We start from the raw sequence: 288,358 nt of genomic DNA, 5'->3' as shown, positions 1-288,358 counted from the left end.
AGGTTGTCTTTGTCTGATAAAAGAAACATCAGTTCATTCCAGTTTTAGTGCCCATTGATGCCAAATTATGGATATATAAAGCTTTCAAAACTTCTTCATTCAAGTAAACAAATTCCAAATGAAAGCTGTTTTTCAGAAACTGTCTGGTGTCCCCATATTATCTCAACTAGCTACACTCTTCAGGTAGATCCCCTAATTTATGTGTTATTTTCTTACACTGGTATAGCACCAGTCAAACAGATGTTTTGACCTAAGTGGATTATTTTTAAGAAAACTTTTCAAAACAAATATTTTTTTTAAGATACAAAGCAATCATCATTCAATGATTTAATCTATTTTTCAGTGACTTGAAAGTTCAAATTAGGATGCATAATTTGATGGCAAGCTCTACTTTTGTCTATGTGCATTACAGAGAAAATTGGATGAGCCAGATATATAACTGGACAGATGGGAAGGCTTACTCTATAGCTCCCCACTATCCTGCTAGCCCATAACTGGGATCTGGGACCTGGCCAGTGACTCTCATCTGGAATGCAAGTCTCAATTTCCTCTCTATAGAGAGTATGGGGCTTACAGCAGGGGACAACATGCTTCTTGTCCTCATCTTAGCGTGGAAACATAATTAAAGTACTCAGGCACAGATACTGGTCTTGTTTTCTGGACTCAGTTTCTGACACAGTCTCAGGAAATGTATATGAGAGGTAAGATCTCTGAATAGTTGTCCCTTCATAATGATTGTAAACATCAATCAGTTTGATGGATGCAGTACTATAGATTGCTCTACTGTGGTATCCACTGACTGCTCCTAAATAACACCCATATCTGACATTCACTAATATTTTAAGACAGATCATCCTGAATTATTGATGATTCTTAGATCTAGAGAGCAATCATTGAACTTTTTTCTCATCAAGCTTGCATTTCCTTCCAAAACGCCTCTTCTCCTTGAACTACATTTCTCTCAATTTGCACACCACAGAAATATAACTATAAGGCTAAATTTCATAGGTTTCTGTGGAAGAAATTTAAAGACTGAAATTTAATGGAAGCAGATTTTCAGAAGCAAATTAACCATTCATGCTTTCTAAGAAATATCTGAGCTGATGAGTCTTCTGAAGTCCAGTAAAAGAATGCAGTGCACAGCAAAGCATAGGTACATTGTGTGAACAGCGCTATCTCTGTTCCCTAGTGGAAGCACTCCTATGGGGCTTCACTACCTTCTCTACCCCACCAACCTCCTATGGATCTTGCACAGCTGCAGCAGTCATTGCCTTACTGCATGCCCCAAGGTGCTGGGCCCTCTCCTCAGTTTTCCTGGGAAAGACTGGGGTTGAGGCAAGGAGTACATGAGCTGGGACTCACCTTCTATAACTTGACCATACTCATTGTACAAATAACACATTAAGTATCAAACATCTTTAGTGCTATTTAGGAAAAAAAACCAGACACATTTATTCCTTTCACTTATAGTATGGGCAAGCTTCAAACCCTTTCTATCTGCAGTTGCAGACCCTGTAATTACCTTCTCACCCAAACAGGAAGGCTATGGCAGTGGTCTAAGGCTGGTGTAAAGACCATCTGATAGATGACTGTCTGACAGACCTCAATATCTCCAGATCTCCTGATCTCAACTGACTCTAGACTCAAAGGCTCCAAAGTTTTTTGAGAGCTCAGGATATGTCTCCAAATATCACCATTTCCTATTCCCAAAGATATTTAATGGAATCAATATTGTTCATACTATAATATCACATGTGTGTTGTAAATTTGATTGTTTGTTTGACTCTGTGCCTACTGCCTCTCACTCTGACAGTGCACCTCCAGGGAGACTTTGAGTTCATCTGCTCTCCAACCAGCCTTTAACTAGCTGTAGACAGACACTCCTGAGCCCTTTCTCCTTTAAGTTGACCAAATGCATCTCCTTCAGCATCTCTTTGTGTATTGTATGGTCTAGGACCCTGACCAGCTTGATGAACCTACACTGGACTCTCTCCAGAATATTGGTGTCTTTCTTTTATTGGGGAGGCCAAAACTGGACTCAGCACTCCAGGTACAACCTCGTAACTTACATGTAGAAGGAAATAATCAGTTTTGTCAACTTGCTGCCATAAGCTTTGATTGTTACCAAAACACCAGGTCCTGCCAGTCTCTCTCCTTTTTTTTTTTTCCACATGACTTCTTCCTGTGCTGGTGTTCGTATGTGGACATATGTGAGCCAGAGAGCATCCTATGCACCCTGAATTTTACTTTCTGTATACATCACTAATATATGCACAGTGGTTTTCATCCTGTAAATGTTGACTAATTCCCCTTGTCTCAGTGAGTTGAATTGTCTTAAAAACACAGTATGAGGTGTGAGAGCCTGGGATGCAAAGCATAGGAGAACGAAGTGTAACCTGATGACACACAAAGCAACAAAATGAGAGGTATCAACATTTATTCCCATGTAACTTGCTCCCTTTTATAAAACTACCATTGTTCTGGGAACATTTAGCTGCTAAGAGGAATGACGGCTGGTTCAGACTTCTTACCTAAGGAAAAAAAGGAGAATTTTGCCTCTAACTTGAACAGTTATAGTTCCATAGATCCTTTGCCAAATGATACTGTGAATAGGGAGGAGGATATGTTACAGCCATTGCTGTGTAATAGATAGCTGCCATTAACACCTCTTAGAGGAAGAGTCGAAGATGATAGTCTTCTGCATGGATTAAAAAGTCCTTTTGCAACTTCAGGTCAGAAAAAGGAACAAATGCTACATACATTGCTTGTCCTATAAGGTAAAATGAATAATGGAAACAAATAAGGTAGGATGAAAGCCCAACCATAAATTACCATTTTTTTGGAACAGCCTAAGAGTTTCAGCTGCTACCCAAACTTTGAAATCAGTGTTGAAGAAAGGAATTTGCAGGGCCAGAAAGAAGAGGCAATGCCACACTGCCTACTCCTACTGAGGAAAGCTGAGAGGGTCCATTTTGTAGTTATATAGAAATTATCTCATTTAAATAACATTTTTCCTACACTAATTTCTCAAAGCCCAAGGGCTGCTCTTCCAAAAAATGAGATTTTTGGCAACCCCAGAGCTTTTCTCATATTTCTGTCTGTCCTACTCATATTATAAACAATATTCTTACAAAGTAATTTCTAGACTACAGTTTCTTCATCAGCTCATTGGAGGAGGAAGGAAAAAAACTATGTTTTATGTAACTTAGCAGCTGCAGACAGTTACTCAATTGTGCTTTAAAAGTCTACCATTTGTTAGCCAAACAATCCAATTCTACTGCTGGGATTATATAGAAGGTCAGACTAAATGTTTGAATGGCCATTTTTGGCACTGAAAGCTAAGAAAACAGACATTATTTCAAATAACAAAGTTATTAAATACAAAGGCAAAGTGTCTGCATGCTAACCACTGCTTAAAGTTTTAACATTATATTGGAGTCACTCATCAGACTGTATGTAGTTTACGGTTTGGGGACAAATTCAAGCTTCCTACAGGCTGGAGGAGACCGTGGATGTTAACCAACACATACTACTAAGAATCCATGAATGACAAAACTAGATTTGAGTAAGCTGGGAAAAAATCCTTGCAATTCTGCATTTAACCTCAAGAGCAAATATCAGTTTCTGTTCAGTACTGTAGTGTGTTTTGCATTTCACAGGCAATCAATCTAATCTTGAAGAAAAAAAACCAAAACGGGAGTAGACCTTTACATTTGAATATCCACAGATAGGCCATTTGAGAGTGTTAAATCCACTTTAGAATGAGAAATTTAAGTTTCGTAAATCATGTGAAGACCAACTGAATTGTGATAGGTAATACTGAAAAAAAATTGGTCAGATAGAGAGTATTACCTTTGCCTTTATTCCCGTTCATTTTTGAATAGCTTAAGTACAATCCTTGTCCTGCTAAAACTAGCCAGGGATTTTGGTTGAATTTGTGAGTTGTTTTGCCAATAGCTAAAACAATGGTTTTATTGATTATTTTACAACTGAAGAGTATTTTTTGCACTGCACAGATCTTGAGGGGTATCTTGGACATGTATTGAGCTGAAGGAATGTAAATTGCCCCTCCTTCTAGCCAGGGATGGTGGCTGTTAATTTAGCCAGACTGTGATGCTCTGAAATACCTTGGAGAGTTGTAATTCCCCAAGAAACCTCAAAACTGAGCACAACCACTCCACCTCCTGTACTGAGCACAGCTCTGGCAGAACCATGAATCAGAGACATTCACCCAATGCTCAAAGTTCTATAGAACCTCCTCAGTCAACTCTTATTAAAACGAAATAGATCACCCAAGTTCTTTTCAACTTTCTGCAGAGGAAGAAATCCAATTGGGCAAGAAACAAGCTGAAGCAATTATGGGAGCTGTGAATGACTCCATCAAACAAACAGTTAGATGAACAGACTGTTTCCCCATGGGTATTTAAAATAATATTTTTGTACTTTATATGCTCTATAAGCAAATTTAAATCCAGTCTAATTACTATGAATGACGAGAAATATAAGCAGTGAGCAGGGTGGGAGTGCAGGATGAGGGAGGATGTGAAAGAGAAGCTGTCTGAAATATGAAGATCTTAAGTACTGGTGTGTCTTGTTATTTGAGTGTCCCTAGCAGTCAAATAATGAGCCTTCTTCATGTTTTGCCTTTCTGGACTTGTCTGGCTTAAACAAATTTGTAGGCATTAGGGTCTGTCTGGAGTTTGTTCCAAGATTTTTTTTTTCCCCTTAACATTTTGCAGCTGAGGCAGCCTTGTGAAAAAGACACTTTGAAGAGAAACATTACCAAATATGTCTTTTCTCCCCCTCATTTCCACAGGAAAGAGATGCAATCACAGGTGGACCAATGGAAACACAGGAGCAGCCCCCATCACTGGTGGAGAAAGACAAACCCTGCCTGCATCTCTGCTCACAAAGAGGAAGCAGCTGAAGGAAAATATCTTCATTGGTAAAGAAAATTCTGTAACCTTGACATTTCTGCCAGTTTTGCAGAGGTTTTGCTTATTATTTCCTCCTCTTCCAGGTGCCCTTGGCCACTCTTGACTGACCACCTCCAAAGACTGTTTCACTTTCCTAAGAGCCTCTTTGCAAACTGCAGACAGCAGAAGCTGTCTATTTTTGTCAGGGGACACAACTCACATAAACAGAATAATTGATCCTTGTTCCATTAATTCTTCCTGCCAGAACCTCAGCTGCAAAAACAGCTATATAACATGCTCTCTCCTCTGTATTTCCAAATATTTTGGGTAACCATAGTATGAGAGTGGAGCAAGAACTACTTGTTCCATTCTATTGTTATCACTTTTCTGATACAAAATTTTGTTACTAATAATAGCTGATTAAGGAGGGTCTGCATTGTACTAGTTCTTAACCCAAATGGTTTCTGTTGTCCACTCCTATGATGTTTTCATGATTTCCCGCCCCTTCTCCCTGTGCCCGCCCCCTTCCCCCACCCTCCCCAATCTCATCATCTGGAGTCACAATTATTTAAGAGTCTTGATTTACGTGTACTGAAACTCCTCTCCCTTTTCCCTAAAATGTTACTGTAAGCTTTAACAAAAATGAAATCAAACTTTCTAAGTAATCATCCTTATCCCTTCCCTAGTGAAGTTGCTGGCCAGGTGGTAAACCTTGCCAGACTAGGTTTAGGATTTGGGTTAGTGGATGTTTTTAGGATGGGATGGAGGATGAATCTCACACACAGCATACAGTCAGGTTTTGGTGAATCAGGCAGCACTGAGCTGTGGGAGTGGTTGAATCAGACCAGTGTTGTGGATGGGACAGGGAAGTAACTTGGTTCTGACATGAGATAAGAAATCATTAGGAAGTCTTGCACTAGTAAGTTTGGAGACAACAGACTATACCTGATTTTTCTTAAATCTGTCTTTCAGGGCTCAAAGTGAGGCCTCTGACTGAACCCAGACACACCTTAGCTCTTGGGCCAATAAGTGACTTCAGGCCAGCAAAAGCTGGGTGAGATTATAGTGCTGCAGGCGAGTCATAGAACCATTAAGTTGTTTCAGTTGAAAAAGACCTCTAAGATCATCTAGTCCAACCACTAACCTAACATTGCCAGGCACACCACTCTAAATCATGTCTCAGTATCTCTTCTACATGTCTTTTAAATATCTGCAGGGATGAGGACTCCATCACCTCCATGGGCAGCCTGTACAAGTGTTTAACCACTCTCTCAGTGAAAAACTTCTTAATGTCGAATCTAAACCTCCTCTGGTGCCATTTCCTCTTGTCTTATGACTTATTACTTGGGAGAAGAGACCCACTCCCACCTTACTACAAACTTTTTTCAGGTAGTTGTAGAGAATGATCACATCTCCCCTGAGCCTCCTTTTCTCCAGACTAAATATCCCCAGCTCCCTCAGCCACGCCTCATCAGACTTGTTCTCTAGACCCTTTACCAGCTCCATTGTCCATCTCTGGACACACTTCATCACCTACATATGCAGAACTTAGGCAAGACTACAACTGAGACTGACAGGTAGTGCCATCAGAGAAAAAGCAGCCTCAGGGCTGGAGGGGCAAGGGGCTTTGTGGCAGGGCCACCATCAAAGGTTGTTTGTGATTCAGATCAGGGAGAGCACAGAGGAGTGGAGGTCTCGGAGTCTGGTTAGGACCTGGCACAGTGAGCACATCAGGAATAAGACTGCAGTGGCAAGCCACAGTAAATGATCTGAAATTCAGACCTGAGAAGTGGGTTTAGTTAAACTGAAGGGACTGGGTAAATTAGGATTATATCTATACATAACTTTTTCTGCTAAAATAGGATTAGAAGCAGCATATGGCTGTGAGGGAGGGTTAGATTAAGAGTCAGTATCTGGGCAACAGTGCTCAGGCCCAGAGCAGCTAGTAGTTTGGAGCTAGGATTAAGTTTAAATCCAACAGATTAATCTGGGAACTACACTCCTCAAAAGATGCATCTTTATCTCTATGCTGCCATCTACCAGTCCTCAATTAATACTCAAGCCGTAATTATTTCAGTACCTTAGACTACTTATCTTCTTAACTCATTCAAAATTATTTGGAAGAAATAATCATAATCCAATTTAGTGCTACCTATTGACTTCAGTTCTAATCCAACTCACAAGTGGCTGCCTACATCAGAGCTTCTAAAAGGTATTATCCTGTCTACATCAGCCCTGGTTGTCATCTGAAGCTCAGTACCAGCCCAGTATGTTGTTAAGATCTTCATGGGTAAGTTCCACCCCAGACAGCTCAATCATTATAGTTAAAATAAAGGTGGAAGCTCTGTTTCTCTACTGAAGACTTAAGATTATTTCAGTTGTGACCTTATCTAGGTGAACCTACCTCAGCAGGGGGGTTGGATTAGATGATCTCTAAAGGTCCCTTCCAACCCCTTCCATTCTATGATTCTAAATTTCTGTGGCTGCACATTACTCATCATTTTAACAGAGAAAACCACAGGGACTCACTTGCATTGGCCTATGCAAGGCGCAGAGGTGCCTCACAGAGACAGTCAGAGACTGCACTGAGGAGAGAGATCATGTTGGCACCTCGGGAAGCACTGACGTTGCTGTATTGCTTCCCCTGAACAACACTTCATGAAATGGCACAAGCTTCTGCATACATCTGTGATGTTTTCATTTACAGTAATAAGTGAAACAACTAAAAAGACAGGAAGAAAAAAGGTAATGGAAAGAGATGTTCCTTTTCGACAAAAAAACTATAGAGATGACAAAATCAGAGACCTTTGTGTTTTCAGGTATAACATTCCCTCTGGCCGTAGCCAGAGCCTCAGCTCAGAGCCATGCCTCAGCTGCAGCATATGAGGGAAAGGACTCGTATTTCTACTAACTGCAATCAGCAAATAATTGTTAATCATCTCTAATCAATATTCTTTCCCTTTGGAACAACAGTCAAATAATGCATGATATGCCCTGTTTACTTCCTGAGGAGATGGATAACAATTGCCTCCTGTTATGACTGCACACAGATCCAATCCCTCCCACAAGTCCCCTGTGTCACTCATCCCCCACTTCCCACAAAGCTATGTGCCTACATGGGTAATTACAACCATTCTGAATTTTTGATCTCTCAGATTTTTGGGTTTTTGCTTCTTTCCTGCCCTCATTCCTCTGTCCAGCCTTGTAATACTCTGCAGACTCTGAACAATGGATTAGCTGTTCCCTCCAGTCAAGGTTTCCAGAAATAGTCTTTAGAGTTTTGCCATATGTTTATCTTTCTTAATACTCCAGTGAGCAACCCCCTCATGACTCACAGGCAAACAAAGGTCTTGAATGGTTTGTTTATTCTTCTGAGCTAGATGGCACTGCCTGAGGCTCACCATGCGGGCAGCAGAGGAACTCTGAGGAGGTGCATACCGTTGCACATATTTAATTACAAACATCATATTTACCCTGACCCAAACTGTTATGGGTCAAAATGAAGGTCAGAAAATCTGACCATCCTCAGGTAGCCCCACTCTGACATTGTTCCTGGAAATTGTCAGTCCCACTGCATATGCCTGTTTCCATGTGGAGCCACTGCTCTGGAAAAGCAGAGGAGAGGTAGGGAGGAAGTTGCGCTAAATAAGTCAGCTTCTGACCTTCTCCCACTAAGCTCTCTCCCATTCTCACTGTAGTCCCTGAATGACTCTTGTCCATCAGTGTTAAGGTGTATTTTGGCTCACGAAGACCAAAGGCAACTGTATAGGAGTCCAAGAGTTCAGTACTAAACAAACAACTCTGCCATGCATAACAAAGAAAAAACCCCAACAACCAGTCACAGAAGAAAATGCCCAGCAAAAATAGAGGTGCCCAAAAGACCTAAGCTATGGGGCTAAGTAATGTTCTTTAGAGTACTGAATATAAGACTAGCTCTCAAGGCCAGCACTCGATGTGCAAAGTTGTGCAAACTGCTCAGGTATAAAACCTGAAATCACCTCAGGCACGGGAGAAGAAAAGATGCAGGTTACTCAGTTACCCATACCCTCAAGGGAAGGATCAAGGTGAAAGAAGTCAAACACGATCCAAGCAGGTACCAAAGCAAAAGGTTTTCATGTTCTTTTAAACACTCTATTTTCTCTAAGGAGACAATGTTGGGCTGGCAGCTCTGACTAGGAACATCTGGGAGCCCTTGCTTTTCCAGAGAAAAGGCAGGAGGTTGAGCACAGTATACTATATACAGGCCTTCTTCCAGAGCTTAGAAACCGTTGCTGAGATCTATATATTTGGTAACACATATAGTTGGAGGCATACCATGACATTGATTCAGGTGATTGGTTAAGATGGAAAAGTAACAGACACGGCTTTTGACAATATTTTGACAATCATCTGAGATCTAAAAGTGTATGCTGGGTGAGATAGATACAGGAGCTGTTTTACACATGAAGATGTATTATATAACAGTTAAAGGAAAACAAAGTTTAGGCCTATGTAGGAGAGTTCCAAAGGTGTTCATGGTCCTCATTTAGAGAGGGCTGGATAAGAAAACTTGGAATTCAGCACAAAGGTGAGCATGTAGCTTGAGATATCAGAAACATCATAAAAAAAAGGAAAAACTATCAGATCACCAAAAGAGGAAGCTGAATCTAAAGCATTGCATATTGAAAAGGAAGAAAAATTGGGACTCGGGCATCTGAACATTGGTGTCTAAAATGACAGGAGAGTACCCAGGTGTTTTACATGTTACCCAGTTCCTGTTTCAGAATAACATGGTCCAACCATAGATATGAGTTGCGCCACATAGCAGATACCATAGGACACCTGAAACAGCATAAGCAGCTTGTTCAGGCATGTGGATGTCTCAAACTGCTTGTCACCTTTGTGAGAGCTTACATGTCAAAATAGGTAAATAAGGATATCTGACCTTTCTGGAATACCATGAAATGATGAAATCTCAGAACCTACAGGATAATTAAATTTCCATACCTCCCAGCCAAAGTCACAAGCCTCTTCTAAATGCCTACTCACTCAAGTAGACTACCCCTGGAAAATCAGTATATTAAAGGTTTGGAGGCCCAGGAAACCAGTGAACTCCAGCAGGCTGCCATTGTGAGCACCTTTCCCTTATAGACAGGGATCTTCTGTTCAAAAGACTCTACTGATTACAGCTGTGCAAATACAGTGAGAAGGAAAGTCTTTTTCTGGAGTGAGGATTTATGTCTTTAATAGGTCAAGCTCCATATGAAATCCAGGGGAAGACCAGGACAGGTAGTGAAGCATGAATATAACATACACAATTCAAGACAGTACCTAGTATAGAAGATCTTTGTTAAAGATTAAGAAGGAATTGAAGATATCTTGAGTATTCAACATACCTTGGAAATATTGCTAAATTTCCAACTTTTCAACACCAACAGTAAATGAAAGGTGAACTCCTTTTCTTAAGGATAGAAACAGGAGGTGAAGGAAGAAAGATATAATGTTGGCAAATATTTTGTTGCTTCCTCTGAGCGACTCTAATCATCACAAGTCAAAATATTTTGCATCAGGAAGGAATGGATATCTTGTACACTGAGGTCTTTTATAAGAAGGGAAGTTCAGTCAAAGTATGTATTTCCTAAGCATCAGAGAAACAAATACTTTCAGAGACAAAAAATGGAAAATCAGAACAAGTTTTCCAGGTACAGATTAACCCCTCTCACAGGGCAGGTAGAAGTCCTACAGGAAGAGAATGAGATACAAGCTCAACTGCTGGAGAGCTAACACAGTTTCGCACTGTACTGAATCATGTTAAATTGCACCGATACTCAATCAGCTTCCATCATCTCCTTTACCCTTTATGTAAACCAGTTTACTTTCCTTTATATAGAAAAATACTGAAAGGTATTGTGTGAAATAAATGTAATTTCAATTCCTTGCACACTCTATTCTTGTTCTCCTTTCTGAATGCCAATTTTGATTTGTTGTCTTGCTTTCATATCTGAATGTTTAGTCACTTTGACTAATTTAAAAGGACCAATCTGCTGCACCACACAGCTGTCAGTTGCTCATTACTTTTAGCAATTGCTCCTCAAATCGTAGCTCGTGTCATGACATCCGAATAGATTCATGATCACTTGAATTCATTTACCAACATCAGTTTATAAAGTGTCGCATGGCAATTTCTCCAGTGGAATTCTAACCTCTGTTCAAAAGGTTGAGACTCCAAAATCACCTTTCAAAAGAAATCTTGCTCTACTCAAAGGTTGCTACAGTGTTCACTACCACATAATACATGCATACATAATGGATATTAATTGTTTTCTATTAATATTGTGTTGTGCTACAACATTATCTTTATAATGATATATTATATGATCTATATTATTTTGTGTGCTATGTTACATATTATAAGTATATATATTTTTATCATAATACTATTATAGTAATGTTATTATTACTATATTAATTACATGCATTAGTATGATACAACAGATATTTATAGGCATTTATATTCTGTGTGTATACATATATATGCATATGTATACGTACACCTGTGTACACACATACATGCACATGCACATATACTCAGGTTGTAGAAGTGATTAATTAAATTTAAAACATGTGTTTTTTTCCTAGCTGCAGCCTAAAATAAAATCACCAGTAAGCCGTCTTTAGGGATACATATACTGATCTTTTTAAGTGTTTTAGTAGCTAATACAATAACATTGATTGCAGTTATCATCATTAATTTATTTTAATCTGTATTTGTTCAGTGTGTTAGTTATTATGCAATAAGTGACAGTCTATTATTATTTTGAATTATTCCCCGTGGTACCAGTCCAAAGTGTGACACATCTTGGAATCTGCTCAAGCTTAAACCTCACTGCAACAGCAGCAACTGTCTATTGGACTGTCAATGAGTGCAATGGGTCATGAAGAGTCCTGGAGGGTTGTTGAAGGGTCAGCAATGGTGGAGCAGTTGAGGGAAGGAGGCTGGTGAGAGTGCTGGCACCTTGCCTTCATGTTAGACTGTGATTTTTCAGGCATCAGCTATAGTTCAGCCCAAGTATTTTGAGGAACAGACTGCTCACCAACCCCAGGGCTCTGGGAGACAGTGCACTCATTACCTCTCCTTATAAGTCTTTTCCCTTGCCAAGCCTTCTATAAGGTCTTGTCACGTCCCTACTTTCTCTGGGAATTTGGCCTTACTCAGTACCTTAGGGTCTCGTGATCCTGTATTTTTGTTGCCACATGTTTTTTAGCACAGATAGAGATGTGACATGTTTTCAATTGGCAGGGCAACACCCATATCAAGATACCAGTAGACTGGATTCCTGTCTGGATTTGGCACCATATGCCAACTAAATAATAAGTGCCTTCTGCTTGCTGTCTTTCAAGCTGCAAGTGTCTGATTAGCATTTGTACTTCAATATTGAGACTTTTTCCCTATCACCATGGGGTGGATCTGCATCTTCCTTTCTTAGTCTTCCATCCTATAAGGAGATAAATTTTGAATTGTCCCTTCCCCTGAATTTTCGTTTTCTGGCTTACTCAACAGTAAAGAGTCCTAGGATCCCAAATATCAGAGAGATTTATCCGTACTGTGAACAGAATAACGTCTAAAAGCCATGTGAATTTCTCAATAAGTGAAGATTTGTACAGTGTAGAAAACCACATCATCTTTTAATTTCATGAAAAAATACCGCTACATAAAATGTGAAGGAAAGAGATTTCTAAGAAAGTGAGATATTGTTTTCTGCAGGAAAAAGACTCTAAGTATTTTTCAGCATGGTTCTTTATAAGTAGAAGTAATTGTGTGTCTACTATGTAATGAATTAGGCCTCCAGTAACTTTTTTTTTTCAAGGCAGCTGTATGGCTTCACAGAATCATAGAAGTCATAGGCAGACTAAATGATCTAAGCAATATTCTCATTTTTCCATTCCTCTCTGGGTAAATGATTGTTCTCTGAGCCATGTTTTTCCAGTGCTTTGCTCAGTATTGTTTAAAAGAATCAGACGATAGGGACTCCCATTGTTTTCTCAGGAGATTATTCCAGAGCCAAAAAATTCTCCCTAGATGTAATCAGTAAATATTTCATAATATTATTGTATTTTCATGTAGCTCATGTTGTTAACTTAACCCAAGCTCAAATCATGTCTTTGTGGTATTTATACCTTCAAAACTCTTACACATAGTTGCAGTAACAAGTATATATGTATTCATCCAGTTACATGTTGATCTTAAATTAAATTGATATCAGGGAGTTCCTACGCCTGCCTAGTGTTATGTTATGAAAGTACCAGTTCCTCCCAGTAGTGTGAAAGCTCTCAGTTACTTTTAGCAAAGAATATACAGAATGAAACCTTCTTACGCCATAGATAAGCACCATACTTTCTAAAATGCTCCAGCACATAGTCATTCACCATTTTAACTTGTACAAAGTCACTGGAAAAAGATAGAAAACTTACTCTGAGATAACTTCTCCCTTTCATCAATAGGTATAATGTTTACTACAATCAAAAATCAATTAAAGCCTTATGATATGGTTTGCAATACAAAATAAACATATTTCTACTTGTTTAATTTGACCTTGAGAAAGTAGTCCTATGAAGGCACATTCTTACAGACATAAAATGTAACTATAAAAAGTATTAATCTGTTCTTAAATCTATATTAGTGCCATAGTAGTATTTTGTTCACCTGCAAATGTGATGAATGTCTAAAAAAAACCAAGTTAATTTCTGATGAAGCTTCACTAAGTCAAAATGCACTACAGATTTTTTCAGAGATGTGTAAAACAGTTGTCAGATTCCAGCACTTAGAAGTGCTGGATATTGCAAGTACCTAACAAGTATGGTATGCTAAAAGCACCTATGTTCCATTACACTTGAGATAGATAGTACCTGAAGTAATTTCCATCTAACTGGCTCTCAAACATTCATTGTCTGTTTTGGAACTACAGCTAAACAAAATGTAAGAAGGCTCTTTTTCACATTACAGTCCATATTTCTCATCTTAGATTTTCTCTTTCAAGATTTATATATTTCATTAGGCTGGAAGGGAAAATGAAAGATTAAAAAAAAAATGAAACAGGAGTCCAAGTCAGTGTGCAGAGGAAATCGAGTGGCTCTCTTGTGAAAGGCTGGGGAGGAACAAGCAGAAGATCTTTACAGTACAGATATCTCAACATAGGCACTACATATGAAGATCAAATCATACCATCAGTGGTGCTACATATTCTCCCATTTGTGCAAGTGGAGACAAGATCCTAAAGACAAAAAAAGCATGGCCAAGGGAGAGCTAGTGTTGCAAGGTTCCAGCTTTGTGACATGTCTTGCCTGTTACCTATTTTGAGTCCATAGTTGGAAAATAAAAATTTTCTCTTTCCCAATAATACAGTTTCTCAGGTATCTTGAGGTGAAGCCAAGAAAAAAATCATTGTTTACTGTAATTTTTCCTGTGAAATGAATCAATTGAAAGGTTTTGCTAAATAATAAGATCAGATCAGAAGTTTATAAATTTCCTTCATAAGCACATCTGAAGTTTCTGTCATGAGTTTGTTTATGGGGATATCACCAAAAACTACAGTGATTTTTTTTTTTATCCATAGAACCACAAGATTTTAAAAAACAATTGTATAATTTTAAACAAATATGCCCAGCTACCCCTTTTACCATGATCCATTATGCCATACACAAGGTGAGGCATTTCTGTTTGTTAGTTTGAGAGGCAAACACTTTTGAATATTGAAAAAGGCTGGTGTTTTGGATTGAGGTGTGCAACAGGACCTTAGACACGTTGTGAACTGTGTTTATGTAACTGTTATAAATTCATTAGGAATTTATATCCCATCTGCAAACCACTTATTGCATGCATAAGTGTAAATTTCATGTACTCCTCCACAGAAACAAAATGCCTTCGTTTGCTGGCAGTGGTCATCACCACTCTATTGCCCAGGAGAAAAGCATGATTAGTATGCTGAGATAAAGTATGATTCCTATAAGGCTTCCAAGAGTTTCCTATGTGGAAATTTTGTGAGAAGAAGAGGGAGAAGTAAAACTAGTAGATGTCACACTAGACCAAACCTCAGTGAGCTCCCCACTTAGAAGGATGCAACCTGATTAACCTGATTTGTTTGTATTGGGCCTGGTATCATGTCAGAAACTCATGACGTGGACTTTTTTTCCACCTAGGTCTATATATTCTAATAATATTAATATTGAAATGTATCTGTCATGTACACGGTGATAATACTGTTTTACACAAGAATGACTTTTAGGAATTAGTTGTTTTCTACAAAGAATTGAGAAAGAGGAACTAATTCCCCTGACAGGCTCTAATCCAGTAACCATGAAGTCAGGAGTCATTTATGCCTAGATAAGATTCTAGCATCCAAATAGTAAGGTTACCAAAATCCCCAGGGATCTTCCTGTGCCAGATGAATCGCATGCCTCCACTTATCATTCAGGAATGGAAAGAAACAGTAATGACTGCATTCAAGAAGCAAATACAAAACAAATGCTCCAAGCTTCTGCACCCAGAGAAATGCCAAGTGAGGCCAGACAGTATATTTGTCTCTCAGAGTTTGGACGTGCATGTATGTGTGTGCAGTCATCCTCTTCTATTTCAAGAAGTAGTTTTATACTATTGTCTTGCATGCAAATCCAGAACTAAGTGAGCTGAGGGGAACTTTAGACCAGATTATTTACACAGTATCCACAGCCTGCTTACTGAGGTATAATGGTTTTAAAATCCTCTAGTAAGGAGTACACTGTGTTCTCAGCTCTGTAAACGTGTCGGAAAGCACACTGCATGTGTTGTCTTAACAGGCTTTGGTGATGTGAGCTCTGTGCCATCCTGCTGCAGGTGAATAACATCTAAGGCTCTTTTAGTATAGCCCAGGCACGCAGTGGAGATCATAAACTTGAAATCCTGGAGCAGGCATAAGGATGCAGAGAAACAAGTATTAGTGGGAAGTTTGAGAAATGAGACAAAACATCTTGTAGTTTCATTGCCTAAACAGATATGGAAATTTAGTCTGGAAATCTCACCTGATCCATTGATGTTATCCATCCTGTTATATATGGTTAATAAGAGAAACAGCATAAATGCTTTGATACTCCATGAAAAATTATATCATTCCACAGGGATATAATTTGCTCGTATCTCTAGATCTTCACAGGATATACAAAGACAGAAAATGAGAACAAAGCCTTATCTGCCCTGGGATCCAGAAAAATAAATTGGAATTTTACCATTAAGTTCAGTGAGGCAAAGTGGTCTCCTTTGAATATTAAATCCTTCAAATTATAGTATTTTTTTTCATCTCCTTTACCAGTTACTAAGTTACGGAGCCTATGAGCAAGAAGCATTGTGTTCTGTTACTAAGCCTCAGCTGCAACTTTGTGCAGTTATCTGTCTTAACATACTAGGAGATAGACAAAAGCTCTTATTTTGGAAGCATACTTTATACTAAAATTGTAAATTAAGGCCTGATTCATTAGAGTTTACCCAGATGGTTTTCAAGAAGACCAAACTCATAAATAGCTGTCATGGTACTGGGAGCTGCAGGAGTATCAAGGGTCTACTTTAATAAGCAAACTTCTTCATCACCTTTACACAGGGGCCTTTCAAATTAATAAAGTTTTCAAGGCATTGTCTGCAAAAACATCAGGAAGTAGAATGAGGTCGGAGAAAAAGTCAAGACGAAAGTGAGCTCTAAGGGGATATTATTAACCTATTCAGACAACATGCTGGTGAAAAACTGTAAATATCATCTTCAGGTAAGGGAACCTTCTCCAAATGTTTTTGGTCAACACCTGAGCTCAATTCAAACTTTCCTGAAGGTCCCAGAGAATCATTGCATTCTTCTTAGACATTTTCCTGTTTGTCTGCCTCTGCCCTCCTGAGTTTTAGCCTGAGTTGAGTCACCTAGTCTTAGAATTCATAGTAAAATTGCAGAACACTCAAATTACACCATCATTGTTGCAGGGCACTACCTTAATTTCCAAACCTTAAATGATCCAACAGCAACCTTACCTACCCTAACCCTTGAAACAGGATCAGTTCTGACCCTAATGCACAGGTTCCCAAAAAGTCAAGCAAACTGGCATTAGGAGTGAAGTAAAGAAGAGATGAGAGTCTTTGAGTTACCACTAGGCTAAAGCTGAGGCAGGCTCCTTGCTGGCACTGAGGCTACTTGCAGCTGATGTTGTTACAAGGAAGTGTTTGTGCCAAAGAGAGAGTAGCTGAAGATGTAGGCTGGGAAAATAACTCACAGGAGAAAACCTGTCAACAAGGCAAAGTTTATGGAGAAAGAGATCACAGAGCCCACTTTCAGACTGAAAAGGCTCTTCTTGAGCTTCAGTGGTGCTCAAGGAGTGAAGAGGCTGACAGATCATTTCACCTATAGGGAAGTTACAAGCTGTTTTCAGTCCAAATGCTCCACTGTCATTTGTGACTCTAACCCAGTGACCTAGAGCCAGGTATTTGAGGTTGCCTGGAAGAGTCTTGGTCTTTCCTGACAGCACAGGTTCACTTTCCCTGGTGTGTTCCTGCTTCTGATAAGCCTCTGTTATGATAATAGTCTGTGGCCAAACACTGCACTCAACTAGCTGGGTTATCCTTGAGAAAGAGCTGGAGAGTGTTTCATATTTCATATTGTTTCACATAGATGGGTTTAGACGGTTTCAAGTGTGAAAGCTTCACTGACTCTAAGACCTGACTTGGCACAGGACAATCTAGAAGGACACCCATTTCTAGTACAAGCAACATCACAGGGGACCATTCAAAGACTCTCAAGTCATTGTGACAGGCTAATTCATGTCCCACAGGGGTTTCAGAGGTTTATGAGTTTGGTTTTCAACCCATCTGCTGCAGAGAGGCCTAAGGAAAATGGGTTTTACAAGGAGCCCTCGGCATTCCCCTAGATCTGCTTCTATTCAAAGAAACACCAGCAACGCTCAAGAAATTGCAGGGCATTTTTGAAAGTCGTTCTTCAATCCTACTCTTGTGATGACAGGGTAAGGTATTTTTCTCTCTGAAACTTGAACTTTCCCACACAATTTTGTGAATGGTAAACAATATCAAGAGGTTTTCTTACCTCAAACATTTGAGATAGTTTTAAGCTAATTACTTAAAATAAGTTAGTTATATACTCTTTTTTCCTCCCTGAGAGGAAAAAAAAAAAAAAAAGACCTAAAAATGCACCTAATGGTACTCCAGAAAATCTGCAGAGAATGAAAAGTCTAAGCTCATATGCATTTCTAAACAAGCATCACTTCAATATATTTTTATTCCTTTCATGAGCTCATTTTTTTGGTGACTTTAGCTGATATTCCTGGAGGGCCCTTGACATTCCTTACATGTTTTCTCTTTTTCTTTCAAATGCTTCATTTTCGACTTTCCACTTGAATTTTTCATTGAGATGCTAAATTCAGTGACAAACTTTAATTAGGTGTTGCTAAGGAGACATGGTTAGTTAAACTAAATAAATGGATGTTGCTTTAAAATCCAAATGCACTATAAATTATATCTTTATGTGTGGGAGGGGGTAACAGTTTTATCAGAGTGATCATTAGCATATTTGTCATGTGTTTTGTTGGAAAGAAACTTATAATAACATTCATTTTTTGCTGCCCAACATAGTTCCAGTCTTTTGAGTCTATCATGGTAATTAAATCTTTTCCACAATTATGCAGTTAAAGTTGGCAGCGCCTGGCAAGTGCTTTGATTTAAGTCCTCTTGGAGTCAATGTTGCGTTGTTATAAGAAGACCTATGCTTGCTTATTTTGGCATTTTGTAGTCTTAATTCTAGTAACAATAATAAGTAAAATAGTTGTTAGCTTTACATTGACAAAGAAGTAAATGGTTCATTTCCAGAGTACCCAGCCTGGCTAGGTTTTGTCTGAATTCCTCCTGTGGTAAAAGGAGTAAAAGATGGAGGACATACAATATTAATTATGGGATCTCACATATAGATTTAGTCACTGCATTAAGATTAAGCAGTCAGAGTAGGTTTCATGTATCAACAGCAACCTCTATAGTGATATTCATGTGTTTCAATTTGAGCCATTCATAACATTCTTGAATAAAAAAAAAAAAAGGTGGATAATATGGCCAAAGGCAGGGGGCAAAGACTGATATAACAGATAATTTTAAAATATACAAAGTAATATAGTCAGACAGCATGTAGCTGTACAGTTGTAGAGATTTCCTGCAGAGATCAATGGGTTTATATACCAAATTCCAGAGAGTTCTGAACTGTCTCGTACCTTTTCTTCCTGAAGGAGAACCTTATGTATTTTAGAACAGTGCCACTGATATAATCTTGGTTCAATGTCTGAAAGTCACATAAATCCTGAAGATCTCCTTTCCATAAGAAAAAGATGTGAAAAAGTGTTATTTAGAAGTGAATTAAATTAAGTTTTCACTAAGATAAGGGGGAAAATAACTTGCTATCTCACTTAAATAAGCATTATCAGGAAAGGAAATAAACTTGTTTTGTTGTAGTGATAAGGGAGACCATTACTGCTGTCGTGTACCACAGTTGTTTGTCTTTGACCTTGCCTTTTTTCTGGACAAGAGAGAGAACAAAACTTTTCCAGTCTGAGTTACAAGGACTCTAAAGAGCTGTTTGAGCCTTTGAATAAATCCAGCAAAGCATTTTCAGTTGGATGTATGTTTAGGATAGCAAAATTTATGTGACACACTAAAAAACTGTTCCTTAGTTACTATAAGAACTATATTTTCAACCACCATTTGATTATTCAGTGCAAAATGTATAAAAATTTCAGTTCAGAAACACCCTAGAGCAACTTGGTGGCAGCCAGAATATACTTAAATATAAATTAAAGGCTTTGCTGATCTAGGTAAGAATCCCATCTCACATATATTTTCCTACCTGACTCCAGTGAGAATAAACCAATCTATGAGGGTTACCTTTGAACAAGAGAGGTCTGAAGATCAGACATTTAACCTTTAAAATATCCTGTTTGTTTAATGGAATTGGCCCTTATAGGAAAAAGTAAGACTAAAATAATAATCACATTTTGCAACCTTCTTAAGTTTGATGTTTGATGCTTTGGTTCTTGTTTCAAAATCATGAACCACTAGAATCATACATTCTCCCTTTGGCTAGTACTTGGGCCTCATCTGTCACAGTTAGTGCCCATTACTGCATTATTTCCACAAAACCGGATATTGTCCAAGAGAAAAATGCAGTGTCCCTTCCTTTAACTAAGATTCACAACAGCCATTTGTCATCAAGATCTTAATTTCTCCAAGAAGATGAGGGAAATGAACCTGGTTTCCCATATCCTGACAAGTGCCTGAAGTAATTGCTCACTCAGAAAAAGACAGGGTAAAGGCTGCATCTGTTCTTGCAGCAAATTATATTAACTCTTTTGTAGTAAATTTGAAATGTTACTGAGCTCCAGTGAAAAGGGTATAGATAGAGAAAAAGGATTTTACTTTTATAAAATTAAATTCAAGGCAGCTCCAGGAACAAGTTACTTGGTGCTGGAAATTCTCCTCAGATGTTGCACCGTGTACTTTTTTAAAAAAATTTTACAGAAATTGTTACACTATTAACCCAAATCCACTGCAAATAAAGTCAAGTAAATCTGGCATGCTAATAATAAAAATAAAAATATAAGATTCAACTCATCCACTCCCAAAATTATTAGATAACTAGATTCTTGCTGAGACAAAAAATAATGGATTTTTGCACAACATCAAAGAAAATGAGCTCTAATTAACAGCAAATGCTTCAAATATATCAATAAAGCATTTAAGCATGTTTTAATGCTTTCCTGAATCAATGTTCTTGTTCAGCATATTTTAGTGCTGTTCTAATGATTTATTAGAGCAGTGCCAAATATGTTCGACTTCTTCCAAGATGCCAGGAGACAGGTAAAATGAAAATTCTACCACTCACTGTTGCTCTCACTTTTATTGTTATTTCCCTAATGAAGAAAACGTTAGTGGAAATTTCAAGATAAATTTTTCTCTTGTTGTTTATTACTTCTTAAACCTTCTTCATTGAAAAGTACATGTAGTGTTTCAATCTATCTAGCTATGTCTATACATATTTACCTTCCTATTTCTCTTCGTATATACAATTCTATCTCAAAAATATAGGAAAAAAAAACAAAGATAATTTGTTTCTTTTATGTAATGACACAATAACGTAGAATCATAGAATAATAGGGCTTGGAAGGGACCTTTAGAGATCATCTACTCCAAACCCCTGCAGAAACAGGTCTGCCTAGATCAGGTTGCACAGGAATCCAGGCAGATTTTGAAGACCTCCTGAGGAGACTCCACACCTTCCCTGGGCAGCCTGTGCCAGGGCTCCCTCACCCTCACAGTAAAATAGTTTCTCCTTATGTTTAAATGGAAGTTTTGTGTTCCAGCTTCTTTCCATTACCCCTTTTTCTGCCACTAGATACAACAGAAAAAAAAATGATGTCCCAACCTCCTAACATCCACCATTTAGATGTTTGCAAATATTAATGAGATCCCTCCTCAGTCTCCTCTTATCCAGACTAAACAGCCCCAGTTCCCACAGCCTTTCCTCATATGAAAGATGCTTCAGTCCCCTGGTGATCTTGGTGGCCCTGCGCTGGACTCTCTCCAGAATTTCCCTGTCCCCCTTGAGCTGGGGAGCCCAGAACTGAACACAAGACTCCAGTTGAGAACTCATCAGTGCAGAGTAGAGGGGGAGAAAGAACCTCCCTTGACCTGATGGTGACATCCTTCTGGATGCACCCAGGATGCCATTGGCCTTCTTGGCCACGAGGGCACATTGCTGGCTCATGGTTAGCTTGTTATCAACCAGGACTCCCAGGTCTCTCTCTGCAGAGTTGCTCTCCAGCAGGTCAACCCCCAGCCTGTACTGGTGCGTGGGGTTGTTCCTTCCCAGATGCAGGACTCTGCACTTGTCCTTGCTGAACCTCATGAGGTTCCTCTCTGCCCAGCTCTCAAGCTGGTCGAGATCCCACTGAATGGCAGCCCAGCCTTCTGGGGAATCAGCCAGTCCTCCCAGTTTGGTATTATCAGCCAACTTGCTGAGAGTACACTCTGTCCACTCATCCAGGTCGTTGACGAAGATGTTGAACAAGACTGGCCCCAGAACCGATCCCTGTGGAACTCCACTGGCCACAGGCCTCCAACTCAACTCTGTGTCATTGATCACCATCCTCTGAGCTCTGTCATTCAGCCAGCTCTAGATCCACTTCACTGTCCACTCATCCAAGCCACACTGCCTGAGCTTTCTGATGAGGATGTTATGGGAGACAGTGTCAAAAGCCTTGCTGAAGCAAAGGTAGATGACATCCACTGCTCTCCCCTCATCTAGCCAGCCAGTTATGCCCCAGTTATGGCTATCAGGTTGACCAATCAGAATTTCCCATTGGTTAATCTGTTTTAACTCCTCCGATAACCATCTTTTCCTTCATATGTTTAGTAACAACATGCCTGTCTATGACTTTAAGTCTACTTTGATTTAAAATAAACATGGAAAAATATTTAACTTTTTCTAAAATTCAGGGCTTAACACTTGACTCCATCCTTCTTCCCACATCCCAACCCACTGGCCCAGAGAGAGCTTAAAATAATAACACAGCAACTCTGAAATATGGCCTCAAGATTAACAAATTCAAGCTCTGCTCAATCAAATACAAATCTGATTTCAAAAGCCCCTAATCAAAACAGTACTCCCCTGCATTCAAGGAAGATCTTAGTGTTGTGGTTACAGGCCAAAGGGGAGATTTCAGATAGACAATGTTACTGTACTTTCCTGAGTGGGAAATACAGGTACGTGCAGTCACTATTTTGCATTACCAGATGTGTTGACACTGTTGACCTCATTTAGATAATTCCTGATGTACTCTGGCATCAGAAAGGTCAGTACTGAACTCAGGAAGCCACAGAGGTAGAAATTTCGTCAAGTTCATTTCCAGAACCACGGTAAATGTTTGCATTTATTGTAGAGGTGTCTCTCAGACATCTGTGCCTAGAGTACACCATACAAAATATTTACACTAGGTCCTGCTTTTCCTCCTATCTCTCTCTCTACATACAACTATGGAAAGGTGAATCTACCAAATGCTACTAGTACTTTTCTGTCTTATTCATCCCTCTTTCATTAGCTTTAGTATAAGACAATGACTATAGTATTATTTACTCCTGTAGAGGCCTTTCTTTTAAATTTGATTTTAACTGATAACTCTAGGATTAAAAGCTTTTGAAGGTCCAGCTATGAGTGGAATTTAAGTGCTGAATCAGAGTTTAAGTGTACTTGAAGATAAAAATGAGCATGGGTATCCTAAACACAGTTGAGAGTTGACCACAGCTAGATTGCTTTCAGGCTAACTCCCTTCATGCAAGTGCCAGTATCTCTCTGCTGAATGCAGCACAGAAAAGCCATATAAATATACAACTCATCTTTCATTTCTTCCTTGGACTCAGGGAAAGCCTGGAGATTTATTTATCTGCAATGCTGACATTCCTTTTTCTATCTTATTATGCAGACAGGAGAGAATTGCCACCCACTCTGAATCATAACATGGTAAACCTAAAAGCTGTGACACAGAAATTAACAGTGGGTCTTACTTTCCCATAAAGAGACGGATATGTTGTCAGAGCAGGTGTTATGACTGTGATTCTTCCAAACTTTTGATATGACAGGGTGAAAATAACATCCACAGTTAGTTAAAAAACCATCACTGAAGGCATTAATGGCCCTTTGCTGCAAAAAGGTGTTAACTACTGGTAATGGCATGGTTCTGCTTGGCTACAACTCTGGTGGAGCTTCTAAAGACTGTTTACTGAATGTAAATTCTGGTTCCTCATCCTTGCAAACACATTTACAGTACATGGTTTTGAATACTCCTGAAGCTCACATCTTTCTGAGGTGGTGTGAGTACATAGAATCCCTTTGGGGATGGCTTTGCTTGAATAAGATAAAAGTATAAGAAGAAGCTTTCTAGGGGGTGTGTTTAGTTATGTTCTGTCATGCATTTTCAAGTTGTTCTGGAAAAGTCTGGCCAGCTACAAGCAATGATACTTTTGCAGGATGTTTTTTCATGTATTGTGTATTACTATTGTGTAACATGTAGCGGATACATAAACATTTCCATGTGTAATTTTGATTAAATTATGTGTTACTAAAGACCATGTCCTGTAATGATAGTATCTGTCAGATCAAATACATAGGGGATTTCAAAGGAGTGTCACATACTAAAGCTATAAGTTTACTTCTAAATTTCTGTGCAAGCAGTCTGGTTTTTAAGGGTGTTTTTTGAAATCATTAACGTCCCTTGACTAAGTCAGGCAAAATACCTCACAAATATGACTGTTCTTCCAAAGTTCTTCTGAAGTACTCATATTCTACCTGATTTCTGTGCTTTTCAAGCTCTTCATGTCTGCTGTCTGGGTAAAATATCTGTCTCCCAGTGCAAGATTTTCCAGATTTTTTAAATTAGTTACTGCTTATACAGTCTTCTGAGTGTTAAGATCTTTAACAAATGGCTATTTGCAGTATCAGAAGAAAGAAATAAAGTTAGCATCCTACAAGTTAATGAAACAATTCATGTCACAGAACTACTGTTTTGTTCTCTATTTGTAGACCAAGTGTTTATGTATGTATGTACATATGCACATGTGTAATGAAATAGAGGTCTGAGAAAACACCATCATATGAAGCAGGAACATTATAGGTTATATATCATTAACATAGTATGAACAAGATGCTGATATTTGGGGTTTTGACATTGAAAAAAAGAAAAAAATTACTGTTGCATGCTAAAGCACTTTGTGTCTTTTGATGATCAGCCGTAGTTCCTACATTCTCATGCCTCCAAGCTTGAGGGTTATCATGTAGGCCCATGGCTACACAAGAATGCCTGACATATTTCTATAGAAACTTATTATAACATTTTCAATGTCTTAAGTTTGGATAATGTTTGTAGTTTCTTCAGCTATCTAAATTTGTTTCTTCACGTGCTAGAACTACCCCATATTCCTATGAACTTGATGATTAAGACATATAGATACCACTATCCACAAAGCTGACCCTCCTTCTCCCTGACCAAAGGGTCATGAAAGGACGTACCTAATGCAGTACTATTTTGACATAAAAAAGCAGGGAAAATAAACATTTCTGTTGAAAAATCACCATAGCACACAGTAGGTCCCTTCTGGCAATCTGCTAGCTACTTACTGATGATGCTGACTAAAGCATTCCCTGCTGTGGGATGGTGCTTGTCTTCGTCCCTGGATGACAACGGACATGCAATCCACAGGGAACTTGGATGTTTAAAGCAAGGCATTACAATTTGTTTTGGTTTTTATATTTATCCTTCAGTTTGTTTGCTTTAAATGAAGGCTGAGATCCTGAAGATAAACTGGGGTCTATTTTATGTCTTTCCAGAAGCGTCTTTTTTAGGTGCAGGAAGACACTGTTCTATTGGAAGTGCAAAGGAAATTCTAAATGTTATTGCAAAATCCAGACATCAAGGGAAAAAAAATAAAATAAAACAAACCAACCCCCAAAAGATGCACAGGGCAATGGCTCACCACCCACTGACCAATGCCCAAGCAATGATTCACCCCTCCCTGTCATCTCACCTCAGTTTATATGTGTTCTGTGGTCTATAATCTCTCTTTGTAGTCCTTTGTAGTGCAAATCAGCTGTCCTGGCCATGGTCCTTCCCAGCTTCTTGAACACCCCCAGCCCACCCACTGTCAGGGCAGAGTAAGCAGCAGAAAAGGCCTTGATGCCATGCAAGAACTGCTCAACAATAACCAAAACATCCCTGCATTATCAGTACTGTTTTGAGCACAGAACTAAAACAGAGCCCTGTACCAGCAACTAGGAGGAAAATTAATTCTATCACAGCAAAAACCAAGGCAGATTCCTTAAAGCAAAAGACAGAACAGAGGAATGGCAGAGATATAAATTCTGTAGTTAACTACAGCTTTCCAGAGTATACAACTCCTGTTTACTTGCCCTGCCTTTGAATTTTAGAAAATGAATAAACATTAAAAAGATCCAGTAAAATAGTCAAGCCATGAAATACAATCCTAATGGACAAAGGTAGCCAGATGTAGTTCCCACCCTTGTCAAAAACAATAGGAAATCTATTTCAGACAAGAAAATAAACTTCTGCAAAAGTCTGATTTAAAGCCAGAATGAAATATGGTCTCTGCACATAGGTCTGTGTTTGTGGCCTTACTACTCAAGCAAGGTCTTCTAAGCACCAAAAAAGAAACTAAAAGTGCTGAAATACAGAATAATACATCCAGGATAGGAAAATATTTTTCTCCATACTAATACCTGAAATGGAGTAGAATTGCATTACCTTTGCTTGTTTGACAACCACTTTCTTTTTTTTAGCCCATATTCCTGTTCCAAACTGAAGCTCTAATTTGACAACATGAAATGGCTGTGACTACCCACCTAGGATACTGCTTTTCATGGGCAGAGTGACAACCATAAAATTTTAGAGGTTGAAGTGCTTTCATATACAGAGGTAAATATGAGGAAAGGATGAACAGATCAGACCTTATATTTCTTTTGTATTTCTCAGGATATCATTAAAGACCTTCTGTCATTTCTATAAGATGCTCTATTATTCCTATGTTTGGCTTTGCAAAGAAGACTTATATACGGACAGAGGCTAACTGCATGCCACTGATCCTGGACAAACAAATATCTGTCCATTTTCATCAAGAAAATAAGGATGGAAAAAAGTCTCAGGAAAACAATAAACATGTGAAAACATGTCTGTGTCAACTTTTCAGTGAGATATTGGCACACAATCAAACACAATGACACAGACTAAATAGAGGTTTCTTCCCTGTAGAAAGAGGTGCAAACTTCTTTGACTACCACACAATTCAATTTTCAATACTTTGATTAGTGAACTACTGCTTTCTCATGTGGTGTTTTTCTTCATAATACTGCAGTTTTCTGTATAGATAAATGGGAAGCATAGTGCCAGAGGGAGAAAGATATTTTATAATAAGAAAAGCCTTCCTTTGGAAAAAATAAAATAAGATCAGACAGGTTAGATTCTCTCTGACACTTAGGAAAAAAAATCTGATAATGACATACTATGAAGGAAAAATTCCAGGTACATTAGGTTTTTGAAAAATATACTGAACAGCTGCTTATTCTGCTAGGCATTTAGAATAACTTTTTAAAAATACTCCAAAATTAAGATTAAGAATGATTCCTCTGAGATTTACTGCAGTCTAGAAAAGCATCCAAAACAGGGAGTGTTTTGTCTGCACCCTGCAGGTTACTACAGATGAATAATTTGTGAAAGCATATTTCACTGCATGGTGGAAGCTTAATCTTTGTTTGGAAAGACCTTGCAAAAAGAATTGCATATCATACATGAGTGACGTTAATTTTCTTACTCAGTAAAGCAAAAATGAATCTATTTTTGTCACGGGCTTGTGTGGAGCTTGTTTTTGCTTGGTAACAATGGGAGGGAGCTGCAGTGCTGGTCCCAGTAAGCAGTTCTTGAAACATCCCCTTCCTCTGAGGTGGTTCCACCTCCAGCCCAACCAGGTCAATCTAGTGCCTCTGACATCACTATTTAAGACGGGAAATCTGAGTTGGAAGAGGAGGTGGAGGAGGGGTACATGGAGGCAACAATGCACACTCAGTCAGAGAAAGAGGGAGGAAGGAGGATCCCTGGACCAGAGACCCCTCTGCAACGTGTGATGAGAACGTAGGCTGTTACCTGCAACACAAGAAAGACAATAGTAGGACTGAGAGCCACCAGCAGCTCTGGATGAGTGTACCCAGATGAGCAGGAGACTGTGTGAGGAGACGGTCATTGCGCCATGACTGTGTTAGGAGGCAGGCCATACTGGAGTGCCTGCGGGCTGCAGAGATCTGCACAGGAGGCAAAGAGGAGCTGCAGCTCTTGGGATGAACACATGTCAGAGCAACCCATGCAGGGTTTCCTGGTATGTGAGGGACCTGGCGCTGGAGCAGGGAGGACTGGTGAGGAGCCCATCTGCCCTGACATGAGACAAGAAGCCAACAGGAAAAAAGGAGCCATAGTAGAAGGGTGAGCAGAAGGAACAACATTGATGCTACAGGATATCCTTTCAGAGATGGAGCGCCAGATGGTTGCAGGCTTTCCCATTTCACAATTTCTAAGAAGGCTGCATTAGATTTTCATTTAGGTATGTGCTTTCCAAACTGTGGTAACACTAGTTATCTGTCACAGTCTGGCCTGCTTCATTAATGTTAGTAAGTGATGAAAAGAAAACTCCACCCTGTAGCCATTGAATTAGACAAGAAAAATGGGATTCTCCAGTGGGCCACTTCAGAATACTTTTAAAATTCCCACCCATGGAGTGATTGTACAAACTGGTAGCAGTCAGTACCCACAGAGTTAAGGCCTTCCTTAAGTCATGGTTCAAAATATCTAAACTAATGGATTCAGCATGGGGAAAGGAAAAACAAAAGTCAGGGAGAATTGTGAGGTTTGTGTCTTCTAAACGTTGTTCTGGGCAGTTGGTTCACAATTATAGAATCTCAAGGCCAAATTGTCTGGCTTGTTTCATTCATCTTGCATTATAAAAAGTGAATACATGCCAAGCAGAGGGATTTGCTGCTGGGGAATTCCCACAAGCTGGGGCAGTCTCTGGTAGCTTCAGATGCTGTGGAGAGGGTTCCGCCATCTGTTCCCCACACCCATGTCACCACCTGTCTTCATGGACACTCATCCCCTGCAGGAAGGGAAAATAGATTACAAATTATTTTTTTCCCCTGGTTCAATGTAAGAAGCAGATTTATTTTACAGATAGTAAATTGGAGATGTACTTCTTGCAGCTGAAGAAAACCCCTCTTTTTTACACCTGGTTGTATGGGGCACTTGTCCCACAGGACAGTTCCTACGCATTAAGCCTCTTTCGCTTTTGCAGGAAAAGGATATGAAAAGCTGCTCTACCATCAGATAGATGTACTGCCTAGCCATATGACCTTAGATATCCATTTCTTTCCTCTGGTTTTACGAATACAGGGTACTCTTCTGCCAGTCATCGAAAAGTTACTACAATAATCATTTTCCTAATTGATTCCTTTAACTACCATCACCTTTCTCCTTGCAATTTAAACTGTGGGTTTTTACTCTCGGGTATCAGAAAAAAAAAAAACCTTCAGGCTTCTCACTAGCTAGTTCCTTTCTCCCCTACTATTTCTCCTGTAACAATAGTCAACTTCTGTCTTTTGCAGTTACATAACCTCACACAATTGAATTTTCAAATGTTATCTTGAAACTGTGGACCAGTTTCCTTCAAATCCCTACTGAAATTTCTCTTTTGGCAAGATGCTTGGGAAAATCTTGACGAAAGATAGGCTACTGGAGGGTTGACACTGCCTAGAGCTTTGAACATACCTGAAACCAGTTTTCTGATGGTATCTGTCCCTGTCATCTTCTTCCAAAATTACCATAAATGTGCAGGAGAATTTGATCTTGCCCACCAGTATTCCCCACATTGTGTTGATAGTTTGTGACTATGGCTCTAAGACATAATGCAGACATTACCTCAAAAATATATTAGTAAAAGTACTAGGCAGGATTTCTATAGCTCACTTTTCCATTACAATTGGTTCAAGCATTCCGGAAGTTTCTCTTCTGTCAATCACATACTTAAACATCCAGAACAGTATTATTTGTAACTCAGCTTAGTTTTCAGAATTATAATAATCAAATTTTATAAATTAATTAAGTCAATTAAATAAATGTGGCAGTATTTTCCTCACATTTTCCTAATTGTAATGTTTATAGGTACATTCAGAGACTGGCTTTTCCTAAATGAAGTCCATGATGAGAACTTCTTACAGAAAAGATTACAGTTTGATTAAGCTTGTAAAGAATTATAAGATCGTCCTACTAAACTCTTCAAAAAGGCAACCAGCCACTGATACAGTCAATACATTTCAAAGTGATTCCAGTAGAACTCTAACAACTTTTCAATATAAGTTGTTTAATTCAAACCACACTCTTCAGATCTTTTACATAAGAGATATCAGCACACCAGATAGGTCACAAAATGACATCCAAGAAGACAGTCTGTGTGGGTGAAGTGGTGGGGTGCATTTTTTCTGTGCTCTCTAATGGAACAATATGGATACTGGTCTCAGAGAAAAGGCAATGTTCACTGAAAATTCAGTTAATCTGTACTGTCTGTTCCTAGTATTCAGCTTTTCCCATCTCTTAGAAAAGAAACAAAATTACCCATCCATTTACCACATGATGAGAAAACAGGCACCCTGGATTGTCAGGCTGGCAAAAACTGCATTCCTTGTCAGCTCTCACAAAGCCAGAGTTGATCAGAATGCTAAAATGAAAACTCTTCTGTATGAAATATACCTCTCAGTTGATGAAAACTAATTTCTGACACCATATATATTCAATGCGGGATATTTCAAATGAAAGCATGAGTAGAGTCACAAAATCATCAAGACTGGAAAGCTGACATCTTCATACCACTGTGGTGAGCACATCTGTACAAAACAAATCTAAGATCCCTCTTTTTCTTGTCCAGCACAAGGCAATGATCCAAGGAGCTGCAAGTGATGACCAGAGTGATTTAGTGAAGCCGAATTCTTCCCTGTTGAGGTTTGTATTACCTTCTACCTCACTCTTTGGAGGGAGAAGAAACATAAAGTAAATGATTCTTCTGTCTGACAAGTGATCGATTTATGGCATCATTTTTGGAAAGTCACATTATATCTGTTTCCTGTCCTGTCTTTTAGTTATCAGGGTCACTTTGATCACTGACTTTTAAGAGCAGAGTCTGTCTTTCACAAAGTGTTTGCACACAGCCTAGTAACGCAGGCTTCAGTTTGGATCAGGACCTCTAAGTACTACCATTGTATAGTCATTCTCTAAGAAACAAAAATCAAACACAAAAACTACAAGGAGATGAAAAGCACACAGTGTTTCCTGGTGACTCATTTTCTGCAGTCCCAAACACATTGTTTTATTTTGCTCTCAAAGGCCAAGTCACCTTTGGAGGTGCCCTCCAAAGAGGAGTAAGGATGCCAGCACAGAGGAGTAATCAACAGTAGAATTCAGGGCAAGCATTTAGGGACTGGGCTGTTTTTTCTCCTTTTTTCCTTTGCTGAGTACTGCATTACAAAACAAGTATCTCTCCCTGGCTGTTATAAATAGGCACTAGTGCCTTATCATGTTCTCACTCACTGGGAAAGAATGTGGATCAGCTAAAGAATGAGGCACCCAGGAAAGCTGCTGAACAGGCAGCAACTCTCTCTCCCAAAGTTGGAGACACATGTTCTTTGGGAATAAGTTTCTTGACCTCGTAAATGACGTCATGCTTTATATACAAAAATATTAAGAGGAGGTTATGTCACTCATAAAAATGTGCTGAAATGAGGCCTTTCCCTTTTGCATACCTTTAAAGGAACTTTCCAAGCTTACCAAAACTGTGCAGTTATGCTGCTGATGAGCAGCCAAGTTCATATAAGGACCAGTCCAAGGGCACCTTCAAAGCCAACTTACTGATGAATCTCCAACATAAACTGCAAGGTGTGTCATACATCACATTACCAACATCAGGTCTCAGTAACAGAAATAATTATCTTCCAGAAAAAAAAAAAAAAAGAAAAAAACTTCCCAGAAATAATTATCTTCCTTCATTTTTGTATCACAAGGTGAATCCTGAAATAGCTATAAATCATGACTCAAGGAAACATAGAGAACATTAAAAATAGAGAAGCTATTAAGACCAGGCATTGGATAGGGATAAAGAAGACATAGGCCAAAATCCACAAAGATATTGAGGTTCCTATCCTTCCATCAATTTCATGGTGAGCATTGGTGCATAAAAGGAGTTAGTCTGAAATCCTTTTGTAGATTTTGGCTCTCTGTTTTATTCCCAGGCTTGTTCAGCTGACAAATCAGCTCACCTCTTTGTGACTGTTAAAACATGTGCCTAGCACACATATCACAAGCAGTATCTTCACAGACCTGATGTTGTGACAAGGAGGATGACAGAATATTCTCCATCAAAAATATGTTTGTCAAATAATTCAACATTCATTCTGCTTGTGTAGTAGGAAGTACTTAATGTTTCAGGAGGTAGCTCCAATAAAGCAAAGCATCAGATTTCTCTTTCCAGTTCAACTGAAGCCAATGACAGAGATTTTTACTTTTGAGCAGGGGATAGTAAATTAATTTGAATATTGTCTCTTTGAGGACACCTAGCCTTTCCTTTCTCCATACAGTAAGCACTTAACTCAAACTAAGGTTGATTTGTTCCAAGCTTCCAGATAGAAGTTCTGTTCATTGAATTCTTATCATCAGAGATCTTAGGACTACAACAAAACTAAAATAAGAAAAAAAAAAAAAAGAAAAGAAAACCCCATTGTATATAAATAAAAATGTTGTCAGTATTTTCCTTAAAAGGAAAAAAGATTAATACAAAATTAAAAATAATAATAATCCTTTTCAACTTTCCAGTTTGGTTCTGTAAGTAGAATTTTAAAAGAAAAATTCATTATTTTAAGCTTTAGGAATGTCTTACCTAAAGCATGTATAGAGCCAAAGACAGTTATTTTTAGAGTGATATTTCTCAGCTTGTTTTGGCAAAGTAAATGTCAAAGTATTTGAAAGACTTGCATCCCTTGGGATTATGAACTTTGAGAATACACAGATGAGTCCCTGTCTTCAGGGAAGGTTGGCAGACACCTACCCACAAGAGAAAGCTTTCCAGAAGGCAACTTACTGCAGTAACTTATTTGCTATGAGTGGAGTATCCAAAGTAATACTCAACATTGCCCAGGATTCTCTAAAATAGACTGTGGTACAGTATTTTCTAGAATATTCCATGGTTTTCAGTTCTTCCTGAATCCCTTGGTATAGCAATCCATCCTCTTCAACATTAAAAAAAGTAATGTCAGAGGACTGTTTCTTCCATTAATGCCCTAGAACTCTTGCTGGATCTCATTAGTGACTGATAAAAGATTGCTCTGGTTTTAAATTCAGTACAAGTTCATAGAAAATGGATGTCAAGTGAAAAGGAATCTGTCAATCACAGGTAACTGTCCCACATATAGATAAAATAGCAATAAGAATGTTCTTTCCCATAAACCTGAAGTTTTACCTAGCACATCTTCTCCTACTGCTAGTAGGAGCCATGGAACAGTGCAGTAGACTCAGTATGAAGATTAGAGGCATCTATTGGCAATTCATTCCCACCCGTTGTCGTAATCAGAGGTCACCTAGTATCTCTCAAAGCCACTCAGCTTTCTACAGTGCCTTGCCTTTCACATGCTGCTTTGTGGTAATAAGTAACAAAAATGTGTCCACTTAAGAGTTTAGAGAGTAATAAGAGATAAGGTGCTTAGTGTTAGCATAGCAGCCAAAAGACTTTTGTTTTTCAGAAGCAGAACTTTTGTCCTGATTTTACTAATAACTATGATAGAACAACAACAAAAAAATTATCTGGATTTTTTAATACCAACAGAGACATTTTCTAAAATAAACATAACTGTAGACAGAAATCTGGGCTAGGTATTGTAGAATTACACAAGCAGACCGACTTACATAAAAATTAGAGTGCAGCTCCCAAAATGTATACACACCCTCTAGGCTTGAAAGCGCTGGACTTTGATTTCCATTTCAATTTAAACCACAGCCAGGTTCTAATTTCCCTTTCTTCACATTTTTAAATTCTCAAAACTAACTCAGCAAGTTCTCACCCTTGCCTACACCTGGGAAGAAAAAATGCCAAAAAGGCAAGAGAACCAGACAGAACAGGGATGTTCCTGGGTTACTAGTTAACTTTGACCCTAGAAGGAGAAAAAATGTTGTCCCTCTCCTAGGAGGTGTTGTCACTCCAGTTTCTACTGACTTCCATATATTTTGGATGCTAAGCAGAGAATAGCTCTGACAATACACTATGCTGACACAGACTCGATGTCTAGCTCTTTGTTCATAAGGATTTGCCAGAATACTCTTTAAAATATCTGCATGCCTCTACATGCATCTTGGCAACGTGGTAGAGGGATCCTCTGATCAACCATGCCCTTTCCAAGTTCTTCAGCTTGTTATGCATCTCATAGAAACTGTTTGGATATAGTATTAGAAGAAAAGCTCACATATGTAAATGTTTCTTTGTTGATTGTTGTAGTTTTTTTTAATCAGAGAATTTGCACTTTTTAAACATACATGTTAATGAAATAAAGATTCTAGCCTTAGCCATAAAATTCCTTTATTCTACAGCTTCCAGACTGGAGTTCAATGTAGGACAATTACTTCTCAGATTTCAGAGCCTGTGCTTTTACAAGGAGAACTCAAAGCAATTCCAAATCTCATCTATTTATCCCTCTAGCACATTATAAATGAGCCTTTCCTGAGAAGACCCTCCACTGCCCTGTCTGCACAATATCAGCCATTCAGTAACATGGTGGCATCACACTGATACTGTCTACAGTTGGGTGTCCATGTCTTCACAAGCAACCTGTCTCCAAATATTCTTTGCACATACTCAGAGACTTTTCCACAGTCAGATGAGAGCAGAATTTTACCTCCTCATGCTGCAAACATGTAGAAGTTCATGCTCAGAAAATATCTAAAGATAGGTGCAGTCCTCTGTATGTCCACCCTATGGCTCCAAAAAAGATGTAAACCAGATGTAGTTTGAAAATTGAGCAATTAAAGAAATGCATCACTAAACTCAAACCAATGTACCTGTAACATTGTAAAGTTAATCGGCTTTGACTCAGCATTGTACTACTGTAGTCAAAGGTTGTTGCAGTCTAGACAGCTCAGCTGACATTCCCTACTATATACCAAAATTGTCTTTAGAGTAGTCAGATGGTATAAAGTCTTAGTGTGAGTTTACCTGTAGTTTCTAAAGATTTTAATGCATCTCCATGTTACCGAAGCAGAATATGCCACAGGGTCTCCATGGTGCCATGGTATGAAAGTTTGACTACTAACAAACTTGTACTTGCCAGCATCACAGGCAAACACTGTGCAATTTTTACTTAATTTAATTAATTATCAATTAACAGAAATTTCTGGTCACTGATGCAGTTATTGAGAAAAAAAGAAAGATAACATAAACAGTTAAACACTTAAGTAAACATCTTTTCTCCTTCTTCCTCAGTCTCACTTTAAGTTGAACACCTGTCTTCCTCCCTCTTATTCTCAATTTTCTTTATTCTTGCTGTGGAATACACTCAGTCCATCCCAGTTCCTACGGTGAAGCAGTGGGTGGCCCAGACAGTTGCACTGGTTTTCTTCAGCCACGTTGGTGCTCCTTACTAGTTTTGCAGGATAATTTCCTCCAAGCTCAAGAATAATCCATCCTGCAAAGAAGGAAATCAAGCAAAGGTGATAGGAAGCCTGCATGAGTTTACCTCCTGATAAATCTCAAAGATAAAAAGGGTACATACAAAAGGTCAAAGTGAAAAGAGATGACTTAGGAGGAATACTTGATTATGCAGAGATGGGATTTGGCAAGCTAAAGCCCACCTGGAGTTAAATTTGGTGAGAGACATGAAGGACAATAAGAAAAGACTAGGGAAAATGTGGGCCTGATGCTGAATAGGCCAGGGGCCCCTGTGGCAAAAGACATGGAAAAGTACACAGTATTCTGCTTTACTTTGGTCTTTACTGGTAAAAACAGTCTTCAGGAATCCCAGGCTACTGAGATAAGTGGGAAAGTCTACAGTAAGGCTTACCCTTGAAGGATGAGGATCAACCCAGGGAACTTCTCAGTAAACTAGACAAGCATAAATCCATGAGACTAATGGAATATGCTCATGAATACTGAGGGAGCAAGGCATGATCATCACAAGAGTATTTGCAATTTGTCTTTGACAGATCTTGGTGACCAGGGAAACTTCCTCAGGATTGGTAGAAAAGGATCTCAGGGTGTTAATCAAAAGTCAGCTAAACATAAGCCAGCAATGTGCCCAGGTGGCTAAGAAGGCCAATGACATCCTGGCATGTATCAGAAATAGTGTGGCCAGCAGGATCAGGGAGGCTATTATGCCTTGATGTCATTATGTTCACTGATAAGGAAACTGGAGTTGTTGAGTCTGGAGAAGAGGAGGCTGAGTGAAGACAGGAGGTTGTAATGAGGTGGGGGTCGGTCTCTTCTCCCAAGTGATAGGACAAGAGGAAATGGCCTCAAGTTGTGCCAGGGGAGATTAGGAAGAACTTTTTCACTGAGAGGATTGTTAAACACCAGAACAGGGTGCCCATGGAGGTTTTGGAGTCCCCATCCCTGGAAACATTTAAAAGACATGTAGATGAAGCACTTAGGGACATGGTTTAGTGGTGAACTTGACAATGTTGGGTTAGTGGTTGTATTCAATGATCTTAAAGGTCTTTCCCAACCAAAATATGTTATTACACTATGATTGGAAGAAAGGAAATTCCAATTCTATCATTCTATGGGACAGTCTCTGCTGTGGCATGGGCCATCTTTGGCAATAGTCTCTCAGGAGCATTACTGAGCCAGGGTGTCCACAGTCCCTCAGGGGTGCCCCTATTCTAGTACAGGTTATCCTTGACTGCATTATGTCAGGTTGTCTCTGTCCTGATGTGGGTCACTCACAACTCCAATTTTTCAGTTATCTCCTTCAGCAGTATCACCCTCGATGTGTGCATCACTTCCAGTAGCTTATGCTCTTTCTTAAATACATGAAAGTGGGGGCACCAGGGGTTCTGCTGACCAGCCAGAGCTTTGTGGAAAACTACAGGACAGAGTAAGAGCCATGAAATTAAGGGAAAAAAAGGATATATAGAGCAAAGGAAAGAGATAAGGCACAGAGTTGACATGTATAGACTTTGGAAGTCTCTCATATGTCTGGAAGTCTTCCTTTATTGATTTTATTTTTTAAAAAATTTTGATAGATTGGAGCCCCAGTGATCAGACTCCAAAAAGGATCTGAAATTCCTTACATTTTGGATTGTCGAGAGGTTAAGAGTGTTACCTGCTCTCTGGTGCATAACTGTGTTGCATGAACAATAGGCCTGTGTTCCCTACAAAGAACCCGAGTGTGAGTTGTCCTTCCTTTCTCTGGAGTAAATCTGATTTGAAAAGTCAATAACTTACACAAGATAGGGTGCAACGTCTGTTTCCATTTAATTCCTTTTGCAAACCTGATCAAGTTTCTACTTTAATCATAGTGGGAGGAAAAAGAATAAGCATTTACTTAGAAATGTCTGTAAACTTTTTGGTAAAAGCAACTTATCATTAAGAGAATATATGCATTTAAAATAGGAACTGAGGAAAATCGTACCTGTTTCACATAAAATGAAATCAGCAAAAAGGACAGGAATACAATGCTTAACACTGTAATGTTATAGTAACCGACTACCTACATTTAAAAGTTGTACACACTATAGAGTAAGAAGAATTGTATATAATTATTGAGTGATAATATGATAGTGAGCAATTTAAAATGTTGGCTTCATATCTGTAAAACATCCCTCCTTATTAGAGACAAAACTGTTATACAGCAGCAGACCTAACTCCACCTTATTTTTCTGTAAATATTCCACTGTTAGGCTAGGGAGAGCTTTGGGCAAAGACCCATATCCACAGTGGAAGGATAATCATGTTCTTCTTGTCCCTGGGTACTGCAAACATTACCTACTTAATGTCCATATTGTTATTCTCCATTTCCTGAAACTGCATGCATCTTCCTTCCCGTTCAGTAAACAATGTTTTAAAACCCATCAGGTTCCTTGCCCCAGACTTATACCTCTGCTAAAACTCTGCAATACTGCCAGTTCTTTCCATTTCTAATCCTGGGTGATTCATGGTGACATTAAAAAACAAAACAAAACAAAACAAAACAACCTCTTTTTTTTTCTGTTGTCATGGTTTGACATGACAGCCTTTTCTGGTAAGGGGGAAGGGGCTGTAAAGGTGGCTCCTGTAAGAAGTTGTTCAAAACTCACCCCAGCTCTGAGTCAGACCCACTTCTGGGGCTGAGTCAATTAGACACTTCCATGATCACTTTTTAAGAAGAAGAGGAAGAGGAGGTTTCTTCATGTTTCTTCTTCTTCTGTACCTTCTTTTCCAGCTGATAGTAGTTCAAGAAGTTGGAAGAGAGGGAGAAACAACCATGCAGAGGGAAGAGAGGAAGAGGTGTGCTCGAGCAGAGACTGCACTGAACCCTGCAGAGTACTGGTGAAGCAGAGATTTGGTTTCTACTTCATTAAAGACCCTGCATCAGGGTCAGTGACTCATTTTGCTAAAGACCTTGCATCAGGGGCAGTGACTCACTTCATTAAAGACCCCGCATCAGGGACAGTGACTATGGCCAGAAGAGGCTGTGTCCCGTGTGAGGGACCCCATATTCACAGAAGCTGTAGCTCTGGGGAAGAACTCACACCAAAGCTCATTAAAACTATGGCCAGAGGAGGCTGTGTCCCGAGGGAGGGACCCTGTATCTGCAGAAGCTGCAACTCTGGGGAAGAACTCACACCAGAGAAGTTCATTAAGGACTGTGTCCTGTGGGAGGAACCCCATGTCGGAGCAGGGGAAGGATGCCAGCAGTCATCATCATCTGAGAAGAGAGAAGCGGCGGAGCCCATCTGTGAGAGACTGACCATATCCCCCTTTCCCTGCCTCCCTGAGCCGTTGAGTGCGGAGGAGGTAGAGATATCAGGAGCAGTGAGCTGGGCCTGGGAGGAAAGGAGGGATGGGAGAGGGAGATCTTAGTGCTGGTTGTATTTTCATCATCGTCCCACTCTCTTTTTACTTTTTGTTCTGTTCTGTTTCTCGTAGGTAGTGGAATAAACTTTCCTTACTTTCCTCTAAGTCCAATAGTGGAATCATAATTGTCAGCAAGCCCTTCCTGCCCTTGTCTCAATCCACAATGTCCTTGGTTATATTTTTTTCCTCCCATTTCTCTGCCATCCTAAAGAGGATGGGGATGGATGGGGAGTACCAAGCAAGAGACTGTCGCGATGCTTCATTGCTGGTTGGGCAAAACCAGGATATTTGTGCAACAAATTCTTTAGGCTCAGATAGTTTTTTCCCTGCTTCCTTCACCCATCAGTGTACCTAGGGAATGTAATCGCGACCTTTCCTTCTCTGTGGTAGGATGTACAAGCCTGTCCTTCTTGGTGTCTGTCTTGTAAGACAGAACTCTCATGTCCTAGACATTTCAATCATGCTCTCTGCACACATTTTGTTTAAATTCATCTTGCTAAAGAAAGTGTACTAGGTGCCAGAGATACTAGTGATGTCTCAGACCCATGTCCAGGCTACGCTAGAAACATCACTTCTGATGAATCTTAGGATGATACATGCCTTGTTCAGGACTGATCCTGTCTGTGTTTCATAGTTATCCTATGAGTAAAACCCTCAGCTGCTGTAGCATATACTCCATCCTGATTTCCAACAAATGAACTCCTAGTTTCCAATGGAAAATCTTACTAATTATTTCTAGGTGTGTAACTTCTGCACTTTGACGACACAAACACGGGACAGAGATCTAAATCACCTAATAGCACAGAACCCGTGCAGCTGCTACAATTGTCTCTGTCTTGAGAATGGACAGTTCTTCCCCTTTTATGGAGAAAAAAGAATGATCTAAATAGAATTACAATGCATTGCTTGTTTGCATGACCTCACCCTAGTCTTGTCTCTTTGGAAAGTACCCTACACTTGACACGCATTCCAAGTATACACTGCTTTGTAAATGTTTTTTATTCCTTCTTCCCAGAGTTTATTTTAAGCTGCTAGTTCCTAAATGAGGGTCACAACCTTACTTTTATGCACAAGCTTGGTAGTATAATTAGAAGTGGGGTCGTGACCCCAGGAGTAGGTCTTGACAAACAGATGTTCTGAGATTCAAAACCTCTTCTTATCTCTTTTAACACTGTTACAGTCTCTAACAGTGTGCAACAGAAGATGAAGCTGTGCTTAATATCCTTTGAGCAGTTCTAATGAATTCTGCAGCGCTCAGTCTCAGTTGCAGTCACGTTGCTTGTTTCAAGATATAACTCTCACGTATTTGTCCTATGTGCAATTAGTGATACAATTTCCTTTGTGTCAATACAGGGTATTTTTAAGCAAATGTGATGCAAATAATATAGCAAAGCACTTAGCAATACACAGCACTTGTGAAGACTGTGGAGTTTCTTCTAAGCCTCTCTACTTAAGCTGTGAAATTATTCTGATATGCTGATAAAGTTTTCCAGGCTTCCATAGGGATCACACACATCATTCCTCTCAGATAAATTGCACTCAGTTGTTCCTGTGAGCTGAAATAGTTTGGTTTAATTACACAACACTTCATGCCCAGATAGTGCTCTGAAAGGAATTCAAGGGCAAACATAGTCATTTTCCATAGAAAAACGATAGAAGCAAAATAGTTGCAGACTGAGTCTTGTTCTCAGAAACATTCTTATTTAGGTCCATATTCTAAGACACTCAAAAAACTAGGAAATTCCTTATCATATTAGGGCATCGGTGGACCAATGACGAAATGTGTCCCAGAGCACTCTGGTCCCACAGTTGTCTGGATAGTTGCCCTTCTCACTTGTGTATCAAAGCCTCCTTCTCAGAGCAGTCAAGATATGAGATCACCTTTCTGTCACTTCAGAACATGGTAAGAAGGCAAGGAGATGTATATCCTGATTCTGGAGTCCACCACTTTAGATGATGGGACTATGTTGACAGAAAGTTAAACAGTGGCTAGGAACAGTCTCAACTGCTGGAATGCAATTATCTGTACAGCTCCCTGCCAGAGGGCTTCCAAGCGTGTTTTAGGTCCCTGTCAGCCAGCATCACCAAACAATTCTTCGTCATGAGTCTGAACATTCCCACTGAGGCTTTGCATTCAAGTCTTTTTTTTTTTTTGAAGGCTTAGTTTATTAAAAAAGACATAGACTATTCCTGCCAGTAAGTCAGTACAAATTACGTATGTAGAATGTTAAAGGTTCCATTATCTTCAGTAAAGCTATTTGTGATGTAACATGTTATTGTGGTTAAAGTGTCCCAGCGCTTATCCTCACTGTAGAAGGACAGTACAGATGCTTTCTGAAATACTCTGAGAAAGAAGCAAGAATGTGAACAGCTTTTAATGGACTTGAAGGAGATAGAATTATTCACTTTTTTCTTTTTGTTGAGTATGTGCTCACAATATCAGTCCTTTCTTGACAAGCATATAGAGACAGAGCTAGTAGTGGTGCTTGGGGAAGGGTATACCAGCTAAAAGAATTAACTCTTGCTAGTGGTGGGTTGTCTGTCACAAAGGGCACCCAGAGGGCAGCTTAATCCTTTTCCTATTATGACTGGCAATGCAGTTAACTATCAGTGTCCACTGGTCTCAGCCAGAAGTCATTGATATGTACCCTAATATACTCTTAAATTTGACTAAAGGAGTGTTCACTTTATGTCTTAATATTTCCCTTTTTTCTGTCATTTCACAGAATCACAGAATCTCAAGGGCTGGAAGGGATGTCAAAAGATCATCTAGTCAAAACCCCTTGCCAGAGCAGGACCACCTAAAGTAGGTCACACAGGAACTCATCCAGGTGGGGTTTGAATGTCCCTACAGAAGGAGACTCAACAACTCATCTGGGCAGCCTATTTCAGTGCTCTGTCATCCTCACAGTGAAGAAGTTTTTCCTTGTGTTTCTTTGGAACCTCTTATGTTCCAGCTTGTACCCATTGCCCCTTGTCCTACCATTGGACATCATTGAGAACAGCCTGGCTCCATCCTCCTGACATCTGCCCTTTATGTATTTATCTCCTCTTCTCCAAGCTAAAGAGCCCCAGCTCCCTTGAAGAAGAACAGCTGACACTCAAAAGATTTTTAATTTTTTTCTGTCTTGATGATATTACCTGCTTTTCTTTTTTTTTTGGTGAGGACCTTTTTCTCTTTGTGAAATACTGACAGCTTTTATTTTGGTACTGTATTCTCCATTTTTAATTCAGGCCTTTGTTTTTTCTTAGTGGTCCCACTGAATTTTAAGTACTTTTGCCACAACCCACGATTATTGTCCCAAATTTGCCAAAGGAAATACCTCTGCAAGGGTAATATTTAAATTACTGTGTAAATGTTCATGTCCAAGACTTAACAGAACTAAATCATCCTTTGCTCTGATACCATTAATTAAAGGTCTGTGCCTCTGAGCTCAAGTGCTTTGCTGGTACCCAAACCCTACAAGTCAACTGGCAAGACTATGCACCGGCAGCCAGACAGGCTTGGTCTGCAGTATTTAAACTGCTCTAGACATCTGGCACATTTGTCACTATTTTTTCCACTGTGCTGTAGCATTTATGTTCAGCTACAGAACAGCTCTTGCACATTCAGACTCCATTTGTATCTGAATTAACTAAAATCTTGATAAAAGCATATATTGTGTGCTGACCCTGTCTTCTCTGTTCAGAACAACCAAATAAACCCTTCTCAGATGACATATTTACACTTTAACTTTTATCTGGTTGAGGCAAAATAAAAAAAACTGTCAATGAATACTCATGACCACTTGAGTAAATACCCTTGGTGACTATAGCTACACATGTAACCATATAGAAAGCTCAGTGGGTGATAAAGATAGCACAAACCTTTGAGAAGACCTAAATCAATATGCAGTGTATATAGTGTGACATACGTGACAATACATGTCCTCTGTTTGCTCGCCAACTTGTTTTTTTTATGAGGAATGTGATTTGAATGTAGGTTATGTCAAGCAGAAATTACTTTCCCATTGCTTGCTTTTTGTTGCCTTAGTATTTAGGTTGTGTTTAAACTTCTTTAAAACCTCTTGCAAGGATCACCTCTTAGAGTCAGGCTCAAGTACTCAGCCAGTGCACTCAGTGGATAAATGAAACAAAATTAACTTTTCAAAGAAATTTCATCCCCAAACCCTATGGCTCCTTCATTACCTGGAGAATGGGTCCACACTGTATTTTTTAACATGACAAAAAGCAACCTACATTTGTTTGTGTACTTGACATGTCCTTGGCTGAGGCAACTCAACTGTTTCAGGTGTTTTGCTTTCTGCCCAAGATGAATGAAATACTGGGTATTAAAAAAGGCCCTATAAAACAAAAGTACTCTTTCTAGTCCAGATTATTTTATTGCCACAATTAGAGAACAATGCCACAATTATATTAAGGTGCTGGAGAGTGCAGTTGTTCTTACGTTCTTTCAGTGAAGATTTCTTTCCTCCTCTCCTTTCCTGCTTTCCGCTGGTTAATGTCACACCAAGGCTGAGGCCAACTGCCTTCCCAGCTGTGACAAAAAAACTCTTTATGAGGTTCCACTATAAACTCTACATTGAAATGGCAAGGGTTTGTTTCACCCTTCCTGAAGCAGTTGCATTTCTGCCCTGGGTCAGAGGAAGGATTAGTCCAGAGAGAGTTGCACTGGCACTGACAGGAATCAACTACTGCATCCTGGGGAAGGCAGCAGGTTTGAGGTTTCAAATACCAGCTTTACCTCTAAAGCTTTACTCTATGTCTTGATAGCACACAGCTCACGCATCAGAAGGTGTGTGTTAGGCCCAGACTGGGAGTCCTCTGGTGACCAGCAGTGTGGGTAAAGAATTACTCTCACATGACAACGTAAGAGCTTGCAGTGAATCAGAACACGGGACAATGTCATCTACAGCAGTATCTTCAAGAAAATTCTGAGGAAACTGCAAGCTTACGTGATATTCCCCCATTATACTGTCATAGCCTCCAAGTATTTCCATCTAAGTGGCATCTTGAAGGAGATATTATTTAAGCATTTAGAAATTTGCAACAAATTTCCCTGAGCTCATCTCTTTGAACTGGGTCAGTTCAAACTACTACAACTATGGTAACAGGTGCTTTTTTTTGCTTCTTTTTCCCTTGAAAAAAAAAAAAAAAAAGGCTCTTGCTAGGATCATTTTATATCTTGTAGTTTTGCTGATGAAAGAGATATTTAAATGCCACATTCCCCACTACAGACACTTTCTGTGTAACTCATGAGTTTATAGACCTCTACTTCATCATCTCTTTCCCAGGCTGAAAAAACCTTAGTTTACTTTTTTTTTTGGTCATGCAGAAGCCATTCTTTATCTCCAGCCAGACTTGTTTCTCTGCTCTGAAATTTTCCAGCTCTGATGCAACCTTTTACAGAAGACAGGATCAGAGCTGCATGTAGAATTCAAGTTGTGGGCAAGCAAGTGTGTAATGCTGCTCCCTGTTTTATTCAAACTTCCTTACCTTCTTACCTGTGCTGCATTTCCATCTCCCTGGAATGGCATTCATTGCTCACTTCATCAGACAGCTGGAGAAAGAGATCTAATGATTTTTTCTTTCTTCCTATTTAGGCCTGGAGTTGCAGCCTGTACAAACTTGGTGTTACTCACTGAGGCAGTTAATTTGTTAATCTACCTTTATGTTAGGTTCTTATTATCCTCTAACACTGCTGCAGTGCCAGAAGAGTTTAGTGTGTTTTCAGGAGTACTTTGGATCACCGTGTACCACTTCCTTCCACTAAGGCCCCAGCATATCCAGTGTCACTATTTCTGTGAAGAGCTACACATTCCAGTTTTCTCATCTTCTGTATTAGACCTCTTGCAATCCTCTGGAAGTACACATACCACTCATTTGGTATGTGTGACTATCGATTATCTGATCTGTCTCCTGTTTGGATACAAAATCCAGAACTGTCTCAAACCATGAGCTCCTCCATACTCATCAGTTTCCTTTAATGCTCTTCAGTTTAAAAACACATTCACAACCTTCTTTATTTAAGTGCTAGAAGTTTGGTTTCTTTAATATCTGTACAAATCCTGTACGTCTGTATATGTCTCATGTATAAGGGAAGGATCCCTTATGCCTATGATTCTGAGTCTGTTCTCATCAACTATCTTTTCTGCGGGACGCTAAAGCTCTGCCTTTTGGCTTCTTTCACCAGTCCCATTCAGAATGTTGTAAACCTTTTATAGAAAGCACTGCCATGGAAGCTCTCTTGTTTTTAAAGTGCATAGACTTGGCCTCCCCAGCCTCTGTTCTGCCCTTTCCTTTGTCCTTGGTGTCTATGTGGACTAGGATTCAGGATCCTGCCTGGTAAATTTTATGAGCCAGCACAGACTCTTACAGATATCTGTTACCTTTGCAGCCCTCCACAGCCTGCTCCCAGATGCTGGTCACACCTGCCTTCCAATGGCAGAGTGAAACCTCAGCTCTGCTGTAGCTCTGCACTTGCTCCCCAGGCCAGATCTTGGGGATTCAAAGCTTTGCAAAAGGGTCCAAAACACTGGAGTCACTGTGATGGCAACAGATCAAAAAATCTGCTTTACAAGAACAGAAAAGTTTCGCAAAGTTCTCCTTTTTCCCTAAGCAGCCTGGAGACCTCATGAACTCTCCTTACTGCCCATAGAGCTGCCTATGTTGCTAGTAGGGAGTAGCCAAGTCATTTAGTCCCTTCCCTTTCAAAAAGGACACAGACCCTAGAGCCATGCCAGATGTGGGACACTGGGCCCTGTAAGAGGTAGAGCATAGGCAGGCTCGAGATGGCTTGCTTCCTTTTAATTACTTACAGTTATAAATCTGAAAGTATAAACTCTGCAAGGCTAAACACTACCTTCTCCCATGACTTATTAAAGTTGAATGGCACGCAGTCTTGTTCTTTTGCCATGCTATTTCACAGAGCTCTGTCTCTGACTAACTTTAAGATGAAAAGCTTTTGGAAAGAGAACAACACATTCTGAGCACATAACAAGTACTCTGAGGCAAGAAAGCCTTTCTCTTATTTTTAAAGTTAAGCTCATTAGGGATTGGGCTTGTGTTTTGTAAGTGATGTTGCAATGGCAACAAAGCTGGGTCTATAATCACTCTATGTGGGATAGACTCACATCTCCCTCCTATACACTCCTTTCCTGACCCAGATACTCTGTTCCTCCAAGCTTCAAACCCACCAACAAATCTGGAGGCTGTGCACCCCTCCCTGACTAGGAGAGTTGTGTCTGTCTGACTGGACGATAATCACAGACCAGTGCTAGTCTTTTTGACTGAGTGTACGGTGGTTCTCTGCTGAAGCAGAGGACAAAACATCCTCTAGAAGCTGCTCACAGCTACATTCTGTATATCTGCACCTGTGCTTGTCACAATGTCTGCTTCCACTGCTTTCTGGTATTGCAGCATTCTGGTTCACAAAAATCAAAACCACTAAGAAAAAGTTCTGATTATATGATTTTATATCTCTACTGGATTTCCTTCTTTTCCTGCAGTAGGGCAACAACTCTTGTCCCTATTCTAAGGGTATTTAAAATTTTATCACTCCAAATTTTTCCCTCTTAATCAAAAATCCAATCCTCAGTCTTTTCACACTTCAAGTCAATCACTCTCCATTTCCCAAATCACTTCTTTTAACCCACAGTCCTCTCCTTCAGATTTCTCAATTTCGCCGCTTGCATTGAACCCTAGGGAAGAACAAGGAGATCATTATACATTAGAAGTCAATAATAGAAGTCAAACTACTTCACAAGGATTTGTAAAGCAGAAGCAAATCATCCTTATCCCCCTTTGGAGAAACTAGTACAAGAGACCATCACGTGAAACACGTCACTCCTTGTTTTCCTGCCTCATCCCTTGTTTGGTGCTTCTCCTCAAAGCTGTACAGTTTTGAGAGCTTGTGTGCTCCAGCATGTCTGGTTAGATCCCACCACGTGGCAATACTCTGTTCAAGAAGAAAGGATAATCCCAAGAAGAATGAAAGCTGGAGGCTTTTCTCTGGCAGTAGTACTTTCTTTGAACTGTTTTGCCTTGTTCTGCTGTTTTCGTGTGGAATGACAAAAGAATACTGTTCTGGTCTGCATTTTATTTGTACTTACTCATTTGCTACTTCTGTATTTTCCACTGGACAGAGGACAGGTTTTTTCCCTCTTTTAATTGTTAACTGAAATTAAATGACAGATTAATTTCTCCACTTTGTCATCTTTCAGGTGGAAGACTAGCCTTAATTTTGCAAACACTCAAGTAGTTTTGTGATTAAACTCACAAAGAGGCTGAAGAGCCAATTACTTTCCTAGACTGCAGTGTCTGAGATGTATCATTTCAATACTTTTCCTTGGCTATACCATCATAACTTTTACAAGGCTACAAAAAATGACAATAAATTTGGGGTATCTCTAGGGAAAAAAATACTGACTATGGGGTCAAAAAAGACATTGACTGTGACATCATGAGAAAAATATATTTAAATATTGTGTTCCCATCAGAAAAAAAACAAGAAGTCTTGGCTTGAGCTGATGGTGAAAGTTGCTTTGCTGAAGCAATATGTGTATGTCCATGCTACTGTTTAGTAAATATATATGTGTATAGGACTGTTCCCCTGAGAAAAATAAAAAAGAATCAAATTCATAATGACAAAGGGGCAGCATCATATTCTCTGTTGGATTAAAATATTTCACATTAGCCAGATCAAAGTACAAATTTCAATAACAGCTGACAAATTATTTCCTTCAGTTGGGCAGAAGAGAATGAGAAAGAAAACAAAAAAAAAGGAAGAGAAAAAGCCACAGAGATAATTAAAAGTGGAAGAGGAGCAGAATGAAGCCAGAAAAAGGCACAGATTTTATCAGATGGCCATAAGAGAAGCTGACTGGCATGACAGTGCATTAATAGGTGGAGAACAAAAAGCTGATGCTGTGAACACTCTGCTTTGGTACAGTCACTACCATCTTACCTAAGAGAAAGGACACTGTGTACAAGTGCCATACCATTTTATGAGCACTTGACACAAGGCATTAATAATTTTTCCTCACTAGAAGAAGCTTGCCAAGTATTGTTCTCTGTTCTGGGAGTGAATTCAATGAGCACTACCTAATAGCAATTGAAAGCTGTCCCAGGGTTTCACTTTGAAGGCATTTTGCTAGAGCTTTCCTGTCATAATGCATTCCCTTCTATAGAATTTGAAACCTTTAGCTCTTTAAAGAGCTACATGTAGACACAGATATGAGAGGGGGGTCACTCCATATAGTTCAGCATCCTGCCTCCAAGCATTGCTCTGGGAAAAGATGGAAATCCCCTAGACAGTTGCACAAAGCTCTCTCGGGGCAAATGCCTTCCTGGTTCCTGCAGAGATCAACTTGTCCCCCGAAGCATGAGATTTGATTACTTTACTCCAGAAAATAAATTTTCTAATGCTATTAGAAAGCCTTCAGGCTATTAGGCATTTTCTTGAAATACTGCTACCATACCTAGCTTGATGACCCCCCATAGAACAGGCCATGTGCCTGGTATTTCCTTGTACTAATCACCAATCATTAATATCATCACATGAGCCCTGTTCACAACCAAATGTCCATTTGCAAGAAGCCAAGGGCCACACAGTTTTAGCTTTCACCATAAAAGAATAGATCAATCTCAGATTCAGAATGTTTGCAGGAAAGCTCTATTCCTCCACTGCCTATGAGCAGCTGCTGCACACACACCACTCTTGGAGCCTAAACCTTCTCTGTATCAGAGATATCCTTAGAGGAAGCATTCACCTGCCAGCTATGTATAGTGAGTCAGCAGCCTGGCCATTAGCATTTCGCCCAGAGGATTACTCTCAACCTTAGTGGTGCACCTGCTGTTTTGCCGAGGGGCTTGGATAGAAAAAAGTAACTGTCATTTGGAGAATCTCAGGTCTGAGCTATTCTGGGAGGAAAAGAAAGAGAAAGAAAGAATGAGAAAGCAAAATAGTTTACTGCTGGCTATGCCTGGGATCCTTCGTAGCAAAACTGACAGGCAAACTGTGTCCCTATAGGTGAACTATGTCATGTCATTTATATGATCTGCACATAACCATAGATCACTCTGAAAAGTCTAAGGAAAAGGTGGATTTTTTTTTTTTTAGCTCCATCTCCTGCAGATCATTCAGCTGTGAAAAGTTCTCTTTCCCTCCAAAGAGACAAAATGCTCCTGTTTAGATCCATTGATAAGCAGAGGCAAGGACTTTTTTTGCTTTTGTTTTTTTTTCCTAGAACTAAGGGGCCCTGCATCTCACCAGATCTGAGCTTGTAGCACTGCTGGCAAATCCCTACTGCTCTAAATAAAACCTGGATTTCTTTCCCTATATCTGCAAAATCTTCAAGTTCTGCAATTTCTCTACACAGGGATCTGCGACTCTGAGAATTCTTTGCTCTAGGATTACTGTTTGGGCACTTCTCCTCCACGTGCTAACAAGCTTTACAGGCAGTATAGTCAGCTGTCATACCGAAGGGCAAATGTGGCAGCCCTGCAAGCAGACTCCTTTCCTCCTTTATATAGGTCTTTAACAGAACAAAACATCTCCTGTTTTTACAGGATTTCTACCTGAAAACACTTTTCATCCATGCTTTAGATGATGAGATCAACAGACCAACAAAACTGAGATATAGATGTTTGCCTCCAAAGCTTAATAGAATTTGGAGAGAGGGTTTTTGTTTTGACACAGACAATTTAAATGACTGCAGATGTTTGTGGATCTTTGCATGCATCTGCACTATGAAATTTTCTCTGTAACAGGACACCAGACAGATTTTAATCTATCTCCAGTCTTTGGAGAGACCATGCTGAACACTTAAGGCCTGAATCAATTGTCACTAGGCTCAGGGCAGAACTATGTCTTTCAGAAAATACAGATCTATTCACATACAATGGTTCTTTGTATGAACTGGAGAGATGAACTTTTTCCTTCTGAGACATGCACTTTCATATATTTCTGACATTTTATTTACGCACTTTCAATGTGTAGTGGTTTTGCCTGGGACAGGTTTTTTGGTAGCAGAGATCTGCCAGAAGCTTCCCCTGTAGCTGACAGGGCTAATGACAGTCAATTTTAAGATGGACCCCACAGCTGAACCTGGCCTGGCCCATTAGTGACTAAGGTAACGTCTCTGTGAATAACGTATTTGAGAAGGGGAAGAAGTTGCCGCACAATTGCTAAACTGCAGCAGCAACAGAGAGTGGGAATGTGAAAACATCTCTATAGACACACCAAGGTCAGTGGAAAAGGAGGATGCTTAGGCACTGAAAGAAAGACTCCTCTATGACCTGTGGTGAAGACCATGGTGAGGCAGCTGTGCCCCTGCAGTCCATGGAGGACTGTGACTATGTGGAAAGCTCACCCTGGAGCAAGTTCCTGGCAGCACCTGGGAGCCCATGGTGAGAGAGGAGCCCACACCAGAGCAGGTTCGCTGTCAGGACTTGTGATCCTGTGAGGGACTCACACTGGAGCAGTCAGTACCTGAAGGACTGTTCTTCCAGTGGATGATCCACATTGGGGCAGGGTGGGAGGCCCCATGCCAGAGCAGTTCATGAGGAGCTGCAACCCATGGGAAGAACCCACGCTGGAGAAGTTCGTGAGGGACTCTCCTGTGGGAGGGATCCCACAGTGCAGCAGTGGGAAGTGTGAGGAGGCCTCCCCCTGAGAAGCAGCAGTGGCAAAGTCCATCTGTAACAAACTGACTGCAGCCCCCATCCCCTGTGCAGCTGTGGGGAAGGAAGGAGAGTCCTGGGAAGACGGAGGGGTGGGGAGAGGTGTTTTAAGATTTGGTTTTATTTCCCATCTCCCTGCTCTTATTGTTTCTTTAATAAATCAAACTTTTTTTCTCCCTAAGTTGAGTCTGTTTTGCCTCTGATGCTAATTGCTGAGCGATCTCTCCATCTTTGATTCACAAGCCGTTTGTTATATTTCTCTCTCTCTCCTGTCCAGTTTAGGAGGGGGAGTGATATTGTGACTTGGTGGACATGTGGCTTCATCACCACACAATGTTAAACTATGGTGATCTATCAGAAGTGAACTTCTGCAAAAAAAAGATCTTGCAAAAGCCAAATCAGAAAACGGTCACATCTAAGTAACAATTATTTTTCCATTTAATTAGAGAAGACAGTGTAGCATAAGCAGAGAAATGATAGTACGTTAAAGTAAGCATCTTATGGACATTCTGTGAGTTGAATTCCCTGCTGTATATATAAAGTAAACCAACTGTTTCTTAAAAGCATGTTTATTGAGGATTAACATTCATGTAAAGGATGTATGCTTCCTAACCCTCAGCAAATCTGTTTTTAATGATCAGCTGGCAAGCAATTAGCCAAGTATAATGAACCTTTAAAATCTACATTAAAAGTGTATTGGAGACATTTGTTTCAAACTGTGACTGAAATATTTCTTAGCTAATGGCATCAATATTTTTATTCAGAAATACAGAATTAATCAAAGGCTCTTATTTTTATTGCTTCTCACTGAAGAAGGCTTGATTGGATTAATTCAGTATGTTATTTCAGATTAATCCTTTCTGTTTCTTAGAAGATGAAAATGTGCTCCTCTCCACATTTGCATTCATTGAAACCCATAATGATTGTCTCCTGTTAATGTTAGCATTTTAATGACTTCTTGAAGTTAACAAATCAATGTTTGAAAAGGAGGACATTAATTAAAATAATTCCATTCTCATAAGTTTTCTCAATGTAGCACCTCACTAAAAATTTTGCAGGTGACATTGGTGGATAGGAAAAAGCTGTTCCTCTGAAGCTGTCACTGCTGCAAGAGAGACTATGGTTACAGTGCAATGGCAAAACTGAGTATTAATTTTTTAAGGCAAGCAACTGAAGAATAACTTATCCTGTTGAACTATTACCTCTGCTGCCAGTAGTTGTTGCCAAGTTTGGGTTAAGCCGTGGGAAACTTTGATCGAGTTGTTTTGCTACTCACACTACATTGATGGTGGCTATTCTAGCACTTACCTTCAGCTGCTAGATCACAGACTCCCAGAACAATGCACTTACATTAGACAACTGCAAACTGATCCTTATGCTGGCTCACTCAAAAAACCCTGTGACCAAAGTACTTGGGTGTATTTTTTTATCTGCAAAAGACCATTGTCTTAACTCAGCAGACAATTATTTTCAATCCTACCTGTGTGGGCACAGGATTGGGACTTTTATTTGTCAGTTTACTGGTAGATTTGGAGAGGTACTTGACAAGAAGAGATTGAAAGAATTAGTCAAATTAAATCAACTGTTTCTTATCCTCATGTATTTCTAAGAGTTCCTGTGTGACTTACTCTAGGTAGTCCTGCTCTGGTAGGGGGGTTGGACTAGATGATCTTTCGAGGTCCCTTCTGACCCTTGAGATTCTGTGATTCTGTCATTCTGTGATATCAACGGACTTTAAATCCCACAAAACAAACAAAACCAGAAAACTGCCATTGGGGAATTCTTTGAGGCCAGAAATACTAAGTGTTAACAGTTACTGTATTAATCTGTACTAACTAGTGGATTGATTTTTTTCTTCTTCGGAGGCTTCAGCTCTCTGCTTCCTGAGAAAGAAACAATAAAGTCTTGGATTACCCAACAGGAAGCCCTAATTTTCAGAAGAATTTATTATTTCAGCCATTCTTTTACACTTATTCTTCTGGAAAACCTAAGGAGAGAGGAACATTTTCTCCCAACAAGGTTGCAAGGATTTGTTCATCTGTTCCTGATGAAGAAATTCTCTTCTGCATTTACACAGTACATATCCTTGTGCTCAGACTGAGCCTCTTCATGATGAGAATAAATAAATAAGTAAAAACAAATCCTCTTGCCACATATCTTGATTACCTCTTTCAGCTCTTAGTTTAAAAAGCAATGTGGCCCTCATTACAGCAAATAGCTAGGAATCTCACAATTTGAATTTACATAAACTCATGGAATAGAAATCCTATGCTTCACATTTCACACATGAAACTGAAGCATAGAAATTGAGGTGAATGTAGTCTGTTGTGGCTTTGTGGCTCAGTCACTTAATCAGTGACTTTAATCAGTGATAACACAGGAAGGAAATCTATAACAAATATTTTAATTTCAATTTCCTAAATTTGTAGTTATCATCCTGATATTTTCTCTCTCACCAGTAATATCACCACAGTAATCGTTACCAAGCATCAAACACATATTTGAAGAGGAAGTGGGAGGTAGTTGCTAAAGCTAAAAAGAAAGTCTATGTTTTAGAAAGAAAACAAGCCCTGTACTCTTCAGCTGGCAATCACAGTTCAAAAATGAACTTTGTTTTCTGTTTGGGGTCTAATTAAAAATGCTATTTGTTGTGGACATATGCAAAATATGCACAGTTGCAAGATGGGGAATAAAATAACCAATCAGACTGCACCATTGAATAACTGTCTTTCTCTAGAAAAAAAAAATGAGGAATTGTTAGGAGGACTTTTCCATTGCTGTCAATTGTCTCTTTTTTCTGTGTGTAGAAAGGAGGCTTCTCCTTGCAGTGCTCTTGGTTTTGTGACCTAACAGAAAGAGAAATCCTCCTTGCCTAAATAGCACTGTGAGAATGTAAAGCTTTCTACATAAAACATCCTCAGGAATTTCACAACACAACATCACTGTGGAGAGACACGCTGAGATTGGAAATCATGCTTATGAAGTAGCATTGCATTCCTGTGCATCTCTGGTATGCCATAACCCTGCCCAGTCTTCTGCCTCCAGCCAAACAATGAGTTTTTATAGAAAATGCCCCTAGCCACAACTGCAGTTGAGGGTCTGTTGTTTTGAAGTGACCTTAGACACAGGGCAATCCATTCACAGGGCAAATGAGAGTAAGTCTTTATTATCTCCTCCAGAGAGAAGCAAAGCATATGAGAAGGCCAAACTGTACAGTAAAGAGGCAAGTCTGCTGTAAAACTATTTTTTTTCACCAGTGGAATGAAACTATGAGATAAGGCTGAGAAAAGTAATCCTCTGAAACTTGTCAGGAAGTGGTTGGTTTTTTTGTTGTCACACACAGATGACTTTGCCAACACAGTGAGAATCCAAGGGAACTTATTGTCCCTGCTTAGGCTGAAAATGGCCATGATAAACAACTGGAGGGTGCCGATAGCATATTGCCCTCCATGCAATCTCCACATTAGCCTTGCATTGCTCATTTTAACAGAAGAAAAACATTTCCTGTCTGGATACATAACAGGAGAGGGTAAAAGTTCTGGAATGACCTGAGACAAAGGCAGGGGTTTGTTTTGTTTTGTTTTGTTTTAATGAGACTCAGAGAATAATAGTGGTTCAGGATACCAGCAAACTGCCCAGTTGGGCTTTTGCCCTGCTTCTCAGAAGGAAGAAAAACAACCTGCCTGTACTGCTGACATTTTTTCCCTATATCTATCTTACATCTCACCTGGAAAGGCCTGCTAATTCTGGGAGAGTAGTATTGCTCATGCTAGACTTTTCATAAAAAGACCTTCAAGTATTAAGATTTCTTCTTTATGTTAGGAGTGATGCAGTTGCCTTTTCACAAGATGTTCCTCCATTGCATAGCTGTAGTTATAGCAGCAATGGTAATGACTACAGTAGCCAGGCACAGAGATGACTTATTCATCAGCACTGAAATAAACACACACAAAAGGAAAAACAAACCTTTCACTCGGAAGGTTTTATTCTAATAATTTTTAATTATTTCACATAAGAAACCAATTGACATTTGAATGCACTATCTATTCAGTTAAAGTATTTTAAAATACCTTGAATAACACACTAAGTCATCAAAGTCAGAACAAGGGAAAGCCAAGATTTGGAGTGTCTGTTGGATTTTCCCATCAGAGGCAAGAGGCCTGGCTTTGAATTTTCACTAGTGTTTCATTAGTTTTGCTCAGCTGGCTTGCAGACAATTCTTAATTCTTGTTAAGTGCAATAGGATCCAGGGTCAATGTTTTGATTGCATTAGAAAATCATTTCTTGTGTGACAGAAGAACATATACAAAGATACTCAACTCCTGCTTCTCAGCCCAACCTTCCATAGGATATAATATCAACAGTCACAAGAAGTTTCCACCTTCTTCAGCTCTTAGTTCCAAGGAGAGGTAAAAGCAAGAGGCACATGTAGGGTGATTCAGCTTTCACATCACTGAAAATCAGGACTAGTTCCAGAAAGATTAAGTGATCTGTACTAGCATAACATTAGCATAAGTGAGAACACAAGTGATATGTAATACTGCTGTAATTGTTGGCAGTAAGAGCTCTGCCCTCTTGTATATTTGTTCTTGCAGTTCTGATTGTCTGCCTAGTATCTTTCACATGCTGAATTTCATAGTTATGTTAGCCCCTGTTTATTTCTGTCTGGTGACACCCACTCTCAGACATTTTCTTTCAGGTTCTTCTGATAAGGTTAGGAAATCTTGGTAGATCATGAACTTTGAACAGTGTTTTAGCATTGAAAGAAATGTTATCATTTTCTCCTTCTTTAGGCCAAAATTGCAACCTTTGCTATAAACCTCTGGATGGTTTCACTTTCAAAACCTTGATAAAAAAAATACGAGCCAGTAATAATAACTCTTGTATTTCTCTGTTCAACTCTCCACCTAAATTTGCAGGAATCTCTTTGCTTCCCAAATTTTTTAGTACAGAGAGCACTTTTTGGCTAATACCAACAGCTATAAGCATTCCCCTTGTTGCTTATAAATTGAACTGGTGACATACAGTATTGTCTCTTCCTTTAAACCTTTTTGCATCGTCATCTCTAATCCTGAAGTATCATCCAGTTCTGAATTCATCTCATAAAACCATCCCAAAATTATGGCATCTGGACAAGTCAGTTCTTCTGGTTTCTTCTATAGTTAAAAGAGAAAAAACATTATGTCAAGATAGAAGTCTTTCCACATTAAGATCAGTGAGATGAGCTGCCTTACACTGATTAGAACTTTGCCCTAGACAGCATGAACTAGATGTCAGCTTGCAAGTGGCAACAGTTAAATGAGATGGATCTGAATTCTGGTCACACAAATTGATGTACCCAAGCACACAGTAAATAGAAATAGTGTTTCCAAGCAGAGAGACAATAAATTTCACCACAGATTCTTATCATTCCATTTGAAAATATCTGCAGGGTTAATGTGATAAGGCTAAGGGCAGCAGAAACGTCATGAAAGCATCTTTTTGTAGTGTACACAGTACACAGTCCAAGTTTATCATTCATAGTTACAACCACTAATAGAGGTATCATTGCCTATATTCAAGTGAAGGTAAAGTGCAAGAACACTGTGGAACACTGAACACAGTTTTCTTACAGTGATTCAAGGGGTGAAAAAATAATACCACTTATCAGTTCTCCATCCAGTCTATGCTTTCTTCTTAAAATGAAGATTTTGTTAACTGCTGTCACATGTATTTTTAATACATGAAAGAATGTCTCAGAAAATATCTAACAAACATAAACAGTGACTTCAGTTTGCAATTTAAATCCAATATTACTCTTCCAAGATAGGAAAAAGTACTTCCACAAGAATCCTCCTATCAAATGACTGGTAGGAAGGTCATAACCCCTTGAAACAGTGTGACATTGGAAATAATGGCATAATTTCAGCAGATCCCCACTGTACAACTCTATAAGAAGGATATGGAAAGAATTGTATTTATGTCACTTTCTTCAAGAGCTTAAATTTTTTTCCATAAAGCATTTTTACCATCTTACCAATGATGGAAAAACTTTTGTTGCATCCCTAAATATGGTCCAGATTAGGCAGTCAAAAAAGAATTAAAGCACCATTACTTTAAACAGAACTTGCTAGTGCAAGTAAGCACTTTTTGGATATAGCAAGTGCTGTAAAATCTGACCCAGTATTAATAGATACTAGTGGTATGCTCTCCATTTATAATTTTATGCTAAATTTAGAATAAACAGTACTAATGAGAAGTGGTTTGAAGTACATGAACAGAAGTGTAGAAGTGCTTTTTCCACGCTAATGCCCCATTAAAAAACTCCATTTGGTACTGATGGACATTTTACCCTTCAAGTGACCCCTGAAAGTGAAGAGACATTAGAGAGAATGCAGATTCTCTTCTGTTATTTTTGTTCCAAAAAGAAAATGTCTTTTGATACAGAACTCAACCTTGCCAAAAATACTCACTAAAGGTCATAGGTAGACATAAAAATAATTCTGTAAGGCAGCAGGAGTGGCAAGGCTGAAGGTATGAGCAACAGATGCAGAGGACTAGATAGAGGTGTGGACTAAGGCACAGGATACATGTAGAGTGTACAAATCAGACTGGACATCAGAACCAAAAAGAGAATTGATTTCTCAAAGTGTAAATGTTGCAGCATTCAATTTTTCTGTCTGTGACCAAAAGATCCTCAGTTTCCTTTGTACTGTATTGCAGCAGAGCTGGGCACCTGGGACTTGAACATGAAACCATTTGCACACCATCCCTTGCTGCTGCCTAGAGCTAGTCAGATGTTACAGACTGAGCCTCGGTACCTGGTTTACCCAGGTTTTCAGTTGATGCGCAAAGAAGGGTGAGTCACTTGTAAACATCGAGTAAAATGTAGAAACTGCCCTGAAGCCTGCAAGCCTATCTCTACTTGGCCCAGTGAGTGCTGGTTTCCCCATTGCATAAGGTTTCCTCTTCAATAGAAGCTGTGGAAAACAAGTTTTCCAATATCCAGATGATTAAGAAATTCTTCAAGAAGATCTGAAAACAGACATCCCACAGACTGGGCAACAGTATTGTTAAATTAAAAACTTCTTGAGGAAATAAGGCACCATAAATCCTACCCTAATTGCCCATCAATGTACAAGATATTGCTTAAAATCAGAACTGGACACTGCACCCCTGATTCAGAACTAGCTGTCATCCAGACTCCTGAAGCTAAACGTGGCTGGATTTGGAAGACTTTTAATTATCTCTTTGTTTATTTGCTTGTTTTGATAAACAGTGACCTCTACTCAGAGATCCACAAAAGTAACAGCACAGCACTTTGAGACCCTTCACACTCATTCACCACAGGAACAGATCAATATTTTGTTCTTTTTATAACACACTTTTTATATCATGTCTTTTTGCATCTGGGGCACAGTAACAGAGATACTATTTCAGGGTATGGAGTACGTATTCCCTTTGAATAGCTTGCTACCTCAGGAAGGCCAAAAGCAAGCAAACAAGTGAGCAAGGGGCCAGACCCTCACCGTCAGCCCACCTCACTGCTTGGTACTGAGGACTGGTACTGTCAAAGTGAGAGTTTTCTGCTAAATACACTCAGTATTTTGGAAGATTTCTACAGGCGATCAGTGGACCCCGAGTGTCTTTTCACTGAGCACAGTGAACTCACCACCTCAGGGAGCTGTTTTCACAGTAACATGAGGGAGCTTGAGCACCATATGTGAAAGGACTGCCTCTTCTCCTTTAGGTGCATCTTAGGTGCAGCCTGAAACGTGATAACAGCCCAAACTTGTTTCTTATGAGACCTGCCACACACATAATGGTTCCAAAGACAAATGCATGCTGAGGAACTTCTGCATCCTCATGAGCCTCAGGAAGCTGAATGCTTTAGAGCTCAATTCAGCTGCACTTTGGTCAATCAGAAAATTCCCATCAGCCTTCGTCAGGGCTGAATTGACAGTGATGTTTGCTGCCAAGAGTGGCATTTCCTTTAACAGCTGCTGGATAACCTGGAAGTCTTCAATGATGGGAAACAACTGGAAGCTGCAATGCTGTGTGCTGTAAGTATCCCCAGGATTTTACTTAGGAAGACGAAGCTGAGGATATTTTAAAAATCCTTTATTTTAGTCTTTAAGTATCAGAACAAGTTAATTATCTCTTGCAATATTTCACTTTTCCCAGCAAAGTACTTCTGTGAGGGTTTTGCACATAATCTGTTTCTGTTCATTGTCTTTCACTAAATCCTTTTAATTTCTATTAAAATGAATAAAAAGATCTGTTGTGAATTGTTGTCCCATCTCAAGGTAGGACATTTCTGTGACGTTTCTACATCCCACTGGCTTTATGATAGTATCGAGCTTTCATGGAGATGTAGTTCCTACTCACTCAGTGCTCTTTGGGCTGCTATGTGCATGTTAAAGGACAGTATTATAGTAAAACTATAATGTCCTGGACAAACTGCAACCTGGAGCTTAAAAAATCCTGTGAAGAGATCTAGTCTAATATTGTTGCTGTGGCTCACACTATCTCAGATGCAATTTTGAGAAGATTCAGCTCTATATAGATCACGTTTTTTCCACAGCCTATCTCTAAATTGCATTAAACAAACAGGAGGAAACATCTAGAGATGCCTTGAACTGAGGCTGAAGAGGAGTAAAGGTAGCAAAGACATCACAGAGAATTTGGTTAAAAATTAACAAAAGATATTAAAATATTAGAATATTTCATCCCTCACTGGAAATAGAAATGTTATAGTAATATCTTAAACCACCTATATTTGGTGTGTTTTATGCTCACATTTCTCTCTTCTGGCACAGCTCTCTGGATAAACCACATTCTCCAGTGCACACCACAGTCTCCTCACTAGGAGAGGAGATCTAGATCATTACCAGAGCCAGAGGTCAACACAGGCGTGTGCCCTTTCATCAGAGAACTTGAACACAAAGATTTGACTATATTGCTGTGCCCAAAATTAATTTGTTTTGACTCTTGTCATTCTATTCTTCCATGGATAGCAATCTCACAAATAGATGACAGCATGTAGGCAGAGAGTTATGCAGACATATTTTCTACCAAAGGCAAACATTTTCTTATATAACATTATTTTTGAAAAGATACTTTTCAAAAATTATAAAAAGACTGATTATCAGAGAATTAAAAAAAATTGATCAGCAGCAATCAAAACTCAATTACAACATAGGTATAAATCACCTACAACTGTGTGGTTGTGGTCACATCTGGCTGTTCATGCTGAAAGCAGAAGACACAATGTAAGCCTGAGACATGGTCCTGTAGACCTAAGAGAAAGCTGAATGCTGCTTGCCATAGGACAGCAGACATTTCTGGGTTCATAGTCCTCAAGGTGCATTTCACATCTTGCTATGAAAATGTTTTACTGGCCCACAGCCAACAATAAAACAAATGGTGTACCACATGCCAGTCTTCTTGATTAACTGTACAGATAATGGGATCTTCTTGAGACCTTTTTACAGGACATGTTTGAACACCATGCTACATGGTTATTAAGTCTGTACAGCTCTCAGATCAGAACTGACTGTGCAGCTTGGAGGACAAAAACTGCTATTTAAGTCTAACTTGTACCCATTTAGAAAAAGATGCCCTTGTAAGATTCTTGATATCTTTCCTGAATGTTTTATGCAGGAAGACCCTGAAGTAATGTAGAAACAACTATCTAGAAAGAAAATGGAATTTCACTGCAGAGCTCATACTCTTGAACAGTTGCAGTGAGTCCTTCTCTTGTTTCTTTAATTCCTTTTTTGAAAGTGTAATTATTGTCTGGGAAATCTGACTCCAGTTAGGCACCTGCCAAGTACTGACTCACATCTGTGTACAAGATGTTCCCAGTTCTTGTGCATGTGTTTGTATTTATTTGCAGAATATACTGTATCAGCTGCTTTCTGCATGTACAGAAAGAAAAGGGAAAAGAATCCTAGTATAATCAAAGGGTTGAGTTCTGGGGTTTTTTTCCCTCCTATTTGCTCCTGTTTGCATTTTTTCATTCTTCATGCCTTTTGACAGAATTCCTCCATGTGACTCAGAGGCATTTTCAGGGACTCCCAGACATCACTAAGTCATAAGGCAAAACATTTCCTATTGAAATGATTCTGTGATTCTAAGTGGTTGAAACTGATGATCTTAAAGGTCTATTCCAACAGAAACAATTCTATGACATCTCCAGTTCTTGTTTTTAATAAGATGATGACTAATTAATCTACTGTGACTATATGGTGTCTTGATAACAAGCTCGCTAAAATAGCTTAGTTCCCATTCCTGAGTTAGAGCATTTAGCTAGTGATGGCAGCATTCAAATGTAATAATCTTCACGGTACCTTCCAGCACACTCAGTCACATCTGAGCATTCCTGAAATTAATTAGGGGTCTTGAGTGTGTTTGCATATGCATGTGTGTATGTACATACTTACAGGGAATAAGGGGGAAAGAGGGAGTTGCTGGATTACACTTGGCATGCTTCCTGATAAGGCTTTAGTACTAATAAACACTAAAAATCACTCAAAATCAATCACTTAGGTTGGCCTTTGGCCAGAATTTGGTTCAATATCCCACTTGGCACACCTGAGAGATTCCCTGAGAGTAAGGGGAGGACTACAGAGAGTCACTGACTGATGCAACTGTTACACCCAGACCCCTACCAGTGGATAACAGTCAAACAACCTCTCTCAAATGTTAGACTAGCCCATCAGTAATTTATACAGACTAGGAAAGAAATTCCTGCTGGTGCTTGCAATTTATTTCCTGTTAGTCTATTGCTAACCTACCTGATGGATGTTCTTGCAGTGTAGAACTCAAGGAAACATGCACTTACAGTGTCAGGACTTGCAGATTTTCATCTGATGAGCTGCAAAATATCCTTAATTTTCTGTAAGATGGAAAGGGAAGGGAAGGGAAGGGAAGGGAAGGGAAGGGAAGGGAAGGGAAGGGAAGGGAAGGGAAGGGAAGGGAAGGGAAAGGAGACAATATCCCTGGGGTACAACTTCATCTCAATGATACAGTCCAGTTTCTGCTGAAAAAATGAGAAAGAGTCCCTTCTGCTAAAGTCTCAGACAGACAATGTTTGTGAATGCAATGAATGCAGTGTATAAACTGAGGTGACTATGGGGTGGCCTAAAGGAGATTGCTTCAAAGCAATACCGCAAAGGCGTGGACTCTAATAGGTAGGTTTGCTTATAAGGAGAGGTAGATGTACACATCTCCCTAGAATTCTCTCTTCATCTGTGACTAACTGTGGCTGTGAGGACAAGGACAAGACTGCAGTTTCCTATCTAGAAATCAGCATAGCCTGACTTTCTCAGCAAGCATTTGATTTCGAAATTTGGATTTTTATAATGATTCAAAGGATGGAACACTGAAAGCAAAACAGAATGGAAAAATCAGAGAAAACAGTCTGATGTCTCTTGAAGAGCAACATGAGCCTCTGGCTGTTACTTCACTCACTGATGCCATTTGGCAGAAGTTAACCATATGACTGCACAGCACATGTGACTGCTTCAAAGCACTTTCAGACAGTTTTCATGGTATGTTTCTACTGAATGCAATGTATTCTTTGTTTTGTTCTATCTCAGGTCCCTTCAGCCCTAGCTATTTCTTTAGCAGATACAGAAAAAAAAACAAAGTCAGGCCTGTCAAGGAACAAAACCTATTCCCACTGTGTAAAGAGTAGATGTATGCACTTTCATGAAAAAAATGACACTTTGCTTAAGTAGCTGTATGTGAAAGTGGTGTACGCTAGAAGCAAGCAAGAATCGTAGAATCACAGAATCTTAAGGGTTGGAAGGAACCTCCAGAGAGCAGGACCACCTAGAGCAGGTCACACAGGAACTTGTCCAGGTGGGTTTTGAATGTCTCCAGAGAGGGAGACTCCACAACCCATCTGGGCAGCCTGTTCCAGTGCTCCGTTACCCTCACAGTGAAGAAGTCTTTCCTTATGTTTCTTTGGAACCTCTTATGTTCCAGCTTGTACCCATTGCCCCTTGTCCTAACATTTGACATCATTGAGAACAGCCTGGCTCCATCCTCCTGACACCTGTCCTTTACATATTTGTAAACATTAATGAGATCACCCCTCAGTCTCCTCCAAGCTAAAGAGACTCAGCTTCCAAATTCTCCACAGTAAACAATGTCATAGGAACAAAGCTCCTGCAAGGGAGACTTGGAATAATTTTGAGCCTGAAAAAGATAATTTCCAGATATAGCTTATCAACAGAGGTAATAATGCCTCAACTATGTATCATTATAATGACAACTATAGTATTTTTTGTTAGGTGTTTTTCTAGATTCTTGAATATGACTGACATGATGTCAAGGAAGTACTCCAGGATATAAATAATAGTTTTGGATGGTTTGCACTTACCATGCAAGACTTGCACTTATTGCAAGGCTTGTAGCACCACTGATCAGCAATCCTACTCTTACCATGTTGGCTGCCTAGCTTTCAGCAGCAGCTGCAGTAATGACATGGCTGAAGCTGCTGCTGTGTGCCTTGAAGATAATAAAAAACCCGCCCTATCTGACTCATGAAGATAATATCTATCAGCTCTGCCAGCTCTGTGTTCAGTGTCTGGGAAGCTGATATAGTAAATTTCTACCCATATTGGTAATGGCAATGATTCACTGAAGAAGTTGGAAAGATGTTAGGATCATGTAACACGATTAGGCTTTCTCTACCTGGCAAAAGAAATAGGGATTTAAACTACCATAAATTATCCTTGAAATTTTTCTCTTGCATTTGCTTTCTTTTCCATATTTAGTTGGATTTCTGTCCTTAACAATCCTTCCTTCTTGATCACCTTTCCCCCTCTTTCTTTTCCTTCTTTTCTTTTTTCTTTTTTTTCTTTTTCTTTTTCTTTTTTTTTCTTTTTCTTTTTCTTTTTCTTTTTCTTTTTCTTTTTCTTTTTCTTTTTCTTTTTCTTTTTCTTTTTCTTTTTCTTTTTCTTTTTCTTTTTCTTTTTCTTTTTCTTTCTTTTTCTTTCTTTTTCTTTTTCTTTTTTTTTCTTTTTTTCTTTTTTTTTTCTTTTCCTTTTTCTTTTCCTTTTCCTTTTCCTTTTCCTTTTCCTTTTCCTTTTCCTTTTCCTTTTTCTTTTTCTTTTTCTTTTTCTTTTTCTTTTTCTTTTTCTTTTTCTTTTTCTTTTTCTTCCTTTTTCTTTTTCTTTTTTTCTTTTTTTCTTTTTTCTTTTCTTTTCCTTTTTTCCTTTTTCTTTTTATGTTTCTTTCACTCCCTCCCTCCCTATCTCCCTTCCATCCTTCCTTTCCTTTCTTCCTTTCCTTTTTGTATCATGCTTTATTTCTGCTTTTTCTCAAAAGTGGGGGGAAGGGGGTGGAGGGAGGGAAATTTGCTGTGAGCCAGCAATGTGCCCTCGTGGCCAAGAAGGCCAATGGCATTCTGGGATGCATCAAGAAAAGTGTGGCCAGCAGATCGAGGGAGGTTCTGCCCTGCATCTACTCTGCCCTGGTGAGGCCTCATCTGGAGTACTGTGTCCAGTTCTGGGCTCCTCAGCTCAAGAGGGACAGTGAAGTGCTGGAGAGAGTCCAGCACAGGGCCACCGAGATGATCAGGGGACTGGAACATCTTCCTTATGAGAAAAGGCTGTGGGAACTGGGGCTGTTTAGTCTGGAGGAGATTGAGGGGGGATCTCATTAATATTTACAAATATCTAAGTAGTGGATGTCAGGAGGTTGGGACATCCCTTTTTTCTATTGTATCTAGCAGCAGGACAAGGGGTAATGGGATGAAGCTGGAATGCAAAAAGTTCCATTTAAACATAAGAAAAAACTGTGAGAGTGAGGGAGCCCTGGCACAGGCTGCCCAGAGAGGTTGTGGAGTCTCCTTCTCTGGAGGTCTTCAAAACCTGCATGGATGCCTTCCTGTCTGATCTGATCTCGGTGGACCTGTTCTGGCAGGGGAGTTGGACTAGATGATCTCTAATCCAGCAGATTATTAGTTTCCGTCATCCCAAGTGAAAGGATGTGTTTAAAAAATCAGTTTTAGAGGAACAGACTAAGGTACAAGAAACATGTTGATTATGTCAGAGTACCTACTTTTCGTTTTTAACCTGTTGATAATGATTACTGTTGGGAGCCCATAGTTCTGATTTCATAACTCTGCAGAAAGTTTGAATCCTGTAGTTTCCATGAGACATACCTAAACCTGAGACATACCTAAACCTACTCTGCTTCTTGAGAATTAATGTTAGTTTGCTAACACATCGGAAAAATAATTGATATGTAGAAAAATTGTATTTAAATATGACAGAGTTAGAACATAAAATTCCAAAGCAATAATGTTGAAGGCCAGGGGAAAGGAAGTGTCACAGTTCAGTCACAGAAAAAAAACATGATTCTTTTATTTTTGGATGGGCCTGCAGGAAGGAAGGAGTCTGAGGTGCAGGAGAGAATGTAGACATGGAGTGGAACTGTAATTAGATTAAATGCTCCAGGGAGGTGGTAGGAGAGCCTCACTGAGCAGCTGCCACAGAATTGCTAGAAACTGAACTACTATGACTGAACTCCTATGACTCCTCCTGGGAAAGCTGGACAAAGAGACAGATTCAGGAAATCTCTTTCATTGGTCATTTCCTCTGTTCACTCCCAGCAATAACTCTGGATATCAAGTATTATATGCTATTGAAGTATGTGGAGGTCCAGGGATGAGTCTATCTAGTATTCCCATTGTAGTCCCACTACCTTTGTTAGTTCTATCTACCAGCAGTACCTCTGCAAATGAGTACTATGGTTGGCTGGGCCAAAAGAAAATCATTGCCTAGTCTCGTGCAAATCAGTGTAAACTAAATTTTACTGACACGTGAGACTGAAGATCCAGATCTTTTCCTAGGATGCATTTTCTTCTATATGTTTATAAGGGCCTGCTAATGTTTTTAAAAAAAAATAGGCAGAAAGGACCAAAACAAAGTATTCCAGTTCATTTAAAGTGGCAGAATAGCAACAGAGAAGACCAACATCTCACAACAATATACTATCTTGGACTGTACTCAGTACATAGCATTCTTCAAATATTGAAACAGAACAGTGTTTAGAGCCTAAGTTTGCTCAAAAACACTGGAATTACAAAAATATTAAAAGAAATAATTGGCCAGCACTGACATGGCTTCTGTTTGTTTAGATTTGGGAGAAAAAAAAACCTGTTATTTGAAGCAGTAACTGGTGAGACTTCTGAAATTATACTGAAAGGGACAAACTGAGGTTCAGGTTAGTTAGATGTAACTGTTGACAACTAACTGTAAAAGAAGGTGTACTTTTGTGGGTTTATTTTTCTTTCTTTCTTTCTTTTCAAAAAGTACCCTGTGGCTTCAGTGAGGAACTGGACAACCTCCTTACTTTGGTGCATCCGTGCCATGTGGTGCTCCATGTTTTTTTCCCATATGCGTTATTTTCACTTTTGGCCACGTCACCAAACCTTGTCAACCTAATAAAAAAGCCTAAAGATCTATTTGCAAAGAACATGCACTACCAAATAACATTTGAGGCAGATGTGTTAGAAGAAGAAAACAGATCAACAATTTGTGAAATTGACACCAATGGGGGAAAACACTGTAGCACACTTTGCACCCTCAAATGTTCTCTGTTTCCCTGTCTTTGCATGGGGCCAAGGTCTTGAGCTCTTGTGTTCATCTACTCATTACCACTCAACAGCTTCAAATGCCAGTGCAGAATGACATTGACCAGTTCCTTTTAAGTATCTTTACTAAGAAGTGTGAATGTTTGGATATTAACCAAAGACTAATCATTGAACTTCCTCAGCAAAGGAGAAAACTTTGTTGTTTTTTTTTTTTTTAATTGATGGGGGAGGCGATGGGGAGAAATTAAAAACATTTGATTTGGCCTGAAGTAAAAGTGCATACTTCACACATATTTCTAACCAACCCCCAAAAACAGTCTCAGGCTTTGAACATGTTGAACAGGAAGCCATTTAGTGTTGGAATGCTTGCTTTGCTGGGCCAAAAAACACACGTTCTTATTACTCCTGGGCTATCTAAAAAGGTTCAGGGTGAAAAAGTTTAATTTATATCTAGAATCTCGTTTCCTGTTTTGTTTTATCCCCTTGTGTGCCAAGTCTGTTTTTTAAACTCTGTGATAGGAAACACATTTCCCTTTCCTCCCTTTCGTTTCACTTTATTTACCCAGCTGTATATTTCACTTCAATTTATAGCTCATACTCTTACCTGGCTTAAGGTCCAAAGACAGTGAGAGAGAGAGAAAGATGGATGTTGTGTTTTCATGGTTACCAAGGAAAGGGAAGAATCTGGGCAGAGGTGAAGCTGCCTTTGTATCAATATCAAGGGAGTGGTGGATGGAGATTTCTCTTTCAGGATGTCTCACAGTAGACACTCAAGAAAGGTGAGAAAGAGGGCACAAGGAAAGCAGTGGCAGTGCAGAGTGTCCCTTGATCATTGAATGAACTTATGCACGTTTCAGCTCTACTTACTTTCTCCAAATGAGACACTCATCACAGCAATTTTGGTCTGTTTGGAATTGCTTTCATGCAGAAGCACAAGAAGCTAAAAATAAAATGAAAATCAAGTAAAATTGAAAAAAAACCCACAAAGTAACCCAAAACAAAACTAAATGAAACTAAACTAAAATAAGACTAGTTCACAGATCCTCGCTGTGCCTAATATATGTAAATATTTATGCATGCACTCTGCGAGAAAGTTAGCTCCTCAAAGAGGAAGAAAAGCCTTCTTGAACAAGGACTACAGCATTTTAAACCAAAATACACATAAATCAAGATTCCTACAATGAAAACCAAACCAGGGAGAATCTGTAGAATTGATTTTTACTACTGTTAGCTTAGGAACATTGTTTAGAATAGATTTTGAGTAACTGGATTATTTTTTACTTTAGAGGCAAACTGATGACTAATGAAAGCCATTTTGCACACAACTATTCATATCTACTACATCTAAAAGGAACTACCAGGCATAATATTTAGTGTAGTACTAAAACTTTTATCACTACAAGACCCTTTGAAATAGTTTGAGAGTTCTCTCTTTTTTTGGGTTTTTTTTTTTTCTGTCACAGCATTTTGATAGTGGCCAATATAAAAAAAAAAATCCAAACTATCATGTGGAGGATATGCACCAAGAAGAGTCTGAGGATGTGGTGCTTCTTATGTGCTTTCCTGGGAGTGAAGTAAATTTAAAACATCACTTCTTTTTTTTGCACTGCTCTTCCTCTAGAATTTGAAGGGTTTATGTTAGCCTCAGATTCAGAGTTTAGTGAAAATGCACATGATTTCTTCTGCATGTGGAATGGATCCTTCACTTCCTTATGTCTGTTGCTTCCTATAGCTGGTGGCATATCCCAAGTGGTATCATGCTGAAGAGGCTCTGCTGTGTACTGGCCGTAAGGGGTCTAAAGTTTGAGATCTTTCATCTCCCAGGTCCTTGCCTTTTTCTGAAAGGAAGGTTCAATAAAAGACAGAAAAAGTATTCCTCATTTCCTCCCAGAACAGTACAATCAATCATTGCTAGAGTGTCTCTGGAGCAAAGCTTGGAGCTGGTTTGAGGAATTGTTCTGCCTCTTCTCTCTCTAGCAACTTGGGATACAGAGAAGGAAGGAGGGCTGAGCCTTCAATGCATATCATCCTGCTCAAGGAGTAAAGATATTGAACTCCTGGTTTTTGGATGCCAAAGAATCTGTAAGGGACTCATCTGACCTCTGAACAGCAAAATAAAAAGAGTTGTCCTTGATCTGTCAGAATACTTGTAAAATAAAGTTAAATAATGACTTTTTCTGACTAAATGATATAAAACCAGGCACAGTGCACGATTTCAAAGACCAGACGCTTGCCATCAGCAATAGATATATTTCACTGGTAACCGAATGCGGGAATTATAGTAGAGCAAAACACTATTTGAGGCTTAGCTGAGACATGTTATAATGAAGTATTGGCAGAAGTAGAATGAGCTTTTATCCAGCTAGTGTGATTTTCATTCATCATTACTTTTATTGTCTGAACAGATTGTAAAAATAATTTTTCTCCTTAGGTCTTCCTCATTATTCTAAGAATTCTTTAAAATACCTCTATTTCTTCCCTGGTTTAGGAACAATCCATTTTATCTCTGAAGTACCAGCTACACTCACGTTATTCCAGACTTCCTCCAAGGGAGCAATCCTAAACTATGTAGCACAGGGTGACTTGTATCCATTCTGCTTGGGGCTACAATGTGCAGTAACTCATCTGCTGTCTCTTCTGTAGCTGAAAAGAAGCCCCCATGACTCTAAGATATAATTATTTTATGTTGTGACCTTTCAGAACATTCCAGCCTGCTGCTCTAGTGATGTCAAATTAATGCATGGGATGAGTTTGTGTGAGGGTATCTGAGTGCATGAGTTTGCTAGAGTAATACAGGAAAGCTGTATAGAGCTGAACAAGTGGACAGGACTCCTGGTATTTATGGAAAAAATGAAGACAGGTCCAGAGCCTGAGAAAAAACTAAGCAACTGAGTTACATTGCGGACATATCCATAGCCTCTGGCACTTCTAATTTTAACCTCTAGCTCTCTCAACTCTTACTCCTAATTAGCCATAAGTGGTTGTTCAAATGTCAGCTGAGCACATCCCTATATGCATGATTCCTGACAGTTTCTAAAAGGTTAAATGGTTCAGAAGAGAGAGCAGCTGCCTGTGCTCCATTCCTTCTTATAAACACAAAAATCAAAAGTCATGGTCTTTTTTAATAACTTTGAGTTGATAAGAACTTGGTATGACAGAGACCTTCTCCCATTAGTTTGTCTTTCATCCCAGTAGAGTAATTTCAATCTCAGTCACTTCTGTGCAAGAGTTAGCTTTCTCTAGCCACCTGAGCTGGTGAGAGGGGATTGAGAAACTCGGAGTGATGCTCTGATAGGCCTCCAGTTGTCTCAGCCACATTAGCTTTGGCCTGACACATAAAAAACATCAGAGACCTGACTCTATGCTGAGTAGGGTTAGTTGCAACAGTTCAGTTGATTTCCTTGATCTGGGTCAAAGCATCCAAATCATAAGAAAGGCATTGGGAGGCTGTGCAAAAAATTTATATAGAGAGCCAATGCCAAGAAAAAAAAGTTTATGGAAGATCCTTAAATCAGCCTTGTACAGGGCTCATTAAAACCAAAGGTAAGCCTCCCCTTACTGTGATGCAAGTGGAAGTAGGTAGTCACACAGGTCTTGTGAAAGTCACTTATCACCAACCAAGGTGTAAAGCCTAAACACTCAGGAGTAGGTGTTTACTGATAGTGCCTAGAAAACTAAAATCCCCATTTAATGATTAAGAGTTTTCCTTCCTGATATTAGAAAACTTACTGATAAGGATTTTTAAAGCCTGGCAAGCACTTTGTAAGCTTCCCAGGCCAAATGGTTCAAGCTAATCTGTATTTCTCTGTTGGCATTAGCCCCAGAAAAGGTGCTTTTATACTCAATAATTATGAAAGTCTCCAAATATTGCAAACCTCTTGCAGGCATAAACTTAACTCCTGCCTAATCTGTGAATCCTGGTGTACAGTCTGTCATCTCCAGGATATATGTCCCCTATCTAACCAACCAAAGCACTAGCAGTCCACTGGAAAACAAAACACACCTTTCCAAATCCTTTCCAGCATGCCTTCCTCAAAGTTGACTATATAATACCAGTAGAAAGTACAGAATTTTCTCATTCTTAATATTTCTCAGTGACTGGAAGTGATATTCACCCTCATATATATCATATAAAAAAGGTATAGTTTATATTTTCATTTCTGAGTTTAATTGCAGGCACTTAATGAGAATTCCCATCCCATGGATGTTAGAATAATTGTTAAAAAAAATAGTTAGAACAATTTTAATGCTAGAAACTATACAAGAAGAGAATTTTTCAGCTATTTTCCATACCCTGACAAAATCCAAATTACTAACAAAGAGAAGATGAAGGAGTATAACACAAAGTTTTTATTGCTATAGACTTAAGATTTTAAACCAAAGTAACTCACACTCTTTCTGGCTTTTGAACTTGCAGGTAAAAATAAGTTACCTTGAAAACTCTTCCACGTAATAGCTGCACTGTTAAAAATCTGGATGAATTCTTACCACAAGTACTTGTTATTACTTAATTCAATACACTCAATTATGTAAGCATGCAAACATTTACAAAGATGAAGCAGAAGAGCAAAGATCAGTGCAATAGCTACAAAACAGCTCTAAAAAATCTAGTCCATAACTTACTTTGCATATAAGCTACTTGATAGTAATTGTTGTGCTAAAGTCCTCTTCAGCTGTAGAAGAAGCAGGTCTTCCAAAATGCCTAAAAGGGAGCTCCCAGCCTGTCTTCCAGCAGCAAAGCAGGATGAAGTCCATGCATCACAGATGTTTCTCTACGACTGCTCTTAGAAATGCTTGCATGAAGGATGCTCCACAGCATCTGTTCAAGTACAACAATAACTCAAAAAAACGTTTTCACCTGAAGTCTAATTTCTTTCTTTGTCAAAAATTAAGCAGATCTCTTCTTCTCCTTCCCGAAGAGAAAAGGTGAGCAAATGTACATTGTCCTCTATAATATTTTATGCATTGGAGGATTACGTTAACATGGTCCTCCTAAGTCTTCTGTTTTCTAGACTAAACAAACCCAGTTTCTTTTAACGCGAGAGTTTGGAAAGGACCAGTAAAAATTATAAGATTAGAAAACATGATGTGGAGAAGAGGGTAAAGAAACTGGGTTTCACTATTGTAACTAAGACTTAAGCAAAGAATTCTCTTACCTTGCCATCTTAAAAATCACATTCCTCGTAACATAAACCTAAACTTCCACCTTTTCTTGACATTGTAAAAGTATCTCATATTCATAATTCATATTTGTTTTGCATTGTAGCAGGTGAACAATCCCAATTGTTGAAAAGCACTACACCTGTAGATTAGTTTCCCGTAGCACTGGTCCTCTGACACCTTCCCTAAACCATTTTATTCCAACATACATAGCATATCAGTGCAACCAAGTTCTTGTTCATATGCTCATCTGACCTCAAACTAAGGAATGCCCACCCAACTTTTTTTTTTTGACATAACCCTTCAAGTGTATTTTTATACCCACACTTAGTATGGTGTCAAAACTACATTTGTCTGTCTGCATCTGGAAAATACTTCACTGCCAGGCTGGGGTAGAGGTTCTTGCATGGAGACCTACATGTGCCAAGAATGCAGAGGCAACATGTCCTGGAGACTGGCACAGGGAGAGGAAATAGAGTGCTGAGAAAGGGAAGAGCACTCAGGGACATTGCTGAGGGTGAGCTGGGACACCCAGTTGCATAGCTTCTCAAAGAGGTTCATTATCCCTAAATCATCTACCAGGCAATCTATTATAAGTGGTTTCAAGAAGACAGTGACAGAAGGCTAGAGGTCATAGATATTAACTAACATCTAGATGAATAAAGCCATACCTACCCCAGTACCAGTGGTTGTGTCCTCTGTTTAAAACAGGGGGAAATTATTCAGTGCAGCTCAGTATTAGCTCAGTGATTTTCCCTGTGGTGGAAAACTGGGGGTGTGGGATTGTGTAACTTTCAAAACATATTTGTCTTCTTTGTCAATGTTGTGGGAAGTGTAAGTAATTTTTGAGGATTACAGGTCATTAACTTTGGATTCCTCAAATCTCAGAGCAGACTTTTTAATTTCTCATTAAATTATCTAAGTTTTTCAAGTCTTGCTACACCTCTATGGCTGGTGATTCCCTCACCAGTGTATTTCAACAAAAATAAGATTATTTTTATACTATTAGTATAAAGATATTACTATGTCTACAAGGAAATGGACTTTAGTTAATACTATGTCCGTAGAAATGAGGCTAATAAAGCTTTTTGCATTACCTCATCAGCTATAATTTTCTTTGAAGATTAGAAATGGAAATGTTGGCATTTTATAGGTAGTAGATCCTAAAGAAGAGAAAGAGACTTTTGCTTTGAACTCAAACACCAAAGAGTCATTTCCATTAATTTTGGATGAACTGTCAAAAAATAACCCCGAGAAAGTTTAAGAACCATAGTATATATCATTTCCTCAGCCTCCTCAAATGCTTGAGGTTGATATTTTTCCACCCCAATTTATCAAGAGTCATCTTTCTATTATATGTGATAATAAAGTCACTTTTTTCAGAGAAGATGTTGTGTCTTGAGTGAAAAAGCAAGCACGTACATGCAGATGTGGACAATTTCACACATACAGTGTCAAACTGTGTTTCTGTCTGCATTAGGCTATATTTTTAACTCTAGAAAATGTTATCTGAGTGTCCCTAGAGTCTTTGTAGGATCTAACTCACTGTCTTAAAAAATGTTAGTTACAAATGAAAGAAATTGGCTCCTTTCTGTTAAACATTTGACTGTTTCTCGTAAATATCATTTTGGGAAAGTGGCCTTGATAAACACTTTTGTTTTCTCTGACTTTTGCATGTTTATATATATCTGCAGATATGTGTCTATCAATGAATTCATTGTTTATTTATAGATATATATATATATATGTTTTATTTATAGATTATGTAAACATCACAATTTTCATTGTATTTGCACCAATTCCTGCAGAAGTCCCATAAGTTTCAAAATCGTTTTCTGTGTGTTGTCAAAACACTATTTAAAGTCAGGTTAGCATTTAAGAGTGGCTCCCATTTACTGTCTTTCAGTGACTTCCCATCACTTTTCCTCAGTTTAAAAGCAAAAGGATGCTGATGGTTTTAGATGTCAGGTTAGTGAGATGTTTCTTGGCTTGAAAACAAGGTAAGGCTCTTCCTGGCTCATTTATCATCACCTCTAAACTTGTTCCAGTTGTAGTAAGATATTACTGCAGAAAATGAGGGAAATCTTGAGAAACTCAAATGCCAGGAAAGCACCATAAGAAGCAAATAATTTCTAAAAATCATGCATGTTCTTGTGGTGGAGCAAGTGGCAGCACACAGAAATAAGCACTTATCAGTCATACATGTGATTGAGGAAAAAAGTCACTATTTTACATCCATTTACACAATCAAATTGTTTTAAGCCATAAGGAGACAAAAAAATTATGGTCTATACAAGCATTTTTTAGAGAAATCCTTCAGAAGTTGGACTTCAGTCCAGCCATAAATACACTGGTCTGAGAAAATGATTTTTCTCCCTCTTCATGAGTATCTACTGGTATCTAGTAAATACAATTAATCCATCCTTGATAACATAATTCAAGGTTATTTTCCTTATGCTAATACCTATACCATTACATGTCACTACACTGGTCTGCATTCATGGTCTGGGTTTTAACATCTTGAGGTGGACAAAGTAGTTCAAGACAAATAAAAGATCTTTGTCTGTTTTTGCAATCAGTACTTTTCAGAGTTTTCCTTGCTTCCTGAAATGCTTTTACTTTTGTGCTTATAGATCTGGGATAGACACAGAAGTAAATTTTAACATTACAAAAGAGAAGTTGAAACTGTGGTAGTGCCAACTGGGACCAGAAACATTGGGAATTTGTCAAGAAATTCTTACATTCAGATGGCTTCCTCTCCAATTTTGCAGTATCAAGACATTTGACTCACTCAGATAAGGTTTGGATAAGAGTCAGGATTCTCCAACGTATGTCCAAACTGGAAACACAAACTAAAGTGAACTTGCCAACATCTGGGGACAAAAATATTTGAGCACTGGATAAGTTTAAATCTTAGAGGAAGAATACCCTAAAAGCTCAGCTATCCAGCTTCTGTATAAAACACTGTAGGTTTGAAATTCAATCATCAGTCATCTTTTTGCTAAATGGATGACTAAAACCTCAATGTGAAAAAAACATCTCAGTAATGCAGTCCCTGTACCTACTCTGGGAGCAGTGACTGAAATCTAGGGAATACATAGTGAGGAAAGGTCTTGCTCAGAGAGCTCCAGAGAGATAGATTGATACTTAGCAAGGAGCCTTTCTAGTGACCTCATTGAATTTTGGATCAGTCCCTCAGATGTCAGATTATGTCTGTATTGGAATATAAATGCAAGTGTATACTGTGCCTGCAAAGTACTGATCAACAAATAGGGATTGGAGAGAAAGACAAGTGTGATGGTAATTAAGTCAGATGAAACATAAATTTTCCAGTTACAGTTATGACTTGTTAAGCAAATGACAGTTACATATTTTCACCTTTCTAACATGGGAATGTGAGTATTTTATAGCTGTTGAAAGACAGGCTTTATAATCCACATTGTCAAAGTATGAGCAATCAGTTTGCACTTTAAGTTTCCCAAGGTTCTGTCCTTTCGCAGTAACAGCACACTGGTTCTTTGGGAAAAGAAGAAAATAAAAGAGCTCAGACTGTTCAGCCAATAATGACAGCTTAGACATCAAATAATATTTTATAATTATAGATACAGAGCTGCGTTCTTGTGTTAACCTGCTTCATGGAGTAAACAAAAATATCAACATTAAGTTCAGTGAAGTAAACTAAAGCCAGTGTTTTAAAAAGATGGTTTTCATAACTCAGTCCTTAGCTCTTACTATTTGCTAGTTCACAGATGAATCTAACACTGTTCCTTATTACTACTCTTGGTAAAACCTCACACTTCAAGAACTTATTTTCTATTGGTTAAAAGTGTACCAAATTGAACTTTTGCATATTGTACATCCCCCTCAAGATGAACAGTTCTAAAATGTTTCGGTCAAATCTATAGAGATATTCCTGAGGATATGCAAGAACTTAGAGGCGCAGTGCTTCTGTTTTCCTGAACAGACTCATTTCACAATTTGATCATGTTTCAGCTGGTAGTGTCTCCAACTGTCAAACTCAGTGCTGCGGGCATATGCAAGGCACACTAAACTATTGTTTACAACATCCAGTCCCACTGAACTTAAGCACAGGGCTGCTTAGCTAACAAAACAGCAGAAAAAGACTGTTCTCAGACCCACCCAGAACTGAGGGAACATAGGGTTGTTGGCTGCTCATGTGCCTGCACACTCTTCCAAAGACAGACCATTTCTCACAATTTTCTCTGACAGCTGCATGTCTCCATCCTACCTGAAATGAAAATTAAGCCTATTTGTTCATCTAAGATGTGAATAAAGAGCAAGACATGCAATGAACAAATACCAAATCTCTTCTTGTTGAGTTCATCTCAGCCAATTTATGTCTCAAACAGAGCAGGACTTATCTCACCTAACAGTAGGTGAATGTGTGCTGCATCAAAATGTGGACATGACAAGGTGTTGAACTGAAAAAGAGTGTCTGGATACTTCCTAGCTTGCCTTTGACTCTGAATCTGATACTTCCTAGCTTGCCTTTGAATCTTCTGTGTAATAACAAATTGTCACACTGTCAGTGTTTCAAGGGTAGATGACATAACTAATTAATTGCCTTGTTTAACGTTTTTTTCTGTTATTATGCTTTGAACCATTAGAAAGTCCATGGTTATTTCATAATTAGTCTGTAGAACATTAAGTGAAACTAAATGGAGAACTGGATTTTCAGTGATATATGTCCTTTCTTTGAATGCAATTAGGATGGTATCCTTTCTGTGACACTGGAAGCAGGCAAGTTGTTATTCTCACTTGACTGTTCAGCTCAATAATGTGAGGTTTATTACCAAAGACTCAGTGAAATGTGAGGCACACCTGAAAAAAACAGCAAGGTCTGATTATCAGTCAGCCTCTATTCTCAGTAAAAAAGTATTAATGTCAGCATCAAGCCTGTTGAAAAAGTTACAAAAGGTTCCAGGAGGCATCTCCCCTCTTGTGAAGAGCTCTAAGATCTTTGTTTCAGTTCCAGTAACTGCACCAGATATAAAAAGATATATTACAACTTGCAGGTCCTGTATTACTCCATTACAGTCCATGAATTGTCATAATAGTTGTCAAGCAATTGTAATAGTTTGAGTCATTTAGATTTAAAAATATTCCAGAAAATGCTTCTTTTGCTTTTCTTCACATCCAGAAAATTGTACTGGCATTAGAGTCATATGAAGGTCATGTAGATGATGTAGGCACGTTGTCTTCTGCATGCAATAGGCCTCTGATGCACCAACATCAGCAGAAAGGTCATCTGACTGTTGCATTTTACTTTTCATTAGAAGTCAGTTTTAAAAACAGCCCTGAATTGTTTGTTTCTTCTCGCAGTTTAAAACTTGCACTGAGAAAATGTGATGACTCACCTACTTCTCCCTTTTGCTATAGTAACATGAAAGAAGTTGGTAAAAGGCTGCAGAGCAAGATGAAGTTGAGAAGCCCATTCTCCCGTGTCATCATGGGCAGCATCTAGCAAGTGCTGTCTCTGCAGACCTTTTCTTCAGGTGACTCAGTCTCTCAGATTGACTGTGATCCTGGAAAAAGGGCTCATGCCAAATAACCATCCAGATAATGCTGCAAATTCCAAACTAATCACGGAAATTGCCTATTCACTTGAACAACAGTCACAGGCCTGGGAGACGCCAGCCTCCAACTGCAGTCATGCCTTGCCTCATTAGTCCTATGTGCCCCTGAAACTAAACTGTCAAAGGGGTGTTGAGTGCACAATGCACTGGGCAGCATCTGAATTAAATTCCTGTGTGGAACCAAAAATAGAACACTTTGAGCCCCTTTTCTGTTGTGAAGAAAAAATGTCTGGACAAAAACATGCTTTTCTTAGTATTATTTAATGTGTTTTTCTGTCTAAAAAGCTAAAGATTTTTGGCCTCAAGGGGTGCTAGCCTGTTACCTTAGAGACTGTTTCTTTTAGAGGCAGTGGAGTGGCAGAGGGCATGCCTTTGCTGCTTACCTTGGCAACCATGAATTGCTAAATGCTGTTCCCATGAATGCAAGCCTTTCACTGCCATTAGAGCTTGCCCACAGGTATAAACATTCCTTCGTGAAAAGGTCCAGGGGAATGTACACTACCTCGATAAAAATCAAGACAACAAACAAAAGCATATTATATAACAGAGCAGTTATATAAAATTAGATTTTAAAACAAGACGTGTCTTCAATGACATTGATTCTGGACGCGGTCAAATTTCCTGTTCCATTTATATTCCCTACAGCCATACCAAGCAGTGGCAGTGGGGAAAGGAGGAAAGAGAGGAAAGCTCCACAGGATATTCCTGTTTCTGCAATTGCAAAATGGAAGACCACTGTGTCTGTACTCAGAATAAACACGTTGGACAGCTTCACAGGAATAGTAGGACTCCACCAGCCTCTCTCCCTGACACTGGGGCAGGTGGAAGCAGGAGGAAAGCAGACCCCACCGGGACTGTACAACAGCACTAGCTCCCCCCGCTCACACGGATTCTTTATGGTCTATGTGGGCAAACACTACAGGCAACATTCTCTACATGTTTACCTGTATAAAGCCCTTATGCCACAAAAACAAGAGATTTGTTGTATTCTTCCTGTAAATGAGGCTGTTGAGCATGGAGGAATCAAGTTCTAAACTTAATTCTCCCCTCCCTCCCCACCCCTCAGTCTCCATTTTGTAAACGATTTTAAAAAAAAAAAAAAAAATTTTCGCTCCACCATCAAGCCAATTCACTTTCTCATGTCTCATCTGATAGTCAGTACTTGTAATAAAACCTGGGATTTAGATTGTAGTGAGGCATACTTTAGGAGACTTGATCTCTTGGCAAAACAGTGCCACTATGAGATAGGTCTCTAAACATGTACCAAAGGGGAGCCAGAAGGCAGCTAAGCTCACATAGACTGAAAAGCTCAGACCTCAGCAAAGTACAAGGAGACTATGGTCTTGATCTGCCTATGCAAGAGCAACTTTGTGCAACGATATTGGGATATTGTTCTATTGTAGTTTTGTTAAGGCAGAGGAAGGCTCCTCTTGCCTTGAGAAAATCCCTGTATCAACGGTGCTTAGCACCTCCCATATAATCCTCCCTGTGAGTAGTGGTCTGGCCTTGCATCCCCCATGTGATGTGACACTTGGCAGACAAATGAGCTCTTAAAAGTAGAGTCTAATGCAAGGGCACCATCGCAGAGCTTCAGGAGAACCGTGTAGCCAACAGCCATATAGTTGCACCCAGTCAGTCATGTGTACACAGACAGACTGCTGTTTCTGAAACAGGTCTGTGGATTCCAAAGATGTCGGTGGAACTGCAGCTCTTAGGATGCCATGTAATAGAATATGTTCAGGCCAGATCCCTACAGAACCCCATGGATGTCGGAAAAGTGACCAAGCTATTAATGTTACACATGATGCCCTGATGCATTGGGTGTCTTTAACATGTAAAAAGAGTTGAACTACATTAATAATCAGATCCACTGTTTGGTTTAAAGTGTATCTAGATCCTTCTTTATGATATAGTAGAAGAAAAAACATCCCTTACTATGTGGACTTTTCTTTCTCATTCCTTTTTGGTGGACCACAGTGATTTTTTTCTTTTCTAGTATTAGTCACACACATCTGACAAGCATGAAGAAGGCAAACCTGGTCTGATGGCCATGCTCTGCCCTCCCTGGCTCTCAGCAGGACGACTGCTGTATATCCTGTCTGACAGAGGACATGCAGAGTGGGAGACCCAAGTGTGACCAGGGAACCTAGAATGGCCTTTTACTTTGCTCCTGAAACCTGTGGGTTTGGTGTTTTCTCTCTCAAAAGAGGAAATGTTACATTGATAGGAAAAATATTCATAGATGTCAGTTCTTAAGATACTACTTCTGTCTTTCTCTCTGCTTCCTGCCCCGAGCTCCAGCCAAGTTGTTCTCAATCTTTTTGCCGATAAAGCAGCTACAGTTTTATTTTCCTTTGTCCCCACATTGTAGCATTGTCAGAGGGAGAAGCACGCAGTAGAGGCTCTTCTGACAGGGCTGGCCAGCTGCCCTGAGAAGCCCTGCCTCAGCATCTCCTCTCACTCTACGACCTCTTCACATTCCCTCACCAGGCCTGGTGTCATGTGCTGAGACCTCCAGCAGGGCCAGGGATGTTCCCAGTACCTTGACTGAGTGCCAGCCAACAACCCAGGATCCTCACCCACTGCAGTGGCACAAGATTCACACTTGCTGACAAGCGAGTGCTATATCTTGGGGCTTCTACCAGTATCACTGGGGGATCAGCTTTGAGCTTCTTTCTGATAATCACACTGATGATCACAACACTGTCTCCTGGTAGGAATGGGGCCTTCACAGATTTTCATCATATACTTCTGCAAAACCACTGCTTATTCTACTACCGTCTCCACACACCTGTATGGAGTTTTCCACTCCAGATACAATGTCAAGAGAATGATCTGTTCCATTGGGCAGGGCCTGTGGGCTCCACAAGCTCAGTGACTTCCAGGGACATGGTGAGAGTCTAAAGACCTCATTTTCAGAGGTTTCCCCTCAAAAAGAAACAAAGAAAAAATTGCAAAGTACAGGACTTGCTCCAGCTTTGAATTGAAATTTGAATTCAAAGCTCAAGAAAGATTTTCAGCATCCACCTCTATGCATATAAACATACAACCAAATCAAAACAGGCTGAGCCCACCAGGAAAAAAATAATCATTAAAAAAAGACAAAACTACTTAAAATTTTGGTCCCCAAAAAGTGAATGTTTGCACTAAATGTAAAACAACAAGAAAAAAAATGAGAGCTATTCCTTGGCTTCTTCACAAAACAAAGAGTATCACTTTTCAGGTGTTTGTCAGGCAAGAGACAATGGTAGTTACAGGACATTTCTATAATCCACAGTTGAGAAAAACTGAAAAGACATTTGATATATGAAACATGAAGCAATTGTGAAGCAGTTGTGAAATCCATTTGTGCGAACATCTAAAAAATACTAAAAACCTGGGGACACATAGATGAAGTTTAGCTGTTTTACAAACTTTGAATGTTTGCTGTGTAAGAGATATGGTGCATCTCAAGAAAACAAACAAAAAACTCTTTGATATGTTTTCCTTGGTTTTTCCTGTATTATCTAAGTAGACAAAAAATCTTCCAAGTATCAGAACATTTGTTCTACTCAGTTCAAAGTAGCAGAATCAATAAGCTGTGTAAATTTAATAGATTAAGCAAAAAAAAGGTAATGAACATTTCTGAACTGAACATGCACTTCAAGTAAGTTTTCTGTCTTAGTTCTCTGTTCAAAAACTGCTGCTTGGGTTGGTTTCTGAGGTCCTTAGTGTACTAAGAAGGCCAAGATGAGCTCTGGCATCTCTTCCAGTAAAAAAAAAAAAAAGAAGGAAGGAGAGAGACAGAAAGAAAGACGAAGGAAGGAAGGAAGGAAGGAAGGAAGGAAGGAAGGAAGGAAGGAAGGAAGGAAGGAAGGAAGGAAGGAAGGAAGGAAGGAAGGAAGGAGGAAGGAAGGAAGGAAGGAAGGAAGGAAGGAAGGAAGGAAGGAAGGAAGGAAGGAAGGAAGGAAGGAAGGAAGGAAAGCTATTAGGAGAGTTGGAGATCCAAGCATACGAGCAACCATAATCAGGCAGCTGAGCTGGTAGCACACAGACCTTAAAATTTAGAGGCAACTGAATTTCTTAGTCAAAAAACATCCCTTCCTTTCTCTACCCTAAAGCCACCTTCACCTTCCTCACTCATCTAACTCCACTATGGAAATGCAGGCCAACGTCTGCCTGTTTCTTTCTTGGCATGGAGCAACAACAACTGGTTACATTAATGCAATATAAATCTGTGCACATAATAGCATGAGATATCAAACAAAACAGGCCAGCTATAAATACATCTGAAGACTGGTAGGGGAATAAAGACAGAATCAAAGGCTACAGTTCTCGCTCTAGCATGAGCATTTTTCACTGCTTTCCAGTTGTGCCACTGCTGTTCAGCCAAGTAACAGCTCACTGCATTCCACAGCTACCAAAGACATTTCCACTATAGAAAATATATATAATAAGGTCAGATGCTTCATTTTAGTTTTTCAGCATCTATGTGATGTGAGCCCCAGCTCCCTCAGCCTTTCATCATAAAGGAGATGCACAACTCCATTCATCGTCTTGGTGGCCCTGTGCTGAACTCTCTCCAACAGCTCCCTGTCCTTCTTGAACTGGACACAATATTCCAGATGCAGTCTCACAATGGCAGAGTAGAGGAGGATAATATGAGTGGGTGAAATCAAAGTGGTATAATTACAGGGGAAGCAAGTAGGAGCAGTATTGGTTCACTACATTGAATGTGTTAAAGGCTGGGAGTTGCCAGGAAAAGGACCATGCAAATTAAGAGGGGTTTGTTTTTTGTGGTTTGTTTTTTCTTTTTTTTTTCCCTATAATGTGGTAAATTAAAGAAAAGCTGAAATTACCATTCTGACACATTCTTCACAGCTCCCAATTCTGCCATTACTGAACAAATGCACTGAAATATAGGAGGGGAAAAGACTCTTACTTCTGGCAGTAACCTGTGAAGTGCTGTGATTATCAGGGAGTAATGGAAAAGTTCCCAGGAATTAGTTAGTGGTCACGTACTGGGCTGCTTCTACTCATACATGAACAGATCATACCTACTCTACACCAAGGGAGCAGCCCTCATTTCCCTGCCCCAGATTTTTGCTGTGGGCTCTATGGTCCTGATCATTTTCTTCCTCTACTTACAGAAAATACACTCTGATTCATCCACCAACATCACTTCTCAGCTTCCACTGTAAAACCCTGGTCACAGTTTAAAGTATCAGTAGAGGTGACTCACAGCGATCCCTTTATATTGCTGGACCAAACTCAACATCAAATATTCCTCATTTGAAAGCAACTGTAATTAATTGTGTTGCTGATATATGTCAAAAGTTATTGTACTACCTAGTCATGACTAGAAACACATCTGGAAGTTTTGGTCCAAAAAGCATTTTTGGTGGTGAATACCACAGGAAAATGCTACTAATTTTTACTTATCTCATAGCTTAATTTAATCACTGCCCTTATAGTGAGGTCACTGTTGAGATGTTGAACAACAAATATTTGACATTACTCGATAAAGCTATGCAAGTGTAGGGCACAGGGTGAGGATGAACACCATATCCAATTGAAGTGGCAGAGGAATGCAGTAGACAGCATGTAATTACTTGAGAGAGAATTTGCCTAGGAAACTAAAGCTAATATCTCCATTGCTTTGAAAAAATGTACTTTTAGCATATAAAAAATCATCAAAGTATCTTTCCTAGGTGCACACTGCATCATTAGAGTGTTTGCAGGAAAGTTAGGGTGAAAAAAAAAATTAAAAATAATGTTTCTTGATTGTCTATTCAAGCAGTTATAAGAAAAAAAAAATGCACTAAGTGTCTAAGGAAAACAAAATGGGAATCAAAGGTAAACAAGGTTTGTTTTGAGCTTGACATATTTCTGAACTTTTGGAAGCCAGGCCCAGAGCTAGAAAGAACACGGGATACTTCTGACCCAGGAAATACTAAACATCATACAAATGCCTCTTTTTTGGGGGGCTTTTTTTTTCCATGGGATCTAAGACCTGGGGCTAGACTTACATTTGAAAACCAGTGTTAAGAATGGTTTGCCAATTTGTTAAGGTTTGATGAGAGCTCTCAAATGTTTAAAAGAGTAGTCTGGGATCTCTGAATGCCCTTAAGTCCTGGAAAGAAGACCTGAAGTCTATACTTGCTAGTAAGAGAAAAAGTCTACCTTCAGAAAGCAATTCAGAGTTGTCACTGTGGGGGTGACAGAGCCAGCACTCAGCCCTGTGATGCTGGGCTCCTACTACTACTGGGAATCTCATCCACCCTGGGCACTGCTGTGACTAATGCTGAGTAGAGAGCCTCTCCAGCTACCAAAGAGGGAAAACCTGGGGATAGGCATAGATTTTAACTGTCCTCAATGGCCTACATGTTATACTTGGAGTTACTGGAAGGTGCCTTCCCTTCTTCAAACCAAAGTCTCATCCTGAAGGAAAACAGCCTAAATTACCACACAGAGCAGAGATGTCCATCTGTGTTTTGCAAAAATGACCTCAGGACAGTCTACAGTGGCCTGGTCAATGTTTGCAGTTACATGGAAAGTGGTTGACTGCTACTTACCTTGGTCCTTCAAAACTGCACTCTGTCCTTCCCTATTTCTTTGGAAAGCACCCAAACCAGCCACTAACAGGCACATGTCCTCCTGCCCAGTCAGGCATCCTGTGAAACAAAAGGACAGATGATCTCTGACAAAGGGAGAGAAAGTTGCAATTTATACACTATGCATGTAGCATGAAGAGGGGTAGTTCTCTATGTTAACCTTAATCCCTTGGGCCCTGGAAGCAGCATAGCTGAAAAAGCTGATTAACTGAAGCATAGAAGCAATTGCAGAAGAACCAATAATCCTTTCAATCCAGAAGCTAACTTGCGCATACAGGGTCTACATATATGCTGTAACCAAAGGAGAGAGGGGATAGGGATGCTTGGCTTCAATCATTGCTCTGGTCATTGGTTTGTTATGCTATTTCATCTTCCACAAGCGATAAAAATGAGGTGTTCTGTTATCTATCTGGGCTGAAGACAAATATTATCCATTGAAACACAAAGGTATATAGCTGCAGCAAGAAAGAGAACAGAAGAGACTGGATGACGAGCTACAAATATAGTATTTACTTTAATGAAATGTATTTTAGGTCAGCCTCCTTTCACAATGTTCTAGAAACTCAGTCTTAATAGAGATGTTTACAAGCAGAGTATAGATTTGGGCCAAGTCCTAAATATAGAACTGCTTTCTTATGGAAATAAAATTGAAAAAAACTCCACACCAAAAAAACCCAACCCTAAACAAACAAACAAACAAAAGCAACAAACCTTCAGATGATCTGAAGTGTTCTTGAAATTGTCTGAATTTTGTGCCAAGTACACAGGGCAGGCTAGTACTTAAGAGTCTGCCTGTGCCAGCTCTGAATCCCTCCAGTAACTAGAGACTGCATATCCGACATTGGGAAATGATTATGGAAAAAAACCCCTGTTTTCTAGGGGTCATGCTGTCCAGCCATTTTAACCCTTGCTTGAAGGCTTGCCTTGAGGCCTGAAAATGCACAGCCTTTCCCTGGCAGCCTGGCACAGCACTGTGACAGCACAAGCCCCCAGCACTCACCCTCTGGCAGCATGTGGGATGAAGTAGGAACTTTACTGCTTGTGAGGAGACAGTTTGGCCCCACTAGCAAGACTGGCAGGTCCAGCCTTCCCCAATGCCCAAGTCAAGCATCTTTGGTAGCAAGAAAGGAGGATCTACAAGAAAGGAGGATCCACCTGGAGGGGGTTTGCACACCCTGCCATGCCCACTGGGCACATAGCAATCCATCAGCTTCTTCTCAGCAGGAAACAGGGCATCACTGGTGGAGAATGGATCTGCTTTTGCACAAGAAATCACTACTGTAAATTATTTGCCTGAAATCATCATCATAGTGCAAGGCCATGCTGTGCTTGGTGCTGTAGAGACTCGAAAGTGTTTGTGTGGGACTGGAAAAGCATGGGGGATGTGCTGTCAGTAGCCTGCAGAATAATTTTAAGTGGAAACACAGTTTCCTGTTTCCCTGCCTGCATTGTTCAGAATGAGCAAAACACAAAAAATAATGTTAAGAAAAAAGTAACAAAGCAACTTATGATTATCCTCTTTGTGACTCCCTATTATCTTACTAAGAATCTGGCAGAAATATAGCTCCTTATGATTTTGCTTTCATGCTTTGCCCAGTCTCAAAATGCATGGTACTAAGAGAATGTATCCGCTTCAGGGGCAGAATATAGGAACAAATGTTTTCTGCACATTATACTGGAAAGAAATACAGTCTTCTTTATTGTCCATGCAGGAAGGCAAGATTCTGGATTTTCAGAAGTCACCTGAGAGCTTCATGCTAAAACACCTAAAATTTCACTACTGACATTTGGCAAACAATTTTTCAAGTGTTATCAAACCTGCATCTCCTTCTCTTTCTCTCTAGACCAGTGGTCTAACAGATGTTTGTCCAAAATACCTGAAGACTCTGCCTGTAAAGGCTCCAGGAGGGCAATTGCATCAACTCCTTCTGCAATACTTCCCAGTCCCTGCTGTTCTTGCAACACATTTCACTTCCTCTGTGTTAGTCATTTTGACTTTTGCCTTTGGTATAAAAAGGGGGTTTTTTTTAAGTATATTAATAAATTCTTCATAGTTCAATGTTAATCATTATCAGTTTTATTGCTGTTAAACAGCAAGATTAATGTAGCTCCATTAATTTTGATAGGTCAAGTCCTAACTTTTGATAGGTCCAGTCCTAACTTCAGTTTCCTGAAAAACTTTGTTAGGGTAGCAGGATAAGCTACTTTCTTCCATTCCACGTGGATAAAAATTGCATAAAGAGTAGAGAGGCCAGGACATTTAAGGAAGAAAAGCCACTTCTCTTTTCATGTAAAAAAGGTTTTTAAGAAGCCAGGATCCCAGCTGGATTTTTGTATGCCAAATACAAGAAATATAATATGAGAGAAACAGAGTGCTATTTTGGGTCACATAAGTATCATATTCTGAATAATCCTTTTATTAGCAGGCAGCCCTTTCCTGCCTCTTCTTTCTCTCCAGCATTTACAGACCTCAGGCTCGTGCGTTTCCATCGCTGCTCTGAGAAGAACAGTTGCCAACTTCCTGTCCTTTAAAAAATGTAAGTAAATCTGAACTTGAACATAGCAAGAAGCACATCACAAAGCACAGAGCAGTCACCCTCATAGTTGTTTAAAAATGTGTTTTCAAGGAGGTCAGTATTTTTAATATTAAATTTATATTTTTTCTAAATGCCTGACTCAGTAAGTAATCAAAGAAAATGAAAGCCTAAAACACTCAGTTTGAATTTTATCATGTGACTCTGTGCTGGTGTGTAAGAAAACACTCTATTAACAAGCAAAGTGTGCATTGGAAATACTATTCTAAGCATTTAATGGAGTTGCATAAATCTTGTGTGTTTGCTACACAGTAAAAATAGTCTAGAGAAACTATTTTTCAATTAAAAATGTCCTTTTATTTTAAGAAACAAAAGTTGCTTATGTTTTTACAGACATTTAGTATCAAAGTACTTCTGATAAATGTTACCAAGGCTCTTCAGGTAACACAGTTAATAAAATCACTCATTAAAAAATAGTCTCTTTTGAACATGGTAAAATAAGAATTGAATCTTCTTGAATCTTTGCAAAGTTTTGCTTACCAGGCAACTATCAATCACAAATACTTTTGCTTCAGAGTACAGTGGCTAAATTTGTTTATTCAAGAGTCTGAATAATTAGGGTATTTGCTCCCACTCTGTCTTTTTAATTTTAACCCTCTGTATAAGCTTCAAAGCTTTCATATGATTTGGAACAATTACAGAAGCCCCTTGGAACCAAATTCATGCCTGTACTAGGCAAGTCTCCAATGCCGAGGCCAACCGAGTGAGTGCAGAAGCATTTTTAATTACAGCATCACCGTATGCATTTGTGACTGCTTAAGTGCACTTGACCCCAGCAGTTGTCTAATCCTTCCTTTTAACTTCTCCACGGTCTATTAAACATCCCCATTTACAAGACTCTTTGCTGGAATCAAATCCTTGGTTGTTGCAATGTCTGCCTTTCCCACTTCCAATGTTCTGACAACCCTTAACATACTCCAGTCCAGATTTGACCCCTCAATGGTACACATCTAAATTGAGTCGATCTCACTGAGAAAGATCAAGCTGCTACTTAAAGTGTCTCATGGCTGGATTTCCTTCCCAGCACACCCACAACTCCCAGCTGAAGTCAACATGAAAGGCTGTGTGCAGCTGCAAGCGGTATTAGGTAGGAAAGCAGTGTAAGCCTCACATGATCTGAGCAGCAAGTGCACTGTGGCAGCAGTAGCAAGAGAAGGGATGGGAAAACAGACAACAGGCCCCTGGCCCTAGAGTAAATCCGTGCCTAAAAAGCATGATGGTGATACATGCATGATGGTGACAAAAAGCTAAAAAGCATGATGGTGATACATGCATGATGGTGCCACATTGCTCACACACAGTGATGATATAGTCAGTGCTAGAAAAACAGGTTATCCAAATAGAAATAAAAAAATGTTATGCTATTTCCCTTCTTTGCAGTGTTGTTTTGTTCTTATGTACTTATGACTCAAAACTTTTCACAAATATCATCCAGAAAACCAAGTTCCCTACAAATCCAGGCAATTCAGAGGTACAGCATGAAGCATAGGTCTTCTGTGGGGAAAAGACAATTGCTGCTCTAAGGTACATAGAGCAATTAATGAACACTGTCATGAAGGCAACTGCCAGCTGACATTACAATGGAATAGAGAATATAATCTCTAGTGTTTTCCACTGAACTTTTGTGAGGAGATGGAGAGGCTAAGCAAAGAGCTATAGCATCTACAGTTTTATCTATGTTTTCATTATCTACTTAACAATCAGCCATTTCATTTTCCTTTCTTTAGGACAAGTATTCGAGCAGGGAGAGAGGAGAAAGGTCTTGATTTGACTTTCTTGGAAAGGCACTTTTGCCATCAATATACTGGGAAACAGTCAACAACTATCTGCCTACAAGGCCTACAGAAACAGAACTAGTACAGGAAAAAAAAGTCTCTGAACTAATTCTTGCAATACCAATGTAAAAGAAAATCATGTGTTCGCCAGACAAGTTCTTTAGGTATAGTACAGCCAGAATATGTACTTTGAAAACGAGAATCTATTTTCCAGACAATAATGTTCTTTGGACAGCATTCCATACTTCTAGAAATTCTGTGAAGTTTATTTTCTGTCTATGTGGGTGGGAGAACACAGATCCAGGAAATATACTTGTCATTCTCAGTGGATTAGAAAAGTTAATGCCTGTCTCGCACAACTCCTTTAACCTTCCTTATTGCTCCTTATTTTCCTAGCTATCATTTTTCCACTTGTTCCTACAGTGACTCTGACCTCACTGAATGTGAACTTGTCACTCCTGGATCTATCTACACCCCATTCTAGAAGAAATGCATGGACACATTATTCAAAACCTTCTTCTAGTGAGTTCAAGCACCAAAACTCACTGGGAGATTGTGAGGGGCTGGAACAGGTAAGGTTTTCTCAGATTCAAGTGCTAAAAAAAGTTACCTCTTATTGTTCTGGTAATGGAAGGGAGAAATCAATTAAAACAGGGATTTCAGAAAGCAACTCAAACACATTGCTTTAGATTTTGTTCTCATAAAGTAAAAATTAAACCAAGAAATAAGTAAGATCCCAACTATTCTAGGGTAAATAGGCAAATAATTGTTCTATACTACATGCTAGCAGTGAAAAATGCACTATCTCTTTTTAATAATATTATATGTATGTATACATAGTAACAACTTATATAATATATCTCCTCAGAAATGCTTCATTCTTCATGTGTTACACAATGGACTAGAGAGTTTCAGTTATTCCCTCCCAGCTTTGTACTAGCTCTTCTTGTCAGGATGAAAAACCCTGTGGTATTTCAATTCCACCTGGCAGCTAAGCATTTTCAGTCCACACTGTATATTTCTTGTCTTGAGGTAACAAACCCAATTTGTAAATTCAGTTGTTAATTGGAGAGGAGTGCCACTTCATGGCTTCTGTGTAATTCTCCATCTCTTAGCTATGTCTGGTTTTCTTCCAAATATATTGCAGGGTCCAGAATTTGTAGTAAAGATGAGAAGCTATTCTAGGATTTGCTTTTCCTTTCAAAAGGTATTTAAATTGAGTTATTTTGCTCGTACTTGCCAATTATTACTGCTAAATCTTGTGTTGCTAAATCTTGTGTTGCACCTGGTACAATACCCTCAGTCACTGTGCTGAAGACAAATGAGGATATTTCTGGGGATCCACTAGAAATGTGTGAAGACCTGAAATTTCAATACACGTCATTTAACCAGTTCCTCTTGTTTCTGGACTCCACATTTCAGTAACACCACTGTTTTTCCTGCGTGCTGTAAAATGAGACACAGTATAGTGACAGCACTTTCTTTTCTCACACGATAAAACATGATGGCATCAGTAAGCACACACATAAATCTGCTGGAATTGTATATTAGGTAATATTTGAGGCAAGATGTCCAACATCTCTGAGAATATTATGCTGTAGAAATAAAATGCAGAATCAGATTAACAATACCCAAGACGGTTATTAGCTCAGAATCTAGGTAGAGATGAGCTAGCACACCATTTTCTTCACAGTCAGTATGACTAAGCCTTTCACTAATTTAAGCACTTTAAAAGCATTTCACACGTATCCCAAAATTCCAGGGACATGCCATTTTTTGCTGCATTGCTGTTTGGATATTTTAAGCAATAAATCCTGCATGCCATGTAAGCATCTGCTTCCATTATACTTTTTCTGTATAATCTTCAATTATACCATCCCAAAGAAATAAAATTCTCTGCTTTTAAAAGCGTCCTCTAGTTTCTTTAAAATTCTTGTCATATATATTTTATTTGCAGAGAATTACTACATACATTTTTCTGTGACTCCTTCCTGGAAGCATTATTTTTGACCATGTGCAAGCTAAATATTTTACATTTAATAATGTAAAATAGCCTGTGCTGCTTTTCTCAGTTAATGTTCTTCTCTGAGTAACTCAGCTTTACCCTAGCTGCTGAAATACAAAACAAAGTATTCAGAAAGTTGTCTTGGTCTCTTCACTTTTTTCTGCCACACTTCTTGTTTTCTCTTCAAGGGTCTTCTTCCCTACCAAAACAACAGAAATATTCACTTTCCCATTTCATGGATCCCAAGAAGCCCTTTTTTTTCCAACACTTCTTCTCCCTGTTCCTAAAACTCTTTTTCCTTTTGGGACAATATTCCCCTTTTAGCATCCTGTCTGTCTGCTCACCTCTGAGACTGGAACACAAAAATTGCCTCCTGTTCACCTATGCAGTATTTCCTGCTTCAGCACAAGTCCTCCTCAGCTCAAGTGCTACTTCTTCCCACAAAACCGCTCAGTTTAGCTGGTTAGGGAAGAAAACTGTCAGATATATTACCTTCAAGATGAAGTTTTATCACAACAGGCATAGGGGAATATCGGTCCTGCCTGAAAGATGGACCTTCAACATTCACATTTTCACAGGAACTTTCTTGCATTGTGTAAGTGCTTTTTATACATGTTGCCTATTTTCATTTCTGTCTAGATCTCAAGTTTAGGATTTAGTTGAAATTAGTTAGATCAAATGAATAAACAATTAGCATACTCTGAGTCTCTCGGTCATTCTCAAAAAAAAAATCCTCCAAAGTTTTGTTAGTATGTTTTCTGTAGACATAAGAAAGTAATTTGTCTTAGGGATTCATTGTTTATTCCTTTCTAGGTTTAGTGCTCACTATGAAAAATAAAGATCTTTCTTCCAAATGCAAAACAACAGTAGCTGTTTTCATAGAATCATAGAATGGTCAGGGTTGGAAGGGGCCTTTAGAGAGCAGGTCCACCTAGATCAGGTCGCAAAGGAACATGTCCAGGCGGGGTCTTGAAGATCTCCAAGGAAGGAGACTCCACACTCTCCCTGGGCAGCCTGTGCCACTGCTCCACCATCCTCACAGTAAAATAGTTTTTTCTTATATTTAAATGGAACTTTTTGTGTTCCACCTTCATCCCACCATCCCTTGTATTGTACTCCTAAAGAAATACTGGTATAAAGAAATACTGATAAAGAAATGCTGAATTGTCAAGACTTTCCTCAGCTTCTTGTATCACATATACAAAACTTTAACAAGTTCAAAAGACACCATTTAAATATGTAACAAGCTTTAAAATGAAGCACATACAGGAAGGAGCTCAACCGAGTCTGTAGAACAGCTTTGGAGAAGAATCCTGCTTTAATGGAGCTTGTCTCTATCTTTAGAAATTATTGCTAAGGCATTAATCACTACAGATTTTAAGGGCAAAGCAGAATATTAAGATGAACATGATCACATTACGTTTACAAATCTCAGGTACTATTCTGATTTTCTCATTTCTGGTTCCACAGGATCATGATGCTTCTTGTTAATCCTGAATATATCTATAACTGACTTCAGAGGTGGGCCTAACTGGGACAACTTCTGCCAGGGGACCTTGTCAGGAAGAGTGCTGGAGCAAAGTCTCCTAAAGAGATTTCTCATTGGGGGGGGAGGGGGGTTGTTACATGAGACTTTCTTCTAGGATGGGATACAGATCTAAAGCAATCTGGTTCTTAATATCCAGGCTAAATCACTGAGAACAGAACAAACCATGGCATTTAAATAAAGAAGAGTAAACAGCAATTTTCAGTCATGTTGCTCTATTTTAACATGCTGTGGCTGAACAATCCAACATCTGGACTGTGAATATGACACTGCCAAAGCTGTACTCAGTGGCTGCCAAACTGCTAAGCCCACGTGTGGCTTCACAGCTTGATATCCAGAGAGCTCAACTATGATTCAAATACTGAAAAAATCATCAGGTCTACAGTTGCAATATGATTCAGCAGTTTGGAGGCGAGCCTTCTTAAGGAAGAAAGTAAACAGCAGCAAAATAACCCACAACTGACCATATATGGCATGCAAGTCTTAACAAAGAAGTAAACTCTTTGAACACCTTCATTTCACTGCAGAGCTCCATAACTTTCCTGGTTGGTGCAAAACATGGCTTCTTACAAGCATCAGGGGCTAAATTCTGCTCCCCTAAGAACCGTGCATACTCAGATGAACTTCACTAATTTCAGTGGTATGCAGTCTGTTTAAATATAATACATAAGCTCCTCGACATGCTTCTTGATGGTGCCATTTGAGGTAAGCTTAAAATCATTAACCAGGTAGAGACCAGCTTCCTTACTGAAGAAAGCCTCTGGTGGTATTCCAGGAATGTAGCCAGAGAGGTGGGTTCAGTCCCCACCACACAAAGACACTTGATTTGTAAATGAATTAAGACTTGTGAACTGACAAGAAACAAAACTAAGGGTTCTGCACACCCACAGAAGGCACTGGGAACCTCAGGCCTACACAAATTGCTTTATGTTCTCCAGGAACGTTTACACATACATAAAAGGTGACCACTGCTTGCCCAAATGAGGTGCCTACTGGCCTTGTACATGGAAGAGTTCAGATGCTAATTCACATTACAAAGCCTATTCCTCAAACTTGCCTTCTTGAAGACAAAAATAGTAAAGCTGTGATTTTTCTTTTTCTTCATTTATTGATCATTCAGGTCAGCCATCACTGTACCAAGCCATGAGAGTGCTCACCCCTCATACTGTGCTGCTCAGCCCTGCTCAGACAGGTCAGACACCATCCATCCATCTGTACTGCTCACAATTCTTCTGGTGACAATATGCCTACACTTCCTTTGCCAAGCAGAGTGGCTTAACAAATATTCTCTAGTCCTTACAACATATGTGCTCAGTCATTTGGGAAATAAATATTTATTTTTTTTAAAAGGAGGAATTAATGCTGCTCCAGTTCAAGTTGAACAATTTATTCAGCACTACAAAATGTTGCTTTAGGAAAGCTTCCTTTTAATATAGTGTATGAGATAAATGGAGCCCTTTTTTTCTCCTTCCTTTTGCTTTAACTGTAATTGAATGAAGGGGAGATTGTGAGGTAAAATCAAGCACATCTGGGTCAATTAGCATGGAAAGTCAATTCTTTAAAACCTGATGGATGCCTCTGGGAATCACGCACTTCACAGCACGAATCTCAGTGTAGTGCTGCACTCTCAGTAACTCAACTCAATTAAGCCATTACGTGGTTCTTTAAATCTGGGGATCTGGGGGAATTGGTTAATTGTCTGCTTGTCACGGTTCCTCCTCAGGGAGCATGTAAACGTCTTCTATTTCTCCTATAGATGTGCAGTGCACATAAGAACAATCCATTTTAGCTGACTTATTCAAAGCTTATTTCTCCCGTGGGAAAATTAATCTTCCTCCTCAAACATTGCCCAGAAGAATAAAGCTCTCCGGTGGAAAGAAACCATGCCATCAATACGGAATACGTTTTCAATTACTACAGTCAAGTTTATATTTCCTTCTCCTTGAAAGACTCAACTATTTCTCCCTGCTTTCACTTGTTCACATCTTTCACAACCAAACTCTTCCAGCCTGTGATGGGGTTTCACCAGTCTCTGCAGCCATGAGCAGCTCTGCCCCACTCTTGAACTTACCTAATGCACTCTAAGTCATCCACTGACTTTACAATCAGCAAAGCCTCTGCAAGTCTCTGCAGTCTAAGCATTTATGAAGCACTTTACACGATGGTAAGAACTGAGTGTCTCCACAGGACAATGCATCCCACGTCTGGATAGGTGAGCAGGATGGCACACAGGGGGATGCCCATCTGTCTCCACTGAGAGCTGCTCCAGGAGTCCACTAAAAAACATCTTGAACAACCACTCTGAGGCACACAACCCACTTTTAGACAGTAAAATTAGTGAGATTAATCCCACCCACATCACCCCACTGCTGTCACTGTGACAACCACCCAAGAAATATAGACTACTGTCCCTGTCTCATCACACCACATCAGTGAGCTCCTCTTAACATGCACACAAGCGGCTGCTTTCACTCTTTTTTTTCCTTCACATTTCAGACTGCTGAACACCCAAAATCTCTAGCTGGCCTCTGTGGGAGTCAGTTACTGGGTGCTCAGGATTGTGGAAAACAAGTTGCCCTATTTAGCCCCTAAATATGGATTTAGAAGGCTAACTTTAGCTTCAGGTTTTTTAAAAACTTGGCATGGTATTAAAATCCATCCATGAGGCAAGTTAATTTTTTACCATCAAAGAGAAGTAAAACTCCAAGGTTGTACAGCAGGACGACTAGGATTAGAACGCCACAAATTCCGTGTGCTATAACCAGAAAATTATTCTGTTTCCTAAATGTAACATAATTGGGACATAGTCTGATAAATGGAGACTAAGTAAGCCACACTAAATCTACTGATGCATTCTGCAATGTCTGGATGCGTCCCCAACCCTAGCTATGAAAGGAAATGTAATTATGGTAATGAGAAAGTGCAGTCCACCCATCATTTGGGTTACCACACACATACGTAACCTATTCCAAAAATAGAACTGCAGTAATGTCTCTTACACTCTTATCTCCCTTAGATCCCTTTTCCTTAAGCTATAAGCTTGCCATTTTTTCCTCTGTCAGGAGAAACAATCTACTTTGATGTATGCACGCCAGCTAAAAGTCTGTCACGTCCTTCAGGACGTGGGGAACAGCTGTTTGACATTCACCAGACAGCTGCCATCAGGGGCAGACACCTTCCCTTGCCCACGTAGATGTAACCAGAGTGTTTGCTCAGGCACAATGCTGGGGGTAAAGGAGGGAAGTTAAGTCTGAGGAAGAAACTTCAAGGAAGAGAGGAAAATCAGGAAGCCAGAAAATTTCATAAAACATCCTTGTGTTCTGGAACCTATGCCAATTTTTAAAATGAGGCATACGTCTCTTAGTGCAGTCTCAGCCATGAATGCAGGGCAGTGTAGAGATTTGCAAGCCTTATTTGAATAGCCTAGTTTGGCTCTGGAGAAGCAGAACAGCATAGCACACAGTCTTCTGCAATGGAAGTTTAGACGAGTTAGTTCCTCCGATGTAAAAAGGCAAATTTTCATCAGTGTCCTTAGCAGGTATTGCTCATTTGGTTTACATCATCTGGAGGGCCTGTGGCTGTGTAATACATATGCATAACTTAAAAATTTCAACTGTAGCCCCAGAGTATGTACAAGGGATCCTGACAACAAACTTTCTGGCTTCCCCGTCTGTCTGCAATCCAGGGACACAAAGCCAGACACACTTCCTCCTGTGGCAGACTGGCATGCAATTATTTTTGTGCACCTCAGCTTGCTTCGGTTACAGAAAAAAGAGGAAATATTTTATTAACTTTCATCTCCTAAACCAGAGTGTGATAGATAGCTAGACTTCCAGTTTCACCAAGGTTTTTTGGGCAAAGGAGAAATGTCTCATTGTCAGGTGTCTATAAAGGCATTCAGAGGTATCTAAAGTCGAAAAAGAGATCTGACCCTAACTTTAAAATGTTAGTATTTTTACTTTGTTGTGCCTAGTTGTTTACTGCAAGTTATAGTAGTATAATCACAAAGTGAGGTGAATTAGAGAAAGGGATTGTGTCCTGCACATCCCTCCACAAAGCTATCTTCTCAGAAGTGCCTTATTCTTGCACTGACCGACAGCTGTTGCAATGAAATATCCAGAGTCATGGCAGGGGTAGCCAGGCCCAGCGCACTACTGGCAGCTCCCTCAGCCTTCACTGCTTCCGGACACAGTCACAAATCAGAGCTCCCTGTCAAAGAGACTTTGTTCACTTTCTACCCACAACCAAAGCAACGTGATAGCTCTCTTCTCAGTGAATCACTAATCACTGATGCTCATGTATGTGCATCTGGACCAATCATCAAGCTGTTGAAGACTCAAGGTACTTTAATTTTTAGGGAAATAAAAAAGAAAGAAACAAAATCAGCAAAGTATGTGTTCTGTCTTCTGTCCTTCTTATTGCCTGGAATTCACCAAGATGGTGCCTGATCAACCGTCGCTGGAAGTAGAAAAATAGGGAAGAACAAGAGTAATCATAGGAAATTCAATCCAATCAAGTCAACAGCGGCTTGAAGGCTTTCTGAATGCTTCGCAATCCACATGCAAGCTGTTCCCCCCATCCACTTTCTGCCAAAAATATATCTGCATCCCAAAGTTAACACAGATAGAGACCAGTAACAGCTGAATTGCTTCCCGACCATAAGGTACGGTAGCTTCTACAGTTTAATATACATTATATACGCATTTTTGTTGCATTGCAACTTCATGTAGCATAGCCAGTTCCTGACTGCCCTGCATATTCTATGCTGTAGTCTCCTGTCCTCATTCAGAGATTGTGTAAAATCCTGTGTAAAACTGTGTTTACGCTGGCTTCAGTTTGATGCAAGGGACCACATGAAACATCACACACACTACAGACATGCCTTCTTCCAGAGCTGTCAGCAGCACCTTTGAAAAATTTTATATGCACCCCAAAGGGGGAAGGAAAAAAAAAAAAAAAGGAAAATAAACCCAGGAGCCATTTGCAATGAATAAAAACTTGCGTTTCTGACCTTTCTTCAGAAACAGCTCTAGCATCCTCCAACATCCAGGGTAGTACAAAACCTGGTATGTTCGCCTTGGCATTGCAAATCCATACACGCACATGAGCACAGATACACATACCTACACAGATACAAATCCTTCTCCCCAGGGACGTGGCCTTCCCTTTTCAGATACATACCAGCAGCAATGCATACACTGAAGAAATAAGGTGGAAAACAGTCACATTTTTTCACACAGTCGTTTTTATTCTGCTCGCAGCAATTCCTTCCTTTTCCAGCCACAGGCAAGGGTTGAATCCAGATGAGCCAAAGGCAGTCTAGGCGGGATGTAAATGAGACCACACCTTCCAAACACCCTCCAATCATAAGGAAAGAGTATGGATGTAAATAAAACCACATCTTTGCTGGAGCAGCCTCGTCTTCTTACACAAAACAGTTTCCATGTAAATAAGACCACTCCCTGGGATGGCCTGCCGATTTCCATTCATGATGAGAGGCATGTAAGCAACGCCAATATTTTACAAACTCTTAAACAAAACTTAGAGGAGTTTAAGTAATTTTTACCCTTCTCTTCCACAGAGAAAAGCTAGTTCCTTTGTTGGAAAGCACCTTCTTGCTGCACATGGGATACCATGAGCCAGCACTAATCTGTCCTCAGTCTGCCTGTCCGGCATTCAAGACCACTTTATGAACAAATGGTTTGCCTATAGGACATGGATACATGTTATAAGAAGTAATTTCTACTTTGCACTGACAAGCTTTCTCATCCTTTACACTGAGATTGGATGAATGCTTTCTTTCCAACTGAGCAGAATTTTAAAAATACAAAAATGGAGACAGTGAGATTCTCCTGCATGTTCCCTTTTATCCTCCTTTCCACATCCATATCCAAAGCTGATTTTGAGACTTCCAACCCAGATCAAATGCAAGAAGTTTGTCTGAAAAGGTAAAGAACTAAACTGCAGACAGGCTTCACTATAACTTTTTCCAGATGTCAGAGCTCACTATAATCATCTCTAAAATTGATTCTCATTTGGGCCAACAAGCAACGTAAGTATCAGTAAAACATTACTCTTACTGGAGAGTCATTTAACTATTTGGAAACACTTCAGATGTCTAGGTCAGGAAGGCAAACAACTTGAAGGCATTCTGAGAGGAAAAACACCGTTCTCATCTAAGTTACTCACGGTAAGAAAGTCCTGGAGAAACAAATAGGCAGACTCCAGCTTCCTAGAACAAGATACATGAGACGGAATGAAAGTGCTCGCAGCGGCACACACTTTAGCCAAAAAGGTGTTTTTTAATAAAATTGGGAAAGGGTGTACTGCATTGCCACAGACATGGTGGAAACAGAGATGTTGTCCAAGTTTAGGAAAAGAAAATTGTCTACATTTTTGACTGCTTTGAACAGTTGATGGAAGACTATTAAAGAAAATCATTATTGTTACCAAGGCTCCCACCAGTGATACAAGAGGCGAGGATCTGTCAACATTTTTCTTATAAATCCATCTTTCAATGGAGCCTGGCCTGAAATAGCTAGTTGGGACCAAAATCTAGATTGTGAGATCTCTGGAAGCAAAACTGCATCTGGCTGTTTACAGAACTCTAGTCTAGAGACCGTGAGAGCGGAAGAGGGAGCATTTTTAGTGGTCAAAGCTATCTGTCTTGTTTGTTCTGCTTTACAGTGCTAATCGGTGATCCGCAACCAAGAAGGAAGTTTGGAATCAGTGCTGGTGAGCATCCAGAAGTCCATGTGCACATTCAGCCATCTCCTCCAGCATTTTCTTCTGAAACATGCAGCTGCCACATAATACAGGCTGTCTCATGATGTATCTGGAGCTCTCATTTCCAAGGACATCCTGGATAAAAAACTGCAAAGACCACAGCAGGAAAAGAAAGACTCCCAGACATTCTTGATTTTCAGCAAAGAATCATTTCATGCCTGGGCTTAAAACTAGGCTGTATCTAAAGCATGATTATAATACTAATTTAACAAACTTGTTCATTAGGCTTAAAGGTGAGCATTCAAACCAAAAGAGAGATGCAGTTTTCCCTTTTAAGACAGCCCTCCAAAAGTGCCTACCCCAAAGCTGTACATTTTAATGAAAGACAGAGAGGAAGTAAAATGAGAAATGCAGTCAAGGGGCAAGTTTGATTTGCAGACAATTCATTTTATGGACTCAGAATACTGGTTCCCATCCATTGCTCCTGCCTCATTTCACTGTTCAGGCCACTCTCATATACATGTGGCATATCTGAGCTTTCTATTTGCTTCTACAGCTTCCTTCCACACCAACTTATGTAGATGTAAAAATGGAAAGTCAGTTCTGAAGCCCGTTATGTTTCCTTGTACCAAGCTAATTAGATGTCGAGCAGAACAGCGGTGGGCCTTGGTACAAAACTCACGGGCTACTATTTTGGTCAGCTATCCATGTTTATCTGCTCCGCAGTTTATTATCTTCCTCCCAGCATTTTTCTTTCTTGACATTTCTGCTCCAGTTTATGCCACACACCTCCTCTTCCTCACTCTTTCTTCTTCTTAATATTCATCCTCTTTCCAGTCTCCATGCTCTGGCTACTATGGTCTCGTACTTAATATCCAATATCCTTTCAACTGCAACACCCCTAAAGCCAAACCACCTTACCTGCACTCTTAGGAAATATCTGTCATGGTTATTGGTTCTTCCCTATTTTATTAGATTTTACAAGCTCTTTTCCACAAACATGCTTCTAACCTGTGCAGCATACCTGGAAAAATCAGGACCCAAGTGTGGTCTCCTCAACACAGAGCTTGTGTTTTACTGGGCATTCCTGCAATGCTCTGCACAACTGGTATTCTTTGCACACTAGTTTACTATTAAAAATATATTACTCTATAAATTCTGCCTTAAATTCACTTAAAGTTCAAAAAATTATATAAATTCTTTACATCTTAATTAGCTAACTAGTTAGATCCTTTAGGGACACCGTGACTTAAACTCCCAAGCCTACAACAGAATTATTTTGTCAACAAAATCTATATAACAGTATCTCGGAGAAACTTTGAAACAAAATACTACAAGACAGAAACTGCAGTTGGTGAGAGACCAAGAAACACACTGTAAATTCTGAGGGTTTGCACAAGAAACAGTGAGTCGTGAATGACTATTCCAGAAATGGAAAAATAGAGAGTCTCTTGACATCCAAATAGGGTGAGCAGGCAGCACTCCAACAAACAAATCAGAAGTGGAAAGAGAAAAAAATGTCTTCTCAGATCCAAATAGCTTTGAAAATGAAAACAGGGATTAAAAAAGAAGAATTAAAACATGGGAAGCTGAAGCCTATTCCCATATTTTATTGCACCACTTGAAAGAAAGCAAATGATGAGAAGCAAAACCCTCTGTTTTTCTGCCAGTGTTAGATAAGACTCACTGGCAAAGATGAGGTTTAAAATAGGATGGGATTTAAATCAGTACACAGAAAGAGAGGTCATGCTGCTTCCTCTTCTTTTTAAATGTGATGACTTTTCTCACCTGTGCAGTTGGAACGTGGTAGATCACGTGTCGATAAGGCTCCCACATCAGCTCTTCCCCATGTCAATCTGCAAACCAGTGAGTCTGAAAGAGCAACTGCTGGTGACACTGACAAGTACTGAACACTATTTCCCTCTCCTATGAAAGGCAGGATAACCCTTGAAAGAATAACCTGCACCAGCTCTCAGACCTGCAGGCACCAGCAACACACCCCACTCTTGAGCCCTCTGAAAACATCCCTGGCATGTCACCCTTCTGGGAGGTGCTTAAAGGTTTATGGCAGAAACCCAACTACAGCTACTTTGGAGACCTGTTCAGTGTTAGATCCATAAGATCTATTCTGTAGAGACACTTAGATGAAACCTGACAAACACAAAATGGTCATGAAGTGTCCATCAGGGGAAGAAAGGCTCTCGTATGTGCATGTCATCAGGGAACAGTTTAGTACTCTCAGGTCTTCAAAGGAACTACCATCAGACTCAGTCTGTACTGCTCTATTTCTCAGCAACTCCCTGCTCTGTGTCTCAGGAACTCCTTCTACAACCCTAGCAATGAAAAAGTTTTGAATACAACTACCATTTCTTTACAAGTAGCGAAGCTTTAGCCAACACTCTCAAGTACAATGTGTACTCAAGCACAGGACTTAATTTAAAGCATGCAAGAAACAGAATGACAGCTGAAGATCTCCAAAAAACTTACCAGTAATAGATTCTTACCTGTTGGACTCAATGGCCTATTATCCAACACTAAGCCTGTGAACTACCCAATCCAAGGCTCTGTATTACAGATATTCACAACAATGGGATTTGTTTTAAGAACAACTACAGTGATAGAAAACAGTAAAACTGTTACCAAATTTTCTTTTACACAACAGGCTTTAATGACTCAAAACAAATGATAGAGTATTTTTAAGTATTGCCTGACATAGGTCAGAAAATTGATTTTTTTTTTCTCCTTTAAAGATACTGGGTTTCCAAATGTCTCTTTGGCTCCACCTTACAGTGACAGACATTAAGAAACCCTCTCAAAGCAAAAATTTTAGAAGTGTTTTTCAGGTCAATCAAGACCAGTAAGTGTATTTCAAAACAAACTGCCCCAGTGTTTGTCCCTTCCAAAATTAAACCAGAAGGCTGACACGTTACTAAAAAAAAAAATTAAATGCCAAATTATTTCTAAGCTTCATTTTGCTGAAAATTAAGGCAAGAAATGTACAGGCTCTATTTCATTAGGATGCCTCTATCTAATGAAAACAAACTTCAATTAAGGCTTCCCAGTTGCCCTAGAAATTTAAGGAGAAAAGACTATAAATGTTCTGTTGACTTTTCTCTCACTTGAGAAAATGATCGGCTGTATAAACTGTGTGAGACAGATGAACAGGCAGGCAGGCAGATGCCCTGAACTTTAAACACAACACAAAAAAAAAGTCTCAGATATCTGAACGGGATTTTCGTAGCATGTCTGTAGTTCTGACTGGTTCCCTAAAATGAAAACAAATATCTGACTGCCTTATATACTCTTGAAAAAAAAAAATCCTGTAATAATTTTTAAGTGTGTTGATCATAGTTTATTTTTAGATCTGACAAACCACAGCAACATCTCCAAAAATATTCTAAAGAAACACAGTGACCTTTCCAGCTTGGAAAGAGGAGATGTTTTAATAACACCATCCAAGCTACTGTACAGGCTGAGCAAATCTATGAGACCCCTCGACAGCCTACCAAAAAGCCTCCCATATTCACCTATAAACTGTCCCATAAACACTTCTACCCTGGGCTTGTAAAGATAGTCTTAACTACTAGCTCACACCCAGAAGCAGATCAAGGAGTCACCTATGAAGCGTTACCTAGAAGACAGAAAAGGATGTTTGTGGGAAACCAAGCTCTAGGCGATGAGGAGCAACAGCTTTTTACCTCTGTCCTTGAGAGTAGGCAATTCACTCAAGGTCCAAGAAAAACAAGGAAAGATGGTGAAAAGGAACTGAGACACAGACTGCTGTAGGAATGAGAAAATAACGGTTAAGAAAATGAGGAAGCTTCCAAAATGAGCAGGGATTTGACACACAAATGATGTGAAAGCAAGTAAATACTTTGCAAAGTACAAAGGGCAGAGATAGTCCTGGAAGAAAGTTTTGCCCCTCATGCTCTAGTGACAACGTGTTCAGCTGGTCAGGAAGAGTGTCATCACTGTTCTATGGCTAATCCGCTGAAGCTATCTATAGCTAGGCATTCTACTCTGCCTAACAATTATCTCGGCCTCTATACTAACTTATTGATGCAAAACTTACTTCCAAGCAAGAGCAGTCATTAGGTAAGAAGATGACAGATCTTGGGTCTATTTCCAATAGAAGCATCAATACTGTGGTCTTGTTTCACACAAATTATGGGCAATGTACAATTGTAACCTTTGGAGCTTATTTCTTTCCATCTTCCCTGTTATTCCCATCTTAGTCCTCCCCAAAAACTCTAATGCATTGGTTCACTTAATCTGGAAGTATCAAATACACTTCAAGCCCTGAGACTATGTTCCTCCTTGGCGTTCTTGGTAAATACCTGTGGGATAGAAATTCTTGTTACCTTGGCTTTTTCTTGTTGCATATAATTTTTTTTTAAATAACTGATAAAAATGTACTGCTCTGTATTTGTCTGCAGGAAAAGCAGGACAAATGAAGGCATTTTGAGCAAAAACACAACTTTGGCAGGATTTGCTCTGATGGCCTTCAAGAAACAAAAATTTGACATCTCATCCATTCATCAACTAATAAGGCTTGAAACACACTATGTGTGGTTTTCTTGCTGGAATTATATTTTTTCAAATGTCAAAGTACACTGAGAATCAGCTCTAGATCTATGTAAAATGGAGCTCCTGCACGAACAAACTCATGACCTCTAGCACCAGAAACACACATCCATAACTTTTCAACCAAAAGAATGATTCAGTTACACTATAGTAACTATGCTATCTGGTCATTCTAAACCCTGACAAAGAACAGAAATAGAAGGGCTAACACATCTAGCAAAACTATTGAATGTCTTAAACTCTCAAAAAGGGTTGCTATAATTTCCTTCAAAGATTAGATTTTTTTTTTTCTTCTCCTGAAAAGAACAAAATGATGAAAATGGATAAGCCATAGAAAGGGGGACTTACAAACCACTTCCATAATGCTGTTTTTGTTCTTGGTTTTATCTTTGTATGTTTATTGATTCTTCAAGTGCTACAAACCACACAACATGTCTAAAATGAATATCCTGATACTGTACTTTGCAAAAGCACTCTAACTAGGGTGTAGGTTTTTACATTGTTACGTGTCTGCCTTTTTATTCTCTTCTTTTATACACTCAGACATCACTGCCAGTTTCCTCAGCAAATGTTCTAGGAAAGAAGCTTTGACAAACTAAGTTGCAAATGTCTCAAGATGAGTAAGACAGAAGTGTAGGTCTCTTTAAAAGTGAATTATGTGATATTGACTCAGGCCAGTGTTCTCCAGATCTTTATCACTGCAAGAGTCCAAGTGAGTGCAATAAACTGTGGTACAACCTTCAGTATGTTTCTGACTTACATTTCTTCTATAATACATGCATAATTTTTTATCTCTGGTTAACTCCCTGAACTTGTAACAACCACCACTAGGTAAAAAGCAAGAAATGTGAGGTTTGGGCACAAGTTTGCCAAATGTATGAATGTTCTTGTTATTCTAGATGTTTATTGTTGAATAAAATCGGCCTTGCATTCCTTGAGACCTAGATACATTACCTCCCAAAAGCATAAACAAATTCCTTTTGTCTTATTGGAAATTGGACCATTAATTCTCCCTTCTTTTGTGTATATTAGGCACAAGACATGGACTTTAGTAAAATACTACACACAGAAAATATGGATTTCTCCCAGGTTCCTTTTGATGATGGTTCAACAGACCAGGAATCAGACGTATAAAAAACACAGAAAAATTTCACCCAAAGAATTGTTTTCCTTTGTATCCTACTTTTGCCATTAAAATCAAAAGCAAAGACCTCCTTGTCCCATTTTCCCCCACATTCTAAAATAACACATTTAGCAAATAATACACAGCACTGTTACTTCTCATGATAGGTTACAGAAACGTAAATGTCATTTTTGCATTTCTGCTTTAATTCTTCCTTGCTTTCTCTGCCTCATTACAGATCTGTACACTCAGATCCCGAGGACTTTATAAAAGAAAATGTTCCTGATTCACTCCTTTCTGTTACTTTCCTGATCATTAAGCTCATCATTTCCTGAAAATTATTTCATTCTTTCCCAAAAATTGTTGACCAGGTTGTTCAATAATAAAACTTGTGAACGCAGATCCAAAAAAGCAAGAAACACGTAGTCACTCCACTGTGCTCTTCAATGCAAGCTGCTCGAGCATAGCAGGACAAGAAAAAACAGAGATTGGCATCACAAGGTTCTCAGAACAGAATACCCAGATTTTGCTGCAGACACGTCTCTCTTCTTCTGGCAAATGAGTTTGCCCATTGAACAAATCTGAACACTGTTTCTTGGTAGTAAAATGCTGTTAAAGCAGTGAGAAGAAGGCTGCCAAGCCCACCTCATCTTTGGCTGGTTCATTTACACCACTCTCCTCACACACCATTTCCTTCACTTTCTTCTGTCTCCTCCCCCAACTCTTCCCACACAAACACATGTTTGCACCTCTCTCTTCAGCCCTGTTTACCCTTTCCCACTCAGTACCACAACTGGTTGTCTCTGGATATGGGCTCAAATCCGGCACATAGTGGGAAGCTGACAGGAGGGATAAGCTGCTTTCCACCTTCCTACTCCAAAGTCCCAGCCCACTCCTTCCACTCTCACATCTAGAGCCCCATTTCTACCCACATCCGGCCCACTGGCAGGGCAGAAGGGCGACTGGCAGCCGCACTGCTACCGCAGACCACATGCTGCAAGAGCTGCTATGGTTAGACATAGGACAAGAGAGTAACCCTGCAGTCAGGGCCAAGGCGTGAGGATCACATCCCCCTTCCCCACTATTGCTGCGCAGGACCAACAGAGAGCCCAGCTACTTGTATGTTAAGAGAGTAGACAGAGCAGATTTCGCCAACACTAACAGTCCCACAGGAACAACTCTTTTCTATCTGCCTAGCATTTTTAAATCATTAGCAAATAGTCCTAATGTGGGAAAATCCTTTTGTCAGAAGGACAGGATTTAGCAAGTACTGTACAATTCCCACATGTCATCTTCCCTCCTGAGGGAGGAAAACAATTTGGTCACATTCCCCTTACTTCTGGATGGAAAAGCTGGTTGGAATGAATAAGAAAAACAGCGTGGTTTTGCGATGCAGTCAACTATTCAGCTTGTCCCAGCAGCAGAAACCCTACAGCTCCTTCCTCCAACCAACCCTTTCATTCCTAGCACATCCACTCTTCTTCTGTGCCCATTCCTCTCCCTGACAGCGACTGACCAGGATACACACGTGGAACACATCCCTTGCCTCCGTGGCTTCTTGGGCACAGTGCAGTCCTTTCCAAACTTCTACTCCCCCCTGTGGCAGCTCGATGGCAAAAAAGAAATACAAAGTACACTTCCCAAGTGGTGTACCCTACCGTCAATCTTTGCAAACCATTTATAAAGAAATTATGTGAAGGCCTAGGCAAGGTCTCACTGAATTTAAGATGGTAAAATAAGAAAGCTGTACCTGGAGAATTTGAAGTTCAACTCTGTGTATCTCGTGAGTGACATAAGGAAAAAGAAGAAAGATGTGGCTAGTTTATTTATGATTTTAAAACTCACCTGAAATTTTCATATTACAGAGTCCCTAATTCAGAAGGTGAACACCGGTTAGGACAGTTTTAGGATTTTCAAATACCTTGCAAATCTTAGGTAATGAAAAAAGGCAATTGATGAACTGTCTTTTCATCCCATGTCATAATTGAATCTTAAATAATCATACAGATCTACCATGCTATTAAGGTTAAGACTTTTCCACAAGATCCATCACGGGTAACTTCCTCACAAGAAATGCACCACAAATAACTTCATAGCCTCAGTCTTCATAAAGACTCCACTGTCCAAAACGGTCAAAACAAACACCTAGGTACAGTAAAAACCTAACCTTGATTTCTATTTAAACCCCTTTAATAAAAGGGTTATAAAGGGAGTAATATGCTCAGAAACACTCACTTCTAGTGTGAGTCCTACCGCTTTTACAACTTCATGCTTATTATTTCAAAGCCACTCACCACCAAGACATTTGTAGCAACATGGTTGTAAATTCTAGGCCTGGGACCATCACTGTTTAAAACAACTAAGTTTCCTCGATTAGCTCCTGCAGGAAATCAAAATATCTTAGAAATCTCCCCACTTCCCTAACAACACACATTATTTCCTGGACTGTCTGCTTTTCTCAGCTCCACGTGAAAAATGGTCGGACAGAGAATTTCCCACTGACAGCAGAGAGATTAGCCCCATCAGATGGTTTTCAGACCTGGTCTGGTAGTTGCTAAATTTCACACACATCCACGGGTCAATAAGGAAGCCACCTTGGCTGTTGTAGGTTACATCCTAGTTTCCCCATCTGCGTCACTTGTACAGATGTATTTACACAGGTCACATACCGCACATCACTTGCTGGAAAAACAGTCAGTCAAGCTGGCAGCTGAACTACAGTGAACCATTTTCCTGAAGATCACGCAATCTCTAAAATCCAATGTTAATACAACAAGGATATGACGTTCCTTTGTAGGTCAGCTGATACAGCATGCTCATCAAGTCCTCCAGAGTCAATAGGGACCTATACAATAATCCAACTCATCTACATTCTCAAGAAGGCCTGTGTAAACAGAAAAGCCCATGCTACACTATACCAAAGTCTTCGAACTCAGGTTGCACCCAAAAGCGGGGAAATTTTTACAGACAAAGAAAACACTCTATTCATCATCTTCAAATGTACAAATATCGATCGTACCCTACTGAACAACATGGACAAATGTACCCCACAGGATTCTCCATGGGCCTCAACATTTCAACAGCAGCTACAACATAAATAAAGAGATCCCACAGTTTATGGCAGAGCAAATTGTGTTTGTTACATGAAGTCCCTAATCTGGCCAAATCTTAAACATCGATGTATCTCAGCCTAGGGGAAAAAAACCCCACAGAACTCCAAAATTTACACCAACAGCTCCAGAGAGAGGTAGATTGAAAATTTGAAAATAAAATCACACACATTTTAGAATAAGCAGATCTGATTCATTCCTGCCATTCATTCGTAAGCAATGACAGAATGGGAGGAAGTGTTGCTCCAGCTGTTTTCCATGTGGTTCCTCTAAGAGATCTCAAAGGGTTTCTGGTGGATGTTCTGAATCAAGTCCCTGGCCACGTTTCCTCTCCAGGCATGACACTTACATTTTACAAATTGTTAACTATTTATAGGACAGTCCTCAAAGAACTGGTCAGTGACTCACAACAGCCCTATGCTACTTGAGTTACTACTGTGAGAGGTTCCAAACCTCAATCAAATCTGAGAAATAAAAAACTGAAAGCCTCTTCCCTCCTCACACACCTTTGTGAGCTGTGGAATGCTCTGTGCTTCCCCACAAAAACCAAGGACACAGCCAACCACTGCACAGATGCAGTGAATGCTGTTCCCTATATTGCTGATCACATCGATGGCAGTTTCAGAATAAAACAGGATATTCTGAACCAGAGGCTCGGTAGGTAAAGGACCTTTGGCTTCATGATGCTTCAAATCTCTCTTTTGTACAAATTGTTTTACAGATGCATTGAACACTCATTTAGATTATTCTATTTCCAGAAATCACTTTGCCGCTTTAAGACCACACACAATAGCAGAAAACTCCAGCTACTTTGTAAGAACAAAGCCAAGAGCTTAAGGCAGCATTCTCAGTGACTCTGGAAGCAACAAAATATTACACATTAGAAGGTAAAGAACAGGAGTTTAAATAATGACTATGGAAAACAGCAGAACTCAGATCTACTAATGGGAATCACATCTGATGGTTTTTCTTTGCTCATACTGTTGAGTAGCTTTAGGTCAATGGATGTGAACTTCTCAAGTCCAAGTATTTCAATGGCCAACGGTGTGTTCAGTGAATCTGCCCAGCTGACACTAGCATAGAATCTGACCTAGTATTGTGAGAAACTTGGACCAGGTCCACCAGTTCAACAGTGAACATTTTTGTAGGCTTTACACTATCCACTGCACCATCCAGACTTCTTATTCTGGTTCACCGTGGAGAAGAGCTAATGCCTCTCATCAGTAAGATTCACTGACATAAACTGACTTGGCTCCAAAGTGGAAGGCTTGCAACCATGTACCTCAACCTGACAAAGCTATAGAAATAGCACAACATGGATAACTTGCTTGGCAGCCCCTGGGAACGGTAGTTTTCTATCTCATTTTGCCTTGGTGGACTTAAGCACTTAGGCTTCCCTCCTGAAAAAAAGATGAGTAAAAGTCCAGCCAGAAGTCTACTTCCTATGCCTACAGATACATAGAATAAGTTACCGGATGACTTCTAGGAAATACAAACACCAGGCAACCACACTCCTGATGGGATAAATCCCTTTATTTTTATTCTGTGTCACTTTTCTGAGCTAGCAGTGTAAGCCTTGCTTGGAATCTGCATTTTAAGCAAAAGCCTGCTAGTGTAACTTTAACTAGACCTTTCAGAATTTTGAGACATATTTATTACAATTTTAAAGAAATATCCTGGAGAGCATTTTAGGAAAGGAACTAATTGCCATACTAAACCTGAGGCAAGCCAGAAATGTTCAAAGCCAGCTACAAGCCTATCACGATGATAAACAGCTCAGGGTCCCAATGTCCATATATGGCAAGACTTCCTATAAGACTGACAGTACAGTATGTGCATTGCGTATGGTTGTTGGATCAGATTCACATTCCTCGGGTATGTTTCTCTGGGAGCTTTTGATTTCCGCTTTGAGGGCTGGCTCAGACCTCCAACTGCTCTCATAAAAAAAAAATATCTGTGACTGAAAGTTGAAAATGTGCAAGATTCTTTCTTTAAGTACACAAACACTCCAAGTCTAGCCACTTTCCTGTAGTCTTGCCAGGTTTTCAGTATGTCCGATACCTGATCAAGTGACTTTTAGGGGGGGAAGGAGGGGAAGAAAAAAAAAAAAAAAGAAGGAAAAACACCAGAGAGGAATGTAGCATATCCACACCTGTAGATTTTACAAGACTTCACCAAAGGAACTACACCAACTGAAGCTGATGTAGACACACACATACTGTATATAGCTGTGTAAACAAGTCTGTAAGGCCGCTGCAGTGAATTCCTAGTTTCAGCAAGAAAAATATACTATCTTAAAAGCATGTGCTGTATAAACACCTGCCTGGAAATCAAAATTAGTGCATTTTAACTATTTTATGCATCGATACCAAGATGCACGTCTCCAACCGATGATACATTGTCATCAGAAATGATAAGCTGGAGATCACTTGGACTCTGAAAGAGCTGCCTTTGCTTTCAGGTTCCCCTCATCCCTGTGCATACACACAGATGCACATTCAGTGACAAGATACCCGTTGGGTCATATTGAACAGAACAGACACCAAAAGGACAAAAAGGCAAGCCTGATGGACTCTGATTCTCGCCCGCTTTCATGGGCTGATACAACTTGTAATTCGGTGGGCGAACGCCCAGTTCATGGTGGTGAGAGACCTGAGGCAGTCCTGAAGTCTAAATGCCTATTTAAGTTTTTTTTTCTCTCAGGACAGCAAGTGGATGGTGCTTGCTGTACTTGGCTCACTGTGTGAGGACTTAGGACGGATTTATCCTTTAATTTTGGATTTCCTAGCTTTCTGGTGGTTTGTTACTTTTAAAAATACTTTTTCTGTCAGTGAGATTCTTAGGTTTTGTTTAATAAAATTGTTTCTGAAAAAAACCTCTTACATAGAAAGTTATAAAACATGTCTAGAGCCTCTCTCTCTCCCTCTCTGATGTTCTTCTACCATATTTAGGCATTTTAAAAAAGGCATTCTGTTTACCTGGTTACATTTGCATTTTGGTATGCATGTCATACATAGTTTGGTACACATATTATTTACCCAGCACTGAGACCATTGGAGTCCTTCAAGTAAATACAGATTTTGGGAGCCCTCATGGGTTTGTGAACATATATTATTTACCATAACTGTTCCTCTGTTTGGTTGTTTTTTTTTTTTCCTTCAGAGCCAATCTCATTTATTTTAATGAAGAATTTCAAGAAGACACCCAAATGACACCAAAAGAACTTTACCAGCGAAAGTGCAGTGCTGGCAGAATATAAGTAATAGCTTTACAGTACAGTATTTCCTACTGGGGGTCTACATGAAAACATTTCTTTTCCCCTCAAGATTCCTGTGCACAGATATTGCTGCATCACAGCAGTGAGAGAAAGCTGACATGCAGAAGATGGAGTCAGTCTTTTAAGACATCCATCAGATTTCAGTTTCCCTAATAAGAAGCATTAAGCCAGTCTCTCTCATTAAACGCTAACATACTCCTACAGGTCAAAAGCCAAAACACTGGCATTCCTTGCATTAAAGCAGAGGTCAAACAACATGACATCACTGAATATTCAAATAATACATGAGGAGGTGGGGGAAGAACCCTCCTCCTGGCTTAAAAAAAAAAAAAAAGAAAAAAAAGCAAACCATAACTGTTATCTATAATGATTTATTACAAGCCACAATGCTTAGGACTTGGGTTCAGTCAAATATAAACCACAACATAAAGGTTTTGGCTGAGCGAGGTGGCATGCCAGCCTCTTGTTGTAATCCCAGGGTGGACCATCAGGAAGGTTGGGAAGCAGGGATGTCCGAGGAACGTGTTGCTCAGAAGTGACAGCTGCACACAGGCAGTGGGAAAATAATAGCCACTTCTTCCACGCTTCAGACTCTGTCTGCTGTGCCAAATATTTCAGAGTAAATAGGCACTCTCTCTATTCATAGAGAGCATCTATTAGGGAAGGAACACATTACAAATATTCAGTATGATTCAGTGGTACACAGAGTCAATTTATACCTGGTAGTGTAATTATACCTTTTTTTGGTGTTACCAAAGCTCCGGGACCGTTCGCCGCCCCTGGGCACCGGGCACCCCAAGGCGAGGGGCCGTCGGCTGCCCCCGGGGTGCTCGGCGGGATCGGGGCAACCCCGAAACCGCCCACCACCCGTCCCCTTCGTCTGCTGGATAGCCGAGGGGCGGCGAGAGGGGCGACCCGAGGAGGGGAAATAACGGATTCCCCGTTATTCCCCTAGCAACCGCCCCGCCGCCCCCCTCGAAATAACGCGGTGCCGGGGGGCAGTGGGGCGGCTGGGGGGGGGCGCGGCCGAGAGCCGCTGGCGACGGAGGTGACTCACATTTAAAAAACACTGGAATAAAAAATAAAATGACGGCGGGGGGGGGGGGGGGGGGGGTGCTGGCTGGGGGGAGCGCAGACGGAGGAATGCGAGAGTCAGGGGTCAGGGCCGCTCCGGAGCGGCAGCGGCGGCGGCAGCGCGGGGCGGGGCCGGCGGGCGGCGCGGCGCGCAGGAATGCGCGGAATGTCGCTGTTTGTCCGCGGCCCCATTCAGCTCATTGGCGAGCCCGCGCCGCCGCCGCCTATAAAGGGCCGCCCGCTCCGCCACTCTGCAGTCACACAGCTACTCTCTTGCCGGACTCGGAAGGAGCAGAGCGGAGGAGAGCGCAGCACCGCACTGAGCAGCTACGAAACACCCCGTCCATCCATCAGCCGTCCCAGCGCCCACCGCCACAGGCCCGTGCGGACAGCGCCGCTGAGAAGAATCACCCGGCGGGACACTCTTCTCATCTCCCTTCGGCACACTCCACCTCACCGCCCCTCCGCCGGGCAGCCCGACACCGCTGGCAGCCTGACACCGCGCAGCCCACAAGCCCACGACCGTCGCGGGATGTCCCCCACCAGCTTCACCGTCGCCCTCCTCCTCGCCCTCCTCAGCCCAGTAAGTGCCCACCTGCGGCGCAGCTGCCTGTGCCCCAGCCGGCGCGGTCCCGGCGGCAGCCCTGACGCTCTCTTCTCTCTCTTCCTCTCTCCCCCGCCGCTTGCAGGAGGCGCAGGGCCAGGAGTGCAGCGGGCAGTGCCAGTGCGGCCCGGGGCCCGGCCCCACCTGCCCCGCCGGCGTCTCCTTGGTGCTCGACGGCTGCGGCTGCTGCCGCGTCTGCGCCAAGCAGCTGGGCGAGCTCTGCACCGAGCGCGACCCCTGCGACCACCACAAGGGCCTCTTCTGCGACTTTGGCTCCCCTGCCAACCGCAGGATCGGCGTCTGCACCGGTGAGTGGGGGCCGGGGCTGCCGACGGCCGCGGGGTGGGCAGGGCCGGGGTCCTGCCGGGATGAGGGCTGGGGAAGGGGGAAGCCGCGGCCCGGCGTCGCCTCACTCTCCGATTCCTGCCCCTCGCAGCTCGGGACGGCGCCCCGTGCGTCTTTGGCGGCATGGTGTACCGGAGCGGCGAGTCCTTCCAGAGCAGTTGTAAGTACCAGTGCACCTGCCTGGACGGGGCCGTGGGCTGCGTGCCCCTCTGCAGCATGGACGTCCGCCTGCCCAGCCCCGACTGCCCCTACCCGCGCCGGGTGAAGCTCCCTGGAAAGTGCTGTGAAGAGTGGGTCTGCGATGAGGCCAAAGAGCAGACTGCCGTGGGACCTGCTCTCGCTGGTGAGTGGGAGTCCCTCTGCAGATGGCTGCCTCGGGGCAGCCTGAGTAGATGTCAAAGGCAGTGGGATGGGTTGATGCAGGGCACCCCAGCAGCTGGAGTGCTGCAGTAAGCAGAATCACCCTGCAGATAAGCATGGCTGCCTGAATTTTTTCAGGAAAGGGGAAGAGAGCCTTTAGCAGAGCATGGGGTCAGGCAGCAGTCTTATCTTGGTTGTCTGTCTCCTGCAGCTTACAGACTGGAAGATACTTACGGTCCAGACCCAACAATGATGCGTGACAACTGCCTGGTGCAGACCACAGAATGGAGTGCTTGCTCCAAGACCTGTGGCATGGGTATCTCAACCAGGGTCACCAATGATAACGCCTTCTGCAGACTGGAGAAGCAGAGTAGGCTCTGCATGGTCCGACCTTGTGAAGCAGACCTGGAGGAGAACATCAAGGTAAACAGTCTCATCTTTATGAGATTTTAGGGGGAGTTGGACTAGATGATTTCTAGAAGTCCCTTCCAGCCCTTACTGTTCTATGATTCTATGTATGATCTGCTAGGATGTTTCCATCCAGTAGCAGAAAGACAGTGTTTTACCCAAAAATATGTGGTTCTGACAGTAGTGAACCTTGAAACTTGAGTTTTGCTCTAGCGGTAAATAGTTGACAATTAAATGCCCTTAATTTTCTCTCCCTCTGTATTATGGCACTATGTAAGACACTTTAGCCTGACAATAATGATTGGCATGTCTGCTGGCCCCCAGTTTGCAAGCTTGGCACCGTGTGGAAGCCTGCCTGCTAAACATTTTGTGTTGACTTCTACCCCAACAGAAAGGCAAAAAGTGCATCCGTACCCCCAAAATCTCCAAGCCCATCAAGTTTGAGCTGTCTGGTTGCACCAGTGTGAAGACCTACAGAGCCAAGTTCTGTGGCGTCTGCACAGACGGGCGCTGCTGCACACCCCACAGAACTGCCACCCTCCCTGTGGAGTTCAAATGCCCCGATGGAGAGGTCATGAAGAGGAAAATGATGTTCATCAAGACCTGTGCGTGCCACTACAACTGCCCTGGAGACAATGACATCTTTGAGTCTCTGTACTACAGAAAGATGTATGGAGACATGGCATAAAGCCTGAAGGAGACGCTAACTAGATTCTCAACTTGAACTGATTTGCATCTCATTTTGTAAACATGATTCAATAGCACAAGGTATTTAATTTTTTTTTTTACATTTCAACAAACTGCTCCACGTGACTTTTAAGAAAACTTTTCTACTGACCCCGAATGGTGGTTTAAAGATGTAAAATGGACAGCAAGACCACAGCAAGACACAACTTCAGAACATGTTGTTCATGAGGTGGTGTGAAGGGGTTGAGGGAAATAGGCAGGAAAAGCAGATTCAAGCAAATGTTCACATAATGTGGTACAGCATGCTTCATCTAGTAGTGCAATTGAGAAGGAGAGGGTGAGTATGCTTGCTGGCTGGCTGCTGGTCTGGTGACAGTAGCAGTTGGAATGCAAACACTCACCCAGCAAAGTGCTAAGCAGAAGGTGTCCTGATAAGTCAGGATGGTAGCGTTTCAGCTCTGACACTCTGATTCGTATGTCTTGGTCAGCAAGAATCAGAATCATGTCTATTAGACTGGACAGCTTGTGGCAGTTAATTTACCTGTAACAAGCTACTTCTTATTAATATTGTAAATACTGTGTGTATATATATTTGTACAGTTACCTAAATTAATTTAAAGTTTCGTGCCTTTGTTTAATGCTTTGAAAGTTCAATGATAGCCTGTTTTTGGAACAAGATAGGTAGGATTTAAAGCTTGTTTGACAATGCACTCAAAGCATGAAACAGATACTCTAGTGGAAGTTCTTTGGATAGGGCCAAATGGTGAGTTGACATCAAGATGGAGACCGTTAAAGAGTTGAGGTGCCTGTGTCCTTACAAAGCATTCATCTGGCAAAACACATTTAGTTCCCCTCTGTGGAGAAGTGGCTTTAAGAAAAAAAAAAATGGCTCTTCTGTAGCTCGTCAGTCTTTCCACTCGAGCATTTGTTTCTTTCTTTGACTATGGCTCTTTTTGGACAGTTTATTTGTTGAGAAGTGTGACCAAAAGTTACATGTTTGCACCTTTTTAGTTGAAAAAATAAAGTATTTATATTTTTTATATAAATGGCTTGGTATTTCATTTATGTTTAGTCTTGACTATTATTTTACATGTTCTTCAAAGCATTTGGCATTGCACTAGATGAAAATCAAGTAAAGCATGGGGAGGTGGTGGTTTTTTTGTCCAGAAGCACATGCACTTAGGAATAAGGTCATGATTTATGGATATTTATTTAGTCACGAGTGAACCAACAGTAAGTTTGTTACTGTTTTGAATTTAGATTGGAGGGCAGGGCCAGGCTTGCTTTGCCAAGCCTAGTATTGCATTAGAAAATGCAGGAGCTTCCTCATGTGTCACGTGACGGCTTTAACATGAGCCAGCTGATCAGCAGTCTTCAACTCCTGCTGTCATACACAATGTGGTTAACTGCATTGAAGTCTTCCACTAGTTAAGATTTACTTTCAACTGAAGGCAGGGAAAATGATTTTTCCCATTATTTGCGTTGGAGTGGCTCCCAACTCTAGAGTCAGAAGTCCAAAACCGAGTAGAATTCTCAGTGAAGATCTAAAAATTACGGTATCAAAAATCATAGAATAATACAGAGTGGAAGAGACCTTGTCAAACCTTCTGATGTGTGACCTTCTTAGAGGAGGGCTAACTTAGGTGTGGTTTTACCTGAATTAAGACCTTAGTATGGTATGGTAAACAGCACTGAGGCAGATAGCCCAGGTATTTGCCATCTCCCTACTTGATCGCCAGGGGCAAATAATTTTATGTGACAGTTTTGTCTGTGAAATGTCCATTGATTCAAATTCTTGCAGGCCTGGGGATGGAAAGTGTTGTAAGAGCTACACATTGTGATAACGGCCCAAACATTCTTTGCAGATAAGCAAAAAAAAAAGGTGTAAGGACAGTTATGAGTAATTTGCCTCATCCTGTTAAGGGAAAAAGGAAAGCTTCAGCCCTGTGCTAAGTCCTATGTTACTAATGAACTTCTTTTTGTCCCTTTTTTAAGATGAAGAAATTCTTTGAATTTAAAACTAACCTTTGCACTGGAAGCATTAGGGTTTGGGTTTTTTATTTTTTCAGAAAAAACCCAAACCCCAAAACACTTACTCTCCAACAAGAATCCTTTTCAAGGCAAACAAGTTCAATCTGGAATTTCCTGGTGGTGAAAGAGTGTTAGCTTACAAAAACGTCCATCCTTCCTGAGCACTTTCCAATCCCATTGATTTCAGCTAGCATTAGCGGCAAATCAGCATAATGCTGGCTTTGGCTAAAGGTGGACAACAGACCCCTAAATTAATGGGAAGTCAAGAGCTTGAGTCTTGCCAGTGGCCTCACCAGGCTTTGCGCAAGGTCATAGAAGCATTTCCCCGTCCCCTAAAAAATACAAGGAATTCTGGCATGAGGAAGTGGCTTTCTGTGTCCCATATGAAATAGTTTTGGGTAGCCTCCGGCTCTTACGCTCCTTGTGACTCTCCAGCATTTTTTCTTTCCCTACTTTTTTTCTTTTTCAGATTATGAATACGATGCAGCCATTTAGTTTGCCCTGGAGACACTTCAAACACTCATACAACCACAAGGACTGGCTGTCCAACCGCTACTGTGGCTCCACCCCCAAATAACAAGAAAACTGTCGCTTCTAGTTCCAGCAAGGACAGGATATACATGGACTTCATTCATAGGCATCACTATAGAAGAACTCCAGATCAGAATAGAAAGAAGCACAATATACCTGACAGGTCGGAATTAACGCCTTTAAGAATTTGTGTGTTTCTAATGCTGCTCAAGCCTGTTCATTAGAATTGTAGGTTATCATAGAATAACTTAATTGGAAAAGACCATTAAGGACATCGAGTCCAACAACTAACTTCACACCGCCAAGCCCATCACTAAACCATGTCCGTCAGCACCTCATCTACACATCTTTTAAATATCTGCAGGGATGGTGACCTCCTTGGGCAGCCTGTGCCAGTGTCTTAACAACTGTCTTGGTGAAAAAGTTTTTCTTAATCTCCAATCTAAACCTCTTCTGGTGCAACTTGAGGCCATTTCCTCTTGTCTCATCACACATTATTTGGGAGAAAAGACCGATTCCCACCTCTCTACAACTTCCTTTCAGGTAGTTGCAGAGAGTGATCACGTCTCCCCTCAGCCTTGTCTTCTCCAGACTAAACATCCTCAGCTGCTCCTCATAAGACTTTTTTCTCCAGACCCTTCACCAGCTTTGTTGCCCATCTCTGGACACGCTCCAGCACCTCCATGTTCTTCTTGTAGTGAGGGGCCCAAAAAACCACAATACTCAAGGTGCGGCCTCACCAGCACTGAATACAGTGGGATGGTCACTTCCCTGGTCCTGCTGGCCACACTGTGAATGTCCATTCCTTATAACATCATATATGAAAGGCTGATGGGAGACCTCACTCTCTACAAGCACCTGAAAGGAGGTTGTAGAGAAGTAGGGGTTGGTCTCTTCTCCCAAGTAATAAGTGACATGACAAGACAGAACAGCTTCAAGTTGCACCAAGGGAGGTTTAGATTGGAGATTAGGAAAAATTTCTTCACAGAAGGGGTTATCAGTTGTTGGAACAGGCTGCCCAGGGAATTGGTTGAGTCACCATCCCTGTAGGCAAATAAAAGACATGTATGTGTGGCACATAAGAACATGGTTTAATCATGGATGTGGCAGTGCTGGGTTAATAGTTGGTCTCAATGATCTTAAAGGTCTTTTCCAACCTAAATGATTCTATGATTATATGATCTCTTGAGCCTCATAATTGGCTCTTGAGATTCACTCACATTCTACTCCCAGTCCTCTGTGGTGTGGGCTTGTCATGGGTTTGTGTGGAGCCATATTTGGTAATGAGGAAGGGGCTGTAAAGATGGCTCCTGTAAGAAGTATCTCAGACATCTGAGCTGTGTGGCACTGAGGCCTCCCCCAGCATAGTCTACTAGCTGTGCCTGGAATACGAGGCTTAAGGGATAGAGAGCAGCAGCAGTACACTAGTTTAGGAAGGGCTATCTGTCATTAGACACTCATGAAGGGGCTGCCCCAAAACAGATGCTGTTGTCATTTTCAATTAAAAAAAAAAAAAAAGGAGCATGCTGCATATGCAAATCTGTTTTGCAAGCTGTTGCTCTCCCCTAAGCATATCAAGGATCATAAATCCCAGCTATCACTGCATTATAATGATTTGTATTCTTTTTTTTTTTCCAGGAACACATGTAGTCTTCTGATGGAAGCATGCATTTTACACTATTTCACAGGTGTAAGACCTCTGAAGGTTTTATCTCTGAAGGTAAAGAAATTAAAATACTTTGCTGTAAGGTCTCCTAGAGGTGTAGGTAGGCATTGTACTGTTTAGAAGTCTTTCAAAGGTCTCCTGGGAAAAAAGGGGGCTCTTATGTGGAATTTATGGCATCTTAAATGATAGTTAAAATGTGGGCCTTTCAACCGTAAAGATGTTTCCTGATTTCATTCTTTGTGCCTAAGATGCATAGATGCAAGAATAAAAGCTCGAGTTCAAAAGTCCAAAGTCACTTACATGGGAGAGAACATTGGTTCACATTCCTTCCAAAATACCTTGTTTTGGAAGTTTGCTTTTGGATGTTTGCATCCTCAGAAAATCCTGTGGTGTGGCTTTCCTACTGTGCTTTGACGATATTTTATTCATATATGAAGGTATATTCATTCAAGTGACTAATTCTTTAAAATGGATTTCCAGCAATACTAGTAACACAGTTGGTAAAGGGCCTCTGTAAAGTCAATACTCATTTAATAAATGATACTCAATTAATCATTAGACAGGAATTCAAGGTGGCTTAAGACCAGAGTATCAAATCATTTGTGAAATAACTCTAAGCCATCGTATTTCAGATTTTTCTGCCATAACACTTTTGCATGGATTTGCAGCCTAGCTGTCTAACACAATGCAGATGGGAACAACAGACACGGATTACAGCCCTTTCATATGAAACAGGCTCTACACTCCAGATGGAAATTTGTCAGATTCCTCAGAGCTACGAAACATCCAAAAGACGCTAGTTAAGAAACTGTTCAAGAATGAGCCACTTTTAATGATCCGTAACCACACAGGAACAAATAAGTCTTTGAACAGTATCCAGTTGTTTGTCTCACAAAGACAGGGACTCAGCTGAGAAAACTGACTTTTGGACACCGTTAGAAAAAGTATACCCTTCACTAGATAATTTGTATTTCTCTTTCATGTAGCAGAGCCCTTGTCAGATGTCGTGCTTGAAGAAAGTTCTCGTACCATTACACTGAAAAGGATATTAAGTGTAAGAAGAAATAGTAATATTCTTACCTAAACATATAATAATTCAAGCATTCTGACTTTGCATCCTACCACCAAAATCCAAAGTTCTTTAAAAACAGTGCTTAAATGTGGCTTTAACTGATGTTGTACTATGCTTACATGTGGAAGTAGTTAGCAAGGAGAAGTTGGGATGAAATACCAGTGTAAGGCTTTGCCCAAAACCCAAGAAGAATCCAAGAGAGGAAGTAGCTCAGTTAACTTATTTTTCCTCCCATTTTCCACTTTTTTTCCTCCCTGCAGTTCCTTTGATTCATGCCCATAAATGGACATACCAAAAGCCACCACATTCTCACAGTGTTTTTCAGCCTGCCTGGAACCAGGAAATACCAGGAATTTCTTCAAGGAACCTGTTCCCAAACTGTACTAAAGCCTTCAACACATTTAGTGTTTGAACAAGGTTTAGAAGCATGACTAAGGTCCCATCTCCGCTGCACGGTCCAGCATTGCTCCTGCATCAGAGGACAACTGTTTGCAGTCCTTGTTGCTAGCCCTGGCTGTTTTAAGCTCTTCTCTGTGCTGGTCTGAGCTCACACCCTCAGAACAGTGAATTTGGGATGATTCTGAAAAATCTTCCCCTCTCCCCGCCCTAGAACCTCTGACTGCATATTGTGGCAGCATTCCTCAGCTTCTCTCTGTTATTGGGGCAGTGCCAAATGCAGGAGTATTTACACTTGCTTCATGGTAAGTAAATCCAACCCTAATGGTAGTATAATAGTGTTTATGCTGTGAGGAACAAAGCATTTTACAGCCTCCTGAGCAGGACCAAAAGGTTGCTAACGTGGTACTACAGTGTAAACACAACCCAGTGGTGCCTCCATTCATACTCTGCCCCATTAATTGGGGCACTGAAAGAAATGCACGATCCAGAGAAACGTTTGTTGTTTTAAATTAGTCCTATTAAAAGCAGGTATTTACAGCTTTCAGCAGCTATGAAATATGTTTTCCTGCTCCTGAGCTAAATGCTAAGAACCAGCTTTTCATCCAGTTTTCGGGACATAGGTCAGTCTAGTTAATTGGTACAACTGCAGTCACAGGAGTTTAGGTCACCTGTGGCCCAAAGTCCTGAGGCTGTACAAATTTAGGGGAACTGCACAGGGCTGTGTGCATGGGAGGGCTCCCAAGAGGATACAGGCTGGCTGCTGTGGCATCAGCTGGGCAATAAGCACTTGCAGGAGCAGAAATTGCACAGAAAAGTATCCTGTAAACAGCAAAAAGTACAACCTACTTAGGGGACCCAGTGTCTCTGGCAAGTGAATGGAATGGACAAGGATTAAAACTGATAAAATACTCTTCAAGCTTTAGACAATATAACATCTGGGAAGGCATTAGATATGAACTTAATACACTGTGATATGCTACACATTTCTTAAATCATGCAATTAAAAAAAACCCTCTTTATTCTTAACCAAAGAAGAGATTCGATGTCTTCTGATGAGAGATCATGGAGTCACGGACTTTGTGATTTGGCACACTGCCGTGCTCTGGAGGAACTTACTTTGCCCTAACTCTCAGGCTTTGGTTACAATTACATGAGCTGAGCTGTTCTCTGATCCAGGAATAGGTATGTCCCAGAGGATGTCTGTAATGGTGCTCTGCTATCACATGACTCCAGCCTGGGGTGGGGAGCCTGGCAGGAAAAGAGGATCATAGAATCATAGAATAGTAAAAACAATGGAAAACGGGTCAATTACACTGATGACCATCCCTTTGGGGTTCAGCTTCATGGCTAACAAGAACAAGACAGTACTGTGCACCTTCTCATCTGTGACTCAAGAGCAAGAGAGAAATGCATATTTGTTGAACAGCATGAGAATAGCTGAGGACCACTACACACTGCAGATCCAGAGAGCATAAATACCTGGTCTTGCTGAGATAGCACTTCACAAATTTGCAATTCCTGCCACCTCAAGGAAGGTCAGTGTTAGAGTTCATTGATGTGGGTGGAAAAGAGTACTTGTTTTGACTACATTCTTGAAAACACCACGTAGGCAAGAAAGCAAACATGCAGAGCAATGGAAATACATAAAAAGTCATGTTTGGCCTTTTCTATTGATACATATTTTTCTGATTTTAGGCTTGTTCAGAGGCCAAAAAGTCCAAGGTCAATAAGTTGATTAAGCACTTGAAACTTGGTAGGAGTTAATGAAGACGGACAGCTCATCTTGTCTTGAGAACTGTCACAAATGTCTCCCAATGGGTTTCCCCATCAGCATCATAGCTGTAGTCACCCATCCAAGGGAATCTGCTCAACTGAGGTTTTTCTTCTGTGTGTGACTCCAAAGACTTTTATAAGGTGGCATAGAAATAAAATGTTTCTTTCCTTCCACTGATCCTTCCAGCCATGGCTCCATAGCCAATAAGTAGCCACTTTGGAAAGCACTACATAGACCAGAATATGTCCCAGACAGGGATACTAAATATGTCCCAGCATTGTTAATGTCCATGAGAAGCCACCTAGCATCAGTATGGCAAGGGAAGGCAACATTTGGCTTTGCTTGCTGTGTTATAGGCTCAGCATTGCTTCTTGTCCTAATGTGCCAGTGCAGTAATAAACAGCACAGTAGAAATGCCATTTTAATTTACAGTTATTTGATTAGATACTCAACAAAATGCTGTTAGAGAAAAATTGCCAACATTACCCACCTTCACTTTACAGCTAGAGTACCTGACTCTTAGAGCTAATCAACACAGGGTTCATCTAGTGTAAGGGTAGCCCATGGGGTCTAACCTTACACACAGACAGACATATATGCATGCACACATTCCCTCCCACTGTAGCTTTCTCTACAGGGCTCAGTTCTGGGGCCAGTCTTGTTCAGCTTCTTCATCAACGACCTGGATGAGGGGACAGAGTGTACCCTCAGCAAGTTGGCTGATGACACCAAACTGGGAGGACTGGTTGATTCCCCAGAAGGCTGTGCTGCCATTCCGCGGGATCTCGACCGGCTTGAGAGTTGGGCAGAGAAGAACTTCATAAGGTTCAACAAGGACAAGTGAAGAGTCCTGTATCTGGGAAGGAACAACCCCATGCACCAGTACAGGCTGGGGGTTGAACTGCTGAAGAACTGCTCTGCAGGGAGAGACCTGGGAGTCCTGATTGCTAATAAGCTAAACATGAGCCAGCAATGTGCCCTTGTGGCCAAGAAGGCCAATGGCATCCTGGGATGCATCAAGAAGAGTGTGGCCAGCAGGTCAAGGGAGGTTCTTCTCCCCCTCTACTCTGCCCTGATGAGGCCTCATCTGAAGTCCTGTGTACAGTTCTGGGTTCCCCAGCTCAAAAGGGACAGAGAACTTCTGGAGAGAGTCCAGTGCAGGGCCACCAAGGTGATCAGGGGACTGGATCATCTTCCTTATGAGGAAAGGCTGTGGGAACTGGGGCTGTTTAATCTAGAGAACAGGAGACTGAGGGGTGAGCTTATTAACATTGACAAATATCTAAATGGTGGGTGTCTGGAGGTTGGGGCATCCCTTTTTTCTATAGTAGCTAGCAACAGGACAAGGGGTAATGGGATGAAGCTGGAACACAAAAAATTCCACTTAAACATAAGAAAAAACTATTTCACCGTGAGAGTGACGAAGCAGTGGCACAGGCTGCCCAGAGGGGTTGTGGAGTCTCCTTCCTTGGAGGTCTTCAAGACCCGCCTGGACACGTTCCTATGCGACCTGATCTAGGTGAACCTGCTTCTGCAGGGGAGTTGGACTAGATGATCTCTAAAGGTCCCTTCCAACTCCTACCATTCTATGATTCTATGTAGTTGCTCTTGTGAGGATGCAGTTAAAGTATAACTGTGTCATCTTATACAATATTCTACTCTACAAATGTGAGTATGCTCATCTTACCCTTTACCAAACTGTACACCATTGTGTTTATTAGTTCTGGCTTTTCTGACTTCAGCAAGTATATAGCAAGCATGGCAAAGCTTGGAAGTACAGCCAGCCTGTAGAGTGCAAGGTCTTGTTTTCTGTATGAATAATTAACAGACATTCTATACGAAAAATCAAGCAAGACTCTTTTGTCCTTAACGGTGCTTTAATTTCATCCAGTTGAAAAAAAAATTAGAGGTTATTTGTGTAATGTTTTCTTTTGCTTCTTCATGGCATTCTCCACAGAATCACAAAAGAGTTTAGAAACAGTATGTATGTTTGCTAGCAACCATGCACAGACATACGTGATGACCCAACAAAAATCAGAACTAAACAAGGAACCACAATGTTGACTGATAAAATCTTGTGCTGTATGGTGACTGCTGATTGTGAGAGGAAACAGGTTCCTGTTCCAGTTTTGTCTAAGATCTCTTTAAAATTATTTATTAGACTTCATTAAACCAGTATTTAAGTTTGTTTGTGCTCTATATAGCCACACCAGGACAACTTGTGGACTAGGAGTATTCTACAGAAACAGCCTGTCCCTTAGTCAGAAAAGAAAGAATTGTCCACTGGCACCTGTATTGTGTGTCTCTGCTTCTCCAAAATAAGAAGGAGGAAAAATTTGGTCTAACATTTTATTTCATGAATGCATTTAAGGGTTTTTTTGATGAGGCAACTTTGGAGCATACAAATTCTGTTATACAATGCTGTTAAAACACAATGCATAGCAAAACAGTCTAATATTTAACCAGCCAGAAATTAATACACTGCTTGAACCAGTTCCAGACTAACAACTCCCAAACCAGCAAATACGTCCTGTGTTGGGTGCCACAGGAGCCTAGTGGGGTCCCGGCTGGCCCAGGGCTGCGGAAGGGGTGGTGCGGCTTAGGGCCGGTCCCGAGGTGTGACAGCGCTCTTTCCCGGCATCACACCGACACCGTGTGGCTGCTCGGCAGCGGCAGCCCTGTGCTCCAGGGACAAGCTATGCCTCCGGATAATGCAGGATAAACACATTCATGGTGCTCCACTTGCTGCTAGGTATTTGATTTCTCACTGGAAACTGTTCGAGCTATTTTGTTCAGAAGGGTGGTATGAGCCAAGCATAGACTTTTTTGGAATACAGGAAATATTTCTTATTTTCTCATACAATATTAAAGTAATAGCTACACAGGTCTGCTGAGCACCCCACATTGCTAAGACATACATATGATTATACACACTCCCTATCGTTATTACCTATGTTCAAGATGCAGAAAATAAGCCACTCAAGAGTGCAGTTAAAACTCCTCTGGGTTGAGGTGCAAGTCATAGGATGAGGTCTCACTGATCCCCTGTCTTGCTTTGGGCAACTGCCATGCTTTGAACTGAAAGCAGAATAAGATTCCCTTGCAGACCCTCCCTAAGAATCCTTTGACTTCCCAACAGCACCCATCCTAGAGACATGGATCACAACAATATGTCACGGTGTATCATTCCAGTTCTCACCAGCAAGTACTGGGAAAAACAATCTTAAGAGATGGTAATAATGAAAAAGAGTATATTCTAAATCTCTCGCTTTTTATTGTGCCTACCTCTTAAAAATTAGTCAGCCTTCTGAGATCCAAGTTTTAGGACGAGCAAGGTTTGCTTCTCCTCCTTAGGTGGGTATGGATTCACACATAGGTGTTGGGGATCTGTCACAAATCCATGAAAATATCTTATGTAATTGCAACTCTTTTTACAGTTGACCGATTATGCTACAAAAAGCCTTTGAGTTAAATTGTTGAAAGGGAAACTCATTTCCCTCCTGACTTCTTCAACATGCATAGACAATGAGTCGCATCTATTTTATGTAGATTTTATCTGATGAATAGGACTCTGAGTCTGGTGCTCTGGGTCTAACCCAAACCTACCGTAAAAAACCCACCTCTGGTCAAGCTCCTTATTTGAGACCCAGTTCTGTGAAAGGGGTTTGGACATACAAATGGGCAAGAGGGCTGCCGTGCCTTGTCCTCTAGATCCTTTCTATCTCAGCTGGGTCCCCAGTCAAAGTGTGGATCAGATTCTCGAAACACGGACATCTACATTACTGACTCCAAAAAGTGTTAAGAAGTATAGGCGGTTTGTTAGGCACATATATTCCCTTCATAAAAAAACACTTATAAAGATTTTTACAACAGCTTGTCTGAATGACACCTTTATTCAATGGTGGTAGTGAGGGACTGGCTGTTCTTAATCACTCAGAACTCGAGATTCACCTGAGATTTGCTTTCATTACTCTGCTCCTTTAAAAGCACTGTGTACCTCATCTTCTGCATAAGCAAGGAGGTTTTTTAGACATATGGTTCCTCATATCATCTTTACAAGGTCAACAACTTTTAACAAGGCATCTTCACAGAACTTCAGACTTTCATCACCAGCTTCTTAACTAACTTGCCTGGAAGTCCTCAGCAAGCCTCAGACCTGGTGTAGGACCCAGAGGCCTTGAGATATCAGTAGCACTGGGTCAGGCAGGAATCAGAAAAAGCTCTTCACTCTCCTAGTGCATTTCCTTCTTGGAAAAGCTTGTGGTCAGCCCAGCTTTGTGCTCAACATCTGCCTAGTCCTAACTGACCAAATTCTTCACTTACTAAATCTCTACCAAGAGCTACATCCCACATCTACCTGTGCACAAGTACTACTCTCAAGTTGCTGGTTTGAGAATCCAGATCAGGCAAACATTTCATTACTTAGTTTACACAGAAATCCCTCTACTCTACTGTTTTCAGTCAAGCAGGATGAAAAACATATTCAGCTTAACTTCTCTCCCAAACATGATAATCTCCATATAAGTATTTAGCATTGTGATTCAGCAGTAACACTGCTGTTCTAGCTTTTTTTTAGGATGGCTTTGACATTATCACCCATACAACCCAACAAAACCAGTCTACATCAAGTGTAACCTCTTATACCATCAACATCTGCTATATATTACATGTCTGAGAAACCACCTTCAAAAGAAAGGGCTAAAATTATGTACGTTTTTTTTCCAAAGACAGTGGTTTAGAAAGGTGTTTGCCATCTACCAAGTTCCCCAAATTTATCTTATTAATAGTGGAAAATATTTCCTTTTTACACATTTATCCAAGTCTTTGGGAACAAAACACGCCTCTGGTTAGTTGCCTTTTCTTCTTTAAAAAGTCTTGAAATTTCTCAACTAATAGATCCATTGCCTCCTATTCCCAAAGCCCTGTCCCTCTTTTGATGCCCCTTTAGAAACAGAACAGTTGCAGTCCTGCTGAAACATCTACAGCTCAGCAATTGCTGGGGACTCTTAACAATAAGCTCCATATGCCATTTTCTTGTAGGTAAGCCCTTTTTGTTTTTGTAATACTTTTTCAATATCATGTATTTGATGGCAAAAACATCCATCTTTCATAAGCTTGGCTTTAGCATGGATGACACTTTGGCAAGTTGTAATTGCAAAGGTGTCATTCTGGATGCTGCAGGAATCTCCACACTTTCTGTATTCAAGGAACTATGTGTCAAGAAGCTACATGATTGCAACTTTAAGCAACTGCTGAACTTGAACAGCAGTCATCAACTGTTTTTCCAGAGGTATAGCTATCTATATCTTCAAATGACAAAGCTATGGATTCTGCAAGTCATTCGAACTCTTGATAAGGACTTGGAGTCAGCTAGTGAGTATGTCTAAAAATTGGTGCCTTCTTCAATTGATCTTCCCAAGTTTGTTTGGTTTGCCTGTTACACATAGTGAGAAGTGTCCAGTCCAATGAAAGTTCTTCTCTCCTCCCTATGAGCAGCACATCACTCCAAGTCCTGCCCTCTGGAACTCACAGCCAAAGCTGTTGACTTAATAAAGACTTTACCACGCAATCCATTAGCCGACTTTCCTCTGAAGTGAAGCCATGTGTGCTCATTGTCATAACATCACCCCACCCTTCCCATTTGAATCAGGTTAGTGGTGCTGCAATGTATTCCAAATTTTACAGTATATGGAGCTTTTGCTGGTTTTGGTTTTTTTTTTGGGGGGGGCGGGGGGGTCAGAAAGATATGAACAATCTGGTTTATATTATGTAAGCTCCAAGATGACATCCAAATGATCAATTTCCCCAAGTGATCAAGTGGTTGGTATAAGTCACACTGTATTTCTGCTCTGTTGAAGCCAGCAGAAGGAGTTTACAATGTGCATTTTATGTGATTTGAGCTCATCTGTAGAAGGAAAGTGTTAACAACTATAGTGTAATTAGTTCCACTGGGATGTCTGATAACACAGGATATACAAATATTTGTATGAAAAAACCCCTCTCTTGGTCTTAAGAAGTCACAGCATAATCTTCTGCAGAATTTTTTCATTTCTCTGCACCCCAGTAATACAGCCTTCCCAGTTTTCTCATTTCTAAAAACTGTACTAAGAGTGTTAGCTAATTACAAGGATGTGAAGTATTTAATAAAAAGCTTAGGAAAGCTACCTTCTTTTCCAGGTGGTGTGCCTGAATTTTTACTGCCCCAGGACCATTATTTCCCAAGAAAAGATACACTAAGCAAAACAGATCTTTTCCCAATTATCTCAGATCAGACCAGAAGAGGGCCAGGTATCACCAGCAAATGCAGCTGCATTCATTATTTGTTCAAAGTAAAATACACCCATAAATGATTATCAAACTTTGCACTTCCTGAACTATTTTCAACAGTATAACCAAGCATATGTCACTCCTTTCTCCAGTGTAGGGTGGCAAGGTACAGTTTTAAACTCAGTTATAGCACTGTAACAAAGAGCATAACTACAGTTTTGTAGTGGACCGTGCCGCCTCATGCACCTGCTCCAGTGGGTACAAGATTTAAAAGTGAATCCATTACCCTCTAACAGCATGCTTCCTGCCACCTAGAAATTCAGCTCTCAGGTCAAGATGCAGGATGGCAAAGGTAAGTCCTCCAGCACAGAGACATACAAAGAGATGTAAAGAAATACACTTTCAAGCCTCAGGCAGAGGCTGGTGCTGAAACACAGTTTTACCAGTGTCTTGAATGTAGAATCTCATACCATGTAGACTGACTTTCAGCCATGCACATGTGCCTCATGGATGTGACCAACGGGAGCTTCCACTGTCTTCTGAGCAGGGAAAGATTAGTAAAGAGTTTTGAAGTGATTCAAAATGTTTCTATCCTGCTGTATTTGGTTTATTTCAGCAGAGCAACTAAAAATAGAGAGGGCTGAACCTGCAATAAAAGGCAACACAAATTTAACACCTTGTGGCTGAATAGAAATACAATTTGCAAGAGGATCCTCCAAAATTCATTGCCAGGCTTCCAAAATTATTGCAAGTTTGCCCATGGTCTCCATAGCAGCCTTTCCTGAGGCTCAAGGCTTCTGTGGTGACTCACAGTATTTCAGTGAGGGACTGCACTCCTTTCCAAACAAGTCTGAGTCACAGGATGCCAAACCTGGACTGGTTTCCTGTAATAGAGAGGTCCATGAACTGTGGTAGATGTACCGCTCGTGGCACACAGGACACCTCAGTGTGGTGCTCTGACAGCTCCCAGGAATTGCCACAGGGTGTACAAGGGGAAGCAGGAGACGTGGCTGCTGCTACTGGCAATGGTGGCATCCAAACAAAAATATTTGGAAACTTCTGCTTTCTTAAGTTGCTGGGCTCACACTAACTCTATCCATCAACATCTCAGAAAGGTAAAAACAGTTGGCCACAGCACAGCAGTAAAAAAGCAAAGTATGGCACTCACGCTGAGACCTGGGATGGTTTCCTGACCTCATTCACAGTGGTGCTGTGGGCACAGATTGTTACAGCAGCAGCCCTGTGACCCTGCCACGAGGCAAGTCATAATCATAAAATGGTAGGGGTTGGAAGGGACCTTTAGAGATCATCTAGTCCAACACACCTGCCAAAGCAAGTCCACCTAGATCACATCACACAGGAATGCATCCAGGAGGGCCTTGAAGACCTCCAAGAAAGCAAACTCCACACCCTCCCTGGGCAGCCTGTGCCAGGGCTCCCTCACCCCCACAGTAAAATAGGGTTTTTTTTACGTTTAAATGGAACTTTGTGTTCCAGCTTCATCTCATTACCACTGGTCCTGTTGCTAGATACAATAGAAAAAAGGGATGCCCCAACCTCCTGACACCCACCATTTAGATACTTGTAAATATTAATGAGATGCCCCCTTAGTCTCCTCTTCTCTAGACTAAACAGCCCCAGTTCCCGCAACCTTTCCTCGTAAGGAAGATAAGTCCCTCAAACTGTTGCCACTGTGAGCATCTGCTCCAGAGCGGGATGACAGCCAACTCATCCTGGCAGAGGTGCCTCCTCAGCAACAGGCATGGGCTTTGTGGCAGATCTTGGAAGAAGAGAGAAAATGAGAACTGAGCTCTTCCCTCCCAGCTGAGCGCTCTAACCAGTGTCACAGATTTTGACTTTCTTTCATATTCCTTTTTGTCTTCTGGTCCCCATAAATCTCCTTTTCTTGGTGCCCTCCCACGCAGTAGAGGAGTTGCTCTTCCCAGGTTGTCAAGCCTGATTTATAACCTTGTATTTAAAGGGATAATTTTGTGCTTGGAATCTCCCCAGACTAAGGAAAGGCAGAATCCCAGGCCACCCACTTGCTGGACGTGACAGGGCAGGATCTGGCAGGTGCTGTCAGTGGATGGCTTTGTATATTGGGCTGGACACTGCAGTTTAGTGGGTGCCAGATGTACCCAGAACAGAATTGCCAGAGCAGGCCCATTTCAAAAAAAAGCAGTTAGATATTACATAATTTTCTTACAACATGGTGGATCCTGAAGCACGTAAGAGCAAGAAATCTGTAATATTAGTCAAGGGGAGCCACTGCTGGGAGGTGCCAGTGATATAAATCTGTACCACCTGAATACCTCTGAAGGCACAACTACACGTGCACTTTTTCTGCAGAAAAATCATCCCGAGGTGTCCTCTCTCCCGCTCCTGATTCCCTCCTCCCTATCCTACAGCCATCAGCTTCTCAGGTACGTTAAGGCTTGCCTGCCCAAAATCACTTCACAGTCTATTTCATTCCTTAAGTAACCAGACCACTCCACTGCTTAACTCATCCCACAGTTATACAGCCCACACCTAAACCAGATGTTTAAGCCCTGTTACATTAATGGAGAAAGGAAAAAAATCCCAAGGATCAGACTGTTCCACAGTGGACAGAGTTAACCTTCAGCAAATGTGAACACTCCTACCACCCCCCTCCATCAGCCCCCCTTTTCTTATCCTGAGCAAACATCATTGCTTAAGAGATGGAGACCAGTCAGCACCTTCCCTGTACGGATGGGCACCAACTGCAGCCTACTGCATCTCCTGCTGCCCTCCCTGAGACAGCCTGGTGACATATGATACCAATAGGCACATACAAACCAATAATCTTTAGTTTGCCCCTCCACCATTGCGTTTATCTACAAGCAAGTCAGACTACACAGCAGCTGACATTAAAAATCAGTCCCATCAAAACATGCTGAGTCACATTCCCAACCGTGTTGTTGCAAACTCCTCCCAGCTTCACCTACTGAGAATGCTCAGGAGAGCTCCGATACTGCACATCAGCCGAAACACAAAACGTTACATCCAGATAGAGAGCTGGAGGGTTTTTGCAGAACTGAGTTTGATGGTGGCTGTAGCATGATCCTTGGGCCCATCAGGATTCAAAAACCACAGTACCTGCTATCCTAGGGTATTGCCAGCACCTGGATACTTATTCACGATACTCTGGCACCACCATTAAAAACTCTTTTAAAAAGCAAAGATCAAGAAATAAAGGAAGAAAAAAAAATTTACACTAGCATTAAAATTGGGATAGCTCTCTTCCTGTCAAGTTGACTTGTCCGTTTCTGGCAAAGCCACATCCCAGACTCCTCACAGCCACTAGATCCTCTTTTGATGACCGTAATAGTTTTCAAGTCACTCATCCTTCCAACACCCTCTCTAGGTCAAGCCAGCAGTCATACGCTTGAAGCCTAACCTGTTCCATATTCACCTAGGAGCTAGGCCAGCCCTACCTCTTAACTGAAACTGGTGCTGCTTCACGTCTTGAAGATGTTAACATCTGTCATTCAGGAGACAGTACTAGTGCTAAGAAAAAAAAAATTAAGAACATCTTTACCATTTTTCTTCCTACCTTCCCCTTCCAAAAATAAACATAACTTGAATATTCCAGTTGAAGAAGCTACTCTTCAACTCAAAATGCAGAGATTAAGGCAATTCCTTTCCTTATTCCCCAAAAATCATGCAAAATAGTGCTTTGTATCTGCACCAGTGTTTAACTAGCCAGTAGCATTTGGTACAGGAAGGGTCACAAACAGAATACTACTGATAGCTTTATTGGTCATGGGCAATGTTACAAAGCAGTTACATGGAATAATGCTGTCACAGTCATACCATGATGTGAGGTTGCTACAACAAATTTAAATTTCACACAGTGAAACTACTTCAGGGGGAAAAAAAATAAAAATCACCTTTGTAATGGAAGATCAATAAAATACATTTGGTTAAAAGAAAAAACATAAATTGGTCCCAGGATTTCAGCCCACTCAAAATGAAGTTAACAGATAAACTTCCATCAGATTTCTGCAGGCTTTGAATCCAGCCTCCGACGCCCCCTGACCAAACTGTAAGATAAAACACCTTGCTGCTCAGTCACGGGCTCTTCATTCTTCTCACACACTTATGCATGATGCATTTTCTTCTTTTTAAATGAGAAGATAAACGTTTAATTGACTATGCCAAACTATACATAAGAGCCAATTTTGGCTCATCGACTTTAGAGTGGAAGAACTACAAAGGCAATACATAGCATGTGTACTGGAAAAGGAGGGAGTTCCGACACTCCTGAGTGCCTGTAGCAGCTGCTCGTGGAGTCTGAAAGCTTCCAAGAAAGCTCATTACGTGCTTCTTGAGAATTTGCATCTGGCAGCATCTGCATTCAAGGTGGGCAACTTACACGAGCTGGACTTTGGATGATGCAGCACTAACAGCAGCTACAAACACAGCTGGGATCAGCTGCCAACAGACAAGTGAACGGCCTGTGCGCATTCGCTGTAGTCATGGGATGTGCCATTTAGAGGGGATCATCTCAGCAGTCTGAGGCAACAATCTGAGTGCAAAATTACCTTTTCTTGTCAAAAATGGGATTCCAAAACCACAGCTGACAAAGTCACACACTAAACGGAGGAAGTCATCTTTGCTTCAAGAAAACAAAACCTTTTCATCAAATCTAAGTGTAATTTGAAGTAAGATCATTATTTCCAGGAGCTCAGAGACACTCCTGAGCTAATTTCTTCTGATTTGCAGGCAACCTGATACACCCTATACTTCCTCATTTTGAGGATAGATATTAGGACATGCAAATTGCACATGAAACTCTCCTTCAGAGCTGGTGACACCAGAGGGCAGTCACACACCAGGGTGTCCCAGCTAACCCACTTCCTTCAGCCAAGCCTCTTTTCCCTGGAGGGGACAGTTTCGGTCACCTGTCTTACCAACCTCAGTACAGCTTCTTGCACCATAACACTGCATTATTTCATGAAACTCAAAGCACAATTCATGCTTCAAGGAACATTGTAGTGAGCTGTTTTTTATATTTCAGTCACCAAGAACATCATTATTTCCCAGAACTTGGGGAATTTGCTAGTTACCTATATTTTTAAAGCAGAATATTGATCCTAACCCATGCTTTATAAACTTTTTGCTCTCCCACACATATAAAAGATAATATTTTTGTTCATGTCTCAGACTATGATGATCAAATGCTGTTAACATGGTTCTACCACATTTGAGTGGGAATGACAGGAGCTGCCATCCTGTGTTACATACATTAGTCCATCAGGAGTCCCTGAGATTCAAATATGGCACCCACTCTCCTCCCTACTGGCATTTTGGTCAAGAGTTTTCAGTAAGCTTATTTAAAAAAAACCATTTTCATTAATTAAAAATAGTCTATTTACAAATCAGTTGGTGAAATGGGCAGTGACATTCCATAGGAAAAAAAAAATCAGACAGTTTCAAAAGTTGGTAAAAACGTTTTTAACTGTAAAATCTCAGACACTGGCTGTTTTCTGTCTTGATAGAAGCTGAGTCCAGTAAGTAACTCCACATCTCTGATCCGTGCTGTATGAAACTTCATTCTTTCTTCAACCCATGTGGACTCAGATTTGCCATCCTATTGGGACAGAGAAAGGAAAAAAAAAAAGGATTTGTCCTTTTTTTTACTGATATACATTTAGTCAGTTAGCAAAGGACGTTTTGGTGTTTCATAAAGATCTAATAGCAGTAACTGCTGGCAAACATCTAACAGAGAGCACTGGACTGTAAATTGCAAAACAAGCTCAAAGCCTGACTCCAGATGTTTATGGGGATTGAATAGACCACTTACTGCACAGCTTTCACTGTTGTCTTCTCTGTGAGGTACAATGAAAGACAAGGCATCTAGAGATCCTTCACAGTCCTGAGGAGTTTCAGAAGTATTTTTACAACTAGTCAGCACAATGAAGAAGTGAGTAGGAACTGGAACTTCTGAATTACTGGGATGTCTGAAATGCAAAAAAAAGGTCTTTCTGTAAACCCACCAAACCATACTTGCACAACAAATGACAGCAGTCAGCTGTATTCTGGTATATCTACTTCAGGAATCCACCCATTTAGCCCAAAGAAAGCTTAGGCCTGGAATGAAAATTCCAGATTATTATTTTGCAAATCAAGTTTGGCTTGTAGGCTGATCTAAGTTAAAAGTCTGATGAGGTATACAGACTGATTTATCATAAAAATGTATAAGAATCCAGAGAAAACAGAGTTCAGACTGACCCCAGAAACCTAGCTGCCTGTTGGCTTGAACCAATTTCGTTAACTAGTGCACTTCTACTCACAACTTTGTAGTGGAACACTGTCAGTACAGGAAGTGTCAATCATGACACCAGGGACAAGGCCCTGCCTGGTCCACTCCTGGATGCAATGTCATAAGATTTCACTGTAGCAGACATTCTTCCACATGCAACAGCTTCTCTTAACTTCCGCTTCAGGTTTTATGACGACACATTTTGAGGCTCCATTTCCAATTTGTGCTTGTTGCTTACTTCTTAGCTTTACACTTCTGTATCTGCTTAGGGATATTTGACTGTCCCTACTCTGCTAAGGCCCCTCCCTCTGTAAGATGCTTCTTGCTAACAATTACATGAGATTCAACAAGGCCAAGTACTGAGTTCTGCACTTGGGCCACAACAACCTTATGCAAAGATACACACTTGGGGCAGAGTGGCTTGAGAGCTGTCCTGCAGAAAAGGACCTGGGAGTGTCTGAACATGAGCCAGCAGTGTGCCCAAGTAGCCAAGAAGACCAATGGCATCCTGGCCTGTATTAAAATAGTGTGACCAGTAAGACCAAGAAGGTGATTCGGCCTTCGTACAATCCTTGTACCCAAGGAGGCGATTATGCTGGAGTGGGCCCAGAGACAGGCAACAAAGCTGGTGAAAGGTCTGCAGAACAAGTCTTATGAGGTGAAGCTGAGGCAGCTAGGGATGTTAAGTGTGGAGAAGAAGCAGCTGAGGTGACACGTGATCACTGTCTGCAACTACCTGAAGGGGAGTTGTAGTGAGGTGGGGGTCAATCTCTTCTCTCCAGTAATGAAAAATGGAACACAAGGAAATGGATTTTAGTTGCCTCAAGGGAGACTTAGACTGGACATAATAACTTTTTTACTGAGAGGGTTATTAAGCATTGGAACAGGCTGCCCAGGGAGATGGTGGAGTAACCATCCCTCTAGATATTCAAAAGGCACATATATGAAGTGCTGAGGGACATGGTTTAGTTTAGTGATGGGCTTGGCAGTGTGAGGTGCATAGCTGGACTTGATCTTAAAAATCTTTTCCAATTGTAATGATTCTATGACTCTAAGGATCATAACTACTTTTTGACCACTAATGAAGGAAGAAAGAAAATACTAGAACATGAAAGGCTCCCACCTTTTCACCTTTTCTGGGGTATCATAGAGCCCATCAGAGTCATAATCAAACACAGGACCACTGACTACATTGACACCACCGCTGGCTGCAGCATATTCAGGTAGCAGGTTCTGGTGAAAGTAGTTCCATAACACTGAAACACAGTAATGGCAGTGGGAAACAATCTCCAAGGTAGAAGGTGTAGATACAACTCCACAGAGTTTTCATTGGAGTATAAACAGACATACGCTAGGAAAACAATAAGTTATATCCATGTTTAAAATTTTTAAAGGTTGCATCTAACTGAGTAGCAGCACATGCTGCAGTATCTCCTGGCACTATGGTTTCACAGTCACTCTAACCACAAACCTGACTCTAGCCTGACTGGGATGTTGCTCTCTTCTGGCCTTGGGTTTCTTTCCTTGGAAATCAAATCAGAGAGGTCAGAGGAGTGAAGGTGAGAGAAGACCATGCCTGCCTGTATCTTGTCCCACTATCAAGTTGGCCTGGATAGATTGTATACCAGTACCTGTGAGCTGGCAAGTATCTCCATAATATGATAGTATAATTATAGTTAAGAGTTGACTGCTATTGCATTACAAAAGAAGATATCTCTTTTTCCAGGTAAAGCACCACAATTTTTTTTTTTTTTCAGCAGGAATATGCTTAGTCTCCCTCAGCCAGCCATCTCATGTTCCCTCTCACTTAGGAAAGCCCAGCTTTTCCTACTTTTTGTACTACAGACATGATTATTTACTCATTTCCTTAGTGACTGAGATTCTAGAAACTAATATGAGAGTTTAGAAGACACTCCTAAAATGGAAATAATAATTTAACCCACAGGATTATACACGGTATCTGCTTCTCTAGAAGACATTCAGTATACATCCCTGTTTTGTTAGGTAGGAAGATGCAAACAAGTGTCAGACATTAAATGGAGACACGTGTACTATGGTCCCATGTAATGAGCCAGTTGATGGTGAGTCTTTCACAACAGTGATAATCCTACTTCAAAGAGCTTTCCATTGAGGTAAGAAGCCCATAGTCAGGAGAGGTCTTATTTTACAGAGGCAGATGAACTGGGGATCAATTGCATGGTTTGGAAGCAAGAAAAAGCATCAACAGTCTTTGTCTTCAGTTGTGCAACTGTTTTACTACAGAATATCCATGCATAAAAACGAAGAAAGAGTACCTTTAAATGCAGGATACATTGGCACAATGTTGCTGGTAAGGAAGGCATCATAGTGAGGTTGCTCTTCATCAGTCATAAAATCTAAACCAAAAGAGCAATTAATTACTTGGATCTGCAGAGGGGTTGGGACTAGATGATCTCTAAAGCTCCCTTCAAACCCCTACCATTCTATGATTCTGTTAATCTAAACTTGCATTTTCATGATTTTCAAGATCAATGTAATAACATTAAGATGGAGCTGACCTAACCGTACTTTCCAAAGCTGATGTGGGTCTAAGTACATGCTGGATCCCGTCCAATACAATCTCACAAGCAGCAGCAGTAATTACACTTGTCAGACATACAGCAGACAAATTTTTGTTAAATTATAAAATATCAGAACAGACTGTTGAATTGGGGGGAAGGGAATAAAATTCACTTTGAGTGTGAGACAAACTTGTTCTGACTGCAGAATCTAGGCATAAAAATAGGATCTCTATTAGACCTTTGCAAATTACATGTGATGTGAATGTTTAAATAGCTTACTCAGTACTTGATGCAGTAAAGTCAATGTAGAGTGCTTCCAAATCAGGTCAGCAAGTTGACGATTTAACCACTTGTAAACAGCTAAATCTTTTGTAATACATTTGAGAACCAAATCTACATTCTTCAGATGTTGCTGAACTACTTTACCAAAGACCACATATAGCACACAACAGTGTATTTCAAACAGAAAAGAAACTTATCAAGGCAGTTTTTTACTTAATGAAACAACCCTGAGTTTTACTTTGGATTGCTCCAACTAAAACCTGTGATACAAAATGAATTTGCAACTTATTAGCTTGCCAGGCTCGACTAATGGTTCCTTCTAGTTTCTTTTATGAGATACCACTTTACAAAACTGACAAGTTGTAAAGATTTTGGGAAATACTAGACAACCGTGGTCAGCCTGCTGGCTGCTGAAGCATCTAAAATGTTTCTCTCAAGTGCTGAGGTGAACAGTGTTACCTACTCTAGGTGGTCCTGCTTTGGCAAGGGAAGTTGGACTAGATGATCTTTTGAGGTCCCTTCCAACCCTTAAGATTCTGTGACTCTGTAACTGTAACAATTTGACAACTACCGCTTCATGGTCTGATTAGTTATCAAGAAAAAGCTATAAAATACTAGAGCTAGTACATTACAAATTATTTGAATTAGATATGCTGTACAATGAAGGCAACATGCTTACTTGGAGGAGAAAGGAATCCATAAGTTAGACGAGGATGATTGTTGTAAAACAAACATGTCTGGTTATGATTAAAAGAAACACGAACATCCTTGTGTAAACAGTTGGAGGTGACTTCTGTAGCAGGAAGCCATTTGTCCTATTGAACACAAAGAAAGTATCACTGGTAAAACAGATAGCTGGCTTGGAATAATTATCTCACTGTGGGGTTGAGACCTTCCAACCCTTAAGGTTCTGTGATTCTGTGACTGCAGAATTCCAAATATTTACCTGCAACTGCCGTTAATGATATAAAGGAATTTAACTAAGATGCAAGAATTATTCCTCTTTTGACAGTGGAAAACAAGCCTTCCCATCCTTTTCATATTGTGGAAATAAAGTGAACGGAACAGTAGAATTTTAGTCGAGCTGAGAATAACATTTTCCAAAAGAAAACTTTGAGGAGCTCATTAAAGGTAACCTGATCTATCTGTCTTCACTGGGCCACTTGTTATTGTAACTGGTGCTTCATGTTACTAACCTCAAAATATTTAGAATGAGACAATCCTCACCAGAACTTAGTCAAATTTTATTATACGCCTTACTTAAAACTTCTGCTTCCCAAATAAACTAAAAGGCATCCTTCTACTGGCCTAATTCCTTTTAAGCATGATGTAGCTTTTAAATTTTCTCTGAATGGAAAAGGCCAACTTGGAAAAAACCTACACTGACCATATCAGTGCTTTGCATGAGCATGTACATCTTAGCATAGGGTTCAGAATGGTTCATACCAGATTTACCTCCACCAACCTCTTGTTTTCCCTAATCAGGATAATACTCCAAGAGAAGGATCAGATCAGGGTACAAACAGGTCAAGATAGTCCAGAGATTAATTTTTCAAAAAGATTCTACCATGTTATAAAGACTGCTCTAAGACCACAAGAACTGTGTTGAAACCAGATTTTAAGGACAGCACTGTCAGACTGCTCTAATAGACTTACTATTGCCAAGCAGTAAGACAGTGCAGTGCCCCAGAGCAACTAAGATTAATGTCAATGGGTTTATCATATCCTGGTGGACCTGCTTGCTCTGCAGGCAAAACTGCAGCTCACTCCAACAAACATCAAAGAGTCAAAGCCAATCCTTAGTAGTATAGGAAAGTGAAGAAAAGCTTATACAAAATTCCTCTTATATCGTGTGGTTTTACTTAGTTCACTGTGACGTATCACGAACAGAGCTAAGAAGTGTTCAGAATAACTGACACTCAAGCTTTTCACCTTTCAAGGCTGCTTCTAACATTTCTTCCTATACTTACATCTTTGTTAATAGTGTACGCACTCCACAGAGACATCCTGTAGTCCTTGCTGTACCCATTCACATAGTGGTAATGGTAAAGGAGGCAGTAATTATGTTTCTTCTGCAGAACCCTAGGCCGTCCATAGGGCAAACTAAGTTTCTCTATCTTCTTAACTGCAGCAGAAACAGAGTGCTTGTTACATTTCAATCAATACTGGTTAAGCATCTTCCTCTTCTATACATCTAAGGCTGCCTCATTTGCCAATTGCCAAACAGAAAAGTGTCAGTAACAGAACAAAAAAATTAATTCTTCTATCAAAAGGTTTAGTTGCTCTCCTAAGGCAATAAGTTACATCAGCCGGTACAAAGCAGTCACTGAAACTTATACTGTACAAATTAAGTCTATATTTAAAACAAAATCTTTCTCCATTTAAATCCATGTCCTCTTTTAAGTTGTGAAGTTAAAGACTTTGTTTCAACTGATATATATATATATATATATACACACATATACACATACACAGAGAGAGAGAGAGTCTCAGATCTGCTTCTACATAATATTTAGATGAGACAGTAACCAACTTTGGCGATTTGAAATCTGCTGAGAGGACTACTTGAGTAGAAACCAGAGTCAGTCATATGTAGAAGTAACATTAAAGAATTAAGAAATATAGAGCTCTAAAACAATAACAGTGAGATATATTGGTTGGATTTTCAGATGTGCAAAAACTGGCTTTATAATGAGCATGACAGGCATAAAACCTTTCTTTTCCCTCTCTCAAAGCACATCTTTCAAAAGTATACAGAGAAAAATATCTCCAAATATTTTATGTATGATACTGTGCAGGGGTTTTGGCAGACCCTTGCCTAAAGCATTGCCTCTTTATCGGACAACTACTGCATCCAAAGGAAGAGTGAAGACTTTCCTTTACAACTGTATTAGAAAGAAATTATGTGGGATCAGCAGAGGGCCAGTCATTCTACAAAAGTTGTAAAGAAACAAAGAAACAGAATTACTTTAGAGTCAATATTATTTACATTAAGGAGAAAAAGTAGTAAAACACTCATAAGAAACACATGCTTCTGTAACCTTCTCTTGCAGACAAATGTCAGCAGAAAGTTTCAGTTTTTAATCCCTAAAATAGAATTTCACCAAAAGCACTGAACATTAACATTTCTGTCAAGTAGAAATAAAAATAAGGTTCACAAATTTTGAGTTCTCCACTGTAAAATAAAAACTGAAGAAAATTAGCACATTATGGAAATATAATAAAAATATTGCTGTGCTATTGAAAATGTAAGCATTGTCCACCATTAGATGACAGGAATTATACAGGTTTATATATATTACATAATATATATTATATATATTTCATTAAATAGTTCACTACCATCCACAAGTTTGCAGAACTGCAATTTCAAAGCAACTGTTTTAAATATGTGGAAAGAAATTGCACAATGACTGCTGCATTTTTTTCTCTACAGTAATTCCACAACAAAAAAGTCAAGATCATCACATTCCTTTCTCCACCCATGAGGGAGAAATTTACTTTTTTTTTAACAAAACCAGAAATGCAGTTAAAATTTTGTTATTCTTACAGGCTGTTGTGCCATGACAATCAATGAGCATATATGCAAAGTGAGGTAACCAAGACTCTAAGCAGTCTTAAGAAGCATTTAGACTGTTAATAGAACTATTTTCTCCGTGAATGCTTTTTATAGCTAACTAGCAAGTGTTTAATTAATTCAACTTAAGGAAGTTACTGCCAAGTCTCACTGATAAACCAAGCCAAAATCCTACTGTTTCAAAACTGTAGGTTTAGAGCCTTAGGTTCCTATTTCTACAAAAAGGAACTGAACTAGGTTATGATTCCATTTCTTTAAAGCTGAAGGGTTCAGCAAGACACTAGGGCATCCACCTGCACATTAGCAGAAATTCCAATGAAACCACTTACATGCTTAGGGGAAAACACGCCATATTGTACTAGCTGGATTTCATTTTGTTGCTCTCATGAGTCTTACAATACTGAAAGAATTGTTTTAAAAGCACTCTGGAACACATTTTGAAAAGATACCCTGCCATTAGTGGAAGAGGTTCAAGAAAGTTCTATCTGATCATTGTGCCAGGACAAATCACACAAAACAGAAACCTTAAATTACCTCTGAATAAGCAGCAAGTACTGGATCCCACCTGTAACTGACATTTAAGTCTGATTCTTAACAGTGAGGTACAGTACTGTGTCACTGAATAGAGAGTATATTTGCTTAAGAAACAAGGTTTCATGAATACATACTCGAGGTAAGGTCTCTATCAGTCTATTTCTCTTCTGACAACCTACACCTTGACTTCATCTTGTAAGGTATTAGTACAAGGGCTAGATTCCATTTTGGCTTACAGTTTTCATTATTTACTTGCCTTACCTGTTTCACACTCAAAATAGTTTCTTTTTTTTACAAGTCATTACAGCCTTGCAAACTGCAGCTCAAACATGGCATGTGTATGTCCAAACAATGGAAATAAATCATCAGTAAAACAAGCACCAGCTTAAGACCACGTAACAACTTTGCCTTGAAAAATACTCCCTATGCTTCGCTAAAAGCATGCTGCCATCGTGATGTCTATATTTGTAGGGACTTCTTATCAAATATTTCCCTGTACATTACTTTTGCTTCCCATTCTGGAATGCTCATTACTTCAGTGCTAGAAAATTCAAAGCTGTCAGATAATACATATGCCATAATGATACATGTGTAAGGACATACATCTATTTGAGAACAAATGGTTCAGTAGGACTGTACTTTAAAACCTCGGAACTATAGTCTCAACAAGCATTTCAAAGAACTTCAATCTTGTGTACTTAAGAGCCACTCAGAAGTTTAGACATCAAGCATCTTATATTTTTAGTAATTCTTACATTTGTTATCATTTTATTTTACTATCTGTAGTTCTTACCTTCTGTTTCAGTGAGATTTAAACGCTGGTGAAAATCCCTTATTGGCAAGCCCTATAATTATAAAGCAAAACCAGTGAGATTCTACTCAGTCTTCTACAAACCACAACATGAGCCACTATTACACTTAAAGTGTATATAACATTTGCCTTGCAAATTATCCCTATACAGAATTCACTGACATCTACTGGAGAGGAGCTGGGAAAAATTTGCAGAAACAAATTGGGTTTTACCACAAGAAAATCTACAGCCTCCAAAGTAAGAGGTCAAACGCATAACATTCACATAAGAGAAATGTCAACATAATTAAGTAAAGCAAGCAAGAATTGAATGCTTTCCCCAAAGCGTGCTTCTGTGGCATCTTTCAGGCTCTTCAGAATCAAATATTACTTTACATAAGCAGATTGCAAAAATGAAAGTACAGATACAGGCTAGTACCCACTAATCCCAGGCAAGATTTGATTTTGAAATCAATAGTAGAGGATTGCAGAACAAGCAGGTAAAAATGAACACTGGAGAACCTAGAGTTTCACTCTTTGTATACACCACAGATATTCATCTCTAGAACTTTAACCATTTCAGTACTTACCCCTGCCTTGCAGAAGCAGCCAAGGCTCACTGGAAAAGCTCTTTGTCCCACAACAGAGCATTCAGAAGGATGATTTGTTTCTTTGGGATGGTGGGGAGTGTAAACAGGGTTCCTTAAAAGATGGTTCAGGCGTCCATGGGTTCCATTGTTTGGGGCTGCTTTCAAGTCAAGCAAATCTGTAAAAGAATTCAAGTTATATTAACAGGATGAGAAAAACCCTAATATACTGCTGCTTGTTATTGCATTTACAAGTATGGATGAATCGATAAAACTGCACTGCTTGCTGCTCATGATACTCAAAAGGGAAAGCAGTGTAACCTCTTCAAAAGGAAGCACACGTGGTCTTAGCTAGGGCTCAGGACAGTCTGCTTGTAAAGAGAACAGAATAAGCGCAAAAATGACATGGGCTTACGTGTGAGGGAAAGAACTTCCATCATTCAAGCTTGCAGTAGGGGACAGAATGGCAAACACATGACACCAGTAATTACATAACATGGAAGGTTTGGGGAACAAGTTTAGGGGTTTGCGGGGTTTTATATGATTATCTGGAAATTAAATAAGCTTCAGTTAATAAGCAGCACTGAAGTGCAAAGCCGTAAAACAGACAGAACACAGGCTTAAGTGATAAGCAGAAACCTAAGATATCAAGCTACAAAAGCTTCAAAATTCTCACCAAAGTACTTCAACCACAAAAACCACTCTACTTCACAAGCACTTAAGTTTCTGCCACTGAAGTAACTCAACTAAAACGCTGCCTACCACTAATGCTCACAGACACTTCAAACACCTTGAAGATACTAAGTAGATCAAGCCTTATTTAATGCCTAACCCTTGCTGACATTCACAGATTACTGAATTTACTGACATTCATAGATACTGAATCTATGAAATAAGATGTTATCAAAACATAGCAGGTGATGAGACACACTTGTATCCAGAAGTTTGGTATCCAGATCACTCACCTAGAATACAAGATTAGAGCTGAACTTCCCTTCCTATTTGGGGAACTGAACACATTTCTCCCTGCACTGTACTACTCAGGTTCATTAATGTCAATCCAGACAGATGAAGCTATTTCATTTTGGAAATAAGAATAAAATAACCTTTATAACCCTAGCACTCCCCACTCCCATACACAGTAGCAAAAAACCAAATTGAAACCAGTCTCAGAACTCAGGTTCCCACTTCAACATCTAAATTATATTGTTATGTTCCTACTATTTTTAGTGGAGTATCCAAGAATTCACAATGCCTAAGAAATTTCCAAGTCTAGTAATTTGAACACCTTGGAAAACAAGTTGCAATCATGTTATCTGGTGCTCAGCTTTAAGGGCTGAGATGCTGGACAAATAGGACACCATATCTCTTCTCTGGCTGCCCTTTGCAAGAAGGTGCGGTCAGGCATCTCTAAAAGAAACACTAGAGCTCCAAACAACAAGAAGATGCCTTCCTGCTGTCCAGAAGGCAACTAAACCCTAGGCAAGGAAGAGGCTGGAGTAAGCCAGCTCCCTTCATTGTCTATCTGAAAGTTAACACGCTGGCTTCTGCACATCCTATTCTAATTCTTTCCAGACAGAATGGAGGAAATCTAGACCTCAATAACTGTACTTAAAACATCTGATCTGTCACTGAGATGCCAGTAAGGACTCTAACCCTCCCACATACAGCATACACAGATCAGGGGGCACAAGAAGGTGGTTCAAAATCAGCCATGACATGAGAAGGCAGCAAAGCCTAGAAGGCTGAGACACACACTTCCTGACAGTGGCTTGGTTCCTGTTCCAGCAAAGAATTTAAACACGTGGTTTGAATGTGGTATACCTGAATCTTGCCACTGATCTCAAGCACGTGCAGTGCTCTCATTAAGTGTTTCCTGGATCAAACCCTTTGGTAATACTTTGTCTCCCGCAGATGCAGGTGTTTAGAGCAAGTATAGGTCCTGGCAAGAGAAGTAGGCAGGAAGCGATGGAACACAGGTGAAAACCACATGAGGAATAAATGAATAGAATATGGTAGAACTAGTGACAGACTCTCAGAGAAACCACGAAATACAGAAAGAAGAAAGGACACAGGAACAAGAAGTCACAGTAACATTGTGTTTGAAATTGAGTGGGGAGGTACAAAAGGCATCTAATTTTTGGAAAAAAATAGAGTATCTCTGGTGCAGTATAAGGTATGATGTCAGAAAATAAAGTGAAGAATATCTGTATATGGAGTGGGCTGTCTGTGATCCTCAGATACAGAAGTAGACTGCATGGAACAAATCAATCAAATTCCAGAGTGACAACATAGAATTCAGAAATAGGAAACAACTATTGCAGAGATAGAAGGCTCTAGAGCAAGCCTTCAAAGCAGTGGGACTGCAGACTAACAAGACAGTCACAGTCCATCAAAAGACAAAAAAAAAAAAAGCACACAAACACTTGTTGTATTACTCAATGAGAATGAACATGGAAACACCCAAATCTAGTATTAAAAAATTCAATACAAACCAATTAAGTGACACATAAAATGATGGATTTGGGAGGGGGGTTACTAGATGAATCAAGTAAACACATTGAAAAGTCCAAATTGAATGTGAAATAAAAGTCAATTTAATATAAATAACTAAAATTTAAAATGTGGTAAAGGAAAACAAAATATAAGAATGCATGACTACAGAAGGAACATCTGAAGCACATAAAAAGCAGAGGGTACAACTGACTCAGACTTTCTGGAAATAAGATGCCTGGCAGCTGCAGCCATATCCATTACTGTGCTTGTTAATTTACTGTACTGCTTGAACAAAGTCATCTGAGTGACTAATTTGATAAAGCCTCTGGTTAGATAAGAGAGAAATATCCTGTCTTGGTGGTACAGAGGTTGTAAAGCAGACAGGTTTAGTAGCAGTAATTCAAAGCGGCAGCTCTGGAGCAGCCAGAGGAATACAGAGTCATCTGTGAAAGAGAGACTCAAGGTGGTCTTGTCATTTAGAAGCTGGATGTTTCTCAGAAAAACAAATGGCTTTTTATTCGTGGAAATCAGCAGCAAGTCTTAAAGACATGTTTCTAAGGACATTTCAAGTTTTATTAGAATATTTACAATACCTAAAAGATACTATATTTTACTCAGCAAAGAAGATCCCCATCAATTGTACTTACCACACATTAAATTATATACTTCAATGTTTTCAAAGGGATCAACTTGAGTACGAAACTTGAATCCTGGTCCAAATCCAATAAAGATAGCCTAGGATTTACAGAGAAAAGTAAAGTGGAACTCTATTTAATACAAGTTAAAATGCAAAACAACTTCAGAGGGCATTTTCTTCCCAGAACTTAATCTTTTCTTTACCAATATAGCAGGGATCAAATCAAAAGCACGTTTACCCTTTTAAAAAGTACATGTAAAAGAACAATTTTTAAAAGTAGTAAAAGGGTATTAGGAAACCCAATTTTGTACCATTGTCTTAAAAGAAAATTCCTTCAGCTGTTTATGAAGTCCCTTGATCTCTGCTTTTGAAGAAGCTAATTTTCTTAAATGCTTTGAGATTCAATGGAAATATTGAGCCAAAACAACCATCATATTTCATGTTCTGTAAACAATTGGGAAGCTTTTAACTTAAAGCCATAAAAAAAAAATCTGTTGGTAGCAATGTTTTAAATGGTTTAAATAATAGCAAGATCCTACACTTCCACACCTGGTTTGCAGCTGTTCTTTCTTGCACCACTTTGTGAGCTGCACTGGCAACAAGCTATTGGGTAGCCATACAGCAAACCTGATCCAGGGCAGCAGACAGTTCCAAAAAACTTTTCTTGTCCCTAATGGCTCCTTTCCTTCTGGTTCAGTTCCCTGACCTACTTAATGCTGCAGCCACGCAAAGCTTACACTAGCAGAGTGCAGGGTTTTTTGCAGGAATAAGAACAAGGAGGCAAGCAAAGCAAACACTTCAACTCAACTCCTACCAAAAAGACTGGTATTAAACTTATGCCAAGATATTCAGCTTAGTTTTTAAGTAAGTGAAACAGATTGCACACATGCACCCATCTTTGATAACAAGATGAGTGATGAACACTTTGCACTCTGTTGCATCTTCAAGATTAAGATTTCAAAGCTCTTTGCAAACAACGCAATAGTCTCAGATTTCACAGCTGCATGGGAAAAACAGAGGCTAAAAACTCAGTCTCAAAAAAAGAAATTAAAGCGTAATGCAGGCTCTCAATCTGCAACTGCTGATACTAAAACCTGTATATGCTAATAATTTACTCAACAAGCCAAATTTGAACCAGATGTGGCAGGAACATGCTACCTTCTTTCTGTTGAACCAGACAGATAAAAAGTATGAAGTTTATACTGCTATAATGTTAAGCCACAGAAAGATAAGTTACATCTTGTTTAAGACTGGTTAGGGATGCTATGAACTGATAATCCCAAACCTGGCAAAAAAAAAAAGTTAGAATAGTCAATGTACTGAAAAAAATTACACAGTTGAACTGTAGCAAAGAGAATATACTAAGAGGGCATTTGGGATCATGAGGTCCTGCTTATTGTCATCTATTAACAGGTACCCTGTCAACATGTTTCCCATTATCAAACAGGGGAAGAAGACTAAGCCTGGGAGGATACAAAATTAACATGTTTTGGCTAAAAGTTTTTCAAAAGTTTGATGCCAACACTACATAGGAGAGGCTTTTAAGAGAAATCTATGCTACATAGGTGTTTTCCTAAAACTTAAAAAAGTTTCTTGAACAAAGGGTTCTCTTTATGGATGTGTTTGCACATATTCACTGTTAGTATCAACTAACTCAACTGTCAGTGGACTTATCCTGAAAATAGCTTTAGAAATTAAGATTATTACCTTTCACCTCATTGATAGGAGAAACTAAGGCAGAAGGTTGCTTAAGTAACTTGCCAAAATTGGATCAAGCTGACCAATAATCTGATTTCATGTTTCCCTATGATCCTATCTCATGTCTCATTAAAGAGAAGAATTTCAGGACTCTTCTTATTTTAAACCTGACTGACATGCTCCCACCTGAACAGTGACACAATCTATGACAGTAGAATTACAGAGTTGGGAAAATATTTCATGGTCTTTTGCAAAAGATAAAAATCAAAAGTAATTATGTTATTTCTGAACAATGCTTGTCTGACAAGTTGTTAGGCAATTCCTGTGATGGAAGCTCCATAGACTAACAAGGGCAAGCTGTTGTACTCATTAACGGTGAGAAAAAAAGTTTTCTAATAACCAAATTGTCTCTTCTTTATTGCAGTTTAAGCCTGTTACTTTGATTCTTAAGCAACCCAGGAAAAGAACAGACTAGACTTACAGTCCAGGGGACTCGCTGGGGAACAACTTTGCTTACAAGGGCCTGGGTAGCATAGCAGACAACAAGCCAAACATGAGCCAGTTGCACACCCTGGCAGCAAAGGAAGTCAATAGCATCACAGCAAGTTGAAGGAAGGGACTCTCTACTCAGCCTTTCTTTATGCCACATCAGGATATTGCACTTCCAACATACAAATGACATTCAGAAAAAAAAATCATCACAAACTCAGTAGAGGGCCCCCCAAGGTGACTGGGGACTGAAGGTCTTGGCTCACAAAGAACAGGTGAGGCACCTTTGCTTCAGGTGAATCTAATAGCAGTCTCCCATCAAGGAGATGGAGCAATGCTCTTCAATGCTACACAGTAAGACACAGAAACAACAGGTATCTATTGAAAAAAGAAAAGTTCTGCTTGACTGAACCTAACCATATTTATACCAGTAGGACAGTCAGGTAGTGGAATGGCTTGGTTAGAAGTTGTGGAGCCTCTGCCCTTGGCAGTTTTGAAGAAGACTGTATAAAGTCTCAAGTAACCTAGTCTGATCTCACAGTTGTTTTGAATTGGAGGTGAGTCTAGAGACCTCCCAAGCTACCTTCCAAATCTGAAGTCTCTTAAGATATTCAATTATTGTATTTGAGCATTTGATGAGGTAATTTCTCTTCTCTTGCTTTTAATGTTCCCACAAAACAACTTGGCACAACTTGATGCTTTTACCAACAGTGAAATCTCTGGGGTAAATCCTGTTGGATTTTTGTACAACTGTCTGCCCAGCAGAATCCCACCCCATGTGGATTGCTCAGAATATCACAATAGCAATCCTACAAATGCTTTATTTCTTTAATTGCAAATGGAATAGTGTCACAGATCTTAAAAATCTCCAGACCCAGCAAGTAAGAGACACAAAAACACAGTGAGCTAAAAATAAGTTGTCTCACCTGCATACTGGGGAAGCGATTGTCTGAGCCATGGAATCCAGATGTGCAGCTTTTAATCTCAAGTGGTTTCCTATAAAAAAAAAGGTCAGTTTATACAACTCACTTCACAAATCATATCAGTATAAATTGCATTCAGTGAGGCATTGTTTACTTGTCTATTTAAAGACTTAGAGGTTTGTCCATAGGGAATAGAAAGTATTTAAGAAGAATGAAGAGAGAATGCCTTTAAACGTCAGAATGAATGCAAATATTATCCCTTTGGAATTCTCAAGCACTCAGTCCGTTAAAGCCAAATATCAGGCGACATATGAACAAAGTGTTCTCAAAATAACAGCTTTTCACTTCACTGATTTTGGTAACAGAACATTACAGTACTTTTTATAAAAAGTAGATTCTTAAGATATTTTTTTTTGTTTCTAAATACAACCTCTAATGTAATTTAGCGCTTTCATCTGAGCATCTTACAGTGTAACAAAAACAAATCACCAACATATTCCAGGTCCACACATGTTATTTAATTGTGTACAATTGTAGTAACCCAAACCTGGATTTGCATGACCTGCATACAAGAGGACTTACTAAAAGCATGGACTGGAAAACACTCATCATGCAAGTCCTGAAGTATCAGAGGTGTTTAAAATTGTATTATTATAGTAGATGTCATTATTCTAGGAGCTGTAAATTCATTGACCAGAACATGTAAGATAATTAACAATAGTGGGCTCAGTAAATTCAATGTATGCCAGTGGATTGCTCACAAGACTGACTGAACTGAGTAGTTATGTACATGTTCAGGTTTCAGGACTCATCCTGGAAATCCTTAAAGCACAGCAAGATGCAGTCTAGTTTCTGACAAAGGCGACCTCGGTTTCTAAAATTTGTGTAAAAGCCTTATGCTACCTACATACTCAGCAGAGAGAGCTATAGCACTATATCTACAGCTTCCAGCTTAGAATTGAGCCTCCTCAAGCCAGTGAAAACTGTAGAAAAAAAGCATTCATTGTTTCTTTGCAATGTCCCTTTGTTATGACAAACAAGAATACCACGCTCTAACAGCTATCATTGAACTCTAAGCATCTGTAAGAGGAAAAGCTGCAAGAAAAATACAAAAGTATTTGCTGTATAACCAAGTACTGAAAACTGTAGCTTACCTAGCAAGCTGCCATTGTGAATCCAAATAGAAGTGCAACGGTTCAATCCGGTCATTGTAGGAATAATGGAAACGCTTGGGTAGCAGCTGTTTCATATAAGCTTTGAAAGGCTGATTTGGTTCTATGCACTGGAATGTTTAAAATAAAATATAAAATGTACGCTTCACCAATCTTTTGCTTATGTACACACAGTTCTTATAAACCAGTTCAATTACAAAGGGTATCGAATGACTTCCAATAAGGACAACAGGCCTCCACCAGGTTTAGAGTCATACAGTTTAAGACATCATTATTAATAATTACTTAAATAAATACTGACTTGTTTTGTATTCAATACTTATCAGAGGAATATTTATATTTGATTGTGAACATAACTTATTCTTTTTTGTTACAGCCTACAGTTGTACAGAACCAAATAGTACTTTGAATTAATAAAGAATTACACTGATATATGAATGTCATGATGCTGTCACCAGTGGTAGAAGACTATCCAGTGCAATAATTCTACAGCTCTTTAACAGACATTCAAAGGATTTTTAGATTGATCACTTGGACAAATATTTGGTGGGAAAATCTAAGAGCCACTGCCAATTTTAAAAAAAAGTCAAAAAATACCCAAACAAAAATCATCCCTCTACTGTAATACTGAAATTTCTGAATAGTGAAGTCATTTACGCAAACAGCATAGCTCTCACTGACAGTAGCATCGGCGCAACTGAGAAGCAAACGGATTTAGGGTCAGGGATGGAAGTAAAAGTCAAGTATAGAGCAGAAGAGAAAACCCCTTAAACTGGAATTGCAAAAAAAAAAAAAAAAAACAAAAAAAACCCAAAAAAACCAACATCCTCTAGAAGTTGTTTATCAAAAAGGTGTGTGCAAGTAAATCTTATGCTTGTCCAGGAAATAGAGCTGATGTTTACAGTGACTTGGCCCTCAGCCAGTATGGTCCAGATACACAAGTTCTCCAGTTTGAAGTGCAATGTGAATGGAAAGAAATTAATACAAAACCTTAGTTAATGCACAACCGGATAGCTATATGACATCTTACTCAACTTTGACCTTCCCTTCCCCTGCGTAGAACTGCTGTTGTTGCTTTTATCTACATTGTGTATGAGAGGTCACTGATTCAAAGTCCAGATGCTGTACGTAGCCCAGCAAACAGATGATGCCCTAAAGTACCTGTAAATGCCAGTAGAAATTAAGGTAGAAGAACAGATAAGATGACACTTACTGTGAGGTTTCTGACAATGCCTTCATAATTAACTAGAAGAATCATATGTAAAAATTAGTCACCTAAGTTAAAAAAAAAAAAAGAAGATGTAAAATAAGAGCATCCCCATCATGTAATACCATTAGCTTAATTTCAAAAGATTTCTGGACATAAATTACTTCTCCAGAAAGGAAGCCACATGGAGCAAAACAATCACTAAACTGTTAAGCTATTGAAGAAAATATACTTTTACTTATTTACAGCTTTAAATTTTTCAACTATATTAGTTACAGTTAGAAAAATAATCCAAGCAGTCATTTTTCCACAAAAAAGGCAACTAAATGCTGTGCTTAATCAAACTGGATTTTTCCTGCTTGCCAGTAGATTTCTAAGGAAAAAACAAATGTAATTACCAAGGCAGCAGTTTTATCTGGCAAGCATCCTTAGAAAGATGGCCAAGTATAAGCTGGCTATGATTCAGATGCTTACACTCAAGCCAAAAGGGACCATTACATCATTCTGTTTGACATTTTGTATAACACAAGCCCATTACATTTCACACAGTTACTCTGTCCTCAGTCTGATATCCAATGCGTGACTAAAGTACATAAAGGATTACACTGGCACAGAAACCATTAACAATCCCTGCATAGATGTATACAGTGCTATAAAATCAGCTACACTGGAAAATGGGGATACTGAAGAAAATATTCTTTCCCTCTTTCTAACTTGTTTTCTCCGGGGAGAACCTGGAACTGCATTTGACCCTCACCTTCTCCAATGACAGTTTAGAACAGCATCAAGCAATAAAGCAATCAGGACTTAAAGTCACTGGGATTGAGGTCTACAAGTTTTAAAGGGTATGGAAAACAATAAACTAGGAAAAAACAAGTACAAAACATGAAGGAAATGCCTGCATTAAACATGAAAAAATACCAAAAACTGCAAGCATTAAGTCTTCACCTAAACTGAGATTGAATAATGTACTTTAACATTTGTAAGCATTCATTGATGTTTACTCAGGTTCATTACCTTATTTATGTTTATTTGCAGTTTGAACAAACTGCTGTTAGGACATTGGGCTGATTTTTAATAACCAGGAAATATAATACTCAAAATAATATCCAAGAGATAGTAACAATCTAACATTCCTTTCAGACAGAAATATAGTAAATTGATACAAAAACTGGTAAATCAGGAAATGAGGCAAGACATGAGAGGGGGAATATTTGACCAAAGATCTCACCTAAAGGAACACCATTCACAAGGCAAGAGCATTTGCAATTGGTCACTCCAAGACACCCTGGAAAAGCAATCTACAGGACTCAAATATGCTTTCAGACCTGCAAAGTCAAATGGTCTTTAAAGGCATGGCTGCACTACTCAGCATTTCTTCATTATCCATGCTGTCCCTAGTTGTCGTTCGCTCAGGTTTACCAATGGAATATGTGGATTCTAAGTTCATATTTGTAAAGCACACAAGTGTATAACCAAGTAACAAAAATTAGTTTAGCAACTACATACAAGAGAAATACTCATCTGGAACATTATTAGGTCTTAGGCGAGCTGCAGGACCAGGTACCAGTATGAAATCCTGAACACTGTCCAGATAGCTGTTCAGATATGCTGTTTTTCTGCAGCTCCCTACTTCCATCCCTGCAAAAGGAAAGAAATTTTCTTTAAAAAAATGGGAATATCAATGTAAAGTAGCCTTGCTAGGAAGGCCTGTAACTTAAGTTGTAGAAGCCAGAAATGTAATTTCAAGTATTTTTATCAGCAACTCCAAGCCATCTGATCCAAGGAGACCTCCAGTTGAACTGACAAATTATCTTCTCCGAAGGGAAAGAAATCTTATGAGTCTAAGAATACTAGTAATAGACCAAATATTTGTTTAACCCAACATCCTACCTAACAGTGTTTCGTAACACTTCTAGGGAAATACCCAATAAGCACAGCAACTACAGAATGATCTTGCTCCCAGTGTTCCTTATCAGTTTCCAGAAGTCAAAAGAACTTTTAAGTCGCATATTGCATTTGAACTCTTTACTTCTAATAACTCTTGGCAGGTTTACCCACCATTAATGTAGCAAACTTTTTAAACCTGCTTAGATATTTGGCTTGGATCAATCCCAATGGCAGAGTCCTGCAAGTCAGTTATATGCTGCCTGAAAGCATGCTTATATTTTGTTTGTCAGGAAAAGAAGCAGAAAAAAAATACAGGTAAAATATATAACTTGTTATATAAATAATTCCATAGAGATAGAAACCTATTACAAAAATAAATCAGTTTCATATTCACAGTCTTCCAATAACAGGTAAGGGAAGTCATAACTGAAAGGAAGATATGGCTTGTATTTTCACTACTTCAGCAATTCTCAAACTATTTCTCTGCAGAACAGTTTAAAAAAATTGTGGGTTTTTTTTTCTTCTTTTACAGTTCACAGGAATTAGGAATAAAATAGGAAAACTATTTCATTTCTCCACATGTTCTCCACTCCATCCTTCTCACCTGCACTGATTATCTCTTCCACCATCTTGGTAATATAAAGTGTAAGTTCTAGATGTTAGCTCCTTCCCTAACCTTGCAGAAACACGCAGGTATAAACTCAGAATATTACTTTATAAAAAGAGCTCTTCAAAATTCCAATACACTTATTCAAAAAAATAAAAATCAAATTTACCATGATCTGAAATAAAAATAATGTTCAGGCATTTATGCAAGTTCAGTTGCTTGAGACCATCCATCAGCATTCCTACTATGCTGTCCACTCTCTGTAATGCCATAATGACCTGAAGGACAAAAATAGAAACATGAAGCAAATGTTAATCACTTCAATTAAAAAAGTAATTATTTCTAGGGAGAGTGAGCAAATTTAAGTTTCTAATAAAGAAAAAAAAAGATCTCTCATAGAAAATTCAAGGCTAAATGCAGTCCAGACAAATGAAAGACACAGGAGACCTAAAACTGCAGTAACCTCCAAACACACTACAGGAGGCACATATACCATACACAACAGGAGGAACCAGTGAGGACTGGAGACTTACAGCATTTTCAATACTCTGTTAAACCTGCTTTTTGCTGGTTTTGATTTCTTACTGTTGTACACCCTTTAGATGCAGAGTCTTCACATCTCTCGAGAATGGACTCAGGTGTTGCTACAGAAAACCAAGTGCCTGCAGACTGCTTAGCACCTGCACTGCTCAGGGCTACTTCCATCTAGAGAAGACTGGCTATATCTACACTATACAGCCCTTGGTCCCATTTTTTTCTGGTTCTCACACTGTACCTTAAAAACTGCACCACAAAAACACAGCTGTACGTTTGTGTGTTATTTCAGTTGAAGACATTTTTTAAAAAAGCCCTAAACCAACAACTAGACTATAGTCAGTGAGGATGGCTTTAAAGTATAAAATGAGGGATGTTTGTTTTATTACCAGGGGCAGAATCAAGGACAACAGGGTGCAGTTGCTGATGGGAGACTACTAAAGGGAGGAAGAGAAGACAGAAAGCCCAGCCTGCAGCACTCTTCTTCAAAATTCCTGTTGGGAGAGACCCTGGAGCAAACTTTCCTTGACATTGTGACTAGATATTAGTCTCAGAGCAAATTAAAGTAATTGAAAAAGCCAAAGAACAAGCTATCAGTCTAGCACTGCTCATGATTAGGGGTTTGACATTCAAGTTCACTTGTGTAGGCAGTCACTGGGGTTACTTTTGAAATCTTGCTAAGTAAAACAAAAAGTGTTTTTAAATTAATTACTGTTACTTCATTCAACCACCTGGACAAGCTCTCTTGCTTTGTGTGAGCAAAGATGAGATGCTCCTGGGGAGACCATATACAAACCCTCAGGATCTTCCTCAACATAGCTTTCCTGACATACAGAACTTCAGAATCACTTACTAACCAAAAGAAAAGGATAATCTGTTTAAACATGCTCTCTATACTGCAGTTCCAATTAGTTGTCTGCACTTCACTGAGCACTTACATTCATCTTACTGTTCTTGTAAGGAACTAACTGCTCACACCTGAAGAGAGATTGGCAAGAGCTTTTTCTGTTGCTACCACTGAGTTTAAACACTCAGTTAAGGTTCCTAAATTTACCAACCAAAGTGAGAAAATTTACCAAGTTCCTGAGTTTCCAAAAAACATTTTCTTTTGTGTTTTCTCCATTTGGGTTTGTTAAAATGCAAAACTATTTAGCATTTTGAAAACAGAGGCAGTCCCAAAGATTTCTTGTTTAGATCTATCATGTGATAAGAGTAAATATCCCTTTCATCACCCTGAGAAGGCATAAAAATCTAACTGCAGAGATATAAGACCAATATTCAGTTGACCTTTGTACAGAGACTAGAAGAAAATTAATGACAGTTATAACAAGAATATTTAACCATCAAAACTTGGACTATTGCTACAAAAATACCCATCCTACTAAATTGAAAGGATACAAACTTTGTGGCCCTCCCTGCTCCCTAAAATCAATAGAGAATTAGTTGGAGCAAATAAAACAACACAGAAGACATACCCAAACATGCTCTGGTAATTTCAAAGTTATAAAAATAAAGAAAGTAAAAAATTAACAACCTATTTAGTAAGTCTATTACTTTGTACCAAAATTAATTATGGATGGGCTGTCTATTCGCATTTTTTTCCTAATACTCATATGGAACGTGGTCTTGGTTAATCTAACATGAATTATAGAAATGTGTTATAGACTCAGAGCAAAGCTTCAAATTAAATTTAGAAAAAGAAGAAAATTAAGAATCTACAAAACTACTTACTCCACTGCTCACTGGTCCAAACTTATGGCCTGAGGAATCTGGTTCTTCTAAATACAGAGTGTAAAAGTGTGGTCTATATCAAACAGTACCAAAAATGTAACATTTTACATACATGTTGAGACAATTTGAAAATATTATACTTCAACAATGGATATCAAACATTTGAAACAAATGCTGTCACTCAGAGGAAGGACATATTAAAGGGAAATACAGAAATGTAACAATAAAAAAGGTTTCTGTCAAAACAAGCTTGCATTAAATAATAATATAACATGGTTAGAATAATGCATAAGATATTGTAAATACAATTTCTTCTTTAAACAAAGTAATTAATTGCAATACCACTGAAACATGAACTTACACGTGCAATTGTGTACCTACCTTTCACCTTCAGGTAACTGCAGCCAGCGAAGAACAGTTACCACTCTTTCTTCAAAGGGGATTGAGCTGTATATCAGAACAACAGACCATGTATTTCCAAGAGATACAAAATTTTAGTCATACATTATAAACACAATGTTAGAAGAGAAAAAACAAATTCAATTGGAGTCTATTAATGGTTATTTAGTACTTTATCTATGCAAATAGCCAGTGGCTCCAAAGGTGTTAATAACCTGATTTAATGCTCCCCAATTTGGTAAGAATAAAGGTGCCAGCATTGCTTGTCTTTATTATACAAAGAGAACACTGGTTTCAAGGTGCAAAAATCAGGTGGAGATTTTCATTCCTGTGTTTTGTATAAGTTTCGGGTTAGAAGTGGTTTTTAAGAAATGTTTAAACTGCCTGAATACAAGTTCTCATATTATGTCAAAGAAGATGCTCTATATCAATTACTGAAACAGACCAATAATAAGCATGTTGACCTGTAACAATATAAAGCACCCATAAATTCAGCTATTTAACACAAGTTCAATTCACAATGTACAAGTTTCTAGAGAAAAAAAAAAAATATAGGTGGAATTCGAATTTCCATGGCATACAAAGAGAAAATGATCTTAGGAAGACAGAAACAAAAAGCCCAATTTCTTGGGCAAGACTTGGTATTATTAAACAAGTGGTGATAAACAGATCTATGTAGAATTCTCATTAGGCAGAAAATATTTAAATGCAGTGAAGAGCAATCACTGACTAAAACATGTCTGCTTTAATGTGAAATATTTTCAAAATTTGTAATGAAAATCAATTATACGTTGCAACAATTTACCACAGTCAATAGTAAAACTCTAGTTTTCATGGGTAATATTATGTCAAGATCTGACCTATTTACTGTATGGGAAGTTTGGATTGAATGACTCTATAAACACACCCACAAAAGTTTTTTAGAAACAGAAAGACACTAAAGCTTCAAAGTTGGCTACTTAAAGCTGATTCTTCTACAGCTTTCTTGTAAAATGCTTTCTGAGGAATGTCAAAATGACTAGACAAAGAATCTACATTACACTAAGTTAATAGGATTCTATGTTTTTTTCAACATTGCGTACAATTGCTTAGAAAAGTAGGAAAAAAGTATGCTTTCTCTGGTGTCAGTTCCACTGCAACAGTTAAATATTCATCTATGACACAGGAGCTTACATACCTATTGTATTTTTCATACAGGTTTGGAAAACTTCCATTAACTGCTACATCTGACCCAGGCCAAAAGAATGTACCCGCTTTCAGACCTTGGTACATAGCCGTTAGCCAAATCTGCAGGAGAACAGTAGCCATCATTAGTGCAAATCATTGAATTAGCTGTCTACAGCCCATCAGTTCTGCACCTTTCTGCAAGATCAAAACCTAAAACTGTAAATGGAGCATTCCAGATATTCAATCTTGCATGTGATCACTATCTGCAGTCCAGAGATGCCTTAGAACCTAACTCCTTACAACAAACACACTCATCCTGTCTGCTGCTACACTCGGGAAGGGGGGGGGGGGGGCCGCAAGACATAAGTAGGAACCATTAGCTCCCATGGATGGAGCAATAATGCAATGGCAGACCTATGGTTGAACACCAGGAAGTGAAAACTTCTCAAAAACAGAGAAGTGAGAATAGGTGGAAACATTCCAAGGACCTATGCTCCACATACTCTGAAATATGGGAGGCAAGATTTTCATCAACTGTTCTGATATTACTACTGGTCTCATGATTTGCAGAGTTCTATCCACTGCATGCTTTCCTGCCTAACTTACACACCACTTTCTTCTCGGTGGCCCACAGTCTACACTTGTGTGTTCCTTCCTCAAAAAAAATAAACCAAAACAAAAAACTGGTCGTCCTCACATTAACAAACAGTTGCAGTAGTTCTCTTGATGTCCTTCAGGCTAGCACTCACCCAAACTTGGATTCTGCTGTCAGTCTTGGCAAATTTGCCATAGCCATTTCAATAAACTGAGATATCTTAAAAACATATCTTTAGACTTTGTAGTAATTTGGACAAAGTGTAAACCTTTACTATTGCTTGTTAATAAACTAACCAATCTGTGAATTTCCTCAGAGAAGTTAACTGCAAGCCTATCACACATTAAAAACAGACCAAAATCTGGTATCTGCTATTTTAAGCTAGTTTCCTCCTTAACAGAAATTCCATTTAAGTTCAGCAAAAACTGTTATACTCTTTCATTTGTCATTTTGCAGCTCTAATGTACCAATTCCTAATCATATTGAGTAATGCTTCTTGGCTGACTTAAAAGTACCCTCTGTACTCTTTCAACATCACTATGCATCCAAGTGATACTAAGTTAAATAACAGCCCCATGCATATCCTCAGCAGTCTATTAGTACTTACAGGCTGTCCTTGGTACCACTGTGGATTAAATTTCTCCTCGCTTCTTAGAGTGAAAGACGCATTTCTTTTGGGGTCATACATCTTGTTATCGATTATACCATGAGATTCAGGATACAGCCCCTGTAATTTGGAGTATGCCATATCACATCATAAAAAAGAAGAACCTTCCAGCTACACAAATAGATGTCTCTTAGACAAATATGGCCAATAAATTATCTGTATGTGACTTGTACTCCACGAACACAAGATTCAAATTTAACAGCGTGACTTACCATTGCATGCAACTTGCTCAAGTATTTGACTGAATTTTACTTATGACATAATGAAACCAAAAAGAATCTGCTTGATTTGAATGTAGCAGTTGGTGTTGAAAACTTTCATTTTTCTTCTTCCTCCTATACGCAGGAGGTGATAAATTTACACGTTCAGCTTTGTGACATTCCTATCCATGTTTAGATATAGCCCATCAGAGTCAACACCAGTGTGATGTCCAATCCTTTCCCTTCATTTCATACTTTTCTCTGCTGTCTTAAAGAAGTGGAGCAAGGTTGGCAGTTTATAGGAGTCAGGCTGCTCTTGTTTCAATAGAGAGCAGCAATTTAGTGGAAATATTTACATAAATGAAGTTGTAAAGCAATGTGACCTTACATCTGTGTGGTAATTCTTGCAGCTAGTCTTGAAAGGATTGGATTACTCGATCAAATTAGATATGATCACTTAGCTATATATTAATCTAAATTAAATAAGAGTACAATCTATAAATTTTCATATTCTGAAGAGAAATCCTACTATTATTAAAATTAATAATGGCTGGGTATACTGTTCTCTTGGAAACAACTTGATAACGAATAGTCTCTTCAGTAGTAGAAACATAATATACAGGAATTCTTACTGTGACGATGGAGTAATGATTGGGAAAGGTTTTTGAAGGATACACTGGTCTCATACTGGAGGTGTATGTTCCACATCTCTCTAAAAGGAAGAAAGAGAATCAGCAGAATTATAGAAATGAAAACCATTGCTAGTTTCTCTCAGTAAGACTTATAGCTGTAAAGAAAAATAGAAAGTCAAAAGATATTTCCAGAAAATTTTCATTCTTCAAAATTCTGGAGTTAATACTTCATTTTTCTTCCCACACTCATATAAAGCTGAATAAATGGATATTAATAAAAACCTTATCTGTTTCTAAGGACTGGCTTCAAAGGTCACTTGAACAAAACACAGTCCTTGTGAGAAGGATGCACAGATAAGAACGAATCAAACAAAATCAGACCCTCAGAAGTTCCCCTGGTATGTAATAGGCAAAGTCTGCATCTTGAAACCAACCAGCTCCTTTATCATGTGTGCTCCCAGAGATGAGGTGGCCATTGGCACAGTGGAGCCTTTGCTCTCTGTCGTCTGTCAAATCATTATTTGTTTAGCAGTCTTGTTTTTGCTGTTTTGTTTTTTTTTTTTTAATTAGAAGTAAGATCTTATTTTAGGCTGAATGTCAAAGTTTTCTTTATCTTGATATAAAAATCACAGGTTTTTTAGGAGATAAGTGGACAGTATTTGCTAGTATGAAAAGTCATTAGACAGACCAAAGCACTTAAGCAAACATTACTTAAGTTAGGTGCCTAAATTTCCACAGGCTATTGCATGGGGCCCTGATTTTCAGAAATGAAGGAAGAGTCTTTATTAATGACTTCAAAAAAAAATACTATGTGATAACCAAAACACTTCATCTGATGCCAAAGAGCCAAAAGTAACAACCTTGTAGAAAGACTACCACTGGGCCATCTTCACTGGCCCTATGGGCCATAATGTGTAAATAAAACAAAAGTGAAATGTTTGATAAGAAGCGTTGCATCAAGGCACTTTGAACTCATTGGATTGGGGCTTTATATTAGACCTCGCCTTGAAATGCCTAAGAAGGTCTTCTTGAGTTGAAATTTTATAACTGAATTTAATGAAATTATTTCAAATGCCTCATTCTAACATGGAACAAAACCAAAAGCTAAAACTTCAAATACATCTGTGAATTGTTATCCTCTGGAACAGATCAAGTTGTAATGACCATTGTACCAAAAAACCCAAGTATTTTTACCTATTTATTTTTAGTAAAACTGAAACCAACCACACTAAGTTGTAATTTATGAATGACAAGAAGATTAGTATATTTTCCAGACAAGAAATGCCATCACTTCTTTACAGACCACAGCCAAAATTAAGACAGCAAAAGTAAGTGAAGTTACTTAGGCACTACAAAGTTAAGACACTAAAGAAGTTAGGAAAAAAAAAATATTTATGAGGCTCTGATTTCTTCCAAAAATGTTTGTTAAATGACAGTTCTCAGATTCAGCACATTTCTATTAGTCCTGTATAACCTATTTCTACTATTTTCCTTCTCTGTCTTCTTTTTCAAATATTATCAAATGATTTCTATCTTGCTTCCCATTTTCCAAAACCATTTCACCTAAACATGAGAAAATATGTAACACAACATGAAACGTGGTCTACTATTTGGAAGAAATAAAGTAAGCTCAGAACAAAAAGCATCCACCTCCTAAGTATAGGCTACTTAATTTAAGGTTTCACTGAAAATCCGAAGGGCCTTTTCCTCATTCTCTGCCTCTTTCATCCAACCCACACCTCAAGTTCTCTGTGCACAGTCGTTTACGCCAACATTTTTCATTTCCATGGAAGAAGAATGAGGATTTTGAAGAGAAAGTATAGCTACATCTATGGATTTTCTCAGGTAAGACATCACAACATTGCTTAGACAAAGAAACTACTCACGTAGTTTGCTAATAACAGGTAGAAGTCCACCCCAAGTCTGCAAATATTCTGCTCTGAAGCCATCCAACGAAAACAGTAACAATGGAGATTTGGTAAATCTAAACAAACAGAAATTCAAGTATTAAGACAGACAAAGAAATAATTACCTATCCCTTATTTCAAGAAAGTTTCCCCCAAATCATGAGGATGCTCATTACAGGACTATAAACCAGACCAAGGAAACAAGACTTCCTAAGCAGGAAGATTCATAGATTGGCACAGCAGCAAGCAAACCAGTCACCTGGTCCTTCTGCTCACAGGCTGGTGTAGCAACCCTGCACAAAGAGTCTGAGGACTGCAGTAGAGTATATGCAGGTAAATAATGTAAAAAAGGCCTGATTTCAGTAGTATCAATAAAATAAAGAACAAGCCAATGGTGCTCATGTGATCTCTTCAGCGGGTTTGGTAATCCTTGTCTTGAAATCAGTCTTACTGGAGCAAGATTCAGCCCCTCCAACGCCCTCAAGCCACTCTGAGGTGAGAGCAGGGAAAGAAAAAAGGCAAAGTGAAGTCATGCCTTTGTTTTATTCATTTTGCTCCTAAACAACTTGCAATCTAGCTGAAAAAAAACAAAACCAAACCCTTTTTACATATACAGTGCACGAAACTATAAGAAAGTCTAATATACAGGATATGTTAAATCACCTGTTAACACTTTTCCTTTCATTTTATAAAGTCTATTTAACCTTTAAGAACTTGATTACTGTAGCAGAAGTACTACCAACTCGAAATTGAAAAATGTGGCCCTACAACTAGAACATTATAACAATATTTCTGCTTGAAACTTGACAGATAAATTCAATGGAACTTGAGGAAATAAATTCTCCCCTCCTAGTCTCCACAGGATCTGTTTTCTAGCCTTAACTTGTTCCGAGCTTCCACCCTGTTCAAACAATTTCTCTCCAGCTGTTAAGTACTTTAAACACTGTATCACAGACATGAATAGCCATCAGTATCTCTTCCTTGAAGAAAAAAAAAAAAATCCTGTTGTTCGACCTATAGATGAGGACATGTGAGACTGCCAAAATCCACACTGCTGCAGTGCAGCAACAACCACTGAAAATATAGATTCACATATAAGAATTGAATATATTTTATATGCCAATGGCAAGCTCATTTTTTTCCTTGATGTTTACAAATTGTAAACTGATTTAAAAAAAAAAAAAAAAAACAAACCAAAAAACAACTTTGTTGCACTTAAGTTTCCCAAAAGAAAACAGCAAGGACAGAAGACATATTAAAGTGTCAGCAATTTCATTTGTGAGGTACTTCACTAAAAATTCCAAAGTCATTTACAAGTGAAATTTCTATATGCCTTATTGCAGTGAAACAAACATGGCTATACAAAGAAAATTTTAATCAACAATTTGGACAACTATTCAACCAAAAGGACTTCAGCAGTCAGCATCATTACATAGATTACCCTACACCCCAGACAAAATAAAATATTAAGATGTATCTGCAAGATTAATTTTTGCAGCCTAGTTTTTATTTATATGGTATATTTAATATCATCTTTTGAAAACTTTAGTAGGGGTAGTTTGTTGGGAATGAAAACGAATAACCTTCAGACCAAGAATAAAGTCCTTTGGCAGAGGGAATTCCCTACAGAATAGGGAATTTTCACGTACTCACTTTGCTCATATTACATGTATTTTTTGCACCACAGATTCAATCTTCTGCAACTTTTGCAAATACCTTTTCTAACCTCCCAACATATTGATGTCGTCCAACACATGAGTCGAAAAATATTCACTGAAAAGTTTCCTGCAAAAGATTCACTCTGAGGCAAAGATTCCTCAATATTGCTTGCCCATAAGTCTAATTAAAAAAAAAAAAAAAACCAAACAACAAAGCAGCCACACAAAAATATTCTAAAATGGCTCCTTAGCTTTACGCAACTGCTTCTGGTTTGGCATTTACAAGTAAACCAACTGTTAAGTACATGTTTTGGTTGTCTGCAAATCAAGCTACTGACCCTCTAGCACAAGTAAAATTAAACTTGGCAAAACAGACCACTGCCAAAACCAGGCAGATTGGCTATTTCACTTGTCTTATACTCTACACATGCTGAAATTCATATAGTCAAGTCATCTGCCCTGTACTCAGGGAAGCGAAGTATGTCAGACCATGTTAAACTGCACTTTCTTTGCAACAGCTCCAGTAAAATCCCCAAACTGACCTGAGCTCAGTTCTGAGATATATCAACTATTTCCATTACTTCTTCCGGTCTGTGGCCAAGGTTACATTTGCTACTTCAAAAATGTGCTCCCATAGCAAGCAAGCCTAGGAGGCTCAAATTTTGACCCTGTCAGTGATTCATGCTGGCTGTGTCCAAACAGTATGACAAGGGTGTTTCACAGCTCTTGGATAAATATGTACATCAGTCATATCCTGACTCCACGCTCAGGGAAATGCAGTGGTAATTACCCCTCCTATAAACTAGCTTCTATGGAAATATAATGCAAGAAACAGACTTGCTGTGGTCTAGCAGGTTCACCAGTCTGGATGAACAAGAGCCCAAAACTGCAGACCACACTGCCAAGCTGACTTGCCTCGCAGCAGGCAAGTTAGACCACAATTAAAGGGGGGAAAAAAAAAAGATAGAAGAAAAAAGAGAAAGTCCCCTTGAAAAGCTAAACATACTACACTGAAAACTTCCTATTCCACACACATAACTCTACTGACTATATACAGCCATAAAGCATAGGAAGTAAGGGTTTTTTTCTGCTAAAAGTATGTAAAGCCTCAACAGAAGGCATAATAGCAATCTTCAAACACACAGAAGAGATCTGCAAAGAGGAAGATGGTCAACTGCTCTTCCAGCTCAATGAAAGTAGAAGAAACAGTAATAGTATCTTTTGCTGTACTTTAAACCTAAAACATCTGGAAAACTATCTGGCTAAGCAGATAAACTGCTTTAGTAGGTTTACATTCTAAGCATTATTTCACTCCTAAAACAGTGGGAACGACTAGATCGCTCCTGAAATCTCACAGCCCATTAACTTTACAATCCTGTTAAATAACATAGACCATCATCTTGCAAATAATTAGGTGTGTACTTTAAGTATTTGACAAGTCTCACTGAAATAAGTAGGATTTCTCAGATTATGCACCTCACTGAACACTGCTTTTCTCTGTTCTGCATCACAAGAGCAAACGCAGCCAAAACCAAGACAGAATAAAAACAGCAGTTTGAACCCACAAAACATGCAGTATTAATAAGCAAAGAATTGGAATTATTATCCCAAGACCTCAGAATGAGCACTGACTAGTCCCCCTCAACTTTTGCCACCCTCACCACAAGAAGAAGGGAATTTACAGGGCTGTAAGTTTTGTGAAACATTTATATGTTAACAGTCTGAGATAAGTCTTCAGTTAACACCTTCTGATTCAACTTTGACCACACATCAACCTTTCCTGGGCTGAGTTTTATTGTAACATTTTTAGTTTTGTCAGGATTAAAAAAAAATTAGTAGAGTAACTACATTTCTCTTTCCTTCACTAAACAGAAATAATAAAGAAAAAACCTAAAAGCATGCTAACCAACAGGAGTTGCCCTATGACATTTGTAACTGCAGATCTGCACAAGGCTCTTCCTTGTCTATCCATCCCTTGGGGATAACACCTCTTAACCTTGCTTTAGGAAAATCAGCATCATAAAGCCAGTTCTCAGTACACAGTCCTGAATGGCTGCAACCTCAGAACAAAAACTAATAACAAACGCTTCCAGAATTGCCCAATTACATACGGGCTTACTGAGGCCTTGGACTTAAAGCTTTAAGCTTCAAGTTCCAACTTGAAGATTCTGAAGTATCGGCATTTGTTACCACTTTGAATCAAAACGATAAGTACTCATATTCTGAAAGGAAATCTATTTTGCTTGACACTCCAACGATTAAACACAACAGCATGTTTCAGTGGAACATCTCAAACAAGAATGTTTAAGTCATTTCTATTAATTACTTATACATACAATCCCAGTTTGCAGTTAACCTTAGCTTTAAAGTCAATTTGAAGATATCACCATAAAAAACAGTACAAGAAATCTAGGCTTTTTCCTGGCTGGGAGCTTTGCTGTACTATTTGAGCCCGAGTGCTGGTGCCACAAGCTATATGAGTCATTCCTCATACACTGAACACATAACCTAGAGGAGTGGCCCACTGTGGATCTGAGCCAAAGAATACAAGGATCCCATGGCATTTTACACCTTTTAACAAAAGTAGTTCAGACAGCTTGCAAATGATGCCATCTCACTGCTGAAGCTGGGACAGTGATCTGTCCACACTTTGCAGCTCTGGGGTTGGAACAGACAGGGAAGTGGAAAGGTCTTTAGAAGTGACCAGCAGGAGAAGCGGTCTTAGGAGTCTAAGATTGTCAGATGGGTCTCAATTTTGAGACAGTAGCTACTGAAACACATATAGGACAATAATGAGGATGCATAAGAGCACAAAATTCTGCAAGAGACAGCAGGGTTCAGGAATAGAGATGACTTGCAAGTCAAGCGAGTGCTGGAATACACAAGTGCTGCTGGGATAGAGCAACTTGATCTGTTAGTATGCACTACCAAATGCTGGCTGTCCTTCTCTGTCTGGCCACTGTTCTTATTGTGGGTAAGAAAGGCAAGCAGGTCCCAGGAAGGCACAGCAGGGAAAATCATCTCAAAAATGTAAGTAAAGAGCAGAGCTATGCAAATATACAATATCCTCACCCTTTGGGACACTGAGGTTCAGTAATGTCCTCACACTCTTCTTCAACCCAGCTTGCCTCTCCTTAAAACAAACGAGTGCAATTTATTTTTAAAGTAGTACATTTATTAATAAATAGAAGGGGCTTTTTTCATTTTAATGGATGCTTTTTAAGTTATACTATATATCTCTGCTCCTTCCATACAAATATGGGTACATATATGAAACTGTAGGAATTTGTTGAAGATACTTACCTTTACAAACAGCTTGATAATTGATACAGCAATCTTTATTTTCCTCACAGTCATCTGAACAGGAACAGTGATATTCTGGTCGCCTCTTCTCCCCACATCTGAATTTATTGCAGGTCCATATGTGGGCTGAAAAACAGAGAGGGCAGAAGAACAGAACACTTAACACTGGTATTCATCATTAAGTTCCATCTTAAACATGTCCTCACTGAAAAATAAGTCCTGAGGTATTTCATGCATGTTTAATATTGGCAAGCTTCAACACTTTGGAAAAAAAGAAATCCAAGTGCATAGCCATCTGGATACAATTATGTAGCATATAGTTATAAATATCACAGATCAGAAAGAATCCTTTTTACAGACCTCCTTAAATACCATAATATATGTGACTTTACTCTGGAAAAGAAGCTATAAAGAAGCTCCCTACTAACTCTCCCAGGAAAAAATCCCAAGCTTGACCTGAATTCAGAATGCCTACAAAACACTGAGCAGCAGCAGCTTATGCTGACTTGCACTGAAGCCAGAATGGATTTTACCAGTGACCACCTGGTACTCCAGCTTCTTTCAGCACTTTATACACACAGGTATCACTCTAACCCTATTTCAGACTATCTACATGAGCTCACAGGAAGACCTACTACCTTCAGCTTCATTGCACTTTTTCCATAGATATTTTCTTCCCCTGAAGCATATCAGTTTTTTTTTAATGGAATATTCCAATACATTGTATTATTTTAAGATGATCATTTTATTATCAGTTGTTAACACAAGCAGATATTTTGCAGTCAGGGAGGATAAATATGAATGCATACTTAAGTCAAAGTCTTAAGAGACACAGAAGCCAAATCTAAATGTTTGATTAGAGGACACTCAGTGATTTTCATATATAACTAGCAATTAGAAATCCCTAAAAGCACTCTGAGGATGTTACTCTCACTTTCAGGAATATTGAACTTCAGTAACTCTACCAATGTCAGTAGATCTTCATTTCCATGAGAGACAGAAGAGAATACTACAGTTCCAGTTACATCATAGTACTATAATTTGATCCTTCGTTGATGTTAAGGCTAATTAATTTAAAAAAACCCCACAAAACAATGAAATGACATTCTTAGTGATAAGATAGACTTTCCATTTTGTTTTTAAAGAATTCTTTAAACTGAGAGAGAGCAGTGTAATGAAGCAAAGTGAAGAGTAAATCCCATGCAACTATTCTTTAAGCAAAAAGCTTTATGCAATTTAGAGGACCTTTCAACAACAGTCAGTTGAAGCAGGGATCACAGTTCAGTTTAGTAATTTGGTTTTAGAAGCCAGCATTGGCACTTTAATTCAGAGTGAAACTATGTTAATAAATTTTACAAATACTCTAAAGAGGAGTGAGAACAAAAATAGTTAACTGGAAAGAATATCACATATCATAGAATCATAGAATGGTAGAAGGGACTTTATAGAGACCATCTAGTCCAACCACCCTGCTCAAGAAGGTCCATCTATATAAGGTCATACAGGAACACATCCAGGCAGGTGTTGAAAACCTCCAGAGGAGACTCCATACCCTTGCTGAGCAGCCTGTGCCAGGGCTCCCTCACCCTCACAGTAAAATAGATTTTCCTTATGTTTAAACAGAACTTTTTGTGTTCCAGCTTCTTTCTTTTACCCCTTGTCCCGTCACTAGACACAATAGAAAAAAGTGATGCCCCAACCTCCTGGCATCCACGATTTAGATATTTGTAAATATTAATGAGATCCCCCACAATGTCTTCTTATTTAGACTAATCTAAACTCTTATCTAGACCGAATGCATATGAAGCATTAAGGCAAAACTAAATTAGAGAAAATAGTCAAGTTCTGTCCTTAGTGTTACTACCTGCATTAGTATTTTTTCCTGTAAAATTTCAGTGGTACTTTTCACACCTTTACCTATCTACCCTTCATCTTCTGATAAATCATGAGAACTGTGTCCCACTTTGCTATCGTTCTCCACCACTGCAATCTGTTTTGCCATCCTGCCTTGTCCCAAAGGCCAACAAAGGACCCTTGCTTCACACTCAAGCTGGGTAGTAACAAGGCAGAGGGCCAGAGTATGGGTAAGGAGTAACAACAGCTCTCACAGGGCTACTCTGTCCTTCCCCTTTTCACTCAGGCGATGACAGAAAGATACAGTATGTAGAATGCACTCCTGTTCCCAGCTTGCCTGAGAATTCAGGAGTTGTCCCTGACACCAATGACAACACAGATCCCTGTTCTCTCACCCCTAAATGGAAAACAAAAGGCTGTCTGGGACAGAGTTGCAGTTGTTCCTCCTCTCTCAAAGCAAGAGGGCAGCAGCAAAGTCCCTCACAGCCTCTCTCAGCTCCTATGTACTCCAGCTGGGTGAAATACAAGCTTTGTTTGTGTACAACAGCAGAGCTCTGATGCTTCCACAGGCATTCCCAGTACTGCCATCTCCACTGCAACTCCACTCATGGTTACAATGGAGGGAGCACAAATTGGGGGAGACCACTGACATCAGAATCACTCTGCTGTTCAGCAGCCCCCTTTGCATTCACAGCCCATCTGAAAGAAGTTGGGGTTACAGACCACAGTACTCATCTATGCGGAGCCATCTCACGTCACAGAATAGATTACCCCCATCAGATTTACCATCCTTACCTGGTTGTATACATGTTTCCTGGTAATCTAAGCAGCAGTTTCCAAGCTTGACACAATCTCTATCACAACGGCAGCTTCCAAAGGTCCTTTCAAAGCAACGACCTTTGCAGGTTTTCACTGTAATATTGGATAATGATACATGTCAGTGGCTGAGTCCAAATCAGTCAAAATGCAGAAGAAATTAATGTCAGCATGTGGAATTACACAACTAGTGATTTCACAGCTTATAGAATGGCTGAAAAAATAGTCTCAGCCCAAAAAAAAGGAAAATCTTAATCCAAATAAATATTTATTTTTCTTATTGAACAAAAACATTTGTTCATTATATTGAACAGAGTCCTGTTCTGGTTTAGCAGGAAAGTGGTGTTTTGTTATTGACAGAGACAAGTGAAACAAAACTACAATTCTAGTTGTCACTGTCCCTGCCTTTCTATATTACCAGAAGATACAAGTAGTCATTCGGAATATGGAAGATCTGTCAGATGAAATCTGAACCTAGGTTTTCCATAAGGGTGACCTGAACAGTGAAATGCTTGTGTAGAGAACAGATCTTCATTTTCATATCTGACAGTGTTCCACTTTCTCTAAATAACTAAACATTCATTAGAATCTAGACTGCATTGGGTACGTTTGCCATGCTTACGTCCTGTTTGAAGGACTATATTCACACAAACCAGAGGAACTAAAGAAGCCCCAGTTCTGCATCCCACTGTACCATGGTTAAGATACCATCTCAAAACACAGGAAGGGCTGTTCCAAGCTAGATACAGGAGACAAACTTGAGTATACTGCTCACTGGCTTAATTTTTGTTCTTCCACTAGACTGGGGTTGTCTAGGGGAAAAAAAAAGAAGCTAGTGACATGAAGCATTACAAGACTTAAGCAATTGGTTAGTCTGTTTCATCCTGTGCAACCACCAGAAAGAAGTAAATCTTTCATCATTTAACTCCTCAAGAATCTTGATATGTGTATGATATTAGGAAAACGAGATGAGCCAATATTGTAAAGGCATAATAAAATGAGAAAAAAACTAAATGTTCTAGCACAAAATCAGTAATCTGAATTTTCACTAGAAATCATTGTGGGACTGTTTGTTAAACAGATTAACTTCAAAACTGGTCTGGATAGTTGTTCCCAAAGCAAAGCTTGATTTCTTAACATATCTTTCATAACCTTCTACCTGAAGAAACTTCACCATTGAAAAAAACCACATATTTTTCAGGACAGAAAACAGCCAGAGAAATTCCAACAAGGAACATTTTTCAGACAACAATTCTAACTGGCAAGAAAATAGCTTCACCCCCCCATAATTGACTGGAAAAGATGAAAAACAAATGTTCCAGGACAGCATGAAATAGAAATTGTTAGGCTTTTTTATAGTGAACTGAGAAAAGCCAGCCATGTGACATCACCACAGTGACAGTTGGGATACATGGAAGCTGCCAGACCAGACACTGAGTGCCAGGATCAGTTTACCTCTCAAGTAAGTACACACAAGTACTGAATAGACCTGAGGTTTATTTCCCAGTATTTATAATTCCTCTCTAATTAAAACTGCTTCAAGTAACGCACCCAATTCTCTTCCTGAGGCAAAAAAAGGGTGTCATTCTCATAATATCAAAATTGATTTACAAAAAGAAAATGAACAAAAAGGAATTGCTTCAAAATATTACTAAAAAGGCATAGTAGTTACCATCTTTTGAACAGCTAGGCTTCAGGCCAAATATACATCCTAGGATTGTCGTTAACATGCAGACACAGAGTACCTGTAGGACAGAAAGGAAAATAAAGTAATCTTAAATAATCACCGAATGGTTCTGAAAGGCTTAGTTTTCTCTATAATGCTATACAATTGTACTGAAATTGATACACATGCAGGTTAGGAGGCTGATTTCACTGCTTTTACAAGCAGTTTCCACTCACACAAGTAGTTACGTTGTTTGCCATTAATTACTGGTGCATGAAAATGAATGTCCCCAAGGCCCAGTCTGTGTATTTCTTATTTAACGTAAACACAATGAGGCCTTTTTCTCACAAATAAAAATAGAAGATGTTTATGGTTACACATGTATCAATTTTATAAGGAAAAAAAAAAAAAACAACTTTCTTTGCTTCAATTCCTCCTTCATCCTTGGTTGTTCTAAGAAGGTGAAGCAAAGTTTTGCCATTGACCACAGAATACAGAATACAAACAGCAGTCATGGCCCTTAAGTGATACCTATAATTTTCTTAGTCAGGAAAACCTTTTCCCACTTCCTAGTATCCAGTTCATACTGGATGTTGGGCATAACATGGTAGACAACTGTGGTATGTCACATTAGACCAAACACAGTGTCTTACACTGACCAGAAAGTATGGCCATGTTTATTTTGGACTCTAAATGCATTCAAGTTATCAAAAAAGCACCATATTGTCCTGCCCAGCACTTTAGGGCAAGATCTAATGCTTACACAATCACAGGGGAAAATTCCGTTTAACCTCATTAAGTATTGGATTTGGTCCATAAATTCTTTATGAAAAATTTATATATTACCAAGGCATATACAGCAATTAGAGTCCAGGAAAGTCAACAATGCCCTCTTGATGGCTGTTCTATTAATGTGAGAATGTAAGTTTGTTAAAATTCCTGAAAGAGAAGGCACTGTAATAATGCAGGCTTTCTTATTCAGAATTATTTGGGGAGCTATAGGTAGGTGATAATACACTGTCTTCTTTCCAGTCATTTTCCGAGGAAAAACTGTTTTCAAGCAGTGCTTCAATAGCTTCACATACATGCCTACACAAAGTCTGTCCCTCTTTTCCTTTTCCCTCATCAGGAAGAGCTGCTGAGTCAGTCTTTGACAGATGCCTGAATCACGTTATGATACAGCAAAAATTCATCCCATTTTAAAATGTACCTACATTATTTCCTAAGCTTACTTAAAAAAACTGTGAGCACTTGTTAAAAACAACATAAATAGTTTTGATTTACTCAAACATACAGTTCCCTACACAACTTGTTCACTAACAAGTTAAGAAAAACAGCAAGGAAATAACTTCCAGGAGCCTTGAAGTTCAGATGTTATGCTGGATTTAAGTTGTCATAAACCATATTAATAAATATTTTAAAATATTATATACATAGCATTCACAAAAAGGGGAATTATAGAGTGGTCTTAAGGAAATTTTGGTCTAGAATTCTGAACCAAGCAAGTCCAGAATCTTAAGATTATTCAAAAAACGTCTAGCAGACATAAGTACTACTTGAGTTCAAAAATCTTTGAAATGACAGGGAAAGAACAAAAATAAGAATGAGGAAAAAAAAATGTGGTACCATCAATGCTCTCAAGTGCATTACAATTGCTAGAAAAGTGTAAGTGTCCAGTAATCCAGTTGTCAAGAATGAACACAATTTTATAGCTCTGTGTTTGTCTTTTTTTAAAAACAGTACACTAAGGTGCAGTATCAACAACATTTTATGTTATGTCAGTATCAACAGTATTATCTTCCACATAAATTGTTCTAGACATTTGAAATCTTCCATATGAAATATCACTCAGACAAAAGCACATGCACAGCTAGGCAGGTAGAATGTCAGATGCAAGATGTCAACGTCCAGTAAAATTGGCGGAGAGCGCAAAACCTGTTCCTGTCCTCTTGACATATATTATTATTTGGAAACTACAGATTAATTCTTTTGTTTTTAAAAAACCAACTTGAAAGCATTTTGCTTCAGGTTGATGGTATGTGGCTTTTCTACTCCCACCAGGCCCTGCCATTAAGATCAAGAAGTATAATGTCCTCTGACATGTAACCACAAACAAGCTTTAAAACAAACAAAAGCCACATCTACTATCTGTAAGAGCTTTATTTCCATATCTTCAGATGTTTACCTGACCTGTGGGACTTATGCCACTTAAGGCATTCTTGTAACAAAAACCACACTTAAATGACACTATTGGAGTATTCATATTCACCTACAGCCCTTCAGTGTAGGTAATGCATGTTTAAAAAACAAAAGTTTAATTGTGACACCAAATTAATGTAGAAATAAAATCTAAACAAAACCCACTCCACAGTGGTAGCATTATAATATGTCCCAAATAAAACTGGTAAAACCTCACTGAAGTTCTCACAAATAATTCCTGAGATTGACACCAAACGTTACAAAATTTGTTTTGTATTGTGTTCCAGATTTTCAGTTTTTACACTTTCATGAACATCATTAATTCCAATAAGCAAAAACATGAAGATTATGTTCACTGAGGCACATGAATGTACTTCTGTGTAGAAAACATTACAAACTGGTAACGCTACTTAAAGCAATACTGCACCTTCTTCTTCCTGTGAGAATAGTCTGGAAACTTTGTAGTGCCACAAGCCACAGCATACTACAAATGCTCCTTGTCTCTCTACCAGAAATCAGTTCTGCTCTTAAATTTCTTTCTTATATGTACAGAAGAGAAAACATGGTCCAGGTCCTTACCCCAGAACGCTACGTTGGTCTAGAATAAATGAAGATCTGGAAAGTTCTATTGAGTTCTATTCATGCCTCTGCTTTCTTAACATTAGTCCCACTGGCTTAAATTTTAGTCTCAAAAATATTTTATTGCCAAATACTAAAGCCTTCTTCTTTTTCCTCTTTCTTCAAGGCTTAATGAAGAAGCTTCACAAAATAAGCTTGGAGGTAAAGCATTTGACAATGTTCTGGAGCACACAACTCTAATCTAGTGGAAAATATCACGCAATTGCACCTCAGTGTTTAAGGCTATGAATCAAAACCTTATCCACACAATTGAAGTCAAGATATTATCCATGCAAATGGCACAAGCATTCATCAGGAAAATGGTGCAGCAACTGGTACTGGGCACCTGCAGCAGCAGTCTTGACCAGCCACAGCAGAAAGTATTATACTCCTAGTTGACCTACCGTCAGTGGAAAGGCTCCAAGATTATCAACTCTGCAGATGACAAGGAACATTTAAGTCAGTTTTAAAGGTTATCTAGGTATAGAAAAGCCATTTCAGTGCTGCAGCCCAGATGTGCACTCATTTGCTTTGCATCTTGCTATACATGACTTCGCTGCAGCAGGTAGGTTATTAATTTTACCTGTAACTATTTTTACATAGTGATAGCTCAGGTCTGGGATGCTGCAGTCTGCTGTGTATACATATTTAAAACATACACACACATACATATATATATATCGCTTTAAAGACAAGTAAACGTATATGTAGTTTAAGGTGTACTATGAAGAACTTCATTAGAACCCTGCAGCATCCTCTACAGCAACAGACTCAAATCTCTAGATACTACCATACTGTCAGCCTAACAATTGCCTTCAAGGTTTAGTCTGTTTTAAGCAAAAGCAGAAAAATCTTACCACTGTCTCCCATATTCTTCCTCTCAAAAGAGAAAACAAGAATCAAGAAAAAGCCAATAAAGAAAGAATATACAATATATTTATCCATTCATATTTATACAGGGAGTATGATATTCAGTAAGAAGGCAAATAAAACTAGAGAACCTTGCCTTGTTACATGTAAAAGTAGCACACGAACTTGTTATGGTCTGTAACTTGAGATATCACTAGGATAAAATGTCAGATTTGATTTTAATATAGTAACTGAGAAAAGTTTTTAAACCAACACAGTAATAACTGCAGAGAAGACAGTGTCCTTTCTGGTTTAAAAATATTTTTTTAGAAAGTTTGTTTTGGAATCAAAAAACATTGTCATCTAGGGATGAATCTGTCCCATCACTGCTTCCTTTATGTGGGAGGAAGCAGTAAAAGCTTTGCTTTGTAAACATTATAGTGGTTGGGAATAGGTGGTTGAACGTCTGGAAAACTGCAATCCAAAAAATGTTTCAAAAGTCTTTTATTTTGAGCTGGGCAGATGGAAATATGATAACATGGTTAGAGAGTAAAATCATTTCTGTCACTCATCTCTAGAACTGAAGTTAAATAGAATGTCTCAGCAGTGATTCTCAGGAGCTGGTAGAAGGGCCACAGAGCTAACAAGCACACTGGCTGCAGACACTGGATCCCAAAGAGATCAGTCAACTGTACAAGTCATAAGTGATGCACAAGAAAGTCTCTCACCAGCCTTTGCTACTGTCACCTTTCCTTTGCTAATTTATTTTCCTCTTCCTTTATATGGTCAATGCTATTGTCCCTTTCTATTCACTCCTCCCTAGCTCTGTCCATCTCTCCTGCTGCCCTCTTCTATTCTGTATTTTCTTTGGCAAATAATACCTTTATACTTCTTTTAAGAAATAAACATTCTCAATTAAGTTTCTTTATGTATTGATCCTTTTTGCTCTTTGCCTACCTGTACTCAGTTGCTTTCCACCTTCCTTTCCCAACAAAACTCATCACTCCCATGTTTAAGGCACTTCCATTAACAACAGCAAAATTAATAAAGAGGTAATGCAAAGCAGTGGTTTTCCATTCTAATGTCCATGATTGACTGTCACAATTGTGTCATGTCTATCCATGAAACGAGAATGTCTAGACTGGGTCAGTAATGGCAGTATTACAAAAACCCAAGGAATTTTCCAAAACCACCAGGACCTCTGAAGGGCATACTATGTTTTCACTGTTTTGTGTGCCTAGAATAGCTGACTAATAACCTGGATCTTAACACTGAAATATCTTCGAGAAAGAATTTCATCTGCAAAAGTGTATGGAACAGAAAAAACAATAATGAGCTTCAAGCAAGAACAGAGTCACCTTCTGTCCTTAAAAAGTTACCAATGTAGAAAAAAGGTAGTTAAAAACATAGAAAGCACACTGTACAGATAAAAAATAACCTTTCCTATAGTTGCCAGAGGCAGTGGAACACTTACTCATGCTTGTAAATTTTTTAAGCAAGGGTAACTCCCCAACAGCTCAGTTTTATTCAAAAGCAAGGGATACTTAATCAAGTTCAATAAAGTGAAAGCAGGTGGATACTTCACCCACCAGCACAGCTGAATACCTAGATAAACCACCAAAAAAGTTATCAGTACTGAAACAAGTGCACCACCTCCTTACACCACTCATCTCCTCTTTCCAGATTCTTAAATATTTTTATGCTCTTCAAAGACTGTTGATCCACATTCCACAACTAGAGCCGAGGAGGAGAGTTGCTGAGGCTCTCAGGTTCCAGTTGTCCTGAAACACTGAAGGTGACTGAATTATCCTAAAGCAAGCAGATGGAAAGGTTGGAGCCCATACTCAAAACCTTTCCAGAGAAAATAAATACAACTTTCTCAAAATGTATAAGGTTCATAGTTTTTCTTCTCAAAGTAGCATGCAGAAAGTCTACTCTCACTGTTTCTGTTGAATGTTCTTAAGACTGTTATTACACACTATTGCAACCTGAGGTCATTGAAAGGACAAGGATGCTTTAAAGGTAGTTCAAGTCACTGTATGATACTATAAACATCCTTCATGGAGCTTACTAGGGAGCAATAACTGTTCACTCAGCAGCGAATTACCCACAGAAGGCATTACCATACTGCAGCTCTCTAAGTATCTTCCAAAACTATATAAGCATCTGGTTTTCAACAAGGAAGAGACAAAAAGATAGAACAGAGTTAGCATCTGTCAACAGGATCTAAAATACTTTTCTTCTCTGTTACTTGTCCAACTGTGTAGGTACATGTTCTGTTTTGTCAATGCGTCTTCTGTCCTGGGAGGACTTAGAGAGAAACTAAAGTGTAACTATATGCTATCCAAAAAGAAGAGGAAATACAACTTCTGGTTAAATTCCCAGAAAACAGAGTGCCACCAACTGGGGCCTTTAATCAGCAAGTAGGTTTTTACTGGAAAAAAAATAAGGATAAATAGGATTGAAAAAAAAGTAAATGCTATATTTCAAACAATTATTTTATTCAGCATGGCAGACTATGAACACAGAACAAAGACTACCATATGCCATCTGCTTTAGTGGCAACCATATATAAATGCATGGGTACATAAAATGAGAAGAAACTGTCACTGTTATGTCAACACAAAACTGGTGTCCCAACAGGCTGCACTGGATTCACAAATAAAAGCAAAACTGGGGGAAAAAAACCACAGCCTCGAGCCAATCTTCATGCTCTTCCTATTCCAAAATGTTTTCAAGAATAAAGCTAAACTATTCCAGCTTAAAGTAATGTCATGACAGTGGTAAGAAGAACAGTTCAAAAAGAAGGGGCTGATACTACTGGTTACAGATAATACTACCAAACATAACAGGTAAACCTATATTCGCCTTTCCATTGCAGATGCTGTTGCTAGTGCCACCATGACAGCAACATTAGGCTGAGCAGGAAGACACGGTGACCTTAAGAAGGGAACAAATCCTATAAAACACTAAGAATGTAAGGAGTGTCAAAAATTGCAGAACCACAAAGCAGTACGGCAAAAAGATGAGAAACCTGGTTTTAAAGCTATTCACTACGGTCTTTTACTAAAGCACAATGACAGAGATCAAAGGCACATTTCTAGCATTGAATCCTTTGGCCCTTTTCCCAAAACAAAGGCCAGAGCTGTTTTCCCAAAATAAAGGCCATTATTTACCTCTGCACACTTTGAACGTAGCCCCTCAAAAAAAAAAAAAAAAAACAGGCTATCAAATTTTGATGCTTCACAACATGAAAATGTATTTCAGCCAGAAGAGGACTCAAGAACTGGTCCACTTGATTCTGCTAGAGATGAAAGCAAAATGAAAGATAAATAGCTGTGTTTGATTAATGACTTTCATGCAAACACCTAAAACATTATAACTTGTTACTCTATCAACACACAAACCAAAAAGAACTCTAACACAAACTTATCATAGAATCATAGAATGGTAGGAGTTGGAAGGGACCTTTAGAGATCATCTAGTCCAACCCCCCTGCAGAAGCAGGTTCACCTAGATCAGGTCGCATAGGAACATGTGCAGGCGGGTCTTGAAGACCTCCAAGGAAGGAGACTCCACAATCCCTCTGGGCAGCCTGTGCCAGGGCTCCATCACCCTCACAGTAAAATAGTTTTTTCTTATGTTTAAGTGGAACTTTTTGTGTTCCAGCTTCATCCCATTACCCCTTGTCCTGTTGCTAGCTACTATAGAAAAAAGGGATGCCCCAACCTCCTGACACCCATCCTGTAGATATTTATAAATGTTAATAAGATCTCCCCTCGGTCTCCTCTTCTCCAGACTAAACAGAATCGGTTCCTGCAGCCTTTCCTCATTTTAGAAGATATTTATGTAGATGTATTTGCCTATATGCAATTACACAGCAGAACTAGGACAAGGTTCATGCTCATTGGAGTTACTTCAGAAATGAAAATATTTCATAGTTTCTCATTATTTCCCTTTTCTTAGCAAACTTACTCAGTAACAAACAGTTAAAAAATGGCCTATTTGCCAAATGCCCTTACTTATACTGCTTTCCTTTGCCTTCCCCCCATCCCATTTACAATAAAATCGACTGCTGTCTTACAAGTTACCTCAAAGAAAACTTTATATAGAGCTGATCTGTGCAACACCTGTGCAGAAAAGTATTTTTACTTTTCAGTGCAAAAGTGTATTTTCATTGTTATATTTCCTGTCCTATTTTCAACATACCATTCCAATATTGATCACTATAAAAAAGGTTCTCCTAAAATCACATATACTGCTGTTTCACTCAAGTGAGAGACCACTGTGTTGTAGCACGTTGCCAAATTCTGAGAGATGGAATATTCTTTAAAAGAAGTATTTACCCACTGCTCATAGCATATGGTCACCAAGATGTTTGACAACATATTAATTTCTAATACCAGCTCCAAGGCATGAAACTTTTCATACCTCTCATGTTTTTAAAGCCTTTAATTTGCTCCACTCCTCCTTTCATCTGAAAGCAACAAAAACACAGCTTCCATGATAAGTCAAACCAGAACAATTCACTCCTTGTGCAATTCTACTAATATTAGTGAAAAAATGCCAAGGAAAAATTTTGAAGAGCAGGAGTTAGAATACCTTTAGAATATCTTTAGAATATAAAAATCAAAGGTTGCATGATTTTTCTCTTTGGCCTTGTCTGAAATCTAACAGAATTTGAATTCTACAGAAAGTCTATCCATTTAAACTATTGATGTGTTTATTGCTATTTTACTATCCTGAGAGCTTTGCTGAACTACACGGAGATGACATTCAAATCAAGAGTACACACTCCCATCACAGGAGTTTGGCTGCCTGTGCTTGAAGCCAGTTCTCTAATACTTTCAGCTGTTGACAGCATTGTTTGGAAAACCTCATACAGCCTTGGAGACAGCTTTTCAAAAAAAAAAAGAAGACTCAGGGGAGTCTTCCTCACCCTGTTTTACCCAAGTCTTGTCTCTGTCTCCCTCCTGAGCTGTGTTACAGTCATATTACAGTCATAGCCACCCAGGCCAAGCACCCTATTGACTCTGATCCTAACTCACAGGCTTCACTTCCTTCTTTGACCTTGGACTTGCCTCATCACTACCCATTTGCATGGCAGGCTACACTATTGGCTGAACCTGATGAGCATCCTCAGCCCTGCTTTGCTCAGGTATAGTGAGATTGTCCCTTTTAAATGAGGCCACTGCCTGTGTCTGCCTTGTTGTCACACAGTTTTACCTTCTTTCAAAACAACCTGCCCTCATCTGGTGCCCCACAGGTAGAACAAAGATTATTACTGCAAAACTTTTTAAAAGTAATGAAAACCCTAAGGTGTAGATTGTGTCAGAGCTCGGGATGCTCAAGCAGGAAGTCTGGGCACCCATGACACTAGTCACAGTCCCAATCACTCATTTATTTTGCCCAAATGGACCAAATAGTGGACCCCAGCACAGCCCAATTCATCAGCAGATAGTCCATACAAATTCTTAGGCACAATATGGATGTTTTCAGGCATGAAGCAACAAGCAGTGTTCACACAAACATGAGACACAGCTGGATGTACTTCAGCCAGTTCCAGGCTTTGCACTCCAGCTGGAGTCCAGGAAGCCAGAAGCATTAATACACTGCACTCTGAGGGGTGATCAAAATCTCCCAAGATAGCTTAAACCCTCCAACCCAAGTACACAGATTATCTTGCAGCCTGTCCTAAACGCCACATTGTTTTAAAAGTATACACTGAAAGCAGTATCTAAACAATCCAGCTTAAAGTAAGCACAAGTATGCCTAGCAAAGTCACAATCACATCTTTGACTATGGTTCACATGCACTCAAAGTCAGCCTAGTTTGGCAGTAAAATTAAAAATGAGTTCTGAGAAATAAAGGCAGCCCCTACTCTCCCTTAGGGAATATTTATATTAAAGTGGGGGTTTTTTTTCTGGCTTTTTTTTTTTTAATAGTAAAAGACAGCCTCAATTCCTTTAAGTTTCTTTGGATAATGTTTTCCATTTCAGATCAGCTTCTATCATCTAAGATAGGATATGTTCACTAGCTTTGTGAAGTAAAGCAAGAATACAAATTAACCCTGGAAACCCTTCAGAATTAAATAGCTTAATGTTCCTTAGCTTTTCACTGTATGAGAGCAAGATTATGATTTCTGTCATATAGGTACCCAGCATGAAGAAGAGTGAGGAAATTGTGGGGTTATAGCTCCCTGTGCAAGAATTACTTGCAAACTCTTCCTTTAGAAATGAGTTGACTGAAGAGAAATATTCAGACTTATAATGGACTCAAAATTCACCTAAACCCAAATTTTCGTTTGATTAAGATGCATAACAGTGTACCTATAGTTAGAATTGTCTTGTAATTAGATGCATTTAATCACTATCAACAGCAAAGGTAATAGAAGAATATTTTTTTGCCAATCACCAATCTGTATTGTGTCATCAGAAGACAAAACAAGACACAGTTGTAGCTGGAGAGTTGCAATGTGGCAAGACATTGTAAAACACCCTTGTTTCCAAACATTGGAACAGTTTCCTACAACTTATTAAAGTTCTGGAGACTGGCCAAGAACTCCTCTAATACTTCTAAACCAAAAGCACTTCAAAGTCTATATAAACTATGGTCATCCTGTCACTGTCATTTTTAACTTCATATTTCACTAAAAGAGGTTTGATGCTAAAAAAAATTAAACTTCCTGACAGTCAGACACCATAATATTACTGTGTGGAGTTTCTTGGAACATAAAGTTCCATCTAAGCTCAAATCTAGCACTCACTGGAGCAAGATATTTGAGTAGAGAAAAAGGGGGGAAAAAGGCAAGGCACACAAAGACAAACATCACCAAACAAACTGAAATGGAATGATTTCCTGAGGGTCCAAGAAGACTAAAGATTCAATGTGGTGCCCAAGGCTCCTGAAGTCAAGCACCATAGAATCATTTTGGCTGGAAGAAACCTTTAAGATCATCAAGTCCAGCCTTTGTCCCAGCCCTATCAACCACTAGACCATTTCCCTAAGTGCAACATCCACCCATCTCTCAAATACCTCCAGGGACTGTGACTCCACCACCTCCCTGGGCAGCCCATTCCAATGCCTGACAACCCTTTCAGTAAAGAAATTCCTCCCAATATCCATCCTGAACCTCCTCTGGCACAACTTGAGGCCATTTCCTCTTGTTCTATTGCTTACTATGGAGAATAGACCAATGCCCACCTCTCTACAACTTCCTTTCAGGTAGCTGTAGAGAGTGATTAGGAGCCTTCTTTTCTCCAGGCTAAACAGCCTCATATCCCTCAGCTGTTCCTCACATATGAGATGTACTCCAAGTCCTTTACTAGCTTGGTAGCCCAGCCTCTGGATCCTCTCCAGCACCTCAATGTCCTTCTTGTAGAGAGGGATCCAAAACTGGACACCGGATTCGAGGTGTGGCCTCACCAAAGTTGAGTACAGGGGAATGATCACCTCCCTGCTCCTGCTGACAACACTGCTCCCGATACAGGCCAGGATGCCACTGGCCTTGGCCATCTGAGCACACTGCTGGCTCATGTTCAGCCAGCTGTCAATCAACACTCCAAGGTCCCTCTCTGCCTGGGAGCTTTCCAGACACAAGTACAATGTCCTTGAATTCAGTGCTTAAGAACTGGCTGACACCCATAAAAATACCCATGCTAAAGTTGGCTGAAGTCAAATAACCATCTTCCATGTGACTTTTCACAAGGTTTGAGCATAAATATTTTCCTATCATTGCCTGTCATCTCCTCACATGAGTTGTCTGAATTCCTGAGCCTGTATGGTCACCACAAAAGGAAAAAAAAAAAATCTATGAGCTTGAAAATAGACTTCTACACAGCCCTTCTTAGGAATCAAGACCACTTTGCAGCAACACAGCAGGAATGGTGGAAAACAGAAGAGTTCATCCATTGATGAACTGGATGAATTCTTCCTGTCAGAAGCTCAAATTTGAGAGCAGAACAAACTTTTGAAGGGTCGGGGCCAACACAGTACTTCAACAAGTCCAACTCATTTGACATCTGCTCTTTCACTATCTGCTCCTCATCTTTCATTCTCCAACAGCAGATGTTAAAGTGAAGGTAAGACTAAGTTGACAAGTATACTAAATAAAATAACTGAATATTTTGCACTTTTTTGGAGAACACAGAAGTGCATTATTAAAAAAAAAAAAGTACTAATAGATACAACCAATCAGGTAAGCAATATTCCACACACCTACATAAGAAAAGGTCTCTGAATCCAGTCTCTGGATACAGTTCAGCACACTTAACTTTCATTGAAAGGTAAAAAGACAACTGAGAGCAGTGCAGAGGCTACCAAGGTTTCGCTCTTTATCATGGCACCTTTCACTGGCTTCAGTTCACAGAAGATTACAAGGCCTAGTCTCCCACACCCACTGTGTTGTTCTGATCCTCAGGCTAACTATCCAAAAGAAAAAGTAGCTAAACCTACAGGAGTGCATCCACATAGTCTGAATTGCTTCTCATTGTATCTACAGTCAGCTGTAAAACACACAGCAGCTTTCTGGGAGTACATGCCAAGAGTTACACTCTCTTAATTTGTTAAGTTCAACTGTTATATAGATATTATAGAAGATCCATCTACTCTCTCAGTGAAGTACAGAAGTCAAATGAATAAAAAAAATTTCATTAGACTGTTTAGTTTGACATATGCATAAAGCACTATTTTTGAAAAAATTGTCTGCCTTAATGAAAAAAAGAGTACAAGGAAAAAAATAACCCCAGACCTAAAAATATTTAAGTGTATTCCTCCAGCATTTTTTAAAGTTTCACAATTTATTATCTCTATGCACTCTGAAATGTTTGAGCTACTCTTCAGTAGCAGCTAACACTTTCAGTGTCTCGGTCTGGACCTTACCTGAAATTTTTTTATAGTTTTCCTACTCAGGAATTCAAGCTGAAAAAATTCCTTAAAACAAAATTCCACCAAAAGTGACAGTTTAAATGAGTTTTCCAGTTCTGACAACAAAAGCCTGAAACTGCTGAAAGAAACAGTAAATGAAAAATTCTGCACAGAAGTTACATACATAGATAAAAGGATCATCATCTCTCACAAATACTCCAAAACCTAGTTTTTCCCATTCCATTGCCTTAGGAAAGAATCATGGGTTAGTAAATCCCTGTGGACATTTACCATTTGCAGAATTCTCCCCATGCAGCAGCAACAGAATAGTGATCTGCACAGTGTTGGAAACTTACAGCTGAACTTAACATTTTTCCTGCCCGAAAAAACACTGCTAGAAGTGGAGGTGACTCTATACCACTTCCATGTGAGGGAGGTTCTCCTCCCCCTCTACTCTGGCCTGATGAGGCCTCATCTGGACTCCTGTGTCCAGTTTTGGGCTCCTCAGCTCAAGAGGGACAGAGAACTTCTGGAGAGAGTCCAGTGCAGGGCGACCAAGATGATCAGGGGACTTGAACATCTTCCCTGTGAGGAAAGGTTGCGGGAACTGGGGCTGTTTAGTCTGGAGAAGAGGAGACTGAGGGGCATCTCATTAATATTTACCAATATCCAAAGGGTGGATGTCAGGAGGTCGGGACGTCCCTTTTTTCTATAGTATCTAGCAACAGGACAGGGGGTAATGGGATGAAGCTGGAACACAAAAAGTTCAATTTAAGCGTAAAAAAACCCTACTTTACTGTGGGGGTGAGGGAGCAGTGGCACAGGCTGCCCAGGGAGGGTGTGGAGTCTCCTTCCTTGGAGGTCTTCAAGGCCCTCCTGGATGCATTCTTGTGCAATGTGATCTAGGTGGACTTGCTTTGGCAGGTGGAAGAGACCTTTAGAGATAATCTAGTCCATTCCAACTCTACCATTTTATGATTCTATGATACATCCTCCCTCAACCAACATACATTCAGTTACAACTAAAGACTGCCATGTAACACAGAGGCTCTCGAGCAAACAACAAAACTCATGGGTAGAGTCTCATGGTATAACATTTTGTGCATGGAAACTCTGCAGTTCCTCTACAATTAGGTAATGTTGGCTCATGGACAGAAGCTGAGAGCATCAAAGTTGTGTTCATAAATTGTACGGTCACCTACAGGTTGCAGGCAAGTAGACTGGGAGAGAGGAATGAAAGCATTTAGAAAATAAGTACTTAATTCAGAAGAGTAAGTACTCACAAATGCTTTAAATTGTTCTCAACTCCAGTTTTTCAGTGATTATGTATCCCTAATAATGTTGTCATATTAGAGCCTAAAAAGCTCAAGAGCAACGACATTAGGTTTTGAACAGTTCTAAGTCTGAAAAAAGATGAGCTGTTTTCACCATTCAACTCGAATGGTTTTTACGGCACAGTGTAACCTTCCCACAAGACAACATCATAACGAAACAAGCTACAAAACAGTATCTTTATTTAAGAGGACTTTTCATCAGAATAGTTGCCACAAAAACTTCAACATGGAAACTGCCATGGATCCTTATGTGAATTTATATTTTTCTTACAATCTTCTGACAAACTTGGATATGCAACTTACCACCCGTTATGACAAGCGTGATCAGTTTGTAGTCACTAATATGGTGGATGGTTCATGTGAAAGAGTAATTGGATTACAAAGCTATATGTAAATTTGGAAAGGCATCTTAAGCCTTACACTTTAATGCACTGAAAGAAGACTACTTATGGATATATAATAAAGTCTGCTGCAGTTCCACTGAAGTTTCCTTCTAAGAATGCCACAGTTCTTCCACCTCAATAATGATTTTAGTCTCATAATGATCATTCCAGGCATTCTAGAAGGTCTCATTTTCACATCTCTACAGGAAGGATAATTATAATACAGCAGCATGGCTAAAACTGGAAAGTGACCTACCTGCTAACCGTGGCTTTGGCCGCCGAGGCCTCCAAACCAGGGCTGAAAACGGCTCCAAGCGGGACTTGGACACAAACTTTCAATCCAGAACTCAAATTCAGTGAAAACCAAGTTTTTATACTTTCTCCATCCTTTCTGCTCTTGAACTCTTTTTAGTAGTTCCAGATGCACTTTCCTGGTTTAACTTGTTTTAGTCTTCCCTCGTGTGGCCCCCTACACCAAACTGCCGAAACCACATGATGGAAGACAGGACAACACCACACGAGAACCGAGAAGATTCAACACTGAGCACTGGCATAAAAGTTAAATAACTCAATTGGAAGATTACGAATCCCCCTTCCAGGTAGAGTGCTGCCTTTAAGCCAGAGCATCGCCGCCAGCGCCGAGCTTCTACCCCACAGGCACTCCCAAGGCGGAGCGGAAGGGCCGCCCCAGAGCCCCGCTGCCCTGAGCATCCCCAGGAGCCGCTGCCGCTCGCGGCTGTTTCACTCTCCTGACGACAGGAGACTCCCCCGGAGGCTCTGAAGTCCTCGCCACAGGCTCGTCTCCTGTCCCCAAGAGGCTGGGGAGATGGCTTGCGTGTCCCCAGCCCTGTGGAGCGAAACACCTGCCCCAGCCGCACCGCTCTCTCACGCGCCCACCGGCGGGCCGATGCGAGATGAACCTCGAGGAAGGCCACCCCACTGCCGGCTCTTACCAGAGACAGCACTTTGTAGGTGTTGGGATCCTTTCTCTTGCCACTCGGAGCTTTCTCCGGCTCCTCTGCCACCTCCATGGCCGGCAGCATTGGCACGGCCGCCGCCTGCAGCCCGCCGTCAGCCGCCCCGATCCCGCCGAGGTGGTCCTCGTGGCCCTTCCCCGGTGCCACTTGCTGCCCGTTCCCCTGCATAGTCTCCACAGACTTGCCCTGCGCCTGCCGCGAGCTATAAATATTTCAGCTACCCGGTCCAGCCTCGCCTCGCCCCGCCCCGCCCCGGAGCGCTCCCCAGCCGGCGGGCAGCCGCTGCGCGGAGGTGGGAGGGGGCCGTTCCCCGCTCTGCTGCCCCCTGCTTTTCGCCTCACTCCCTGCAGGTGAGGGCGGGCACCGGCCGTCCCTCGGTGCGAGCAGAGTGGCGGGGCTGGCGGCCGCTCACCGTGACCTTACGCCGCTCCAAAATAGCGGCCGGGGAAGGGCGTCGGGCTGTGTTTACGAGGGAACGCAGAGAAAGTTTCCGCTGTCCGACGCCGGCCGCGGGAAGGGGGTGGAGGCGGTGGCGCAGCCTTCCCCGGAGGCGGTGGCGGCGGCGCAGGTGCGCGCGGGGGCAGAGTGCGGGTCCCGGTGCCGCTAGAGACACGCAGCGAGGTCCCCGGTGCGTGTTTGCAACCCCAGCTCTGCTCGCCGGTGCTTAATTGCCCGCTGCTGGTCTCCTCCGCAGGTGCTTCCTTCTCCCTCCTTTCCCGGAGAGGGATTCCCTCCTCCGACCACCCCGTGCCCGCAGGGCGTTTCACGGGAGCTCAGTAGCGGCTTCGAGTGCTTTTCTAAGGGACACCTCGTCTCGTTTGGGGTGTCAGCATAAAAAGCGCTGAGATAAAAACTGCCCCCATCCCGTGGGCGTGGATATGGCTGTTACTGCGGGCCTTGTGAGTGTACCATGTCCTTTCTGTCTCCCGGGAAGATATTCCTCTTCCTTTCACTAAGAAATTTGGAAGTATCCAGTAGTGTTGCAAAGTATGCTTAAGCTTAAAATTGCTTATAGTATCTAATCTATTATTTCTTAGACTACTATAATATACAAAGTTATGTATATTGACACTAGACTTAAGTCTCTCAGTTCTAATATGAAGGCAGTTTTGATTTCCTAGGGCTTGATGAGTCCGGTGGATTCATTTTAACTGTCTTTGTACTCAAAAAAGAGCAGCACTTGCAGAGTTTCAGGCATAACCCGTATTTTCTGAAAAACAGAGTGAAATGAAAACTTTCTTTGGAAGTGACTTCAGTCCCTTTCAAAATGTTGTTGCTGTGTTGTGTTGTGTGTTGTAACCGAGTTGCACAGTCAAGCTGTCACTGCAATTTTCCTTTGAAAATAATCATAAAAATACAGCATTTACATACTTGCTGGTCTGTAATGGTACTGCAGCTCACAGCATGCTGAATGCTACTGCAGAGCTGCCAGCATATGCCTCTTGTCATCAGATCAGGTTCCATTGGGGCAGTCTGGGGAATTTCTACATGCATATTTCTCAAAGAAAAAGCCACAGAAATGGTGAGAACTAAGGTATGGAGTCTGCTTTACTCCATGAATGGGGTATTTCAACAGTGAACTTAGTATATGTTCAAGGATTTTGATATTTGAACATTTAAAAAATGTAAGTTGATCGTTGATTATCTGATAATTTTTAAACACCTATGAAAACTGACATAGCCACGTTGGGTTTGGGGTTTTATTCAGTGAATGTAGTTTTAACAACTAGCACAAGAGGCAGTAAAAATCTCACCTGTGTTTTTATTATTATTATTCCTAAAAATAAAAAGTTGCTGCAATCACATGGCTTTAAGTTAAAACCTACTTTTCCTTTCTGTTTCCAGTCATACTGGCAGGAAGAAAAATGCCTTCCCCCTCAAAAAACAAACACTGAGACAAAATTAAAAGCTTTCAAGTTTTTATTACAAATAATGTAAACTTTGGGTTTCATTTTCATGTTTTGTATGTAGAAAGATATTTACAGGTTAATTCTAAAACTAAGGCAAATACAAATCTTTCTTGCCCTTTTTAAATCTGCCACTCAAAAGTCTGAATAGCACACACTATGCACTGACGATTCAGTGGATATTATGTATAACTATATCCCAGGCAAAAATACCATTTTGTTTTTCCATAGAAATTAAGGATATTCTGCAGGTGAAGCTAGCTTCTGAGTTGTTCATTCAGTGTGGTTACTTTCCTCTGTACAAATATTCATGAAACACTCTCAATTTTATCATTTCTTTTTGTGTTGACACAGTTAAGGGGCTTCAGGCTAAGCATGGAAAATAATTAACCAGCGTGTAAAATAATTAACCTACCAGTGAGAAGTTAGGTTATTTCAGCTGGCTGACAGGATGTCAGCATACTCTATTCAAAGAGGAGCATGGAAAACCAGAAAGGACTAAGTTTTGACACTGAATAAATGAAGTGAAAAGTCTTTTCTGTTGAATACTGAGGGAAGAGAGGAAATATTTCCAGTGTTGCATCTTCAGAAATCTACTATTGCTTTATCTATTTTGGGAGGACATTGTTAAATAGCAGTCAACACCATTTTAACAAGTCTGTGACAAAAGGCATCATTGTACAATGAATTAATTGCAGGGATTACTGAGGTTGCAAATCCAAATTCCAAAGAATTGGCTGTGGCTATTCCAACAGAGGCAGAGGAAGCTTTTGAGGAAGCCAGGGTTGCTGCCAGCACAGCTGCCAGCTCCAGCTGTGACTGAATCAAGTGGCCTCACCAAATGTTGAAGGAGAGCAGTAGCAATACCAGCTTTGTGTTTTCAGGCCTTATCTGTAAAAGGGAGTCATCAGAGGTGATCAGTTATAATGTGTGGTTTGGCTGTTAGTGGCTGCAGGGAAGACAAATAAACATAAATTATGTAGTAGGAGAGAAAGGTAAACATACAAGTTTTCCACACTGTTGCATGTCTGAGCCTTTGACACTTGTCCAGGCTAAGAGCCTGAAGCCACTTGTTAAGGAACATCGCTGCTTAGTTGTAGTGGGTTTGTTTGGTAGCAAGAAGACTATAGGGGTGGCTTCTGTGAAAAACTGTCAGAAGCTTCCCCTGTGTCTGACAGGGCCAATGCCAGTTGGCTCTAAAATGGACCCACCACTAGCCAAGGCCAAGCCAATTAGCCATGGAGGTAATGCCTCTGTGATTAACTTATTTGAGACGGGGAAGATGTTGCTGTGCAGATGCAAAACTGCAGCAGCAGCAGAAGGGAGTGAGAATATAAGAACAACGTTTCTACAGACACCAAGATCAGTGAAGCAAGGTGAGGAGGTGCTCCAGGCACTGGAGGAGAGATTCTTCTGCAGCCTGCAGTGAGATAGGCCCTGCCCCTGCAGCCATGGAGGCCATGGTTGAATCAGAGATCCACCTGCAGGCCAGCGAGAGCATCACACCCCAGCGAATGACTGTCGAAAGGAGGCTGTGACCCCATGAAAAACCCATGTTGTAGCAGGTTTCTGGCAGGACCTAGGAACCCGTGGACAGAGAGGGTTGCAAACTGGACCAGGTTTTCAATTAGGACTTGTGATGCTGTAGGGGACCCACATTTGAGAAGTCAGTTCTTAAAGGACTGTACCCCATGGAAGGGACCCGTGCTGGAGCAGTTCATGAAGAGCTGCAGCCTCTGGGAAGGACGCACATTGGAGAAGTTTGTGGAGGACTGTCTTCTGTGGGAGGGACCCCACACAATACCAGGAGAAGTGTGAAAAGTTCATCCCCAAAGGAGGAAGAAGCAGCAAAGACCATGTGTGGTGAACTGACCATAACCTCCATAACCCAAACCCTTGTGGCACTGAGGGGGAGGAGGTAGAAACCCGGGAAGAAAGGAAAGGTAGATGTTTTAAGATTAGTTTTTTATTTATCATTTCCCTTTTCAGTTTTGATTGTTAATAAATCAATTTCCCCCAAGTTGAGTCTGTTTTGTTTGTGGTGGTAATTGCTGATTGATCTCCCAGCCCTTATCTTGACCCACAAGCCGTTTGTTATATTTCTCTCTCCACTGTCCTGCTTAGGAGGGGGGCTAAGAGAACAGCTTTGATGGACACCTGGCACATAGCCAGGGTTAAACAACCACTTTAGAGTAACTAGTCTAGTGTTTTTTTGAAGACTTGAAGGGTTGATTCATTTCTGCTTCTATTGAGGTTAAAAGCAGTGTTTATCAGTCTGAAGAGTCCAGAACAAACCAATAGTCCCTTCTGTGTAGGTGCTGTGACATCCAGGTAGCTGGTGACTGAAAGAAGATAAAACATTTTTTCACAAGTTAAATGTTGTGTTATGATAGGTAAGTAAACAAAGTGTACTTATGTTCTTATACATGTTGGTCTCTGCATGATATGGACATGCTACAACCAACTTCACTTTCAGTTCTCACCATCAAACCCATTTCTTCTAAGACGTCTGCAATATCTATAATGTTATCATCATCTAATGATCCAGAAGGTAACATCCAGAAAGGCCACTTTCCTCGGACTTTGTTAGATGTATTCCTAAGGCCCAGCCTCAACACCCTAAATCAGATTGAGAAATCCCCTTACATCTCACTGTGTTTGGACAACTCAAAGTGAACAAAATTCAGTACACACAGGGATGGAGGGAGGAAAAAAAAAGAAGCTTTCAAAATAGGTGGTCAACTGGAGGCAAAGATTTTTAAAAATGCCTAAGGAATTCAGGAATGAAAATCCTTCATCTCCAGACAGATTTATCTTCCTAAATAATAGAAACAGTTTTGAAATCCATCTTTACTTCATGTGTAAGAGTATAAGAACTGCAGTGTTAAATCAGGTTAAACAGCGGTCAAATATGTGCAGCTGAGGTTTCTCGATTAGAGGGAAGGTCTCTTGCTAAATGCTATTTGAGATAATGTTTCTTCATGTCTAGTCCCTTTTTGAATGCATGCACACTTTTAGCATCTACCCCGTTCTGCACCAGAAATACCTCTTCACATTTTAGTAGTTATTGTCATGGAAAATATGCAGGTCAATTTAATTTGAAAAAGTCCAATGCTGTAATACTGTAGCATTACTAGTCAGATGTGACATGTCTTTTTTTTCATGAGCTACAAGCATTGGCATTCACTACCTTTTTACTGGAAACAAATGTATGGAATGCCAAGTTTGTATTTCACCACTGGAATAACATCTATTTCATATAAACATATTAAAATGTCATTGAAACATGAATCTGGAAAATGTTTTTACTAATTTAAAGTACCTAGAATGATGCTTTAAGACTGGCTGCACTGAATTATCATGAAAAAAAGAAGTTTGTGACTTTCACACTGCAAGTTGTTTCCTCCAGTGTTTTAACAGACCTCAAATAATCCAGAAACTGTTGCACATTTAAGAAAACATCTGGTATTGTACAATATGATATTACTCAATAAAATCCACAAAACATTAAAATACTATGTGCAGGGATAGTGAAAGAAGTGCCATTTGTTATTCCTTACCAGAAAAAGAAAAAAAACAAACCAAAACCTAATGAAGGCATAAGAGAGGGTTTAAACATTATTAACATTAATGTTATACTTGACAAGTGTGATATAAAGACTAGCTGGAAGACTCGGGAGAGAAAACTTGAGCATCTCCAGAAGGAAGGGAGAGGAGGGGTGCACATAGGAAGAAAAACAGGGGAATTATTTTTCTTTTTTAATACTGCAGGTGCTGTTTCTCATTCATCTGATTTTCAGTGCTATATATGCAAGCACTGTAAGTTTTGGAGGTGATCAGATGCCACAGAACAAAACACCTAATGAAAATGTTTTGTTGTTTGAATCAAATTTCCCCTCCATAAAAGGACATCCGTAAAGCCTCCAAGTAATTTTAATAGCTGTGGTATGGCTGTGCTTCAGAGTAATAGCCACAACAAATACTTCATGTTTCTGGAGTCATGACCATCACAGCTTTCGCTGGACATCTGGTTTTGCAATCCCAACCCATCTGTGTGCAAACACTTTTGAAAGCTTAAACACCATTTAAGAAAAACATCTTTATATAAATTTTAATCGGCCGTGAATTATAAAGCTCTCTGATAATCTCTAAGTAAGCTAACTAGAGCTGTGTTTGCACAGGAAGACTATAACTCTTTTCCAGTGGAAACAACTATCTAACATTAGCGTTGTCCGTGTTGTTACTGTCAAGGATAAATGCCTGTCCGTGCACTGCCACCTAAGCCAGTGCCCGAGTTCCTTGCGGACAGCCTTCTCCTGCTCAGCTGTTCTGCTTCTGTGCTGCTTCTGGCTTGAGGCAAGGATGCATATACAGAAACATTTCACCAAGCGGGGAAAACCTGTTTCCTGGTATGAAATGTTCACACTCATCTCCAAACAGTGAGTGGATGTGACCCACTATTGACCTCACTTCCTATCTTTCTTTGGAAGGACTATCTTCCTTTGACTCTAGAGTCTTCAACTCTTGTCACACAGATAATGTGCATAGTGTGTGCTGCTTCCTCTGAGACTCCCACAACAAAAAACTACCCAGGGAAGTTCCAGGATATTTTAGTATTACTCTTTTGAACTCTCTAGTTTACCTCCTCTGTGTTTATGAAAACAGATCTTTAGAAATATTTGTTTACAAAGTTTGTTACAAAGTACACGAGGATCTACAACATTGCTTCTGGTAAAGCTACTTCAGAGTGATGAAATGAAACCATTTTCTGGTTCATGGCCAAAATGAGAAGCCCATCAGGAAAGGTAAACAATGCATGTTTAAATAATTGTTAAACAATAAAATCCTTCAGAACAACATCTCATGGATGCAGGAGGTGTTCTGCAGCAGGACACTGCACCTACCTCTTTTTTAGAGAACCACCATGAAGTCTCAGCAGGGTGCCTACTGCTGAACCCCTGCTACTTTATGGCCTGGGCATATTATGCCTGACCTGTGCATCATCAAAACACTGTCCAGAGTTTCTCCGGAGCTAGATATAAAGAAGAAAACCTAACTCAGGCTGCAAGGACTGCCAGGAAGTGCATTTTTCCAAGTTTGATGCAAGGGCCATAGGCATGATCTTCAGGAGCCCAGAAGATCACAAGGGATATCTTGTCATCCAAACTCAATCTGCTGCCTTACTTTCAGCGCAGAATTTGTGTATGTTGTTACGAATCACAATACTGTTGGTGGACAAAGATGGTGGACAAAGAGAACCGAAGTCTGTACGTAACGCTGATAGATCCCATCTAGGGAACATGTGCTAAGTCAGTCCTAAAGAGATAGATGGCAAGTTAGTCAATACTGGCTACACAATCAATATAAAGAGATAGTAGAAATGTAAGTCTTCTCATTTCTGCTATTCTCCTTTTATACTTTCGTGTAGCCCATAAGTGAAGTGGAAGGCAATACTCTTGAATCTATTCAGGACATAGAATAACAAAAAGCAGGTCTTTCACAACCAGAGAAGCCACTCCTGCGTGGAGTGCAAGCCTTCAATGGGTATTTCCAGTGGCAGACTCTGACTCTCCTCACTGCTTAATTCATTCTTTGTTCCAGTTTAATTTACAAATTGGTCTTCTGAGGAGTAGAGATATGTATCCTTTATAAAACTTACTAATTATTTTTGTCAAATTTGTTAACCAAGTTGGGTTGGTGATTTTTTTTGCAGATGTCTACATTAAACTAAATCAGCAGTTCTCTTATATGGACACACCAAAGCCAGCTTATCTTCATATGTCAGAGGCACATTTGCTTATTCTATTTTTGACTCCCTTGCCTAAACTTTTTTGCCCCTAGTTTCTCAATAGTCCGTCACTTATGAGTAAGTCTTTATTGCTTAGCAAATCTTGGCTAAGCATCATTCCCTGTAGGATATGTAATGCAGACTCTGCAAATGTTGCCTTCTCAGATGAGCTCTTCCTGCTAGGACTAAGATTCTGGAAAACAGCCAACATCTCAAAAGTCGTAGGTATGAAAATTACTTGACAGCTCCTCCAAAGAAAAACTTAAGAGCTCATTTTTTTCAGTTCTTTTGTCTTTTTGTAAGAAGGTATAAAAAATCCAAAACAATTGTATCATCATTTCTTGTAGGGGCATTTCTTTAGACTGTCACCATTTAAAAACTAAGATATTCAACCAAACCCAACTATGTATTTTAAGGGAGGTTGAATTGACTCAACCAGGATGTTAGTGGTGTCTAAAAGCCATTTTACACTCACCCCAGAAAGAAACTTGTGTATTTTTAGTGGATGTTTATTTTTGTCTGGGGTTCATTTTTCATGGAAAGTTCCAAGAGCTCTGTGTACCAGATACCTCAGACACATGGTTAATAAGTTATTGGTAAATAACATTGTCTCAGACTAGCCTACTAAGCTTCTGAAGAGTTGTTTGTCTTTGGAGGATATCTTCCTATAACCCTTTTAGGGTCTTAACACTACAGGGCTGTTGCACTTACACACGCTGCTACTTACTCCAGCATAACTCGCAGAGAAAGCATTGGTACAGTAGATATAAGTGTCATTTTAAAGGTGGCAAAGCATTTATGCTAAGGCACTTCTTTGTTAGTTACCCTTTTAGACTTGTTTAGTGTCAATAATCATGACAGCATTCACTGACAGTAAGTTGACTCCTAGTGGTACCCATGATTAGAACATTTAATCAAACACCTTGACAAGATCTTCTTATATTTTTAATCCCAGCTGATGTTTTAAATCTAATCTATTTAGAAAAAAGTCCAGACTTTACTTTTAGTTACTCTCAATGGAGGAGAGGTGTAGGGCAAGCAACTCTTTAGGGTGAACTAACGATGCTCTTTAACTGATAGTCAGAAGTCATTGCCCCATGGGCTTTCAGAGTACTACAAACAATTGTGAAACCACGAAAAGCTTCAGTGATAGCTTCAAATTCTTGGCATTCTTACAGAGCAAAGCAAGTGTCTTTAAGAGGATTCTGTAAATGCAGATTAGCTCTTCCACAGAAATAACACAGACAATTTTTCCATGTAGACAAGCCACAGTTTATTCTCCTAACGCCTCTCAGATATTTTCTCAGGCTTTTGTCACTGCCCTCTTTGCTGGCACAATTCATAGCACAGGAGCCCCAAGCCTATGTCTTTCCATGACTTGCATCTCTCTAACACAAGGAAACACAGCTCAACAACTCTGAGACTGATCAGGAATACTGGCCTAATAAGGAGGCCTACTTACATAGAATCAACACCTGGGACTCCCACCGTGACCTGTCTCTTATCACAACCACTAGTCCCAAAAATGAACTAGTCAGTTGGTACCAGGTAATAAGATGGGATGAATCCCAAACACTGATGGCCAGTCCCAGCAACTCTAATTCCCTTGTACTCCATTCAGACTGTATTTTGTTTACAACCAAAAACTCATTTTATTATTATTAGTAGTAGTAGTAGTAGTAGTATTAGTATTATTAGTATTATTATTGTCTAGCTTCTCCACTAGTTATTGGGATGTAGATATTAATGGAATGGGTTTTGAGGATGCAAGGAAAATATTATTATCCTCTTTCCTGTATGTGAGCCTAAAGTCTCAAAGTACATGCCAGATATCTATTTTTTTAGAAGTTTTATGTGAAGAGCAGAGATAAGTAAGCATTAACGGTACCCTATGATCTACATAAATGCTGCATCCTTGCAAGACTTACATGAAGAGTATTTGGAATAACCTTTTTGTAAAAGGTACAAAGCAGTAAATCTGCTCATTCTTCCCCTGCATGATATAAAAATCCAAAGCTCCAGCATATCAGATGTAGTTCTTGCATTGGCTCAAGCATATAAACCTGTTTCCCTCTGATCTTCTTTCTGAGTTTATTTCTCAGACATTGTTTTTGATCTTATATATTGTATGCCTCCCTAGATAACTTAAACATGGAAAGAAAGGTAGCATATGTTTTTTTTTCAACTGATAGTCTTCAAGCTACAAAAGAGGCAGGTCTTTCCAGTGGCCAGTATCCTAGGATAAAATAATCTTCTGTCACTAACAAAATAATGATACTGATGAATAGTGATCATTAGCTGCATCCTGTATCCAAAACAATAAAGAGACAGGGGCTCAGCTATTATGGTGGTCCCATAGTTGCCACTCAGTCAGTCAGCTCTTGCTTGCAGATAATTTAATAAATGTAATTGCCTTTGGCATCCCATGTCTCTTCTTCATCTTCTAATTGACTGTTCTCAGTGGATATAAATTGCAATGAACTGCAAGGCAGCTCCTCTGCAATGAATGCTTCTGAGCAGATCCAGTAACTACCACAACCTCTGTCATGTGTCTGGGCTCTTTTAGCCAGATTGCCTTGCCCCATTCTCTGTATATGTTCCAACTAAAATTCACATATCTTTTTCTTATGAGGAGTTGGAATAGGATTTTGGCAAAGCAAACAAAGACAGCAGCATATTTACAGTTTTGGATGTGCTGAAGAGGAGAGTCATGGCAGAAAGGCTGTGCTGGAAAAAAATTCCCATCCTTGGAGAATTTTTAGGACTTCAGAAACTCTCACATTTCTGTACCAGGTCAGAGCCATCTTTCAGATGGGGACAGCATTCAGATAGAAAAGCAACAAAACAGGTAGCAGGTTGGTTGTTTAGACTCTTCGCTCTAGTTGTTCAACATCAAACTTGTGTCTGCAAGCTGATCCAAACTATAGATTTTGTCAGCTCAGTCAGACATGGAATAATATGGCTGTCAGCCAGGACTCAATGAGTTCAGGTTGTTTGTCAGCTCAAGAGAAGCCTGAAAAAAAACAGTCGTGGAGATGATATGTTGGCATCTAACCTTGTTCTGACAAGGTTGTGTCGGGACACCACTGAAAACAAAGTCAAACTCTGCAAAATTATTTCGTTTCAGTGAGCTGACTAATTCAGTCCAAAATAAATTTAAAAAAAACCCAAAAAACTAAGTTTTACTAAGCTCTTTCTTACCAACTCTATCCATGCCCTTTTTTCCCTAACTAGTCAAAGGCACTTTGTACAGACGTTTTCTCTGGCTCTGCATGACACCTCCTGTCCTCACATTTCAGAGAGCCTCTCTCTTGCTCATTCTTGCAGATGCTATGCAAAACAGTCAATAAAGTCAGTACAGGGAGGAGGTATTGATGAGTTAGTTGCTTTACAACTCCACCTTGGAATAAAAGACCCTTCCATCCACCCACCTCCCCCCACCTTTTCCTTCAGTCATCCACACACATACTTCTCAACCTCACAAACACAGCTGGAATTAGAGCATGTAAGGAATAGTTTTCCTAAACAAACATTCAGGAAGATGATTCACAAGCAGTGCAAGCACAGTGGGAGCTAGGACTGCTGAAATGGCAGCACGAACAGTGCTTATACAAATCCTGTCAACACAGACGCCTTTCATTTCAATTGCAACAAACCCAAGTAAGTTTCTGAAGTTCCTGGCCATAAGGACTTCCCCGTGTTAATCTCCATCAAGTATCCATGATCACCGTTTCAGTCAGATACTGCATTACTTTTCTACAGTAAAAATGCCTTTTTTTGGTCTTCATTTAATCATTATTCATTGAGGCAAAGAATACAGATCCAACTGAGTCATTGAGGCAGTTCCCTGTTATCATGGGTAACTGTAATTCAGGCTGATTCATAGGTTGACCAAGTTCTTTCTTAAAAGCATTTCTAATTATCCCTTGCAATTTCAGTTGAGTAGCTATTCCAGAAGCTTACTGGTAAGAACCTGTCTTCCGATTTCCAACTAGAATCAATTGCTAGCAAATTTATATATCATTCTAATTATTTGGTGCCAATGTTGTTCTATATGCATATCTATATCTATATATCTATATCTACAGATAGCTCTTTCTTTCTTTCTCTGCTGTTCATCACTACTATCACTCTTAGCAATACAGCTAGGAAAAGTATCTCCTCTCAGGTTCTGTATTTGTTCTCCTAAACAGAACAAGCTTTTAAAATCTCTCATTGTTTGAGAAGACAGTAAAGTAGGTAAGAATATAGAGACTTCATTTTCCATATCATAGCAGGAGCCTTCCTTCAGTCCTGGTAAAAACTCAAATCAACTCTTCACTAACTGATATGATAAGTTTTCCTTATAGTTTGACACCCCCTTCACATACTGAACAGCAACAAAATGGATTATCAATGTGCATTAGCTAGCCTTACATCAGCTCTACTCTGTCTCTTCCTACAACTACCTCTGGAGACCATGGGGACAACTGTTTGACAAGCTGCTTAACTGCTAGCAACCAGCAATCCAAGAAGGGAAGGTGTCAACACTGACAGTCTCACCTTTTTTTCACTTGGAAGCAAACTTCTGGTTAGGTAAGAGACTGCTGCAGCTCTGGGTGAGCTTTGTACAGGCTTCAGGATGACTAAGACCACTTTCTTGGAAGTTTCACTGATGGTCATTCCAAGTCTAAAACACAATCCTTGTGTCGTCTAGTCTGAGCTGGCCAAACCTGTAAGTAGCTATATGTGAAGCCACTCAGCATTAACATCTAAAGAAGAAATTGTGCAGTTCTTTGTTTTCTCTCCTCTACTTGGCTATTAGGGTAGCATTGCAGTTGTTACTCAGTTCAGCCAAGCCCATGTGGCTATATAAAGAACATATGAGATATTTTTATTCAAAGCAATATGCAGAAATTGATTGTAGTTCACAACTGACAACAAGTTGTTAAAAAGCAGATGGATTATCAGAGACCAGGAGGAAATATTTCTTGAGTTTAACCTCAAACCTCAGTAAACAATCCAAGACGTCACACAGGAAAATCCCTGGGCATAAACAACACACTGGTGCGTCACGTCCCGTGTATCATTATCCCATGGTATAGCTGTCCAGGACGTTGTGCAGCTTCGTTGGGCAAGAAGTAGACTGTGGATTCAGTGATTCATAAAGCAGAAGCTTTAGCCAGAAAATACAAAGTTTGTCAGTGCTATTTTTCTCCACAGTTACTCTGTATTAATAAGAGTATAGGAACATATAATAGAAAATAGAAAATCAATTCTAATGAAGAAATATAATCTTTCTCACAGTGGGTTTCATAAAGTTCCCGAGAGTTTCAGAAATCAGTTAGCCAACTTCTCTTTTGACTTTATATAATTCATCAATTGTGTTTCACCGGGAACCATTTTTTATAGCAATCAATCAGCAAATGTATGTCTATAACCCACACAATTTTACAGCGCTTCTCGTACTTAAGTTTTAAGTATTAAGTGTTAATACTTAAAAGGTTTCCACTCACAAGTCTTTCAGACCAACAGAAATTTTCTAAGGGTCTTTACACAAGTACATCAAATGAAATCTGTACCTCAGAGAACAGCTATAATGACATACAGGTTATCATAAAGTAAGTATTTTGTTATTGACAATGTTTACTTCTGGACTTCTCATAGCTCATCCTATTCCTTTGGCAGAAATCATGGGATTTTAATGACTAAGTTAATCACTTTTACACTAAGCTTTCTGAAAGTCCTGAGTTGCAGAAGCAGCATGATTTCTGGTCTGAGAAAGCAGGGATCACAGTCCCAAAGACCAAGCAGTGTGGTTGGCATGTGAACAGTTGGGCCAAATGCTAAGGGGTGAGTTGGAGAAAGGAATGGGGACTCCTTTCATTGCAAGCAGCAACAGCTGGAGAAGACAGAGATCATGTTGAGCCACAGAGACTGGGGAGAAACATGACTGGGGCTGGGAAGAAAAAAAAGACACACATTTGAGTAAAAAAAAAAATGATAAGCGGGAACCATGTGAAAAGGAAGATGCTGGACAGCAGATACAGCCAGTGACACGCTGCATGAAAGTTAGATACTGACTTAGTTGCTTCTTATACCCAACAATGTGGATCAACTGCAAGAAAGGTCCACTGACTGATCCTGTGCCCTTCACAGCACGCAGTCTCCTAGGAAAACATTACCAGTCCTTTTTGAAACATGTTTCACTGCCTTCTCCTCTTTTCTCATTCCTCTGCCTTCCCACCAAACAATGTTCTGGTTGCTGCCACTTCATCTGACTTTGCCTTTAGGAATCACAATTACAGGGAATTATTTGCTGCCAAACCAATAGAAGCATGTTTGATACACCAGAGTCTAAAAGTTGTTGGCAATGTTCAAAAATAAAAATTTACTGGAAGAAATACAAGATTGTATCATGTGCATCTCCTAAGCCTATGCAGCTAAACTGTTTCCAAAACTATATACTACTCATAAGATTAAGTTGCATACCACATAAAATGTGACCTAACTCGTAACTGAGGAAAGGAAATGAGGCAAGGTTTCTCATTCTGTGGAAAGAATTAGAGTAAGCAACACTTTGAACTCACCTTTCCCATGGGTATGCCGTTAAGCTTTTAAAAATGCCAAGGAACAAAAACTTGAATGTTGGGTTTTTTTTCTTTATGTATTCAGACTGATTTTTTTTTCCCTTCTTCCTCCTTGTAACTGAAGACTTATCTGAAATGCTTAACAGTGCTAGGGACATACCCAGCATCTGTAATCCAAACAAGTAATTTAGAAGAATCTAAACTGGTGAGGTGAAAAGATGTGGACAATGCCCCTTAGAGAAGACTGCAAAGGAGGGATGCAAACTAACCTCCTTGGAATCTGCTGCTGCATGAAAATGTGCTCCCAGATACAGAAAAGGCATACTTTGACTAAAATGGAGGAGAAATTCATAAGGAGAAATTACTAACAACTATCATTTCTGAAGCACGTTTTGCATTCTCTGCTGATGGGAATATCCTTTAAATGTTCCAGACATTATTGAAATGGTATTCACAGCTGTAGTTCGGGTAGTTAGACACAAATCTATCAACTTTTCTCCTGAAAACAAATAGTAATGGGAAAAAAAACAAAAACCAAACCAGAACAGCTGAATAGATGGAAATTGCATTCCCTGGCTTGCCTGCAAAGAAAAAAAAAGGAGCATTCCTTTCCAAAATGCCTTTTCTCAGCCATTCCCTGCCAGTCCCCTTTCTTCCACTCAAGAGCTGGTTACTCCTGAGATTCAAGAGAGAATTCTGTGGCATGTCCTACATAAGATAATAAGAGAAGGACAGACAGTTCCCATAGTTATTGTGAAGTTTTCTGGCTGTTAAAATTGAGTGGTCTTGGCTTATCATACCCCCATCAAAGTGTAGAGTGTAACCAAGAGTTTGTTTCTCTTTCAGCTACGAAGCACTAGACAGACATGCAAATTATTAAAAAGCCCTCATATGCCTTGCAAGCACAACTGGAGTTGGTATGGTTGGCATATCTGTACGTGAGATGTTAATCTTCCTGAAGTCACAATGTGGTCAAAATTCACTTGTCCAGCCACCGGTCTCTTAAGAGAGTGGTTTCTAAATCATCTCCAGCTGTCACTGTAACTGTGAACAACAGCTGTTGTTGAGGTATAACCAGCCAGAAAAATTACTTCCTTACTGCTAAATATCATATTTTTGAGCCGCTTCTATCATCTGCTCAGATGAGACCATCCCTGCTTCTTGTCTTGTAACAGCCCTCTCTACAGTCTCTAATCTTGTGCAAAACCTGCCTTTACAGTCAGCAGATTGATTTATGCCTGTTCCAGTCTAGCTTCATACTTAGGGATCCCAAAACTGGATAAAAAACTCAGAAACAAAGGGCGTGCTGTTTTTGGGAAGTTATACCCACATGCACCAGGAAATAGGAGAAGTATGAAACTTTCAGAAATAGCATTTATTTCTCAGTTCTCAGGACAAAGCAGAGTGATTATCAAAGGAGGAGTATGTTTTTAAAATAAATATTTCCCATATGCTGATTTTACTGTGTGTTATTGTCTCTTTGTTGTTATTTTTGTGGTTTCTTTATTTGAACTTCTACATGTCTCAGCATTTCTGAGTAAAAAAAAAAAAAAGAATCAATTTTATGCATTCAGTCAACTGGTCTTTTGTCCTGCTTTTCTATATTAAGGAATGTGTCCCAAGTAGCTTTCTTACAATGTCACATACTGTTTAACTGCCTTTGAACTGCATGATAGAACTTACTCCCCTCCTACTCTCCTCTCCATACCAGAATGTTCATGTATTTGATAACTTTAATGAAGAATAAGTATTCTTTTCTCTTGAAATGCAAACTAGGGCAACCAGTTGAGAGCCTTTAAACTTAAGTGGCTGAAATGTTCCACATCAGTGTTATTTGAATACAACAAAAGTTTTAGATTCTCAGAATGACTGTGCTGAAGTTCATAGCTTTGGTGGCACATGAATTTTGTGTGAGACAGCTGCTCACTTCCATCTCCATATAAATTGCAGAAGTTGCTGTATTTTAAAAATGGAAAAAAATCCATACAAATGTCTTAGGGAACTGTGTAAGTTTCAGTCTATATCTCTACTAGTAATGAAACCATATGGACACAACATTAGGTGCTTTCTTATGAACTGGCAAGATTTTCTGGATAAGGGATTACATTTATTTTCAAATTTAAACAAAAAAAAAAATCCTGGTCAAGCCTATTAACCTGTTAAAAAATTTAGATAAGGTCACCAAAGCCCAAACACCAATGAACTTCCCTTGCATAAATCTCCAGGGTCTAACAACTGCATGCTTTCCCATATGGAGCTTAAACTGTGTGACACAAGGGTGGTACACAGAGCCAAATCTGTCCCCTAACCATCCTTTTATCAACTTCATTACTAATTCACTCAGTCTCAAATGCAAGCCTTGCTCATTTAACTAGGGAAAAGAAAGCAAGAAATATTAGCCCACAGTTTTCCACCAAATTAGTTGGAAATACAGACATGTTCTAAAGCCATGGATAACTAGGCTTCCTGGTTGAACTTAGCAGTGATGAGGGAAACAAAACTTCCCATGATTGTTCCTGTAGCAAAAAAACCCCAAACAAACAGATTTAAGGAGGCCTGTGAAACCACTAGATCAGCTAACAGATGGACATTACAGCCTCTGGGGAGAAGGAGAGGGAACACAATGCTGCCAGAAGCAGTTTATAAGAGTTTCTGTCATATGACAGAATGAATGAATAGTAGGGGAAAAACACATGACTATAGCAAAAGCACTTTCATATTAGCTTTCTTAGAGTAACTGCAACTCTATTATCACAAAAGTTTGTGGAAAACCCAAATATGAGATCAAGAGCTCCTTTTGTTAGATGCTATGCAAATACTGAATGAGAAATTGTTTTTGTTAGCCTGATAGGCAGGGATCTTTATGCTGAAGGGGCCAACTTTTATCAACCATGGCTTTTGAGGGCCAGACTTTTTGATGAAGAAGAATAATAAAGAATCTTGTGAAGGACAGGGAATTACATTTACTGCTATTTTATTACAGTATCTGTCATGTGTGAGATCATGGCTGAAATTCATTTTCAGAAGTCTGGGCAAACGTCAAAGACATTATTTCGTCATGCAAGTACCCAGAGATAGGCATAATTCACACATGAGTGTAAATGTTCATGAAGGAATACCCACACCAGAAATTTGCATTCATAATTGAACTAGAGTATTGGCCTGAAGCTTGTGTTGCTGCCATGGTTGGTATACAGGGGTTAATTCAAATTTAAATATATCAAGTAGCAACAACAGCACATCAGTCAAGCTAGTTCTACTCTAAATTTCTTATGTAGACATACCAAATATTATACTCTTAAGAAACTATTTCTTCTTATCTCTGAGATTGTCATTATTCTAAACTAGTTAATTTACATGCCTAAATTAGTGTGGGTTATGTAGATTCACTGACTAGAGTTAGGGTATGATTTACTAGGCAGTGAAAAATCCACTGTATTCTTAATCGAGGCAGTTTAGCAGAAGTCTCTAATTTAGATGGACAGACTTCGATGGCACAGTGCTGCAGGGTGAAATGCCACTCCACGTTCAAGGAGATGGGGTAGTGGTTTAACCAAAGATACTGATCTTGATATTCAGCTTGATCCCACACCTTGATGTAAAATAAATATTGTTAAGCTACGTTTTGAGTGTACATACATACACTGATCATCTAAGATATGGGGAAAAGAACCATCCTGTGGTAGTTTGGGGATTTTTTGTATAGGCTTTTCAAGCTGCCTTTTTAAAATAGATATATCTCCTCCAGTCCACACTTAGTTACGCATTGAAACACTCTTTGACATGTTTCTTTAAAACTCCCCCGCTGTGCCTGTAACTCAGACAAATGGTCAATTGTCTGCTGTTATTAATACCTGTGCTTAGCAGCGTTTTTAGTGGAGAAAATCAGCTCAACACTCAATTAACGTATGACGTTTCTGTAATAGGAGAATCTGGGAATTTCCACTGCCTTGTCCTGCTTACCTGTGCTCAGTAGTAATTTGTGTACAGAACAGTGTGAGTTAGAGAGTCTTTGTTTATGAAGTTGCTACGGAAATGACCACTGACTATCTTTCAGATGTCACGTCTAATTTCGTGCTCTAATCTCAGGTTTAACCATTTGAAAACAGACACAAACATTTAGGTATTGCCAGGCATTTGGAAATTGTTGCAAATACAGGTAAATAACAAAGACAAAGTTCTTCTGGCAAGAGTGTTACTCTTACCTTTTCAGATTCTGAATGCTTGAAGTTTTCTGAAAGGTACAGAACATAGCTTATTTACTCTAACTTCACTTACTATTAGCAAAATGAATTAATCCAAGTGGAAAACATGGGGGGTGATCATAGAAGACACTTCCACTACGTACAAAATTTCTGCAAGTCTGAGGACATCTTTAAAATATGTAGCAGTTCGCAGGTGAATTACTAGGTGAGAAAGAGAATTTCAGAACATTTCAGGACATAATAGTTTTAGATAACCATAACCTCTGATAGACACAAGGGAAAAACCGTACCTACTCCCCTCCAGCTGTTTCCCTTTTGAGCTTCATTATAGAATTATTTTCTATACAGTTTACAATTCTGGGTCCCTTCTACACATGAAATATGTTCCTTTTGCACTTTTTTTCAAATAACTACAAATAAAATATTCTCTATTTTGAAAACCTGGCTCAGCAAAGATGATTGAACTCACTTTAGGTTATTTTTATTCAGTTGGCACAAAACACTTGACCAAAGAATGCAAATTTGAAAAATAAATTAGCTCCTCTAAGTGTGTTTTCCTATAGAAGAGCTGTAGTCATTTTTCCTACATACTTTAGCAAGGTAAAAAGTTACATCACTTAAGTTTGCCTTCTTCCAAGCATTGACATTTTTTTAACAGATAATCAGTTAATTTCGGTCTCAAATACTGGTAAAAATGTCTTTAGCTGTAAGATCTCAGAGACAGGTTCATTTCTTTCCTGGTAAAAGTCAAGCCCAGTTAGCAGTTCCACGTCCCGGACACGTGCAGCATGAGCCTGAATTCTTTCTTCAACCCATTCAGAAAGTGTCTTATTTTCCTGCCAAAACAAACAAGAATAATGTTCAAACACTTCAAAGGAACTCAATTGTTTGGTGGTGCTGTTACAAAATAACAAGTGTTTTAAATGATTTGACAGACTAAAGGCCTCCAGTTGGTACAACTTCTTTCAAGTTTTCCTACACATCTTTAAAGCCTTGCATTTGGGCACATCATTTAAACAGAATTAAATGGATGTCCACTCTTCTCACCTCCAAAGTAACAGAGAAGCAAAATTATACTGAAATGACAAGTATCCGTTTTAAATACAAAGCACAGTTGATTCATGTTTTAAACACACTGGTTGGATGAAGGAAAGGCTGTGGATGTTGTCTACCTTGACTTTAGTAAGGTATATGACACAGTTTCCCACAGTGTTCTCTTAGGGAAATTGCCTGTTCTCGGCTTGGATGGGCATAAACTTTCCTGGGTGAAAAACTGGTGAGATGGTCAGGTCCAATGAGTTGTGGTCAATGGAGTTAAATCCAGTTGTTGGCCAGTCACAAGTGGTGTCTCCCAGGACTCAGTACTGGGGCCACTCCTGTTTAACATCTTTATTAATGATCCGGATGAGGGGATAAAGTGCACCCTGAGTAAGTTTGCAGGTGACACCAAGCTGGATGGAAGTGTCAATCTGCTTAAGAGTAGGGAAGCTTTACAGAGAGATCTGGATAGGCTGGATGGCTGGGCTAAGGCCAATGCCATGGTCTAGTGGTTGATAGGGCTGAGACAAAGCTGGACTCTATGATGTTAAAGGTCTCTTCCAGATGAAATGATTCTATGATTCTAACTAACAATACTTTCAGTTACAGTATAAATTAGCTGCAGTGCTCAGGTTAGCCAAACAACGGGCACCTGATAACCTGAGCAAAGTCCTAACAGCAGCTCAGTCCTGATTGTTGGACAGCAATAACAACTGCTAGATAGGCAGGGAAAACAATGGTAACATAGGCACCAATCAAGAAAAAATGTTGTTGTTCAATTCTTTTACTACAAAGTTTTTTGTCAACAGATGGTAATTTGCTTTCCTGTTAACAATGTCTGTTTCTGATACAAATGGCTTACTAAATTTATGTCACTGCAAGACAATGAATGTGAACAGCAAAGATATTTGGATTTTGTTTTTTAACTTTAGATATAACATGTTAATTTCTAAAGAAGAAAGACTTTCAAATTATTTATTTTGTATATTTAGTCAACTCTCAACTATCAAAAAGGTCACTGGGTAGTTGTAGATTATCTACACTATAAATGAGGAGATACCCTAGTTGTTTCTAAGCAGTGCAAGCTTCATCTGTCTGGAGTTATGAATTTAACATTACAAATAAAATAAATAAACACAACTGTATTGCTTTGAGGGCCAGTTCAAGTCTGTGCAGACATACTTGTGTGTGGGAAGACTGTAGTACACACACTCAGCCAAGGAACATCCTGCATCCAAGTTGATGGAATAGACTGCTGGCTCAACAATACATATTATGCTCAGCTAGTTTGTTTGCTAAAAAACACGAGTTTTACACTGTTAGTGTTAAGCACAGATTTCATTTAATTCAAGTGAATTTCAACTGCAGAACCATCCATCTAAACGCCTACTGTCTAAATTTCTGGTCAAGGTAGAACAAAGGATTGAAGGAACCTAATCCTAGCTACGCTGAAGGAAGTAACAAAGTCCTCTGATACCATCAGAGTTTATCTTGCAGACTTCCATAAAGCTATCTCATCCCCCTGATGGCTTTGCTGCTGTTCTCAGCTCTTCTCAGGTGAGACTATTTCCAAGACCTCTTATGAAATCTTCCTTTCTTTTCCCTTGCTTACTATCAGCTCATTAGTTTCTAGCTGGAGCTTCTTGCTCTCCTAGTCATCAGTTTAGCTTTCAACTCACTCTCAACTCATGGAGAACGAATTAATTAAATACTTAGGCATCTAAAGATTCTCTAGATGACTGCTTCCAACTGGGAATCATTTCACAGAGTTCATTGAATCACAGGAACATAGAAGTATACTTACAGCACAGCTTTCAGTGTTGTCAGGTCGATGAGGAACAATAAAAGACAAAACATCCAAGGAGCCTGAACAGTTTAGTGGAGTATAGGAGTTGTTCTTACAGCTAGTCAGAACCACAAAGTAATGGGTTGGGACAGGGATTTCTGTATTGTTTACATGCCTAAAAAGAGACATTAATTAAGATATTTATCTAGATATTAAGTATTAAAACCACTGATGCCATTAGTAATTTATATAATTTATCTCAGCACAGATCTTTCACTACTATATGACTTTTATTTATTTTATAATTGAAATAAATACCTGCTGGAATAGACAGCCTCACTATCTGTTTCATAAACAGACATTCACGGATTAGTCTTTTGGCTACAAGCAGTTCCACTGAGACCAACAGGATTGCTTCCATGGTCAACACTATTTTTCCAAAGCCAGAGACTCTACATTTGGAAGAGGCAGTATAGAGCATCATTATTTGCCCTTCATTGCTTTCAGAAGTTCAACCACATGAAACTCAACTGGAGAAGAGTGATGAGAAAATTAGCTTCTGGTTCCTTGCCAGCAAGAAATGCCAAAATGATGACTTGTCACTATGCACTGTAGAAACCATTTTAAGTTATGTGACTGACAAATGTCTTTGCCTTCCCTCTCTTGACTATTCCATGAATATGGTCAGTTCTGTATATAAACCCCCAAGGAGCTGAATCCTTCCCCAAATTTGCTTTATACCTTGAGTATTCAACAAAACACCATCACTGAAATTTTTATACTGCTTCATATGACTGACAAACCATGCTGAATGAAACATGGTTTTTCTAAACTGTAGACAGCATTATGTGGTCAACTGGGTATTACAGCATTCTGCTTGGAAGGAAGTTCTAGTCTCTCCTCCCTTCCACCCTCCTACTTCGTGGCAGAGCTAATTTTCCTGTTCTCAAACCATTTCTGACAGATGTGGTATTAAGTCTAGCCTTGAATAAAACATCTCTAGTGACAGACTCAGCTGTGTAGATTTCCCAGCACTTTACTACTACATAAGTGTTTTTACTGTCACAAGGCATTTTCCGTATATCTGGAACAATATAAATTGTTAGTTCTTATTCTGTTTTTTCTTCCCTTTGTCCTCATTCCCTAACATAAATAATTGGCCTTTATCTTTCTGTTTCTCTTTTCTAGAACCTTATTTTATGTAAATCTTCTCTTATTCCTGTTTCTACACAGAGGTTAATTTTTAAACATTTTTTAATGCTACCAGAGCCCACTAAAACGTACCTATAACTTGTCAGACCTTCAAGTGACATATGTATGCCATAGCTGTGCAAAGGTACCACTTAGGAATATTACATTTTATATTCCCAGTTACATGATTCAGTGAAGGCAAACACAGAAATCTTATCTTTGCTAAAACACATCACTTAGAGACTACAGGGAGAAACAGCAAAAAAATGAGTGAGCGTGACATGAATGTGAGAAATTTATGCCTAAGCACATCTTCTCCATATTTATCTCATATATTCCCTCAGTATTTTTGTTGCTGAGGCCCAAAAATCTAGGCATAAGCTTGGGAAACAAACTACTGGTCTGTCTCTGTGCATCTGCATATAGGTACACATTTAACTGCAAAGCTTTCTTCTCTTTCTTTACTGGAACTTGAACTTTATTGCATCTGTTTGCAAGACTCTGCTTTTGTATGAGACAGTGGATGTGGTACCATAAAGGGAATACACCATTCACCATGATACTTGTGTCTTGGTTTTTTTTTGATAGAGATTTGCCTGTGTGGAAATAAAATGAGAGTTTGGCTTCTGGTTATTCCATGTACTTACTGCTTAATTTCATCAAGAGTATCAAAATGACCATCATAGTTGTAATCAAACACTGGTCCACTGATAACATTTACTCCATTCCTTTCTCTAGCATACTCCTGAAGAAGTGTATTATGGAAATAGTCCCATATATCTGTCATTAAAAGAAAATATGAGCATATTTAACGTAAGTTTGAAGTTATTTCACCACTAAAGAAAAGGAACATATTTCTTCCTTTGCTATTGATGAATCATAAAAAGTTCAAAATTAAACTGCCTGTAAAGTCAACCCTTTGTTACACAAAATCTGGATTTCATTAGAAGGGACGTATTCTCACTCACCATTTAAAGAGGCCCAGTAAATGCATCTACAGCTCTGTAAGGCCCAACGCACTACTGCAGATAATGCATTCAAGCTTAAGCTGAAGCTACAGACCTAGAGCAGAAAGGTCATTTGTTTCTGGCGTATCTGCTAAAACCTGCAACTATGCACTTAGTAGGAACTGAGATAGTAGCTCTGTGAGAACAATATTCACCACCTGAGAGCTAGTGTAATTCAACAGTACATGTCAAATATCACTAGACAATTTGGCTTAATTCACAGATGTTATTTGTAAACAATTCAACTTTTAGGATATAAGTTAGTGAGACTATATCCACTATACTGAGTATTTACAGCTGTCATGGCAAAAAACTCAGATGAGTTTGGGGAGTTGAGGGCATGCCCTATTGATTTACCTTCTGCTTATGGTCTAGAGTAACTTCTTCTAAGTTTAAATCTCTTGTAGAATTTTCCTTGGAAAATTGGATCATTTGTAATGTCTTTGATTTACTTGGAAGATTAAAGCCACTTAGGTTTTCTGGATCTCTGTATTTTATATGACATGATTAAATGAATAAATGGGGTCTGAATGCATTAGAAAGGTAGTTACACCATTGTTTTTCCTCCAACCTTTTCCTTATGCAATTCCTCACTCTATCATTTGTCTAAATAAATGAGCCTGGGCCTAAGAGTAAAGCAGGATGATATGCAATTGTAGGAAATTACTTATCAGTCATTACAAACAAATGTGAGTCAGGCTGGATGGAAATAGTTAATGTGCCCTACTGCACTTGTATAATAGAAACATCTGCCTGCAATAAATAGTCCAGGATTAATATTGTCTGGTTTAAGTTTCTTCTTGATAAAACAGGCACTGCATCAGGGCGTTGGTTACAAACTTTGTCCCACCTTTTCTTGTGAGACTTTGCAAAAGGAAAGAAAGATGAGCATTTCCTCAAGGGGATATTTTTATTAGAGTCTCATAGTTAGCACTTAAAGTTAGGACAGCACACAGGAGATGAAAATTGAAAAGTGAACAGGTATGCCTAAGTAGGGGTAAGACAGGATGGTAGACAGGAAAAAAAAAAAACTTACAGAAGTGCATTTTAAAATTTCAAACATCTCTTTTTAAAAAGATTTAAATGAATTTGCACAAGAGCTGGATATACTACAGGCCACCTATTATCGTTTTAAAGTTCTTGTCATAGCTTTATCAAATCCAGAAACATAATTACAGAAAATTAATCAAAATTACTCAAAACTTTGCAACCTACCTGTGAAAGCTCTATACATGGGAACAATGTTGCTAGTGAGTAAGGCATCATACTGTTCAAGAGCAGATGAATTGAAGTCTATATAAAAGAACAAAGTATAAATTAATGGAATAGTAAAACAAAGACAAATTTGAGTTGTGTCGCTATAAATTGCAGGTACCTGTAATTCAATTCAATTTTACATTTCTGCATGAGTGTATGTTCCTACTGCTGACATATTTCCAAATTTGTTTGTACAATCTATTCAGTAAAGTTAATTATCAAATTTAACAACAGGAAATTAATATTAACATGGAGGAAGAGGGACAGCCCTTCACTCCAACCCCTCACATCTTTCCAACCAGTTTTTATCATATTCAAGTTGTTCCATTTTTTAAAGAAGAGCTTAAATGTCCTAAACTGAAACTATTCAGATACAAGTAGCAGTTGCCTTGCTTTTGGTCAGTCTACAAACACTGGAAACCTTTTTCTGCCCAACATGCTTATCCAAAGAAGTTTGTTTTGGTGTTTGGGTATATGTTTAAACATAAACCCACATCCAGCTGATTAAGACTTTCTAAGCTCTAGCTATAAAAAGAACCATGCTCACTGGGAGGATAAAGGAAACTGCGGGTGAAGGTCAGCCCTTCTGGGTAGTTGGAACAATTTTGGCTCCGAGCAACGGGTATTCTAACATCAGCCCGCAGACAGTCTGAAACAGTGGGAGGAAGAGGAGAAGTGTTTTCCTGTGAAAAGGAGGAAAAAAAAGTATTACACCCACGGCTGTAGCTAAACCAATGCTATGTATGGTTTTAACTTTCTAGAACAGACTTCATTGAATCTTCTCCTATTTTCATAGTGAATCAGATCAATGCAAGTAAGGGACACGTGTTTTCTGCCTAATGTTTTTCCTCTATTTCTGTTTTTAGGTAATTCAGGGAAATCCTTATGCAGCATGTAAAATTGTAGTAGCAAAATAAGGTTATACCTAAGACAAACACAGGTGACAAGTTTGGCTCATTCATCACTTTTACATATTTCTGGAAACACAAACTTGATGTCACATCCTCCTGGAAAGCAGCTAGTATATAAAGATGATCCTATCACCTCATCTTAGCATCTGATGATACTATCTCCATAATAACAGCAGTCTATGCTGCTGAAGAGTCAAAACTAAATAAATTCACAGTAAATTCAGTACATTTTGCTGACTAATTTCCTTAGCTTCACTGAGACTTGTTGACATGCACACTAGCTAAGTTATTCTGATGAGAATAATTATTTCTATAACCTTTAACTTTTTTTTCTACAACCTTTATCATCATCTTATGATAACATTAAACCACCATAATATGCTTTTCTGTATTTAAATGCATTTACTATTTTATACTTATGTACCTGTAATTTATTTTCATTTTGGTAAGAATGGAACATAGTTGTTTGCTTTATACCTTTATAAATTATAGTTAAACATCTAAATACATTTTCAGTATATTATTTTTTTTCATTAGATAAAACCAAGCAGAAATAACCAACTGAAATGCTCTTCTCGTGCCTCTTTGTACTCCTTGATTTAATTACCTACTTTTATGAGGACTCCCGTAGATGCTCATATTACAGTCAGGTTGTATATTCATGGAAAATATATATTTCACCTGAGACATAAAAAAACAAGACTGCTTCTGCCACCTGACCAGGTAAACTGTCATTGTCGAGCAAATGTAAATCCCAATACAAAACTGACATCCAATTATTTGTCCTTTCTAGTGTCCTAATTTACTGATTAGGCACACTTAATGGATCCAGGTCACTTAAAGAAAACAATATTTTAACCTTAATAATTGAGCCATGATATTCAACAATGTCTTCAACTTCTCTATGGTGTCTGAAGGGAAACCTGAATCAAAGTCACAAAGTAAACATACCAAGGACTGTCCTGAAGAGAACTTCATTTCTCTCACTAAATGACGTGGTCATAGCTAACATTACCCAGATACAGCAGGGAATCTACTTTTGACCTACATCATGAATATGGGTTACTAATAGCATTCACATTTTCTCCTTCTTCTCCTCACTTGAAGTGGTGAGGATACCACTGAACTCTTCTTGTCATTATTTCACATTTCTTGAATCTAACTATATGAGCTATGAGCTCTAATGCAAGTGTCAAGGCAGGAGGACAGTGTTTTAGAGCTATCTGTCCATCACATATGTACTAGAATCATAGAATTGTTTAATCTGGAAAAGACCTTTAAGATCATCTAGTCCAATCATTAACCTGACACTTCCACTTTACCACTAAACCATGTCCCTAAGCACCATATAACTTGTGTTTTCCAAAATGCTCCCATACACTTAGAAGATGAGGGCTGCTCATGGCTATTTCCATTGGACATCACAGGAGAAAATTATCCAACTAAAGAAATCAGAATTCATAATGAACTTACAAACTCTCAAAATACTGAAAAAGCAACCACTCAGGAATATTTCAGCTTGTTTTTTCAAGAATCTACAAGTCAGCAAGCAAACAATATCAAAAACTTTTGAGAGATAAGAATGGCTATGTTTGTGTCACCTTTTAGTATAATGAGATCAACGTTAATGCAACCTCAGATTGCAAGCCATATTGGTAGTCCTCTGTGAACTACACTCACTGCTACAACCTCTCTTCATTTCTTTTCCTCAAGACAGAGGAATAAAGTATTTTAAAGCAGATTATATATCAATAATAATAGAATGATTCTCAAAGAAGCTGTTGAAAGTGCTCATTTATTAAGAAATGAGATCTTGACAGTCATAGCCACCACTTCAAAACTTCAGAATCAGAAAAGAACATTCATCGCCAACTCCACAGCTTTAGCCTGTTGGCTCCTTGTCTTTCAGATCAAAGAACCATGTCTTCTGAAAAAAACAGTTACAGTTAAAAAATGGCTTTGTCTGTTACATCATGCAGTACCTTTTCTGATGATGGTTATTGTCTTTTGATGAGCTAGTAGTTAATTTTGAGAGGCATGAGATTCTTGCACTACATGACAGACTTTAGGCATCTCCTGTGGTCTGTCATGTCAACTTCAGCCACCTCCGGGAATCTTTTTTCAGTCAAGAAACAAAAATACTAAACCACAAAAACCAAAACTCCCATAATCTCCAGAGCACTGAGCTTTAGTTCCAAAAATCTCCATGATTTCTACAAATGCCATTGTTATTTTTATCCCACTGCAGGATAGATGAGATTCTTATACATTTTAATGTATTTTTATGATAAACTTTAGTGATTCTATATAGCAAAGCTATTAAAATTCCACAAGTGTCTGAAAGCAGGTGGAGGGACTCTCTTTATGCAAGAAATTCTGCCTTCTTTCCTGGCAGATGAGTATAAAACCTCAAGAAACTAAATGTCATTCAGTCCTAAATTTTACTTTGACTGAGATTACTAAGTAACCAAAACTCTATTTGACATAATGTATTTAAGATCTGTAAGTATATATTATTCATAATATCCCTGATTCTGATATCACATGCAGGTGCAATAATACAGGCTTGATCAGCCAGTCTAGATTAAAAACTTCCAAATCACACAAAACCAGCAAAGTTTCAGCCTGCACCTATTTTACTCTCTAAGCCTTCCTTCAGAGCTACATAATGTCAAGAAATGCCTCATCTTACCAACTATGTAAATGACTGCACAGGCTTTATCTACAGCATAAATAACTCAGGATGCATTAAAAATTCTGTAGAAATTGCAGTTTTCTGTCATTCTCAAGTACTGTAGTCAAAACTTGCAATCAAAGGCATTAACTCTATCCCTCTGTCTTTCCACTGCTCTTATAACTTACACAGCTGTTCTTTTTCTCTGGATCAGTACATGTTGTAATAAAAAATCATTATGTCAGCTTGCTGTGTAAGGTAAGTAAGTGTATGAGTTCTCACACTTAAGCCTTTAACCCTCATTCATCATTGTATTAGTGGACTATAACCTTCAATACTTCAATCTCAATCATTCACTTCTTCCCACAATGTGGCATAAACTCACACATGTATGCATTTCTGTTGATTTAGACGGTATATTGGGCAAGAACTTTCTTTAAACACTTCTTTTCCAGCTTTGAATGTAGTTGTCAGCAAAGAAAAGTGTCAAAAAAGTTACTTGTTTCTTCTGAACTTTTTGCTGCTGGCCCTGAAATATTAGAAAGACTTCAGCTCTGGTGGGACTTTTTAATCTTTTTAAAGCAAAATCTGGAAAAATAAACCAAGTAATTGTTTTTCATTAGGTCAGAGCACTTTCACAATAAGATATACAAGCAGGTCTTCAAATATCATGAAGCAAAAAAAATCTTCATTGAAGTGGACATTTGTTTCACTAGACTTTTTACAGTTAGATTTGTGATCCTTCATCCAAATTGTGAAAAATCAGTGGGAAGTGTGAAGAGATACTTTCTGAAATACTAACATTCTAGCAGCATATATTTCATTAAAATAAATTCCTCATATTTGTACTGATAAAATAAGAAAGCATGTAGACATCAGTAACAGTTCTCTTCAGACAGATATATCAGTGTAAAAGGTATTTCCTCAGAGCAACTTAGAAAAAGGGTCATAGGGGGAATTAAGCCCATGAATGTTCACTAGTTTACTGACCCTTGGTTCCTCAGGAACAGACAGGCAAGTTGGAGCAATGTCTTGACCGCTTATCCTTTTTACAGAACAGGTTTAATGGAATTAGTTTACCAATAGTTCTGTTCCTCTATATTTTTTATGTTCCCCAACAGATGGCCATTCCCACTTTTTTGTAAACAATATTTTAAGATAGTCAACATTAAAAGGTATCAAAGACACTTTTTCAGTCATACAGGCCTTACTCATATGATTCTATGACGATCCTTAACCAGGTTTCCTGATGAATGAATGGGATTTTCAATACATTATACTACGTATTTAAGAATTGTATGGATATTTGATAACCTACAGGCTTATTCACAGTATATGCAGTCCACAGCGGCATCCAGATATCATAGCTGTATCCACTCACGTACTGACGATGTGAAAGGAGGCAGTAGATATTTCCCTTCTGAAGAACTCTGGGTCTCCCATATGGTAAATGATACGAGTTTGCCTCCTTTACTAGAATTTAAACAATAATTATTGATTCATTCTTCTACAATATTTTGGATGGCACAAAGGTTCAAGAGAGAAAAAAAAAATGTACATCAAAACATCAATTAATACAAATAAAGCCAATAGTAAACATGGGCATGTATTCCTTTGAGTGAAATTTTTAAAACATAACAAAGTGTTTAACATACAAGAGTCAATGTAATATATGAGACTTGCAAATTCTTGTTTCTTTGCAATTTCAGACCAATATAAACCTTTTGAACTTATCTTGCCAGTAAAGTGACATGTATCTCTTATTTGGCTAGGAAACATTGTAATGCTTTCCAAAATCTCCAGGAGCCCCATAAAAAAGTACACAGAAATATCCATGGGACTTTTTTAATCAGAGAAATTAAAAGTTTTGGTTACAAGGTGGGGAACAAGAGTTACGGCATATATCCTGGAAGTTCTTAGGCTTTCTCCAAAGACCACTGAAACCTGATTTTTTTTCCAAGACTTTGATGGGATTCAGATCCAATTCCTGTTCATAAATGTTGCTATAACCATATCAATTAGCATTTTTTAAGAAATGCAAGGAAAAAAAGAAAAAAGCTATACTTCAGACATGGCTTTCCTATTTCACTTTAAATTTTAATTAACATTGCAAAAATTTCCAATGAAACCAAAAATGTAAAATCTAAACCAGGCACAGATTTAAAAATATTGCTGTCCTTTTCATTTCTTGCTACTTACTTTCTTCTGTGGTGAGATTTAACCTCAGGTTTAGTTCGGAAACATTTGATGTCTGTAAAATATAAGAGAATCGTTCAGAAAGAATCCATAGTTTAGAAAAAACAAAGAAAAGAGAATACACTTGACAAAGATGATTAAAAGATCCCAGAAGCCCCTACGTACATGCATACATGTGCATCCCAGTTCATCTATGGGAATCAGATGAGTAACTGGACATGAAGAAGGAGATGACTCTTCCTTTGCGTGTGAAGGACTGTAAAATGGGTTTTTTAAGAGGTGATTCAAGCTGCCATGCGTTCCATTGTTCGGTGCTGGTGTAATATGCAATAAATCTGTTGAAATATTTGAAATTTGTAAACAAATTTTAAGACTAAAATGGCATCTTAAAAAGTCATTATCTTTCCAAGTACACACATTTCCTATCCATTCATTCTAAATATAGAAGAAATAACTTACTACCTTATCTAAACTATTACACTAACTGTTACCATCAGGTTGCCTTTTTCTAGATATGGGGGTTCATTGCTATCTTCCACTGCATCGAGGTTTGTTAATTACGCATCCAAATACTGTTAATACAGTTTTATACATTGCCATAACATTCACAATATTAGATGATTTATTGCAGAATACAAATGTGATTTCAAACGCATCTCATTGTGAGGCGTGCAGGCCTATTGCATTTTTCTCTGATGTTGTAATCCACATATTCTGAGGCACACACTTCTTATTTGCTCACTGCTGGTAATGCAATGATCCATTTTAAGTTATGAGCAAGAGCAGTTACTCTCTACAAGATTCTTATCCCACAATTACTTCACAGGCATCATTTCAACAGCAAGCCCACATGGCAGGAACGCTTCTCTCTGATTCTTCAGTGGAATCCTTCCGCAATCGGAAACAGCCTTCAAAGCAGAACCAGTTTGGGTAGTTAATCTTTTAGGACTCTGCAGATGGCAAAAGTGTATGGCTTCACTGTCTTGTGTGGAAAAAAAACCTTCTAAATTAAGTCACCTAATTTTTAGCTACTCTTCTTTTATCTTTTATACACTGCCATTTGAAAACACTGCTGGCTTATCATCTAAAGTACTGGTTGGTTTCTACTCACCACACATAAGGTTGTAAACCTCAATGTTTTCAAAAGCATCTACTTCGGTTTTCTCTTTAAAGCTTGGGCCATATGCTAAGAATATAGCCTAGATTATAATAAAATGAAAGTTGTTATCAAAAGGAATTGAAATTAAAAGCAATTTGGTTGTATTTCACAGCAACAGTAATAAGAGAACAAAATATAGTTTTTTCACAGTCATAAAAGTTACAGTGTAGGATTGTTCTGATAAAGAAGGCAAATTTTGCTTATTGTATATAATTTGGAGAAAAAATGCAAAACATAAATTCATTTTTCAGGATACTATATGATGAATTGGGGGAACAATTTAACATTTTGATGCATACTTTAAAAAATTATTGTTCACTGGAGTACTGTGTCCAGTTCTGGGCTCCCAGCTCAAGAGGGAACTGTTAGAGAATCCAGTGCAGGGCTACCAAGATGATCAGGGGACTGGAGCATCTTCCTTACAAGGAAAGGCTGCGGGAACTGGAGCTGTTGAGTCTAAGAGGAGACTGAGGGGGAATCTCATTAATATTTACAAACATCTAAATAGTGGATGTCAGGAGGTTGGGGCATCCCTTTTTTCTATGGTATCTCGCAACAAGACAAGGGGTAATGGGATGAAGCTGGAACACAAAAAGTTCCACTTAAGCATAAGAAAAAACTATTTCACTGTGAGGATGAGGGAGCAGTGAAACAGGCTGCCCAGAGGGGTTATGGAGCCTCCTTAAGTGTGGAGGAAGTGTTCCTGTACGACCTGATCTAGGTGGACCTGCTTCTATAGGGGGGTTGGACTAGATGACCTCTGAGGGTCCCTTCCAACCCCTGCCATTCTATGATTCTATGCAATCCACACCTCTGTATGTTTTCATTGTAATAGCCAGCAACAATGTAATTTCAACAAATGTCGTTATGACACTCATAGATCCTATCTAAGGCTAACATTGAGACAAAAATACAAGCATTGAGGGGTTAGGCATTGCTTTATTGTTTGTTCATTTGTTTGTTTCAATACATGTTGCATTCTCAAAAGTCTTTGGGTCACTTACGAGCTAATAGCATGGTTAAAGCAAGGGGCAGAGAACTGTAGAGTCTCCCCCCAAGCTCAGTAGAGACCTGCATTGATACCACCAATGGTACGACATAGTGCTGGACAGCCTTTGCTGGGGTCTGCAAGCATTGTATCAGAACATTGATACCACTTAGAGTCTCACATTAGTTTCTAGTATTTTGTAAGCTTCCTTAGCTGCCTGCCATAAGATATAGGACAGATGACTAAATAGGACAACGATTTGTTGTAAAATAATATTCTTGTGTTCCCATAATAGAAGAAGATTTTTAAGAAAATATTGAGACATTTTGTTCTTTTATAGAGAAAAAAAAAAGAATTTCACAGTCATGATGCCACCAGCAGGAGGTTATCCATGATTACGATTTCCATGTTAAGCAGAATTTACTTTTTCTCTTCATAGAAACACTCAGCACCATTCTGATCAGCATAATGCCAACTATTAGTAACAGTGTTAATGGTTTTAACATAGTTGTGAAGATCTAGAAGAATGTGGTTCTTAGGCACAGAATATGAAACTAGTAGTGGCATGCTTGACCTTACTTAAAAGTTCACATCACAAAGAGTACATGAAAAAACCAAAAGCTCAAGAATGTAAAATATTTTCACTGTAACTAGAAGGGAAAATAAGATGAAACTGCAGTACAGGCTATACTAACACACAAGTGATATGTCTTTTTTGCTTTGATGATATAATTAAAGCTTGTAAGATAAGCAGAGACTATGAGATTTCATTTGTTTGGCCACACAGGCATTCAGATGTTCAACTGAACTCCTAGAGCCCGTGGAGATTTTTCAGCCCTTGCTTCAGTCAAAGATTGAAATAATGGTATTCTAAACGTGGTATTCTTGCCTTACTATAATCTCTCCAGGTCCAGGGAGTCAAGGTGAACCCAGACAAGTTCTACTACAGGATCTCAAGGAAGTAGGTCTTGTACACACTGACGAAAGGCAATACAAATATGTGGACCTAGTATGCATTTATACTTTATATCTCTGGGTGACACATAAGAAGAAATACACTGTAAAAATTATCACATATTCTATATTCTATCAGTTCACCTAGCACATTGGGATTTTCTACATAAGAATATGCAACACTTGAATAGAAATCTTACCTCCATACTTTTAAATTCGTTGTCATAGCCATGGTTACCCCCATCACAAAATGTGTAACTGCTGTCCCTAAGAAGAAACCAGCATATAGTGTAAATAAAAATGGCACAAATAGAACCAGTTAATAACAGTCATCCCAACTCACTGGCCTCTGGATCATGTCTTAAGAACTGATTCTGGCATAATATTTTAGTACTTTTTGATTATCCAGTGTTCACTTTTAGAAAGATCTCTTTCTCCTGTAACAGAGATTGCTATGGACAGAAATAAATTGGCTTAGGTAGCTGCTGAGTATACAGTGAATCAATGCTTACAAAAGAAATGTTTAAAATGGCTATTTTTTTTAATGATGTCTTCATCTAGCTACAAGTTTCACAAGAAGTGTACTGTGCTTAGGAAGAATTCCTTAGTAAGACTGCAAGGGATTTTGCCTTACAAGACAGTGAATTTTCATCATGGATCTTAAAGAGTGAAGTAGAGATGTGGATTTCTGTGTAGCTTATAGAATTAATAACGTCAGATTAGTCTGACTTATAATGACTAATACTTGTTTTAATTTACCCGTTGCTGAGATACATGGAAAGATAAAGGGATAGTCATCCCATACTGATTCAATGCTCAGCTGTCAAACACATGTATCCTGTTTTCAGAAGTGCAAGAACTTTACAGCACAGTTAAAAATGAGGTGAATATAAGACTTGTCAGTGGGGATTTCTTCTTTATATGTCCAGGACAATTATTTGGTTGCATCAAAATAATCAAGTCTTACACTGATCAGGCATTTTCTACAATTTGAATAGTCTTGAAATTCCAAGTTGGCTCATGCTTCTCTTAACTGCAGAAGTTTACTGTTACTAACACTACAGGCTTTGTAAGGAGTTTTCAAAGCCTCAGGACTAAGCCTTGTCTGAAGTGCTCTTGACTTGCCCAGAGAAATTTTTTTTGATTGTTTAGCTCTTACAGCAATTTTTAATGAAATGACAAGGTGGTTAAGTCTAATTCATTAGTTTATCAGCTTATCTTTATATGGGAAAGACATTTCTTATAAAGATAGCAGTAACAATAACTTATTCTGTATAGAATGGAGACTCTAAGTCTAGAAACTACTTACTGATGGTCAGTTAAGGAAATGCAGATCTGGAACTGAGCAAAACCAGACTTGGAGGTAATAAAGAACAAATACCTAACATATATAATGCCCAGTATCTAGTCAACTGACATGTAGCATTAACTTGCAGGCCAGTGAAGAATGAGCAAGCTGTAGTGTTAGCATATATGTAGGAAGGAATGCATTCAGAACACAGAGTGAGGAAGAAGAATCAACATCATATTCCTCTTTATGAACGACTCATAATGGGGATTATTGGCCTTAACCACACATGCAGCAGACTGAATTCCACCCAGAAGTGCAGTGGAGGGGTGACTGGAAAAGGGCTAGGTATTAGGAAGGGACCTGGACAGGATGGATAGATGGGCTGAGACCAACTGCATGAGGTTCGATAAGGCCAAGTGCTGGGTCCTACACTTGGGTCACAACCATACTATGTAATGATACAGGCTTGGGACAGAGTGGCTGGAGAGCTGTCTGGAGGAAAAAGGACCTGGGGGTGTTAACAGCCCTCTGAACATGAGCCAGCAGTGTGCCCAGGTGGCCAAGAAGGCTAATGGCATCCTGGCCTGTATCAAAAATTGTGTGGCCAGCAGGACCAGGGAAGTGATCGTCCCCTTGTACTTGGCACTGGTGAGGCTACACCTCAAATATCCTGTTCAGTTCTGGGCCCTTCTCTACAAGAAGGACATTGAGGTGCTGGAGCGCATCCAGAGATGGGCAAAGAAACTGGTGACAGGTCTAGATAACAGGTCTTATGAGGAACAGCTAAGGGAGCTGGCGATGTTTAGCCTGGAGAAGAGGAGGCTGAGGCTGAGAGGCTGATCACTCTCTACAACTACCTGGGGAGTGAGGTGGAGGTCGACCTCTTCTCTCCAGTAACAAATGATAGAACACAAGGAAATGGGTTCAAGCTACACCAGGGGAGGTTTAGATTGGACATTAGGAAAATTTTTTTCACTGAGAAGGTTGTTAAGCACTGGAAGAGGCTGCCCAGGGAGGTAGTGGAGCCACCATTCCTAGAGATATTCAGAAGATTCATAGATGAAGTATTAAGGGCCATGGTTTAGTTTAGTTACAGACTTGGCAGTGTGAGGTTAGTGGTTGGACTTGATGATCTTAAATGTCTTTTCCAACCATAAGGATTCTATGATTCTATTAACTGCGTTATTTTTGAGACTTTTTCTGTGTAGTACTATTCATTTCTTTATTTTCATTTTCTTCCTGATTTTTTTCCATATAACATTGACCTGGAGTAATTAAAATTCTTTTATTAGACTGTTTAGATTTAAATTGTACTAATAATACATTCTTGGCTTTATGCATAAGGTACATTTCCTTTTTACACATAATAAGATGCTTAATGTAACAAACATGCAAATGTAACAAGTCTAACACAAAACAGGTAAAGAGGCATCTGTGAAGGAAATGGAAAAGACGAGAATGGGATGAAAAAGATAAGGTAACAGTCACACAAATTATGTTACCTCACAGCCAGCCACTGTCGATCCACCAAGAGATGAACTTTATCGATACGAATGTTGTTGGCATAGTGGAATCGTTTTGGCAAGTCAGGTGTCAGATAAGGCTTGAAGTGCTGAGGGGATCTTTTGCACTGTGCAAACAGAAAGAGCCTAGTTATGAATTATGCTCAGTATCAAAGATAAACAGGTCATTCAAACTTTTTACAAACATCTTAGTGACAGGAATGTAACACAAAGCACATTATTCAGATAGCTTCTCAGATAACCTGCAAATCTCATTTTTGGTCCAAGAAGCAATGGAAGGAAAAATGTCTCTTTTTGGAACTGTTTGAAAATATACAGCTATAATATGTATAGCAAGTTCTCAAATACTGTGGTAAAAGTACTCCTAAGGCTGAAAGACATTCAGTAGTAGTGTTTAATTCATGTTGCTATAATAATGTCACTGATCTCTAGTATGTAAAGATGACACTCTAAAAAATAAAGCTCCCAGACAGTTTATTTCTATAATCTTGTATTAGTTTACCGTTCAATAAATAACAGAGAAAACTAACGATATATTATATAGCACAGTCTATGTTTTAGTTCCAAGACTGAATGAGCACTTCCATTCAATGTAAATGTCCACTGTTCAGCTGTTATCTAAAGGGCTTAGCTTTTTTACATGCATATTCAATGTGTTAATATAGCTGTTGTGTTAGCAGGCTCGCCATGAATGAGTTTGGCATTAAGAGCCCAATGAAAATCAAAGATTTAACTACACGTGGCCATCAGAAGCCATTCCAGCTGGCTGCAAGCATCATGGCAGTGTTTCAGAAGTGTTGCTCGTGATCAAGAATCCAGCACTGACAACAAAGAACATCTAAAATGCTGAGGGAGTTGCTGCTAGGAGGCTGGGTATACCAGAGGAGTGGACATAGTTTACCACACAGGCAATACAAACTACAGCATGCTTGGAGTCTGACATCTTCATCTCCACATACTAGAATTGTATATTTTGTATAGAATGACATCAACATGTGAAATGGGAGTAAGAATGGCTGGATAGTCATCAAAGAATCATAGTAGAATCCAGGAAAATGAAAACTAAGGACTCTATGAGTTTGCCAGTCTAGGCAATAGAACTAAAAGGGAAAAATACAGGAAATCAAGGTGTAATACGACTTTATGTCTGTTTTGATCAGCAATTAATATACAACACACAACTTCCTTCTTTGTCCAAACCTCTCGTTCTAAGAACTTGAAAGGGACAAAATACGTCAACAATTTATGAATAGAAAAGGAAAGAGGAAGTGTTCTGACACCAGGCTATTCCTAGAAGGCAGAGACGTCACATCTCTGTAACTATTAGCAGTTCTACTTTCAAATGGGGTTGAGAACATGCAAATTGTGCTATACCACTCACACTAACACTCTTTGATTTGACAGGCTCCACATCATACAATGGGATAGGTGATGTAGCACTGAAAAAGCTATTCCCAGCTACTCACACATTTTCTTTGGATGCTGGGGAATGAAGGTTGTGTTCTTAGTTATTCAGAATCAAGAAACCGCTCTTTGGACTTCAGTGGCAGGCAAAAGCCACATCTAGTAGTGCACAACTGAGCCGTTCAACAGGTTAAAGGAAGACCTCTAGTGGTGACTTATCATAAATACACCCATCTGAGAGTCCAGAATTTTTCAAAGTTGAGAACGTGTATTTTAAAAGTATCAGAACATCTGTTGACCACTTGGACTAGGACAGAGAATACAAGACAAATTGGCAATGAAGGAATGAAAAGAAAACTATGACAGCACATAGAGAGAAAGCAGTTTAAGTGTTTAATGCACTGTAAATTACACATGCAAATAAACACAAAAAGACAAATTTCCTACAAGCATTTTAGTTCGTCTACCACATTTATCCCACCTTTATTAATATATATCTTAAAAATAACAACAAAGGAAGCAACAAATTATCTGTGTAAAAAGGTATAAGGAAAGACACACACTATCACATCTTAGCACCTTTCAGTAAAAGAAATAAGCTTAGTCTTCCTTTGTTTTGCACTCCTTTGTACCCTTCAGAGCTTAGCTGTCACAGAGTATACATACAAAGAGCAATAGTCTACATGAGAGACACAGAAAAGCTTGGACCTGTCCTGATATGTCACATCCTTAAAGTAAGGAAGAGATGCAAACAGAGCTATCAGTATGGGGCCCAGTGGTGGTGCAGCATATCTAAAGGCACTGAAAGTACCTAAGTGGCAAGTCATAAAAGGTCTTAAAAGATCCATACTGCCTCATATCAAAGGTCCATCTTGCTTAGTACTCTGTTTCCAATCAGATCTCCAGAATTTTCAGAATCAGATACTTAAAGTGTGTAAGAACAAACCAAGTATTGAACTAACTTTCTTGTACTTGCTTAGTTTCCTCTAGGTTTCAGGGACTTCTTAAGCCAGAGGTTCCATGTGGATCACACTTAATAACCCTTGCAGGCCTGCTCTCCAATAATTTATCTAATCTAACCTTTCTGTACATATTTTCAGCCTCTACAACACCCTGCGGCAACGTGTTCTACAATGTCATTACCTGATGCATGGAAATGTTGCTTTAACCTAGCATGGGTTCAGCACCTGTGGTTCAGAGCTAACAGATACCTATCATTACAGAATCACAGAATGGTCAGGGTTGGAAGGCACCTCTACAGGTCATTTAGTCCAACCCTGTGCTAAAGCAGGTTCACCTTGGTTAGGTCACTTGGGAATGTACCCACGCAGATTTTGAAAACCTCCAGAGAAGGAGACTCCTCACCCTCCATGAGCAGCCTATTCCAGGGCTCCCTTACCCTCACAGGAAAGCAGTTCTTCCTTCTGTTTAAGGGGAACTTGTATTCCACCTTATGCCCATTACCCCTAGACCTGCTGCTGGACAGTACATAAAAAAAATGTTACCCCATCCTTTTGACATGCACCCTTTAGGTATTTACAAGTGTTGATGAGGTCCCCTCTCAGTCTTCTCTTTTTCAGGCTAAAGAGACCCCAGATCCTACAGCCTTTCCTCATAAGGAAGATGCTCTAGTCCCCTGATCATCTTGGTGGCCCTGCTCTGGACTCTCTCCAGAAGTTCTCTGTCCCTCTTGAGCTGAAGAGCCCAGAACTGGACGCAGGACTCCAGATGAGGCCTCACCAGGGCAGAGTAGAGGGTGAGGAGAAACTCTCTTGACCTGCTGGCCACACTCTGCTTAATATACCCCAGAATGCCATTGGCTTTCTTGTCCATGAGGGCACATTGCTGGCTTATGGTTAGTTTGTTATCAACCAATACTTCCAGGTCTGTCTATGCAGAGCTGCTCTCCAGCAGCTCAACCCCCAGCCTGTACTGGAGTATGGAGTTGTTATCTACCACATCTCTGTGTTGTATTCTGTTCTATAATGAAGACATAACCTACTTTCCCCACATGAAGTCAGCTATTTCTTCTCTTTCAAAGTGAAGTACAGAAAACTCTTTTGCTCTGAACAGAGTCTCCATGGCAACCATTCCTGCACTATCTTTGAACAACTTTCAGAACTGCGTCCTGTGGTACACTGGAGTCAGTATGCTATTTAAACTGGCACTGTAGTCCCAGTTTTTCACAAACTGTGCTTTCTGATCAGATCCATATTAAGATGAACTATCAGGAAAAAATACAAAAATGTTTACTCACCGTGAGGTTTTTAACAATTCCTTCTGAGTCAACTGTTAAAAGAAAAAGATGAGTTAACATACATTCAGATGTTTTGTCTGTAAAATTGAATTCATAATTCTGTGAAGATTACAGTAACCATAACCTTCCATAGATAGGAATTTCATGTTTCAAAGGGTAGCCACCTGTAAGTGTAGTAGCCTAAGGAAGAACCTAGCAATTTGGGTACATCAAGACAGACTGTAGAAAACTGCCGTGGTGATGGCTCACTACACCTAAAGCTGACACATCATCAGAACCAAATTTTCTTCTTCCACCTAACCTCTGTTTGAAGTATAAGCTTTTTAACATTGAAATGGAGATGGAGTACTTGTCTTGTATTCCAGTTCCAGCAGCAGCCACAGAGAAACATTCAGTCTGTCTTAGCATTTTCACCTTCCACATTTTCAAAGGGTGACTTTAACCTTTTTATAATAGCTTTCTAAAAAACATAAGCTTCTGCTTATTACTCTGCTCCTGTGTGACTTAGATCATCTTCTGCTTAAATCAAGGAAAGTCTCCTGTATGTTGTATAAATATTGTTGGCTACAAATACAATCAGAAAAGATAAACAAAAAGTGCAATGGGATGTCACGTCTTATTTGAGGTCTGCAAGAATTAGGCTTTTTAGAATACATTATGTATTCTATAAAGTCACTAAATAAAGCACCTCCATGATTTTACCTCTCTCCATTCTTTTTCCTGATAAAGAAAGGTTTGGAATGTTTTGGGTTTTTTTCATTCTGGTAGCACAGGATTTGTTTCAAGTCAGAGTCAGCTCATATGGTTTCAATATTGTGTTCCTTTGTGATACTATCCAAAGGGCTTAACCAAGGCTTAGATTCCACTGTGCTAAAATTCATATTCCACAACTTTGTACACACAGTTAGAAATAGTCACTGCTTCAAAAAGATTGACTCTGATCATGTTGTGCAAGAAATCTGACAAACAATGCACTTTGAAAAGACCTGAAGTTCCAGTTCAAAACACTACAACTATTTTGACTTCCTCCATCCACATGCCAAGAAAATGCAAATCAGAGTCTGCAACAAGCTTTTTTAACTTTAAATTTCTTCCAAAGGTGTCATTCTTGCAGAAGAACACAAAAAACTTCCATGGACACTGGTTAAGTGAAACAGAAAGCTGTTCATTCAGCTGATTACTACTGATTATCCATTTCCTTTATTTAACTATGTATTTTTTCCCATTCTATTGATTGTGCAATCCCAGGATCAGTCCACACTTACAGGTAAAATAGTCCTGTGGAACATTTCTTGCTCGAATGCGAGCTGCAGGCCCAGCATATAAGTAGAAGTTAACCTGTTCAAAGTAATTACTCATATATTCTAGCTGTTTGCAGTAGGTCTTCTCCATACCTAAAGGACAACATAGATAGAGTTATTTTTAACATACAATATCTATCATGGAAGATAAAGTAATTACAAAATAGATTAAAACTAGTAAGCACACATATTACACAGAGGAAGAAAAAAATGACTTGGTAAAATTTAGATTGAAAAAAAGAACCAATACATTACCATGATCAGCTAAAACAATAAGGTTTACACATTTATGCAAGTTTCTTTGTTTAAGTCCCTCCATTAGCATCCCCAGTGCTTGATCTGCTCGTTCTAAGGCTTTGATTACCTGTGAGATAAACCAGTTTCATTAGGATTTGTCTTTCTGATTTCAAGTTTTCAAGTTCTCATTTAAATGTATTCATCAGTCTGAAAAAAGTGGGATTTTTCTCTCAGTTTTCAGATTCTTAATATTGTATCTTCCTTTCCTTTTCCTTCATGACTAGAGTATAGATGTGCAGAATTTCACTACTCTACCGCAGCATATGCAACTTTAAGATGTGATTATTGAAAGAAAAAAATAAATATTCAGATCAAATTTGTTCCACACTCTCAAATATATATAAAATACTAGATTGATATCATTAAAGACAATTTTTGTTGTGGTATGAACATAACATTGTATTAATAATAGCATTCCAGAAATATTTACACACACACATTATCTGTAAGACCAGTGTAGCATCCAAGAAAGTAGGATTCCCTTCTCTCATTTATACAGTCCCTTTAAACTTCCTACAGAAAACCACTGAGAATCACTCAGGAAAAGAGTGAAGAAATCCAATACAACCTGCCCTGCAGCCATTCATGGATGATGGCTCTTCCCTAGTTGGCATAGCAGACTTAGTCTTTCTCCAAGTCCTACAGTAAAGACAGTACCTGACCAAGTCTAAGGACTCCAAGTCTCAGCACTTGCACCTTCTTGTTTCCTTGACTCTACCTCACTCTCTGGAACATCTTGTGTGCATGGACAACATACATATCTACAATTACACAGATAGTAATGGGGTTTTAAGCCCTTTATCTACAAAGATAAATGGAGTTCCCTTTCCAGTCAGGAAGTCTAAAGTTATCCTACACAAATCAGTTTTTCTTTACAATAAGAAGGCATTTTGCTAAAGACCATTTTCAAATATATTAAACAACCGTTACAGGAAGGACCTGACAGGATAAATCCTAAGCTTCTTAAAGACTCAACTTTAGGCCTGCATGATAGTAGAAACATAATATTTTTGGATTTCAAATTAACAAACATTGAAGTACAGTGTTAGGAATAAATAAAAGACAGTTCTGAGGAATTGCCAGGCCACATGCTTCCAAATACTACTTGGGAATAAAATTAAAGTTCAGTCAAAACATAACCATTGATATTATTTCTAATAGTATGGTCTGAAATGATTTTGTGCCAGTCCGTTTGGTTAACAGCTCTTTTGATTCAGCGTTGGTATCGTAACAATGGCCTCAACCACAAGCAAGAGTTCTTAATAAAAACTCATTAAACAGTCATGATATTTTTCATCTACTATCCTTTCCAAGTTTGTAAGTTGATTAAGTCCATAGTACAGCATCCTTTTTAGTGTGATTTTGTCTAAGAAAAACACAAAAACTACTCACGCCACCACTAACTGGTCCAAAGGAATGTCCAGAAGAATCTGGTTCTTCAATATACAAAGTATAGAAACTGGGCCTGGAGTTAGCAATAAATAAGAATGGAATATTATGAGAATCTGGAGACAGCATTTCAAAGAACACTTTCACAAAACAAAAATTAAAATAGAATTATAAATAACTTATTTAAACATTAATAGAAGTCCCTACAGCAAATATAATCACTCAGCTTCCTGTGAATCCTGTAATTAATCAACTCAGACTATTTGAAGTTACAATTTCAGAAACAGGATCCAGTGTCTTTAAATGGTATCCAGAAATCACTCTGAAAAACATCAGTATCTCAGACAGCACAGCGAGCTGTTTCTTTTTGAGATGTAAGTGGAACTATTACCTAAAGGATCTCTTCCTTATTAAGCAGTGAGGCTCTAGAGAGCATCTCCTAACTGCAAATATTAGAGATTTGTTAACAAGTTACATAAAAAATGTCGCACATATCACAAAGTTAAACACTACAATCAGTACTGACCTCTATTTTTCATCCTGAATTACTGCCTGTAATTACTTTCAGATATTTAACATTTCCTATGCTGTATCTTTCATATCAAATATTTCATCCATACACTTAAACTAGAAACTGAATATTCCATGTTTCCTCTAGGCCATGCACCAAGAAAAAAGACACAATCATAAAAGAAAACTGAAACAGTACATCCCGTTCAGATATATGTTCACTCTTTCATCTTTTGTATCTACACTCTTATCCTGAAAATTATTAGCTGTACTTACAGAAAAGGCTTAAGTTCAGCAAATTGTTTTTTGAAAGAGCGAGGAACATTCCACATTTCACAAACATCAATAGACATTTCAGTTGCTAAGCATTAAAACCTTTCTAAGCTATAGTCTCACAAACCAGCTAGATATTACTGTTACCTCTCAGTTTTGTCATAATCAAGCCATTTCAATATTTCTGAAATTCTCTCCTCATATGTAACTGAACTGAAAAAAATAATTAAAAGATATGATGTTAACAAGGATTTTCTGATAAGTCTGTTTAATTTCAAGATGCAGAGTGTCTACTCTCTAGTCATACAGTAAAGCCACAGATTTGGATTTCAAAAACTATGTCACTTAACAAGGTACCAGAAATCAGTTTTATCATTCTCATTTTTTATTGAATGTTACTCACTTTTAATGGTGAATTAGACAGATCCTGATTTTGCAAACACAAACGTGTGATGTTGCTGGGAGTACTCATATATTTATAACTAAATGCAAGTGAAAAAGATTTCAAATTCAGGACATAAACCTGAAGTACAAGTCTGAATAGTTTTCATTCTTTTTGGCATATATAAACCTTGGACTTTTATATTTTAAAAGCAAGGAATGCCACCAGAAAAATCTTTGTGAGGTCATGCTTTGTCTCCTAGGAAGGAGTTCACCCACTAGTAGCTTTGCTTTCCCCCAAAGTCGTGCACAAGCTTTATGCCAGTTACCTACAGTACTCAGGTGTTTTCTGAGTATCCTACACATCACTGCAAAACCTTTGTTACCTATAGAAACTTACAGTTATATGTGAGAGAATCATGGGAGATTTACTGAAATCATCATGAATATTAATGCCTCCCATAAGAAGAAAAATTGTAATTGTTATATTTTCATATGTGTAACCTGTGAATAAATTAGCCAAAACATACAGAACTATGATTCAGCAGCAGTGTGCATATTATTGCACCGGCAAGCAAGACGAGAAGGATTTGATCTAGAGCACATCTTCCTTCAGCCTCTTCCCCATCCACTGTCCTCTCTTCAATTATGTTTCTGCCTCCCATAGCCTCTTGCCATGGCTTCCAAGTCTATATTCCTTATGACACAGGTTACCAGGAAATTTATTCTCAGGTAAAAGTATTTTTGAAGAGCTACACAATATATGTAGATTTGATGTGTGGACATATGGTAACCATCGGTATAGCTTAGGAATGGCTATTAATCAGTTATAGGATGTTTTCCTAGTGGGAGATCAGTGGTTTGCAGTTGCCAGAAACTATCAAAATTGTCTAAGAGAGCAGATTGTACAGAATACTTTGACTTTCTCGCTGTGATTTCCCTAAATAGTTTTAGAAATTTCAACTATTATTAATAGTTCCATGGCAAAACCAGGATAAAGTGATGTGGCACATATTTCTCAGACTATTGTTTACAAATCTTATATTTCATTTCCTTCAGCTATCATACGGCAATTTGGATTTCTGGAGTAATTTACGGGAATTTAGTACAAGCTCTATAAAAACTTACCCGTTGTATAGAAGGTACAACGTGGGGTATGTTCCATTAACTTGAACATCAGAGCCTGGCCAAAAGACAGTGCCTGCTTTCAAATTCTGATACATTGCTGTCAGCCAGACCTATGGGTAAAGATACAAACAAATGATTTTATGGCATTTACACCACTGGAGACCACCAAAGTAAAAACAAAAAATTGGATCAGAAATATGGACTGCAAGTGTGCAGTTTTCTTTCTTCACACATCACACAGTTGCCTAATCATCATATCTGATCTTAAGTTTGTTTTCTAAATACACATTCTGAAGAAAAATAGTAGTGCAGAAGCCAGGATTTTGTCATTTCTTGTGTATTCTCAGTATAGGGGAAAAAAAATCATATAGGTATTTCTATAACTGGCAACCAATGGTGATTTTTTTTCCTGTGACAAATGCCAGAGGATCGTGAAGGACAGAAAAATGGTTCAAAGCTGAGTTGGGGGTAGTCAGACTTGACATTAGGAAACATTTATTTAGCAAGAAAATAGTCAAACACTGCAACAGGCTCCCTAGAGAGCTGGTTGATGCCCCAAGTCTGTCAGTGTTTAAGAGGCATTTGAGCAATGCCCTTAATAACATGCTTTAACTTTTGGTCAGCCCTGAAATCATCAAGTGGTTGAACTAGACAGTTGTTGTAAATCCTTTCCAACTAAAATATTCTGTTCTATTCTATAGATATGGATTCTAGTTTTATACTTTATTATAAGAGGGTATATTTTTTGTTCATCTTAATGCGTGTAGCTGTTGTTCTGTTACAAACCTGACAGAATGTATCATGAAACAACAGCACCAAAACCTGGGTACTTAAGTATTCTATAAATACAGTTACACGGATATATATAGAAACACATAAGCACACATGTATATAAATATATAAATGCATATTAAGTAGAAATATTATATACTGCGTGTCTAATTTTTATATTTTGATACAATTATTAGAGCTTGATATTAATAATGTTAATATTAATAGGTACAATCAAGGTGAGGTTTATTAATGAAATGCCATATATTACATATAAATGTTGATTTTGCTGTAAATTCATAGAATCATAGAATGGTAGGAGTTGGAGGGGACCTTTAGAGATCATCTAGTCCAACCCTCCTGCAGAAGCAGGTTCGCCTAGATCAGGTCACATAGGAACATGTCCAGGCAGGTCTTGAAAACCTCCAAGGAAGGAGACTCCACAACCCCTCTGGGCAGCCTGTGCCAGGGCTCCCTCATCCTCACGGTGAAATAGTTTTTTCTTATGTTTAAGTGGAACTTTTTGTGTTCCAGCTTCATCCCATTACTCCTTGTCCTGTTGCTAGCTACTATAGAAAAAAGGGATGTCCCAACCTCCTGACATCCACAATTTAGATATTTGTAAATGTCAATAAGATCTCCCCTCAGTCTCCTGTTCTCTAGATTAAACAGCCCCAGTTCCTGCAGCCTTTCCTCAGATGAAAGATGTTCCATTCCCCTGATCATCTTGGTGGCCCCATACTGGACTCTCTCCAGCACTTCCCTGTCCCTCTTGAGCTGAGGAGCCCAGAACTGGACACAGGACTCCAGATGAGGCCTCACCAGGGCAGAGTAGAGGAGGAGAAGAACCTCCCTTGACCTGCTGGTCACACTCTTCTTGATGCATCCCAGGATGCCATTGGCCTTCTGGGCCATGAGGGCACATTGCTGGCTCATTTTTAGTTTATTATCAATCAGGACTCCCAGGTCACTCTCTGCAGAGCTGTTCTCCAGCAGTTCAACCCCCAGCCTGTACTGGTGCAGGGGATTGTTCCTTCCCAGATGCCGGACTCTGCACTTGTCCTTGTTGAACCTCATGAGGTTCCTCTCTGCCCAACTCTCAAGCCGGTCGAGATCCCGCGGAATGGCAGCACAGCCTTCTGGGGAATCAGCCAGTCCTCCCAGTTTGGTGTCATCAGCCAACTTGCTGAGGGTACACTCCGTCCCCTCATCCAGGTTGTTGATGAAGATGTTGAACAAGACTGGCCCTAGAATTTATTGCTTTCAAACTCCACTGGCCACAGGCATCCAACTCAATTCCATGCCATTGATAACCACCCTCTGGGCTCTGTCATTCAGCCAGCTCTTGATCCACCTCATTGTCCACTCATCCAAGCCACACTGCTTGAGCTTTCTGATGGGAATGTTATGGGGGACAGTGTCAAAATCCTTGCTGAAGCCTAGGTAGACAACTTCTGCTGCTCCCTCCTCATCTAGGCAGTTGGTTATGCCCTCATAGAAGGATATCAGGTTGGTCAAACAGGATTTCATCTTGGTGAAGCCATGTTGACTCTCACTGCTAACCATCTTTTCCTTCATATGTTTAGTGACAACATTCAGGATGAGCTGTTCCATCACTTTTCCAGGGATGGAGGTGAGGCTGATCAGCCTGTAGTTTCCTGGGTCATCTTTCCTGCCCTTTTTGAAGACTGGAGTGACATTGGCCTTTCTCCAGTCCTCAGGCGTCTTGCCTGTCCTCCATGATTGTTCAAAAATGATGGAGACAGGCTTAGCAATCACATCAGCCAGCTCTCTCAGCACTCTAGGAAGCATCCCATCAGGACCTATTGACTTATGAGCCTTAAGCTTGGCCAACAAGTCTTTAACCTTTTCCCCTTCCACCCAGGGCAAGTCCTCTGCTGTCCTGGCCATCCTATTATTCTTGCTGGACTGGGCTTCCTGAGGCCCAGCCTTGGCCATAAAGATTGAAGCAAAGAAAGCATTCAATACTTTTAGTACTTTCAGTACTCTCAGTACAATTAAGCACTTTGTTATTCTCTTCCTTGATTTTATATGCCTGGACTTAGTAAATGTATTTGTGAATGAGTATAATTGGGAAGTAGATTTTCAGATTTCACGTTGTAGCTAGTTGGCATAAGACAAACAAAAAAATACCCCAAAAGAAAATCATATGCAAAATTTACTATGGCTTCCTGTGGCAAGACATGCATTTCAACACTAGCCAAATTACTTCAGTCCTTTTTACCATCTGCCTCATTAAATCTAATTTTTAGTCTCAAAATTAACATTTTAAGGGTTCTTTTACTTTTCTGACAGGCAAACTATTTTGTAAGCAGCCTGTGATAGGAAGGTACAGGATATTTTGCACATACTGCATATGTATCACACAGCTTTGCATTTTATTCTGTTTTAGTTTTGTTTTATAATATGGCCCATAAGCCACTTTGACATAATAGAATACCATGATGACAAACAAACTTACTGGCTGCCCTTTCCACCATGAAGGATCAAACGTTTCTGTTCCCGAAAGTGAGAAATGCTTGTTCAAGTCTACATCATACATGTTGTTATCAATAATACCATGAGATTCTGGATACAATCCCTGCAAAACGAAAATAAACAAATACATCTGCTGAAACTGGAACTCAAACAGAGCCTATATGATATTGCAATGCATTCTGTTGCAGTGTTGCAATTTATTTTTAGGGCTATTTTATCACAGAAACAGAACACACTTTCTTAACTCACATAGATTATCAGATTCCTCTCAATGAATTCAGCATGCCTGTTAAGTTCCATTGAGTTTCTCTATTTTTTCTCCAATCCAGTTAAAATCTGATGTGCTATAGATCAAGTACCATATTTGTCATGTGGCTGTGTATCAGCTGCCAAACCCATCCTAACATACACTCTCATCAAATGGCTGTGTCTTCACTCATAGTCACCCATATCCAAACAGACCAACAGGGATAACTGGTTCAGAGGCCAGAATCAGAAAGCATACATATAGGCACATTGATCATGTCTATCTCAGAATCTCTGTCTCTCTTTTACTCCTGTAACTTCAGTTCATATGTCCCACAAAAGGATTGGCACCACATAATCACTATGTCAACCAGATAATGAAAAGAAAAATAGCAAATTCTCACTTACTGTGACAATAGTATAGTGGTTTGGAAAGGTTTTTGTGGGGTAAACAGCTCTCATGTATTTTGAATGTGTGCCACAAGTTTCTGCAACAGATCAGGAAATTAATACAAACTTATCTTTTTTTTTTTAATTGAAAACTATTGGTCTTAAAAACACACAAAAATAATCACCACAGTCAGTTGCTGTGGCATTAGAGGGGAAAGACAACACCAAATTAAGATGCATATATTCTAGTGTCTCTTTGTGAGCTAGGCCTGCCATTCCATTGCAGTAAAAGGATTCAAAGGATTGAACCAGCAGTGTGCCCTCATGGCCAAGAAGGCCAATGGCATCCTGGGATGCATAAAGAAGAGTGTGGCCAGCAGCTCAATGGAGGTTCTCCTCCTCCTCTACTCTGCTCTGGTGAGGCCTCATCTGGAGTCCTGTGTCCAGTTCCGGGCTCCCCAGCTCAAGAAGAACAAGAGATCTTCTGGAGAGAGTCCAGCACAGGGCCACCAAGATGATCAGGGGACTGGAGCATCTTCTTTATGAGGAAAGGCTGCGGGAACTGGGGCTGTTTAGTCTAGAGAAGAGGAGACTGAGGGGGGATCTCATTAATATTTACAAATATCTAAATAGTGGATGTCAGGAGGTTGAGACATCCTTTTTTTCTATGGTATCTAGCAATAGGACAAGGGGTAATGATATAAGAAAAAACTATATCACTGTAAGGGTGAGGGAGCCTTGGCACAGGCTGCCCAGAGGGGTTGTGGAGTCTCCTTCCTTGGAGGTCTTCAAGACCTGCCTGGACATGTTCCTATGTGACCTGATCCAGGTGAACCTGCTTCTGCAGGGGTTTGGACTAGATAATCTCTAAAGGTCCCTTGCAACTCCTACCATTCTATGATTCTATGAACCTCAACTAAACAATGAAAGCTGGTAATTAGTCAACAAAACTGTTCCAGTGTGTTTCAGGAGGAAAAAAAGACTAAAATAGTGTTTAAAGAAAGGCTGAATATTTGACAAATACATGAGAAAATCGGCACTTTTTTGATCTCTCTTCAATGATAAAGGAGTTACATTCATAGCGTACATATTCTACAACAACTAGCTTGATGTGCTCTGCTGAAAATACTAGGTTAATGGAGTTAAAAGCAAGAAGATATCTTGTGCTACAAAACAGTGTTAATTTTTTTCCTTTTGCAAAGAAAGGAATGTCTCTTTCCTTTCCACTGTAGATTTCTGAAAAGCATAAGCATAAATGTACATATGCAACAGTTAAAATTGACCACAAATATGCGTAATTCTGAATTAGATCTGTTCTTGTTTGAAAAGATTTCTTGGAAACATACACATAGCGTGGATTTCATGTGTTTTATTATTGGCATTTCCTTTTCATTTGTTTCAGAAGAATGGAACTGCACACTGGCTTCTGCATGCATGATATATTCACTGTTTCAAATTCCATACAAAATCAGAATGACGGTGAAGAATAAAATACATGCACAAGAAGTCAGGTTTGCACAGTGTTTCAAGTTCAGGCTTCTGGATACTTATTATCCAGAAACTACATTGTTAATTATTCAGTAAATGCAGTATTAATTTAGCATTCACTTTCAAATAAGCACAACAGAAACAGAATATTATATATTCAGAATTGATACGAACACTGTCAATTTAGACTACTACTATTGAGAAAAAACAAGTAAGTATGCAGATATCTTGTCCAGGTACAAAGTTTCTTGAGAACTGAGCTCTAAAATATTCAGGAAATTTTAACAAAGTGTGCACTAATGGGTCTTCACTTTTTAGAGTCCTTCACAGGACAAGCTAAATATCTTCAACTTTCTCTTTCTCATAATATATAGAAATACCAGGAAACCGTTACTTGAACCTTATTGTAATCATATGAGTATATGAAATTATACCACTATTTAAATTACATTGCATTTAAGTCTAATAACAATATTCACTGACATACTTTAAAATATGTGCTTCTATTTAACAGCTTAAGATGTCTGACTTGAAAAAAAAATCTTTTCAGAAAAATTTTTCAATAACCCAATGCATATTCTCTTTGTATTATACTTTAATTATGATCTCCTGATCAGCTAGAACTTTTCAATGGAGTATAGAGAATGTAGGAGATCCATCTGTGGTACTTTTTTTCAGTCTTAAACTGCATTTGAATATATATTTCAAACCATTTCTTCAATAAAAAGCTGCTGAACACAGTCCTTGTTTTAAAAAGCCATGTCTGTGGTGCACTCAAATACAAGAATTAATCATAGAATCATAGAATAGTAGGTGTGGAACATACAATAAAGAAATTAAACAACTGATGAGGGAGACCTGATTTGTGATTTTCTTATTAATGAGAAACATATATGCATGACAGCAGCAAAAGTGACTGCAGAGGTTGCACGCAGACTTTTAAAGAAAATGGTCAAAAGCACTTTTGGTAACTTACTGAGTTTTTCAATATTGGGCATCAAAGAACTCCAAGTTTGCAAGTACTCTGCTCTAAACCCATCCATTGAAAAAAGGATAAGTGGTGGCAGATCAAACCTACAAGAAAATATGAGTTTGTCACCATTAAGGAGTTTGGGGAGTTGGTGACTTGTTAAGACCTTTAACATCAAAAATACTGCTTTTAAAAGAAGGACCTGGAATTTCCATGTACTTCCCAGGATTAATATCACAGTGTGAGATAAACAAATAGTTCAATGTTGAGAGCAAATATCAACCCTCTTGTAAAGAAAAAACAACAGTAGAGGAATAAAATACAAACAACTCAGTATATATAGAACCTAGAAAAATAAAGTATTTTTGTTAATCTCTTAATAACAAATACAAATAAATACAAATGCTGCAGACTAGCATCTGAATACAAACCCAGAGTATAGATCAGCCAAAGTACCTCTGTACATAGTAATAGTTTGAATTCTGTCTATTGTCACTTAAGAGAAAATAATTGATAAAATGCAATCACTGATAATTGACTCCAAAAGATACTTTTAAAAGTCTTTCAGGACAGCTGTACAAAGACTGTAAAAGCACAGTTACCCAGCAGTTACAGACGATTGGTCTCAGTGCTGAGAAACATAAAACTCTCTACAATGCCAGGTTTGTGCTAACCCCTTATCTTCCCACACTTCCTTTGACATCACCAAGCAGTCCATGCACTTTCTGGATTTTCTCTTTCTAGTTTCCCAGCTCTTATGTTGCTGGAGAAGACAGTTTTGCCTCAAAGGCCCTTGACAAACTTAACTCAAAGCTACAAAAGGAATGCAGTAGCTGATGATGTATGGTAAGCCTTTATGTAGAGTAACAAGAATAAAAGCCTCAGAACTGTCTTCATACAGTACTTGTGATAGGACAGCCACAAACTGAAGCTGCCATCTGCAGTTGAACTGCATTGCACTGATGAACAGTGTTGAAATTCTGTAATAAAAATTTTTACTAGGAGGTGCTAACTCTGTAAATTAACTTCAAAGTTATTAAGCATGCTTTCTCTTAACCAACCTAAAAGGAATCCTAAAGAAAAAGTGCATTAGTAGTTATAAATTACCGGTGCTATAGCACCTTTTTTTGTAATACAAAGTGACAAGATCAGTAGGATCAAGTCATCTAGTTCTGCAAATTCAGCCTTTTTGTTAACCATCATTATACATTCCACGGACTCCTTCAAAACATCCAAAGAAACATAAAAATTGCAAACATACAATTAAGTTTAGAAATGTAGTTTGAAAGAGGCTTCACTACACAAAAAATCTGCAACTATTTGTAATTTACAGGAATGGTTCACTGCATAAGCCTGGAAAATATTGGGAGAGAAAATAATTGATAAAATACAATCATTGATAATTGACTCCAAACCATTTTATGGAATACTACTTTAAGTGATAACGATTTTGTTTTTTAAATTAGAATATATATAATATACATATTCACATCAGGCAGTAACCACTGTTCCAGTTTGTTTCTCATTCACACTGGTCTTTCCAAAACACAGAAGTACACTGGCATCAACAGTTTATATAAAAATAATTTGTATAAAACAGCTTCCTGATTTTAATCTGAAATTAAATGGAGCTTCATATATCAACGCTGTTTACATCACTTAGAGAAGACCTCTTCCCTTAGTTTCCAAGCTTTAACTGTATAACTCAGCAAGTGATTTAATTTTGAAAGTATATTTTTATACCTATGTTGGGAGGTCCATGCAGGAATCCGTGAAGAGGCCACAATACTAAAGGTATTATTTTCATAATGAAACTAAATTGACAGTAAAATAGATAATGGATAACATTGCAAATACCATAAATTAACCAGAAAAGAATCCCATTTTCTTTGAGAGTAACTTTTATACCATGTTTCTGCCTAGCCTCTACCTATGGTTCTGCAATGCTGCACAAACATCTATAGGTGGACATCAGAATTACCGTATTTCAGTATTTGTAGATTACGGCTACTTTCATAGCTAACACACCTGTCTTTCTGCAGATAATTCAAGTTTTAAAAAAAAAATCTTCTTACTTGAAGAACTGCAATCACAGATCCTGATGGTTATCAATGCTTGCAGAAGGTGATTTTTCCAAATTATCACAGATACAATACAATAACACAAAATGGACTATGAACAATTTGTGATACATGAACCTTGAGATAACTCTAACAGTTTTTCCAGGTATTTACAAAATGACTTTCAACCTGGATTTGAACTCCTGTACTCTGCTCTGAACTGTAAATGATAAATGAATGTGCAGCAAAATGACAAAGGTTTCAGAAATTAAAAAAAAAAAAAAAAAACATTGCATCACAATGATTTCTTTGCTAAGAAGAAAAAATTATTTCTCCTACCCAGCTGGACACTGAGGGGTTTCAAGTGACATACATGGTTCTTCTACCCAAGGTATTTCACCTAATAGGACAAAAGAAAATACTGAGTTAGCATTTTTTAAAAAACACACAAACAACAAAGAAGTTTCCTGGTTGATTTTTTTAGAGTTCTTCCTCGTACTTTTTCTGCTTCAGTACAGAATTGTAGACATGTAGTGCTCAAGATATCTTTAGAAATCATTTAGTGATGTGTACAATAGTAAGTTAAAAACAAAGCACAGCTAATACACAGACAAGCAAAGAAACAAAACAGAGGAGAAATCACTATGACAGCTTAGCCTAAGTTTTCTCTTGTTTTAAATGGAAATCATTTAATCTGTATCCTGCCCACACTGCATTAGATTTTTTTTCCTGTAAAGAGCCCAAACTCCCTTAATCTTTCCTTATTGACCATGGCTTCTAAATTCCAAGTAATCCTTGAAGGACAGTATCCAAAATGGAAAAATATGAAGCAAAGAGAAGAAGCAGTAGCTGTTCAAGTTCTTGTCTCACCACAGAAAGTTTAAGCAGTGAAAGGCAGGGATGTACAGTGACCTTAACTATGTCAGCTCAATCAAATTAGCACACAGCCAAACTCCTGACTGTTTTTAGCTTTAATTTGAATATATTCCTCAAGTATCACTCCTGAAATTAAATTTTACCAGTGCTATACTTCATGTGTTTAGCCAGGGTCTGTATGAAACAATCAGTGATGAACAAAGACATTCAGAAATAAGTAAAACACAAGAAAATCATTCGAAAATAACTTACAATAAAAAGGATGGGAAATTTAAAATTATGATCACTACAATATGTACTTTAGATTGCATAAAAATTGAAGTAGAAAATGGCTCCATCTCTTTTAAAAAATAAAAAAAAGAAACAAACAAAAAACTCTCCCATATTTGGTATACTGCTGCAATATTCAAGCTTTCTTACAAGAGACACACATTCACATTGTTCTCCAGAAACCATCTTTTCCCAGTCAAAAATACCAAAAGCTTCACCTGAAAACATCTTTATTGTATCATCATAAATTGTCACTTTAGGAGTCTTATCTTGAGAAACAAATGCACCTTTATATTTGCCATGTGTGCCCATTTCTTTCTTTCACAGGACTATTTTGTGTATGTATACAATTTTACGTATAGATTATTTATGTATAAAATGTTTTGACTTTTGATTTACCTTTGCAAACACTGTTGTAGTTTACACAGCAGTCTTTTGTCTGCAAGCAGTCATCAGAACAAGAACAGTAACTTCCAGGTATCCGTGTCTCACCACAACGGAAATTAGTGCACTTCCAAGATCGGGCTGAAAAATGGAAGAAAAACGTTATGAATAGCCTCAGTCCTTTGCATGGAAATCCTCCTAACAGGTGAAGAAAAAGAAAAAGGAGTTTTTGTTAAGCTATCATTTACATGCCCTGCATGAGTTGCTTTAGAAGTTTTATATGAAAGGAAAACTCAAGATTTCATTTACCACATAAAGCCTACTTCTGCAGCTATTGAATGGTAACACTGAGCCTTAGAATAATTTATTTTACAAAGGTCACCCTCTTCAATGTCTTCCTCCTACAGAAGAGAAAGAAATTCATTTTTTTCCTGCTCTTGCACATGATTTCCAGTAGACAGCAAAAAAATGTCTACTGGGATGAAGAAACAGCTGAGCAGCTGCCAGGCAAGCAGAGAGACTAACCGGAGAGGGATCCAGCTTCGATGTAGAGCCAGACTGGTCCCCTGAAGATGAGTGTACTCCCCCAACCCCAGGCCTCCACAGAGCAAGGCATGAGGTTGGCGAGTGTACCTGGCCAGCAAATGCCCATTCATATTCAAAAGTGCAAGAGATGTTCACACAGTGACATCACTTAGAGGCTCTGGTCAAAAATAACCTACAATTTCCACTCATGTTCACCCACAGGTTTATCTGGGCCAGATAATATGCACTCAAATGCTTTGGTTACCCATGGGAGACAAAAATACAAGGATCTAAGAAAGACACAGGAAGATTGCATGTCCTGCAAGGTCACCAAGTTATTCCCCTTAACCATTTGAGGGCAGAGGGGAATAACCACATTCTCTCCTTGACAGACTGGCATAACTTCCATATATCTGCATAAATATGAGAATTTATCCTTTTCCTACTATTGTCACGTGAAAAAACAAACACTAAACAAAATGGAAACCTGTGAGTGCTGCCTGTAGGGGAACATACTTGGCTCCACGCAGGTGTCATTATAGTCCCAGCAGCAGTCCTGACGCTCCTTGCAGCCACTGTCACACTGACAGCCGAGCACTCCTTTCCTGTGTGGCTCATTGCACTTGAGTTTGCAGCTGACTGTAAGAAGGCAGAGAGTTTGAGTGCTCAGATAACCTTGTCTCAGACATGTCAGTTAAATGGGTCATGGATATGGGCTCAGGGATAAATGTGCTGAATAATTTCCCAAACATGTTTCCCGAGTTGTTTTCCAGTAATAGTCACTAGCATATGAGTCAGCAAAGCAAAATAACAGCTGTAGGAAGCCCTCTGGATGTTGCACTTCCTGGTGGCTACGTGGGCTCACCCAGAGCCAATGCCAGGGCTGCTTCTGTAGCAGGTCTCATCAGGACTGATGGCGCAGGAGGTAATGCCAAGGTGTACCAGCCTCCTAGCATGAGGAGGGGAACACTGGCATCCCTCCTGCTCATTTCCAGGTCCAGATACAAAAGGAACTGCAACTCCAACTCTGGATGTTCTCTAATATACCTGGAGTCTGTTCTGTCAAGAATGAGCTACAATTTTCCACAAATGTACATAAACATATGAAAACAGTTTTTCTGTGCTTTTTTTGGCTGAACTTTATAGAATTTTATTGATTTTTTCCCTCTATTCATTAGCAACTCAAACTCGTCTACCTGATTTAAAATTATACAGAATGGTAAGTCTAAGTAAAAAATAAATGAACAAACAAATAAATAAATAAACCTTTCCCTGTGTCTGTAATGAAACTGCTCATAACTCTCATAATCTGCAACTCATCCTTCTAAGCTCTTTACAATCTTTATATAACTCTGCAAGGTCAGGAATTTAGTATTTCATTAACTTTTATTTGGAATAGTCAGTACAATTACAGGAGCTGTAACGAAGTTTACCTTGAGAATACAGCCAAAATCAATTGTACTATCATCAAATGCTATTTTTTAAAACATACAGAATGCCAGATCCTTTCCAGGCCACTTTTCCCAAAAGCACAGTGCTCAGCACCTGTCTTGACCGTGACTTCTTTTGTTTCTGAACAGTATCACTCTTTCCCATTGCCTTCATAGCAAATGCAACTGCACAAAGCTGTGTGCCCCTCAGGGCTGAGGCTTCACCTCCCTCTGTGCAGTGTAATATCATGTGTTGCTAACTCAGCTTCCCAAGTAGGTCTGGTTATGATAGTAGCAAACAAATTTAGTCAGTCTCTATCTAGAGTTGCTCTGTACCATGCTAACATCCTGATTTGGTGCCATCTTTCACTTACAACTGTTCCTCTGGTAAATGCAAGTGAAGCCTCAAGCAGTGAGTACATACTTTATACAGAAAGTTGTAATACAACACACCTGTCATCAAAAAGTAATTACAGTCCTACCTCATCATATTTGCTAGGCCCATAGTACTGAAAGATCTCAGAAGGTGCTAAGACTTGATGAAAAAGTAAGTAAACAAGTTCAATATGTGCTGATTAGGAATGAGAAAGAGGTTGCGCTTCCTTGAACTCCTCCAGTATGAGACTACCATTGTTTTGATTCTACTTTGATTTTATTTAATTCACCATGTGGTGTGTTCTCATCCAGCTTGAACCTCTGATGTCAAAATGCTCCTTTGTTTTTCTAACTGAAAAATAACATTCCACCAAATCAAACGATGATTCTCTTTTTACCATAGCTTTACAGAAATCGAGTTTTCAGATAAAATTAAAAAATAGTTTTAATATTAGTCATCTGAACTATGCCAAATGTACCCAAAGCCTGAGTACCAAATATGGTCCAGTACCAAAGATGGTCCAGTGATACCTCTTCTACAAAATGTATCACTTAAATAATCACAAGATATTTTACATAATAACTTCTATCTCAAATTTCCTTAAAGTAGTAACATAATCAAATTTCCAAACTTGTGGTGAACTAGGTTTAACATTTCAGGAAAGTGTGGTTTAAAAAAGGTTTTCCAAATGTAGATTGTGTGCGTAGTTTTTATACAATCCAGCTTGAAAGAGGCAAGAACTTTCTCTTCACAGGAGGTAAGTTTTCACAGAGCATTTGCATTGCACTATAAAAGAGTTTCTGCTAAAGGCAGAAACCAGATCTAGCTTCAACAGTAATTATGCTGAAAGTATTGTATATATACCTTGCTCCTGGTCTTGACGCTTCAGTCCTAATCCTAAACCTAGTCCCAGGGACACAACCACCAAAGCACACAGCAGAACCTGTCACAAAGACACAGGGAAAAAACAAGTTCACAATCATGATAAACTTTTATATTTATCAGACATTAACTGTGTGATTATGCCTATGAACTTGTGATTTCTTATCAACTAAGTGCTTCTCTGAACTTGTTTATCAAACAATTGGAGAGATTCTGAGCCTGAAGATAGGTGAGGCACAAGGATGATGATCTTGTGAATTGCTTACAAGCCAACGCCTTGATACCACACTTTTAACCTATGGCCAGTCCCACTGTAATTGGGGAAGTCTTTGCTGGGGACAAGATAGTGGCAAGTAACTAATATATTTACCTGTTTTGCAAAGTCTTTATCTGAGTAAAGAGAGGACAATTCATTTATCACAAGGATTTCTTAAGAAACTCAGATGGACTGAAGCTGCAAGCATCACATTTTCATCCACATGCCAGTCGTTTACACTATAGTAACACTGTTAGTGAGATTAAAGCAAAAGAGACAAACAACCCAAGGAAATCCCATCACAGAAACCAGCATAGGTTTGGAAGATGGGAGAAGAGCTGAGGAGACCTCTATCAGGTTAACAGACACTTGAGATGAATGGCAATGTACACTGGCTTGAAAGGTGCAGTAAAAAGTGAAAAGTCTCTCAGAGTATTTCATAGTGTATTCACTTTCTGCTTCACTAAGGCAATGATGGGAAAGAAAACCATTATAAACCAGATCAGGTTTTGCCTCAGATCCTTCTTTTCTCTCCTGCCACTTCCAGGAACCAGCAGGCACTAGCAAACACTAAGATTCACAATAAAGTAGAACTAGAAAAGCTTACTGTCATGCTGGCTATTACTGTAATGGAGTATCTTAACTGAGACTACAGCAATTATAAGGAGCTGAGAAAAACTGTATGTGGGGGTAGGATATAACCAAATGCACGTACACCATCCTGTTACTTTTTGCCAACCCCTCCCTGTTCACAAAAAATCCCATGCTCTTTGTTAGTGCCTGTCCTGACTTGCAGGTGCTGGGTAGATGCATGGCAGCAGGGAGGACAGTGCAGTTCTCAGGTGTGGGTGTACAATTTGGTCGTGAAGCAGCTCCAGGCCAGGACAGTCTAAGAGCATATCATTCCTTACCATAGATCAGGAAAATCCAGGCCTGCAAGCCAGAAAGTCAAGAGTGTGGCACACTCCCAATTAGCCTTCTCGCAGGCACAACCAGGAGACCAAACCGTGAGTCTGGCACAGCACACACCTCTTCCTCTGGACAGATGCAGTTGAAGGGGCTCCTTCCAGACCCCACATTTATTCCTTCCACTGCTATGCTCCCTGCGACCAAGCTCAATAATTTCCTATTTCTCCTTGGTGCTCATCCTCTCCAGTCTCATGACACTGATTTTTTCCCAAGCAACACCAATCTACCATAGCATGCACTCTTCACTTTAAAGCTCATTGCAAGGATCTACTCTCCTTTTTCTCTAAAACTCATTTTTGTAATTTAAATAAATAGTTAATTCAATTAAATTGAAAACACAGCTTTTACAGAAGCAAACATTCTCACTGCTGCAAACAATGAGAGAGGTGAAGTAAAACCCCAAAGCTCGTAGAAGGTATACAGATGAGATGCTGCACTGATTATAGTATTTACACATTGATTTTGGCACATTCATCCTTAAGATGAAATAACATTGGTAGCACCTACACAAATCCTCAGACTTTCCACAACCAACTTCTATGTCTAAATTCAGGACAATGGCTATTTATTCATAACAAAGTTGTTCCTAATGCATGTGCTCTGTTGTCTGCGAGGCTGAAACAGTGTGACTGCTATCTGTGACTATGCAATTCTCAGTCTAAGCTTTCAGCAAAAAGTTTTCAAGGAACAACTTCATGCATATAGTTTATAAAAAAAATAAATAAATGGTTTAGAATATTAACAGTTTACACCTCCAATATTTAGATTTTGTTTATACATATAGGCAGGCACTTGAAAACTAGTGCATTTGAAAGAATGAATATGTTTTAGGATACTTAAATTTCTCACTCCACTCTTCAAAGTATCTCTTAGAAGTATAATTTACTTAGTCATTTTTCCCACTCTATTTCTCACGATTCATTTATTTTTATTGAAGACTTATAGGGAGAAAAAAAATCTGTTATTTTATCATCTTTTTTTTTCTCTCAGTTTCCAATATTTGCCTCATATTTTAATCAATCCTTACACAATGTAACATGAAATAGGAAGATGTATTATGTGAAATTGTTCTGATGCTCTAGAGCTGAAGTGTATAATAACTTGACTATTTTTCATGAAGCTGTTTTCAAAATTAAGTTCAGAGTCTTTCTGAAATCAGTACTTGTCATTTTACCTAAATTCCAGTTTACCCTGGAATTTCAGCAACGTTACAGTTGCACAGCAAGAGCTTGTGCGAACACATACACACACATGTATATATATTTAATGTTTGTTTCGTTTGTCACAAACAGAAGCTTAAAACCGTGCATTGGCTGCATCAAAAGTTTTTAAAAACATAACAAAACCCCTACACATTATTATTATTTACAAGGCAGCTGCAAGATTCCCAAAGCCCTGGGTAAGACGGAAAGAGCTGACACAATATTTGAGATGTGGGACCAACAAATACTGTACAAAACGGTTCATTAGTCTTTTCCCATGCCTTGCTTCCTGAGTGTTTTTCAGCAATGCTTTGCCTACACATGCTGTTTTCTTAATGACAAATCCAAAGATAAAAAAGTAAGCAAAAAAGATCTGTGGATGCTTTGTCCATTAACACATTTGTCTTAAGAAAATGTATAAAATAAAGTACTGATCTTTGCTGTTCAAAAGAACTGTCAGATTATTATTATAAAATAAAAAGTGCAGCTAATTGCCAGAAAAAAAAAATCGCTTGATAAGTACCAGAAGAACCTTAGAAATCTGCCAGTGAAGTTAGTGCATTCATGCAGTAAAACTTAAAAGCACCAATTACCAAGCTACTCTGATTGATTATATTAACACAATGAAACTTCTAAAAATTCTGCAGATTTGAGAAGTGGTAAACTAGTAGCCCTGAAGAACAGCATCTACTTACAGCACAGATGACTTTGTATTTCAGGAGGGTTTTTTTCTTCACATATTCTGTTGATTTTAAAGATACCTCATCCAAACGTCTGCTTTCGTCCCTATCATCCTGAAGCTCCATTTTGAAGAGATCTGCCTCTTAGCTCCGTGTATGCCTCGTTCTTCAGCCTCCCCAGCAGGGTCAGTTGTGGCTAAAGTACTTCAAGAGTGTATGTACTTTGTTCACAGGCTTCTTATGAGTTCCTAGCTTTTGCATCAGTGCTAGGTTTGCAGGGAGCCAAAGTAAGCAGGAAAAAAAAACTCAGAAAGGTCAAAGGGTGAAGAATGTTATCTATGTACAGAGAACCTGTCTGTCACTTTTCAAGATAAGGGCAGACAGCATTAGGTAAACTCTTAAGTGGAGATTAGAAGAAATACTTTACTAAGCAGTAAAATGCAAAAATTCAAGTACTCAACTATCTGGTTAAATGCTTGTCATTCAGAGTTTGTGTAATCTTCAAAGAAAGTGTTAAAATATTAAACAAGATCCATATAAAAGTAGATAGTTTCTTAACTCTCGCTCTGTGTCACCCTTCCCTTAGCTCTGTGTCACCCTTCCCGTATTTAGCACCAAAGGATTCCCCCTGTTTAGTTTCAATCCAACTTGTTACTTGTTTTTTCAGTAGTGTTGGATGTACTCCTTAAAAACAAAGAGCATAAAGCTAAATCAAATGCAGCTATAAAAAAAAAATAGAAGGGCTTAAGTACAATTTGAAATCTATTTAGTTTTCAATTTGGTGGTTGATCGAAGGTTTGCTTGGTATAAAAAAGTACCTTCAGAGATACTAGAGCTGTGCAAGTATAACTATTCAAATGTTGATCTGATTCTGAAGTTGAACACTGCATGAGCTCAACTCATTACTTATAATTATAAAAAGAAATTCAAAACATAGCACTATACAAGCTGTCATGAAGAAAATTAACTCCATTCCAGATTACATCAGTAAAATCTCTACCCCTTATTGTATACCATTGTGTCAGGCTCAGGTCCCACATTATCCCGTGCATCTCCACTAAACACCCCCTGCCAATCATTTGATATAGAGATAGGTGTAATTCTTTTAGTCTATGGGCCATTCCTTTAAAATATTCATTAAATGTCCATGGAGACCTCTTCTTCCATGACCTGGATTACATTTGCCAGGCTTCTTGTTAGGCTTGTCCTCTGCTCAGGTTGTTTCTGCTGTATTACTTCCTGTAACATGCAACGCAAACAATTTAAAGTTACATCCATTACAAACCCCACATTTGGTGCCTTTGAACCAGGCTGTAAGGTTTAACATCGAAACAAACTCCCCTTGTCCATGCTCCAGTATGTACTTATGTACAGGCTGCACTCCCTTCTATTGTCTGGAAAGCTGCCTAATAGAAAAGGACCTGGGGATATTTGTCAAGAGATATCTTAATATGAGTCAGCAGTGTGCCCAAGTGGCCAAGAAGGCCAATGGCATCCTGGCTTGTATTAGAAACAGTGTGACCAGCAGGACCAGGAAAGTAATTGTTTCCCTGTACTTGGCACTGATGAGGCCACAGCTGTAACACTGTGATCAGTTTTGAGCCCCTCAACACAGGAAAGACATTGAAGTGCTGGAGCATGTCCAGAGATGGGCAACAAAGCTGGTGAAGGGTCTGAAAACTAAATTTTATGGGGAGTATCTGAGGGAACTCATGTTGTTTAGCCTGGAGAAGAGGCTCAGGAGAGACATGATCACTCTCTACAATTACTGGAAAGGAGGATGTAGTGAGGTGGGTGTTGGTCTCCTCTCCCAAATTACAAATAGGACAAGATGAAATGGCCTGACGTTGCACCAAGGGAGGTTTAGTTTGGATAATAGGAAAAATTTCTTCACCAAAACAGTTGTCAAACATTGGAACAGGCTGCCCAGGGAAGTGGTTGAGTTAAAAAGTGGTTTAAATCCCTAAGAGACATGTAGACATGGTACTTTGGGACATGGTTTAGTGGTGGGCTTGGCAGTGCTAGGTTAACAATGGGACTTGATCTTAAAACTCTCTTCCAATCTAAATGATTCTATGGTTCAGGGATGTACTTGCTTCACTGTGGACCTATCCACAGATGGTTTTTGGTATACCGATCTCAGCACAGAGTTACTTAGGTCATAGTCCCTTCAACTGGAGTTTAGACTGTAGTTACAACATACCTACTACAGCAGTACAGAACAGCAACAATGCCCTGTCCATATGCCAGCCTAGGCATGTGGCCAGTGCTGGTATCAAAATGTGCCCAGGCAAAGCAAAGTAAGACAATAAGCACTACAGCAAATAGCAGTTGCTAACAATCACTAGTCTCTAACATTCAACAAGGCAAGCAAGTCCCATAGCAAGCACAGGAGCCCATCAATTAATAGCTAAACATCTATAAATCCGGTCTAGCACATTCCAATCAAACCTGTTGTTATCTCAAACCTCTCTAGCCTTGTATTAGATGCCAAAAAGAACTCTTGTGGGTTAACCCTAGTAGGCAGCCCAGCTTCACACAGACACTTTATCATTTCCACAAAGTAAAACTGAGAAAATGTGTGAGATGAAATTAAAACAGTTTTATAGACAAAACAAAGCTGCACACACGAGCAAAGTTAAATCAGGAATTCACTCACTACTTCCTATTGGCAGCCAGGTGTTCAGCCCCTTCCATGAAAACAGAGCTCATCACACTTAATGGTTACTTGGGAAGACAAACACCATCACTCCAAACTTCTCCTCCTCCTTTTTTGTTCCTCCAGCTTTATAAGCTGAGTGTGACATCTCATGGTCCAGAATATCCCCTTGGTCAGTTGGGGTCAGCTGTTCCAGCTGTGTTCCCTCCCAGCCTCTTGTGCATCCTACTTGCACAGAAGGCCTTGAGGCTGTGTAAGCACTGCTTAGCAATAGCTAAAATAGGAATATGTGGGTGCAGGGGGGGTATCAACACTGTTTTCATCACAAATCCAAAGCATAGCAACATACAAGCTACTATGAAGACAATTAACCCCATCCCAGTGACAACCAAGACACAAATGTACAAAAGTAGCAAATTATCCTACCTTTGAGAGTGTGGATCATTAGTACAGGCACCCAGTGTGAATTTCTGCTCCTATGGATATAAAAGAAACTAATTTAGCAAATGTAACAGGACATAAACTCATATATTTGATTTTCCTACTTTTACCTAGTGTAAATTACCATTAGACTAATGAAGTCTAATTTCACAAACATTGCTGCCTACGTCATGAATTTATATGAAATTTATCACTGAAAAAATAAGAATATAAAACTTCATAAACATTGACCAAGAAGTCAGACTTTTCTGTTTACAGAACAAGGGCCTCACATGTTTAAAAATACTTCTTTCATCTCTACCAAAACACAGCTCACACTAAGAAAGTAATCCATAAATCAACACTTAAGAGTGCAGACAGTCTGACAGTATACAAATGCAGAAACAAAGCACAGACAAACCCATTCCCCTATAGTCAAATTGCACTCCTCAGTCCATCTAGCACTTCTAGAAATGGGACAACTGTTTCACAGAACACAGGCAGCACATCTCTGCCATATACGCATTCACAAGCACCTTGGGGAAATAGGGAGAGACATTTTTGAATAGCATTACATTTAGCTGCTTTCAGTTTTCACTGCAGTTTCTGTAGTTTTAACCTACTAATATAGAGCAGATGAAAGTCCTCAAAGGCTATCAAGAACTAGACAGGCCTTACATATCATTGACTAAAAGACACTTTTATACTTATTTGTTCTCCATCTTCTAAAACAAATGGCACTCAGAAAAAAACATAAAACAAAAAAACCCAAAAAACAAAACAACCCCAAAGCTTAACCATTTTTCTCATAAATGTTTACCATGCTTAAACAAATGGTTGATGGAGGGGTTTTGACAGAGTAACATGGCATTTACAATCACTTTGGAAAGTGCATTCCATTTTCTGTCTCTGGATGAAAAGGGTAATTTCTTCCTCAAGTAAATGCTGCTTTTCTTCCTTATTTGCTGAGGCTTGTGGCTCTGTGTCTCCTAATACATGGAGTCTGACAGGGCTTTGTGCCTTGGCAGAGACACCTAGGTGCAACTCCTACACATACCATTCCTCCTCTTGGACGTTTAGTTCCCTTAGGTAAAGCAGGATGAACATTGCTTAGGCCTGACCTGCTGTGACACCTTTGGCCCTCAGCTCCAACCCAATGTCTAGATCCTCTGCTAAAGGCAGGATCATGGGTAGTTCAGTTTTGCTAAAATGATATCTAATTAGATGAGGGGTTCATTCAGGAGATAAATCACTGTTGGGACCTCTTGGGGGTTCAAGGCTATTCCATGGTCTGGTTTTAAAACACAAAATTTGGTATAATATTTCGCCCAAGTTGTGGACAAGGTCTCTAGTTAAGAGACCAAGACTGTCTAACATGGGGGAACAGTTAGTTTTGGGCTAGCATGACTAAGTATCGTTTAGAATGAATATTGGTTAGTGACCCTAAATCAAGATAAAGTCATAATAAGGCACAAAGTTGTGGACAGGTTGTGGCCTGGTACATATTAAGGTTGGATCAAGATCTGGAGCACAAGGCATGGTTAGGAATGGCTGTTAGCCTGTGAATGTGGCAGAGCTGTAAGGCAACTCAAAGAAATAATAGTAGCCTGGTCCTCAAAATACGGATAAGACATAACAATGAGCAAAACAACCTCTTTTGGGCTCCATTATTGGTAACTATGGGAATGGATTAGGAGCTTCTGGAGAAGTAGAGTAGACATCAATCCTGGGTATTGGCATTTTTATAAAATATGAGCCGGTCTGCCCAGGATACGCAAGTACTGACACTAGATGCTGGTGGGACATCACACTTTAAATAAGCACACACTAAGGAGTATAATAAACATTTCTTATAGAATAAATAGCTTTGTGTTAAGACTGAGGGCAACTCAAGTACAAAAGCAACACAAGAGAGTACAAACAGACCTTCAATTATTATCCCTTCTGTTTGATATGACCATTCATTATATGTATATCTAGGTAAATAATATAGAGGCAAGCACTACTTGTTTCCCAAACAGGGAGTCCCGATGGACAAAAAAACTAAACATGAGCCAGCAATGTGCCTTCGCAGCCAAGGCAGTCAATGACATCCTGGGATGCATCAAGAAGAGTTCTCCTCCTCCTCGACTCTGCCCTGATGAGGCTTCATCTGGAGTTCTGTGTCCAGTTCTGGGCTCCTCAGCTCAAGAGGGACAGAGAACTTCTGGAGAGAGTCAAGCGCAGGGCCACCAAGATGATCAGAGGACTGGAACATCTTCCTTATGAGGAAAGGCTAGAGGAACTGGGGCTGTTTAGTCTGGAAAAGACTGAAATGTAGGACGCTGGGAGGATTGGGTGTCACTTTTTTTTTTTTTTTTTTTTTTTTTTTTTTTTTTTTTTTGGTGTCCAGTGAGAGGACGAGGGGTAATGGAAAGAAGCTGGAATGCAAAAAGTTCCACTTAAACAAAAGGAAAAACTTATTTGCTGTGAGGGTGAGGGAGCCCTGGCACAGGCTGCCCAGGGGGATTGTGGATGTCCTCATTCTCTGGAGGTTTTCAAAGCCTGCCAGGATACAGTCCTGTGTGACCTGATTGAGGTGAACCTGCTTTAGCAGGGGAGCTGGACTAGATGATTTCTAGAGGTCCCTTCCAACAAAGAAACCTAAACCAAAGCAAGTCCCACATTTTAAATGGCTGCTGGTTACCCCCTTTCCCCGTTGGTTCCCGCTTTTCCCTGCCAGTGAACCGCGACCAGGCCGTCAGGGCAGGGCCAGGGGCGGGGGCCTGGGCACGGGCAGGGCCCACAGCGGCCAGGCAGGGAGGGGAGGCTGGCACCGCCCGGAACGTTGCGGCCGGCGGAACGGGCGCGCCAGCAGCCTCTTGCCGTGGCGAGCAGGATCCGGTACGCAACTTCCGGCAGGGCGGGCTGCGCCGCGCCACTGTTGCCGCCGGAGAGAGGGTCTGTCGCGGGCCACCGCTCGGCTGCGGGGCCCGGCCCGGCGCCATGGCCATCCCCATGGTGCCTATGGAGACGCAGCTGCAGAGCATTTTCGAGGAGGTGGTGGTGAGTCCGTCCCCGGAGCGCGGGGGCAGTGCCGTGGGCAGGCCGGCCTGGGCCCGGCCGCTGCGTCTCCCCGACCTCTTCCTGGGGACGGGGGGAGCGTCGTGAAGAAGATGAAACAAACGGAGGAGAGAGAGGGTTTTGGTATTCCCGGCGCCCTTGGTGTAAAACACCGTTGTCCTGTTCGGCAGTACGTGGAACCTTTCCCAGCGGCGGCCCCGCCGCTGGGAGGGAACTGCGCCGAGGGGTCGTGGTTTCCAAGAGCTGAAATCCTGCCTCTACCGAGTTTTATGTGAGGAAGCTGTCGGAAAGTTGGGTTGGGCATAAAACGGGGGGAGGCACGTTGCTTACCCTAACTGTAGCGTGCTTAATTTACTGTGGAATAGGCACTTGAAGGAGGTATTTCAAAGGAGACAGTGAGACGATGAATGTTTTGAGGAGATATTTCTCTACAGCAAACTGAATGGTGTGAGTGAACCATGGAAACAGACCTGCAGAACAGTACCTGCAAAATGAAGCGTAGTTCAGTAGGTAATTTGAATAGAATAGCACCTACAATGATCATGTAGTCTGACTGCCTGACGACTTCAGGGCTGAACAAAAGTTAAAGCTTGTATTGTATAAATGCATCTTCAATACTGACAGGCTTGGGGCCTGGACCACCTCTCCAGGAAGCCTGTTCCACTGTTTGACCACCCTATCTGTAAAGAAATGTTTCTGAATATCCAACTTGATCCTCCCTGGCACAGCTTTGAGCTGTTCCAATGTGTTCTATCACTGGATCCCAGGGAGATCAGCACCTCCCTCTGCAATTCACCACCTCCAGAAGCTTTGGAGAGCAATGAGGTGAGCCCTCATCCTCCTTCTCTACAAAACAGACAAGCCCAAAGTCCTTAGTTGTTCCTCATAGGACATGCTTTCCAGCCCCTTCATCAGCTTTGTTGCCCTTCTCTGGATTCACTGTAGGACGTTTACATCTTTTTTAAATTGTGGGGCCAAAAACTGCACACAGAGCTGCACACCTGAGTCTGCAGCAGTGCTGAATACAGCAGGCAAATGACTTCTTTTAACTTTGTGGTTCTGCTGTGTTTGATGCAGTCCAGGATGCAATTTTTCCTCTTGTCTGTCAGGGCACACTCCTGATTCATATTGAGCCTGCTGCTGAGCAGCACCCCCTGATTCCTTTCTGCAGACATTCCTCTCCTGATTTGCATGTGTGCCCAGTGTTATCTCTTCCCATGTGCAGAATCGGACATTTGGAATTGATAAATTTCACCCCATTAATCATAGCCCAATGCTCCAGTCTATCTACAGTGCTCTGTGGGACATCTTGTTCCTCAGGAGAGTCAACAGCACCTCCCAGTTTGGCATCATCAACAAAGTTACTAATGATGCATTCAACTGCTGCATCCAGATCCTTGATAAACATACTGAACAGAGCTGGTCCTAGAATTGAACCCCAAGGACTTTCACTGGTGACTGGTCACCAGCCAGACATAGCTTCATTCACTACAACCCTTTGAGCTCTGGCATTCAGCCAGTTCATTATGCAGTGCCTCATGAACCTGTTTCTCCCACAGCTGGGCAACTTGTCCACGGGACCTTATTACAGAAGGGTATTAAATTAGTTAAACAGGACTTGTGCTTTGTGAACCCAGGTGATTGCATTAAGGCATTGTTTTATAGAACATAAATGAATGAGCCTCTTGGTAGATATGAGCACTTTGTGATCTCAAACACTGGGGTGACAGTAATGGATAAGGTACTGAACAGGAGCCTGACTGGCATTTTTGGACAGAAGAGACTGGTTGAACTGTCTGAACTAGAATGAATTTGGAAAGATCTCATAGAGAAAAATAATTGAAAACAATGTCCATGTGATGAATTTCAGTAGATGGAAGGTTCGTTTTTTCATTTAAGTTTTCACTCTAAAATGCACCGTGCACTTTTCTTTGAATGGTGGTGTGTAGTTTGTAGCACATTAACTGCCCAAATGTGGTTGGTTTTTTCTCTTGGCATTGTTGTTCAGATTAGGTTTTCTCATCTTTAACATTATGTTTTCACTTGTTTAACATTGTGATTTGACTTTATTATCACATTGCCTGCTTCTGAACAGTGTTATTTGCTTAAAATAAAAAAAAGTTGTTTTGCCTTTTTGAAGCGATAGATGAGAAAACAGTAAGTTATTACTTTCACTGCTGCTATTGCCATCTGCTGACGCAATCGGCAGGAACCACAGCAGCTGCTGAGAGGCCAATCGAGGTGAGCAAGGAGTTCCTGGAGCAGGGAAAGCAGAGGAACAGCAGGGAGAGCCACTGGGAGCTGTGGCGAGGGGTTGATCCTGCCGGGAGGCAGAGCCGAGGCGGCCACTGAGGGTTTAAACAGACCCCAGGGAGGGCGAGCGACAAGGAGTGCTGCATGGCAGTTGGTGCGGGCAGGGTGAACAGGGAGGACGGGGCAGGGAACAACCCACTACCCGCACAGAGAGCCACAACTCGGGAGGGTGCTCTGGTCTCAAGCTGACAAGATGATGAACACTCTCGCCTGCAAGCTAAGGCCAGGGTCCTGAAGGAGAATGCCCTGGAGAAGATTGATTCATCCACCCAGATGGAGCTGGGTAGCAAGGATGATTCAGTGCAGGCAGGCTGCAGGGAATGTTTAGGCACATCTCCTACTAAGGTAGGTATGTACAATAGGTGTCTGCAAGTCCAAGAGGTGCAGTATGAGGTGAAAGAGCTGCAAGAAAACATTAGTAGATTCTGTAGTATTAGAAGAATAGTCATGGCAATTAATAGATGGTTCCAAAACGAGGTAACAGCCTCCACTGAAAATGAAATGCCTTGCACCCTGGTAATACAAAAAAGCAGACCTTCACAACCCTCCCTCCAGTGTCCCAATCAAAACCAAATACAAAACATTAACAATGATGAACTTAGATGAGAAAAAGCTCTAGATGGGAAAACGTCAGCAACCAATCTACCAACAACAGGTGTTATGTAGAAGTCTTTGAGAAAGATGGAGTTTAAAAAGAAACAAAAGGAACATTTTAAAGGTGATGAATTGGATATCCTTATATAGTCTTTCACTTAGTACAAGACCATATAATCATTCAATGGAATATAAAAAGCAATGAATCTAAACTCAGATGAGAAGGTAACTGTATATAACTGATCTGAGTAACTCAGTGTCATGGAATGTAAGTGGGACAAAAACTTAAATTCAAAAATACAAGAGCTGCAATGACAAAATCAAACAATTTCTTCAACTTTGGGAAGTCAATCTCTAGGTGTTTAAAGGGCTTTAATCTGCATCCACAATGCATGTTGTTTATACATAAACAAAGCAATCTCTGCTTCAAGAGAAGTCAAGCCTAGCAGAAGAAATACATCTGTATTGGATGAAGTCCTTTAACAGTCTGACTGTTATTCTGCTGTGCTTAATCCTGGTGGTGTAATATTCAGAGAAAACCTTTTTATGATAGCTCACTTGGGTTTTTCTCTTACAGAAAACAGAAGTGATTGAAGAAGCTTTTCCTGGGTGAGTGTAATGTTAGTTTATTTGTGCAAGACTTTTTCCTGTATAAGTGTATTTTCCTACTTGTGCTTTTTCTTGGGGACTACTAAGAGCTAATGTTCTTCTTTACATAGTATGTTTATGGACACTCCTGAAGATGAAAGAACCAAACTGATCAGCTGCCTGGGTGCTTTTAGACAGTTCTGGAGCAGTCTTTCCCAGGTCAGCATTTAATTTATTGTTTATGTGTAATTTATAAACCTTTTTTATATTATGAAACTTTGTCTAATAGACTAACACTTAAGCTCTGTGTCCAGTCATTCAGAATCTGTTTCCAGGTATGGCACAGTAAAGAATATGGGAAGAATTTGCAAGAAGAGCAGATTATTTTGGACATTTATAATATATAGTTGATCGGCAGAGGATGTCGAATAGTGCAAAAATGGAAGTGTAACAGTAAAGAAATAAACAAAGTTAGTTTGTTACAGAATTACTGATAGAGGTGAGTAAGCAGGAAAGTGAAAAAAGAAGTTTATGATCAAAAATTACCTTCCAAAAGGTAGCTACCTCTAAGCAGTCTTCTGTAATTTGAGACCTGTTCATCTTAGTTTTCACTGGTTTTAATTATAACTGTGAAGGGGAAGAGTGCTGTAGAACAGTTCTTTTTTATTCTATGCTATACTGTACTGGCTTATATGTGAAAACCAAAATTGACTCTAGAAATCAATGTTTTTGGGTAGGAGGTGTTTCCAGTACTGGACAACTGGACAACTAATGTTGGACAATAAGACTTCATCAAAACACAATCAAAATACTTTTTGGAAAAACTGTGGTTTGGACAACTGAACAACTTCTGCCTTTTGTCATCTGATTCTTGTTTTTGTTTTAATTTCTTCATGATAGGATGCTACATGAAGTTTACTGTTTGTTTCACTACCTGTAAATACATTCTTTCTCCTGTCTTTTGCTTCAGGACTCCCATGAACAGTGCATCCAGTGGATTGTAAGATTCGTTCATAGCCAACACAGTCCTAAAAGAATTTCTTTTCTTTATGACTGCTTAGCAATGGCAGTAGAAACTGGACTTTTGCCACCCAGGTAAGCTACATCAGAGTGAACCAATAAACAGGGAATGTGAAAGTTATGATACAGGAGGGTATTTAGAAAGACCTTGTAAAATTATTGCTGCAGAACATGTTTATTATCCATCGTTCAGCCTTGCATTGTCTCCTGCTAGGATGGTGTGTGAATCTCTCATAAACTCTGATACGCTGGAATGGGAAAGGACACAGTTATGGGCATTAACATTTACATTAATCCGGAAGATTATTGGAGGTGTAGACTACAAGGTATCTCTCACCTGTTCCTTTCTTTGTGCTAAGCCACGTTGTATTCTGGCTTTGTTTGGTGTGATTTTATGTCAGGAACATCTAGTGTTTCAAAGTCTGCTTTGATTATGACAGAAAGAAGTCATTCAGTGAGACCAGTTTTAATACTTTTTCATAGTTGAGCTATATATTCATAGATAATTCTGTGTGGACAATGTAACTCTTCTTGCTCTTCTCACAGTTATGTGGTCATCTCTCACTCCTCTTGAGTTATGAGCTAAATAACCCCAATGCACTTGCAGAAGTTGCAGTACACATGGGAACACTGTCGAGCATTAAGGCAGAAGTGTTGCAGTACACATGGGAGCACTGTCGAGCATTAAGGCAGAAGTTCTGCCATCTGCTCTGACCCCTGTTGCCATGTAGGAAAAAAGTCCCGAGAGCTGAGGCTTTGGGAGGGTTCAGCTCTATACAGAAGGAGTTTGACCATACTCATTGTCTGATCTCTGTGCCAGAAATAGAGTGTCTGTGAAGGTTAATTTTGTGTGCTTGCTTTTAGGGTGTGCGTGACCTATTGAAAGTGATGCTAGAGAAAATCTCAACCATTCCAAACACTGTGAGCTCAGCTGTTGTACAACAGCTTTTAGCAGCAAAAGAGGTAACTATCTGAATTTTATGTTGTCACTGTGAGGATGATAGGCCTTATTCTTTTGTTAGTAGTGAGTTTGTAACAGCTGGGATGGCTCTCCCTGAGAGTTGGTACAGTTAAAGAGCAGAGGTTTACTCTTTGTGCTCTAATTATTCTCTGTAGTTGCATTTTATGCAGTAAACTAAGAATTTTTTGGGATATTGTAGATGAGCTCTAAAATCTCCAACAGGAGAGTCAGGCCCAAGATTTGACTTGCCTAAGGTAGACATATATGAGATTAATTTCTTTGTCTTTTTCTTAGTCAATAAAATCAGTCATTGTTTTCCATACTTTAGTAGGCAGACAGAGAGACATAATTCTACTTAGTCTTAACTTAGACTTGTACAACTAAAACCAGGTTTTAAACTGTTGTAGCACTATCAATACAGGAAGTCTCTTTCCATAGATATTTTCTGCTTTAGACTATTAGACAGCCTATGCCCTTGTTTACCTTATCTGAAGTCTTTTACACAGATGTATTTTTGGTTTATAGGTGGTAGCCTACATTTTGGAAAGAAATGCCTGTTTGTTGCCTGCCTACTTTGCAGTTACAGAAATCCGAAAACTGTATCCTGAAGGAAAACTTCCCCATTGGGTAATGATACAATATCAAATCATGCCATTTAAGTTTTGTTCCAGATAAGGCAAATTAGTTTCATTGTTTTAAAACAAAGTTTAAATTAAGATTTCTAATCTTATGATCAACAGTAATATCTGTGTTTAGGTATATAAATGAAGATAGAGGCTTGATGTGATTGCAGCAGCAGCTCCCAGTGTTCTTGCATGAAATTGATGACATAGTTGTGACCTATGCCCCAGTGTCAGAAGATCTTGAAGCACTGGGTGGGTTTTGTTTAATACACTTGGAAATGCAGGTCATGCTTACCTACCAGTTTGTGCTTTCTCAATGGCATCAAGATAAGAAAAATCACTTTAAATAGCTGACCAGTGTTTTGTCTTTGTTTAAATTCACTTATGCAAAAGCATTTGGAGCTCTGGTGCAATGAAAGTGGTCATTGTTTCCAAAAGTAATGTTACATTGATCCAGTTGTTAATTTTGTATTCTATTAAACGAACTCGGTGTTGGTGAAAGGATAAAATCCCATCACCCTTGAATTAATGGGAAAACTGTTGTTGACTTCTTTTCAGCCAAGATTTAATGCAGAGTAAACTAATCTAGATCCTTTGACTTTGTGGAATTGTTAGAGACAAACAGAGCTTTGTTATGAACAGAAATTGTAAATCTTGTTTAAAATCATCTGTTACTAAACGATGTGCACAGAAATAAAATAATATGCTCAGGAGAAACAGTTTTATCCAAACCCGTATTCGGGTGCAAACAGAGCAGAGAGCTTCCTTCCCCTTCTTTATAAGGTCAGGTTTTCCTTTTGTGATTTTACGTTCTGGATGATTTTTCTGCCTTGTTGAAATGTGCAGGAAGCTGGTTATTTTAGTAGATTCCTGTACATGTTATAAAAATGTAGAAACTGTCTGATTCAGTATGTGGGACTTAAACCCTGAACTTTCTTTTCTCCTCCTCTCACCCAGTTACTGGGTAATTTAGTGTCGGATTTTGTGGACACGTTCAGACCTACGGCAAGAATAAATTCCATTTGTGGTAAGAGAATGACTTCATGAATGTCTTCAAAATAAATGAATATGTTTTGAACTGTTAAACCTTTCAGGGCATGTATTTGTTTAAGTTAAATGATTACAAAAAAATCTTGTTTGCTTTGAGAATTAGGTAGCTTAATAACAGCTGCATTATGAATCCCTGATGTGTAATCTGTAGTGACTAACAAGTCTAAAGTGACCCTGGAAAAAGCTCTTCATGTCTGATTATGTGAATCCTATTGTCCTACACTGACTGAATTTCAGACTGGATCTTCATTGATTGTAAGGAGTACGGAGGCTTGTATCTGACTAGTTTACTTAACAGAATCCTGTCCAGAGTTTGTCTTAAAGGGTGGATGAAGGGAAATTGGAAGAACAGATTATGTAGTTAGATTAGTAATATAATTTTCTGTGTGGCAAGAGTCAGGGTACCAAAATTAAATCGGTTGAAAATTTATTAGAAAAGTGAAATCAACCTGAAGCAATCCTACAGTAAAAAGCTTTAAACAGTGAATATTAGAGGAGAGCATAAAAGTGCCTGAGGCCAGATTTTGTGTCAGAATGATTAACCAAGAGGGCAGTTTCAGTGGTTTAGAATTTGTTTCATTGCACGTAGGTCGCTGTAGTCTTCTCCCTGTGGTAAATAACTCGGGTGCCATGTGTAACTCATGGAAGCTGGATCCTACAACCCTTCGCTTTCCTTTGAAAGGCCTCTTACCATATGATAAGGTATGCATCCTTAAGCTTCTTAAAGGTGTTACATTTGATAAAACAGACCTTTGATGCCATTAGGGAGAAAAAGGTCAGGGAATATCTGATTGTTCCATATAATATTGAAGAAGTTTTCAGTGTCTTGTATATTTCAGTGACTTCAAGCTCTATGGAGAAGACCTTTAAGTAGTGTGTTGTGTAACTGCTTGCCAGGATGTTGAAGAACAGGAGATGTTTAATGTGCTTTGTCGGGGGAGGGGTGTCGTGAGGGAGCCAGTGAGAGTAGAGAATTGGTTAGAAAATTACTGTAGCAGAGAATGGGGCTGTAACTTATTTTCTGTGCTCTTTGTTATTCCATAGGAAAGGCTATTTTACAATTCTAACATAAATATAAGCTAGCTGACTTAAAGGTAAAACTCTGAGTGTGAAATAGTGGTGTACTGAAAGAATTTAAATACTCTAAAGCATCAGGACAAAATTCCCCATTGTCCAGCATCCCATTCCCTATATGCCAGGTGTCTAAGGAAGATTATGAAGATAGTGGACATAATGGCATGCATAGCCACTCTACAGTTCACACTCTACAGCCATTATCAGTTTGGGTGTTTCTTAGGACAGATTCTGTTTCTGGGTATTTAGTTAAACTTCCTCTTCCAAATATTTGTTCAGTCTCCTCTTGAGTCCACGTAAGCTTTTAGCATCATCAGCATCCATTTCTGAAGGAGTTCTACATTTCCACTTCATGTTGTGTGAGGAATTGGCTCCTTCAAGTTGGGGTTTTTTGAACTTAGCTTCAGATAACATTTTTCTTCCAAGTGATTCAGCTGTTGGAAGACCCAGTGAGCAATTGTTCCATATCTGCATTATCCATGCTACCCCTGATTTTCATGCGTCTTGGTCATGTGCTTCCTCAGACTCAGTTGTCTTACCAGGCTTCCTTTGAGTTCTTGACAGTCTTCCAGTATTTCAGGGCTGTTGCAAAAAGTGTGCTGTCCTTTAATTGGAAGAAGAATGTTCTTCTACTTGGTTCCTGTAAAATCTGTCACTTCTTAAGAGCTGTGGTTATTTGCTGCTTTCTTTTGGGTATCAAAGAGAAAAATAAAATATCCAGATAATACATAGCTGCAGAAACTAAACTCCCATTCTTACGTTGTTTAACTCAGTTAAACGTACTCAGTATGAACCATCGTGTCGAGGCAACATATGTTTGTGATGTGATTGCTTTTTTTTTCAAGGATCTGTTTGAGCCACAGACTGCTTTGTTGAGATATGTGCTGGAACAACCGTATTCAAGGGATATGGTCTGCAATATGCTAGGTCTGAATAAGCAGGTACTGTACGATGCTGTAACACGTGATTAGTTCTGCGTAGAATCTGCACTATTCTTTTTCTCTTTTCTTTGCTATAGCTAACTAAGCAAAACAGTTTTGTTCCAGAGAGTGATTTTTTGATTTTTTTATTTTCCCTATGAGATCATATGAGGTTGATTGGACACTGTTGTTCCTATCATTTGTATATTGCTGTACGGGTGTTAAATGGAAAAGTAGAGACCTAAAATATGATTTTTTTTTTGCATTGCTTTTTTTTTTCCTATAAGGTCAGCCTCAAGTACACCTTTGTCAGACAGTGGGAGACTACTAGCTCAAATAGTAACAGTTGATTAGATTTTAAAGCATTGCTGTGCTCTGTTATATTGGCATGTTCTCATGCTAGAAGAGTGAAAAGCCGGGGTTTGCTTTGTTACATGTTTTTGGTTTTGTACCTTAGAACGGGGGGGCTTGGTCTGACTGGGGGACCCTTGAGGCTGGCCTCATAGTCACTGTTTTGTCTTTTCTTTTTTTCTTCCTTTATTTTTGTTCTGTCCTGTCTTGTCCTGCCCATCCTCCAATGCTCTAGACCTTGAACATTGCTCAGGTATGTTCACAACCTTACTGTTGTATTGTGACTAACGATACGCTGGCCGCTTTGTAGCCACTGATTCCAGATAGAGAATCCATGTACAGTCAGGGCTTGAAATTGGCAGGACCACTAGCCAAGAGCAAATTCTCACTGCCAGTCTCCAGAGATCTTGAGAGATGTTGCAAAAAGCTGGCAGTCAGCGGTCTTTTGGTCCTAAAATTTTCACTGGAATGGAACGCAACCATTTCCCTTACCAGGCACAAGAACTTATACTTTGTCTGCTGGAATTTTCAGATGGCAAGAGATTCTTAGTTGAAAATTTTTTTCCTGATGCAGGGGGAAAAAGGTCCACTGCAGCTGATTGTAAAATTATAAAGCTATAACTATGTTATTGTTTAGAGATACTCCAAAAACTTTATTAGTGGCATTTTCTTACCGTTAGGAAGCCTCTGTAACAAACTTCCCAACAGGCAATGACAATATTCTCCAAGCTCAGTGAGAGAAAGGTAGTGCAGAATGCCCTGTGAAAAGTAGTGCCTTAAAGTCTGACTACTTGTTCAAATAGAGAAATAAACGCCTGAGCAAATCAACCAAGTGGACTTCTGCTTGAAATTTGCCATGATGGGTATTACATTTACAGTTGATCCCTTGTGGCAATAATCAATTCCATGCCTGCTTTAGAAAAAACACTCTTTAAGGTTTCTAAAATAGCGTTGCTGTTTGCAATACTATAGTGAAGGTTGTGTCAGTGTTTCCATTTAAGAAACTTTTTTCAGATTTGTACCTTGACTAGAAAATTTACAAGATGCTGAAACCTTGTGTATATTTCCCATTGTAAGTGAAATACACCGGTGCTCTTTCTAGACTGACACAATGTTTCTGAATGCACAGCTTCCTAAGTCTGGGCAAACAGTGTGTTGTATCTGACAACCTTTTGTATTGCAACTGAAAGCAGCAGAAATGTTAAACCTTGGAAATGAGCTGCTAGGTTTCATGTTGAAAAGAGTTATATTTGTATTCTGTGTCTACTTCTGTGTTGACATTCAGTTATTAAATCAAAACTATTCCTCTCTGCATCTTGGACCTGTAAATAATACAAGATCTAGACAAAAAATGACATTGAACTCATCATATTCTTCTAACTGTGTCGTAAGGTCTGTACCTTCAGGTCCAAAAGCATTGATGTTAAAAATACTGGGTTTGAACTCCTCCTTTCCCTTCCTGTAAAAGTAATTGAGGAAAATCTAAAGAAAGTAAAGAAATGTACAGAAGTATACTTCTTAAAATTGGTTCACTGGTGTAGGAATTCCTACGCAAAGTTTCAACCCGATACATTTTTGTGGCCAAGGAACAAACTTGAAGAAAGTAGCTTGTGAAGGAAATGCTGACAGAACATGAACTATAGCTGTGCTCCCACAGTTACACCAGCATAAAGACATTTGGCTGTTGAAAATGTCTTAGTTAAAAATGCAAATAGAGTGTAGGATGGTGTAGTGGTACAGAACAGGAGATGATGTTCCATTTAAATGTTAACATCTCTGTTTGAAAGTGGAAGCGTTAAAATTTTACTCCCCTTTAGGTACAAATTTAACTTCATGTTATATTTGAATTTCTTAACGGAGCCACCTGATAAGTATTCCTAGCATGCTTTTCAGAAGTTGTGTCACTGCATTGGTGCTTTCAGTGAAATGGTTGATAGTTTTGTGTTTTGTTATTAGCAGGGAACTAACCTGCGGAAATTGACTCTCAGTGTAACAGAAGATAGAAATGCAAACAGTGCCCAGTTTGTTTACAAATCAAACCAGGAACAGAGCACCTCAAAGCAATTGTCATTATTTTTTTATGACCGTTATTTCTGTGAAGCTGCTTGTGTGCCCTGTCAACTATTTACACAGATCCAGTTGCAGGATTGGAGCCTTCATTTGACTCTTTTGACGTCACTGACTAGGTATGGTTTGGCCAAATTTGTCCTCGCTTTCCAATATCCCTGAGGATGAACAATGAAATTTTCTGCTTCAATCGTAACTGTGTAGATCAATGTTAGAGAACTGTTCACTCAAGCCATCTCTGAGTTGTGCAAAAAACAAAAAGTACAAATCCAGCTGTCCTGTGAAGGATAAAACTTGTTGTGTTTATAGAGTCCTATGTTTCGTTTCAGGATTCTAAGTCTCGCTGTGGGATTTTGTTGTGAGATGAGGTTTTCTGAGACCTTCATCAAGTATATAGTGTTAAACGCAGACAGTATGGATTTCAAAAGGTTCTTTCTGTTGGAGCCTGGGGATTTTTATTTTTTAGTACTGCTTACTTCTGTGTGGGATGAAGCCTTCTCATGTATACCTCTTTGAAGTGATGTATAAGAAGCAGAGATCTAAATTTTATTTTACCATATATATTACCTTGTTGTGGGATTGGAATTGATGATCTTTAGGCCCTTTTCCAACAGAAATGATTCTGTGTCAATTTCTGTTCTGTAATTAGCTTGGGTGATGCTCCCAATGCTTAATTATCTTTTAAATAGTTTGTAACAATCTGATTTTTGGAAATTAATTAACAGTTCAAGGTATCTTCATGCACTGACGGTCAAATTAAGGTTCAGTTTAGGAAACCTACCATTGGTTCTTGAATTGAAGCATCATTAACGTATTAAGGACGTGAAGTCACCTGGAACATTTTGGTTTATTTCTTTACCTTCTCTGTATGTACAGATTTGCATGGAGAATAAAATACCATTTTTGCTCATGTAATTGCAGTCAGGATTATATTGCAGTCCTCTAAACAAGAAGAAACACTTAAAATTTGGTTAATCTGCATTTGGGAATAATTGAAAGAGGGGGTAGTCTTCAGGTGTGTTCTTTCTGTAATGTTATACGAACATACGAGCAGCTCTTGTATTAAGGATGTTGTACTTTAAGTAGTATGTTTGATGGGTCACTCTTTAAACCAGCAGTGATGATCTTCAGCTTGGAGTAGAAAGTTACCTGTGCCATAGTTGTTCAGATTAATATGTAATTGTGTTCTCTCCTAGCAGCAAACCAGGAGAGTTTGCCCAGGGAAAATGTTGGTTTTTTTCGTGTTTGTCCATGCCCCGTGTAATCAGAGTCATTAATAGAAAGACACCATTTATTCTTGTAGTGATCTGGGGGTCGCTGGTTTAATTTTCTGAATCCATTTCTGAAGTGGAGATACATAGCTCTAAACTATTTAATAAATGTTATTTAAAACATTTAAATGCTATCATAGCTTGCAGCAAGGCTTACTGACTTCTTAAAATACTCTTGTTTTAGGGAACACTTTTAATGCTACCTGTCCCACTGCTGCCTCCCACCCCCCAGCCCGAGAAGGAACTCCAACCAACCAAAAAACCTCACCTAAAGCAATTGGAAGCTTTGGTCTTCTTAAAAAGGTTGAACTATTCCATCAGTGGGCTGGTCTCAAGAAACTATCTTGAGTATCAAGTTGTCTTGATAGTGCTTTTTTTCCCCCCTCCCTGTATTTCTTTATGGTTTACAAACCGGAAGTGTCTCTTAGGAGGAAAAGCAAAGTGGGTTTGAGTGCTCTGTTTTCCCATGTGTGTGTAATCCAAAAGAATGTTTGGGCATTTTTTGTTATTTTTGTTTTGTTTAAGCCATACCAAAACTTGAATTCCAACTTATTTGTGAGGACAATCAGCTCCCACCTGTATTTTTATTTGTCTCAGTGTATACTGAGATGTTCTTTCAGTCACCAGCAATTAATTAAACAAGGCCCCAATCCTGCAATTTCTTACACAGCACAATGTTTTTTATCTAAGTGCTCAAAAACTACCGATACACAATTTGTTCAAAATTGGATATTCACTGAAGGCGCAGAATCAAAAAAGCCAGAAAATTAATTTAAATGAGGTTAGGATGTAGAGCACTACCAGATTTCTTCCTGAAAATTGTTCTGAAAGCAACAAGAGCATAGGTTTTCAGAATAAAAGTGAGTTTATGTTTTAAATTTCCCAGCTCCTCGACTTTTCCCAGTCTTAGAATTATCCAGAATGTTGGACATTCCTACTGGAAATTCTGGCTTTCTTTTTAACAGTCATGTTCTCCTGTTGTATCCTTTGAATAACGTGATTCTAAATTAATATAGCCTAACATGATTAGGCTTCTGGACATTAACCCAGTGCTTAGCAAACGGTTAAATTTCAAGCCCTGTATGTAGTAGTTTTGCATGCTGGATTATAAACTAGTCTGTAGTGTTGTCTGTTGCACCTGCTCTGCTTCATAATTAGTTGCTTTGGGAGGGGGAAGAAATGGAGACACAAAAATCCCAAAGTATTCTCGATGGGTGGTGTTAACACTGCTCTCTCTGACCCGTAACGGGGTCAGTCCATGATAAGGGCATAGCCTACTGGGAGAGAAGGTGGCAGTGTAATCGACACTTTCTATTTAGGTTAGAGGTTTATGTTAAGCATGCTTCAGGAAAGCACAGCTGGAATTGTAGCTTTCTGCAGTTTCGAGCTGGTGAAGAGCATGCAACAGGGGATGCTGTTCACTCTGATTTGTCAACTTGTCTCATTCTTGCATCTTATTTTTAAATGAAGAGAATTTCATTTATTTTTCCATGAAAAAAGAGTACCATCGATGAAGGCAGAACAAGCATCTCCTTTCAGCATCTCTCTTTCCTTTGATTATTTCTCTCCTTATTTATTAGTTAAAAAGAGGAGTTTAGAGGCTGCCTGGCTGGCGAGTCAAAGAATTCACCTAAGGCATCCCTGACATGTTTTATGAGTATTTGGGTGAAGTTTTTAAACTTTTTTACACGCATCTTTTTTGCCTCTAGAAAGGGATACTGCATTGTCATGATTAGTGTTTGAGCAGCTCAGTTCCTTTTCTTTTTTGTCATTGAAGTAATAATGATTTCTTTAAAGCTGCATTATGTTACAGGCATCAGGTGTAAAAAAAAAAAAAAGACTATTCAAAAAAAGTGACCATTCCTGGGTAGAGATTGTAATGGAACAAAGAGAGGTTAGATTACTTCCCAAGTACTGTGAGAAAGAAGTTGAATTCCACACAGCTCTTTGTCCTTCGCCATAGTAGTTTGTACCAGTATAACTGGGTGAATGGAGGGTAATAAAAGGTGGTTGCAAGAAAGAGGTTGTGGTATGTGACAGGATACTTGGTGGTCTTTAGATGATTTGTAATCTTGAGTTCACTGGTAATGGGCCTGCTCTACATTCATCTGGGCTAACATATGTGTCTGGATATATAATGAATTTCTTACTTGGTGATTATTACAAGTCATCAGGAAGATGTGTGATTTCAATGATTTCTGTGTTTGCATAGCTCACTGGCAATTGTGGTGGTCTTAATCTAACATCTAAAGAGCTTACCAGTGTGACAAGTAGTTTCTGTTCTATTCACAATAAGTAGAACGTACCATGTTTATTGGATCAGTTTTCAAATCTTTTTGATCTTGACTTGTGTCAGGTGGTACTGTGTCCATAGCACACAGCCTAACTCTAGGGATATTAACCAGATGTTAATTCTGGTGCTAGTTTTAATTGACCCCAAAATAATGTGTGAAAAAGAGAGTAGTCATTAAAGGCCTGTCTTGTGTATTGGGATTTTTCCTCTGTATTCAGTGGTACAGTCTTTTTTTTTATGGTCTCAACTTTGGAAATGGATTTTAAAGGAGGAAAGAGGGAAGAAAAGCCCCAAACAACCAACAAAACCTCCACCAGTGTGCTGAAGAATGGTCTTTGTTTTCTATGAATGGAAGATCAGAGAAATAATGTTCTACATGACTTTATTAGAAACAAAAACCTCAGATGTTGTTTGTGCATTTATGATTTAAGTGTATTGTGATTTGGAACTGAGCAGGGAATGACATAATGTGTGAGAAAATGTAAAGTCATCATGGCCTGTAACATAGTGCCGCTTTAATACACTGGCTTCTCCTTAACTTAAGTTCAGACTTCATTTCATGCTTCCCGGCCTTCTGTCAAAATCCTGTACTGTAACTGCAACTGTGCAAGTTGTGAAGTTAATGGCAAGGCTTTTGGAATACTGTATGTGATCTCTGCCTTACAGCACAAGCAGCGCTGCCCAGTGCTGGAGGACCAGCTGGTGGATCTTGTGGTGTATGCCATGGAACGGTCTGAGACTGAAGAGAAGTTTGATGATGGTGGAACCAGTCAGCTTCTGTGGCAGCATCTCTCCAGCCAGCTCATTTTCTTTGTGCTCTTTCAGTTTGCGAGTTTTCCTCATATGGTCCTGTCACTCCATCAAAAGGTAAATTGTTTGTATCGCACCTACTTGGTAAAAGAGATGTTGCAAACAAAACATTTCTTTGTTTTTTTTTTACAAAAAAGATGACTCACCCCTTCAGGAAGCACCTTATGTGTAAGAATTAAATTTCTGGTGCATGTGGTCTACAAGTCAGTTGCTGTGATTCTATTTGTCTCCTCTCTTTGATGTCCCTGAAATTAGTTTTAATAGAATTGCATTCCATTAATTACTGCTAAATGAACCTTTGAAACTGTAGTTGCTATACAACACAGTTGAATGAAAAATAAAGCAAGCATGGTAAGAGTAGGGGTTAAGAGTAAGGTATTGCTGTTATAGATAAAGAAGTTAAATAAGAAAAAAAAAAAAAATCTGTGTTGGTCCAGATGAAGCAAGGCCAGGTTGTTCTAGTTCAGAGGCTTTCTTTACAGGTAGAGTTAATATAAAACTTATGTCCCACTGGTGGTAATGAAAATCCCGTGCATGGCTAGAGGGCTACAAGGTGACAGTTTAAGTCTGGTATTTAAGAGTTGCTGATTTTCCAAAACAGGGATCCTCAAGAGCTAAATACGTTTAAAATCCTGCCTTTAATTGTGGTGGTCCTCCCAGAGTCTGCTTCTGTGTTACAGCTAGCACACCTGTTTTTCTGAAAACATGAGATACATTTCTGCCTAAGTCCTGCTATAAAATTCCAAGTCACCTCTGCTGGAGCTGTTTTAGTCTGCCCTTCTGCTTTTATACAAATCTTTCCAGTGTTTTTCTTTGGCATGCAGCATTTGTTACTGTGTTTGACAGTTGGCAGGCCGTGGTCTCATTAAAGGAAGAGACCATCTGATGTGGGTGCTACTCCAGTTCATCTCTGGCAGCATCCAGAAGAATGCACTGGCTGACTTCCTTCCCGTCATGAAGCTTTTTGACCTCCTTTATCCTGAGAAAGAAGTAAGTCTTCTCTCTGAAAAGAAAAGTTTTGGTTTTGATTTTTAGTGCCAACCGAGACCCTTGTATGTCAATATTTGTAGCATTCTTGAGTCATTATTGGGGCGGTGTGCTGCATACTTGGAGAGGTGTTCTGTAATGAAAAATGTCAGGATTTGCCAGCTCTGTTTTCCCAGTAACCTCATTGGTGCAGGGTGAGATAGGGCAAGTTCTTAAACTTCAGTTGTGACAGTGATGTTAGCTTGAAGTCCTGAGTGCTTCCTCTTATCATAGTGACTTCTAGTTTGAGTCAGTTAATACAAATATGTAGTGTACCAAACCAGTTTGTAGCCATGTTTTCCCTTCTTAAGGTACTTTTGACCCACAGAAGTTATTCAGTACCTTTTTTTTCATGAGATTATGTTTGCTTTTGTCAGCACAAAACAATGGAAGAGTGACAGGACAGTTGGTTTAACTGGAGTGATGGGCTCTGAGTTACACTTGTTTGAAGTATTTATGGGACTAGGGCATTTCTGAGGATGGAATCTCAGAAGCAGTTTGTGTTACTTGTGGCTCTTGCTCTCAGGAGGTACAGTCCTCCCCTTGTTTATGATAATTAGTGAGGTCTAGGTCACCTCCAGAGCTCTTGGTTTAAAATTGCATGCACAGAGGAGGGTAGATTCTGTTCTTCAAAAGTGTTGCTTATGGTGTTGCGAGTGCAGAAATGAAAAACTTGAGCTTGTGAATGCTGACAGTCCAAGTTGGTTTTCTGCCCATTCATACATGCAATATGTAACATTTGTGTGTTCTTTCTTTAGTATATTCCTGTACCTGATATTAACAAACCCCAATCAACTCATGCTTTTGCAATGACCTGTATTTGGATTCACCTGAATCGGAAGGCCCATAGCGACAACTCCAAGTTACAGATTCCCATTCCTCATTCCCTTAAACTTCACCATGAGTGAGTTGTGAGGGTTTTGTTATGTTTTGATTTGTCTCTAGACCTTAGACCATAGGAAGCTTCAAGTCCACATGCAGAATGTATTGTGTGATGAAATGCTGTATAAGGGTTTTGAATGGAATGAGCTCAAAATTGTTCAAAAACAATGAGCTTAAGAAAATCATTCACTCCTAGAAAGTGAAATACTGTTACAGTAGAGTTGACAGAAATAATGTATTACGTGTCAGGTTAATATTTACACATGAAGGATCTGAAAGCAAATTGACAATTTTTTTTTTATTATGCTGTGGATTGAAAAGTGAGGACAAGCACTGGGTGGAGTTTTGTCGTAAAAAGTAAATTGAGGTTCAACAAGAACAAGTGCAGAGAACAACCCCATGTACCAGTACAGGTTGGGTGTCTGTTCTGCTGGAGAGCAGCTCTGCAGAGATAGAGTTCTAGTTAATAATAAACTAACCATGAGCCAGCAATGTGCCCTTGTGGCCAAGAAGGCCAATGACACCCTGGGATGCATCAAGAAGAATGTGGCCAGCAGGTTAAGTGAGGTTCTGCTCCTCCTCTACTCTGCCCTGGTGAGGCCTCATCTGAAGTCCTGTGTCCAGTTCTGGACTCCTCAGCTCAAGAGGGACAGGGAAGTTCTGGAGAGAGTCCAGTGCAGGGCCACCAAGACGATCAGGGGACTGGAGCGTATTCCTTACGAGGGAAGGCTGTGGGAACTGGGGCTGTTTAGTCTGGAGAAGAGGAGACTGAGGGGGGATCTCATTAATATTTACAAATATCTAAATGGTGGTTGTCAGAAGTTTGGGGCAAACCTTTTTTCTGTTGTATCTAGTGACAGGACAAGGGGTAATGGGATAAAGCTGGAACAAAAAAAGTTGAATTTCAACATAAGAAACAACTATTTTACTGTGACAGAACGGAGGCACAGGCTGCCCAGAGGGGTTGTGGAGATTCTTTCTTTGGAGGTCTTCAAAACCAACCTGGACACATTGCTGTGTGATATGATCTAGATGAACCTGCTTCTGCAGGGGGGGTTGGACTAGATGATATCTAAACGTCCCTTCCAACCCCAACAATTCAAGGGTTTTTTTCTCAATGTGTTTCTTTGAGTCAGAAAATGTTGACACTATGAAACCATGGCATAAGTTGTAGTCATTTTGATGTGGTGTAATTATAGGTCTTCTGGTATTGGCAGGGGTGATTGTGGCTGTAGTCCTGAAATGCCTGTGTATTCTTCCTTTTGTTTCTTTCTACTGAATATTTAATGTCTTTGCAGGTTTTTGCAACAGAGCTTAAGAAATAAAAGCTTACAGATGAATGACTACAAGATTGCCTTGTTGTGCAATGCTTACTCAACCAATTCAGAGTGTTTCACCTTGCCAATGGGGGTACTAGTAGAAACTATTTATGGAAATGGCAACATGAGGATACCTCTTCCAGGGACTAATTGCATGGCATCAGGGTCTATAACCCCACTGCCAATGAACCTCTTGGACTCACTCACAGTTCATGCCAAAATGAGGTACAGTATGCAACCATGCAGGAAAGCTTTACAGTGTCTGGACTTGTCCTCTCTACATCTTTTGACTTAATACATTTGTTAACTGTGAAGTCCTTGATTTTGATTGAAAAATATTTTCTGTCTTTCCTCAGTCTGATTCATAGCATTGCTACAAGGGTAATTAAGTTGGCTCATGCAAAATCTAGTGTGGCCTTGGCTCCTGCTCTTGTGGAAACCTACAGTCGCCTCTTGGTTTATATGGAAATAGAGTCCTTGGGCATCAAAGGATTTATCAGTAAGAAAGACAATGTTTCATTTCCTCTTTTGCCTTTGTCCAGTAGCACTTTCCTTTAACAGCAACCAAACATCATAGTAAAAATGAAAACCTAATGATGCAGCACGTTGAATACATGTGTAAATTAGTTCAGTGTAAAATAAATTGTAATAGTTACAGTAGAGGTGCAGAAAATTCTGGATGAGTGTGCTGCTGCCCCTTTATGCCATCACTTGTCTGGTCAGGACCTTCCTAGTTATGCTGTGTTGTGCAGGAATATGCTTAATGGAAAACTGTAAGCAAAGTTACTTAATTAGAGGCAAATTATACATAATTGCACTCGTTACAGTCATTTGTATGTCTGCTGTATGTGTTTATTCAAAGGTTATTGAGCTCTACACACGTACAGCATCTTCAGACAGCACTTGCATGCTCACACTTTGTCAGGAACACAATTTTCAAATCAAATATCCGACTTGCAGCTAAATATAACCATCTACCCAGTGTATCCTGTAGTTGTGTTTTAAAGTGTAATCACTTGGAAAACTTGCTTTTTTGTAAGGTCAACTCCTGCCAACAGTGTTCAGATCTCATGCATGGGGAATTTTGCACACGCTGCTGGAAATGTTTAGCTATCGGATGCATCACATCCAGCCTCATTACAGAGTCCAGCTGCTTAGCCATCTTCATTCCTTGGCTGCTGTGCCACAGACTAATCAGAACCAGCTTCATCTGTGGTGAGTGATGGTTACCACGTTTAACCCTAACGTCAGATTCCTGTTGCGTTCCTCCTGCTGAAAACTGTTTGAGAACTGTTTCAAATGGGGTATTTTAAATGGTACGTTCTGGTCTTAGTTCTGTGGTGAAATTGTTTTCTACTATTTCAGCAGGCCATGGTTCAGAAATAGATTTAGATCTTAGTGATAGTTCTCTGCAGAGTTGCAAGAGGCAGCGTCTTGCACAGACATGGCACCGTGTCACGGGTCAGACACAAGAATGTACACCAGAATGGTCATGTTGAGCTGCTCAGACTGGAGATGAAGGGCCATGACTGCTACTTGTAGTCACAGCGTTTGGCTTGTCTGCCAGTGGGACAGAATCTGTTGTAAAAAAGTTGAGGCAGAGAGTGTCCATTCACTCTTAGGAGTAGAGTCCTTGTTGGGGGTGTGTGAGTGAGAGAGCAACTTCCTTATTATCAATACATATTAAGGAAGGCTAGTTACACAGTAATTTCTTAGTCCAAATTCGAGTTGCTCAGTGGCTTATCCTGTAAGAAGAATAAAGAGAACAAGTGAAGATGAGCTTCTCCTTAAATTCAAAGTCTTGCTCTTATTATTAACTTAAACCTTGTTTTGGCATTTTAGTGAAGTATGGGTGTTAATCAGTCACTTTTGATAAGCACAGCATGCAAATAGATTGCATCTTTCAAGGTCCCTTCCAGTCCTTGAGATTCTGTGATTCTGTGACATTTCAAAGACACGGTGTTATAAGTGTCCTTTTAAATTGCTTCAAACTACCTGGTGTGAAAGCACTTCCAGCTAAAGCACGGGAAAATAAAGTGCTTTTAATCAAAAGCAGTCCTTCCTCCTTCCTTTGATAAGGACAACTTAGTGCTGTCTGCTTGAAGGTGATAGTCAGCTTTGAAATTTTCCATGCCTTTAAATTCTGATGTTGCATATAATTAGCTATATATCTTTGTTTAGACAAAGATGTTCAAAAGATAACAGTTGGGGACATCTAAATTGTAGAGACTTGAGACTCTTTTTCAGGGTCTCTCCACCTTGAATTTTCACTACCCAACCTTTGAGAGCGTTATTTGAAAATAAAGTAGTTAAATAGTTGGTAGCAAGTTTATTAATCAGTGGAGAAAGCAAATTTTCCGAAAAGGTTTATAACATCACTTTCAAAATAAATGGGTTTGTAACAGCCTTCTACATGAAGTGCTCGAAGGAGGATCCAGGGAACTGCAGGCCTGTTAGCTTGACCTGGTGCCGAGGAAGGTTCTTGAGCATCCCAAGGGACATACAGGATAACCAATGGTTCAGTCCTAGCCAACATGGCTTTATGAAGGCCAGGTCCTGTTAAATCCAGTTGGTGGCCAGTCACCGATGGTGTTTCCCAAGGCTCAGTGCTGGGGCCTGTTCTGTTTAACATTTATCACTAGTCTGGATGAGGGGATCAAGAGCACCCTCAGTGAGTTTGCTGATGACACCAAGTTCGACATGAGCACAGACTTCCTTGAGGGCAGGAAGGCTCTTCAGAGGGACTCGGACAGGCTCGATCAATGGGCCAAGGCCAAATGTATGAGGTTCAACAAGGCCAAGTGCCAGGTCCTGCACTTCAGTCACAACAGCCTCATACAGTGCTACAGGCTTGAGGCAGACTCAAAGCAAATGGGTTTCTAGTGTTTGAAGCAGAAAATGGAGGAAAAGTAGGTGTTTTGGGAATCTTAGAAGCAGCAGTGTAAGCATAATTTGCTAACTGGACCATTTCCCTCTTTCAGTGTTGAGAGTACTGCTCTAAGGCTAATCACAGCTTTGGGCAGCTCGGAAGTCCAGCCACAGTTTACCCGATTCCTCAGCGATCCCAAAACAGTTCTTTCAGCAGAATCAGAAGAACTCAACAGGGCTTTGATCCTAACTCTAGCAAGGGCAACGCATGTCACAGGTAATAGCCATACTGTGAGACAATATCTAAGTGAAAGCTGTCCTCAAGACATTTCTCTAAAGTACTGTTTAGTACAATACGCTGGGACTGGCCCAGACATAAGGCAGTAGTGAAAGCAGATATTGCTTTAAAGTTTATTTTTGTACATACATACAGGGTGACTATTTCTTTTTTACTGTCTTATTTTCAGTTTCTTATTTTAAAATTTAAATGTTTGGGTGGATTACTGATACATGACATGTAAAAAACCCAAGAAACGTTCACAGCAAATATGTTGCTTGTGTGGAGCCACTCCTGCCAAAGCTGAACTTTAAGAAACAGTAGTGTGGATTTTTAACCTTCGCTCAACATTTAATGTTAAATGAAGAGTGGAGCTGGGGGGGATGAGGCTTGTGTTTTATTTCTCCTTAATTGGGAAAGGTACTGCTGAGCAGCATTTTCAAAGCAATATGAAATGGAATGTAGCAATTTCATCATCATTATCTTCTTCGGGATGATTTTTTGGGTCCAATCAGTTAATCAGCAGAGGCTTGTCTTACTGTTGTTACAGGAAATTAAGTATGAAATCTTAGAATTCTGATTGCTTTATTTTCAACTGAAAATCTAAATACAATTTTGTTATTGTTAACAGCATTATATCCATCTCATTCTAATGAGTAAATAAGAGTCAGAGGATGAGAGAAGTTGGTCCAAAAGGAATCCCTGTTGAGCTAGCAAAGCCTTGATGCATGTGACTGCGAAAGGAATGCCAATGAGGAATGGGGTTTTTGTGTGGAATTCTAATATTATCAATCCATTTTCTAGATTTTTTCACAGGCTCTGATTCAATTCAGGGAACTTGGTGCAAGGATATATTGCAGACTATCATGAGTTTTACTCCGCATAACTGGGCATCACATACACTCAGCTCTTTCCCAGCTCCTCTGCAGGTAATGTTTTCAAAGTGGTGCTTTTATAATGGGATGTGCGGAGAATTGACCCTGTTAACAAGATCCTTTGCCTTTTGCTAGTTTTGCTAGGAGGTGTTTCTCCTGTCCAGACTACTTTAATCTCAAGTCCCTAAAGAATGCAACACGATTGTGAGATTGTTGTTTCTTCAGAATGGCATTCACTTCTCCCTGAGCGTTCTAAGGCCAAACTGGTCCAATAGGTAATTCTGGTGGAAGGTAAATCAGATCTTTTAAAAATGGGAATGAAAAAGTACCTGAAGAAGCCTTTTCTTCTGGCACCAATTTGTAGCGTAGCTTTGTTGATGACAAGGCAGCCACTAGTGTTGTGCAGCAACAACCCTTCCGCTAGTAGGTTGGTATTGTGTAAGGGAGCGGGAACCCCTAAGGTGATAAGTCAAGCCAACATTTGCCCGGTCAAGTGTGTTGTTCTAGGCTGCCTGTCACAGCCAAGCCTGCTTCATTTCAGGCGTTCTTCAAGCAGAACAACGTGCCTCAGGAAAGCCGTTTTAACTTGAAGAAGAATGTGGAAGAAGAATACCGGAAGTGGAAGTCAATGACCACCGAGAGTGACATAATCACCCACTTTTCTGTGCAGCGTTCACCCCCACTTTTCCTTTGTCTCCTGTGGAAGATGTTGTTAGACACAGATCACATTAATCAAATTGGCTACAGGTGGGCTTAAAAGTTGGGCTACGGCAGAGTTGTTGCAGCAGCATTCTCAGTTCTGAGGACGTAGGCCTTGTGTATTAACACCTTGACTTGTTGTACTTCTGGTATTGATTCAGAGTGTGGAACAGGGAGAGAAGCCAGGTATTGGCAAGCAGACTGTAAAAACTGTGCAGGCTTTAAGACTGTTTACAGCACAGTGATCTGCAGTGCATACTCTTCCTGGTAAAAGACAGGATGTGAGGTTTGAATTAAGCAGTTGACCTGTAATGATAGTGTTTCAGGCAGTCTGAAATAGTAAACAGAGACTATAAAGCATTTCTTTATGGAGGTATAAAAGCTCAAAAAGGACAGATATATTTTTTTAAAAGAGCAAATGTTGGATTAAGCTGAAAATTATGATAGAAGTAATAGTCCTACCATTTTTGTGCTTGTTCTTGGTAGTAACAGCATCAACTCTGGCCCTGAAGAATCCTTTCTCTTCAGTCTTTGTTAGCTCTATTGAAACAGTATTTATGATAGCATGTGTTACTATTCTGTGCAGTGAGAAAATAGCAATATTCTAAAGCTATCGTTGTAGTAAAGCACATACTGCAGGAAAATTAAAGTTGAGTTGCTGAAGACTGTCCTGGGAGGTGTATCATTAAAAGTGATCAACTGAAGGCCGAGTTCTGGGCAGAACAGAATAGAATACAATACGCTGCAATGCATAAGAATTTATGAAGTTGAAGCATTTATTCTGATTACTCTCCAGGCTTTGGAATTCCATTGCTCTTAAGCGTCTTTTGCTTTGTTTTGGGAGTTTTTCCAGTTTATTTCCTAAACAGAGGGTCTCGTATTAAAACCCAGGAACTCTTTTAAAATAGACCAATTAAAAATGTAAAGTAATGTTACTTGTTGCTCTTTTAGTCTGTCGGAGCATTCTTTTAACAGAGGCTTTTTTTGCATGTTTTCTTTCTCTTTCTGTTGGTTGATGTGTATTTGTTTCTGTTTGTCTTCTTATTCCCTCATAGAGTGTTAGAAAGAATTGGGGCGAGAGCTCTGGTGGCACATGTCAGGACATTTGCAGATTTCTTGGTGTATGAGTTCTCCACCTCTGCAGGAGGGCAGCAGCTCAATAAATGTATTGAGATTCTCAATGACATGGTGTGGAAATACAACATTGTAACACTGGATAGGTTGATACTGTGCTTGGTAAGTATTGCCTTAAAAAGTATTGCCTTAAAAGGTAAGATGCCAGTTGCTCACGGAGACTGCTTTCTCAGTCCCTTCTGTAGAAACAATCTTTTTTAAATGCTTTGGGTTTAGGCAGTGACTATTTGCTAAACCCAGTAGTCAAGTAAAAGACTAGATTCATTCTGTAGGCAACATAGAACTTGAAATCATACAATTCTCTCAATCTTCAGGGGAAGCTTTTCTGGTTATTTAATGGCAGCCATTAAATTGGTATTCTTAGATGTTGCTATTAGTGCTTTGGATCTCTGATCTCAGAGCTATGCACTTGTATGCTATCTTTGCTTAGAATTCAGACTCTTTCATCAGAGCAGGAGAGAAATGACATTCTCTGTCTTTGCAGGTTACCCTACAAAATAAAGGAGAACTTGCCTAGAGAGAATTCAGTTTTCCTTGGGTGATTTTCCATTACATCTATTTTAAAATCTCACCTGAGTGTAAAACTGGGTGTTTGAGTTTTAGTTTGGTTTTCAAACTGAAGTCCAGACATGTCGGAGTGGCCAGAACCTTGAAGCCATCTAGACTTCATTTGGACATTAGTTGGTTATTTTCCAGCAGAGACATGACAGCCAAACGAGAGCTAGGATTCCTGGGGAATGTGCCATCACTGAGGAGTTTGTAAGGCTTTCTGCCTATGGAATAAAAACTCTGATGGGCATTTCTTCACAGAAGCTGATTGAACCTTCCTCTGTTTTCAGTCTTCAGTGGAAAAGCACAGTTTTGAGGCCATATGATCAGTGTGAATTTGTGTGCAGATATCCCTAGCGTGCAGCCACATTTGCTGGCCAATGTTGAACGATTACAAAGCAGATAGCAACATCAACTGTAATTCCTTCTTTTCTCGTCGTTTTTGTTCAAGGCGATGCGTAGTCACGAAGGAAATGAAGCTCAAGTCTGTTACTTCATCATTCAATTACTCTTACTGAAGCCTAACGATTTCAGAAACAGAGTGAGTGATTTTGTGAAGGAGAATTCTCCAGAGCACTGGCTGCAGAATGACTGGCATACAAAGCATATGAACTATCACAAGGTATCAAAGCTAGTATAATTCTTTTCTTGTAATACTTTCTGTGAAGTTGAGATCAGCCAAAGTGTCTTTTGTCCTGTAAATGATAGACAGGACAGTTCTGTCAGTGTTTTGAGTTACTTAGTGAGCAGTAGTTGATTTGGGCAATGCTTTTAAAGACAAAAATAAAATCACTCCATTTGTGATGTTAAAATCATAATGCAGTGATATTCAAAGACAGAAGCAGCTGAAGAGTTGTTTGGTGATTCATTCTTGTTCATCTAAGCCCAGCAGATTTAAGGTCTTGACTTTATGGAAATTAATGTAGGACAGAGGTTTTTTGTGCATCAGTGAGAAAATATTTCCTTCTGCTCTTTTATGACCCATACCTTTAGTTAAACCTACATTTTTTTCCTGATTAATAAAGCTTCTTCCATCTCCTATGTGGCAAGAACATTGTCTCTGCATTGGCTGTACAGTGTCCCTCTACTGCCTCAAAGTGTCAGGCTAGCAGGGAAGCAACTATATTAGCCTGGGAGGTGCTCTGACATGACTGCACAGTTACTAGACCACGTCTGGCATATAGACATTTCAGCTACAGGTGAAACACTGTAAACTCAGCCTGTAGCTGTGTTTATCTGATGCCTGAGTGCTATCGAGTTTTTCCCCAGGGAGTTAATACATGCTTATTATTTCTAGTGTTCAGGTTCAGTGCAGGAACTTTTCAATACTGCTGATTTCCTCTAGATTTTCCATTAATACACTTGACAAGTGTTGGATGCTGAATTTCAGCTTTGCCTTGTGATGCTTACTGCTCTCTTATGCCCACTTTGAGCAAGAATGAGACTTTGTTTTGGGTTTATTTTTTTACAGAAGTAGTTGTTATCTACTAGTTATAATAACTAAATAACTTCAGAGAATCGCAAAATGGTTGGGGTTGGAAGGTACCTCTAGAGATCATCTAGTCCAGCCCCCCTGCTACAGCAGGTTGACCTCAATCAGGTCACACTGCAACATGTCCAGATGTGTTTTGAAAACGTCTAGAGAAGGAGTCTCCAGAACCTCCCTAGGTAGCCTGTGCCAGGGCTCCCTCACCCTCATAGTGATGTATTTTCTCTTCAAGTGGAACTTCATATGTTCCAGCATATGCCTACTTCCCCATTAATGTAGTGAATGTAACACATATTTAATATGTCATTGAGCACTGCAGAAAAAAGCCTCACCCCATCCTCTCGACAGTCACCTTTTAGGTATTTATAAGCATTGATAAAGTCCCCCCTTAGTCTTCTCCTGGCTTAACAGCCCCAGATCTCAAAGCCTTTCCTCGTCAGAGGGGTTTTGCATTCCCCTGATCATCTTGGTAGCCATCCACTGGACTCTCCAGAAGTTCCCTGTCTTGAACTTCCCACTCTTGAACTGAGGATCCTAGAACCGTATGCAGTACTCCAGATGTGACATTAAGTAGGGCAAAGTGGAGGGAGAGGAGAACCTCCCTTGACCTGCTGGCCACACTCTTCTCAATGCACCACAGGATGCCTTCTTGGCCACCAGGGCACATTGCTGGCTCGTGGTTAGTTTGCTGTCCACCAGGACTCCCAGGTCTCTGTCTGCAGAGCTGCTCTCCAGCAGGTCAATCCCCAGCCTGTACTGGTGCATGGGGTTGTTCCTTTGCAGATGCAGGACTCTGCACTTGTCCTTGTTGAACCTCATGAGGTTCCTCTCTGCCCAAGTTTCAAGCCAGTCGAGATCCTGCTGAATGGCAGCACAGCGTTCTGGGGAATCAGCCAGTCCTCCCGGTTTGGTGTCATCAGCCAACTTGCTGAGGGTACACTCTGTCCCCTCATCCAGGTCATTGATGAAGAAATTGCACAAGACTAGCCCCAGAACTGGCCCCTGTGGAACCCCACTGGCCACAGGCCTCCAACTTGACACTGTGCCATTGATCACCACCCTCTGACCTTAGTCATTGAGGCAGTCAGAGCTGAGATTTCTGTAGTGAGCTTTAGAGTGAAATCCTCTCTCATTCATGTGTGATGATGAGGGTTATAAAGTTCTTTCCTGAAGTAATGTAGATGCTGAAAGTTTAATGTGCTGCTTTTAAGGAAAGAGAGGTTACTTTTGTTGGATTTATTTCCCTACAGAAATATCCTGAAAAGCTATATTTTGAAGGCTTGGCGGAACAAGTCAATCCCCCAGTTCAGATCCAGCCCCAGTACCTACCAATTTATTTTGGAAATGTATGCCTGCGCTTTCTGCCCGTGTTTGACATTGTAATCCATAGATTTCTGGAATTGCTTCCAGTATCCAAATCACTAGAAACTTTATTGGATCATCTGGGAGGTTTATACAAATTCCATGGTAAGTTCATCTTGTGGAGCTCTTGATTTTAATTTTTCTTTGCCACCAGAAATGTAGTGGTGATCTAGAACTTATTTCTGGTTGTGTTGTTTTCTCCTTGGCAGACCGTCCAGTGACTTACCTGTACAACACTCTGCACTATTACGAGGGGCATCTCCGAGAGCGCACGAACCTGAAGAGAAAACTTGTGCATGCCATAATTGGCTCTCTCAAAGATAATCGCCCTCTGGGCTGGTGCCTAAGTGATACTTACCTCAAGTTTGCCATGAATGCCCGAGAAGAGAATCCGTGGATTCCGGATGACACTTACTATTGCAAGCTTATTGGAAGACTGGTAGACAATATCCTTACAGTTTGCATCATATTAGTTCAGCTTGACAGAAGCTGAGCAGTGTTTTGGATGCTATATGTCTTCCTTCACTCCTCTTCCTGAACTTGCCTTTCTTTTGTGTTTAACCTGAAGTAAGTTTATTAGATCTCTCTGAAGAAAGTTACAAGTATACAACGCCCTGCTTTGTGCACAAGCTGACAATGTATGCAGAGACTTTTCTGGAGGTAGCTCAATTGAGTTAGTCTTGATTGGGAAAGTGAAATATTTTCAGAGACTAAACAGGTGCTTGCTTTGCATAAACTGTCACCCTAGAAGTCTGCTGGAAGATCTTATACTGAAACAAATTAATGGTTTTAGATTATGCAGAGTAGAAAATTGTTGCTGATTTTCATTTCCGTGTCTTTGGAAGCAGATGGTGAATGAGATAGTTGGTCTTGTTTTGTTCCACCTCTTAACTGGGGAAGTTTGTTCTCTGCTGTGTCTTCTTGTAGTCCTTCAGTGACTGGGTATCATTGCCTGATATTCTTTTTGCCTTTATGTCTTATTTTTACGAAATGTGCTTGTTTTATTTGTTCTCAGCAACTTACCTTTTAGTTTAGTTCAACTTAGTATGTGTGGTGTGTGCTTGTGTTTGTGAGCAGTCTGCTGCTGATGCAGGTCCTGGTTGGGGCAGCTTTTTTTCCTTAATCTTGGTCACCTATGGCAGGCAAATCACCTGGTCCATTTCCCAATTGTGATTGGAGATTCAATGAGTTTCCTAACCCAGCTGCCCATGCTCTCCATGTTACCTGTGTTGAGCTCATGGCTCTGGCTGTTCCAGGGAAGGATGTGGGCAATGCACTACTGGATGTTGTGCTGAAGAGGTATGTTGGCTCTCTGAAACTGTTTTCTGCAAGGTGTCATACCTAAGTAGAGATTGCTGAGGTGGTCTGTGATACTAATTTTATCAGAGTTTGTAAATTGTTAATGAACTAGAAATCTGTCAAGTTTAATATATGAAGGTGTTTGGAGGACAAACAAATCTACAGAGATCAAGCAGAAAAATCAGATGTTGGGTGCATGCACTGGAGTGGGTCGTGTGTTTCTCAGAAAGACTCAGAATGATCCCCTTAAAAGAGCGAAGGAAAACCTCACAGGGACATTAAGCTTGTCCTGTGGGTTCAGTGGCAGAGAGGCTGCAAATGGTCTGTTCTCCTTTCAGCTGTGCTGGGAGGAGGACAGTTAATCAGTCAATATCACAGCATCTTTGAATGCAAAGAAAGGGGCAAGAAGCATTGTCCGGAAGTGATTCAGGTGTCATCTTTCTGTGATTCCAAACTGAAATGATTGGTTTTCCACCACATTCAGCTCAGTAATACGTATTGTTTTTAGCTCTAGTGGGGGCATATGGTGAAATAAATACAACCTGTTTGATAGGGTGAACAGTGTGCTAACATCCTAATGCAAAATCACGCCTGAATATGGTTTTGCAAGCAACATGACAATGGCATTTATACTGCCTGTTGACTCTCCTTGATACCCCTATGTGTATAGCTCGCTCAGCTTGAGAGGTATTCTTTGCATAAGCATACTTTGTCTTCAGGTGCACAAATGGCAGTTGTGGATTTCAGAGCTTTGGTTTTCTTTGTCTCTAGTCAGCCCCTGGTTCCCAGAGAGAATATCACAGCTTGGATGAATGCAATTGGACTAATTATCACAGCCTTACCAGTGAGTCAATATATTGTATTTTAAAATAAAGAAAACCTCTTCCCTCATTAAGGTTTGTCATCTTCCTAGAGTATGTTGTAAAAACTTCTGGAGTTTGTAATTGCTGTGTGGTATTGAGAGCTGGAACTAGAAGTAAGAAGGCCTATAAGAGTTCTGATGCAAAGCTGGTTTTCCATTATTACTTGCACATCCCGAAATCTCTTGAAACTGTGTAACTGAGATGTGCCTACAAGTGCAAATATATGCAATATTACAGTGTGTGCATCTGTAGCAAATAGAAGACATGGGGCATGTCCAGGACTGCGTGAATGAGTTTGATCTTGCTTACCTGTTGCTTATGTGTGTAACACTTCCCCTTTCCTTGTGACTTCTCTTCCTCATCACAGTGTTTCCTTTTCTTGGAAGAAAGCAAGCAGGGAATTAATCCTCATAATTTTTATAATGCTGCTTTTTCTTCACCTTCCCTCTCCTTGCATCAGAAAATTCATCACGTTCTGAGTTTCCTTCCATTAAGGCTTTCTGCCCCTGCTCTGCTTCATTTGGAGACCTTTCTGTCAGCTGACTAAATAAATAACTAAATTCGGGAAGTACATCTTGATAAAAGCACACGCTCAGGTCTGCCACCATCCACTAACAACGATGCTTCCTGTGTTATGCTTCTTACTTTTCATGTTTGTCAGACAGGGTTCTAAAGTACTATGTAATTGCAAACGTTTTAGAAATGCAACAGTAAGAGAAGGACTTGAGGAAGCATTGCCTTAGATACTTCTGCTCAGCAGCATTGCCGACTCTTCTGGGTTGTTTTCCCCAGGAGCCCTACTGGATTGTTCTCCATGATCGCATTGTGAGCGTTATCAACAGCCCCAGCTTGACGTCAGAGACGGACTGGGTTGGTTACCCATTCCAGCTGTTTGACTTCACAGCGTGTCACCAGTCGTATTCTGAGATGAGCTGTAGCTACACTTTGGCTTTGGCACATGCGGTCTGGCATCATTCCAGCATTGGACAGCTTTCTCTCATTCCTAAGTAGGTGTTGTGATATTTGATGATTGCATTTCGCTTTTAAATTCTGTGCATGTTGTAGGTCACAGAGTCGAACCTGTAGCACTTGGACTAGCGAATATGTACAGGGGAGCTTCAGAACTCACCAAGTACATGACAGTATTTTTCCAGATGCCTCTTCCACTGACATAAGGCTTGTTATCTGTAAGCTTCAGGGCTTTTGTCTAGAGTGTGACTGCCTCTAATGAGCCTTTTTGATCTTGATTAGCTTTTATGCCTTTATTAATTTAGTTTTTTTCTTAAAGTTTAACTGCAGCATATTCCTAAAGTATCAAATGTGACCACTAAAGGAGTCCTTAATTCTAGCAAGTGCCCTCTAGCTGCAATTTGTGGTGCTTCTCTGACTGAGGGCTGTGGTAGTGGTCAACTTAGTCCTTAAAGCAAGTGAAAAATACCACTGCATTAAAAAGTTGATTAGATTTTGCATGTGCCCTGTTAAGGAGAGAGCTAACACACTTCGCTTACCAAGTCTTCAAATACAAGATAGAAAGGAAAGTGGTGTGATGTCTTCCTCTCAGCTAATCTTCAACCTTGATTTAGTGTTAAAACTTGATTGGTGTTGAAATGTCAGAGAACGGCTTTTCAACTGTGCCCAGTGTTCTGCTGAGCTGAGAATTGTTACCTTTGCCAGTCCAGTAATAATGTCTGGAAATCTTCTAGAGCCTCACTGAAGTACCGTATTGGCAGAACTACCGTGTTTTGTAAAATGGAAACCCGAATTAGTGAGAGCAAATGTGATGCTTGGGCTAGAATTTGGGGTAGGGAAGGAAAGATGAAAAGAAAATCCAGCTGAAGTAGTGAACGCCTTGTAATACTCAGGTTCCTCACAGAAGTGCTGATACCCATAGTGAAAACAGAGTTCCAGTTACTCTACGTTTACCACCTGGTTGGTCCTTTTCTCCAACGGTTCCAGCAGGAGAGGACACGATGCATGATTGAGGTAAAGAGAAGCTCCTGGACTACTTTATGCGGTATCTGTAAGACGCATGGGATGCGTTTGCTGAAGACCTTGCTGCCATCAAGATACAAGCTGAATGCAGTAAACTGTCACGTCTTCTCTGTAGAAGACTCAAATCTTATGCCAAGTTTGTTTAACTGAGTTCTGCTTTTGCAAATGTTGTAGGCCCACCTGGCCATCAGTGATGTTTAAGCACTAATTCTGTAGCATGTACCAAAGTACCATTATTGCATTCACTGGAAGTTGCCCTGGGAAAAGGGGATCGTTTACTTTAGCATAACGGGGTGGGTTGGAGCTGCCCGTTTGTCCTCCCAAGAAGGTGACTAGTTGGGAATCACAGAGACTTAAAAAGCAGTACATGTCTTTACTCCATTGCTTAAGTGTGTTGTTTAACTCTTTTAAAAGCTGGTTTGATTTGAGGTGCTTTTTGTGTCTGGAAACAGATTGGAGTGGCCTTTTATGAAATGCTCCTGAACGCAGATCGGTACAGCTCACACCTGAACTACATGGATCCTATATGTGACTTCTTGTACCATGTGAAGTATATGTTTACAGGGGACAGTGTGAAAGACCAAGTAAGTAATCGGTAGAATCATAGAATGGTCGGGGTTGGAGGGGACCTCTAGAGATCATTTAGTCCAACTTCCCTGCAGAAGCAAGTCCACCTAGATCAGGTCACACAGCAACACGTCCAGGTGGGTCTTGAAGACCTCCAAGGAAGGAGACTCCACACCCTCCCTGGGCACTCTGTGCCAGTGCTCCCTCACCTTCACAGTGAAAATAGTTTAAATGGAACTTGTGTTCAAATGGAACTTTTTGTGTTCCAGCTTCATGCCTTTACCCCTTGTCCTGTTACTAGATACAGTGGAAAAAAGGGATGTCCCAACCTCATGACAGATATTAGTACTTTAATTATCCTGGTAGATATTGGTACTTTAATTATCTTTCTTCTCATATAGCAATTTAATCTTCTGATGAGTTGTTTCTATATCTATTTGCAAACAGGAAGTTGGTGTGTAACTCTTGTTTTACCATGTGTTCTTCTGTCTTCTTTTCATTTTCACTTTTTATAAACAGGTTGAGAAGATCATTTGTAATTTAAGACCAGCTTTGAAGCTTCGGTTACGCTTCATAACACACATCACCAAAATGGAACCAGCTGCTGTTGCACAGCAACCTCTCAGCAGCGGGTCACCAGCACAGCAGCCGAGCCAAGTGCCTGTTAACGTTGCTTTGCCAGTAACACAGTGAAATGAAGTACTTGCCTGGCCATCATGTGAAGGCTTCCTTCTGTTACTGATCACAGGGAAATGTCATCTGACCTGAAATCTGCTCTGTAAAAAGTAAAGATAACCTCGTACAGATTTCTGCTTCGTTTTCTTCTGCACAGTGAAGCTGTTGAAATCTGTGCATGCCAGTAGTCTTACCTATTCATACCAGACACTAGGGGAGGTCCATGTTGCCTTTCTTGGAAAGCACTGATTAAAGATTCTCTGCGAGCAAATACATGGATTTCTGGAGCATTTACAATCCCCTGCTCTCTGTCCTGCTTTGGGTCATCTGAATTTTCTCTTTCTTTCTGTCTGTCCTCTAAAAGGACTCTCATTGTGTGTGGCCTGCTAGAAAAGGGCCTTTTAAAAATTTGGGTTCCATATCATTAAAATTTTCCACTCTTTTTATCCAACAGAGGAATTTAAATTCCTTTTGTCCTTTGGGCAGACGAGTTCAGCCCTTAGACAGAAATGCTTCTGGACAGAGATTGCATCAGTTGCATTGAGTTAATCATAACATCTTTGCAAAGAGTATGAATGAGCCTTGGAAAATTCCTATAAGGTTTGTATGTACAATTTACATTCAACAGATGAGCCATGGGTTTGATCTAGTGTCAAATGCCAGGCAGTTAGATTGCTCCCCAGAGGCCATCTCTAAGGAATCTCTTGGAAGTCTGCATATTCAGTTCAAGCTGTGCTGGTTCATGTATAAACTTTCCTATTTGGGAAATGGTGTTGTTTTTACTAAGTCGATCACTTGAATTTTACTGATTATCTTTTAGATTTGTATACTATTCTGCTTTAAGTTTTATGTTTTCTGATAAAAAAATTGAAAGGCTCAGTGTTTTGTAAATACTCATCTTGACAAACTTTTGTAATTAAAAAAACCTGAAACACTGTCAAAGACTGTATTAGTGTTGTTCAGCTTTGTTGTTTTCCATACCCGTTACCTTAAAACTAAGGATTGAACATAGCAAGTATACTTCCATGTCCCAGGTTCCCTATCAGCTTTACAGGACTCTGTTACAAAGAGAGTCCAGACTGGTAAGATCAGGCCTGATGTATATTTCTCTGTAAAAGTCTGACAGTTATGAACAGGAGTTGTTGATGCAGTGAGTGGAAGGGTTTTTGTTCAGTGTGATTTTGAAAGGCAGCAACCTGGATTGCTGGAAACTGCTGTCATTCATATTGTACTTGGATCCTACATTCCACCAAGTGTAATTGGACTAAGAGATGCTCTTCAATTAATTTCTAATCTGATAGAAAAATGTTTGCCTATCGCACACTGTTTCGATTGGTTTTGAAGATCTTGTGTTCCATTCTGGAGCCAAGTGACTCAGAGCATTGGGCTTGATCTTTGGTAACAAGATGAAGAGTTAGTCTCCACAGATCCAGTGGATGATTCTGTACAGGCCTTCCCA

The 288,358-nt window shown here is 39.5% G+C and overlaps 4 protein-coding genes and 2 long non-coding RNA genes across 14 annotated transcripts; 3 read left to right on the top strand and 3 right to left on the bottom strand.

The window, feature by feature from the left end:
* Window positions 1-55,105: 55,105 nt before the first annotated feature.
* LOC133624964 (uncharacterized) lies at window positions 55,106-111,747 on the bottom strand. Of its 2 annotated transcripts, none has more exons than XR_009818226.1 (5): window positions 111,671-111,747; window positions 83,223-83,321; window positions 70,535-70,730; window positions 66,779-66,851; window positions 55,106-55,475 (listed from the first exon to the last, which is right to left on the bottom strand). It is a non-coding gene; the product is annotated as an uncharacterized LOC133624964 (long non-coding RNA). The 2 variants fall into 2 exon arrangements; XR_009818227.1 differs by lacking the exon at window positions 111,671-111,747 and adding an exon at window positions 99,696-99,827.
* Window positions 111,341-114,525, top strand: CCN2 (cellular communication network factor 2). The gene is made up of 5 exons (XM_061990709.1): window positions 111,341-111,658; window positions 111,765-111,987; window positions 112,116-112,367; window positions 112,596-112,807; window positions 113,184-114,525. Exons 1-5 carry the CDS (start codon window positions 111,608-111,610, stop codon window positions 113,478-113,480), a joined length of 1,035 nt encoding a protein of 344 aa, XP_061846693.1. The 5' UTR covers window positions 111,341-111,607; the 3' UTR covers window positions 113,481-114,525.
* A 1,458-nt stretch (window positions 114,526-115,983) lies between these two features.
* Window positions 115,984-120,245, top strand: LOC133624925 (uncharacterized). The gene is made up of 3 exons (XR_009818195.1): window positions 115,984-116,204; window positions 117,680-117,761; window positions 119,040-120,245. It is a non-coding gene; the product is annotated as an uncharacterized LOC133624925 (long non-coding RNA).
* A 10,765-nt stretch (window positions 120,246-131,010) lies between these two features.
* On the bottom strand, window positions 131,011-185,456 carry ENPP1 (ectonucleotide pyrophosphatase/phosphodiesterase 1). 2 transcript variants are annotated; one of them, XM_061989566.1, is made up of 25 exons: window positions 185,265-185,456; window positions 170,070-170,142; window positions 168,377-168,493; window positions 165,728-165,853; window positions 165,497-165,557; window positions 160,746-160,843; window positions 158,860-158,939; window positions 157,968-158,087; window positions 156,776-156,885; window positions 155,581-155,646; window positions 155,200-155,272; window positions 153,104-153,212; window positions 151,947-152,078; window positions 150,444-150,475; window positions 149,213-149,340; window positions 148,062-148,131; window positions 144,959-145,046; window positions 141,819-141,994; window positions 141,232-141,283; window positions 138,298-138,452; window positions 137,007-137,142; window positions 135,800-135,880; window positions 134,629-134,761; window positions 133,047-133,203; window positions 131,011-132,833 (listed from the first exon to the last, which is right to left on the bottom strand). In XM_061989566.1, exons 1-25 carry the CDS (start codon window positions 185,454-185,456, stop codon window positions 132,666-132,668), a joined length of 2,733 nt encoding a protein of 910 aa, XP_061845550.1. In that variant the 3' UTR covers window positions 131,011-132,665. The 2 variants fall into 2 exon arrangements, with proteins under 2 accessions (XP_061845550.1, XP_061845551.1); XM_061989567.1 differs by lacking the exons at window positions 131,011-132,833; window positions 134,629-134,761 and having other exon boundaries at window positions 133,060-133,203; window positions 185,265-185,439.
* Window positions 185,457-204,419: 18,963 nt separating this feature from the next.
* Window positions 204,420-247,084, bottom strand: ENPP3 (ectonucleotide pyrophosphatase/phosphodiesterase 3). The gene is made up of 25 exons (XM_061989564.1): window positions 246,962-247,084; window positions 243,822-243,900; window positions 241,668-241,790; window positions 240,642-240,767; window positions 239,436-239,496; window positions 237,043-237,140; window positions 234,597-234,676; window positions 233,926-234,045; window positions 230,673-230,782; window positions 229,311-229,376; window positions 228,384-228,456; window positions 226,950-227,058; window positions 226,659-226,787; window positions 225,394-225,425; window positions 221,712-221,839; window positions 219,119-219,185; window positions 216,929-217,016; window positions 215,983-216,152; window positions 215,821-215,872; window positions 214,940-215,094; window positions 210,584-210,719; window positions 209,995-210,072; window positions 208,420-208,552; window positions 206,600-206,756; window positions 204,420-204,593 (listed from the first exon to the last, which is right to left on the bottom strand). Exons 1-25 carry the CDS (start codon window positions 247,070-247,072, stop codon window positions 204,420-204,422), a joined length of 2,655 nt encoding a protein of 884 aa, XP_061845548.1. The 5' UTR covers window positions 247,073-247,084.
* Window positions 247,085-252,928: 5,844 nt separating this feature from the next.
* Window positions 252,929-287,841, top strand: MED23 (mediator complex subunit 23). 7 transcript variants are annotated; one of them, XM_061990705.1, is made up of 30 exons: window positions 252,929-253,070; window positions 256,573-256,604; window positions 256,715-256,802; window positions 257,554-257,678; window positions 257,818-257,929; window positions 258,468-258,566; window positions 259,090-259,191; window positions 260,145-260,214; window positions 260,827-260,939; window positions 262,157-262,252; window positions 262,818-262,835; window positions 268,880-269,080; window positions 269,870-270,013; window positions 270,808-270,953; window positions 272,230-272,475; window positions 272,607-272,749; window positions 273,291-273,465; window positions 275,232-275,395; window positions 276,200-276,324; window positions 276,812-277,017; window positions 278,025-278,205; window positions 279,104-279,274; window positions 281,392-281,608; window positions 281,713-281,949; window positions 282,637-282,802; window positions 283,574-283,646; window positions 284,458-284,672; window positions 285,528-285,648; window positions 286,110-286,241; window positions 286,744-287,841. In XM_061990705.1, exons 1-30 carry the CDS (start codon window positions 253,011-253,013, stop codon window positions 286,915-286,917), a joined length of 4,152 nt encoding a protein of 1,383 aa, XP_061846689.1. In that variant the 5' UTR covers window positions 252,929-253,010; the 3' UTR covers window positions 286,918-287,841. The 7 variants fall into 7 exon arrangements, with proteins under 7 accessions (XP_061846689.1, XP_061846691.1, XP_061846688.1 ...); XM_061990701.1 differs by lacking the exon at window positions 252,929-253,070 and adding an exon at window positions 253,091-253,913; XM_061990707.1 differs by lacking the exon at window positions 262,818-262,835.
* The last annotated feature ends 517 nt before the right edge of the window (window positions 287,842-288,358 follow it).

This window comes from Colius striatus, chromosome 2, assembly GCF_028858725.1.
Source record: "Colius striatus isolate bColStr4 chromosome 2, bColStr4.1.hap1, whole genome shotgun sequence".
NCBI classification, from domain to species: Eukaryota; Metazoa; Chordata; class Aves; order Coliiformes; family Coliidae; genus Colius; species Colius striatus.
This window is presented reverse-complemented; position numbering and strand designations above follow the sequence as displayed.

Excerpts from the sequence above, each read along its gene's own strand:
- CCN2 (XM_061990709.1), top strand. The coding sequence starts at position 111,608 with ATGTCCCCCACCAGCTTCACCGTCGCCCTCCTCCTCGCCCTCCTCAGC. Across the intron at positions 111,659-111,764 it reads TCCTCGCCCTCCTCAGCCCA|GAGGCGCAGGGCCAGGAGTG; the intron begins GTAAGTGCCCAC and ends CGCCGCTTGCAG. Across the intron at positions 112,808-113,183 it reads ACCTGGAGGAGAACATCAAG|AAAGGCAAAAAGTGCATCCG; the intron begins GTAAACAGTCTC and ends CTACCCCAACAG.
- ENPP1 (XM_061989566.1), bottom strand. The coding sequence starts at position 185,456 with ATGCAGGGGAACGGGCAGCAAGTGGCACCGGGGAAGGGCCACGAGGAC. Across the intron at positions 141,995-144,958 it reads AGTATATAATTTAATGTGTG|ATTTGCTTGACTTGAAAGCA; the intron begins GTAAGTACAATT and ends ATTCTTTTACAG. Across the intron at positions 138,453-141,231 it reads AAATCTCACTGAAACAGAAG|TTAAGAAGATAGAGAAACTT; the intron begins GTAAGAACTACA and ends TTTCTGCTGCAG.
- ENPP3 (XM_061989564.1), bottom strand. The coding sequence starts at position 247,072 with ATGGAGCTTCAGGATGATAGGGACGAAAGCAGACGTTTGGATGAGGTA. Across the intron at positions 241,791-243,821 it reads GCGTCAAGACCAGGAGCAAG|TCAGCTGCAAACTCAAGTGC; the intron begins GTATATATACAA and ends GCCTTCTTACAG. Across the intron at positions 208,553-209,994 it reads CATGTATAGAGCTTTCACAG|ATATATGGGACTATTTCCAT; the intron begins GTAGGTTGCAAA and ends TTTTAATGACAG.
- MED23 (XM_061990701.1), top strand. The coding sequence starts at position 253,779 with ATGTTTCTGAATATCCAACTTGATCCTCCCTGGCACAGCTTTGAGCTG. Across the intron at positions 260,940-262,156 it reads GCCTCTTACCATATGATAAG|GATCTGTTTGAGCCACAGAC; the intron begins GTATGCATCCTT and ends TTTTTTTTCAAG. Across the intron at positions 284,673-285,527 it reads CAGCTTTCTCTCATTCCTAA|GTTCCTCACAGAAGTGCTGA; the intron begins GTAGGTGTTGTG and ends TGTAATACTCAG.